Source organism: Triplophysa rosa, linkage group LG14 (genome assembly GCF_024868665.1).
Source record: "Triplophysa rosa linkage group LG14, Trosa_1v2, whole genome shotgun sequence".
Taxonomy (NCBI): Eukaryota; Metazoa; Chordata; class Actinopteri; order Cypriniformes; family Nemacheilidae; genus Triplophysa; species Triplophysa rosa.
Window position 1 is genome coordinate 18,109,154 of NC_079903.1, and position 219,995 is coordinate 18,329,148.

General features: G+C 38.2%; 7 protein-coding genes across 18 annotated transcripts; 4 read left to right on the forward strand and 3 right to left on the reverse strand.

Annotated features, from left to right (window-relative positions):
• The first annotated feature begins 614 nt into the window (after positions 1-614).
• On the forward strand, positions 615-106,775 carry dock10 (dedicator of cytokinesis 10). Of its 7 annotated transcripts, none has more exons than XM_057351952.1 (56): positions 615-1,097; positions 36,586-36,705; positions 50,189-50,278; positions 54,434-54,516; positions 58,509-58,581; positions 59,968-60,099; positions 61,075-61,209; positions 61,331-61,517; positions 62,127-62,212; positions 62,397-62,480; positions 62,838-62,990; positions 64,476-64,727; positions 68,457-68,579; positions 69,740-69,822; positions 69,921-70,043; positions 70,128-70,207; positions 70,321-70,508; positions 71,618-71,683; positions 71,789-71,881; positions 71,968-72,091; positions 72,263-72,384; positions 72,466-72,549; positions 72,627-72,719; positions 73,247-73,365; positions 73,463-73,532; positions 75,029-75,142; positions 75,223-75,294; positions 75,961-76,107; positions 77,319-77,402; positions 77,561-77,657; positions 77,780-77,812; positions 79,543-79,721; positions 80,399-80,515; positions 80,632-80,749; positions 82,214-82,335; positions 83,026-83,140; positions 83,393-83,459; positions 84,182-84,229; positions 86,386-86,487; positions 87,914-88,023; positions 88,468-88,583; positions 89,773-89,910; positions 91,422-91,604; positions 92,426-92,536; positions 93,221-93,436; positions 94,853-94,910; positions 95,181-95,279; positions 97,044-97,150; positions 97,237-97,359; positions 97,438-97,551; positions 100,017-100,163; positions 100,549-100,759; positions 101,070-101,260; positions 103,168-103,268; positions 104,477-104,615; positions 105,107-106,775. In XM_057351952.1, exons 1-56 carry the CDS (start codon positions 990-992, stop codon positions 105,152-105,154), a joined length of 6,498 nt encoding a protein of 2,165 aa, XP_057207935.1. In that variant the 5' UTR covers positions 615-989; the 3' UTR covers positions 105,155-106,775. The 7 variants fall into 7 exon arrangements, with proteins under 7 accessions (XP_057207935.1, XP_057207936.1, XP_057207938.1 ...); XM_057351953.1 differs by having other exon boundaries at positions 36,589-36,705; XM_057351950.1 differs by lacking the exon at positions 615-1,097 and adding an exon at positions 23,552-24,005.
• A 698-nt stretch (positions 106,776-107,473) lies between these two features.
• On the reverse strand, positions 107,474-110,429 carry sbds (SBDS ribosome maturation factor). Its single transcript, XM_057351969.1, has 5 exons — positions 110,218-110,429; positions 109,693-109,822; positions 109,398-109,598; positions 109,096-109,260; positions 107,474-107,998 (listed from the first exon to the last, which is right to left on the reverse strand). Exons 1-5 carry the CDS (start codon positions 110,343-110,345, stop codon positions 107,870-107,872), a joined length of 753 nt encoding a protein of 250 aa, XP_057207952.1. The 5' UTR covers positions 110,346-110,429; the 3' UTR covers positions 107,474-107,869.
• A 1,273-nt stretch (positions 110,430-111,702) lies between these two features.
• On the forward strand, positions 111,703-140,963 carry porb (P450 (cytochrome) oxidoreductase b). 2 transcript variants are annotated; one of them, XM_057351959.1, is made up of 16 exons: positions 111,703-111,746; positions 114,370-114,559; positions 122,644-122,692; positions 123,477-123,605; positions 123,720-123,869; positions 126,182-126,306; positions 127,189-127,278; positions 127,526-127,624; positions 127,856-127,972; positions 132,193-132,311; positions 132,400-132,581; positions 133,887-134,036; positions 134,356-134,623; positions 139,296-139,441; positions 139,664-139,749; positions 139,839-140,963. In XM_057351959.1, exons 2-16 carry the CDS (start codon positions 114,384-114,386, stop codon positions 139,981-139,983), a joined length of 2,031 nt encoding a protein of 676 aa, XP_057207942.1. In that variant the 5' UTR covers positions 111,703-111,746; positions 114,370-114,383; the 3' UTR covers positions 139,984-140,963. The 2 variants fall into 2 exon arrangements, with proteins under 2 accessions (XP_057207942.1, XP_057207943.1); XM_057351960.1 differs by lacking the exons at positions 111,703-111,746; positions 114,370-114,559 and adding an exon at positions 119,355-119,577.
• Positions 140,964-148,103: 7,140 nt separating this feature from the next.
• Positions 148,104-156,287, forward strand: taf15 (TAF15 RNA polymerase II, TATA box binding protein (TBP)-associated factor). 4 transcript variants are annotated; one of them, XM_057351965.1, is made up of 16 exons: positions 148,104-148,237; positions 148,648-148,681; positions 148,820-148,862; positions 148,948-149,035; positions 149,107-149,248; positions 149,338-149,471; positions 149,550-149,694; positions 153,708-153,742; positions 154,266-154,298; positions 154,509-154,618; positions 154,697-154,826; positions 154,904-155,041; positions 155,166-155,241; positions 155,325-155,431; positions 155,570-155,693; positions 155,774-156,287. In XM_057351965.1, exons 1-16 carry the CDS (start codon positions 148,228-148,230, stop codon positions 155,811-155,813), a joined length of 1,389 nt encoding a protein of 462 aa, XP_057207948.1. In that variant the 5' UTR covers positions 148,104-148,227; the 3' UTR covers positions 155,814-156,287. The 4 variants fall into 4 exon arrangements, with proteins under 4 accessions (XP_057207948.1, XP_057207950.1, XP_057207949.1 ...); XM_057351967.1 differs by having other exon boundaries at positions 155,325-155,423; positions 155,568-155,693; XM_057351966.1 differs by having other exon boundaries at positions 148,951-149,035; positions 155,325-155,432; positions 155,568-155,693.
• A 2,744-nt stretch (positions 156,288-159,031) lies between these two features.
• On the forward strand, positions 159,032-187,164 carry mmp28 (matrix metallopeptidase 28). Of its 2 annotated transcripts, XM_057351961.1 has the most exons (8): positions 159,032-159,223; positions 162,111-162,187; positions 162,681-162,877; positions 168,589-168,810; positions 175,558-175,803; positions 184,832-184,975; positions 185,864-186,028; positions 186,745-187,164. In XM_057351961.1, exons 1-8 carry the CDS (start codon positions 159,122-159,124, stop codon positions 187,143-187,145), a joined length of 1,554 nt encoding a protein of 517 aa, XP_057207944.1. In that variant the 5' UTR covers positions 159,032-159,121; the 3' UTR covers positions 187,146-187,164. The 2 variants fall into 2 exon arrangements, with proteins under 2 accessions (XP_057207944.1, XP_057207945.1); XM_057351962.1 differs by lacking the exon at positions 175,558-175,803.
• Positions 187,165-187,202: 38 nt separating this feature from the next.
• LOC130565318 (protein FAM124B) lies at positions 187,203-194,652 on the reverse strand. Its single transcript, XM_057351963.1, has 4 exons — positions 194,329-194,652; positions 193,758-193,789; positions 192,273-193,054; positions 187,203-190,606 (listed from the first exon to the last, which is right to left on the reverse strand). The coding sequence occupies exons 1-4, from the start codon at positions 194,400-194,402 to the stop codon at positions 190,025-190,027; spliced, it is 1,470 nt and encodes a 489-aa protein (XP_057207946.1). The 5' UTR covers positions 194,403-194,652; the 3' UTR covers positions 187,203-190,024.
• Positions 194,653-196,387: 1,735 nt separating this feature from the next.
• Positions 196,388-205,909, reverse strand: cul3b (cullin 3b). The gene is made up of 16 exons (XM_057351958.1): positions 205,656-205,909; positions 204,300-204,497; positions 204,105-204,218; positions 203,842-204,002; positions 202,686-202,800; positions 202,129-202,357; positions 201,658-201,803; positions 201,361-201,537; positions 200,095-200,265; positions 199,893-200,000; positions 199,675-199,799; positions 199,459-199,555; positions 199,240-199,371; positions 198,954-199,140; positions 197,541-197,686; positions 196,388-197,357 (listed from the first exon to the last, which is right to left on the reverse strand). The coding sequence occupies exons 1-16, from the start codon at positions 205,716-205,718 to the stop codon at positions 197,226-197,228; spliced, it is 2,301 nt and encodes a 766-aa protein (XP_057207941.1). The 5' UTR covers positions 205,719-205,909; the 3' UTR covers positions 196,388-197,225.
• Between the last annotated feature and the right edge of the window lie 14,086 nt (positions 205,910-219,995).

Below are 219,995 nucleotides of genomic sequence, written 5' to 3' on the forward strand. Positions count from 1 at the left end.
TCTATTGTAACCAATGCAAGAAGATATTTTGAAAAATGTTGGTAAGAGAACAGCGCAGCCCCCCATTCACTTCTATTGTAACCAATGCAAGAAGATATTTTGAAAATGTTGGTAACAGAACAGCGCAGCCCCCCATTCACTTCTATTGCAACCAATGCAAGTGAATGGGGGTTTGTCAACAACATTCTTCAAAATATCTTCTTTTGTGTTCTGCGGAAGAAATAAAGTCATACAGGTTTGAAATGACAAGAGGCTGAGTAAATGATAACAGAATATTCATTTTGAATGTGAACTACTTTAACTTAGTGACTATGTTTATGCAACTCGCCCCTGATCTGCACTATATTCTAAAGACACATGTCGCAAGATGGCGCCAAAGTCAAACTAACGGTGTCACGTTATGGACGTTATAATTACAGACATTGCATATTCACCACAGTATGGCGCTGTAAGACATTTTCTCTTAATTATGCTTGGAAAATTTTACTTTCATCAACTGACGAATCAAAAATCGAAAATGACACTATTGTTTGCGATAAAATTATTTACATGTTGTTGATTTAAACGAATGTTTGGGCTCATTGCTGATGTGTAACCAAAGCAAACTGGCGGTGATCTATCTGCAACAGTAATTCATGTCAAGTTTTCAGGGTGTACGTTAATTTACACGAATGCTACTTCATATTTGGCTACAATCTTCTTCTTTATTTTGCTGCCATCACAGTTCCCTGTCTTCTCGTTCGTGTCAGTGGTAATGCCTGGGGAAATGATACTGGGATGAATTTACAGTACGAGCACGAGTCCGGTCCGTGATTGTTGTATGAACAGAACCCTGCCCACCGCGCGGTAAAGAAGCTGCATGCGTGACTGAGAGTAATAAGGGGACGTTTGTGCACAGTTCGTGTTAAGCAGCGTTTCGCTTTCAACCCGATTAATCATCGCTGTTTTGAAGGACGTACGGTTATATCCCCGACTTGACAGATGAAGAAATGGCAGCGGAATCCAACCGGAGATTTACCAAAAACCTACTGAAACCGGGAAGCGCCGCAGAGATACGGCAAACCGCATGTAATGCCATAAGGAATTCAACTATAACGGTAAGGTTGGTTATAATGAGATGCGCAAATGGAAGGAGTGACATTTGCCTTATTTTGTTACGTTTTATTGCTCAACATGACCATCTATATTACACTATATCCAGTGGTTTGCGTAATACGGTGTAGCCTACTGCCTTCATTACATCTCACTGGACACAACAAGCGAAATTCCTCTGTTTTCTCAAGCATTGCATTTACATGGTTATTTTTTATTTTCTTGAGGTAAGATCAGCTTAAGTTGCCTTTTACGCTGTCTTGTATTTAAATGGACGGTCTTTGTGAATCATCTGTGGGCTATGGGGCTTTTCCAAATGTGCGCATTTTATTTCGAATGCGATTTCTATTGTTACGCAAATAAACACTTTCAAGTGTCATTCTTATGATGATCGTCTTGCTGACGTATGTGTTCGTAGTAAAAACGTCGCATCACGTTGTAGGAGATGAACTCAGTGACACACTGACATGTTTTCATGATATCAGTACAGTTGATGTGCAGTAGCATAATTTTGCATATCTACAATATAAAGGAGTATATAATGGCTTAAATGTACATATGTTGTTTTTAAGCAAGTTATAATATGTGTAACAATGACTCATTCTACAGAAGTGGTGCAAAATGCTGCCCGTATACAACTGACACATATTTACAAAAATAAATTAAGGCTGAAGCAACCCAGCTAGCACACGTACGTATGTAGTACGTCTGCTAAAGATCTGGACGTCTGGAAAACATCTGCTGTGTAAAAACATCTGCTCAACATCTTAGAAAGAGCAGTTTTACATCCATTAACATCTTACAGACGTCTCCTAGATGTCTGTATGATACATATGTCCTACATCTGACAGCAGACGTATCCGAGACGTATTGCAGATGAGCAAACTATGTATTGCTCATCACGTCAAATAGACATCTGCCAGATGTAGTGTGCTATCAAGGAACACATCGACCTAATAGTTACGTCGATTACAGAAATTAATCGACTTGCATAGAATGCGTCAATGAATCGTTTAGCCCATATTATGCTCCAGCACCCAGACAGAAACATATGCAGAAACATGCAGCCATTTGATATCAAAGTTCCGTGAGAGCGTTTTGAAAGCATATGGAGCAGTCTGCTCCCGCAGTACTTCAGGTCATATGCCTATCGGTCTGTGCAACACTGAATGAAGTCAAACACACACACCTTAGTTTGGAGACAGAGGCTCTTCGTTCGCTTTTCTGCATTCATCACAAGCGCGTCACTCATCTGCATTGCTCATAAATCACATTTAATGATCAAATACAACTTTCGATGTATATGTACAATTTCAATGTAGGAAAAACCCTGCCTGTCACGTAATAAGCAATTCATCGCTATAAAGTTTGACTCTAGATGTGGATAAACGTTAAAGATGCAATCTGTCACTTTGTGCCACCTGGTGGTATTTTCGTGAACGCTTTTCACATGATTTTGCCACTGCGTGTCGGCGTCACTCAACGCAGTGGTTGCATTCTGGCCATACTTTCTTCCTGTCTAACTGGGTGGTTCTTGGCTATAATAAGGTACAATGTGGACTTTTTCATTTTATTAACACACTGGTACTGGATTTTATTCCAATCTGGGAACACAGTAATCAAATTGGTCTGACTCAGCATAAGGACTGCAGTGTTTCCCACGGGATGTTTAGGGACTTGTGGTGCTGGTGACGTCACTTGCTAATTAGCATATTTGTGACGTTTAGACTGTATTTTAATACAACTGAATGCCCAATTAAGCCACTCTCACGTATTTTCTGTTCTGTTGTTGGATGTGAAACAAGTATAAGATATAACCTGACCCAGTAATACCTTGTGTTTAAAACAACCAGCAGTCACTTTAACTGCTGCTAAAATCCTGATTTCACCATACAGCTACATTAAAGAGCGGCAGTGACTTATTTATTTGTCTCATGCACAGCCGCCGCCTAAGTGTCAAAATACTGGGGGTGGGAGAAAAAATAGATTCACAATGAACATCGATTCAATCTACTAGCGATTCAAATCGGTTCACAAATTTCAAAAATCGTTTTTTTTAACGTTACTAAATATAATAAATAATAAATGAATATATGGGAAACACTGGGCTGCCACTAAAAATCATAATGTGTTTTGGCCAGAGAGACAATTTCCACTCCTTCATATGCAATATAAGCATAACATTTAAGATATACTTGTATTATAAATCCTTTAAATGTGCTATTGTGGTTTTGGCCAAAAAACTCCTGGCAAATGTGTTGTTGAAAGTCATGGCGACTGTTAAAAACACATTAGACACCACGCACTTACATGCTTTAAATGTAAAAGTGTTACTTTTTCCTGTCAATCCATGTGGATTTTGTCCGTAAAGAATGCACTGTCTCTTTAATTGAGCGTGAGCAGCGCAGCAAAAATAGACTCGGCGCCGAAATGATCGCTGCACTGCTGCTTAGATCCTATGTGTCAGAACACAATATCCTCACGCAATTGGCATGATGGAGTGCTGGGCTCGAAATTGCGACCATTTTCATCGCATATGCTCCCTAAATTTAACCTGTGCGACCTCAAAATATCTTTGGGAGCATTTGTGTGAGTGCACATTTTGTTGTGGTGCGACCTGTTTTCATTACTGTTCAGAACACGCTAATAACTGCACAAAGTATGTGCGTGTTGTGAGCTACAGTGACCGGCCCGGGCATTCATACACAACGTGATTTTCCATCCCACGACGCTACTTTCCCACCGTTTTTCAATGTAAACGCGCTAGACGGATGGGTCTCAACATTCACGCGTTCTTGCGTCTGCAGCTCCTCGCGCATAAGCACTAGTGTTTATGGTGGTTCGCGCAGCCATCAGTGCTTTGAGAGCGCACTGTACCACAAGTACAGTATAACAATACAATTGCAAGTTCACATTACATTATTTTAAATACATTCACAGGCAAACCTCTTCAAAACGGATCATCTGTCTCTTACATATGTGCAATGTAAGCATAAAACATGATGTGTTTATGTAGTTTTAACTGTTTCTCTGAAGGATATGAGGGTTCAGTCAGTGGCGGAAGGAGGATTGACAGTGTGGTCTGATTGCCACCTCTGCTAACACCAGAACTATGCAAAAGCATATAGAGAAAACAACCACAGCTCTTTACTGTGAGCTGTGACAGACAGTAATTGCTCAAAAATGATGCGTTCTATTTTCTTGTGCCTGTTAAGAAAATAGAACGCATTCTTTTTTGCAATTACTGCCTGTCAGTTGATTTTGTGACAAAACATTTAGCAGTGTTTACATATTGTTTATTACTGCATAATATAATTCATTAAATTAGAAGTTTGTTTTATAATGCCTACATTTTTTGCATTTTGTGTTTTTAAGGTGAATAAAAGACTATTTTTCCCTATATAGTTCATCATTGAGGATTTCTTCAAAAAAGTCTAAAAATCTCGTCTCGTTCTTGTGAACCCAGTCTCGTGTCTCGTCTCGTCTGGTGGGATAAGTGTCTCGTCACACCCCTACTGCTCCATCAATTTAAACCCTTATATATTTTTGTTTCTTTACTGTCTTTTTTTTAAGAAGTAACAGGAAGCCAAAGTCTGATACCAATCATTGCACTCTGATGATAAAAAACTAGAAACCTCCTACACTTCCCCCACAAGCCCTTGCTCATGATGCTTAATGAGACCAGGGTGAGTCTGGGTCACACTTGGGGGTGGGGATTTCTCCAATTGCTCACTGCTATTTAACTGAAACATTTAGGTTCTTGTTTTGTAAATGTTTTATAAATTATAAACATTGCCAATGTCAGTGATATTTCTTTGTATATGCAATACTGTATATCTCACTTGAAATCTTCTGTTGTATTGAAGAAAACAGTTATCAATTTAAATACAAATTTTAAATGTAAAGGTATTTAAATATGACAATACAGTATGAGACGAAAGATGACAGGGAGTCTTTGAAAGGAGAACTGTTGGGATTCTGTTGGCAAGCATTTCAAAGTCTCCATGAAATCAAGATAATTTTTAATCTGTTTAGTAATAATATGTTAGCCTTAAGGATATCAATAAATAAACTGATATGTTCCATGGATCCAGGATTATATAGGGATATCATGGATCTACTGGTTTTCCTTGTATGAAGGAGGTTGTTATGTGCGCAAGGTTATACTGTACAATTCATTTTCAGTGAACATGGTCGTATTCTGGTTGACTACCTACTCCTGTATTTCACTTAATGCCTTTAATATTCCTTTACTATCCATAAGAAAAATTTCAATTTTTCTAAGTTGTGCTCATTTCACACACCTTTTCTTTGATTCCCGATCTTTATTAGAGCAGCCCAATCTTCAGCCATCTTCAAGAAGATGGGTAAAGAGACCCATCTTTTTCATCAACACCTGACCCAGTAATACTAACACTTACTTATTTCTGTTCTTTTCATGCAGACAAAAATGTTTTTACCTATGTTTCACGAGTTTGCCTCGCAGATAATAAGTACGGATGATAAGGAACGGATAGTATGCGCATTTGGCGTGCTGTCCCGGGGAGAGGGTTCCGAGCTTGGTAGTTCCTCCTCGGAGCGCCCACCCCTTGTCCGGGGAGAGGGCCCGGTATGTGCCCGGACTCGGGTTGTTCCCCCCGCTATACTGCGGTAAAACCGGCTTATGGTGAGGAGTTGGGGAGGAGGAGGGATGCTGCGAAAATGTAGAGAGATTGAGGGTAAGGCGTCTTGTCTATTTGTAGGGTTTTTTTTCCCCGAGCTAAAAGGATGATTGGTGAGATTGATCATAGCAAGCCAGCTGGGTTAGTTATCTGATGAGTCGGCTGCGTTTTGGTCAACTGGGCTGGGCACGTGGACAAGAGCAAACATTGCACCAAACTCTGAGGTGAGAGCGGACACCAAACCTAGTTCTGGAATGAGAGCGGCCTCCGGACTGGGCTCTGGAGTAGGAGCGGGCACTGGGCTGTGCTCTTGGGTAAGAGTGGGCACTTGGCTGTGCTCTGGGACAAGCGCAGGTACTGCACGAAGCTTTGAGGTGAGAGCGGGCACCAAACCTAGCTCCTTGATGAGAGCGGGCTCCGGGCTGGGCTTACAAAGAGTCCGGTAACGGTGATCAGGTCCGGGTGGTAATCAAATATGGCTGACAGGGTACATGGGATTCTGGGAGATGTAGTCCGGTTAGTAAGTGCAGGCAGGAATAGTGACAGAAGTGTCGTTTGACTGTCGCTACTAATCAAAATATTTATTTGTTCATATGTGTATACCTTATACATAATCATTACATTTACCCATTTATATTTAAACATTTACCAATCATTTTTACATTTACCAATCAATATTGAAAGTGCTAAATATGCTTTTAAATTTATGCATTTGCTGAAGAAGTGACAGTGCATTTGACATATATATTTTATTAGTATAGATACACAGGGAAACATAATCAAGGGAAACAGAAACAGGTGCGGGACTAATTAAAACTATGGAAACTAATGAATGAACACAGGCAAAACGGAACAAAACTAAACCAGAACGAAACATAACAGAACTGTGACAATGATAGGTTGTGTTATAATGTAGTGTTTTAGATATACTGTTATAGATTTTAAAATGTTTAGTTCTAAACATGTTTGTGTACTGTTTTGAATGTGATATGTTGCTTTTATCTATATAGTAAATGAAAAGTATTCCAATTTCAAAAGTATGACTCCGCTTTAATAAAAATAGTCTTTTCTGTGAATACGCCATTGTTTCTGACATTGAAACCCTTAAATTCACCTCCCAATTCTCTATGCAGGGAAAACCCTGCTTAGCGAGCAGGACACCGTTCAACTCAGATTGGACATTGACTCTGGGCCTGAAGATAATATTAGATTGGGGCTGGGACAAATTTATGTTGAGAAGAATCCCAGTTTAAGCCGAAGACTTGTCATTGACACAGATCTTGTCAGTAAAAACTAGAAAAATCTCACAGACAATGCTGTATTGTGATAGTACTCTCCCTCTAAGGGATGCCACCAAACATCGCTACGAGAGAACACCGACCACAAAATAGACACCAACAAAACTATAAAACACTACTTAACAGGGATACAGACAAAAAAAGCTGTAAAAAAGATAAGACAGAGTGGAGAGGGTGAGGAGTAGTTGACTTTAAAGCGGCCCTAACACGCGTGGTTTCTGCCAATCTCATATTCATCTTGAGTACCTATAGAGTAGTATTGCATACTTCATATCTTCGAAGAGTATTTAATTTGATCACATTTATAAAAGATACATACAGCGGTACGAGTATTTCCGAAATCATACGGCGCGTGCGGGGTAGAGGGGTAGGCTGAACTAAAGCACATTGCCAACAAAACAAGACATCAGTTTCACGGATAACATTCATTCATTGGGTTATATTCATCACCCAAATGCAGTGAACAAACAAACACCTGAACTTCGCGAACGTATGCTCTCTCTCTCTCTCTCCTGCTCACAAGTGAAAGTGACGTCTGCGCATGCTCCTTCTCCTGCTCTCCTTGCTGCCGCGTGGGCGTGCCACGTGCTTTTCCGGTAGAATTGTCTGTTGTTACGAAACAGTTTTATATGTTCGAAAAAAAACTTTCCGAAACCTGTACGATCGCTGGGGGAGTGTATCGAGAACAGAAATACTACGTAATACGCCCAACTCGTTTTTTGACAAGTTGACCATGTTAAGCATCAGAAGACAGCACGTTTAACATTTTAAAGAAGTCAGATTGCATGACACACCGTTGCAGCACCCCTTTAAAATAAGCCCTCATTGACTTTCCATAGTAGGAATAAAAATGACTTATTTTGAAGTGAACTACTCCTTTAAAGTTGTGCTACTCTATAGTTTTGAAGAATTTACTTATATTCTAAATGGTGGAAAAAATATAAAGAAAGGAAGAATAAGTGTTTCTAAACTTTTAACTGTAGTTATTGTATGTTTATATGCAGTTCAGTTATAAACAAGAGTGGCAGCCACACATAAAAATGCTTCCTGTTGATATCTTTCCATTGGAGCTGCTCTTTCTAGTTTTGCAATTGCTTAGCTAGGACTATCATTCAAAGTGGCTAGTTTATAAAAGGATATGGTATCACAGTCTTGAAGTGAGGTTACATTCACAGTAGGGTTGGGCATTGTGATGGACGATGACATCGTCATTATAAAGTGAGGCGTGTATAGGCAGAAGCTGCGCAGAGACACATCTTCTTTATACCATGCGAGCTGGGCAGTTGTAAATTCAGGCGTGTGTCATCTGTACAGCAAGAGCTTCACAGTTATAGTATATACTATATATAGTGAGGCTTGATTGTATTCTGATGTTATATTCAATAAAACAAGTTACATTTAGTCATTTTCGCAGACGGTTTTATCCAAAGCGACTTACAAATGAGGTGAACAATAGAAGCAATTGGATATAAAGCGAGGCACATCTTCTTTGTACAAGGCAAACTGCACTGCACAGACACGCGTGTTCTTTATACAACGGGTGCAACACAGACACACGTTTTTATAGAGTGCGGACTGCGCAGACGCGTCTTCTTTATACAACGCGGGCTGCACAGACATGCGTCTTCTATACAGTTATAAAGTCAGGCAGATCTGCGCAAACTTTGCGTCCTCTTTATACAGCGTGAGCTCCACAGATATAAAGTCAGGCCAGTCTGATCTGTACATTCTGTGCAAGCTTATATGCCCCTTAGCCTTGTTCATATTTGTTTACAACACGATTTGCAGCCCGTAGCACAGTCAATTGACGAAAGTGAAAATTTTTCTAGAACCAGTCTATCGGCCCAACCCTAATACACAGTTTCGGCACAGCATCACCCAGTGGTCCTGAGATATAAAAGATGGCTATTTTTGCTTATACTTGTGAAAACTTTGGTCAAACATTATAAGATCTTGTTTGATTCCTTGAGTCATGCATTTTGGGTGTCACCTATTTTGAATTTTGTTGTAAAATGCAGTATTTTACAAACGCAATAGAGAATCGCTGCAAAACTAGTTAGGGTTTATCAAGGTCAAGTTCTGAGAGGACCTGTAAAGTTACAGGCCAGCGGTGGCTAGTGGTCAAGAGATATAATGAAATTGATTAAAATGCTTATAACAATGTAATGAAAAAACAACAGTGTAATTTACATTAGTATATTTGTTGGCTCAAGCCAAGTACTTTGATATAAAACTTGTCATATTCCACTATAGTTCTTTTTCGCCATATTGAATTATACACAAAACTTACTTTTTCGAACTTTTTTTGTCAAATTTGCACCAAATTTGGTATGTAGCATCTGGAGACAGTACTGACAAAAAGTTATTAAAAGCTTTTTGATTGATCAAATGGCTTTCGTATACAACGTCAACCGATTCTAAGGCGAGCGTGCCAAAGGGTCATGTGGCTGTATATCCGCAACACTTTTGTGTATTGACACTAAACTTGGTATTTATTATGACTGGCAAATCTTGTCTGCCTCATAAAAATTTGGTCAAAAGTTATAAGCAAATTTATGTTTTCTAAGTGCCTTTCCCAATGGTTTTAAACTTGGTTTTCAAAATCGGATCATCTGACATGTCAAAAACATTTCCCTTTGTGCGGGCTTGACCCCGTAATTGCTGCTTGCAGCTATATTTTCATTTGTATTTGTTCTTATTGTGTTGCTGACTTTTCCTTTGATAACTACTTTAAGTAAATATTGTTTTAAAAAATCATTACTTATAACTTTTTTTTGGTGTAAGTTTCAGAACTGAGTTGAAGTGACTGAGAACAGTCACTTCACAGTTTTCCTCATTTATGTAACTCCATCTTTTATTTGCATCCGGAGAGAGAAGTATGCCTGTCTGGCATTTTTCCTCTCATCTTATTCTTACAGATTAAACCAACATAAGTTCCTTGTGAAATTCTTTAAGTAGCTTTGTTCCATTTCAATGTGATGTATATTGGTTAAGTTCTGTGTATGTATATAAGTTCTGTGTTTCAATGTAAGTAAGAGATTGTAAGTGATGCTAAAAATAAAAGCATCTAAATCTTACACTTTAAATAGACACAGGCAGAGGGCAGGAGGCTCACGGTGTGTAACTGGTGACCTTCCATGCCAGATTTACGGGCGGTTCTTATCATTAGCCAGCTTCAAGCCACTATCTGCATCAACTTGTTGAGGTCACTGGTTTCAGTAAACCAGTACAACAAGAATCTTCTGACTGTGCATAGAGTAAATTCAATGAAATGTACAAAACTGAGAAAAAGAAGGGAGGTGAAAATAGACAGTGGTGTTTGTGTGTCTCTGTGTATGTAAAATAGGTCTGAATTGTTCCAGTGTTTAAACTCTGATGTCATCAAGGGGCCTGGTGCAGCGCTCTGTCCCATGTGGTATGATCTCACATGCATTCATGTCTATGAGTATGTAAAGCGTGTAGAGTGGATAGCAGTTGGGACCACCAGCCAATGACGCTTCTGTTTTGTATTTCTATTATTTTATTTTCGGCATTTTTTTCAAACAATGAGAAGGTAGCCTAGTTAGAAACATTTTTATTACAAATATTTTTGTAGTTGTTATTTATTTACTTCCTATTTATGTTTATCACAATTCATGCTATATTGAAATAAATAAGATTTTTTAAAAGCTAATTTTCAGATATTTTTATTTATTCATTTATTAATTTTGTATAGGAGGGGCGCAATCTATCTTGCCTAGGGCACCAACAGAGAGGCTGGACTGGCCCTCAGTCTTGGTACTCAGAAAAAAGAATGTATGCAAGTAATCAGCAAATTTATTTTAAAATTTTAACTCTTTTAAACGTATTTAACCACAGTGAAACAAAAAAGGAGTGTCACGTCAGTGAACCAAAAACAAATGGTTCACTACAATAATATAACTCTCCGAAGTTAGTTGTCAGAGTGAACCATTTAGAAGTACTCAGAACACTGGGTAGTGTGTGTCTGCAACACTCAGTGTACTGAGCAGATCCACTTTTTTGTCTGTTCGTACAAATATTTATGTGACATATGTTATAAATCATTTTAAAGATTTTGAGTTTTCCCGCTGGGTCGCTGCTCATGTGGGCCGCCTCGGGAAGTTAACACGATCGCAGACCAAGGGAACCGGAACACGATTGCGAACGGACGGAGGGGGACACCCCCCGAGAACGCGAACAGACCAGACGGAATGTGAATGGAACGTGAACGATAAAGTCCAGGGCCACTTGCTTTTTAGTCCCAGTTTGCCGAGTAGAAGAACCGTTACTTGGCTAAACTTGAATGAGACAAAGAACAAAGACAGTAAATAATGGCAATTTTCATTTTTGCTAAACTTTTTGGTGCGTTCTTGTAATAAGTTGATGATTGCATACAATAACCGACCAGGAATATGGCAAACACAGGGGTATATATACACAAGACTATCAGAGATAACAAGGCACACCTGGAAACAATCAGGGCAGGGAAACACAAAAGACTACAGAGACCATGAAACCAGGACTACAAAAACAACTTCAAAATAAAAGACATGACAATAACACATATAACCCTTACAGTTCTGTTCCAAGTAGCTTTTTCCATTAAAACATAGTTTTTAAAGGGGTCACATGACACAGCTAAAACAAATATTATGGTTTGTTTTAGATGTAATGCATGTGTATACACGATTTAAGGTTAAACGCGGTATTTTCCACATACCGTGTATGTTTGTATCTCCTCTTTGCCCCGCCTCTCTGAAACACGCAGTGTGCTATGATTGGCCAGTTAACCAATGCGTAGTGATTGGTCTAATACTGCAAGCGTGTGACGGAAATGTAACGCCTCTTACCATATTTGGAACATCAGGGTCCAAAGCATTTGTACTGGCAGGTACGCCAACCTTACTTGCGTATATATTTGGGGCGGTCTTAGTCAAATCATACCACGAACTGATGTATATTTGTGGGGGTGTGGTTACACGAGGCGTTTCAGGCAGTTTTGGGTGAGCATTCGCTTTTAGATAGAATGCATCGTTTGTTCCGACACTTTAATTTTTGCAATTTTACGCGTCTAATACATGCATGGGCAACTTATAACACACCAAAGACACATAAAAACACGTGTTCGTGCCATATGACCCCTTTAAAACAATGAAAGACACCCACTCTCTCATTCATTTCATATTACTGTTTAGCAATTATGGTTGTTTAGAGAAGATTCTGATAACGACAAGCCAGATGTTTAGGCCACAAACAAATTGGGCCTGTAGTTTGGGGGATGGGCCATCAGCACAGAGTATTAATAGTCTTTCAGTCCTGCGCTGCTGTTTGAATGAATTCCTGCGTTCTCTAGGGGTTCTCTGCATTCTTGAGTGGGAAGCTAGTATGCAGCTACTGCAGTCCACCTCCATCCTCAGCCAGTGCCAGCTGAGAATAAGAAGGTCCTCACATAAACAAATGAACAAAGGTCTGACCTCGCATAATGCAAGCTACACATCATGCATGAGTATTTTTTACATAAATTTGAGATATTTAAAACGTTTTTAGAAACCGTTGTAACACCGTGTCTATACCGGACGCGACCGGCTCAACGCAATGCGACACGACAAAAGACAATAGAAACTTAGAGCCTGTTATAATTTAAAAATAGTCCACACTGGATGCAGTGTGACGTGGCACGACAAACCCATTAAGAACAAGCTGGTTGTCATGTCGCGTCCGGTATAGACCCATTGTGAGACTAAAAAGATTGTACAACACATTGGTGGTACAAAACACATGCACAGGTAAGATCAGTACTAACGTTAACGACAACATACAACAACTAGACCTGACACTGATTGAATGCTGGGTAATGGGCAACAGGTGCGGGTGCAATCAGAAGTCAGGTGAAAGTGAGTAGCTGGCGGAGAGCGCTGGTGCAGGGGGCGTGGTCGGTTACACCAACAAATGTTTTATATAGAATAAGGGGTTTGTTTATACATAAACAACTAAAGAACGTGGATTCAAACATTATCTAGACATAACAAACCTCTTGAACACCACTTTACCGTTTCTACAGTTTGAAATGAGCAGCACATCAATACAACTGGGCTGCGTAGAATGCGCTCAGGGACATTTATGGTGATGATCGTTCAGTGTTGTATCCTCTAACACTTTTTATACAGTGCGAAATGTGCTTGGTTTAAGCATCTTCCATTCTACGCATAGCTTCTCTCCTGATGAAGATGCATACACTGCAAAAAATGACATTCTTACTAAGTGTCTTTGTCTTGTTTTGTAGTACAAATATCTAAACATTCTTAAAGCAAGATGCACTTTCTTGACAAGAAAAGTGACCTAAGATATTTGGTCGTTTTATGAAAAATAATATAAGAATTAAGTAAGTTTATGGTAAAAACAAGCAAAAAAATCTGAGAGAAAAATAAACTTGAATTAGGTACTTGAGAAAAAGGTTAAACTAAACTCAAGTTTATTTTTCTCACCCCCACTTTTTGCTTGTTTTTACCATAAACTTGCTCAATTCTTACATTATTTTTCATAAAACAAGATTAAATATCTTAGGTCACTTTTCTTGCAGGGCTCTAGACTAACACTTGAGAGAGGTGGCACTGGTGCTACCAAGTTATTCAGTCGGTGGCACCAGCCCTTAATTTGATAGCACCAGAGTCGTGGGGTGAGATAAGAAAAAGAATCACTAAAACTTCATTAAAATGTATTTAATACATTAATAAATCAATTAGAAATTAATACAAATCATTGTTTAGGATTGAATTATTTTTATTGTATATGTAAACTCTCTTTCAACACTTTACCATATTTAAAGCACGTCTTTCTTAAAGCTAAAGCTTTCTTCCTTTATTTGTTGTGAACAACTCCTATAAGAGAACACAATTCCTTTAATATCAGTGAGTGTTTTTGGGCCCGCCCTTTGTTGTTTGATGAACATTATAAACAGAGATCTTTTTTATGCTGCTGCCCCTTTAAGAGCTCGCGCAATATCCTAGAACAGGGGTTCCCAAACTTTTCAGCCCACGACCCCCACTATCCTCAGAGGTGGTTAAAGTATACAAACGTTCCGCGCAAATGCGCACATGCACCTATTCAACCCAAACGCGCATAATGACAACACAAAAGAGCACAGTCTAACTAGGGTGACTGACCACCACCCAACAAACCAAATGTGGCAGGTAATCCGTTTGTGTGGGACAGATTGAAAGGTAGCGCGAAACTGTGATATAATAACGGAATGAAAACATTTTTATATCATTTTTAGCTTTATTATTAAATTATTAAAATAATTTGTTATTTAGTCCATTCCAACTACAACATAATTAAGGCATAGATCAAATGTTATATAACATAAAAAATGTAATGGCGATTTCAATTTAAGGTTCACTGTCTCTTTAAATTTTGAGCACAGAACAGACGTGGAGTTATCATTTTGTAAACTTTGAAGATCTTCTCAAAAAGAGAATACTAAAGGAATAAAGAACAAACAAATAATGAAAAAGAGTTTCTCTTTTAAAATGTATAATTTTTAATTATGCATTTAATGATTTGCAAATAATTTTTATTTCAATATGCTAACCACAACCTATAGGCTAAACGCAGTTTCAAAGCCACACAGTTTACGATGTTTTAGTGAGTTTTTATTCGGCAAGTTGACATGGGAGGATCACCACCTATTGACAGACGTCGCAGCCTCTTGATGACTGAAATCACTGCCTACTTCTCATACATTGAGTAAAAGTCAGGCTTTAAAAAATAGTTTGTATGAGTGTGGTGTGCACTGGAGTGCACCGGGTTGCTGCTTTTGACACAGCGCTAAATAGTTAAATAAACAATGGTGCAAACAAGCGTCTCGTGTGCGTTTCGGGTTAAAGAACGTGTTTCTTAATGTGACAACTAAAAACAACAGTCTGATGAAAATGCGGGAGATTTTCTCAATATGCGACGTGCGGGACAAGGGGTGAAAATGCTGTGTGGTGTAACGCAAAGCGGGAAGGGTGGTCAGCCTAAGTCTAACATAATATTATTTTATAGTCATTTACTCATTACTTATTGTTATGATACATAAAATATGAACTATTACTACAGACTTTACTACTCGAATTTCATCAAACTGATTCGAGTGCTGATGTGCCTCTTTTAGTAGGCTACCTGAGGACGATGGCCCCTCGCTTCTCCGCCCTCCTCTGCTGGCCTCCCTGCTTTGTCTTTGGTCGATATTAATCAACGTTTCATTTCGACAAATAAGAATATCCTAACCTTAAACCTGAAAAATAATCTGCGTGCACACGAGACTGTTTAACGTGGCACTGTAAATGGACTCGCTGCGCCTAATGCGGTTGCTAATGTTGTTAATGTGACGTAATCACCTCAGGAGTCATGATCGAGGGGGAGGAAATTCCTAAACTGATGGCTTTTTATTTGCCTGGTTTTATTTTTAACTTAACCCATATTTTTATATTTTGTTACACTTATTGTGTCACGATTGTGGTGCAGAGAAGAACCCAAGCGCAGGCAGGCAGTGAAGGGGTTAACAGAAAATATTTATTTACAAAAACACACAAAACAAAACCCACGAGGGGGTATAAAACAGGAACTAAACTAAGAAACAAACTTGAAATAAAAGACTTCCCACGAGGGGGCAAAATGAAAACAAGAACTAAACTAAAGGACACGACCAAACGTCTTAAATCAAAAACACAACAGGGTAGACCACAAGACTCACGGAACAAGGACAAGGCTGGAAACAGGAACACTGGACAAGGCACGGAATCAAGACGACAGGCATGAACACAATACACGGTACATAAGAACAATCCACGAGCACAGGACAAAGAAACATGAGGGTATATATAGGAACACAAACGAGGGATAACGACAAGGGACAGGTGTGGGACATTAAACACTCAGGGAAACATAACGAGGAAACAGAGGAATGGGGCCAATGACAAGACACTGGAGAGGACGTATATTATGTCAAACAGACAAAATTGTTTCTCTCCACACAAACCTAAGGACTCTGCCCCGATCCCACCACACGACTAGAATTTCATAAACAAGACGGTGGGACCGTGACAGAGCCCCCCCCCTTAATGAACACCCCCAGGTGTTCACCAAGGGGTTGACAAACAAGACATGACAGACTGGGAGACAGACAGGACAAGGCAAAACAAAGAAAACAAAATCAAGGGTAAACATGACAAGACAACAACAGGACTTGGGTGAGACATCAAAAATAACAAAACATGGGAGGGGGGGAGGGACCAAACAAGGGCCCATAGGGGGCAGTCCATAGGGGTGGGGAAAAGTCCCAGTCCCCGGCTGCGCTCGAGGGCCGGAGTCCTGGGGGACTTAGGGGGAGTCCTCGGGGGGAACAGTCTTTGGCCCTGGAGTTTCCCAGGGCCGCTGGACAGGCTTGACGCCGGCTGGAAGGCCGGCTGGACAGGGCTTGACGCCGGCTGGAAGGCCGGCTGGACATGGCTTGACGCCGGCTGGAAGGCCGGCTGGACATGGCTTGACGCCGGCTGGAAGGCCGGCTGGACATGGCTTGACGCCGGCTGGAAGGCCGGCTGGACATGGCTTGACGCCGGCTGGAAGGCCGGCTGGACATGGCTTGACGCCGGCTGGAAGGCCGGCTGGACATGGCTTGACGCCGGCTGGAAGGCCGGCTGGACATGGCTTGACGCCGGCTGGAAGGCCGGCTGGACATGGCTTGACGCCGGCTGGAAGGCCGGCTGGACATGGCTTGACGCCGGCTGGAAGGCCGGCTGGACATGGCTTGACGCCGGCTGGAAGGCCGGCTGGACATGGCTTGACGCCGGCTGGAAGGCCGGCTGGACATGGCTTGACGCCGGCTGGAAGGCCGGCTGGACATGGCTTGACGCCGGCTGGAAGGCCGGCTGGACATGGCTTGACGCCGGCTGGAAGGCCGGCTGGACATGGCTTGACGCCGGCTGGAAGGCCGGCTGGACATCCGGCTTGGACGCCGGCTGGAAGGCCGGCTGGATCATCCGGCTTGGACGCCGGCTGGACGGAGGCCGGCTGGACACCGGCTTGGACGCCGGCTGGAGAGGCCGGCTGGATCACCGGACTGGACCCTGAGATCCCGACTGGACCGGATGGCACGACTGGACACATGGACACAGACTACACAGCTAGACACAGGATGACTGCGGCGCATCCACTGGACTGCACGGACTGGACCCGAACTGGTGCCGGCTGACGGATGGATCCGGCTGCACCGGACTGGATGCCGGCTGCGACCGCCGACTGGATGCCGGCTGCACCGGACTGGATGCCGGCTGCCGACTGGTGCCGGCCTGTCGCTGGGCAGGGTTCAGCATCTCCCTCCTCTTCCTCTTCTTCTTCGCCCGGCCCACAGGACGTGTGGCCGGCTGGAGCGAAGCGATTGGGAGCCCGATAAGCTCCGCACCGGAGGAGTCGGACGGGGAGTCCCATGACTCCCTTCGTCTAAGCCGGCCTCGGATGCTCATGGATGGAAGAGGAGCTGCTGGGGAAGAGGCGGACGGTGCGGCCATGCCGATGACCCCGATCTCCATGACGCGACCCTCCGGGATCGCGGGTAGGGGAGATGGATTGGGTTGGGCTGAGACCCTGGACTCGGGCGGTTCATGGCATATCTCACCGTGCACTCGAAGTCCAGTGGTCTCAGCATCCTCATCTCCGCCCGAGACAGAGGGTCCCTGAGGCCACCGTTGAACAGGACCGCAGTTCCGCCTCCCCAAAAACCACCTGCTCTGTATAACTGCCTCCTCTGCAGCCTTTAGGAAGCGGTCAACATAGTTCATAATATTGTCATCTCCCTGACGGTGGCTGCAGAGGAGGTGAGCCTGACGGGATCGTCGGGTAGACATGCTGCCTGCTGGGTTCAGTTCTGGCTCGTGGATTCTGTCACGATTGTGGTGCAGAGAAGAACCCAAGCGCAGGCAGGCAGTGAAGGGGTTAACAGAAAATATTTATTTACAAAAACACACAAAACAAAACCCACGAGGGGGTATAAAACAGGAACTAAACTAAGAAACAAACTTGAAATAAAAGACTTCCCACGAGGGGGCAAAATGAAAACAAGAACTAAACTAAAGGACACGACCAAACGTCTTAAATCAAAAACACAACAGGGTAGACCACAAGACTCACGGAACAAGGACAAGGCTGGAAACAGGAACACTGGACAAGGCACGGAATCAAGACGACAGGCATGAACACAATACACGGTACATAAGAACAATCCACGAGCACAGGACAAAGAAACATGAGGGTATATATAGGAACACAAACGAGGGATAACGACAAGGGACAGGTGTGGGACATTAAACACTCAGGGAAACATAACGAGGAAACAAGAGGAATGGGGCCAATGACAAGACACTGGAGAGAACGTATATTACTGTCAAACAGACAATAATGTGTTTCTCTCCACACACAACCTAAGGACTCTGCCCCGATCCCACCACACGACTAGAATTTCATAAACAAGACGGTGGGACCGTGACATATTGATTACATGCGCTATTCCAAAAAAACAAAAGATTTCTGGAAATCATCTTGCGACCCCGCCCTCGCGGTCTCACTTGGGATCAAGTGATTGGTGACTGTAATCATTGTGTGGTTATTTAAATAATTGCTCAGGAGTGTGTTATTAATGTGTGAATATTGTGTGATCCTGGAGTGTGAGATTTAAACAGTGGTACTAAAACAAAAAATGAACTACTCACACTATTTATACTACAAAATGGCATTGAATAGTGCATAAGTGGCCAGCATAATGCACGTAATTTAACAACAGTACTGCAACACGCCAGCAGCAATCGCATATACATTTTTTTTACTTATTTTTTAACCAATAGTATTAATCGATCAAAATGTTTTACTATCATTAACGGTTAAGGAGTCAATTACATGCATCCCTAAATCTACCTAATCAATAGTCTCGCATAGGTTCCTAGGTTCGTGTAGAATAGAAAAAAGTTGAATAAATAGATACCAGTAAGAGGCATAGTACGGTACACAGTAGTAGTACAATATATAATCTGATTCAGATAAAACAATGAATAAGAAGTAGGCAAGCAAAAATAAAAATCTGGTTTGGTTCTCAAATCCAAACTTCAGGTCTGATCTGTGTTCAATGTTCGGTATGTCTTCGTTCATTGATTGCTAAAAACAGTAATACAACTCGTACAACAAGATTAAAGCAGCTGTCAGTGTGAATAACTCTTCAAACCCTTCAGTATTTATCTTCCTTCACCCCTTCATGTCTGAAGGCTATTAATTCCTCCCTGAGGACTATATAATAGTTTCCTTCTCTGTTCAGAGTTGCAGTCTCTTTGGACTCTTACTTTTATAAGGCTGAGACTGCCATCTCCAGGCCTTTCTGACTTTCACTGCCACTCACATCAGTGTAGCTCCTCTTTTCAAACGCTCGGTCGCTCTCTCTCTACACTCACTTCAACAATCCCGCTCTGTTATACTACATGTCTATAGAAAACTAATGTCTAAAGAGCCATTGAAATGGAGTGGATTTGTGTGACATAGTTGAACAGACATTGGATGGCTTAAAAGCTGTACTTTTGTCAACACTCTCTGTTTCTCAGAAGTTTCACTAGGTGTACCATATCCTGTGTGTTGAGGTTTTACTAGGAAGTATCCTCTTGTACACACATACATTCTTTTGTGGTTCACACTCACTAAAAGTCTAAACACGCTGTTAGCATGCACCTATATGATACAAGCAGTTGTAGAGGTGTGACCGAGTTAAGCAGCAGCCTTCAATTCAATTGAATTCAGTTTTATTTATGTAGCACTTTAAGGTCCGTTGTTTCTTCCCAGGCAGTTCAATTTTAAGCTTCAAGAAAGTTATACCATAGAGCTTTATTGGACAAATATGTATCAGCTAGCATACAAGGATTGTATTGTCTGTTCTGGGCTGTACACTGCAGTGCTGTATTGAATAAGACAGACTTATACAAACATTACCGATTACAGTTACTTAACGTGATTGTACCTACAGAACCATGCACATAGAACAGTTAGTGCAGACTCACAATAAAAGTGTGCAAACAATACAATCGTCCAGACAAGAACACGTTACAATGTAAGAATACAAAATAAACTGCAATAGAGCTTGTCAATCGACGTCACGCCGCGTTGAATTTCACGCCATCTTGGGAGGATGGCTGCTAGTGTGTTCAATGCAGTGTTTTGTTTTTCTTGTTTGATTTGGAAATATAACTATGGTAGGTCGGTCTTGATGTGTTAGAAACTGCAATAGCATTACGCAGAGTCGTTCAGGAAACCCCCCTGGTTCTTTCACTTTTGATTTCTCCATACAGTATATCAAACAAAACAAGTAACGGTACATATCAAAACAATAATAGCAGCAGAGTATGATCCTCCCAAGATGGCGGCGCAACATAGGGCGTGACGTCAGCTTCACATTCTGAAGCACAATGACAAAAAACACAAGTACTGAGCAAAATCATAACACTGAATGATTGTACAGAACATTCAAATCAGGAAAAGAGACTAGTGCAGTTATTGCCTGGTCTGGATATTTTACTGAAGCAAACTGACTACAAAAACGAATGAAAAACTCTACTGGGTAAACGCAAGGCTCAGTTGGGTGGAACAGTTTTTTTTCATGAATAAACTGTAGTGTCTGCTAGTTGTGTGTTTTCATTGCCACACTAGGCAAGGCAAGTTTATTTATATAGCACATTTCATACACAATGGTAATTCAAAGTGCTTTACATAAAAAGAATGAAAATAATCATATAAAAATAAACACAACAATAAAAACAAAGAATTTAAAAACCTTTTGCCCTTGTTTAGAGTGAACCCTTGGTATATCTAACTGACTTGATCCTAATGATCTAAGTGGTCTGTTAAGTTTGTATTCAGTGAGCATATCTGCAATGTATTTCGGTCCTAGGCCATTTAATGATTTATAAATGAGTAAAAGTACTTTAAAATCAATCCTAAAAGTAACTGGAAGCCAGTGTAAGAACCAGAGGACTGGTGTAATATGCTCAGAATCCTGGATGAGCTGCAGCTGTCTTATGGTCTTCTTGGGAAGGCCGGTGAGAAGACTATTGCAATATGTGACGAGGGAGGCGGGACGAGAGCCGTGGGAGGAGGAAGAGAGGCCGATGGCGCGAGCGATAACAAGGATCAGCTGGGCGTCACACAATAATCCACCCTGCTGGTAATAAAGACATGAACAAGTTTCTCCAAGTCTTGACTGGAAACAAAACATCTAATTCTTCCAATGTTTTTGAGATGGTAGTTTGCTGATTTAGTTACCGCTTTAACACGACTAGCACAAACCTAGGGAGAGCCTCAGGGTACTCCTTTACATTTACATTACATTTATGCATTTGGCAGACGCTTTTATCCAAAGCGACTTACATTGCATTGTGCTATACATTGTTTTTTTTAAGTATGTGCAATCCCTGGGATCGAACCCATGACCTTGGCATTGCTAGTACCGCCATGCTCTAACCACTGAGCTACAGGAAAGCTTTCATTTCCAGTTCTTTGAAAAACGTGCTTTGCAGTTCGGATCCAGTGGTCTCATCATAAAGCAAAGGCTTTGAAAAGGATTCTTAGGTATCCCCCAGATGGTGAAGCTGACATGACATCTGAGGAGCCTCAGATAGTGTCTGAAATATCCTTTAATTTTAGCAAATTTTATTGTGTGGGTTTAGGAGTTTGTTCAAATTTCTAACCATGCGTTCGTAATACCCTTGAAAAGCACAACTACTTTGTGATGATGCTGCCATACACATATATTTCAGTGTTGTTAATCCAGTCAATAGCCCTCACTGAATCATGGGATGCAAAAGTTAATCTAGAAAGCATCCTATCCATCTCCATAACAAGAAGCCAGTATTCCAACCCTCATTCATCTCTGCTTGGTTCATCTCATTAATCTGGCCTGCATGAAGCCCAAAATCTTTAGAGATCTGCTCAAATCATGACACATTTGGTCTTTTTGGAGTATATCTATCTTCACTGTGATCAGATTTGAGTTGTTGCTCAGTGATGGGGTGTTTGAAGCCTGCATACCTGTCAACACTCCCATTTTGGCCGGGAGTCTCCCGTTTTCACACTCATCTCCCACCACCCTCCCATTTTGTTATTTCTCCCATAAAACTCCCCTTTTTCAGTTATTTCTCCCGTGACACATGCAGAAACGCGAACGGACCGTCGGGGACCGGAACCCGTTTGAGGACGGCCACAGGGAACCCCCTCCGGAACGCAATCGTGTTTTTGTAGCCAAATGTTGACAGGTATGGAGGCCAGCTACCGCAGGTGTGAAATGTTATTTAAATCTGTGTTGGACAAGGCTGGCATCTATAGAACATTTCTCAGGATATGTGGCCTTTTTGTAATTATAGAAATGCATGAATAATGTCTATATATAATGAATAAGGGTGAGCTGAATAAAACAGTGACAACAGTTTTATTCGTTTTCACAGATCTGTTTCTGTGTTGTCGCGTGTATGTGAGACGTTTTAAAAGGGAAAACTTGGTAAACATACTCTAAGGTGCAATACTCTCAAGTGTGTTAACCATTATTTAAGTTATTGTTTAAATAACAAATAGAAATCATAAAAAAGAGACTGGCTAAATGATTTCAGAAAGATCAAAACAATATTCCAGATGCTGTGCAGTGACATTAGTTTGCATGACTTTTCTGATGTGCAATGAAGAATTTAACTGGTGTAGTTTAAGCGTGGATATTCTGAACAGGGAAAACATGGATCTGTCTCAATTGACCACCCAAGTTTTTTATGCATATTTTAAGAATTTGTATGCAGTTTAGCATTTTTTTAAAGCAGTATCCCAAAATGTGCAATACAATATGTGTATTTTAATGCGCATGGCTATCGATTTGAGTTCCTTTGTTTTCATTCAAAAATGAAAATTCTGTCATCATTTACTCAGCTTGCTTATAACAAAAACAGATCTTGCCCCCCATTGACTCCCATAGTAGGAAAAAGTACTTTATCATTTTTTTGTTCTGTTGAACACAGAAGAAGACATTTTGAAGAATATAGGACAGCAAACAGGCATTTCTGACTACCATTGTATTTTTTCCTACTATGGGAGTCAATGGGGGTCAAGATCTGTTTGGTTATAAGCATTCTTCCAAATATCTTTCTCTGTGTTCATCAGAACAAAGACATTTATACAGATTTGGAACAACTCAAAGGTGAGTAAATGATGACAGAATTTTCATTTTTTGGGTGAACTATCCCTTTAAGACGTACCCTACACATTTCTCACCAATTATACGTCTTACATTCTGGCAGAACACAGCAGAGAAAAAAAAGACTTAAAGAAACTGGGCATGTGCAAAAGCGGACTGTGGGAGTGTGTATGCTGCCAGCATGATTTTGGCTCTCTGTTCTGGTCAGCTGATGCGGAGGGCGGGTGCTGATTGGTGCGTCCAGCTGTGCACAGCTGCAGGGAAGGCTGATTTGTGTGAGACAATGTTGTTAGTGTTTCCTGGTCTTCACTCTTCCAGAAAGAGAGAGAGAGAGAGCGTACTTTAGGAAGATACACACAGGATGTAAGTAGATATGCAGAGGAAGAACTAAACAGACAAACATACATGCCAGAAGGATGGGGCGACACATACTTGATTTTAGGCCTTAAGAGCTCATGTGGTGGACATTAGCCTTTTTGCCACTATTAATTCTAAAAGTCTGTTGGTGAAAATCCATGGAGCCCTGAGCTGGTTTGGGTATCTTCAGGCATGGGCTGCACGCCCAGTGTGTTTCTACTACATGCTCTGCACTCAATGCTGAGAAGCAATAACTCCAACATCTGTTCTCGCCAGCAAGAAAGACTTTTTTCGGGAATCACGCCACTGGAAGAGGAGACAGTCATCAGCAAACCCAGCAAAACTACCATCATGGTAACTAGGGCTGCACAATACAGTATATTGCAATGATTGAAATATCACAAATGTGCAAATCTCCGTATCCCTTTGAAGCCGGGAGTGTAATTTTAAATTATTTGGGATTGTTGCTCGTCACACTGCGCGAACATGATAAATGATAAAAACCATGTCACACTGTAGGAACTCATTAGTGTCCGACTGTACGACAGTAAAGACACTCTACACACGAGAAAACTCGTCCGGATGTTTATAGGTTGTTGTTTAAGAAGTCACTGGCAGAATTTTATCAAAGGAAACATTTGATTGCAATGGTCATTGATCAGCGAGCATGTAAAACTAGCGATCGAAGACTCCAGATTTTAGCCTAGGATCATAGGAATTGCATAAGATTCGCAAAATTTGTCTCATATGGTCAACACTCGTGGCCAAAATAGCACAGTTTGCACACGGCTGAACTGAATGACTCCAATACTTTAAAAAGTTATGCATGGTCAAAGTCAATGCAGATAGCAGAAAGACATGGCATGGCATGCGAATGTTACTATGGATGTGTGTGTGCATGAGTGACATATGCAAACTAATCTGCATTGCATTATTTTTTATGTACTGCAACAGTATAACATGACTGTTCGCTTTCAGAAGTTTGTCGTGAGAACCCATAAAGAAAGTGCAACTTTGCATATTACGTTATTTAGCAAGTTACGTCATATTTAGTTTTGCGTAGCCAGACCTTCATACTGAAAGTCTGGGAGCTTCATTGGCCAAGGCCCGCCCAAGAGGCCATATGACTGACAGGTAAAGCAACCAATCACATTTGATTTTGTGCCGTGTCATGTTTAGAGGCGTGGAAATGTCCCTGCAGTAACAGACCGGTGTACATTCACGAACGTGTCAAAAGTTAACCGCAACGATGTTTGAGTTGATGCCTTGATCTTTGCATACTTTTTTGAATTAAGCGTTTGAATACTTATTGCATCGGTTGTAAACACGACAGCTTATTTCTTCGATCAGACGGCTTCGTGTTGTTTTCCAGGCGGACCGTTAAAGAACGCAACACGCACGTCACCAGGAAATCCTGTAAAATTCGATCAGATGACGACTTGGAACTTGCTGAAGTGTTTCCAGAAGAGTGTGGCTTATGCATCAAACGTTTGGCCAACGGTCCGTGGGTGTGACATCTGAGGCTGAGACTACGTCATATTGCGTTTTGTCCCTATTGTTTTCTCTTATCTGAGTGGTTGTGTTAGAAATACATCAGTCAACTAGTCTCTAAAACAAAATGTAAAACAATTTTTACATTGCCTAAAGAAAGTAGGGCTTGCTTGTGCAAAACTCCTCACCACATTGCTTGGGTGTTGTGGGTAGTTTCAAGAACATTGGTATGCAGTTGCTTGCTTACTGATCCAAGTCATCAAAAGTGGCCTGAGCTTCCATGCTATTCTTGTTTCTTCAAATATTGCTTGGGTTGTCTCTTCAATGCAAGTCTGTGTTTGTGTTTAAATTTTTTTGTAAATTAATTGTTTCCGCCCGACGCAGTTCTCATTTTCTTGTCCTGCGCCGCATTGTTTAAATAGCAAATGCATTTGTGCGCCCATGGGCGTGGTCTAAAAAAGAGGTGTGCTTAGGCGCATTGTTGGCGCGTTGCTATTTTGAGGAACTGAAAATAGACTGCACCATAGACCAACTCAAACCTGGTCTAAAGTCAATGGCGCAATATTTTTTTGTTAAAAAAAAGAGCGCATTAGTAGAAAATGCGCCTCTGGGCGGGTCCACATACAACACGCTTTCACTTTACTTATTACACAGAGGGAAGCGCAGCAGCACACAAACATGCCAAATATAAAAAATAAATGGATTACAATGTAAAAGATTATTATTGTGTACATAAAGCTAAAAATCCGGCTTGTCATGTAGATGATAACCTCACGCACGAGCAGATGCGTTTCCTCTCTAGAGAAGTGTCCAGTCTTTGCTCTTGCAAATTCCGTGGTGTAAGTAGCGAATCCACCATGGCGCGAGCGCAACTGGCTCTTAAAGGGAATGAGACTCTGATTGGTTTACTGCACGTTACGCCCAAATAACAACCATTACTCATTAAGAGAATCGGGACAACCCGTTAAGACCATGTGCCGGGGCGCACCGACAGTTTTCCCGTCGTTAAATTAGCAAAAGTGGATTCGGACAGCCCTGAGTGCACCTGCGCCGTGCGCTTTAAACCATGTGCTTAGATCGTGAAAATAGGGCCTTAAGTGTTTATATAGAATAATACAATAATCTCCTGCTGTATGTTAAGAAGCTCATGTCATATACATTTCGGTTTATCTGAGATTAATAATTTAGCATCCTACTTTAGATTGATTTATGTAGTAGTCATGTATAAGATTCACTTGTGTATGGTTCACACGTGTTCTTTAACATACTTGGAAAGGAGGCAAAGATGTGTGATCCAGCAGGGCAGACTGGTTTCCGGTCCAGCTGAGAGACAGAGAGAAATATTTCAGCAGCCATACCCTGGGGAAATGGGACTCGTGGAAGACTGCTATAAGATCTTTGTGAAAAGCCAAGCAGCATCTGTGCATCAGTGCTCTTGTGAAGGAGAGACTGGTTTGGGATCTGTGTTAATCGAGTGAGACTGCCTGGATCTCATGCAGTGGTTTAATTACGAAATTAAAGCTAGTCTCAGCCTCATACTTCACGCTGGCTGAACATTTGATGCCTATGGCACACTTAAGTGGAAACACTTCAGCAGATTTTCAATAGAAAAAGAGTTTCTATATTAAAATGTGTTGTTAAACAATGCATTATCATTATTTTACTATGGCAAACCACAACCTTTAAACACTTTCAAAGCCGCATCGTTTGTTTACTGAAGGTCTGGGAATGATTTAATGAATGTTTTATCTTTAAAGAGTAAATATTTTGCTATTTTTAAGGTCCTACTTTGGTTCATGGAGTGTCCAACAACAAGTTTACGTACATACATGGTGTAAAAACACTTTCATTTTCTAATAATAGGCAGTCATTATTATTATTGTGTATTATCTCTGTCTGCCTCACATTAATGCTATCTGAGAAACAGTTATTTAAACTTTCAATTTACAATTGAGAGTATTCAAATCCCTTCATTTTATTCACTGTTTGCTTTGTTGCTGCCTTATGTTAAACTACTTTAAATTTAAAAGTTATTTTACATTAGTTACACTCCATGCACGATAAGGACAAAAACAAAAAACTGATTTGTGACAACTGCAAATTTAAAAAAAAGAAAGAAACTGAAATAAGTGCATTGAACAGGTTGTGCTTTCCTGTGGCTCGGTGTTTAGAGCATGGCGCTAGCAACGCCATGGTCATGGGATTAACGCAGACAATAACGAATAAATCAATCTTATAGACCGTTTCATCAGACGCGCGCGCGCGCCTGATCCCCAGTTAACTTCCGGTCTGTGTTTGGCTAGTGTCTAATAATATAACTATTTATATTTTATTTAATTTATGTTAATATTAATTAATATTATTATTTTACTGTGTAATAATTTAAACGTATTAATTAAGCAATTTGTTGAATTTTGTTGTATGTTCATTTGATTAAAAACACAATTTGTTGAATGGGTCCTGTAGTTCGGTCGCAAAGAAACCGTATGGTACATTGACATCTAGTGGTTGAGCTTGGTATCGCAGTCTAAATTCAAAATATTGGAGAGACAAGTTTAGCCATCCAACAGTTCTTCTCGGTTTCTTTTGCTTCTTATTAGAAATAATTTACAGGCACTCTTATTGTTTGTGAATGTGTACCGGAAGTTAACTGTGGGTCAGTTAACGTTTTAACGTTTGTTTATGTTGTCACTTTGAAACCGTCTATATAGCATCAGTACTGGCAGGCTTGCTCCGCTGATGTCATCAGGTGCAGCTAATCAGTGTCAATCAATAGTGAAACAACACATACTAGACTGTGTCCTATCAAAGTTGCCTTCTTATAGCTCTTCTACAGCGTTTTAATCATGCCACTCTCAAAAAACCCACCACCATCCCCCTTTTTAGATGATGTCCTTTTAGTATTTTAATTTTGCATATCACTATTGCCAAGGGATGTATATCCCTGTTTTGTGTGGGGGGATATTATTATTGCTGCACTCCTGCTCTGTTCGTGCAACGCTGCATGGACAGGCAGAGTTTGCCGAGAACAGTTTTATTCTGCCAACCTTAAATATTGCTATTGATTGGTTAAAGCACCTTACAGCCTCAAGTCTTTTTGGGCATGATGTGAAAAGCTTTACACATCTGCATTTGGCCTATTTCCGCCATTCTTCTCCTCAGATCCTCTCAAACTCTGGCAGCTTGGATGAGGATCATCAGTAGACAGACATTTTCAGGTTTTAGAGATCTTCGGTTGAGTTCTGTAGTACTGTTCTATAATGTAGATAGTATAGTATTCTACTCTATAGTAAATTTATAAACTGTAGTAAATAAATAACATGTAAAAATGTAAGCGACTTTGGGGAAAAAAGAAACTGGATTTGTTTACTTCTCTTCCTCTTCTTCCTGCTGCATCCACCTCGCCTTCTCTTTAAATGTTGAGACCGTCAATATCTGTCAGATTCTGACAGAGATATATTAAGTACCCAGAGGCGTCGTGCCCCCTCAGATTTGTGAAGAGTCAGTTTTGTATGCAACCTCCAAGTTAGGCATCTATTAATCAGTTGCACGATTCTATAGGAAGACACTATATCAGTTATGAGCTGCCCCCTCGTCCTATATATATACGTATATCAGAATCAGAATCAGAATCAGAATCAGAAGAGCTTTATTGCCAAGTGTGCTTGCACACACAAGGAATTTTCTTTGGTGTTGGAAGCTTCTAGTACAGACATTCAACACAATGACAATACAATATAATACGATTTACAGTCTAAAACATTCTAAATTGTGCATATATAAAATAAAGACTATTTTACAGAAAATGGGGGATAATAACATATAAGAGACATTGTACAGGGTAGTATATAGTAGAATAAACATATTGACAGATTGTATGTACACTTGTGCAAATGGATAATTTAGTAAGTAGAGGTAGTGTTATATACATGTATACATAAGATGTAGATATAATAAGGCACTATAGTGCACACTATAGGAGTAGTGGAAGTGGAATATTGCTCTTAAGGAGCAGTTATCTGTTTAGGAGGGAGATTGCCTGGGGGAAGAAGCTGCTTCTGTGTCTGGAAGTCCTGGTGTTTGGTGCTCTAAAGCGCCGGCCAGAGGGCAGCAGATCAAAGAGTTTGTGTGCTGGGTGTGTGGAGTCAATGATGATTTTTCTTGCCCTGTTTTTCACTCTGGAATCGTACAGGTCCTGAAGTGTGGGCAGAGGAGCACCAATAATTTTCTCAGCACTACGAACTGTCCGTTGTAGTCTTCGTAGGTCTGATTTGGTGGCCGAGCCATACCAAACAGTAATTGAAGTGCACAGAACAGATTCGATGACCACTGAGTAGAACTGGGTCAGTAGCTCCTGTGGTAGGTTGAACTTCCTCAATTGACGGAGGAAGTATAACCTCTGCTGGGCCTTCTTTACAATGGAGTCTATGTGGGACTCCCACTTCAGGTCCTGAGAGATGGTGGAGCCCAGGAACCTGAATGACTCCACAGTATCCACAGTGCTGTCCAGGATGGTGAGGGGAGGAAGTGATGGAGGGTTCCTTCTGAAATCCACTATCATCTCCACTGTCTTGAATGCATTCAGCTCTAGGTTGTTTTGACTACACCAGGCAGCCAGCTGAGCAACCTCCTTTCTGTAGGCAGATTCATCACCGTCTTGAATAAGGCCAATGACTGTGGTGTCATCTGCAAACTTCAGGAGTTTGACAGAAGGGTCTGTAGAGGTGCATTCGTTTGTGTAGAGTGAAAATAGCAGTGGAGAAAGAACACATCCTTGAGGAGCTCCGGTGCTGATGGTACATGTGCTGGATTTAAATTTTCCCAACCTCACTAGCTGCTGCCTGTTCGACAGGAAGTTAATAATCCACTGACAGGTAGAGGTTGGCACAGAGAGCTGGGTAAGCTTGGGCAGGAGGAGGTCTGGGATTATGGTGTTGAAGGCCGAGCTGAAGTCTACAAACAGGATCCTGACGTAAGTCCCTGGTCTGTCTAGGTGTTGTAGGATGTAATGCAGTCCCATGTTTACTGCATCGTCCACAGACCTGTTTGCTCGGTAAGCAAACTGGAGGGGATCAAGAAGTGGTCTGGTGATGTCCTTCAGGTGGGCCAGTACAAGTCTCTCAAATGACTTCATGACCACAGATGTTAAAGCAACAGGCCTGTAGTCATTAAGTCCAGATATTTTGGGTTTCTTCTGTACAGGGATGATGGTGGAGCGTTTGAAGCATGAAGGGACTTCACACTGCTCCAAAGATCTGTATATATCCAATATATTAAGTAATACATAAAGAATTGACACTTTTCATATATTAAGAAATAGATGCACTTAAATTATTATATTATGTATTATGTTGCATTATATATTTTTGTTTCATAATGGAAGGAATTTTGTAATGGATAATAAATCTGTATTAAGGCAGTTTAACCACTTTGCTTCATTTTTATTTGCTTTTACTTTTGTGCTCTATGTTCATTTGTATGCAATGACTCTTTTACTACTATAGCACAAAATATATTTGTGCTAAGATATTTGTTCTCAAAAAACACCAGACTGATGCATTTAGCCTACCTTAAAAATGTACATAGTTTTTTTTACTGGGAAGAAGATTCATATATTTACATTTACGCATTTGGCAGACGCATTTATTAGGGCTGTCACGATTATGAAATTTGATTGACGATTAATTGTCTAATAAATCGTTGCGATTATGACGATTAATTGTCTGTTTTAGGGCTTTGACGATTATGACAATTAATTGTCTGTTTTTGAGCTTTGACATTTAATAATCATACATTTTTGATTCAGCGATTGAAACGACCATATTGTTCTGAATACAAGCTATGTTTTTTTCTTGGAAATACATCGGAAAAAATTGGGTCATCATATATTTAAGGTTTAGGCTTTTAGCTGTCAATAATACAACCACCAAATACTTGTAAATGAAGTAAATTGATCAGGTGTGAATTGAAGCCACCATTAAATTACTATCAGTCATAGAAAAGCTTCTAGTCTGTTTTTTTCTCACTTGCATGACTACAATAAAATTTTACTTGTGTGTTAATGAAATTTTGGTAGACTGGTTTTCACACTGAGATTTGCTTAAATAATATTAAATTGTACTGCAGGTAATTTGTATATGTTTTAGTTTTTTTTTAAGTGATTGTGTTGTGGTGGTACATTTTACAAGTATTACCATGCTTTAGTAACAATATACAGTATACGCTATATGTAATATGCAGATACACTACAGCTCCCCCTAGTGTCTTCTATAGAGATGTGCAATAATTGCGATGATCTGAAACCATCGCGATGAGGTCAAACAATCGCGATGAGACAATTGGGGTTCGAGTTGGAGACTTGGAGGTCAAACAATTGGACAATTGGAGGTCAAACAATCCCAGGGGTTCGATCCCCTGGGATCGAACCCACGACCTTGGCATTGCTAGCGCCATGCTTTAACCACTGAGCGACAGGAATGCTATCAATCAGATAGTGTTGTGATGTAATTCTCTGATTTGTGCGATGTTTTGAATACGCTTAATAGATATTCTCTATAATATTGCTTTAAATGTATGTATTTGTATGTACAGGACATATTTCTGTGTGTTGTGCACACTGTGCCCCCTTAAAAAAAAAATGGGTGCATGACGCACGCCCCTGCATGTAGCCTACCATATCGTTAATAGAAGTTCAAATTTCATGATAAAAATCATTCCGGGCTGTCAAAGTTTGAAGAGTGCCTGTCGGGCTGCCAGGGATTTTAAAATTTTGCGAGCCCTGTAACTTAAGGTGCCACATAATAAAGAATCCACCTTGAAAATAAGTCCACGGGTGGGATGGGTGATCCAGGACCATGGGGCAGAGGAATAGGGCATTGAGACAGGACACAGGGAGGTGGCCACGGTCCTGGAAAATGAAATGACCAGGGAAGAGCAGGTGTGAAAGGGGACCGGCATAGTATCGTCACAAACTAAAAATGTTGTTTATTCTTGGGTTTTAGACCCAACACAGGGACTGCATTTTTTTTAACGCTCAATTATATTAATCCTAACAAAAAGCACTCTGTTTATTGACAACAATGTTCATAGATTTTGAAACTCACGAAAGGGGGAACTACCGCTTCTGTTAATCAGACACTTCCTGATAATCTAAAATAGCTACATTTCTTTTTTTGGCCTGGCGATGGATTTGTCACCGTTATTAAGAACTCCTATTATATTAAATGTGTGGGACTAGTAGTTTTTTCTGTTTGCCTGTATAACAATGCCTAACAGTTGGGCCTAAATGTGTGTGTTTATCTACATGAACATTTGTGCACCTCTCGATGCATATGTGGTTTCAACTAAGGTGTCAAAAAAGATTTCATTTCCTTTCTTATTTCTAGCTGATCCTGTGTCTGTTTCTCTATGTCTTCGTCCGCCTATCTTTGATGGTCGCACGACACTGTAGATCTACTTCCCCAACCACGTGCTTGCATACTAAAAGGTTTCACTTGCACTTACACACAGGAAAGTGCTGCTTCTCTTCTCTATGTTCATTTGTGTACGCGAGTGGGATTATGAGTTTTAGAAGTAAAATCACATTTCGGAAAAAAATAAAAGGCAGGCGGGTGCGAGCAGACTGCACTCGAGTAAGCTGTGTATGTATTTGATCTTTCTGATTATTTTATTTGACTCTCAGTGTGCTCACATCAGTTTACTTCTAGAGGAAGGGGGTGCTTTTACAATGGTCTTGTTCTGTTGCTAATTTTGTGTTGTTATATCCGTCGCAACTTCTATTTACATCTTAGTAGTGTACAGTTTTGTTGATTTTTGTGTTGTGTGTTTAAGAGCATTGTTCTGTCTGTTCTCTGGCAGTGACCTTTTTTTTCTTTCTTTGAAACATGGATACTGCTGGTTCGCTTTAGAATCTGTTTGAGTTGACCTAAGGATAATTGGTAAGGTACATATGAATTTGGTGGGCCATGTGATGGACACACGTTGGCATACACAGCCTGGTAGTTGAGTAACTGTTGTACAAACAGCACTAACTGATTGATTATAATGTTTGTAACCAGGGAGAAAGACGTATCTGTGTTCAATGAAATGTACCTTTTATTAAAGTCAAGTGAAGAACATTTGATCTCTTTAGGATTGTAGTTGCAATTACAGTATGATACAGGACAGTAATGATATATTACAGTGACTATTAGGGGTGTAACGGTTCTCGGTAAAAAATTGAACCGCACGTTGGGCTCATCTTAAATCTGACGACGCATTTATAATATGGTTCGTTAAAAATTACAATGCGTAAAACAGACTGACAAAGTTCAGCTAATGTACTGTATGTTTGTCGATGGATACACATTTAATACCCACAACAAATCAAATAACGTAGACAAATTTCAATAGGATTGACGTATACTGTAATATGACCAGTCATTTATGCTGTCATCACCCGGGTGTTGTGAGCGCGCGAGTGCAGGTGAGACCTGAACAGCACATGTTGCTGTTTAAACTACACTCATTCAAGCCTTGCCAATTTATCCCATAGTAGGAAAAATGGCTTTATAATGTTCCGTTGAACACAAAAGAAGATATTTTGAAGAATGCAGGAAAGCAAACAGTTCTGGGGCACTTTTGACCTCCATTGTAATTTTTCCTGCTATGAAAAAAAAGAAAATGTGCATGTTAACCTTAGTGTGCTAGTCCTGTTTTGGGTTTTAAACTTCATGCAAATAGCAATTTAATTCATGTCGGAGATACAGAATACAAAAGGACAAAAGGACAGTGTGATACGATGCAACATAATTTGCCGTGGTCATCATATACATTTAAAGCAGTATCGTGTTTATTGTATATTCTGTGTTTGCTTGTAGGAATTCGTTGAAATAACCAAGTGTGTCGTGTCAAGTGGGGAAGCTGTGGAACAATGGTCGATTCAAATGAAAAGGTCAACAAAGAATAGCCATCACAAAGCAGAACAACCTAAAGCTAGACAACAGTTTGGCAGTTAAACTGTAAAAAGTGGTCCAGAATATAGCATATTGTGTCTTATTTGTAGATTTTATTGTGACTGATTGCACTGTTGATGGTGTCAGCATGGTCATACATTTCTATAGGCTTATTATTTGCATTGAGATTAGATGGTCTATATCACAGGAAACTTGTGTCAGTGTCTTCAGTGTGTAAACTGGTTCATGTGTACAAATGCCTCTGTACACTCTTAAAAATAAAGGTGCTTAAAAGCAATGCCATAGCATAGAAGAACCATTTTTGGTGGAGGCATTTAGTCGAAGGTTCTTTAAAGAACCATCTCTTTTTACTTTTTCATAATCTGAAGAACCTTTTTTCAACACAAAGAACCTTTGGCGAGACAGAAAGATGCTTCAGATGTTAAAGGTTCTTTATAGAACCATTTAGACAAAAAAAGGTTCTTCCATGGCATAGAATGACCTTTTGAAGCACCTTTATTTTTAAGAGTGTACACATGTTGTTCCTGTCCATTTTCAGTGGTCTCTGGGAACATTTGGAATCACTTCTGATTTATTTGTGTTTAATAGCGGTTCAGTTGAAGTGGTGCCACAGCTTTTTACCATCTTTAACTACCCACTGGTTATTGTTCCACTATTGTCTTATTTCATTCATTTGTCTGGCTCATCGTTTTATTTTGCATATTTGCCCTTCGTATTTTCTGTAGTATAAAATAGCAGCGCAAAAGGCAAAGTAACAGTGCTTGTAAACAAAGTGTGCTTGTAACAAGTGTCGACTTGTGAAGTCATTATAAGCGATATCAAACACCAGTTAGTGATTGTGTTCGGGGGGAATTGGAGGGAAATAACTCGTAAAAAGGGACACCACACAGACACAAGCATTATTAGTGAGATGTCTCATAGACCTCTATTGGTTTCATAACAGACTAATGACAGATGGAGCTGTTGGATGTTCAGATTTAATGTGGATTGGCTGTTAAAATCCGATTAGTAAAAAACATTTAAAATATTACATCAAAACATGATCAGATGACTGTGTTATATAATAGAACACTACAGGGTGTTAATCTTGTATTTTGGTTGACTTTTATTTTGTAGTCGTTCCTCATCCTGTTCTGTCTCCTGTAGTTCTGTCATCGTTTCCCCTCCCTAATTGTTTTCACCAGTGTTTTGCACAGAGGGGTAAATGAGTATTTTTACTCGAGGACATTTATCAAGTATCTTCATCAGAGTGTTTTAACTTTGGACAATTTTACTACTTCAATATATTATATTTACTGTATTACTCCACTACATTTCATAATATAAATTTTGTACATGTTTTTAACCTTTATTACTTCATTACATTTACTCAAATAAAACCATTTTTAAGTAAAATACTTGAGGAAAAGAAAGTACTATGACTTTTAATGTACTTTTTTAATGTCAAAATTTACATGTATTTTTCAAATGTAGTTGGTTAAAAATTATGATACATGCTATGCTTTATAATGGAAGGGAAGTAAAACAAAATCCAATTCCAAAATTCCTCTGATAAAGTAAATATACTTGATCCTTGAGAGTAAAATACACTTCTGGTCTTTTTAACCTGTCTTTGCTGTTACGTTATGCCGTGTTTCTGCCTGCTCTTAGTTTGGATTATTAAAACTGTTCACTTGCGTGTGTATCCAAACTCCTTGTCTTTGTGTTTTTTTTCCCTCAGCATTATATAAACATGCATATAGCATATTTAAAATAGATTGTTTGTGTTATTATAGTAACACACGTCAGCTTCAGTTCGATTAATTTGTTTGGAACCTCTTCTCTTTTCTTCTCATTTATTGTTAGAAGTTCGTGATGAAATAATGTATGTAATTGTATCCGTTTTGGACCTCCAGCTCATGAACGTTTTTGTTTCTTTCATGTTTTCTGCTGGAGTTCTGCTTTTGATTAAACATCAGGGCCAAAAATACTTTCTACATCTACAGTTTAACTTATTCTGTGTTCTGCTTGCTTTTCTTGGTAGTGCGAGTTATGATTTCTAACAGAAAACAGTCACACATTTGCCAGGACGGTGTCATTTATTATACTTGTTCATAATTTCCTCACTTTCACTCCAATTCAAAACTTGACAGTCACCCTTCATTTTTTAAATTTGTACGGTACAATACAGCTGTTTCAAAGTAGCTGTACAGTAAGGTTCATTAATCATGAACTTTAACGGAATCGCATTGGTTAAATAAAATTGTGTGTAATATACTGTGAGAAGAATACATTAATAGCCTTAAATACTGCCATATTATATGGTATGATAACATATGCATATGAAATAAGTCCAATTAGAATAAAACTTTATAGTCTAAAATACAATTGTATATGTTTGACCAACCAAAGCTATAGATTTAGTATAGTTCTTACTACAAAAACATAGGATTGGTGCTTTTAAGACTTTGAAGACTGCTGTTGATGATGAATCTATTTGTGTCTTCAAGCAGGAGAAACCAAAACTGATTGACCCTCTGGACTACGAGGCTGTGATCTCAGAGCTTGAACCTGAGCTCAGGAAAGACCCACAGCAGGACTTGCTACTATTTCCAGAGGTTGACTTCACTGTAAGTTTTTAACTTTCAGCACTTGTTTGCATGTATGTTTGTTCAGGGCCGTCTTTTGGGCGATTCGACCGCACTAGGCCCCTCCCTAGGGGCCCCGCTGCAAGGGGAAATAAAAATCTTGGGAATTCCCGGTGACCTAACGACTTATTTGGGCTTCTAGCCATACGGTTTATTGCCTGTCCAAAGTAGCAAAGCGATCATTTCTGAATTAGGCATTCGATGCAAAAATCGTAACGTGGATGTATGAGCAGTGCGTTTGCCAAAGTGTTTATAGAGTGCACTGCACAGCTGAATCATGAGTACGACCAGTTCAATAATCACAAGTTCGCGTTATGTTTTTTTAAATACATTTATGGGCAAAACCATTTCAATAAGTGTATTTTACTGATATTTTTACATTCAATGCATCCTTGATAGAGGTGGGCGGAATGGCCAAAAATCTATTTCACGGAATGAGTCATTTTATTTCACGGTAACGATATATTTCACGGTAACAATCTCCCATTATAATTGTATATCTTATACCTCATTTTTCTTAGATTGATTTCCTTTATTTATTTATTACAGTTCATTTAAATGCTCACCAGTTAAAATGTAGGCAAGTTATGAAAATGTACTGAAGATATCAGATTAAGCTCTGATAGTGAGATTTTTATTTATTTATATTGATCTTCTGCCTATATCAGATGCACAAAGTAGGAAGACAACATGTATAACAATGAAGTATGAATACATGCACAAACAATGAGAGTACAGTATATGACTGGTGTTCATGGGGTCTGTACTGTAGGTCTTTTTCGCTCTTCACTCTCTATTAGATGAGAATTTTTAGTGTGTTGCGACTCTTTGTCTTTGTTTATTCTGGCGCTTGTCTTTGCACTGCGAGTCTCTGATGACTCCACGCGCGTCTCCCTAAACGGGGAAAAGCGGCGCGATCACGTCAAAGCGCTCATGCGGCGAGCATCATCGCGCCTTTCAACGCAAGTTTCAGCTTGGCTCGCCTGAAGTTAAACTTTATTAAAACTATTAACAGCTTCACAAAGCAATCTGACTTCTGAAATACGTGTTAAGAATGAGCTTTTTTAAATGCTGGCGCAGATCCCTGCACGAGCACTGCAGGTGAGAGGGATGGATTATGAGAAATGGGCAAACACAACTCTTGCTGAGGATTGTGTGTTTCAGCAAATCCTCTTGTATATAACTCTTTATGTCAACTTGATGTTGCTTAGTCACCGCAGGACTTGATAATTCAGTGCATGTGATTCTCCCTGTAGGCTGCATTTAGAACAGCCGAGAAGGTGACCAGTTCAGACCACATCCTCTTTCACACTCAGATCTGGGCTACACATAGCACAAATCATTACTCCGTTTGCACACATTTGCTCAGTGTGCACACACCAACCCAACACATAACACTTGCATGTCTCTCACGTACTATGTATAGTACTATGTACTATGTATGTTTAAAAGTACTCTGGTAAAAGTTGAACTTGTATACTCAAGTAAAAGTAAAGAAGCATGGGCTCTAAAATGTACTTAAGTAAAAAGTAGCCAATACTACTTCCTGTTTTAGAGTCACGCTCATAACTTGACCGCACAACTGAACTACCATTGTGTAGAACACAAGCATAAAAAATACTGATGGAAAAAATATATTAGCCATCACCTAGGCAGTGTTGGGTGTAACTAGTTTCTATTCAAGATGGCGCCGCGGATGGCTGCCTCGGTTTGGAGTGCTCTAGTACTTATGTCCTTTTTGTTTGTTTTTCCTGTTTTAAGCTACTCTTCTTTAATCACTTTTACCAGGGACGAATTGCTTAACATTAAGCAATGCCCTTCTATCAATCTTTTCCCTAATTTTGAAAATTCAGACGTCTTACTGGACATTTTACTCGGAGGAGCGGCAGCTCTGTACAAACGCTCTAAAAGACGCAAGCGGGGAAAGCGAGCGGGTGCGCTCGTCAGACTCCGACGACGCGGATTTAGGACCCCGCTGCCGAGTATACACCTGCCGAATGTCCGCTCCCTTACCAACAAAACGGATGAAATACTCTTACTCACCAGGACAAACAAAGATTTTTCCAACTCCGCTGCGCTGTGTTTCACAGAAACATGGCTCAATGACACCATACCGGACAGCGCGTTACATCTGCCGGGTTTTCAGCTGTTCAGAGCGGATCGCATTGCCGAGTCAACAGGGAAGACACGTGGTGGTGGATTATGTTTTTATATAAACGAAGGTTGGTGCAGAGATATAACAACACTGAAGAAGATGTGCTTTTCGTACTTAGAAGCGTTCTCTATCAACTGCAAACCTTTTTATTCGCCACGCGAGTTTTCCTCATTTATTCTCGTGAATGTTTACATTCCTCCACATGCTTGTGCGAGCGCGGCGCTGCAACAGCTGGCGGATTACATCACTGACACGGAGCAGCAACACCCGGATTCTCTTATTATTATTATTGGGGACTTTAACAGAGCAAACCTCTCCCGTGAGCTGCCAAAATACAGGCAGCATATCACATGCCCCACCAGAGACAGCAACATTCTGGATCACTGTTACACCACAATACGGGATGCATACCACTCTGTTCCCAGAGCAGCTCTGGGTCTCTCTGATCATTGCCTGGTTCATCTTCTTCCGACCTACAGACAGAAGCTTAAATCTGCCAAGCCTGTAGCAAGAACAGCAAAGAGATGGAGCAGCGAAACAGAGCAGGCCTTACAAGCCTGTTTCGACTGCACGGATTGGAGTGTCTTTGAAGCTGCAGCCACTGATCTGGATGAGTTAACTGACACAGTGACATCCTACATCAGCTTCTGTGAGGACATGTGTATTCCCACCAGGACTCGCTTAACATACAACAATGACAAACCATGGTTTACAATGAAACTGAGACAGCTTCGTCAGGCCAAAGAAGATGCTTACAGAAGTGGGGACAAAGTCTTGTATAATCAGGCCAAAAACACACTGACAAAGGAGATAAGAGCAGCTAAGAGAAGCTACTCTGAAAAGCTGAAGAACCAGTTTTCAGCCAACGACCCTGCATCAGTGTGGAAAGGCCTGAAAGACATTACCAACTACAAGCCATCATCCCCTCAGTCTATGGGTAATCAACGACTGGCTGACGACCTGAACGACTTCTATTGTCGTTTTGAAATGCAGAGTCTCACCCTTCACACCCGCCCTGACCCTATCTCTGCTATACCATTAACACCTCCTCTTGACATTCAACCTGCACTTAAGATCTGCGAAGAGGATGTTTGCCAGCTTTTCCGCAAACAAAAGATCAGAAAAGCACCAGGCCCAGACAATGTCTCACCCTCCTGCCTGAAAGTCTGTGCGGAGCAGCTGTCGCCCATCTTCACTAATATTTTTAACAGATCTTTGGAGCAGTGTGAAGTCCCTTCATGCTTCAAACGCTCCACCATCATCCCTGTACAGAAGAAACCCAAAATATCTGGACTTAATGACTACAGGCCTGTTGCTTTAACATCTGTGGTCATGAAGTCATTTGAGAGACTTGTACTGGCCCACCTGAAGGACATCACCAGACCACTTCTTGATCCCCTCCAGTTTGCTTACCGAGCAAACAGGTCTGTGGACGATGCAGTAAACATGGGACTGCATTACATCCTACAACACCTAGACAGACCAGGGACTTACGTCAGGATCCTGTTTGTAGACTTCAGCTCGGCCTTCAACACCATAATCCCAGACCTCCTCCTGCCCAAGCTTACCCAGCTCTCTGTGCCAACCTCTACCTGTCAGTGGATTATTAACTTCCTGTCGAACAGGCAGCAGCTAGTGAGGTTGGGAAAATTTAAATCCAGCACATGTACCATCAGCACCGGAGCTCCTCAAGGATGTGTTCTTTCTCCACTGCTATATTCACTCTACACAAACGAATGCACCTCTACAGACCCTTCTGTCAAACTCCTGAAGTTTGCAGATGACACCACAGTCATTGGCCTTATTCAAGACGGTGATGAATCTGCCTACAGAAAGGAGGTTGCTCAGCTGGCTGCCTGGTGTAGTCAAAACAACCTAGAGCTGAATGCATTCAAGACAGTGGAGATGATAGTGGATTTCAGAAGGAACCCTCCATCACTTCCTCCCCTCACCATCCTGGACAGCACTGTGGATACTGTGGAGTCATTCAGGTTCCTGGGCTCCACCATCTCTCAGGACCTGAAGTGGGAGTCCCACATAGACTCCATTGTAAAGAAGGCCCAGCAGAGGTTATACTTCCTCCGTCAATTGAGGAAGTTCAACCTACCACAGGAGCTACTGACCCAGTTCTACTCAGTGGTCATCGAATCTGTTCTGTGCACTTCAATTACTGTTTGGTATGGCTCGGCCACCAAATCAGACCTACGAAGACTACAACGGACAGTTCGTAGTGCTGAGAAAATTATTGGTGCTCCTCTGCCCACACTTCAGGACCTGTACGATTCCAGAGTGAAAAACAGGGCAAGAAAAATCATCATTGACTCCACACACCCAGCACACAAACTCTTTGATCTGCTGCCCTCTGGCCGGCGCTTTAGAGCACCAAACACCAGGACTTCCAGACACAGAAGCAGCTTCTTCCCCCAGGCAATCTCCCTCCTAAACAGATAACTGCTCCTTAAGAGCAATATTCCACTTCCACTACTCCTATAGTGTGCACTATAGTGCCTTATTATATCTACATCTTATGTATACATGTATATAACACTACCTCTACTTACTAAATTATCCATTTGCACAAGTGTACATACAATCTGTTAATATGTTTATTCTACTATATACTACCCTGTACAATGTCTCTTATATGTTATTATCCCCCATTTTCTGTAAAATAGTCTTTATTTTATATATGCACAATTTAGAATGTTTTAGACTTTAAATCGTATTATATTGTATTGTCATTGTGTTGAATGTCTGTACTAGAAGCTTCCAACACCAAAGAAAATTCCTTGTGTGTGCAAGCACACTTGGCAATAAAGCTCTTCTGATTCTGATTCTGATTCTGAACTAGTTACTAAGTAATTAGTTACTGTAATTGAATTACTTTTCCCATGAAAAAGTGAAGTAAGGGATTACTCTTATTTTTTTCGGTAGTTTAATTACAGTTACTTCTGATGTATTTAAACTAAATACTTTGTGTAATATATGTGTGTAATAGTGGAATTGACATAAAAATTCAAAGTCTAACTTTAAAATCTGTGCTTTAATGTATAATTCTCACATTTGTAATACTTTGGTCAGTTAATAATACTACTTAATGCAGTTTTATATTATTTATTTTAATGAATTAGAAGAGCTGTTTCATGTCTATCCTTGAATCACGTAACTAATCAATGTTAATATAGGATATAGAAAGTCATTAGTAATATGTAATTAAATACTTTTTGGAGAGAGTAATTTGTACAGTAATGTAATTACACTATTGAATATGTAATTAGTAACTAGTAATGCATTACTTTTTCAGAGTAACTTGCCCAACACTGCACCTAGGCCACATCCTAGACCCCTTGTCCTTGGAAACAACTCAAAATTATAATAAGATTATGATGTAAAATAAGAGCGTAAAGAACAAGCGTATTGATAATAATTGCGACAATTACCTCTGTCTCAAGTTCTCAACCATAATTTTAGCCATTCTTTGTGTTGCCTTCCGCCTTGGTCTGTGGCAGCTTCGTAGACTACTAGCCTATATCTGTGATGCGTAACAGCTGGGAAATTTATGTTTTGTACTGTGATTATCAAAACACTTGGAACAGAATTCCGCAGCTTTCAATTTTAGATGAACTGTCCCTTTAAATTGTAAGTACAGACCAGACATGGACATATCATTCATTATACAAAGGTTGTGGACACTTGGGAGATCTTGTCAAAAAGAGAGACCTAAGAAATAAAGAAATAGACAAATAAAGAAAATTAATTGGGCAAGTCAATTTACTTGGTAACCCTTAAATTCATTTATTCCTATCCCTAATAAAACGCTGAAAATGGCTCTTTTAATGTTTCTTCTCTAGTTACACTGATGTACAAATTACATGAATCACGTTTATGATATTTTTTCCATTCGGCACAGTGTTTTGTAGTTTGCCTCATTGGATAATACTGTCAGTTGTATTATCATTTCTATTGTAAATCAGTTTAAAAATATTAAATGTTTAGCCTCTTACATTGATTGTATGTTGCACTCGTTCAACATTAAAACTGAAACATCTTGCTGACAGTGTTGCCAGACAATTTCCAGCCCAAAGGCTCACTAAAACCTACTCACTCCAACAAAAACCAGCCCAAAATTTTAACTGCCCAAATAATGTGATAGAATTGTATTGCAATGTCAATCAACGTTGATAAGGATCATTTTTATCTCCTTATAATAAAGTATGACAAGATGACAACAAATATAATAAAAACCAGGAAAATTTGATTGGTCACCGCTTTGCTCTGTAAACAGTAACTCCCGCCTTCTTAGATTTGATTGGCCAGTGGCCACCTCACATGTAGGGTGACCACCACCCAACAAACCAAATGTGGGACAGGTAATCCGTTTGTGTGGGACGAGCGTGAAACTGTGACATAATAACGGAATGAAAACATTTTTATATAATTTTTTATCTTACAAAAATAATTTGTTTTAGGCCATTCCAACTACAACATAATTAAGGCATAGATAAAATGATATATAACATAAAACAGCTTTAATGGCGATTTCAATTTAAGGGTCACTGTCTCTTTAAATTTTGAGATTGTGAGATTCACAGATTAGAGTTATCATGTTGTACACTTTGAAGATCTCAAAAAGAGAAAACTAAAGGAATAAAGAACAAACAAATAATGAAAAATAGTTTATATTTTAAAATGTATTATTGTTAAACAAGCCACACAGTTTACGATGTTTTAGTGACTTTTTATTCGGCAAGTTGACATGGGAGGATCGCCACCCGATCTACTGACAGATGGTTCAACCTCTTGATGACTGAAATTACCACCTTTTTCTCATACATTGGATAAAAGGCTTTAAAAAATCGTGTTTGAATGTTGGACACTGGGTTGCTGCTTTTGACACAGCGCTCTTAAATAAACAATGGCGCAAACAAGCGTCTCATGTGCGTTTCGGGTTAAAGATTGTGTTTCTTAATGTGACAACTAAAAACCAACAGACTGATGAAAATGCAGGAGATTTTCTCAATATGCGACGTGCGGGACAAGGGATGAAAATGCGGTACAACGCAAATCGGGACGGGTGGTCACCCTACTCACTTCGCACTTCAGCTTTTAGGCAGCCCTATCATTAGGTTGAAAAAGTCACGCAATGACAAGAAATAATATTGATTGTGCATCAAATACAGATTAAAACCAAAGTAACGAGCCTGTTTTGAAAATGTAAGAAGAAAGTACAGAAATTCTGTAAAAATGTAAGAAGTAAAAGTAAAAAATCGTCAGAAAAATAAATAGTGGAGTAAAGTACTGATACCAGAAAAATCAATTTTTATATATTCTATATTTGTACTTCGTAACTTCCTGTCTCTGCTGTGTGCATCATAAATTCACTGTTTTGATGAACGATGCATGTTCAAAATGTAAAATAAACCCAGTTAAAACATGAAAAAATATAACATAAAACCAACCAGTTCCTTATTTTACCCTTGCACTGCAGACCAGCAAATGAGGCAGGGCGGAATTAGGGTTTTACAGACAGTTTGAGCATCCAGTGAAGTTAAAAGGTTCAGTCACAAGCTCTCACAAAAACTTGTCATGAGGTAAATATTTGCAAAACCTAGAGACAGACTTAAAGGCTGACCAATAATGAGGTTTGAATATTTAAAAAATGACGTTAACCGTTTGTCTAGCATTTTTAGGCTACTGAAAACTCTCTTCTAAAAAAAGTGGGAAGTTAAGATCACTTTGGGAAGACATAATGATCAATTTTTTGGCTTAAATGTATTGTTAGTCACTTATCTAAAGCAACTACCAAAGATATAAATGTTAAAGCAAATTTTGCACCTTAAAAAAGTTTGTATGTTATGAATAAATGAGTCATTTTGATTGGTTGCGACAATCAAAAGGAATGTCATGAAATCACACGCAACACAACACTTGTAGGAAGCTCCTTGCTCAAACGACCTAGGGGTTGTTTTTGGAAGGGGGAACTATAGGTGTATGAAAACAAATTTATATTTTAAAATCATTTGGCAATCTCATGATCAAGTTAATGCAGTGATATTAAATCCTTACCTCCATTAACGAGATTTTCCGTCATTTATGACAAGACTTGAGTAGTTTTTCCAGCTTTTCATGTTTTCACACATACAGTAGGCTGTTATACATATCCTAACAGAGGACAGCATTTACAGATCTAAATTTCTGATCATCATTCCACATCTCAACAAAGCCTTTGACAAAAACAAAATTTTCTCCACGATTATGTTAAGAATGTTGCGTTTAAAAAAACTACCCATATCCCAGAGAAGGTGAAAAAGAAAAAATAATAGAACAATATGTATTTTTTAAAGCAAAGCTCTGTTCTATCATTTCATATATTTTAGGTCCATATTTATAATATATTATTTATATATATTTTAAATATACTGTATATTTAAAATATTCAGGGAATTTTTTTAAATGCTTGCGCTACCTGAAAACTTTTTAAAATATGCCAGCAGGGAAAGAGTTAACAGGCCAAATTTAGTAGAATGCATACAGCATTAAGATGGAATGCAGTACATACTTTATTAATGAAGCTTCTGAGACCACAATATGATTGCAACATGCTCACATTCAGCATTGTTATTAGGGATGGCACAAGTACTCGAGTACTCGGACGCGACAGCGACGATTGGTCATGGAAACCGTGATCATCAACAATGATCGTTTGGGTCTAAAAATACATTTTATATAGAATGTTTTTTTTCTTTTGGATTCGTTATGCTGGCATTACGGGCGGTACCCTGAGATTTGATTGGTTAGCGTTGCGAAAGATTGCAGCCCAGAGTCAAGACTGGAGCACAGAAGCGATATGGCTTCAAAAGCTTGCAGTGATGTCTGGCTTCGCTTTGATGAACTTGACGAGAACACAGTCAAGTCCAAGATGTGCAGGGCCAAGGTGGCATACAAATCATATAAATCTATAACAAGTTCGATTCATTATCATCTTACACCCTCTACGACGCACGCGAGCGGCGTGACGCACTACACCCATGGGAGTGGCCAGAGAAACCCTGGGAAAGGATACACCAATTATTCCGGTCCATTCCTTGGTCACGTTTTTGATTCTCATTGATGCTCACTCGAAGTGGATGGATGTGTATCCCGTTTCCACTGCCTCATTGGGAAAGACTATTAATTGATTAAGGAAGAGTTTCAGTTATCATGTTTCTGACAATGATGCCTATTTTGTGAGGACAGTTAAAACTATGATGAAAAAGGCAGGTGAGGGAAAGTGTGGCATCCAAAGTGGATGCTATACAGAAGCTATAAGCTATACAGAATCACACCACAGGAATCAGTCAGTCAGACAAGAGTGGGTATCTCAATGTGTAGTGGGACTGACTCCATTTGTAGAAAGACTGTGACCGTGTCAGTGGGTTTGGTTCTTAGGAGGACCAACCAGGAACTGTTGAAAGGAAATCATGAGTTCAATCCAGCCCAAGTTCAGAAGCCCAAATACTTGGAAGCGGTAGTTGTCATGTAAAAGAATGTAGGGGCAGTTGTGGCCTAATGGTTAGTGAGTCGGACTCGTGACCAGAAGGTTGCCGGTTCGATTCCCAGGGCCGGCGGGTAACAACTGAGGTGCCCTTGAGCAAGGCACCTTACCCCTACTTGCTCCCCGCGCGCTGCAGTGATAGCTGCCCACTGCTCCGGGGATACGTGTGTTCACCACTTGCTGTGCGTGTGTTCACTACTCTCTGGATGGGTTAAATGCAGAGGTCACATTTCGTTGCCTTGTACTTGTACATGTGCAATGACAATAAAGTTGAATCTAATCTAATGTAGTAATATAGAACGACGATGTTCCAGAATAATTATTTTTTTTGTTTTGATTCAAAAGTAAACCAACATTATTTAGTGGTAAATGTTCCTATATGTTCATGGGTTTGCATCACGTAAGCAAAATATTCCCATAAGCACTATCGATGTTGTGTAGAGAACAAAATAAAGCTTGCTGCGTTGTTTGAATCAGCCCTGACGTCTCCGGCCTATAAATCAATAGAGAACACAACTATAGAATTCATGTTAATATTTACTTTTAAAGGGGTGATATGACACGGCTAAAACGAATATTATGGTTTGTTTTAGATGTAATGCAATGTGTGTACACGTTTTGAGGTTAAAAAATGCTGTATTTTCCACATACCGTGCATGCTTGTATCTCCTCTTTGCCCCGCCTCTCTGAAACGCGCAGATTTTTTACAAAGCTCATCGCTCTGAAAAGCGAGGTGTGCTATGATTGGCCCGTTAACCAGTGCGTAGTGATTGGTCGAATACTGCAAGCGTGTGTCAGAAATGTACTTTGTATTTTACGTGTCTATTACATGCATGGGCAACTTATAACACACCAAAGACACAGAAAAACATGTGTTCGCGCCATATGACCCCTTTAATGAATGCATTACTAGGATAGATTGCAGTGCTTCATTTTGCAGTTAAGTTTAACTGCTCGGTTAAGGTACGTTTGGGTTTAGATAGCTGTGTTAATTGTTTTGAGTGCAAAAACATTTCTTTGAAGAAAAGTGTCAAATCGACAGAGTAGAAAAGAAATAGTTCAAAGTTTGACAAAAAACGTACACAGCAAATGTTCTCTCACCATTCCAGATTTCTAACATATACTAACAGCGTTCAGCGCGGACTCGCAACTGTGAAAACTGCTGCTCTCTGTACTGTTTTTCTGTCATCTCCCATCATGTTCATACAGTATGTAAATTGCATGTGCTTATTTCGTCCCAGAGCGTACGATTTGAAAAGGCCTATACATTTACCCGCCCATAAACCCTCCCCTCCAAGAAATCAGAACAGAAGTGGTCGAATATGGAAAAAAGAGACAGATTAAAATCGTCCACTTGTGAGCCGATCGTCCAAAATGCATCTTAATACCAGTGTGTCTAGAGGCACTGAGAGTGCGCTCAAATAGAGATCGGTGTATTAATAGAGCATCAAATAGAGAGCGATTGACCAAAACTGTATGTGTACTTTTCCAGCTGCGTGGCTCGTGGTTGCTTAGCAACTGCAGACGCCATGAGAGCGCGGTACCCAAGTGCTTTGGGAAAAAAGGAGAATGCTGATGCATGGTTGTTTTTAGACACATGAATATGAATATGTCCTGCCGGCTGAAAATAAAATAATTTATTCGTTTCAAATTGAATATATGTGGTAACCACATTTAAAACATTGACGCCATTCATTGGGTTTTCTTGAGACTGTTTATTCGGGTGTTTAGTGTGGAGGTCAAAAAAATGTCTGTAACACTTTAGTATAGGGATCAATTCTCACTATTACTGTAACTAGTTGCTTATTAGCATGCCTATTATTAGCATATTGGCTGTTTATTAGTACTTATGAAGCACATATTCTACATGACCATATTCTACTTCCCTAATCCTACCTAATACCTAATTTAACAACTACCTTACTAACTATTAATAAACAACAAATTAGGAGTTTACTGAGGCAAAAGTCATAGTTAATGGTTTATTATCAAGTGTCTATAGCTGTGAAACATTATTTCCCATATTCAAGAAAGCGATTAGAAATACTGTCCTCCAAAATCCCCAGGTTGTTTGTGTATAAGCAGCTTATTACAGCCCAGTTACAATTAAAAAATAAGCAACCTCTAAAAACAAAAACAATTGTGGATTGTGATGAAAGTGGGCCATGTGTAACGTGAACATAAATAGTTTCCACAATACCCTCACATTTTTTACAATATTACGCTTGCTAAATCTGCTTTTACATTTATGTATTCGGCAGATAAGCAACTTAAAGTGCATTCAAGGTTTACATTTTATTCATATGTTTGTTCCCATAATCTTTGGGCCTGGTCACTTCATGCGTTTTCTGATCGTAAAAAGACCAGGTGTAAATGTATGATGTATTGTGTGCTCGTGCTGTAGTTCCGTCCCCCCGCCTGCCTCCAGCCTTTTTCCGGAAATAATTGTACAGCTGTATCTCTCTTTTTAAACTATATACTCTTCGAAGATACCACATATGCAATACTACTGTATAGGTACTCAAGATTTATATGAAACTGCGTGTGTTACCCCATCTTTAACATTTTAAATAAGTCAAAAATGCACGAAACACTGTTGCATCCCCCCTTTAAGACTAAAGGTTAAACGCCCACTGTTACGATTGGTATTCACATAGAAAATAAGATTCAGTGGCTAAAACTAGAATACAGCCACATTTCTCTTAGCCAGAAAATGATCCTAAATTAGTTCTACAACCACAATGCAGCACCTGGCAGCATGCATATGCATTAAATATTGAAAATACAACACACCAAAGTTAGCAGACTCCTCCAAAGGCATACACAATACTCCTGGGAGTTTGATAGGTTTATTCCTTGAAACCTGACTACAGTTATCACCGATCAAAACTTCAGCAGACACCATTGAAAGGATCCTAAATTGTGTATGTTGTACCAAACCGTGTCACATCAGCAGATGAAACAATTACTGATTGCTGTTCGGTAAAATATGTAATGTCACGTTTTTGAATAACAGTTTCTAAGCGAAGTGTTCGTCTTCATAGTGTCGTGAGCATGTGCATGGGAAAGTTTTTTGAATAAAGTGTGTTGAGGAGGTGGTTAGCCAGTTGTGAGTGGAGCAGGGTTAAGTAAGCATTCATTTATTTCTCCTTATGTTGATCGAAATCACACCATCATATTTGTCATGACATACAAAAATCATACATACAGCCGCTGAAAAAATAAGAGACCATTTCAAAGACCATTTTCAGTTTTACTGAATTTACTATTTATAGGTATGTGTTTAGGTAAAATGGTCGCTTTTGTTTCATTCTGTGAACTACAAACAAGATTTCTCCCACATTTCATACAAAAGTATTGTTTTTATTTGCAGAAAATGAGAATTGTAGAAACAGGTCACAATAACAGAAAAGATGGTCTGAGTTAACATATTTACTTTTAAGCAATACAACAGTCATATTTCTACATGTATTTAGGAAAAGTAAAAAAATATATATGTGATGATTTTTTTATCACAGTTTTCATGTGTCTTGTCATGCTGTCAGTCTTTCACATTGCTGTTGGATGACTTTATGTCACTCCTGACTGAGGTTTGATTTTGTTTGAAAATGAAAATTCAACAGACACTGGACTAGAATGGCCACAATACATCTTTGAAATAAAGGCATGACACAAACAAAACCAAAGACACAAGAAAAAAAATAGAAGTGATTCGCCAAATACACACGCTGCCTTTAACTCTTTCTCTCTGTCTGTCTGTCTCTAAATCATTCCAGGTGTCCACTTGTCCCAAAGAAAGGAGAACAGTGAAGTCCACTGTGCCAGAAGGAGCTGATGAACACGCTGAATGTCTGCTGGTCAGACAGGTAAGTGTGTGCATGTGAGTTTATTTGATTGTAATCCCATATCAAACAGCTGGTCATAAGCACACAAAAGGGCTTTTCACACTCGAAATCGTTAACCCGGGGTTATCTGTTCCACGTTTCACACTGCTTAAAATTTACCAGGGGTTAAGTAATAATCCTGGGTATTCATAACCTGACGTTTCACACTGTACATCACTAAACCCTATTTGCGGTGTTAATCTCACATCTGTTAACCTCTGGTAAATTATAAGCAGCGTGAAACTGATAACCCAGGATTCTGTTTACCCGGGTTTAGAATAACCCAGGGTTAATGATTTCAAGTGTGAAAAGCCTAGTGCGGTGATATCACATGAATACCATAGACTGTAAAAAAGATGGACGGCGTGACACCGCTTCCTTCCATTGTAATGAACTGAGTGTAAAACGTCCGACGATGGGCGCTGACAAATTAACAAAAACATCAGTTTGGAGCCTGGGCATGCGCAGAAGGAATCATCAGTGGTGCCAGAGTCTGCGCAGTAGTGAGAACGAAGTGGAGCGTGGTATCAAGGTCCCGCCCATATTCCCTGATGACTCAATTATGTTACCACACCCACAAACTTTTTACTTTTGTCTCTTGCTATGGGATCGTTAGAAGGCGTTTCTAGGTTTGGTTGCTCTAGTACAGTTATAAGCAAACACTGCAATAACTGACGAGAGACAGATGTAATGCTTTACTCCAATTGGTAGTCGCTCGCGAAATTTGCTTCTCATTTGCATAAAGTTGAAGATTTCTCAACTTTTGTCGCTTGACTCCTGTCACTGGACACGCCCACTTCCTGTCGCCAACGGTCACTGTCGCTCGTCTCAGCGGATGTCGCTAGGCTACCATTGAAATGAATGAGATCATATCGCTCTTTCGCTGCCTGTCGCTGGAGGTCTGAACAGGCCGTAACGACCTCGTAGCAAGAGACTGGCAACACACAGCGATTCTTAACCCTGCTAAAGTGATGCTGACCCCGTCGGAGCAGGGTTTTATAACTCTGGGTAAAATGCGGTGATAACCCCACTTCCAAATTACAATTGTGAAACGTTAATTTACCTGGGGTTAAAGGCAGGGTTTAAAATGAAGATAACCTGGGATTAAGCACAGTGTGAAAAGCCTTAAACATTGGGACACTTTTGGATTTAACTGTGTACATACTGTATGAAAGAGAAAAAAGTTTGTTTGAATGTTTTTATAGTGTTTTACCTTTTAGTTTTGTATGTGTTCCTCTGCTCAGGATATGGTGTTTCAACAAAATTTAAAGTCGTCATGAAACGGAAGTAGCGATTGTTTTTATTTCCGTATCGTGACGTGTGTCCGAGTGAAACAACTTCTGAAATGAGAAAAAATGTAGGGCGGTACTTGATTTCGTTCATCAAGTACTGATTGGATTGTTGAAAGTTGGGTGTTGCAAACAAAATGGAGTCAGATTTGTAAGGCAGTTTGCAATCAGTCAGTCATTGAAGCCCCGCCCTCACGCCATTCCTCGTGACCAGAAGTGAAGAGAGGTCGTTTCAAGGAGGGAAGGAGGTTAACGTTTTTGAAAAACATAATGGTGTGCACGGACAAATAATTGATAATAAATACTGCAACACTGTGTAAAACAGTTAGAATTATCATGTTTAATTTCATGCCGACTTTAAGGAACCTCTCATGTGAAAACTCCTCTTCCTTTTCCTGGGCCAAAGAGTTATTAAGTTTGACCTGATTTTAGTGTATGTGTGTGCGCACACATGTTTCTCTGCAGAGGGCCTGGCTCTGGTTTCTTTTTTTTTGGAAGAAATGGGTTTTTGTAAGGGTGCAATGGAGGGGTAGGACAGTTTAGCCACACACACACACACACACACACACACACACACACACACACATCTAGTGAGCTAATCTACATTGATTGAGCAAAACCATTAATTTGCAACTGATAGTAAGGTAACACTTTGTTTGGACAGTCCACTTTAGAATTTTAACTAACCATAACTTAAGTAACATTACAATGAGTGCGTTTACATGCACAAAAATAAACGGATATCTATCAAAAATCTGCTTATAAAATAAACGGTAACACTTTACAATAAGGTGCTATTAGTTAACATTAGTAAATGCATTAGCTAACAATGAACAATTTCGTTTTTCAGCATTTATTAATCCTTGTTAATGTTAGTTCATGTCAATACAGCTATTCATGTTAGTTCATGGTGCATTAACTAATGTTAACAGTGACAACGTTTGATTTTAATAATGTATTTATAAATGCTGAAATTAACATGTAGTAATATTAATAAATGCTGTAGAAGTATTGTTCGTTGTTAGTTCATGTTAGCTAATGCATTAAATAATTGTTAACAAATAGCACCTTATTGTAAAGTGTTACCAAATAAACCTGTTTTCATGTGTTTACATGCATAGTAATAAACCGGCTACGCAGAAAGCCGCGTTTACATGGAAGTTTGAGACTTGCCAGGTTTCTCGCATGCAGTGACGTCACCATCGATAGACTGTTTAGTAATTAAAAATGCAGTGAGAAAACAGTCAGGATATTTTTTATGTCCTGTATTTTTATATCTCTTCTTATTGTCCGCAGAACCAGCATATGCAACAATAGTTTTTCATTTTTTACATCATTTCTACATCAACTGCATGATTCGAGAGCGGACTTTTATTACTTCCGTTTGGGACTTTTACTATTGTACTACTGTCAGACATGCGCACATAAACAAAACTGAGAGAAAACCGGTAAAGGCGGTGAGTAATGGGCAAAAAAAACCTACCTCATGCTGACCGGGTTTTTCTTACGCCGTTTATGAGCTTTCCCCGATAAAAGAAAACCGTTTTACGTGTTTACATGACCTTACTTGTTATCAGTTTACTAAGCATAATCGGAGTAAGACTGTGCATGTAAATGCACTCAATGTCTTGTCAACTACCAGTCATTATTAGTAGACAGTATTAGTCTATACTGTCTGCTTAGTATCTCTCAACACTTTGATGGTCCACCAAAAGACTACTGTTCTACTGACTATATACGTGACTTTATATGTAACTACATGTCATCTTACTAGTGGTGCAACGGATCACAAAACTCACGGTTCGGATCATTTTATGGATTTTGGGTCACGGATCGGATCATTTTTCGGATCAGCTAATGTAAATTCTCATCATCGTTTATTACTATATAGTATTATAGTAATAACTATAATAACTTGTTTTTGCACTCAATCAAATGCTCAAGAGTAAACAGCTGATAACTGGATCTCTAGAGATTAGATTATAAATGTGACGGGTGTTATGAATGAAGTGGTGATCATGAAGTATCTCGAACGACTTTCTCTCATTCTCTTAAATGCGTTACTGAATCTGAGTGGGTGTCCCGTAATAATTGCTGAAGTGGTGTGCGTTTGCGCATAAATCGCATCGGTTGGGCTTTGACTCAACACAACATTGCTGTTTACGCAGCAGTTTAACTCAAGATATATGCGAGAATGCGCTTTGATGTTGTACTCGTCCAGAGACTGGAGAGAGAGCGAGAGCGCGTGCGTGCGTGCTAAAACTATCTGATGAATAAATTTACAGTTAATCCGGGGGTCACATGCATTCCGAACTGTAGCGAACGATCCGTACGTTTCATCACTACAATTTACCCTGTACACTAACCTAACCTAAAAGTCTGCTAATACTCTACTGAGAGTCAATTGACATGTAGTTTACACTTATAGTTAGTAAAATGTCTCAAGTGGACTGTCAAAATAAAGTGTAAGGGGCGATTCACATTTCGCGTCTTTTGCACGCGCAAGTTCGTTATTTTAAAAGTAGACACGCGATGTGCATGCGGTGCGACGCTCCCATTTTTCTAGGTGCGTCGGCGCCGCATCGAGGTGAAAATATTTCAACTTTGCAGAATGCCGCACAGGCACCGCATGAGAAAGCAGTGCGGCTTGCGTCTTCCGTGCGGTTTTAACCCTATACATATAAGATTATAAAATCATTTTAGCCTGCTTATCCTACACTCATTAAGATATTCATCAAACAATCATTCTGTGGAAAGTTTTGTGTTGGAGGCAAATGCTTCCTGATTTTTTGTAGTTCTTATATAACACATGAACTTGATTGAATCTAACTCTGTTTTAACTTTACAGGCCTGTCAATACTTCAACTCCCCCTGGCATGTTGTGCAATACGAACATGAAGAGTACGCCGGTGATTACCGCATATTGCCCAGGTAAAAATTAATTGCTGCTTTATTGGACTTTCTATAGTACATTACCACTGTGTTGGATGGTAGCTTTTATTTTTGGTTTCTGTTTGACCCTGGTTACTAGTGCTTAGACAAGCATAACAAACCATTCATTAGCAAATAGATGTTATGGATATTATTCTTACTTGGACTGAAATAAAATATCATATTGCAGAGCATCTTCTTCTGCTGTATCTTTAAGGAAATCTTAGGTCATCTTCCTAATTCTAAATCTTAAATATAAAACATGCTTGATATGATCAGGGCGGCCTGGTTTTTCTCAGATTGGGAGGTGTAAGATTTGATCTGTGAACTTCTCACATTACACGTTAGTCTGGACCAAACATTGAACCTGTTCGAGGTCCTGGACACGATTTTTTCTAAGAATCTGCGGAGGGGCAAATCTGGGACACAAATGTTGTAAAAAGGCCCCTGGAGGCCACAGTCCTGGGAAATTTTCCAAACGGAATTTATGCGCCCTTGAAGGGCCCTTCGCGAACGGGACGCCATTTGTAGGGGCGTTCCAAACGAAAGTGAACACCTGAATCCCTTTGCGAAGGGCTCTTTCAGAAGTCCGTTAGCGAAGGGTACATGCCATGGTCACTTCAAGGAAGTGAGTTCCGTTTGTGATCACGTGACCTTGGATTACCAGTTCTCGCGACGCATTTTGAAGCAAATATGGTGCGGGATTTTGACGTTCCCTAAATGTAAGTACAATAATTTAGTTTGTGTTTGTTTTACACCGTTTTTGTCAGTGAGGATTATTATTCAAGATGGTTAAAATATAGTATAAGGTATCTTAGGTTATAGGAAAGTATGTTTAATATGTTTAAAAATAGCTACTTGTTTATAGGTTTCATTTATCATATATTTCCTTTATTATTACCAAGTTTTGTGCAAAAAACAAGGTGAAATATGACATAATTACACAGTATTCAACATGAAGTATTAAAAATGTTGTTTATTTTCAACAAACGAGCGCTGGATTCAGAGTGCACGTGTAGCGTTGTCAACGGAACATTTGGCCAGTCATTCCCTTTGTGAAGAGAGTTCCAAACGCAGACACGAGAGACAGTAATGCCCTTCAAAGAGTTCACTTCAAGGGCTCAGCCCTTCGAAGGGAGTAGGGCATAGGGATGCTCACTTCCATTTGAAAAATGCCCCTGCAGTGTTTCAATCAGTGTACAATCCTAACTGAACACACCTGTCAGTATTTTTGCAGCATACTATCCGTCCGAATAGTATTCGAACGTAGAATTAGTATGTCCCAAATCATAGTATGTTGAAAATAGTATTCCAAAGTTTCCCGGATGGTGTACTACTTCTGGTAGAAATTCGAAGTGCAGAATGATGCACACTCTGACGGCTGATTTTACCCACAACTCACCACGAGTAGGCGGAGTTTAGTGACGCTCCACTGCATTAATAAATTATATAAATAAATTAACAAATGTAAGTGTACAGTAAACATTACATACAAAATAATTAATGAATAAATACCTTAATGGAAAGATGAGCTGTATTTTGATGTGTGTGACAGTTATTGGCCACAATGTTGTCTAGGCAACAACGGCCACTTCCGGTTCCTGTTAGTCTGTCCCAGTGTGTGCAATCTCTTTTGCCATGCACTCAAAAGTACCTACTATTCCAACACTAAAACAGTACCCACTATTAGGGCTAGCATAAGTAGGCGAATTGGAACGCAGGGACGTGCTCAGTCTGAAACCGCTCCCTATCTCCTATATAGTTATATTTACAAATTATAAGCAAAATTTGAATAAACAAATAAGTCCTCTACCTGCCTGCCATAAAAGGTCCCGTTCACTCTGTGTCTGTACTTTGCAAACAGATGCATTAATTCACCACTTTAAACTATCGTCTTTAAGACAGTTAAGACTATTTCACAGATTATCATCCACCATTATCGTATACTTTATACATTATGAAAATATACTGATAAACACTGTAGCGAGATGCTTGCGGTTTGGTTCTTTTCTTTATTATTTTAGCAATATTGTTTTTACCTTACACCACCGTATATCTACAGAAGAACTAATTAGTGTGTCTGTGTTCAGTTTGGCTGCCTGTGCGTGCAACCATTTAATGTCATCACAAAAATGGCGACCTCCTTAGGTTAAAATGAGTATTACATTAAGGGTTTTTAAAGAAATGAAAATATTTTATGTGTTTCTAACGACAAATGCTAGTAGTGCAAGGCTATTACAACGAATGAAGTCTTCCTAGTCAGGGATCCCTTTAAAGGTCAGAGGGGGATGCAGGCAGATAAAATGTGTGTGAATGTTTGTGTTTGACATTAGTGCTGTGGTCTGGATAATAACGCTCTGAGGTCTGGTGTGGTTTTAAAGTGTGCTCAGGCTGACTGAAGAATAGATGCCTGTGTGTGGGGCCTTGTCAGAATGAAGGATATTTAAAGTGGTGAGATTTACTAAATGATGTGGAAAATACCGCCTACAATTCTTAAAGGAACATCTTGGCTAGTTGCTCATTGTAACCAGACTAGGTTTCCTTGGGGACCTGACCTGAAATGCCATTGCTGAAGTCCAAAGCATGCTTTATATTAAGACATTTAAAAGTACAGCGCTATAATGTTTTGGGGTGGTCTGATAAATGACTAAATTTCTTTAAGAGTAATAAAATAAATAATAAAATTAGCTAACAATTGAGTTTTCTCTGTTAATTACACAATGTTTTTTCAACAGTTGTGTTTCGCTTTAATGTTTTACTGTTTCTTAATTAAGTTTAAATAACACGCTGAATACGAAAATCACATTAATCTTTTTTTTACCATCGACGGTACTTACAAAAAACAAAAAAGTATTTTCACACATTTATCAATTTTGGCATTATTACTCGTACGCTGAAATGACAAGGTACTGGCATAACACTGAGCTCAAAACAACAGTTTAACATAATAAAAATGAGTCGTCCAAAACTTCAGAAGTGTACATTTGATTCTTTTTGTCTTTTACGACTAATACTGTCCTCACCAACCAAGTTCCTGACGTAGTCACCTATCATCGCTTCATCCCACCTTCCCTGTGCTACAGATATTTCTAGAATTTTCTGAAGTGACAAATGGAAAATATTTTTTCAAATATGTGAAAATTTTTACAGTTTTTGATTATTTGCAAAATTCCTATATATCGTAATTAATGTGATAAGCTCAAAATTTACTTGAGCTGAATATACACTAAAACATTGATGCTACATGAAAATAAATATAACCATAATAATTAGCACCACAGAATTGTTCATAAAAACTATAAAAAGTTTGGGCGAAACAAAACTTTGTTACACTGTGATATTAAATGTTGATAAATAATTTTTCCAAGTAATCTATTTTCATTGACGTTTTAAGTGATTTTTTCAATTGTAAGTATCATAATCGGTTATCGTTGAAACCGTCTATTCAAGTTTGATTTTTTGCAATGAAGGGGGTGGGGTCTGACTGTGAGTGACATGTGTTTTCCATTGTTGTTCAGCAAAGCATCGGAGTTGTAGATCTTTGTTATAATGAGAAATGTGAAATATTTTTTGTTCATTTTGAAACTACCTGTATGGCAGGACAAATTAGACTGTGGCGTCGTGTTGAGATATCTCAATAAACTCTTAGTTTGTTGCTTATTAATAGTTAGTAAGGTAGTTGTTAGGTTAGGTATTGGGTAGGATTAGGGATGTAGAGTATGGTAATGCAGAATATGTGCTTTATAAGTGCTTATAAACAGCCAATATGCCAATAACAGGCATGCTAATAACAACTAGTTAATAGTGAGAACTGCCCCCTATACTGAAGTGTTACCAAATTATTTAATAAACAAATTCATATCAGGGGAGTTTACCAATCATATACTGTTGCCTTTGAATCTGCACTTTCAGGTTTGCTAACATGTCTTTGAATTTGGATTTCTTTTTCATCACGACTCTCATCTCTGTCCATAATTCTTCTCCCTCCACAGGAAGCCGAATAAAGCTGAGAAGTTGCCCTCACACTCATTTGAGATCGACCATGAAGATGTTGACAAGGATGAGGTCAGTACAGTACCTCTCAAGTTGAATAATTCCCTCTAATTTTAAAGGTGCTGTGTGTAATTTTTTGGAGGATCTATTGACAGAAATGCAGTATAATATTCGTAACTGTCTTCAGATGTGTATTAAGATGCTCGACCTGATTTTGCCAATGATGTTGACCCAAGGACATCTCTCACTTAGCAAAGTTCAGGAAAGCCAAACCTAAATGTGTGTTTGTTGTGATATTAAAGCAGTTAATCTAAAAGCATTTGCTTGAATACAAAAAAATATTTATTTTTTAATTTTTGGATGGATTTTGGATTTTGAACCTAGTGAGCAGCTGTAAAGTCACTACCGCTCAGAAAGACAGGCAATACTTGACACACGATGCAGTTTGGACCTGGCTTAAACAGAGATACTCTTACATAGAGAGATGGAAGGGGTATCTCTGTTTAAGCCAGGTCCAAACTGCAAATGTATAGTATAATGCAATTTAAATCGCTTTGGATAAAAGCGTCTGCCAAATGCATAAATGTCATTAAATTGCATTGTCATGATCAACGCAACAGTCTCAAGTCATTACATTTCAAATGTATTTATTAAAACATTTTCATTAAACAAAACAAATACACAATATAATGTTTTACATTGCCCATGTCCTTTTTTCCATCAAATTTCATCAGCGTCATGTGCATACATGCAGTTTTAGTTATTTCGAGTCTTCAATTTACTGCTAAAACCTGAAAGCCATCGTTCAATATTACTATTAAATGGTTAGCATTAGCCTTTACGTGGTATTGGCTAAAAGTTGCAGGTTTTCTTCATAGACTTCAAAAAAGTGGGAGAAACTTTGAAAATGGGCAAAGAGGCAGGATACATTTATTGGCTTTATTTAATTATATATTATGCAATACCGTATTATTTTCATCAACCGAAGACTTTAGAAAGATTTAAGTGGTCTATTTATTTTTTTACATGACTGCATTCTTTTTTTCTTTTTTTATGTTAACTTCCGTTATTTGATAACCGACTGATTGAAAAGACTATATACCTGTACTGCTGGTCATCTGTTTTATTTATTATTATTTAACAATGTATTGTCTTTTATTATTCTTTTATTAGTTTGTTAAGTCTTCGTGCATTTATTTAAGAAACTGTTTCATAAGTTCATATAACATTTAAAAACATTTAACTTTAAAAAAGGGTTTACAACAACATTACCATCTTCTGTTAGATGTAAATAGACTACGTCAAAGTGATATGATATAAAACTTGATATAAAATGTCCCTCTATTAGTTGGAAGGCGGTGGGGGCCCACATCGATATTTTTTCAGGGGGCCCAGAATTCTCTAGCTACGGCCCTGCATATGAATGAACCGATAATTCAAATCACTTCTGTTTTGTAGGACACCACGTCTTTGTCATCGTCTAAAGGCGGAGGAGGTAGTGGGAGTGGAGGGGGAATTGGTGTCTTTAAGTCTGGCTGGCTGTATAAAGGGAACTTTAACAGCACCGTCAACAACAGTATCACTGTTCGGGTCAGTGACTTTTCTATAAACCCATTCCAGATCCACGTTCCTCAAGTACCTTTCAGGCTATAGTAAAAACTTTAGCTCACAATCTACTATACTGTATACTGATAGAGGGGAGTATTTCCTTCAAGAACAAACCAACCAATCTGCTGTTTCAGTCCAGTTCTGAAATCTATACAAAAGGTTTTTTACTTTTAAAAGGACACTTCACCCAAAAATGAAAACTCTGTCATCATTTACAGTACTCACCTTCGAGTTGTTCCAAATCTTTATAAATGCCTTTGTTCTGATGAACACAGAGAAAGATATTTGGAAGAATGCTTATAACCAAACAGATCTTGACCCCCATTGACTCCCATAGTAGGAAAAAATACAATAGTAGTCAATGGTGCCCCAGAACTGTTTGCTGTCCTACATTCTTCAAAATGTCTTCTTTTGTGTTCAACAGAACAAAAAAATGAAAAACTATGGGAGTCAATGGGGGTCAAGATCTGTCTGGTTATAAGCATTCTTCCAAATATCTTTCTCTGTGTTCATCAGAACTAAGAAATGTATACAGATTTGGAACAACTCGAAGGTGAGTAAATGATGACAGAACTTTCATTTTTGGGTGAAGTCTCCCTTTAAAAGCTCTTATGAATCGGCTCTCTGGAATTCTGATTGGTTCTGATCAATTATTTTCCAATAACAATTGCTGATAAAGGATTTCTCATACAGGGACTGTGAGTCATCTTGACCGGAACTTACAGTATATGTTTATTGTATCCCTCTGCTGCCTCTTTTCTTATGCCACCCTACTCATGTGGCAGGTCGTGTAAGCAGGATATTTTTTATTCACTTTGCCTGAACGTCCTGATCACCCTGTCAGTTTTTTTGTTTGACTGGGTGTACATTACTACCAGTTTTTCCAAGTTTAATCTTATATATGGTATAACAATGTATCTCTTATGTAAGTTATCTTTGTCTCTTTTACTTTAACAGTCCTTCAAGAGGAGATATTTTCAATTAACACAGCTGACTGACAACTCGTATATCATGAACTTCTACAAAGATGAGAAAATCTCAAAAGAACCCAAAGGTTGCATTTTTCTAGATTCGTGCACAGGGGTGGTTCAGGTTGGTGTCTTAAAGCAGTTCAGCAAACATCACATTATCAAAGCACAAAATTCCCCAGTTAATGCAACTAGGAAAAGTAAGATTGTGATTAGATTTTCGGCTTCATTTGTGGTTCATATAGAACAGCCGGCTGCGAAAACACGCCTTTGAGCTGAAAATGAACGAGGTGACATATTTTGTCCTGGCTGCAGAAAACGAACTGGACATGGATGACTGGATCAGCACTCTTACACGCATCCTACAGATTAGTTCTCCAGATGGCCCAGTGCTGGACCGCAAAAGTATGGACCTGAGCGACAATAAGCATGGTGAGTGATAAAGTACGGAAAGATGCTTTACTGTACTTCACAAATGTACTCTTGTGCTTGCAAGGCAGCACTCTTTTCCTCAAACAATCTGGTGTACGTTTCCCCCATCCTTCAGTATTAAACTTCTGCAATTATTTCAGCCTGAACCACTTAAAGCTAGGGTAGGCAGTCTCGAAAGCAGCTCGTACTAGCAAGCTAGATTTAAAGCATAAAAAGGGAAAGATACAAGCAGAGTTTGCAAAGTGCCACGTTGAGGTTAAGGTGCTGATTCATGCATACGTGAGGGACTGTATGTAATGGTGTGACATTCAACGTGGCGTGACGTCGATTAACAAGCTCTATACACATCTGTAGTAGGCCTAGCATAAAAATTGATCTATGGTGATATTAAAACTCTTTATCAATATAGTAATACCAATTAACTAATACAGTATTATCTTCAGGAGTTGTCCTAAAACGTTAGTTTTTTAGTTTGGTTATGGACAAGCATTGTTTAAATTGCAAGTACTGTATGTAAATACAATTTTTTAGCTAAACAATTTTACGATTTCATCCACACCTTATGGATGGTGTGCCAGTTTAGGGTTTATACTGTTTTTTTTTTTTTAGACATAATTGAGATTTCTTTGAATCTTGTTCCTGCCGTTGAAAGTGAGGAACCAACTGAAAATGAAATCAACCCAGATCTGGCCAAGGTAATTTTAACCGAACTAAGTTTTTCTAAAATACACAAAGAAATACTTGTTCCTTAGATAAGCTGCTCACTTCATATAGAGTCTTTTAAACATAATAATAAACATAAAGATGTTATAAATGGTGTTATAATTAGATAATCACATACATAGTTCAGATAATTCATTTTGCTATTATATTTTTTAGTATATTTCAGAGACTGAAGAGCTGGCGAGAGCTGCCAGAAGAGAGGACCGACTGAACCTGTTCTCCCTGGACCCTGACATTCCTGTATGTCTCCCGTCGTAGATCACATACGTTCACTTAAAAACTTTACTTCAAAATCTGCCTTAAACTATTAATTATTATTTAATTAAGTTAAATCAAATTGGTTTTACATGTCACTTGAGTTTAGATTAAATGAAATTTATAGTTTATAAAGTGAAGTTGAAGTCGGTTAATTTATTTGGATGGGTTACATTAATGTAAAAATGTATTAGTTAAAGTAACTTTTTTATTACTAAGCAATTGATCAATATTTACAGCACAGACTTTTATTATGTGGCAAATGAATATTTCTGTTGCAGTAAAATATACTGCTGTTTGAACTGCTGTTCAGGTCTCATTGAAGGATGCTTTATGTTGAAGGTTTTGAGGAGCCCAAAGATGGAGCATATGGAGTCTGCTTCCAACCGGCAGTTTGAGGAGAAACTGGGGAAGAGACTAATGATATCCTGTCACTCGGTCAACCTCACGCTACAGGGCTGCGTAAACGAGGCCAACACTGAGCCAGTCACTAATGTATGAAATTATTCACGTCATCTACATGACATTCATTTATAGAATCAATGAATAAAACAAAGCGAAATGCATAATGCTCTTCAAATAATTTTTGACCTTATTTTTAAACAGTGCATCTGTGGTTTCATTATTTTAAACTTACTGTAATAGCAAGCTTCTTCTTGTGAAATGTTTTAGTAAAAAATGCTATGTAAATTCGCTATCTTTAAAATGAATTAATATAAATACAAAAATTACATATTTAAAGGGATAGTTCATGCGAAAAAGAAAATTCTGTCTTCATTTACGCAAAGAACGATATTTGTAAGAATATTAGTGATTTTCAGCTCTAGGACATCATAGTAATTCTGTTGAACACAAAATTAGATTTTTCAGGATGTGAAAGTGAGATTAAAGTAAACTAAATGAAGACTGAAGCTCTAGCCTAGCGTACTGTGCTTGCTGTAAAGACAAGATTCCACAGCGACATGACTTTTAGCTGGGATCATGTTCGTACAGTGTGACGACCAGCAACATTTGCGAAGAACTTTTTAAAATCTATGGTTTGTTTGTCGGACAAAATAGCGAATAGCAAACGGGGGGCGCATAATATCGGCGTTATGATTGGTCCGGTGTCATGACAAATTTGGTCCCTGTGTGAATTGTATCCGCTTAGGACCCAATCTAGTAGGTAGTTGTAATGCCTGATCACAAAGTTGTTATCTCGATATGTTGTTGTATGGCTAACCGAAGCTGCGTTAGGTTCTAGCGAGCTAAATACGCTAGGTAAAATAAAAGCATTAAAATGAAATGTTAAAATTGAAGTTTACGAAAAACATATGAACATACTGTATACAGGTACATCTCAAAAAATGTATTTAACCTTGATGTAACATAAACACCAGTATTTCTGGGTCAACATCTGCTTAATAAACAAAAAACATCACTTTTGATATTTTAAAATTACCATGGTTTTATTGTAGTAAATAACTAAAACAGAAAGAACAAGATTTTTTGATTTCACATCCCATAGCCTCGATTATGTACTATTATAGGAAGCATTTAGTGAAAAAGACAATAATGGTCATTTTTACAAAGTACTAGCGACATAAATCGTAATGTAATTTTGTAAGAAATGCAACCAGGTGCTAAAAAGAGTACCCATTAGAAGTTCTTTTAAGCAACAGAATCGCCCGGGGTCCTAAAGGGATTTCGAGAGGGGACTCGATTTGTCATGACACCGGTCGGCTGTGAATCAAACTCCACGTGAAGGGTCAATTGTTCCTACTATGGTAGTCAACGATGTTCCAGAACTGCTAAAAATTTGCTAGCATTTTTCCTTTGTGTTCAGCAGAACAAAATAATTTATAAAGGTTTGGAACAACAGGACTATGAGTAAATGATGACAGAATTTTCATTTTTGGGTGAACTATCTGTTTGGTATCTAAACACTTTTTGAGCCCTCTGTACATGTGTGTGAATATCATTGCCACTGTCTCTCTGCAGATTGAGCCTTTTTTTGTAACCGTCGCTCTGCTGGACCTTCGTGAGGGCAGGAAGATTTCTGCTGACTTTCATGTAGACTTAAACCATGAGGTTGTGCAGAAAATGCTCAGCTGGGGTAATTCAGGAGACCAGGGGCTGGTCGGAGGTAATGATGCACTTCAGGAGAATGGACTCAGATCAGCTGCAGAGAAAAAAACTGAAGACTGCCATCTGAACCCAGACCTGGAGAACTGGCTGCGTTTTCCTAAACAGGTAGCAATGCACGGGACCCCCAGAGTAGTGGGCACACTGTAAAACATTTTAGGTACAATCAAATTGCTTTTGCAGTTTACAAGTCAGTTCAACTCATCAAAGTAAGTTAAAGGAGTAGTATACTTCAAAATGTGCCCCCATTGACTTTCCATAGTAGAAATAAAAATGACCATGGAATATGAATGGGGGCAAATTTTGAAAAACTACTCAAAAATAGTAATCAAATAGTTTATAGACGGTTTCATCTTAACAACATAAACAAACGTTACTGCGCATGCGCACTTTTGTGACCCCAACTGAACTTAAGGTACACATTCACAAACAATAGTGTCTGTAATTATTTCTGATAAAATCAAAAGAAACCGAGAAGAACCGTTACTTGGCTAAACGTGTCTCTCCAATATTTTGAATTTAGACTGCGATACTAAACTCAAATAAAATAAAAACAAATTGTTCATTTAATAAAATTATTATGCAGTAAAATAATCATACACATTAATATTGACATAAATTAAATAAAATATAGTTATATTATTGGACACTAGCCAAACACAAACTGGAAGTTAGCTGGGGGTCAGGTGCATGCGTGTCCGATGAAACGGTCTATAGAAATTAGGGCTGTCAACGTAAACGCATGCGATTAATTTTTTCAAATTAACGCGTGAGAAAATATTTATCGCAATTAACGCAGCATCCGTTTGTTTTGACATCCTTTGTCTAGCGCAGTGGTCACCAACCCTGCTCCTGGAGATCGACCGTCCTGAAGATTTCAGCTTTAACCCCAATCAAACACACCTGAACTATCTAATCAAGGTGTTCAGGTTTGCTTGATAATTACAGACAGGTGTGCTGAAGCAGGGTTGGAGCTGCAGTCTGCAGGACGGTCGATCTCCAGGAACAGGGTTGGTGACCACTGGTCTAGCGTGACATTAATCACGCTCTTATTCGTGTACAGGCTTTTAAATCACTTTAGCGCGATTTGAAACAGTTGCTTTGACGCGTTCAATGAAGATAGACAGTGTCATGGTTCTGCCCCACCTTGTCTTGCTTTTCTTGACCTAGTGGCAGAACCATGATAGAACCTCTTGTTTTATGTGGAGAGAGTCATTTTGACCCTGTCGACCTTCGATACTCTCTCCGGTCCTTGTCTGTGTTCCCGCCCTTTTGTATCTCTCGTTACTGGTTGTTTATTAGTTCATGCCCCACACCTGTTCCCCTTTGATTTGTCCCTTTATTTAATGCCCCTGTGTTCTCTGTCTTGGGTCGGTTCATTGTGCTGTGTCGTGTTGCTTGGGGTGAGTTCATGTCTTGTCAGTGTAGTCTAGTCTTTTGTAGATATATGGTAAATGTTATTTTTTAGTCCTGTCTAGTTTAGTTAGTCCGTGTTCCTGTTTATGTCTTGGTTATTTTACCCCATCGTGGGTTTTTGTTTTGTCCATGTTTTATTGTTATTAAAGTCTTGTTAACCCCTTACCTCCTGTCTGCACTTGGGTCCTCTGTTCTTTGTATCTCTGTCTCACCCGAGAGATCCGTGACAGAAACGCGGGGGTAAAATAACAAAGACAAGGGGAATACGAATGGCAGACTTAACAGGAACAATAAACTACTAGCTAGACTAACAGAACACTAAAACTAAACTGACAACAATTACATAAACATTTACTCACAAACACGAACAAGGCACAATGACAAAACAGGCTTGGTGAACCACTACGGTGGCACACTGGATACACAGGTACATAGAACGTAATGCACGAGCAACAAGACAATGAAACATGAGGACTATTTAAAGGGAAGACAAACGAAGGATAATGACACAGGGCAGGTGAGGGTAATGAAACACAGCAGGGAAACAATACAGGAAACGAGAGGGGCGGGGCCACAGACAAGACACTAGAAAACACATGGGAAGTAAAAAACAAACATCTCATGGCTTCTCACATAAAACAAGGGATCCTGCCGTGATTCTGCTACAAGATAAAAAAAGACATGACCAGATGGGCAGAATCACGACAAGACAGCTTCTAAACTGTGGGACGCGGCAAAACGCAACGCGAGGTCCAGTCTGGTGTAAACAGTCACGGGCTGAAGGCTGCGTCGGTGAATCTCTGTCAGACAGCGCATCCGTGTTAAGTTCTCTTTCGTGCTTGAATGGATAAAACCACACAAGATTATGCAGAAAGCCCGTTTTGTCTAGCATTTTCTTAAGCACAGACTTCAAAGTGTAAAATAAAATCTTAAATGAATGCAAAGAGTTGTGAAAATGGGAGTGCGGTGACGGTCAGATCTGCGTACTGAGACAGCTCTTAAAGGGGCCGCGCTCTTAAACGTGCTGCTGTGACTCCTGTCACTAATGTTAATCAAAGAACAAAATAAAAGAAGAAATCAATGTGATTTTGTAGCTTTAATGAGAATTCTTCTGCATTTAATTAATAATTTAGCATTAAAGACTGTAAAGTGTCCTTCAATTTCTTACATGAGCTCTCAATTATACTGTTGAATGGCTATAATTAATGTTAAAATAATCAATTTAATAGAGACATCAGTTACAGTACTAATATCAAAATGTTAGCGTTCATAAAATGACGCTGTTAAAGAAATATGTTGTTTCTACATCAATTTGAAGATTAAATGTGAAATTATTAAAATGTAAAAGTATATTTTTAAATATTATTGTTATGTGCGATTAATCGTGATTAATCACAGAAAATATGTGATTAATCCGAGTAATTTTTTTAATCGATTGACAGCACTAATAGAATGTAAAAGTTGAAATGACTTTTAAATCAAATTCGATTGTACTTAAAAACTTAAGACACCATTTTGGTTGATGTCCTTAGGGCAACATCATGTTGACCCTGGGACAACAATTAAATCAACCAATCAGATTTAAGAAATAAGTTTACAGTTATTTTAAGTTTAATTTTCCAACCAGGATTTGGTGCTTCTAGAGTCTAGACCATTGTTTTCACCTATCATTTCCCTCTGATTTTAGGGGGATGCTATGGTTAAGCTATGGTTAGGGTTTGGGTTTTGTGTGGGTTTAGGTTTTATTTATAAAAATGTTGTCCTTAGGTCAACAAAATGGGTTGCCCTGAGGACATCAACCACTTGGCAAAATCAGGTCGAGCGCATTTTAATAGCCATACCTGTATACCTACTTTTTCAGTGATGATTTAACAGCATTTCACATGGAATGTGGTATAAGTCCAGACGTCCAGGGGTGCATTTCCCAAAAACATAGTTAGCCAACTATGGTCGCAAGTTCATTACATTATGCATTACATCGATCTAAACAGATTAATTAGAAGACGGTATTACTCCACCACCTATGTGACGTCATCAACTTTGTTGTTGAACCAACGTGGTTCAAACAACAGATGTGCAACAAATTTACTATGTTTTTGGGAAACAGTTGTGAGTAGCTAGTTAGTTTCTCAACCGATGCATTGTACTATGGTGGTTAACCAGCGAGTTATGTCGTTGTTCAGGAAATGCACCCCAGACTGGTTAGAGGACTGGAGTTGAGAACCACTTTTTAGTCTAATAGAGCACCTTCGGGGGGTGGTAGAAAAGGAGATTTGCAGCAAATTTGATGAAATTGTGTGATGCAATGATGATATTGTTGTAATACTATTTTATGTCTTAGTGTATATTATATTTATTATATGTAGATACGTGTCTATGTTTACACAGTTGATGTGGTTTACATGTATCTTTCTTCACCAGGCAATTTTTTCCATTACAAACACGCACACAGACATTGTGATGGTAGCACGGCTGGAGAAAGTTCTGATGGGAAATATTACGAGTGGTGCAGAACCTTACATTAAAAACACAGATTCTAGCAAGGTATCACATTTGTATGGTATAATGAATGAGATTTTGTCTAGGTTAATCCTGTTTTGAGCTCAAAGTTTTAAAAATGTCATTCCTTGCCATCAGTGTTGGGTAAGTTACTAAAAAGTAATTAATTACTAGTTACTAATTACATATGCAATAGTGTAATTAGATTACTGTACAAATTACTCTCTCCAAAAAGTATTTAATTAATTACTGACTTGATTAGTTAAGTGATTCAAGGATAGACACTAAACGACACTATTAATTAATTCAAATAAATAATATAAAACTACATAAAGTACTCTTATTAACTGATTAAAGTATTACAAATGTGAGAAAGATACATTAATGCGTTCATTTTAAAGTTAGACTTTGAATTGTCATGTCAATTCCACTATTGTGTACATTACACAGTGTTTAGTTCAATTACACCAGAAGTAACTGTAATTAAACTACAGAGGAAATAAGAGTAATCCCTTACTTTACTTTACCATGGGAAAAGTAATTAAATTACAGTAGCTAGTTACACCCAACACTGCTTACTATGTGGAGTAGTACAATATAGCGACAGATTTTATTTTCATTTTTTCACTTTGTTGTAGTTTTGTACATTTCAGAAAAATGTTACATTTCATTCAGACGCTTTTATGCTTTTTTGGTCCAGACTGTATATAAGTCTTACCCTTACTGATTCCTTTGTTGGGGAATGGCATTTCTAAACCTACTTTAGCTTTTGCTTATCTCTGCTCAATAGGAAATAAGACAGGGTGTCTACGATATTGTGACAAGCAGAGCGGGACGAGGGCCATGAGGGAACGGCGCGAGGTTGCACGTTGCACCGGTCTCGCATCTCTCACGGAGGAGCTCCGGAAGCATAAAAGGAGGAGCGACAGTGGTGAAGGACGAGAGAAATCCAGGCCTGGTTCTCTCTCATCCTTCACCACTGTCGCTCCTCCTTTTATGCTTCCGGAGCTCCTCCGTGAGAGATGCGAGGCCGGTGCAACGCGCCTCGCGTCGTTCCCTCATGGCCCTCGTCCCGCTCTGCTTGTCACAGATATATTCTGAAATATTCCACTTATCTGTATTATTTCATTTAAATAGTAAGAAGATATTTCTTCACCTTTTTTATAATCATAAAAAAACATTCTTTTATTTTTTCTGTTTACTAGACTGTTCAAAAAATGTTGAAATCCAATAAGCAGTTCTGTAACAAACTTGGAAAGTACCGAATGCCTTTTGCCTGGTCTGTAAGGTGAGAAAAACCTAATGGAAGCCCCTGCACATGTCAAGCGAGTGCAAAAAAAATACAGGTATTTCTTAACACCCATTAAACTCAACTGTATTTTCCAGGTCAGTGTTTAAGGATAACCAGGGCATGGTGGACAGGGAATCTCGCTTTTCCCCTCTCTTCAAACAGGAAAGCAACAAGATCTCCACAGAAGACCTCGTCAAGCTCATAACAGACTACAGGAGGTACAAACTCCCCACGTTCCTACACGCATTCCTAACAATGAAATCAAATAAAAATCAGAAAGGTAAAGCTTTTTGCTTTGATAGGGCTGAAAAGACCAGTAAACTCCAAACCATCCCGGGAAGCCTTGAAATAAATGTGGATTGTGTTCCAATGGAGTGTCACAGTATGTTTTGTAACATCCTCCCGAATGCATCTCTGACTATACTTACAGCACTGATGTACAGCTTGCGTGGCACACTGTATATTCACCCTCGCTTCTGTGTGTTTTCTCCTCAGATTGTGTGACGTCATCGTATGTTCCTCTGAGGCCGTTTGAGGAAGGCAGTCTACATGCTCCTACGGTGGAGGTAGAGGAGTTTCTGCAGGACACGCCGAAGTTCGCCCAGCCTTACAGAGTCTACAAGAATCACATCTATGTCTACCCTAAACACCTTAAGTATGACAGTCAGAAGAGCTTTTCAAAGGTGAGGTAGCAGTAGACTCTTCTTTGTTATGGGTGTATAAAGCCTTATTTATCCAGAACTCAAAATTTAAAGAATCAGTTTACCAGAAAATGAAAAATACCTCATAACTTACCCATCCTCGTGCCATCCTAGGTGTGTATGACTTCATTTGCAGAATAAAACTTATTCTGATGTCTTCAGCCCAACACACAGTTATATTACATAATATCCTAGCTCTTTCTAGGTTTTGTAGTGCCATTAAATGTGGTATAAGGTCCATCCATCCCTACTTCATAAAAGTAATCCATATGACTTTAAGGGTTAATAGGGCCCATCCATTGAGTTTGTCAGCGCAGAATTAAAAAAACTTCAAATCTTATTGGTTCTTGCACGTCTTTTGACAAAATACCATATGGTGAGACACGCAAGAACCACTGAAGACAAACAGTATAGGAACAACCCTCTGGAGTTCTCTGAATTATTTAAAAGATGTCTTTAATGATGGATGTTTGTTCTTTTTGGAGCTTCAACATTGGCTGCCTTATATGGACAGAAAGTGACAGCATATTTTTATCAAAAGATTTATCTGTGTTAAAGTAGCCATGAAGCGGAAGTTGCCATCGTTTATACTTCCGTATAGAATTTCGAATGAGAAAAATAGTGGGCGATTTGATTGGATGTATAAAAACAGCCGTTGCGTTTTGAAATGGAACTGGCAGCAGACTGACAGTTGAAGGGGAGGAGTTAACGGATGCTCCGCCCAAGCCGTCTAACATACGTCATTAAAGCTGGATAGTCATTACAGGACGTAAGTGCATTTTCAGATTTTAACTGAAGGTTATGAGGGCACACGATTTTTAAAAAGGGAATGACCCACATTGATAAACTATTTACAATAAACGCTGCAATATTTAATGAAAAAAATAGGCATTGTAATTTTTAATTTCACTGGGACTTTAAATTGAATAAACCAGTCATATACATCTGGAATGGCATGAGCGCGAGGTAATTATATGAGAATTTTTTTTATTCCCTTAATTTATAGCAGTGTATAGTAAAATACTAGAAATGAAATACTATTTAAAATGTTTGGAGACAGATGCTATGTCCGTTCTTGTTTTATTGGCTAGGCTCGAAACATTGCCGTTTATGTGGAGTTCAGAAGCTCTGATGATGAACATACCAAGCCACTAAAGGTTACATCCCTCTAACTGCATTAAATTATGTTTTAAATGTGGATAGGATTGATATCATTGTTTTAATCTAATGTAATCTAAACAAGACCCATTTTATTTCCACAGCGCATCTACGGAAAACCAGGAGGTCCAGTTTTCACCACGACTGCCTGCTCCACAGTTCTGCACCACTCGCAGAACCCAGACTTTTATGATGAGGTTAGTTTTGAGATTTTTACACGTCGGCACTGTTCGATTCAGACTAAAGTTGGTTCTGAAATGTTTTTCGTAAAACGTTTGCTCAGGTGAAGATCGAGCTACCCACACATCTTCATGAGAAACACCATCTGCTCTTCTCCTTCTATCATGTGACCTGTGACATTACTGCCAAAACCAGCTCCAAAAAGAAAGAAGCTCTTGAAACTCCAGGTGTTCAATATCAAGCACAAATGCTGTATTTCTGTATATGACACTTTTATTGTCATATACACCATTATTGAGTGCTATGCATAATACTGTGTGTTTGTGTGTGTGTGTGTGTGTGTGTGTGTGTGTGTGTGTGTGTGTGTGTGTGTGTGTGTGTGTGGCTTTGTGTAATAGTGGGTTACGCCTGGCTTCCTCTTCTGAGGGATGGACGTCTTTCCTCTCAGGAATTCAGTATTTCGGTTTCTTGTACTTTGCCTGGTGGATATCTTCTCATTAAAGATCCTACATCCACCAAGGTGAGTACAGGTGGACATAAAAACAGGTTTACGTTTTTGTTTTATCTTTCAAAATGTTGTTTTTTCCCCGTGTTTTCGCAGAACGGCTCAGATGTGAAATGGGTAGATGGGGGTAAACCGATCTTCAAAGTGTCCACCATGGTGCTTTCTACGGTTTACACTCAGGTACATAAGAGCAACAGATACGATAAAAAACTGTTGTCTACTGTCATCTTGTTTTCATTGGATGATCTTTTCTTCAGGACCCCCATCTGAATGGCTTTTTCCAGCAGTGCCAAAAACGAGAGGCAGACCTCTCTCAACCTCCTACCTCAAACTTTCTCAATTCCCTTAAGGTTAGTGTATACCAGTAGAGCTATGCTACGGTGGCCGGGAAGTGCAAAACAAAACAACAAATCGCAAAACTTAAAACAAATCTAAAACAAAATGACAAATCTGAAAACGCAATATCAAATCTAAAAACAAAATAGCAGATCATAAAACACAACAACAATTCAGGAAACAAAACAAGTCAGAAAACACTATTACTATTTACCAGTTACTATTTTGTTTTTAGATTTGATATTGCGTTTTCAGATTTGTCATTTTGGTTTTGGATTTTGCTTTTATATTTGCTTTTATATTTGTTTTTAGTTTTGCGATTAGTTGTTTTGATTTTGCACATCCTGGCCACCGTAATATGCATATTACTTTTGCATACAGACATTTCAGGAAATTATCCTAAAATTCACGAACAGGTCAACTTTTCTTCTTTAGAGCATTAATATATTTCATGTTTTGCAAAACTGTATGCGTAGTAAAATTTCCATGTGACATCAGAACTTCACCAGGACTTCAGTCTCCTTCACTTTTGTCCTCTCAGGGCCTTCTTAGTATGGACAGGATTCATGTCATCGTTCGCTTCCTTCCCGTTATCTTCAACCAACTCTTCAAAGTGATCACCCACAACGATACAGACGAGGTGACCACCATTACAACTAGGTACAGAAAATCATCTCCGACTCTTCTGAACAGTGCGAAAGTTGTTTGGGTTTGATTTAAATGTTGCTTTAACATAACACAAACGCCTTTTATTTAGGGTCCTGGTCCACATTTTATCAAAGTGTCACGAGGAGAACCTGCACCACTATTTGCACTCCTACATAAAGGTGAGTCTGCCAAGAACTAACCATCACTTCATATCACTACAATCAGGCACTGGGTTTTAGAAACTGCTGGTCAAATGACTTCCTCTTAATGAAATGGAAGCAACATTGATAAACGGACAAGGGTCAAAATCTATAAGGCAGGCAAACATATCCAAAAGGCAAGGTGCAGGATCATAACTGGCAACGAGACTTCACAAGGGTGGAGTGTTAAAAACGGGTCCGTTTATGAGTGCTTCTAAAACAGAAGGCTGTGTCCTTCCTAGACCAGACCTTTTCATAGGGCCGGGCATAAAGAATGCATTTTCTATGAATCGTTTTTTTAAATGCGGTTGATTCAATATCGATTCTCAAAAGTCATGAATCGATTTTTTTTCTTTCGTATTTCCGCAAGCATTGAACATTAACGTGAATCTGTTACTACTAGTCTTCTCCACTAGATATCACTTTTGTTTTTTTAAAACAGGGAGCCTATCGTTCATTCATTGCTTAATTAACATGGCGGATGCAAGTATGTCGTGTTTTGTTCAGACAAAGCACATAATGACAAACCTAGTGCCTTTTTGGATAAACCTTATCTTTCATTCAGTGGGAAAATGTCTCTGGAAATGCCCCGTGAGGCCTCGCTTTCCCGGGCACAGGTCTCGTCTCCCTCGCAGCGTGACTCTATGCAGTGAGAAGCAGCAACATAGACATGAGCAGCACATTCAATTCACCATACGGCGGCCGATTCGTGAATAAAAGAATACAAAACGGCATTTCCAAACACCCATCACTGTTATGTCGACTGTTTGGATATATAAACACGAACACAGTTCGTCTGTAAATTAGCACATGATTACATAGATAGAGGCTGCGCGCTGTGCTGTAGTCAATGTCACACAACAGAAAATATATAAATGAGAATTGTTGCTTTTTTCATATACCATTAGTTTGTAGTCTCCCAGCACGGCACGACGCGACAATCCCATTAGAACGAGTGTATGCATTTTTTGCTTTTAATTTGATCTTTTTCTTTTAAAAATGGTTAAAAATGCTACATCTTTTTAATTAGTTGGTAAAATATTCATATTTCTGTAGAGCAGCTTGGCTACAGCACGTTTTGTGAAAAGTGCTACAGAAATTAAATCGAACTTAAAGTTGAAGGGTCGTCGGTCATTGTGTTTAGAGTAAAAGAGAGTGTACAGAGGGTCACGGAAGCTTTCAATCGGACAAGCTCTTCACAGAACGGTATGATCATCAAAGACTCACAAAGAGAAATGGAAGAAGGGATGGGAGGCGGGGTTGCCGTGGCAACTGATGAGCATGGTGGTATGCTTGGCATATTACATGAAAAAATAGGCAATGTCATCTTTAATTTCACTGGGACTTTAAGATTTCTTTACATTCCTTAGTGAAAGTTGCTCTTAGCAGCTTTGTGATAGGTTTTAAAAGGAAACTCCTAGTGCGCGTGTGTATAGGGACTCATGCACATGTTTGTTTGTCTTTTGCTTATCCAGTTTGTGTTTAAGACTGAAGCGTGTGGCTTCAGAACGGTTCACGAGGAGCTTGCGAAGGGAATGACCTCTGACCTCAAGAGCAACGAGCAGACAGTCATCCGAAACATCCTTAGGGTGAGAAGACATGACAATCTCCCCTCAGAATGAAGTGATAAACGTGTTATAACATGTCGTATTATGTTCATTTTCTGCAGTTTTCTTGGTTTTTCTTGGAGATCATGGCAAAGTCTATGGCTCAGCACCTAGTGGACTCAGAGAAGGTGAAGGTAAGTGTGGGGAGGTAATATCAAAAAGTGTTGGTTGTGGTAATATATGACAAAGTGAGTAAATCAGGCAAAGATGATTTCGAAGTGGTAGTTAGATCGATTTCTGTTTAAAGCCACATGACCAGGGCCAGAGGAGTTTTATATGTGCATCTTTAAGGGGTCATATGGCGCAAATACGTGTTTTTCTGTGTCTTTGGTGTGTTGTAGCAGTTTCCCATGCATGTATTAGACTTGTAAAATTACAAATATTTAAGTGTCGGAGCAAAAGATGCATTCTATCTAAAAGCAAATGCTCACCCAGACCTTCCTAAAACTCCTCGTGTAACCACACCCCCACATATATACATCAGTTGGTGGTATGATTTGACTAAGACCGCCCAAATGTATACTCAAGTAAGGTTGCGTACCTGTCAGTACAATTTCTTTGGAATCTGATGTTCCAAATATGTTAAGAGGCGTTACATTTCCATCACACGCTTGCAGTATTCGACCAATCACTACACACTGGTTAACTGGCCAATCATAGCACACCTCGCTTTTCAGAGGGATTAGCAACATTAAAACCATGAAATGTTTTCGTAAAAGGAATAAAATTCAATATTCGTGCATATTATCATTGTCAAAGTCAGAAACCAAGAAATATGATATGAACGTATGCTTGTCCAGCTCCCCCGACCGCAGCGATTCCCTGGAGCCTTCCAGAGTCGACTCGAGACCCTGATCATGACCATGTCCGATCATATCTTCTGGAAGAATAAAGACTTGGCTGAGGAGACACGTAGGGCTAATATGGCCATAGCGGCACTTGTGAAGGTGAGTAATGGCACTTAAAGAAAGACAAGATCATTACACAAAACATATTTTTACAGCAACTGTCATGATAAGAAAAGATATAAATAACAGTGTCTATTTACACCGAGTACAAAAAGCCCGCCTTGTTGGCAGAGACTGTTTGCACTAGCTCTGCCCACCAATATGTGATTGGAATAGAGAAAGTTTAAGAACGAAGCCATATCTAACAGCGACTCCAGTGGTGTAATGTGTAAAGTCTGTATAGCTTTGGCACTGGAGACCGGTGTTCTAATCCACCTTTTACCTTTTTCTATCACATTACAGATCATAAAGGCATTTGTTTTCAATAAAATTGATTAAAGACTTAAAATTCATTTTTTATCATAAAGTTTAGGTTTGGGGTAAGGTTAGGGGTAGGTGTATGGCTTTAATATCTCAATAAGTTGCCACCATTTTAATCAGTTTTATAAATATAATGATTTACACTATGTTATTATTGCATAATGTTTAATGCACAACCGTACTGAGGTGCAAATACAGTAGTGACGTTATCTGCCACTATTTATAAGTACCAATAGCATCTAAATACTATTTCTACTTCAAAATACAGCTTTTTTTGGTTAGTATAAATAGCATATAGCATATATCTTTTTATATTTTGTTATATTGTTAAAGAGAGAGAAAAACAGACACAAAAACAGCTGTGCAATTAATAACAGTGCAATTAATAACTCTGTGCAATAATAATTAAGTGCAATATTAATTATATCCTCCAGATAATACACTATCTATTTTTTATACAACTTTTTCTGTAAATTATATTTTATTCTGCTGTATATAGCACATACCTTGTACATACAATAGTCTATTCTTATTTTTTGCTTGTACATATTTACATACACACATAGCTTTACGCTCTATATCTTTATCTTATGTTTATTGTATTGTATTTGTTAATTATTTATACCCATAGGCCCTTATTTAAATCATCTGTGTACTGTATTCTATTGTGTTATGGTCTCTGTGTACTGTTGTTGCTGTTTCTGTGTTCTGGATGCTCCTGTCACCAAAACAAATTCCTTGTATGTGCAAACACACTTGGCAATAAAGCTCTTTCTGATTCTGAAAGAGTTCCAGTTTGTTATACATTTGTTGTAAACTAGTAAATGGAGAATGTTTGTGTTTGTATGTGTATTACGTCATGTAATGTACAGTAAACCTGTCCTCCGCAGCGGTGCTTCACATTTATGGACCGAGGTTTCACCTTTAAATTGATTAGCAACTACGTCAACATGATCACAGGCATTGACAACAAGGTAGAGCAATGCTTTTTTTTCTATACTTGCATTTCCTTTTTTTGCGGCTGTAGCACTGAAATGTCCCCATTGTGGGACGAATAAAGGCTTATCTAATCTAATCGAACAATACTGCTTTGTGTTTGAATGTTGGTTTTGAGGCTTGTTTTGTTTTCTAGATGCTGTGTGAGCTGAAGTTTGAGTTCATAAGGGAAGTTTGTAACTATGAGCATTACATCCCCCTTAGCCTGCCCATCCCATCTGCACGTATCACAGGTCAGAGAACAACAAACAACAAACCCAACCTCTTTATTTCATCATTTCATGTCTTAATTCTTAGTCCTCATTATCATAGACTACATCCTGTGTAACATTCGTCTCATTTCTCTCTGTGTCAGATAAGGCAGAAGCAGAAACCAGAAGTTCTCAGGGTAACTATGTCTTTTAATGAAATGAGAATACTTTATATTTGTTTCATAATGCATAATAAGATTGTTTCAAACTCTGAGACCACAAACATGAGGGCAAAAATTCCTAGATTTAACCGTTTTAATCCTATAATGTGTGGTGCGCCGTGATGTGACGAACAGATTTTGACTGTCCTGACTGTGAACACAGGAAATCTCGCAAATTCTCTCAAGTTTTATTATTATTTCACTCTGTTTATTATATGTGCATTCAATATAAACAAATGTGTAGATATAACCTTTTATGTGATTTTGAAAATATTATTATCGTTGAGAAATTGCTTAAGCAGCGTCGTCTAAAGCATTTAAGGTGGCACAGCACTAGATATAATTTATATATATAATATAAACACTAGATATAATATTAATACCGTTTTGTAAAAAATAGCTGCTGACATTATCACCTGAAAGAGTCTATTGGCTCCACTATCTCCACTGGACCTATTTTTTCCGTTCCATCTTAAAGCATCCGCACACTCGGACTCCTACCACTACTGTCACTTGCACATAGCCAGAAATTATTAGTGATAGCGATGATAGTGTTTGTAATGTTTTGACACAAAATTGACAGAATAAAGAAAAGGGTTTGGAGTTCTCGTGCGTTTGTCCTCGGGGTTTCCCCCACACATCAGGATTTCTGATCGTAATTATTCAACATGTTCCGATATTTCCGATCAGGTTCATTCACTCTTAACACACATCACACCACAGGAAAATCTGATAAGATCATCTGTAGAGCCGTTTAAGATCATCGGGACTTTACCTAGGATTGTCGGAAGGGAAGAAATCGGCCCGATTATCTTGTGGTGAGGCCCTAGCTTAAGGGGGTGAATTTGACGAAGCTTGTCAATCATACATTTCTCTTTCATTGAGAAAACCCTTGTAAAGCAAAAATACACTACAGTGTAAGTTTTGGAACATTTTTGTGTGGGTCCCACAAATATCATAATAATAATAAGATGAGGCTGAAAACAATAATAAATCAGTATTAAGCATATAATAGTTCATCTGTTGTTTTGCTTTGAATTTATGCATATTGTATAGCCATACTGTCTGTATAATACTTCGTCCACTACATTGGTCAGATGAAAACTGATCAGGTGGATAGTTAAAGTCCCAGTGAAATTAAAAATGACAATGCCTATTTTTTCATGAAATATTTGTTTATTGTAAATAGTTTATCAAGGTGGGTCATTCTCTTTTTAAAATTCATGTGCCCTCATAACCTTTAGTTAAAATCTGAAAACGCACTTCCTTCCTGTAATGACTATCCATCTTGAGTGACTTATGTTAGACGGCTTGGGCGGAGCATCCATTAACTCCTCCCCTTCAACTGTCAGTCTGCTGCCAGTTCCATTTCAAAATGCAACGGCTGTTTTTATACATCCAATCAAATCGCAGAGAAAGACGAAAGCCACGGCCACTATTTTTCTCATTCGAAATTCCATTTCACTCGGAAATGCGTCAAAATACAGAAGTTAAAATGATCGCAACTTCCGGTTCATGGGGACTTTTAAGAGCTAATAGTCTATCAATGGTACTTTAGAAGTAAAACTGCTGCATGAAGCTTTCATCTGCTGTCGTCGCCCGTTGTGTCATGTCTGTCAGTCCAAGAAGTTTCGATTGTTTTATATTATCTCAAGTGATGTTGTAGTAACAAGTAGTCACACTCCTGTATAATGATGTGTTTTCAGTGGCCATTCCGGAATACAGCTTGACGGAAGAGTTTTGCAGAAAGCATTTTCTCACAGGATTGTTGTTGAGAGAGCTGGGACTAGCTCTTCAAGATGAACAAGACCTGAGACATCTCGCCCTAGCATGCCTGAAGAACCTCATGGCCAAACACTCACTAGACTCCCGCTATGCTAAAAAGGTGACGAAAGTCAGGCTGATCTCATGGGAAAACGTAACAATTTGACACGGTGGTGGTGATTGTATTTAAAATTTGTACCAAGTGATTTGTATGAAGGGCATAGTTAAGGTAAGGATTAGGGGTTAGAGTTATGCCTGTGGCATACTTCTTTTTGTGCCGAACGCACAGCCTTGCAAAGTATACTTCCTTTAAATCATATGCGTACACACTGGTTTTGACGCATTACGACATATTGCAATACCTCTCCAGGGCTACAGGGGTCAGGTTTTCTTCTACTACCTTGAATCGATGGTCCCAGGACCCGGTTGCCACCTGGTGGTTAAACTAATTACTGCAAGAAATGGAATGCACATGCACGACTTGCGAGTACTTTGTACGTGAGATAACAAAATTCCGGTGGTGCGCGTACTATTCTGATGACGAAATTTGCATCACGCGCACTGTACGCTGTCAAGGGAACTATACTTCAGGCTTTAGGGTAACATTAACATTAAATTATGAAGTGCAGGTTCATGAATGCAATGCTCCTCCAACATGTATGCACAAGTAAATTTTAACAAATGGTCAATCACACGATAGTTAAGACAACATAATATAAAGTCTAATGAAATAATGTGCACTGTTTATGTTAGTCTATTTGCCCGTTTTTAACTGTATTGTGTGTGTTTACTGTATAGGAGAAACAGGCACGGATAGCAACTCTGTACCTGCCCCTTTATGGACTCATCCTTGACAACATGCCTCGGTTTTTCCTGAGAGTTCTGTTTCCAATCTGTCTGACCGCTAGTGACCAGGTTAAAAATCCTGAAGTTTAAACAAATGTTTTCACTGTTTTAGACTCAAATGACATCAACCTCTCCCTTGTACGGCTGTAGCAATTTGGTTCGTATTAATGCAATTTCCTATGCAGGGTTCCAAAGAAGATCTGTGTGTTGGAGGAGGTTTAGCAGGTCAGATGTCCCACGTTTTAAACCACGGCAACTTAATGGATGCGTCCTTCTCCAAAGAAGTGCTCAACTCCATTACCGGTAAGGGGAGGTTGAATGTGAGTTTTACAGATTTCTCATTGCCAGACTCGGTCTCTAAAACTGCCACCTCAGAGGAAAGAAATGTTAAATATGTGAAAACCGAGATACAAGGTTTTAGTCCAACAACGAAGATATGCTTTGATTTAAAAAAATCATGATTGTACGGTACATTATGCACATTCGAGTCACGAATTACAACGTGAATGATATTTAAAAGCTACGACTGAGAAGATTATCTGTGAATAGCAATTTTAGATGGTTTCAAAGCAACAATTTAAACAAACGTTACTGTGCATGCAAGCTTTTATGGCCCAAACTTAACTTCTGGTACACAACCACAAAAAGTCCCTGCCGATTATTTCTGAAAACATGCAAAATACATAACAAGTAAAGTACATTGGCTAGGAGGTTAAAAGAATGTCTAGCCAGTGTTGTTTTGGGTTACCAGTAGGGATGTAACGATTCACCGTGAGCCGGTTGAAAATCGGTTATAATGAGCGACGATTCAAATCGGTTGAGGCTTGAACTGAATCGCAATACATTTTTTGAACAGCAGGGGCCGCTATTTTCACTGCAAACCTAAACGAGGATGCTGATATTTCTTAAATGCAAAAAAATCCAAGAAAAGCACAGACAGTATTAGTTTGTTAATATTAAAGAGACTTTTTCTATTATTAATTTGTTATAAAATTGCAGTTTAGTTTTGTTATTTGAAATAAAACATTATTTTATCATACAAAGAAAGTTTTGTTATTTGAAATAAAACATTATTTTATCATACAAAGAAAGTTTTGTTATTTGAAATAAAACATTATTTTATCATACAAAGAAACGTGAAGCATTTAAGAAATAATGCAAGGGACGTTGTTCATTTCTAATTTGTTTCAACTCATTTTTTCAAAATAAATCGTGAGTAAATCGTGAATAAATCGCATCGTGAGATCAGAATCGTGAATCGCATCGCATCGTGAGCTGAGTGAATCGTTACATCCCTAGTTACCAGTAGAAGAACTGTTACTTGGCTAAACTAAAATGCGACAAAGTTTCACGACCCGTATACAATTATTGTAATGCAATCAAATGTTAATATAAATTAAGATGAATATAAATTGATTAAAATATAAATAGTTCTATTATTAGCCACTAGCCAGACCAATAAACAAACGCAGAACGGAAGTTAAGTGCGGGGCCGGGCGCGTACGTCCGATGAAACTGAGTTTTTTTATAACTAAACAAATCTGCCTGTTGTTAACACAAAGCTCATGTACGGCTTCAGACGTGTCTTTGTGGAGCTTGATAGACATGATCACTGTGCACTGCAGGGTTGTTTAATTCTTTAAACATTCATTTTATTGTGTTTCACTGAAAAATGAGGGGCATGCAGTTTTGTTGTTAAGTGATGGCAAGATTTCCTTTAAAAGTATTCCTTTTTAACTCTCACATTAACCTACTTCTCGTCCCCAGCGTTTTCCTCATTGGCCGTATCAACGGCGAACAATGCAGACTCGAGAGGTTCACTCATCAGCATCGAGTCGAACCGTAGTAACAGTGACCAAAACAGTGAGAAGTTGGACGCATGTGAAAGGGTAATAGACTTAACATTTTGCCCCCAAAAAAACGGCCTACATTAAGCACGTTTTTCAAAGCTAACCAATGACAGAGACCTGTTATTTCCATGAACATAACGTGATTGGTCGAGAAGGCTCAAGCTCGAAAAAATAAAATGTCAGCTGAAACGCCTGTTGGAGCATAGTTTTGTATATATGTAAGTTTAATTTTCACTTTCAAAAACTTTTGATTGCATTTCTAGCGAGAAATTAGTATTGTAGTTTTTAAATATGTGATTGGTTATTGCAAACACGCTCTCTGTTTGTAATTCAAATAGAATTCTACGCTGCCTATGAAGCCTGTCTCTCTAAGTTGCCTTCGTGCAAAAATATGCTATCTTTGAACATTGCCGGCTGCTATTTGTAACCACAACGCTGCGAGCGTTTTTTTTAACAAAAAAAGCGCCATTGTCAACTTTATCTCATCAAAAAAGAAGTCAAATGTGAACACAGCCTTAGTTGCTTTGGGTGAACTATCCCTTTGATGTGCATTAGGTATGTAATTGATACTGTGTTAATGTTGTATGCTGCTACAGAGAATGATGGGAAATGTAGTCTTTCTGTTCAGACCCGTCACTTCAGCTGAGTAGTGTTTAGACACTGTTGTCAAGCATTAAAATTGTTTTGTGTTTACACGAAGAGAGATTGATACTGCGATACTGTGTTTAGTTTGCCAGGCCTCAGTCCCTCATTGGGTTTGGTGCTCGCTTTGACAAACTGGACCAAGCAGAGACCAGAAGCCTACTTATATGTTTTCTGCACATCATGAAGACCATTTCAGAGGGTGAGACCTCACAAACTGTGATATCCATTCTCATCTGTCTTATAATTGACCAAGAGGAGTTTTTGAATAAAAACCGCAGCGTATCAATGTTTGTACTGTATCATTATGCTCTGTCTTGTTTTCTGGAACTATTTTCATAGTCTAGAAAATGTATACTGACTGGCCAACAAACTCATGTATTTCACATTCTCAAATCTCAGGCATCTGTAATGTCCTCTAACATTTGAGAATGGTTTGGTGTTTGTGTTGCAGAGGTGCTGGTTTCATACTGGCATCGGGCGATTCCTCAGGAAATCAGTGATTTCTTTAAGATTCTGGAGTAAGTGTCTGTTTTATACACTAAAACAAAATACATAGATGAGAGAAGGCGAGAGCAGGCAGCTGTAAATTATACTGAAACATTTTAGAGCAATTTAAACACCATGATATTAAAATAACTTTTTCAAATAAGTGCATATTACTTTTCTGTGTATTTAATTTATATATGGCCAAATAAAACAATAACAAGATTCGGTGGGCTCAAATTGGCGGTTCAGGCAGTGTGAGGATTCATTTCCACATAAGAATCCTGTCTCGTAAATCTGAATTCTGACCTTTAATAACCCCACTGAAAATCGTTAGGATGTACTGGAAAAGGCTAAAGACTAGGCCTAATGCAGCTCTGAACGCAAAAAATAAAATAGTGTTATACCATGGTCTGTTTGAATACTGGATTCTGATTGGCTGGAAGGTGTGCATTAATACCCTTTAACGCACGGTAGCTCCAGTCAGTTTGATTACATTTGAAATTAACTGATGAAATTTTCACCTGTTTGATCTAAAATTACACTGTAAACATCAATAAAAGCTTTAACTTGGTAAATGACCATGGTATAAGCGGGATAATCCACAGCTAAAGGATTTCAACGGGTGGTTCTTGGTCTCCACGGCTAGCTGTGGATTATCCCTTACATATTGCAAGGGTGTTGAAATGCAGCGGCGAACACACGTTGTAGGCAAAGCTAAAGCAAAATTGTCAGTTTTGTTCTCATTTCTCAACAGACTATGTCTCCAACACTTTCGGTTTCTTGGAAAGCGTCACATTGCCAGGTAAATCCGTTTGTAAGATTATTCAAAAGCTTGATGTGTGTTTCCTGTTTGTGTGGCACTACGTTAAGTCATGCTGTTGTCCTGGTTGTCTTTTTAAGTGTTTCTCATAACAGAAGTCCTACAGTCTGAGCAGTCAGCTCAAAACAAGAAACAAGAAAGGTTATAAAAATAGGTTATAAAAACAAGAAAGGTTTACATTTTGTGCAAAGTGTGCAAAGTAATTTTACCAGGCACTTGACATACTGCTTCCCTGAGTTGCCTAAAATGGATAATGGTAAAATAATGGATGTTTTAGTCTGAAGTGATGACTTTCAGCCTTTATGCTTTGCATCCATTGCTCTTTAAAACATATTCAGTTCACGATCTGTAACACAGGGGTCTCTCACCTGTCTAAAAGTATAAACCACTCGCCCACTATCTTCAACACGGTAAAACTATATTATACAAATTGGAAAAGTAACAAAGTATTGTAGTGTATAACCTAGTGTAGACCCTCCATAATAATAACGTAAGCTGTGTCTCGTTTCGTAAGGCTGCATCCTTGTGTCCTCCAGAGGTATCATCCTCTAAAGGATGATACCTCAAGGTATACGGAGGATTCTCAACTTAGAATTAAACGAGACATCCTTCGTAGGCCATGCTGGCAGAAAAGGAAACAGGAAGTACCACGTTGCTATGACAACACGTTGCACTCGCACACCTGTCAAATTAATTAAAATGATTTCTACATGATTTAAGAGGTATAAGTTGGTTACTTTCTACCCTAAACAATGCCAAAAGAGTTAAACAAATATAAAAAATTTGCCTTACTGTTTCAAAACGTTTAAAAATCACTAAACACTTGTAAACCTATTTACTACATATGCCTGCTAAGATTTAAAAAACGTGACACAAATTGTAAACTGTTAACCTTTAAACACCACATATTTGATTGAATGTGCAGCTGTTGCCGTTTATTCAAATAACAGACGTTGGTCGACGCAAAGAATTGTGGGTTATCTCTAGCAACGAAGGATTCAGCTCATGTATCCTCCGAATTCCTGTCAAAGAATGTCGCATTTGAAGGGTGCCTCCGGAGAGTCCTACCTGATTTTATGAATCGAGACAGCCTCGATGACGTAGCAGCCTTCAAATGAGACCTCTGGAGGACGCATTACGAAATGAGACACAGCCGTAGTGTGTTTTTAACGTAGCGGGTCTGTCCACCTGTCTGAGAGGCCATCCACACCATCATACATAAAGATTTTGTATCATATCGGCGTTTTGGGAGCCTGAAACCGCTATCTGAAACACCACCCTTGCGTTTTCGTGTGTACAGACGATCCGTATATTTTCTAAAATGATGATGTCATCACGGCGCGCAAAGTTTATGCGCATGCTCCAAATCTTCTTCTCCGTTTTTAGTGTATCTCTGTGGCAGAAATACAGCGCCACATACTGATTTGACATGTATACTACATCGTTTTGAGTCGGTTTAGCGGTTTCGAAGATATTTCTTGAGATGACGCCGTGAAATGGAAAATAAGATCGGATAGGGAAAATTATTTTGCGAATATGAAAATGGCTGTGCGTGAGAACATGTTTCACACTGTTCTTAGAGTTGACTGTGAATATGTTCATGTTAGTGTATGTATGTGTGTGTGTGTGTGTGTGTTATAATAATATGTGGTTTGTGTGTGTTTTAAATCTGTCTTGTCTCCTTTGATCTGTTTCTGCGCTATTTTTAGTTTTCTTTTGCGCTATTAAATCTGTTCTTACCAGTAGTGTATTGTTTAATAGCACACGAAGCTCTTCCTCTTTCATTCTCAGAGTTTGTCTTCCTTTCTGATTTTCTGTTCATGGTCATGTTCATCTCGATCACTGTCTTCCCACTTTCTTGTCTGGCTTCCAGAACAAATGCACATTTTCATTCTAGGACCTTGATAGAGGGTCATTTAACGATCTCTGATCGTCTTACGTCACGTCGAAAACGTGACGTAAGACTATTAACAACTATTAAACAACATCACAGCACAACCTATGCTCCCCTTGCTCTTAAACTCTTATTTAGTTTCACTTTTGTTTCCTGATGGCTTTGACCTCTGATGTGTGAGAAAGATCAGTTCAGGATGAGAGTTGGCATTAACCCTGCTGTGATTGGCTGGTTGTGTACGCAGGAAGTTAGCAGCCGCTGTAAAGCTGGCTCAGGCCACGCAGAACAATGGCACCCTGAAGGGCACTAACACATCCTCCCAGTCTTCAGGGCTCCTACCTCAATGGTAAACACCTCACAGGTCTACATAGAGCTCCAAAATGATGAAATATACATACAGTTGTGCTCAAAAGTTTGCATACCCTAGGTGATCAAGAAAGGCTGTGATAATAAATCTGCACCGTTAAGCTTTTGGATTTTTTCTTGAACATTTTTTCAAAACTATTCCATTATTTTGCGTAGCTCAACAATCTTTTGCTGCACATCAGAACTACTTATATTCTTTGGTTTTACCCATTGTGATGAATGATTAAAGGGGTTTGGGCTTTGTGTCACTAGTATTTATTCTCCTTTGCCACAAAAACTCATGACTGGACAACATCATGTTTCTTGACACCTTTGTGTGCTAAGAAAATGTAAATATCAATTGAAATATCCTCGAGATATATTTTACTCACAAGAATTTCTGTGGGAGGAGGTTGTTGGTTGGGGGGGATAATAATTGTGGCCAGTGTGTATTAGAGAAAAAACATTTATTTCAATTATGTGATTTCCCCCCACTTTCATTTGTGTTACTTCCATGAAACATAGTTTTTTTTGTGAATTTTTAAAATGAAAGATCAAAAGGAGAAACCATGCAGATTTATTTTCACAGCATTCTTTGCTCATATTTTCCAAAGGTGTCAATATTTTTGTCCATGACTGTAAATGGGTAGTTGACAAATAAATCTTACAGTACATATATGTCCTATGGTGTGACAGCCAAATTTAGAAAACAAACTGTTAATATTACACAGTTTTATAATATTCATATTTGAAGAGTTTGTTTCCAAAATGATTTTTTTTCAAACATCTTCAAAAAAATGAAATAAATTTTCAAAAATCATGTTTTTTATTATTTTATCATGTTTTTATTGTGTTAGTTAGCTGTGTTTTTTTTAGTTATTATGGCTTAAATCAAAACAAACCAAGTGCAAGTTTGTTTGCTATTAATTGGAATGCACAATAAAAAAAAGTGAGTTATCTCATTTTGGAAACAAACTCTTCATGTATATATATAATATAAACTAGAATAGAATAAGAGAGATTTAGGTTCATTTTTTTTCCTAAATTTTTGCCATCACACCATAGGACAAATTTGCATATTAGTCTGTCAACTACTCAAATGCTAACGTGCAATATATGCATTTTAAACTAAGTCTGGTTATAACCCTCTAACACACATGAACATACATTACATGCACAAAACATTTGTCTTTCCTTGTCTTTTCATAGTCCTTATGTAGATGTGCCTCTGTTACATCCATCGTGTGGGATTCATGTATGTCGTATTGTGCCAGCCCCCCATTCACCTCTGATATCATATATCTGTCTACAAAGAAAATAAACAGCTTTTTTTGTAGAAACTTGCTAAATTAACATAAACGTACACAGATGTTTAAAGTTAACAGAATACGGGGGCACTAAATAATCTGATCCTGTACTGTCCCCAGGATGACGTCCACTCAGGATGGGCACAGGCATGCCCGCTCTCAGACCATGCCCATCATCAGGGCTAAGAACGCCCTCACCAACCCTAAACTGCTGCATTTGATGGAAGCAGGTACGGACTTTTTCAATTCGACAGTATGAAAAAATAACTCAGACATTTCACCTCTAATTAAAAATAAATACCATTTTAATTTAAGAAGTGAATAAAGAAAAAGAAACTTGTTTGTGAAATATGATCATTAAGATTTATATTCATTCTGTTATTCTTTGAAACCTGAAAATTGTCATTACCATAATGGTAACAAAATCAAATTATTTTTTTCAACATAAATCATAAACAGTATGACAAATAAAAATCAGATTTAATCTAAACACTTTTTAAATGTTTAATTTATATATATTTTTTCTTGCATCACAGTAAAGAGTGAGGTGTTTGCATTAGAAGAAATGGTAGAAATGTACATTACTGAAGTTTTACATTATTGTCACATTGCAAAAACAGATCTTAATCGTCTTGAGTGCTAAAACAGGTGTTGTGTGTGTGTGTCCGTGTTAGATGGAAATCTTCCTGAGGGAGATAACGTCAGCCCTACAGACATTGAGGCTAACCTCTCTACTGAAGTAGCCCTAACAATTCTGGATGTACTAGGCCTGTTCGTTCAACATCACAAGGTCAGACTGGGAGTCCCATTATGATTAGAGATGATAGTTTCCCAAAAACAAACCCCTAGTGTCGTCTCGACACAACGCCTCATTCACTCCACAGAGCTTTACCTAAGGATTCGGAGGAAATGCCCATTTGTTCCTAGCCCTTATAGTCCCAGAGCTATGATACAAAACACCTTGATAAAAATTGTTATATTGCAGTGCCACCTGGTGTTGGACAGATATGTGTAGCCTAAGGGTCGATTCACATTTCGTGTCTAAAACCGTGCGGAAAACGCAAGCCGCACTGCTTTCTCTCATCAAATGACCCGCGGTCATTTGGGGAGCGACGCGGCACTCAAAAAAGTTGAACTATTTCCATCTCGATGCTGCGCCGACGCGCCTAGAAAAATGTGCGCATTTTTCTAGGCACGTCGCTCCCTGTTTGCGAGTGTGAATCGGGCCTAAGTGGATGCACATGGTTGCAACCAACCTGGCAAGTCTCTCCAATTTAAGATCTCTGACCCCCAAACAAATTTAAGGCTTTAATGTGGGTTTGAATTGGTGACTCCAAATTTGTTATGGTTAATGTTGACACGCGAGTATCGTGGCATGATATATTGTGATACAAAATACTTATGTGTTTAAATTTAATAATTGTATGTAAAATAACTCAAAAATACAAACAGAATCTCTTCTAAATATTAAAGACAACTGAGCAATAAACACGATCAAGTCTTTCATTTTATTGTAAAGCACACAAAATAGCACTTTTTCACACAAATGGCTCTCCTAATGCTGAAAGATCCTTTATACACGCTTAAGTGGGTTGAACATGATAAAATTAAGTTGAATTCACTCAATAATTTGTTCATTTAGAATTCCGAGATCATTTTAACTTCAATTTTGATTAAAAAAAAAAAAAACAAGAACACAATTGTATTAAGTAAAGTTTACTCCATTGATTTCATGAAATCTACTACGACACAGAATCAATTTAAACGAAAATATGGTGAATGTTTGCCCAGAACTTTGTGAGACGTAGCAGGTCTGTGGTTATTTATGTATTCTGATTGTAAAAGTAGTAGTCAGTAGTGGTTTGATGAACATGGTGGATGTGCTGTTATGACAGCACAGATATTATGAAACAATTTAAAGTATTTTTTGCCTATTTCATCTTCAAGATGACTGACTTTTGCTTTTTGCCTTCTAACAGAAACAGCTGCAGCATGATGAAGGACAAAACGCTTTGATGAAAAAAGTATTTGATACGTACCTGCAATTCCTCCAGATCAACCAGTCCACCACCACCCTCAGACACGTCTTCACTGCTCTGCGCCTGCTTATTCAGAAGGTTTAATACACTTTATCCTTTTGGAGGGCCTTTTTCTGTTCCCCCTTTTTTGCACCCCTGTGTACAAGCCATTGGGTTTGGGTGATGAGCGTTTGGCTCAAAGCCTGCAAGTCATACCAAAGGTGTTTATCGGGGTTCAGGTCTAGGCTTAACGGAGACCAGTCAAGTTCTTTCACTCCAGACCTTGCGTTGTGCACAAGTGCGTTGCCATGTAGTCATGCTGAGTGACACAAAAAAGTGGAAATTTGTGAAGACGAATCGATAGAATCTACATTTCGTGACTATGTTGTGAGACTGTATAGACGGTTTCATCTTAACAACATAAACAAGCGTTACTGCGCATGCACACTTTTGTGACCCCAGCTGAACTTCCGGTACACATTCACAAACAATGGAGTGCCTATAGATTATTTCTGATAACAATCAAAATAAACGGAAAAGAACCGTTACTTGGCTAAACTTGTTTCTCCAATATTTTTCATTTAGACTGCGATACCAAGCTCAACCACTAGATGTCAATGTACTATACGGTTTCTTTAAATGCGACCGAACTACAGGACCCATTCAACAAATCGTTTATTTAATACAATTATTATACAGTAAAATAATAATACAAATTAATATTAACATTAATTCAATGAAATATAACTACTGTAGTTATATTATTAGACACTAGTCAAACACAAACCGTAAGTTAACTGGGGGTCAGGCACGCATGTCCGATGAACGGTCTATTTGTCATGAACGGTGGGTGGTGAGAGACACGGAGACAGAGGACCCAGGTGCAGACAGCGGGTAAGGGGTTAACACAAACTTTAATAAATAAAAAGCAACAAAACAAAGACCCACGTGGGGGTAAAGTAACAAACATGGAAACAGGAACAAGACTAACTAAACTAACAGGACTAGACTAAAACACATCACAACTACAAAATAAACTAAACTAACTCAAAGACAGGAACTCACCACATTACACAAACACGACACAGTACAATGAACCAGCACGAGACAGAAGACACAAGGGCATTATAAAGGGGATAAATCAAGAGGGGACAGGTGCAGGACATGAATTAATTAACAAACAATAACGAGACGAAAGGGCGGGAACAGAGACGCCACACTGGAGAGAGGGAGTATATGGAATGCCAAAACTGACTCTCTCCACATAAAACAAGAGGTTCTATCATGGTTCTGCCATTAGGTCAAGAGAAGCAAGACAAGGGGGGCAGAACCATGACACTATTGGAATAGAAAAGGGCCCTGCATAAACTGTTGCTATAAAATTAGAAGCAAACTATTTTCTAGAATATCATTATATGCTATGGCATTAAGATTTGTGCTCACGGAAAGAGTCAAACCAGTTCATTAGAAAGGGGCATCCCTCTACTTTGGTTCAATACTTATGTCCTTTTTTCAGCTCCCCCTCTGTTGGGATTTTTAGAAAAATATTTTTTTACAGACCCCATGTCTCGAAGTCTCATTAAGTTTACATCACTTGATTTTTCCTTTAGTTCCCGTCAGCATTTTTCCAGGGTACAGCTGATCTGTGTGGCAGTCTGTGTTATGAGATTTTGAAGTGCTGTAACCATCGGTCCAGCTCCACACAGACGGAGTCAGCTGCGTTACTCTACTTCCTCATGAGAAGAAACTTAGAATTTACAAAGGGCAAGTCCATCGTCCGCTCGCATCTTCAGGTCAGTATTTTATTTTTGTCTTAGCTTATATATGCATACATCCTGCTGTATGCCTTGTGTTAGCCAAATTGATGGAAATATAGAATACATATTAGTAGTCTGTAGTAAATTAACTTTTGTTTCTTTATTTGATTTGTGGTTCACAATGTCAATAGGCTAAATTAGATATACCATTATGCGTATCGTTGCTGTCCTTCCGAAACACTGCACTATATTAGATGAATAAATACTATGTTGTATAAGCACTTTTTAATATTTTTATCGGTTAGATATTTGCAAATAAATTGCAAATTAATGATAATTATTTATGGCAAAAAAATAAAAATCAGGAAATACAGAGATACAAGGTTTCAGAAGACTTTATAATTAATTATTTATTTAAGTTATATAATCTTTAAAAATTTTGTGTTTTTGAATATAAAGAATGGAATGCGTTTTAAGGCCGTCCACCAGAACACCGGCATTTTCAAAACCGCAGTTTGTCCGCACGCAAACGCAGAACTCAGTCACTGAAACCGAACTTTTTTGAAAACTCCTGCCAGGGTGAAGATTTTTAGAAGATTTGTTGTGCCGCTATGTCCTTTGTTTGACGTCAGATTCCAGGCTTCTGATTGGCCAACACAGCTTTACAATTAGGCTTATATTGCCACCTGTTGGTTTGGCATGCTTTTGACAGCGCTTTATAGCGTGTTTTTGCGTGTTTTTTTTAAACGAAGAAGGAAAAACTCTGTTTACAAAAATACCAGTGTACGTGTGGACTAGGCCTAAGTAACAAATAAATAGGGCTTGTTTTCAAGATTCATTTATTTCTTTTCATGCAGGTGATTAAAGCAGTTAGTCAGCTAATCGCTGATGTTGGCATTGGTGGGTCACGCTTTCAGCAGTCTCTAGCCATCATCAACAACTTTGCCAATGGGGATGCTCCTCTTAAAGTAAGAGTTTACCAACACAAAGTGCAGCGTACATGCCACCATGAACCATCAGAAGTTACGCTATATAAATAGTCATCATTATCACTGAATGTGTTATAAAATTGTTGTCATAGTATATCCACCATGTTTGCTTTTTAAATCTCCCCCTGTAGGACATGTGCCATTTTACTAATAAATATAGATAGATTTGATGTCAGATAATATTAACAGAAATTAATCAATATAAATATTTTATTTTGTTGTAATGCTAATAATGCTTATGTTAGCTACCCTTGCAAAAAAGTAGAATACAATTTTAAGTTAATTTTATTAAGTATACTTACGTGAAGTTCAAGTATATTTTTAAGTACGGTATACCTTATGTAGTAAACTTTTGGTATACTGTTGGTATAACTAGTTTGCTAGTTTAATACTTTTAGCACGTTTCAAGTACACTTTGAAGTAGGCTATACTCCCAGTAAACTGGTAGTTAAGTAGTTTTTATACTGCAGTTTAGGTGTACTGATAGTTTACCATTTCATTATTTGTAGCACAGTTGTTGTCTATAGAAGTACACTTTAAAGTTTACTCTCAGTAAACTACTAGTTTCAGTAGACAAAATGTTTTGTGTCCATGTATGTTTTGTCCAGAAAATGTTGTCACATGCTGTAATGTATAAGATCTCTACATATGGCTTCATTCCAGAACACAGCATTCCCCGCTGAGGTAAAAGACCTGACCAAGAGAATCCGCACTGTGCTAATGGCCACATCTCAAATGAAGGAACATGAAAAGGACCCAGAAATGTTGGTGGACCTGCAGTACAGCCTTGCCAACTCCTACGCCAGCACACCTGAACTCAGACGAACCTGGCTAGAGAGCATGGCCAAAATTCACGTTAGAAATGGAGACTTGTCTGAGGTCAAAATGAGATCATTTGTAAAAAAGATGATCTAACATTATTCAATATTTGGTGAACTTTGGTCAATTGTTTGTTTAGATCAGTGGTTCTCAACTGGTGGGTCACAACCTAAAAAAGAGAAAAAGGAATGCTGAATGCAAATTCAAAAAGGCTACTAAAAACCCATAGCTGTGTTTGCAGGATAACAAAATGAATAGGCTTATCGCCTTTTCAAAGAGGAAACGATATACTATATCTCGGTTTACTGTCATTAAAATCCATGCAAATTATTATTATACATTATCAAAATGTCTGCAGACTCCTGCATTTGGTAGAGGGTTTTATTTATTTTCATAAGCTTTGCGACGCCAAAGTTGAAACATTTGTTCCATTTTGATTTCTTTGCTTCTAGTTGTAAAAAGCAAGCACATCTTTGCTCTTTTTTTAAACACCTAGACAGATGCTTCACTTCTTGGCATCCAAACGAGATGATGGGGACAGATATCACCATAAGGAAAAAGTCACTACTAAATTCATTTCAGCACAACACAGTGTTATGCAGGTTTTGCAAAAAAACTGTTATTGAAGTTTAGGGCAGATACAACCTTAACTCTTAACCTATATTATTCTAATGTTTTTTAGTGTTTAGATAGGAAATTTAATAGCCAATGGCTATATATTTTCTTAGACCTTAACATGAGTCTGATTCTGTATCAGATTTAATGAAATAGGACCCAGACTCAAGCAACCATAGGCCTACTACATGCTTTTAAACTGGTTGCAATGATGTTTAGTAAAATCTTTCTGACATTATAAATGGACCTCAGAAAAATAATATAGACACATCGACAGTTTCAGTATAAACTCTGTATCCTGAAGCAAAGCCAGTTGAGAATGGTGTAGGTAAAAACCAAAAGCATGCCAAATTCAAACTCTCACACCATGTCTACACCGGACACGATGCGATTGGAGGTGACAAAAGACAATAGAACCCATTATATTTTTAAATTTTGTCCACACTGGATGCATCCAGTATAAAAACAGCCGTTGAATTTTGAAATGTAACTGGCAGCAGACTGACAGTTGTAGGTCAGTTGAAGGGGAGGAGTTAATGGATGCTCCGCCCAAGCCGTCTAACATACATCATTTAAGATGGATAGTCACTACAGGACAGAAGTGCATTTTCAGATTTTAACTGAAGATTATGAGGGCACACGATTTTTACAAAGAGAATGAACCACATTGATAAACTACTTACAATAAACGCTGCAATATTTCAGTGTTTTATTTCACTGAAACTTTATTGAGAGTAATTTAGCTCCATATAATTCTAGAGTGTGTTTCCCGTTTGAAATACTATAAAATAGTTATTATTAAATATATATCTATAAATGTGCATATTGATTTAAAATGATCCTTTCTTTTGTATATTTTAGGCAGCAATGTGCTACATCCACATCTCAGCCCTTATAGCAGAGTCTCTGAAGAGAAGAGGTGAGCTACCCCCTTGTGACGATAAATTTTACAGCAAGGCCGGCTAACGTCAACGCTTGTCAGTTTCTCTTTTCCGAAAAGATAGCATGAATAAGCTTCCCTGGCACGCTGTCTGTCCAGAACTGCTCTGGTTGTTCCAGTGGTTTGGTTCATCGTGGAACCTTGCATGTGCATGCTGGCAAGAAATTACGTTAAGTGCATGGCTGGTGTGCTTTCTTGTAAGTTTAAAGGCAAACCTGTGTTGAACTTGATGCCACTTTGCAACCGCAGGTTACTGGAAGCCTGAGAAGGGTCGGATGTCCAGCGTGAGCAAAGAGGAAGCCTGTGTCATTAACGGTAGCCCCTTACTAACTCCCCAGGACGGAGAAAGTGAGTTCCCCTCTGCCTTCCCTCAGATGCTGTATTCTTTGCCCAGCATTCTACATTTTCCTCACATTTCTGAGCCATTTTGGCAACTACTTTTAACTAGTCCCAAGTGAATTGCAACGCACGCATGTGTAGTTCATCACATTAACGACACTATAGGCCTACAGTCAAAGCAAAAATTATTCAGACACCTTCAACGTTTCTCACATTATCACAGTTTATACGCTATAGTTTAGAAAATGGTCATAAAATATTACTGACAAGAACTTTGAGTTAAATTGTGTCAGAAAAAATTAATCTCTATAATGTCAGATAACTTTGATAGCTATTCAACTGAATCCATTACATACCTTTCTGTCAGTTGTGAAATTTAAGTACACAATTAGATAATACCAATTTAGGGCAACCAATTACTATAAGCTATGCACACTCGGCGCAAAGTGTTTTTGCTAGTTTCAGCCCGACGCAGTTCTCATTTTCCCATCCTGGAGAAGCGTCCAGTCTTTGCTCTTGCAAATTCCGGCGTATAAATAGCGAAGCCGCCATGGCTCGAGCGCAACTGGCTCTTAAAGGGAATGAGAGATGAGACTCTGATTGGTTTACTGCACGTTACCAATCAGACGTAACGCCCATTACTCCTTAAGAGAATTGGGACAACCCGTTTAGACCATGCGCCCGGGCGCGCCGACCGTTTTCCCATCGTTAAACTAGCAAAAGTGGATTCGGACATGCCCTGAGTGCACCTGCGCCGTGCGCTTTAGACCATGGGCTTAGATCGTTAAAGTAGGACCCTTAAAGTCCCCGTGAACCGGAAGTTGCGATTATTTTTACTTCTGTATTTTGACGCGTTTCCGAGTGAAATGGAATTTCTAATAGAAAAAGAGGGGGCGTGGCTGTTGTATTTCTCTGCGATTTGATTGGATGTATAGAACAGCCATTGCATTTTGAAATGGAACTGGCAGCAGACAGTTGAAGGGGAGGAGTTAACGGATGCTCCAACCAAGCCTTCTAACTGTCGTCATCTAAGATCATTACAGGAAGGAAGATTTACAGGATTTTCAGATTTCAACTAAAGATTATGAGGGCACACGAATTTTAAAAACAGAATGACCCACATTGATAAACTATTTACAATAAACGCTGAAATATGTCATGAAAAAGTAGGCATTGTAATTTTTTATTTCACTGGGAATTTAATTTAGTTCAGTCTGTGGTGTAAAAAGGTCGCATTAGCAATTAAAGGAAAAACACTTGAGCAAAACATGCTCAGGTCAAGGTGTCTGAATAATTTGGTCCCAAATTTTACTGGTAGTCCACTGTATGAAGAATTTTTGGGTACAGTTTACTTTATATTTATTACATAAAGGAACTACAGCGTCCTGCACCCACTAGTAAAAACATATCAAAAATGATATATGGTGTCTGAATAATTTTTGGTTTGACTGTATGTCCAGAGGTAAGTCCGAAAACGTCAAAAAGCAAATTTTTTACTCCTCACCTGATGTTTTCAAGACTACATATGACCCATTTCAAGGACATTTGCGTCTTTATGTAATGTAATTATGTATTATGCACAGTTTTTGTTACTGTCAGACTGATGATTTGGAATGAATTATAATGTGTTATTGATGGATAAAGTTGAACTGGTTGAAGTGATTGATGAAGGGGAAACAGACGTTTGGATTCATGTATGAGATTGAATTGACAGATACAATGCACAATGTTCTGCTTCTGACATATGTCCTGTGTTTGTATGTTAAACTACAGCTTTGTTCAGTATGGGCTGCGCAGCCTTTATGAGTATCTCTCCGAATGTTAAAGAAGAGGGCGCAATGAAGGAAGACGCTGGGACTCAGGACACTCCTTACACTGAGGTTTATCACCTAAATATATATTTCAAAATAATATAAGCATCAAAATCCTTCAGTCACAAAGACTGAATTTGCTCTCTGGTGTTCAGGACACACTGGTGGAGCAGTTGGAGATGTCTGTGGATTATCTGTGGAAGTCTGAGAGATACGAGCTCATTGCAGATATTAATAAACCCGTGATAGCCGTCTTTGAGAAGAGACGAGATTTCAAGGTGCTGAACTTGCTCTTTGGTGGATTTATGAGGGAGGGAAACATTTATTGAGCATCCCTGTGTTTGTGTGTTGTGTAGCGTTTATCAGAGCTGTACTACGACATTCATCGCTCGTACCTGAAGGTGACGGAGGTGGTGAACTCTGAGAAACGCTTGTTTGGTCGATACTACCGTGTGGCTTTTTATGGACAGGTAAGACATTTAAGCAGGCAAACTGACACACTGTATAATATAAAAAGTGTGCATTTGCAGTTCAAATATGAAAATGTTTGTTAATTTACTCACACTTCCAAGATGTAGGTGACACTGTTTCTGCAGAAGAACAGTAAATAAAATTATTAGCTGAAACCATGTGGTCATTGGTGAAAATGCAAGCACACAGGTTTCATGTCTTTGAAAAAAAACAGACACAAAACACAAAATCATGACATCACTGACATAACTTAAAGGGCTATTTCACAGACAAATCAAAATTTCCCCATGTTTACTCACCCTCAAGGCATCCTAATTGAATATGGTTTGTTCTTGAAGAATAAAGCAGTCGGAGTTATAATACCACGTATCTTTTTAGTTCCAAACGGTAGAATGGGAGTGAATGGGTGTCGACTTTTTGAAGCTCCAAAAAGTGCATCCATTGATCAAAGAACTGCTCGACATGGCTCTGTGGTCTTAACAAAGGTCTTTTGAAGTGAATAAATGCGTTTGTTTAAGAGAAATATCCATATTGACAGCCCTATTAACGTTGACTGCACGTGGCTGCACGTGAACCTGAGGCTTGTTTTTCCGGCAAATTACAGTGACGAAAGCTCCCGCGCAGAGATAATTGTAATCCTATTGGATTCAAAACGAAAAATGCTGCGTTCGTCACTGGAACTTATGACACGCCTGCATCATTTGCCTGAAAAACAAGCCTCTGGTTCACGTGCTCGGAAGCTAGACATCAACATCTATATCTAGTGTTCCTGTGTAGCTCAGTTGGTAGAGCATTGTGCTAACAACACAGGGAACACACACTGATAAAAAAAGACATGTATGGACTAAATGCACTGTAAGTCGCTTTGGATAAAAGCGTCTGCCAAATGTGTAAATGTAAATGTCAACGTTAATAGCGCTGTCAATATGGATATTTCTCTTGAACGAATGCATCGATTCGTTTCAGAAGACCTTTGTTACGACCACGGAGCCGTGTCGAGCAGTTCTTTGATCGATGGAGGCACTTTTTGGAGCTTCAAAAAGTCAACACCCATTCACTCCCATTCTACCGCTTGTAAGTAAAATGATACGTGTATTATATTATTATATATATTATAATGAATCACACGTATGCACTTTGAGAAATGATTGTAAAATTTGGACGGTTTCTACGCAACATTTTATAAATGAGGCCCAAGGATTTTTAAGAAAAGTCAAATCCAGAGGAAAATCTCCAGTTGTGGTTATTTGAATAAAATATCTGTTTGGTAATATTAATAACATCAGATTTAAATGTACAGTACTACTACTACTACAGTTTGTAGAGAAGCAATGGATAGGACTTGGCTTAATACTCTCAAAATATTGTTTTTACTTACAAATCATTTCGCTATAGAAATTGTTTGATACTTTAAAGTGTGTAGTAAATCTATAATTTGACTTGATGTAATTTAATTTAATTTAATAATTTAGGTCCTATCCAGTCCTTCTCTACAAACTGATGTCTGATGTTATTAATATTAGCAAACAGATATTTTATTCAAATAACCAAAACTGAAGATTTTCCTCTGGATTTGACTTTTCTTAAAAATCCTTGGGCCTCATTTGTAAAATGTTGCGTAGAAACCATCCTAAATTAGATTTTACGATCATTTCTCAAAGTGCGTACGTGTGATTCATAGATCGAACTTACGCACAGAAAACGCGTGTACGCCTTTCTATCAGATATGTTATCTATAAATCGCAAATGATTGTGAAATTGCACACAGCTGAACAGTTTCAGATCTCTGCCTTTTAATGATTACTAATTAATGTTAGTGATATACGACAGAGCAACTGTCAACGTCCAAATCCTGTTCGAGCGGCAAGAATGACTTAAATTTCCAAAAACCTGCAGCACTCGGACAAGCAAAAGGCGTTAAGCACTTTTCCACGTCAAAGACCGTTTTTATAAATATTAACGTTGCCGTGGATTTTTGCGTACGCACTCTTTATGATCAAATCTGTGCGTATGCACGTTTTATAAATGAGGCCCCTTGTCTTTAAACACCTCCTGTGCTTTTCTCTCCTGTATGTTACGTATATCAGGCAGTGGTAAGTTTTCTCGTCATTGGTTTGTTTTGTTTGGTTCTTTGTCTACCTTTCAGTGGTTTAACCCTCCTAATCTCCCCTCAAGCGCTAATACATGTGCCGTGTGTTCATATCATACTTGGTTTTATATATGTACCATAATTCTGCTGAACATGGTTGTTGTCCTCTGTAAAACCTGACGTCTAATCCTGAACACGTGTAGATGTATTCCAAAGCATTGTGAAGCAGGTGCTTTGTTGAACGCTGCTGTCGTTTTAACAGCAGAGTATTGCATTCACAGTTAACTTGATGACTTACCTCAGCCTGGGCTCAGATCTGTTTCGGTGTCTGGGATGGCTCAGATGTGTAGTTCATGTGCAGTTGTGTGTTGACAGAGCTTCTTTGAAGAAGAGGAGAACAGGGAGTTTATCTATAAGGAGCCGAAACTCACAGGACTGTCAGAGATTTCTCAAAGGCTCCTCAAACTCTATTCGGACAAGTTTGGAGCTGATAATGTCAAGATGATCCAAGATTCCAACAAGGTGTGTTCAGGTTTCTCTTGCTTTTTATGTTTCCTCTTCCCGTTACCTAAAAAGGGTTCTTTGCAGCCATTTTTGCTTCAAAAAAACCTTAAAAGAACCATTTCTTTCTTACTTTTTCATAGGCTTTGAAAGCTTTCTCTGCTAAAAAGAACCTTTTGTGCAACAAAAAGATGCTCTAGATAAAAAAACATCTATCTCCATTATTTTATCTAGACACCAATGAGATTAAAAAGGAAAGTTTTGCCTATGTCTCCAGAATCTTAAATATATTCTGTTTTAACAGCCGTGACTCGAGTGAAACACAACGGAAAGAGTGATCTCCAAGCAATCATGTGTTTTCTGGGTAAAAGTTTGGTTCATTAATTCCTGTTGTGGTTTTTCACAGGTTAATCCCAAAGACCTGGACCCAAGATTTGCCTACATCCAGGTGACCTACGTAGTGCCTTATTTTGACGCTAAAGAACAGCTGGAGAAGAAGACTGACTTTGAGCAGCATCACAACATCAATCGCTTTGTCTTCGAGACGCCCTTCACACTTTCTGGAAAGAAACATGGAGATGTGGAGGAACAGTGCAAAAGAAGAACCATCCTGACCAGTAAGACTTTCTTAATGCATGTATGATTCATCGATGCACGTTGTTTTTATTATATGGGTCTGTTCCTGAATGGCACACTAGACATTTTTCCTGATAATGTTTGTTATTTATTTGATATCGTAATGTTATGACCAATTACTGATACAATAGAATGTCTTGCTAACTGTTTTCTAATCTGCCTTTGTATTATCTTCTTTCAAATCTGCTACTTGTATTTTAATTAAATCTTGCAACTGATACCTGTTTATGTATTACAATATCTTAAAACCCCATATCTTTCTATGTCTGTCTCTCGCTCTCTCTTCTACAGCAAGGTCAAGTTTTCCCTTTCTAAAGAAACGCATAGAGGTAGTGGAACAGCAGAGTACGGAGATGAACCCTATTGAGGTGGCAATAGATGAGATGAGCCGTAAAGTATCTGAACTCAATCAGCTATGTAACATGGAGGAGGTGGACATGATCCGTCTCCAACTGAAACTGCAGGGCAGTGTCAGTGTAAAGGTGAATATACTCCTATTGACAGTGAAACCACTACAAACATTGGGTCTCATGCACTAAGCATGCGTACGCATAAATTTATGCGTGAAACCTGCGTACGAACGTTTTCATGAACAAATCATGATTCACTAAAACTTTCGTACTAAAATGTAGTCTAAATATAAGAAAAAAGATAGTGACTCTCTCTCTCTATCTCTCTCTCTCTTTGACAAAATGTATGTTTTATCTTGGGAAAATAGTTATATACTTTAAATAATATATACAGTATATATTTTTTAAAAAAAAAAATATATATATATATATACTCAAATATATACTGTATATATAAAATCATGTTTTTTATTATGTTATCATGTTTTTATTGTGTTAGTTAGCTGTATTTTTTGAGGCTTGAATCAAAAGAAACCAACTGCAGTTTGATTGATATTAAAGGCGGGGTGTCCGATTTCTCTTAGCCGTTGTTGATGTTCAAATCACCAAAACAGACACACCCCTACCCCCATCTTTCGCTTTCGTCAGCGCTCGGCTCGACTAATGTCCATCCTGTGCACTGTACACCTTACTGCTGATTGGCTACAAGGTTGTTTTGGTACTCGGCTCGACTCAGTTGTCTAAAGCGTAATTCGGAAATCGGTTACCCCGCTTTTAATTGGATATATATATATATAATTAAAAAAATGATTTCATCATATACAGTGAAAGAGTAAGAAAAGCTGCGTTAGACTATAGCTCGAGCTGCAATATTTCTCTGAATAACAGCACTTTTACAGCCGGCTAACGAGAACTCTGTAAACTGAGTGTCTGTATAAAAGGTGTTTTATTGTGTATGAACTGATTTTGAGGACTTTTGGAGCTTACTTGTGAGAGCGCATCCATAGACAGCATCACATGGGGTTGCCTGGAGTTTCTTTGACTTAAGTGAAGACAGGTGGTAAAGGAAAGGTTAGGCGGAAAGCCCTTATATGGAGATGGGCTGGGTGTGTTTTAAGCAAATGACTAAACTCGTGCATTTAGAATACTCCAAATTCACTAACATTAGGACGAGGTTAAGAACAAATTCATGTGCATACGCATGTGTTAGGCTGAAAGTTTTCGTGCGAAGTTCAAATGTGAGTATAAATACGAAAAATCTACGCAATTATTAGTGAATGAGACCCATTTCTCGTACAGGATTATGGAATGTGCACTAGGGATCTAACGATTCACTCAGCTCATGATGCGAGTCACGATTCTGATCTCACGATGCGATTTATTCACGATTTACTCACGATTTATTTTGAAAAAATGAGTTGAAACAAATTAGAAATGAACAACTTCCCTTGCATTATTTCTTAAATGCTTCACGTTTCTTTGTATAAAATAATGTTTTATTTCAACTAACAAAACTAAACTGCAATTTTATAACAAATTAATAATAGAAAAAGTCTCTTTAATATAAACAAACTAATACTGTCTGTGCTTTTCTTGGATTTTTTTGCAAGAAATATCAGCATCCACGTTTAGGTTTGCAGCAAAAATAGCGGCCCCTGCTGTTCAAAAAATGTATTGCGATTCAGTTCAAGCCTCAACCGATTTGAATCGTCGCTAATTATAACCGATTTTCAACCGGCTCACGGTGAATCGTTACATCCCTAATGTGCACGTGTATACAGACGTAACTGCACTATGTTAATGTCAGAGTAAGGTCATGTACTGTATCTGAACCACACACGAATCCAAAAACAAAGCCAGGCAAAAGTTTAATTCCTAAGAAGAGTCATCTAAAGTTGATAAGTCTGGTTTTAAATCGCAAAATACTCATCTGTTGTCAGATATTTTACAAAACTGCGATTCTATATTCATAAATGGTTTTCTACCACCATTAACTATTCTATCATCTTTATTGGGATAATACGTTTGTGAATTTTTAGGTAAATGCAGGGCCTATGGCGTACGCACGAGCCTTCCTCGAGGAGAAAAATGCCAAGAAATACCCTGATAACCAAGTCAAACTGCTTAAAGAGATCTTCAGGTACTACTATTGCATGTTTCTATCTGTCACTTTGTTATATGACAAATGCCCGTGCTCAGGAAATGTTCTTAACTGTACATTTACATTTAGACATTTAGCAGACGCTTTTATCCAAAGCGACTTATAAATGAGGTAAACTGTAATAAACTGTGATATTGGTTGTTGGAAAATCAGACAATACACGTAGTGAAAGGTACATCAGTTAAAGTTCATTACATAAAACATGTGGGCTACTGATTGGTTACATTGCAAAACAAATAAACTATTTGAATTAGTTGTAACAACTCTTTATGAGCAGTTTTATTAAAGTCAAAACTGCTCATTTGATTGAAAATTGAGCTATTGATTAAAGCTGTTTTGATTTTGTGTCATTTAAAAAGGTAATAGGCTTTTACACATTAATTACATTAGTTATACATAGTAACAGTAATTAAAGCAACAAACCTAGATTTATAAATGGTGTAATATTGTTGTTCATTGTTCATCCATGTTAGGCTATTAGCAAAAATGAAGCTTTTTCAAATGTAAATGTTGAAATTAACTTTAAAGTCCCCGTGAACTGCGATCGTTTTTACTTCCGTATTTTGACGCATTTCCGAGTGAAATGGAATTTGGAATGAGAAAAATAGTGGGCGTGGCTGTCGTCTTTCACTGCGATTTGATTGGATGTATAAAAACAGCCGTGTAAAATGGAACTGGCAGCAGACTGACAATTGAAGGGGAAGATAGTCATTACAGGACGGAAGTGCATTTTCAGATTTTAACTGAAGATTATGAGGGCACACAAATTTTAAAAAGAGAATGACCCACATTGATAAACTATTTACAACAAACGCTGCAATATTTCATGAAAAAACAGGCATTGTAATTTTTTATTTCACTGGGACTTTAAAGATGAATACATTGTTCTTAATGAATTGTTCAATATACATATTCGCTATTGTCAAGAGTTCTGTTGTATTTTGATATTCCCTAAAATTAAATATATTCTGCATAATACTTTTTTGTCACAGCCATCTGTTTTTCACAGACATCACTTATCACTATAAACACATGGCAATACAATAAACATTACAGGCATCAGGTAGCAACCAGCAACTAATCTTGTCTGGTCCAAAGACACGTTTTGAATACAGTATAGATTTGACAGTTCTGTTATTATGTTTTACATACTCATATGGACTGCTCTTCTCTCTCCCCTCGTGCAGGCAGTTTTCAGACGCATGTGGGCAGGCCCTAAATGTGAATGAGCGGCTAATAAAAGAAGATCAGCTGGAGTATCAGATGGAGATGAAAGCTCACTATAAAGACATGCTTACCGAACTGTCCGCCATTATGAATGAACAGGTCAGCACACGATTTAAAAACTAAACTAAATATATGCAGTATAGTGTATTTGTGGGTAGTTGACGATATACCAAACATGTGTTCTATTGCGTGACATAGCAAAAATGTTGAAAACAAATAGTTAATAATGTGTTATTGTATGTGTATATTGTCATATTATTTATATTTATAATATAAAGTAGCATAAGAGAGATTTTTCCTCAGTGTTGTTTTTTCCTACATTTTGCTGTCACATCAGGATACATTTACACATTTATTTGTCAACTACCCATATACACACTATAGCTCAAGTGTCAATAGCTGTCATTTTTTGCAGAAGTGTTACACCTTTACAATATACAGTAGATGTTGAAATGAGACATAAGCTCATAGTTTTTAAATGATTCTCATAGTTTTTAAATGATTTAATTCCTAGTAATTACTCTGATCATTTCCCTTGTTATATTGTTAGTAATTAATTCCATGTTTTTCTCTTTTTCAAACTTTCAAAGATTCCACACACCAAACATCCTGGAGCAGAAAGACACAACGCCCTCTGAGCTGCAAGTGTTTTGGAAACACACAGATGTACATTTTGATCCCAAGAGGCTGCCGAGGACTATTGCTGGTCACACCTACAGTATAAACATACATAGACGCCACAATTAATGCTGAATTGTATGCTATATTGAGGAGGGCACTTATATTTGTCAACCCATTTCAATGGTTTACGATCTACATCTTAGAAAATAATTTATTGGCATAAGGAGTTGTAAAAACCGAAAAACTCGTATTTTTCTTGGTTAAAGGGATAGTTCTTCGAAGTACAAAAATACTGTCATTAAAGGTACAGTTTGTAACAATTTTGCAGTAAAATATCAAAAAACCACTAGGCCAGTGTTATATATTTTGTTCAGCTGAGTACTTAAAAAATCTCAAACGTTTCCAACTACTTGAGAAAATCGCCATTCTAAACAATGACACGGGCCCGTGCAGTCACCTGTCAATGGCGTCATATCCGCGTTACCCTTTGTTACCGCCTTTACTGACGTAGAAACCGCATGACAACAGTGTCGTGGACAAATGCGGAAGTAGTGTCTAGCATCTATCAAGCCACTAGCTTGTTTCGAGCGGTCACTTATTTACGGACCACAATTATACGCAACATTTTTAAAACTTTATTACTTTACCTCATCCGCTAACATTTCTCGTTCCTGTCTGATCGATGGCCATCAGCGGTGGAGTTGAAGTTCACAGCGTCATCAAGCTACGCCATTGTTGTTGTTTTGATCGTGCGCCCTCTAGCTGTGGTTTTTACAAACTGCAGCTTTAATTACCCTCATAGCATCTTTAAAACACAAAGCTCTTGGACTTTAATAATATTGTGATTTATTATTACCCATAGACAGCAACTGCCACATTCAGGGTGCCAAAATGGCAGAATTTTCAGTCTTTAGTAAACAATCCCTTTAATAATTACAGAGATGTCCCTAAATATGGCAACTCATTGATGTATTGCAGCAACAGTCAATGCTGGGTCTATGTATGCCTGTGGTCACACCTGTAGAGTTTCTAAATCATTTTTTGTGGGGGGGGTTTTCGATGAAAAGTCTGACGAGAGTAAACAAAAAAATTCTAGACATTACTTAACTGTAGGGTCCATTAGATGAGCCTGTCTAGATAAGGCTGTCTTTGCTTGTGTAGCACATCACACTCATATACACAGACGGACTCTTGTCTTAAGGATTATATAGCAAGAATTAAATTCACACATGCCTTTAGACCCCACTGTTTTTAAAACCGTGACCTTTTATTAACTTTAGATGTGTTCAACTAAGCAAATCTCTTTTCTAAATATTTTAGAGGGCTTTCACTTCATTGTTTGCTGTTGTAAACATTTGACTAATACGACTGTTTTGAGAGTTTAGGACGATGGCCAGCATTTTTTATTTTCAAGTTCCACATAGTCTGGTTGAACACATCTCTAGTTTCTGACCGAGTGAATGTAAAACAGTCCTGACTCTCTGAAAGACCCCGTTCACTCATTTCACGAACACGTGCTGTTTAGTACAATTTTATGATTGCCAATGTGTCGCTGTTTTTTATGCAAACTGTTGAATACTGTAAATAAGAATAATTAATATTTAAAATTCTTTTTTATATTAAAAATATTTGATTGTTTGTTTGACCGTTTTCTACCGTATGTGTGACATTAAATTGTTCAAAAGTGAAAAAGAACAATCATGTGATAAAATACAAATACAGAAATATAATAATTACCAGCCCATTTGTTTATCTGCACATATTAAATGCATTCCTCATTACAACACCAGCACTGAAGATGCAGAGGGAACCTTGTGAAGCAAATAATGGTCCAGCAGCCGTTTTTGTCCCTAAAGGGTCAGCATTGGGAAACTGGTTAAAACATTTCAGTCAACTGAAGTCTAGTCAAAACATCACTATCTGCCATAAATACAAATTTTCAGGACTTTTGATCCTTTGATCTCTCCTGTCGCCTATTTTACCCTTTAATACGGTGCGAATTCTGAATTCATGCATATGCATGGGTGTTGGTGGCATAGATCCACATCAACAATGACGTTAGACTAGCTACTAGCTATATTTTTCACAATTACAGAAAAAATCATGATTTTGCAAAGGCAGAGCTCCAGACACATCAGGGGACCAGATGTCCACTTGTATGGAATGCTGGTTTTCGCATACTATGTAGAAGAAATGTTGGCAATTTTGGATGCAGGAATTGTCTGTTCCTGTGCCCTAATTTGCTTATTTATACTGCCCACTAAAAAAAAACCGTCATGCTTAACTGCATGTGAAAACTACGAAAACGACAATAGTCATTAAGCACATACTTGAAATCATTGTCTTAGTAGTTTTAGTTTTATTTGGCACACAGTTCAAACAGGGAAAGTTGATTTTTATGGTGTCTGACCATCTAAATAATGAACAATTAAATATAAAAATAAGCTACGCTGAACTTTTAATTTTACTTTTCATCCAAAGCATGTGAATAGTTTTATTTACTTTGAAACAAAATCCTTTATTGCAACTTTGAGCTGTCTTTTTTACCTGCTTGTGAAATGTAAGTGACTTGCAGACTGTCCTTTCCCTAGTATTTGGGGACTAAAACTTGTAATAGCCTGTGGTTGTTTAACTTACACGGGTCATAATTAAGTGACATCAATTAAATAAAAAGTTCTTATTATAAATGAATCAACAGTAAAGCAGAGCTGTTAGAGGAGCACATTGGGATGTTATTCTAGACGCTCATCTCCTTCCTCCACATCTTTGAGACTGAGCACTTCCAGCGTTCCCTTTCCTTTAGTCTCACAGCGGATAAACTCATCAATCTCACGAAAGCAGCCGGGATCAATCAAACACACCTGAAAAGAGATAGGACAACATGAACTGAAATGCACTGACAATATTGTGTACAGTATGCAGCAGTCATCCCTGCTGGGTCATTTTAAGATGCTTAAATGGGGTTATATTGTACTCCAAACCAATTTTCTTGCATATTTCTTGTCTACGGCTAAGACAAAAGCATAGTTTTCCAAGTTTGAATATGGGGTTCCTGTAGATCAGTTGGTAGAGCATTGCATTGGCAGTGCAAAAATACCATAGATGGTAATAATAATAGTAATAGACAGATATATTGCCGTGGTCTATATATCCGCCGATGTTTGGAATTTTGTATTATCGGCATAGACTGATATATTTTTCCAAATGGACAATATTTTTTTCTGTTTGGCCGCCAAACAGCACATTAGCATTTTATTCATAAAAATGTAAAGCAGGCATTTCCCACTAAAATGGGTCATGTAAGGTGAACGAGATACAAAAATTGTATGGGAACTATCAATAATATGTTTAAATTGCTATATTTTAAGTCATGATTAGCTGGCCATAATTAATATAATGTCATGTGGACCTTTTCATGCGTTCGAGTCTGTTACTAACTAGGGCACGTAATACACGATAGTTGTTAATTTAGTTTCACCAATTTTCTGTATGTCTCTCATTTACTCATTTAATTGCATTCGCGTCATATCGGTCTCTTTTCGGCCAATCGACCACAGTGCTTTCTTAATATCGGTATCGGTCATTAAAAAACTCATATCGGTCGTCCACTAATTTATAAACAGATGATTTTGGATGAACCTACCAAAACAACAAACTACTTTCAAGAAAAGACTCCTCTCTGCTGTATGCACTTGACTGAAAACTATTAATGCACTTTTAATTAGCTCTTTCTAGAGGAACAAAAATTATTTACAAAAAAAAACAATAAAGCATTATTTTGCTCTTAATTCAAATTGGCATTGCTTGCATAAAATTTTCACTTTTGCTACTTCCTGTAAATGTGAATGCCATGTTGTTGTTTTTGTTGTTCTGCTAATGACTTACTTTTACTCAATCACTCCCGATTTAAGGCATAAATGATTAAATGAATGGGTTGATTAAGCCCTAAAACACTTACCATTTCAAGTTCATCATCAAAATCTTCACTCTCCACCACCTTTATTAATGGTTTGAGCTTTTCTTTGAGTCTCTTCCCATCCTTGGCTGGCAAGACGAAGCGTAGCCGCATATGAGCTCTCTGAATCTGAATGGATTCTTTCAGCAGTCTGATAACCTCTAGTGCCTGGAGGGGGTGATAATGGCCATCACTAGTGTGTCTGCTCCAACAACTATTATGAACCACAATTTCATTCTGCTGTTTGACCTCTTCAGGACTCATTGTGTATCAAAAGATTTTACATGACTAGGAACTTTACTGACCTGCTGTTTAGTACTTTTGTTCGCTTTAACGGAGTAGTGCACGTCCTTCATTGCTCTCTCTATGAGGCTCACTGTGTAGGGACGTTTGGTCTCAGGATTTACGCATTTTTCAGCAACAATAGAGGCAATATCCCGAAACATCTGCTCCAACTGGCTATGTCGCTCCTTGTCTGACACCTGTAGTTCTCCTTTAGCTAAAATCTGGAAAGAAATGAAAATGTAAAGTGACAAATGAAACGAAGCACAGTTGGGGCACATCAGAACAAACGAAACCTGTGCACAACAGCAAACTTACCTGTTTGCATATTTCTGTTAAGTCATCTGTGCCAAAGGCTTTTGACAGGTCATCTTTCTTGGCCACTTGACCCTTCGACACATTTACAAACACTGTGTTTGTCTGCAGGACTTCATCCAGGTCTTTATCACTGTTCAACATTCAACATCATAAACAACTGCATGAATAAGCTAAAATGAAGCAGTTTGACAGCAGACTACATAGCTTGTTACGTCTTATAATGGCACTTTAGGACTAAGTTTTTGAATGATCAATATAAAGAATTATATGACAATGATTAAATCAGACTGTAGCAGTCTTTTGATAGTCATTAATAGACAATAGATAGATCTCTTAACTTGATTCTTTCTCAAATATTTCACTGCCCGCAAACAGTACTGCAATGCAATGCAGTTGACGACTCCTCTTATCCTTAAATAAGCTGCAGTACAGTACAGCTCACTTATAGTCATTTATCAGTTATAATGCAACACAATGAAAGAATAAACACAAAACATGAATTTAAACACTTGGCTGCACACTCACGCGCCAGATCTCCAGCCCATCACTTTGTTTTTATAACACGCTATTTCAAACCGTTTCCCTCCTCTTTTCATCCTCACGACGGCGACATTTGTTAATCTGATCTGGTTAGTAGGTGTAAATATTGACATGTTTAAATCGAATGAACTTCGCGTGATACTACGCTGCTCTGAATCTCTTCCTGTGTGTCTTCCTCGCGCGTACGATCTTCAATATTGAGCGTTCGTAGTCGCAATAGCGCCACTAGAGGTCAGGAGGAGGTTAAACATTAGACTCACGCATTCCAATCTCAAGCATTGTCCCTGTTGCTATGTGTGACGCCGCCATATCGGACAGGGCAAGACTGCCACATAAAAACAAACTGAACGAACTGTATTCAAGCCTGAGTTTTCATCATGCCAAAATTTACTTTCAGATATTAAATAAGTAACGTTACGTGAAACATATTTTGTAGATCATAAACTATGAATCCGGGCATTTCTCTCCCACTGTTTTTTGTATACTGAGGTTTCAGGTATAATTCATGACTCGATTTTCGCCTACTATTGAGCAAGGAAGTAGGCGATTTCGGACACAGGGAAAAACTATTCTACTAACAACAAAGTGACAGACTCTGTATATGTGTGAGTGTTGCTAGTATGTATGTGATGTTGGTAGTTCGCAATGAGTTCAACTTCACACTCCAAAACACAATTCAGTTCTATTAATTACTGCTAACAATTGGTCATTAAAGGGAGCACGTCCTTGATCATATCAGATATCGTGAAGAAAAAAAACAGTACTCAGCATTGATTTTTCTTCTTGCCAAAACGTAGATGTACGTTCAGATGGTACAATCATTGTATTTATATATGGGTTGTTGACGAATATACTAGGCTACCCGTGTCCTATGGTGTGACAGCAACAATTTAGAAAACAAACTTTACATATTATTTTATATTATTAATATTAACAATTACAATTACAATTTGAGCCCTATGATCACTTTTGTAACATTATAAGAACTACATTTAAAAGAATTCAATACAGTGAGGCTACATGTTAAATCATTAGAGGCAGAGATTTCACGCAGATTGGGGGGGGTTAAGTAGTTTTGTTAGCTTGTCACTGATGTCAAGTGGTTCGACGCGACAGTAGAAAAGTTACGGATTAATGGACGTACAGACATGTTGTACCATCCTCATGATTGCATAACCCTCACCTTTAACACGCTGCACTTTGAGATTGATTACTTCACGTTGCACGTATATGCTGGATTCGTCCATTGCATGACCAGATAGGGTTTAGGTTGAATGGATATTTTAAATTTAATTATCATATAAAAAACCAAGCTATAAATACGCTACATACTCTTTAAAAATATTAGAAATTACCCGCAGATCGCTATGACATCTTGCTTTTCCCCAATAAACTTAAACAACAAATATTACCGCCCCCTCTTAAACGGAGTAGATCGGTCCAACGTATATGACGCAGCGATGACGTCAGGTTTCCGCATCCAGTGAATCGCTGGTCAGTGTGGAAGTGAGCAGGTAAGAAGAGCTTTTCTAAAACTTTTATTGGTTTAAAACTAAAAGTTTTCGGTTAATACTAGGCTGAAAAGCACTTTAATCATATTTTATATAATTACGAAAATGTGCGTAGTTAAATGCCGCAAGTTTTGTCAGCAATGCAGCCATTTAACTGTTAACGTAACGTTATTGTTTCTCAAGTTGTTAGTTTGCGCTCAGTTTTATACAAACATGTCAACAAACACATATTATGCCACAAAAATATTGCGTTTCAGTTCTGCTGTGTATTTCATATGTGCTTATTATTATTATTATTGGAAATTAGAGTTTAACCAACAGTCAGGATATTTGCTGAACATAAGTGTGTTTCCTAACTGTAACGTTGGTTTACTAACGCACATCGTTTAATTTTTTGCCTCATGGATTCTTGTCATTTCAGTAATAAGATGAAAATGTGTGATCTCTATCTGTTGACAAATATGCTTATTTTATAAAAAATACCACAGGAATCAGATTCATTAAATGTATGAAAGTTGTAACTTACAGTTATTTTCTTTTAGCATTGAACTGAAGTGTTATCCTCTGTTGCTTTTAAACATTATATAGCTCACAAAAATGCCAGGTGATCTGCCCCAAATATTTGTTTATTTAGATATTATTGCCCTATTGATCTGCTGTGTCATGTTACTTACTAAAATGTGTCAGCATGTTCATGTCATGTGTTTCATCCTGACAGCAGATTTCTCAAAGCTTATGACAGTTTTCAATTTATATAATGGGATTTTTTCATAATGTCCAGTCATTTTAATGCAGTAGGTCACAAGACCTTTGCTTTTTTGTAATCTAAGCCATTTTTCTTTCTCTTCCTCGTTTTGCTTCTTTTTGCTTTGTGAGATCTTCACAGCGTGTGCCTGTATGTGCTTTATAGCACCTTACATTATGTTTACAATGTTGATTGCTTACACTGTGTGTCTAAGGTGCAACTGTTGAGGTCTTTAGGGAATGACATAGTATTGCCAAGATGGGTTGGCATAGGAAACCAGTTTCCGTGGTGGTAATATGGAGATGCGTTAGTATTGTGTAGCCATTGTTTTTAAGCAAGGGCTGACTGAAAGTTGCTTCTGCTTAAATCTTTCTTAGGTTCATGTATACTGTACAAAATATATCACAGCATCCCATTAAATGTTTAAACGAGTTAGTTTATGTGCATGTTTTTTGTTAAATGACTCAGGATTGCATGTGACCCTGGAGCACAAAATAAGAGTCATAAGAGTCATGCTTTTATTAATACATCATCTGAAAGCTGAATAAATAAGCTGTTTGTTAGGATAGGACCATATTTGGTTGAGATATGACTATTTGAAAATCTGGAATCTAAAGTTGCAAAAAAATCTAAATATTGAGAAAATCGCCTTTAAGTTGTCCATCAGAGGAGCTGTAGCAGATCGTTGCTAAGAAGAAACAGTTTTGTTTTAACGCTCTCGATTAGCTTACCACTGTAATGATGTCACGGAGAGTAGATGAACCCGAAAGCGAACATTCTAAGCTTTACATAGATACCAAACTTCAGTGGGTAGTTTCCAAAGGGCAGACAGCAGCGGGCAAACTTTGTAGGCGTGTTTCCGGACATTTTTGTTCACAAGAATAGTTTCTAGAGTTTTCATATATTTACGGTAGAAGTCGGATTTACAAAATACTTTCTTCGAACATGAAGTTTACTTAATATCCTAATTAATTTTGGCATAAAAGAAAAATCTATCATTTTGACCCGTACGATGTATTGTTGGCTATCGCTACAAATATATACCGTGCCACTTATGAATGGTTTTGTGGTCACATTTTGTATTGTTCTGTTGGATTCCCTTCAAATTAGATTTTGTGGAGATGAATGTTCATATGTGTTTGGTCAAAAAAACATTTGAGTGTATGCAGACAGTCATAAGATCTGGTCATTAGAGTGTTACGAATTAAACTGTATACAGTATAGTACTGGTATAAAAGAACATTTGAACCCTAAAAGGCTGTGCATAGTCCTTGGGCTTACAAGAGGCGATAGAAGCACTTGGTAATGTTGCAATTAGGTACATGTGCATGATTAACCGAAATATATATCAAGTGATTTATGCACAGCTTGTGAGTGAAGTACGGTAAAATGCTGCTGCACCTGAACGCCAGAGGGCGCTCTCGTGCAGAAACTCCAAATACGCACTGCAGAAGAAGACCATAACACACGTAGTTCTAGGAAATGCCTAAGGACATGTTTTTTTATCATTGTTCCTCAAGCCTCCTCAGGTATTTTCATGATAATAAAGTATATTTATAATGATCATGTTTGACGGGTGTTGCTTTTTTAAATGCACGTTATAAGCGACTCAAACTCGCACTGCTTTTAGATCGAGCAGCATTTCCTACTGATCCCAGAGCACGTGCTTCACGGACAAACTATGCGTAAAAAAATTATCGATGCCTTGCATAATCGAGCCAGCTCTATTTCAGCATGATTGATTGGTAATCGCGATTAATTATGCACAGCCCTTGTACATAGATTGGATTTTATTTAGATTTTTTGCTAAAACCTAAGCTTGTTAGAAAGTCATGACAAGAATCAACTGCTAACCAGAGTTAATCTTTCTCAATCCAACAGTGCTCCTCATAAATATGGCAGACACACAGCCTGACCCCTCCACTCAGCCGGAGCTAATGGACGAGAATGAGCCTCTCTTCAGTAACCTGGACATCTTCCTCTTCTCTCTCATCGCCGGTTTGATCATCTATTGGTTTATATTTCGCAAGAAATCTGACCCCATCCCCGAGTTTAAAAAACTGGAGACTGCGTGAGTATTAGACTTGTTTATCAAAATAGAAAAAGTGTAACAATTCAGCTTACAGGGGACATTGGATGAATTTTTCAATTTTTGCAGCTTTTTGCATTTAGTGAGGTTTCTGTGATGTCTGCCAGCTCAGAAAAGCTGAAAAGAAAACACGCAGCCAGTTTGTTAAATGGATAATTCAGAGGCAAAACAAAATGACACCATGTTTTACAAAGCATCCTAGGCAGGGCTGAAAATGAACTTTTTTTGCACATAGCACCGGTGGTTTAAAGTTTTGTAGTGCAGGCCAAACAGTTGTAGCACAAGTATAAAATCATCTTTGAAAAAAAAGTATAAAACTGAAATTTTGAAGCTTCATGAAGCATTCACTCCCATTATAAAGCTTGAAAGAGCTAAGATAAATGGTATTATAACTCTGACTGTATTCGTCTGAAAGAAGACATATACACCTAGGTAGGGCTGCAACAACTAATCGATAAAATCGTTAATAATCAATAATGAAAATAGTTGTCAACTAATTTCATTATCGATCAGTTAGTCTGTGACGTCATTTGTGAGCTGCGGGAGTTGTAAATCAAGCATGTCTTCTTCCCTTTTAAAATTACCGGTTGCTGTCGCTCGTGTCACCGAAAGTCACCAAGGCTCCATGTCGCTTATAGCGTGAACGGGGCATTAGAAAAAAAACATTACTGGTTTGCATCGAACAAAACAATGGAACACTGACATATTTTAAGATAATATTTTCAGTTAAGACAGCTCAAACATGATTGTATTTTTTTGGGAAAATCTATTGACAGAAAGCGATATAATATACATAACTTCAGAGGTGTATAATGACCTTACATAATAAAGCATTATGCTTTTATTAGCTTAGAGTGTAAAGAATAGAATAGAAAGAGCTATTTCTATCTACTTACACCGATGGTCCCCTGGCATGGAATTCACCATGTTGTTTCTCATACCTGCAAACTAGCCACTTTTTGGCGAAATTCGCCATTTTTAATCAAAATATGCCATTCTTGTGAATCGTGAAAACAAGGCTCTGACAACAATATCTGTTTTTATCATTTATAGACTGTTTCATCGGACACGCGCGCGCCTGACCCCCAGTTAACTTCCGGTTTGTGTTTGGGTAGTGTCTAATCATATAACTATTTATGTTTTATTTAATTTATGTTCATATTAATTTGTATTATTATTTTACTCTATAACAATTGTATTAAATAAGCGATTTATTTTAATTTTGTTGTATGTTTATTTTATTAACCTGTTAAACCATTTTTGGGATTTCCATTTTAAGTGCACCACATACAGTGGTGTAAATACAAAATGTTGGTGTCATATTGCAGGAAACCCCTCCAAATTTCATAAAACACTGCTGAAAGTGATAAACATTATTGTATGTGTTGTCAGTCCTATGAAAAAGACACAAAAATAAAGGCGCTTTTTTATTTTTCTAAAGTCTGTTTTTGAAAGCGTATTACTCTGAGCCTGAGGAGCCGCAGGAACCTGCAGACAATTGTTCTTGATTCCAACAGGTCTCAACAAATAGAGGGAAAAGGATTTTTTTCTCTATCATGATTCATGTGGTATTCAATTATTATTCTAAAGCAACTCAAGTGTCCTTTTTTCGTAATTTCCGCCAGTCAGTGAAATAAGTGTTTGATCCCCGAGCAAAACATAACTTTGTACTTGGTGGAGAAACCCTTGTTGGCAAGCACAGAGGTCAGACATTTCTGATAGTTGGTCACCAGGTTTGCACATGTGTCCGGATACATTTTAGTCCACTCCTCTGTAAATCTTTAAGGTTTCCTGGCTGTCGCTCAGCAAATTGGAGTTTTAGCCTCCTTCACAGATTTTCTATAGGACTTGGGTCTAGAGACTGGCTAGGACATTTAGGCCAGGTTTCACAGACAAGGCTTAAGGCTAGTCCCAGACTAAAATAAATGTGTGACCTGTCTAAACTGAATGTAACTTGCCCAGATATATCTTAAAATATATCAGTGCCATTGTTTTGTCACAAGATGTTCACCAGTAATGTATTCTTCAAGGGCATTTTTATAATTCACTCTTTGGTTGTCTTGGCAATATGTTTTGGGTCTTTGTCATGTTAAAGGCTCATCCACGACCCATCTTCAGTGATCCAATTAAGGGGAGGAGGTTCTCGGCCAAGATTTTACGGTACACTGGTCCGTCCCTCAGCCCCTCGATGCGGTGAAGTCATCCTGTACCCGTAGCAGAGCTAAAAAGCCCTAAAGCATAATGTTGAATGACACTTATAATGTTGAATGACACTTATAATGTTGAATGACACTTTTAATGAAGTGTATTGTTGTAGGGGTACAGAGTACAGTACATTCTTTCAGCAGTCAGTTATAGGCCTAATATATCCTATTCAAGCTCATTTATTTTATTTAGCCTACTTGTTCTGCTCAATTTTATTTTAAGTTATATTGTATTATATTGGAAAGCAAGACAAAATATAAAAAGCACATTTTGACCATTCAGTTTATGCAATAGTGAAAAAATTGGCTAAATAAATACAAGAAACATGAAAAGCCATGTTCGTTGATCGGTATTCGGCCAAGTGTTTCATTTTTATTCAGCTTCGGCCAAGAATTTCGGTGCATACCTAGTACCAGAAGTTAACTGCAGCCCACGAACGTGCGCATGCGCAGTAACATTTTTTTATGTTGTCACTTTGAAACTGTCTATAATGTTGAAAATAAATAAAGTAAACAGGCTTGATACCTCCATGCCGACTGTATGTACAAAGACTGAGACATTGTAGTTTCATACATACTGTGGGTATCAGAATATAAATTAAATGGCCTGCCCTGATAAAACATTAGATGTTAACTTTTTATATATTTGACTGGGCTCAAAAAAAAAACTGGGCTCTAAAAAAAGTACTGTCCGGACCTCCGCCCCAAAGAAAATATAGAAAACAATTTCAAAAATGCGGTTTGAAACTACTACGGTTAATGACGTCATAAACCTGTACCAATCACATGAACTCATTTGACCCCTGTGTAGAGTTACATTCATGCTATTTTAGGGAGGAAATTTTATTTTAACAGGAAAAACGTTTAAATATGTAATTTTCATGGTCAACTATTTCTTTTAAGGGATAAAATTATCGACCACAGGAGGACTTTAAAGTAAAAGAGCAAACTAAGGACTTTGTTGCAATGTATAACAGCACTTAACATTTTAGGAATTAAAGCCCCATTGAAATCAAAATGAAAGGTTTTTTCCTTTTATTAAAAATATGTTAGCCTTAAGGACGTTAATACTGATGGACTCCTAAGCGCTGACAAAATTTGCATTTAGAAGATATAAGCGTTCAAGACTGACAGTTTGGCACGTGCGCTCCAAAAAAATCTAGAAATTCCATGACATCACGCAACACTTCAGCCTCTGGTCAAAGTTCTTGTCCAATCAAATTCGCTTTAGAATTGGAAGAGTCCGCCCCCTTCACTATGAGAGCTGCGGCAGCGGTGCCTCAAATCAGCCACTTGTTTGCACATTTATTATGTCCTACATGGTGAATGATGCATAGTGCAGTAGATGGAGATAGGGCATGATCCAGACAGTGTACTGTAAACATTAACCTTAAAGTCTTAATTTCGCGTCATTATAAACACAAAGTTATACTGTATTTTACCTTAAAGTCCCCCTGTGGTCGATAATTTTATCCCTTAAAACAAATCGTTGACCATAAACATTGCATATTTAAACGTTTTTTTCCTGTTAAAATAATTTTTCCTCCCTAAAATAGCATGAATGTAACTCTACACATGGGGTCAAATGAGTTCATGTGAGCGGTTGCACGTGAGTGTCCTCCGGTTCAGAGACACAATAGCACAGAGCTGATCATATGTGTCATATGTTTTAAAGCAAAAAACACCTTAGAAGTTATTTTGCAGAAATTGCCAAGTGCCTCTTTGAGCATGATCTTAAGATGCATGGTCTACTAAATGTTTAAACTTAAAATGTTTAAAACTAAAAACAACTTTGTTTTTTATTCTTTAGAAATATGTGTGAACTGTTCTGTTTCTTTTAAGTGTTTTTTGAAAGTTTGTGTAGGTTTTCTAAGCTTTTTGTCGTTTATGTTTCTGAGGGGCCAGCCAAGTATTTTTCTGAGCTCAGCCAAAGGTGGGAAGTTGAGACAAAACACAGGCCCCTATTATGTTCACTTTCTTTTTTGTTTTCCAAGAGCCATTTCCAATTTGTCTCGCTGCTCTCAATGCCCGGCTTGTCACAAGAGAATCCTTTTATGATGTATGTGGTTGCCATGGTGATCAAACCCACCATTGGGGAGGCAGACCAAATCATTAATTCTTCACAAAACCAGCAGCGCTATCAAACTGCTGCTACGGCTACATGGTTGTGCTGATGCTTGTCTTTTTCTCTGAGATGACGACGGGATCGAGTTTTTCTTTCTATGATTGAGTTTACTGTTGATTTATGGAAGATTCGATTAAAGAGTCCTGCTCGCTGTCTTTTAGTGTCCAGATGTTGCCAATGCCTGCGAGTGCGCTTCGTGTTTGACGCAGGAAATGAGCCCTGCTGAGATAATGAGTCACCTTATCAATAGCTTTCTCCATCTGCGGATTTGTCAGCACACTTAATCTCGATGGAGGCGGGACAGTGGAAAGGTCCCTCACAAACTCTGTCGCTGTTGGGAATGCTGCTTTTCTTTGTAATCGGCTTCTTTACAAATAGTCAAGCTCTCTTCCTGGTCCTGCACTGGATTTCTGTTTTCTTGTCTTGTGACTCATGGCTGGCGTCAGCTTCCGATTCTGTTCAGCGGGAGATTATTTCTCTGTCATTGTGAACAAGAAGCCAACATGCATGTAAATTTTGTTTCTTACCCATGGCAGTGCCTTTATTCTCCAGTGGGAGCTTGTAGTAGTTGGTTTCGTCTAACCCGAGTTGCTTCATAGTATTGCTGTTGTGTTTGTCGTCATGGGTTGTGTGTTCTCCTTGCCGGAGGACCGACTACTTGCTGTAGACAGGTGGGTATTCACTCCAGTAAGTCACACAATATAATTGTGACTTACAGAAACTGTAACTAGTAATATTGAGTCTTGAATATTGATTAGACAGTAAAATAAAGTAAGAGTGAAGTAAAAAGTAAGTTTGTTTATTTACCGTTTTCCTAAAGCCTATCAATAACTATGTTTACGTGTAAACTTTTGATTCGCAAAGAAATTTAAATGGTGATTGTGTTGATGTGCATGTTTATATGTGTCAGAATAGTTCTAAAGATGTGTGCACATACAGCATTGTTTTCCAGATGTGCCTCATATAGTGGCGTATCGAGGGGTGGGGCCATGGAAAGATGATTGCTCCCCTGGTGTGTCCCCACCCCTCTAATTGTTGATCACAATTTCAAATCATATTAATCGCATTTTGTTTGTATAAGTAACACGGTAAGTTGATCTACTTTTTACTGCACACAATATGCGCATGCTATGAGCTGCAGTGAACTCTTCATTTACAGAGAACGCGTTTGTCCATTGCGCAGGGGTGGCGCAACTTTTTAATTGTTTTTCTATGTAAACGCGCTAGACGGGTGTGTTTTGCCGTTCGCGCGCGTCTCGCACCACGCGGCTGAACTGCAGCTGACTGTACCACAAGTATAGCAATTGCAAGTTCTTATTACGACAAATCGTTCCAGATACTTTCGGTGGAAATTCGCCATTTGTCTCCTTAGCATTTTTCTGCATTGTTTCATCATAGCATGAGTTTGTTAGATATACATTTAGCACTAGCATAGCAGGCCATTGCTCACTTTTTTCCATCATTAATGGAACTTGGAAAATGGAAAAAACTTTTTCTTGATAAAGGATGGGCTTTGGGGTTCCCTCATGACATACAACAGCAGCTTTTACTCTTAAAATCACGTGGTGCAATAGTTGGCCACCAGCCCGGAGCATTTACACAATGAAAATTCTCTCACGCTTTCACTCTATTTAGTGCACTTTCTTGTGCGTGCGTGTGGAGTTGGAGGTAGAGGCTTAGCATGTTCCACAACGTTGCGTTTGTTTTTCCCCAGTTAGTTTTCATCAGGTATAATACTTTATTCTAGTTGTATTTATTCAGGTGAAAGAAGAGAGAGAAGGGCTGGAACAGATGGGAACTAAAAGTATTGCTTATTTATTTAATGCATTGCTTATAGTTAACATGTTTTCATGTACAGCTGCTTTGTAACAATGAAAATTGTAAAAAGCGCTATATAAAGTTGAGTTGGGTTAAGTTGAGTTGAGTTGGGTTGAGTTTTTTATTTTAAGGTCCATGTATAAGTTTGTCCCTGAAAACTAGTATTTTGACTCAGTTTTTACCCCTTTTTCAGACTCGTTGAATAAAATCAGCTTTTTCTGCTTTGGTTTGAAAACCCTATGGACTTCCGCATTTAGTCTCAGTGGCTACCACAGCACCACATTTCATTTTTGAGGTGTGAACATGTCTTCTCTCAGACACTTGCTGTTTGCAAGACCTTCCACAGATGAACGATAAGTATCTGCCTCTAGCAGTGGTAAAAGTTAAAACAACAACCTATTCTAAAGGCAACATGAAAAGCAAGCAACTTGTCACAGTTAGTTGACCCAAAAATGAAAAATGTGTTAATTATAAAGTGATTGATCCTAAGAAAATACTACTACTGATCCATGGTCTTTTTTAACCTTTGTATAGACTGTTTCAGCCATAACAACATAAAAAAGTTATGTGGCCCAAACTTAACTTCCGGTAGAGCTCTGCAAAGAATCAATTAGTTTTGATTTAATACAATTAATATACAATAAAATATTAACATAAATAAATATTAATATAAATTAAATGTAAAGGACGTTTTTATATAAAAATCAAACACTAGCTTGACACTAACTTCAGGACAGGCACGTGCGTCCAAATAAATATATATAATGAAAATTTAATTCTTTGTAATTTGACCCCTTTGCACGGCTTGGCGCTTCCACGCGTCCATTGTGCAAACACCTTTGCTGAGGTTGACAATGTTTGTAGGAAATTATTATATTGCTGTAGGTTCCTGTAGCTTAAAGGTCCAGTGTGTAGTTTTTGGAGGATCTTGACAGAACTGCAATATAATACACATAACTACTGTGTATGTGTTCAAAGGCTGTATAAAGATCTTGCATAACGAAGCTTTATGTTTTTCTTACCATAGAATGAGATATTTCTTTCCATCGCGTATCTGCTTGCTTGTTAATGTTAATGACATGTCGCCATGTTGTTTCTACAGTATCCCTAAATGGACAAACTGCTCTACAGAACGCATTTCGCGTTTCATTTGGGAAAGAAGCAAAAATGTGACAACATCTTAGTCCTCTCTCAGCCTCTGTAGTGCTTCAAAAGAGACGGGGAGAAATGGAGTGAGCCGTTGGTTGCAATTCGCAACCTCACCGCTAGATGCCGCTAAAAATCACACAGTAGTCCTTTAACTGGTAGAACATGGCACTAGAAATACCAAGATCATAAGTTCAGGACTGTCGCTGATAGCAGCTTATTTTCTTTGAATCCCATCCTAAAACCTGGATGATTCTAGTAGTGACAGATCAAAGATGAATGCGACTGGATCTTGGTCATATAAGGAAAATATTAGAATACAACAATATAAGCATTAGTGACATTTAAGGTTTTATTTTCATAGGTATTTTTTCATAATGTCTCCCAAGCAGAGTTTTAAAATTGTTGGCCTTGCCTGTAAGTCAAATCCTGATGAAAGTACATCATGTACATTAGCATAACCGAGAGAACACTACTTTTTCTTAGTATATTAGACGTATTTGAGATCTATTTATTCTGATTAACTGCTTTTGATCATGGCCTTATTTTCCCGAATCACACTTTGGTTTCTTGATCTGGAACATTGCTGTCTGAAAAGTTCTAGAGGCATAAATCAAGCAGTTTGTGAATAATTGAAATGCTTTGATATTCAAAGGAAAGGATGAGCTTGGTAGGTAAAGCATCTAGCTTACATGTTGGTTTTGATGGTTTATTAAGTTTTTGTGCGAGTTATCCAAAATGTAATGATTTTGTAATTGATTTGTGTTTTGTAGGCCTCCAACAACTAGGGAAACAAGTTTTATTGAAAAAATGAAAAAAACGGTAAGTTTTTAGTAATGTTTACCATTCTTATCATTCTAATATAGACGCATACAGTGAAGGAAATAATTATTTATCCCCTGCTGATTTTGTAAGTTTGCCTGCTTACAAAGAAATGAAGGGTCTGATTTTTAATTTAATTTAATTTTTTTACTGATAGAAACTGAATATCAACCAAAAAATCAGGGGAAAAAATGTATAAAAAGGTTATAAATTGATTTGCATTTTAGTCCGTGAAATAAGTATTTGATCCCCTACCAACCAGCAAGAATTCTGGCTCCAAAGATTGATTATGTGCCTATATGGACCGCAGATTAGTCCTGTCTAAATTCAAAATATTGGAGAGACAAGTTTAGCCAAGTAACGGTTCTTCTCGGTTTCTTTTGATTGTTATCAGAAATAATCTGCAGGCACTCTATTGTTTGTGAATGTGTACCGGAAGTTCAGTTGGGGTCACAAAAGTGCGCTTGCGCAGTAACGCTTGTTTATGTTGTTAACATGAAACCGTCTATATGTTTATATGGGGCTGAATAGTTCCTCTCTTTTGAGCCTCTCTCCACAGAGAGACCGTGTATTTGTTTAGTCTTTCCTAATGCACGTTTTGTCTGGCGGCCTTATCTACATTCTGTGCAGAAAGTAAAGACAAACCTGCAAAAGTCCATGATGAATAATTAACGGAAGTGGTCGTTTTGACGGCATTGTGTTTTCTGTCAGTGAACCTTTTTGGTTTAAAGTTTATTGAAGTGTGTACATGAGAAAATAACGACTTTTTATGATAACTTGCTAGGGCAAGAACATCGCTGTGTTTTATGGCTCGCAGACGGGCACAGCTGAAGAGTTTGCCAATCGACTCGCAAAAGATGCTCATCGCTACGGCATGAAGGGAATGGCTGCAGACCCAGAAGAGTATGACATGGTAATGCGTCAAACCTTTTCTGCACCAAATGAGTTGAGGTGGATCCGCTTTGTGCTTTTTCTTTTGTTTTTAAAAACAGAAATACAGTTTGTTTGTTCAAACTTTTCTCTCCAGGGTGAGCTGTCTCGTCTAAAGGAGATTGAGAACTCTTTAGCAATCTTCTGCATGGCTACATATGGAGAGGGTGACCCTACTGATAATGCTCAGGAGTTTTATGATTGGTTACAAGAGTGCGACGCTGACCTCGGTGGGTTTAACTACACGGTAAGTTCTTCATTACAGTAACATTAAACAGCTTTTACCATGAAAAAACGTCAGCGCAAGTGAGCTTTCTTAGACCAGAAACTGGTTTCCTGTAATGTGAATACCTTTTTACAGCAGTCCAGACCCTTGACACAGTGTCAGCGGAGCTGAAGTGTTACTGGTAAATGCTGAATAATGCTGCTACGACCCAAAGTCTCACACTCATTAAAACAATCTAAACCACGAGCATACCACACAGAGAGTAGGCAAAGTTCAGGGACTCGGCATAATCGAGGATAACAGAGAAGATACCTCCTGGTTTGCGGATTGTGATCAAGCGGACATGATGCAACATGATGTATGTGGATGCCGTGTAGGGTCACTTTACTTGACCTTACAAACCTTTTAATCTGAAGGTGTTTGCATAAATTAGTTTTGTAGACAAAAATATGATATACCAAATTATGCACCGAAATGAAAATTTGAGGGCCGAAACCGAAAATTTAGGATGCACTTGGCTGAAAACTGATACCGAAAATTACTTTAAAAAACTTTTTGAAATAGTTTTGATTTAATTGTATTAATGACACACACTAAAACCCACAAAGATTAAGGAAACATATTTTAAATAATACAAAATATATTATTTTACCTTGGTCATTGCAACACAATCAAATATAACTTTTTTTACCAATCATCTAAACATTGTAGTTTTAGAATTATCCTGGAATTATTATATGCATAATAGTAGTCAAGTTATAGTCAAACTCAGCAGCTCTTGCTAATACCAGAAGTTTATATATGGTGCACAACCATTTTAATGAAAACAACACGCAGAACACAGAGGGGCTGTGACTTGTTCATGTAAACAGGCTTAAAATGAGCTTGTGATATCTGCACCTGCAGGATGACGGTCCACGTCGATCATTCTGCTGATCATTCACATATGAAGAGTTTGATGTGTTTAAAGTTCGGCTTTAAAACATGCAAGAGTCATTGCGTGTGATCTCCAAAAATCGAGAGGATCAGAGATGACGTATTTTTGTAAGCTAACCCGGAAGTTAGCGCCGCGCTGGTTCCCTCGACCGATGCATTTTTCCCATAGACTTTTGGAAGATCGCAAAAAATAAGCTCTGTGATTAACAAAGGTTTATGATGTTTACACGTTTTGTCTATCAAGATCATCTTTACAAATTAACACAACATTTGTTACTTTTGAAGCCGAAATACAATGGGCAGAAGTAAAAAGCTAACACGATGCTATAAACGGACTGCACTTAAGTTCGCGCGATATCAACGTCACCACCACCAAGCCTCCGACAACTCATTCAATCTTTATTAAAAATGTGTTCCCTGCTAAGTAATTATTCCGTGAATGAATCCGCATCTACGTTGTAAGAGATTTGTGCCCATGTTGCATTATTAGAGATTTAAATGCGCGATGACGATAAAGTCCCCACCAAAGGAAGTAGTCGCTTTTAGCAACTTGTTAGCAACCGCCGTTTTTAAGTCACAATAAGGCTTCAAAAATCACAAGAGGGTTATAATTGGTGTGTTTTGTGTTATAGAATAAAACGTGAAAATATTTAGGTTTTCTTTACCACAGACCTTATTTCAGGCGATTTACCAAAAACTCATTCAAAAAACCCATAGACTTTGGGGCGATGGAACTGGAAATCATAAAATGCTAATTCACTTCCGGGTTTTGCATACAAAAATACGTCATCTCTGAGCCTCCCTATAAAGAAACATATAGCCAGGTCACACTCAGTCGCGCATCACACAGAGCTTGCGTGTCATTTTCTGTCCACTGGGTTTGAGCCGTTCTTGTTATATTTATTAGTTTCACCCTAAACTTTTGAAGGTTTAAGCAATCGTCCTACAAACCAAAAAACAGAAATATTATTCAGAGTGACAATAAAGCATTAAATTTGAAGCAAATCATTTGTAACTAAAAAAGGACTGCTCTGATGGATCTTCTAGAATGGATGTGAAAAAGTCGCCTTGCACATCACACAAAAACAGAATTTAGGGCGTTCTCTTATGTGCAGTAATTGAATTGCATTGTTTCTTGTCTTGCGTGTACTTTTCTTCTTCCTACAACGTCAGATTAGGTCATCCGGGTCTAAAAGACATTAGTTAAAATTGTTTTGTGAGAATTAAAATAGTCCAGCATATTTATTTGATCCTTTAGCTCATATACTGTTAAAATAAAACAAACTTAGATTTTTAATGTGGTCACAAACCTTTGGATCCCCTTTTGCATCTCATGGAAAATTCTTAGGATCTAGTTTCTTGGTGAGATCTGTAATTTTCTTAAACTTCTTTTTAAGGTTTTTGCACTTGGCAATAAGACATACGAGCACTATAATGCCATGGGGAAGTATGTTGACAAGAGACTGGCCGAGCTGGGTGCCCAGAGGATCTTTGATTTAGGAATGGGAGATGATGATGCAAAGTGAGTATCATTTAAACTTTTACTGTTTTTTCATAGTCTTGAGATAATGAAATCCCCCCAAAAAACAGCTCCCGTCACATGTAGGAGTTGGTGGTACAGATTGGTGGCAGATCGGTTCAGATAAGATCATTCCGAGGTGCCGATAATTCATAGCAGCTAGGCACATAATTGTTATTGTTTGCATTTCAAAATACTGTGTGCAAAGGTTTGTGCACCCTTGTCTGTTCCTGTGAAGCAGTTGAAAATGACTGAAATATGACACGTTTCTTTAATATCTTAAACAGGATTACTTGAAAGCAGGATCTGAAAACCTAAATTACATCAGAGTATAGATACCAAGAGGCGAAACTGGTGCTTTTTTGGAAACACCCCGCCATTTTGGGGTGAAAATGCTTTATAACTGACATGGTTTCTAGCGAGACAAGGCTTTTGTCATCATGTATTATCATCATTCAGGTTGAATTTCAGCATTAAAGTTTTTTTTCTAAGAAAGTGGCTTTTTGCTGTCGCGATGGGAATATCAGCTGAGTCGCCTCCCCCCCAAAATGGCGGAATTTGCAGGGCGCTTGTGTTGCAATGGAACGTTTCGCCTCTTGGTATCTATACTCTTTGGTTACATTCAGAAACAACACAACTATAATTTTGTTTATATGCTTTCCTACTTGTTAGTCATTTTTGGATAAAAGCGTCTGCCCAGTGAATAAATGTAAATCATAACAGGACCGTTTTGCGTTGGAAGTATACGTAAATGCCCAGGCCAATTCCAGGGTTTTTTGTGGCAATATTATCGAGCGCTAATGTAGAGCATTATTCCTTATGTGACATAAAAAGACTTGATTTGACTAAGCATAGAATATATTTTATTGTTTGTGTTTCTCATAGTCTTGAGGAGGACTTTGTTTCGTGGAGAGAGCAGTTCTGGCCAGCCGTTTGTGAACACTTTGGAGTTGAAGCCACTGGTGAAGAATCCAGGTCTGATCTTTTTCCATCTCTTCAGTACCTTCTGTTCTTCTTTCTGTCTTTGTTACTGGGTCACAGTGACCCAGTCTTGTAAGATCCTCTTCTCTGCTTTTTAAGAGTACTTACCGGCCTTTTCAGATTAGAATTCAATGCTCTATAGTTGAACGAGCAACAGTTTGCCACAGAAGCCTTTGTTTTGTGAAGCAGTATGAATCAAACATATTTTGGTACCGAATCACATTCTCTCTCTGTATCCCAGCATTCGTCAGTACGAGCTGAAGGAACACACTGATCTAAACATGAATAAGATCTATACTGGAGAGCTGGGACGCTTGAAGAGCTTTGAGAGCCAGAAACCGTGAGTAAAATACATTTTTTCCTGATCAAATTTAGCTAAATGTATCACACTGGTTTAGATTTTCATTTTCAAACTTGAGATGCTGAATTTGGTGGCGAGGATGCAGGAAAGTGTAGACTGATCCTTTTTCAAAGTAGTTTTCACGCTTGCTCCATGCTGGTTGTGTATAGTGTAGACAGCACAACTTTGTCAGTGTTCTTGTCTGAAGTCATCCATTGTTTGTGTTCCCAGGCCTTTTGATGCGAAGAACCCTTTCCTGGCATTGGTCACTGTGAATCGCAAGCTCAATAAAGGCGGTGAGAGACACCTGATGCATCTGGAGCTTGACATCACCGGATCTAAGATTAGGTACCTTGATTTTATATGCTTGACTTCAAAATGTTGTGATGTTTAAAAAAAGCTAATAGTAGTCTGCATGCGTCATATGACTATAATTATAATAATAATAATAATGGATTCCAGGGAGTGCACGACCTGTTTAACTCATTTTCTTGTAAGGGCAGCATTTTTTGCCTGGCATCACATTTTATAGTTACTATACTATACTATGCTTGGTAAGATTTTCACACCTGGTATTAAGTTGCGTTTTGGTTTTGGCGTTTGGATCACAAGTGGACGATGCTAAATACAGGTGTAAACGGGGTGTAAAACATTTTGAGCTTGTCCACTTTCGACTACTTCCAGAGGTAGTCGAAAACGCATTAGATCAGATTGTTGAATGTGTTCGAACAGCCACAAGAGACCACCTACTCTCCATCTACGGACATAATGCGTAAACATTCTGAAATACGCGTTAGCCTGACAGGATTTAAACTTTACAGTGTTTTTTTGACGAAAAATGTATCAAGCATATTGTTTTCTCGCCATTCCAGATTTCTAACACACATGTACAATGTTCGTTGTGTTCTCACGGTTGTCAGAGAAGAAAAAACGCTCAATGCTCTCTGCTCTCTTGGCATCTCCGGTTGCGTTCATATGTGCATTGCATGCGCGTCTTTTCCATCGGAATATCTGAAAAGCCTTCGTATTTAATCAGGACAGAAATGGTCGAAAGTGGCCACAAGAGACAGATTAAAACACCAGGTGTAGACAGGTATGTGTCTCTTTTGTCTACTTGTGATCCGATTAATCAAAACGCATCTTAATACCAGGAACAAACAAACTAGGTGGTTGAACTTGCTAGGGCGTTTAAAGGCGGGGTGTCCAATTTCTCTTAGCCGTTGTTGATGTTCAAATCACCAAAACAGACACACCCCTACCCCCATCTTTTGCTTTTGTCAGCGCTCGGCTCGGCTAATGTCCGTCCTGTGCACTGTACACCTTACTGCTGATTGGCTACAAGGTTGTTTCGGTACTCTGCCCGACTTTGTCTAAACAAGCGTAATTCGGAAATCGGACACCCCGCCTTTAAGGGTTAATTACTCTGGATATACCATGAACCCTTACAATGACTTATAAGACATTTTGCCATTTACAAGAAACACGTTACTATAATGCTAAACTGGAAGCATTATAGTAATGTGTTAATAGAACCATTACTATTAAAAAGCTCATATTTTATATTACGTTTCTACTAGTTAAAATAATCAATTGTAATAACATAATTACTTGAGATAATACACAAACTTAATATTAACAGTAGTAAATTTTATTGTATACTAGGAGTGAATTGTACCTTTTACAGTACCTTTTTTCTGATAGTGCAGCAATTGTAATGAATATTTTGGAATATCTCTTTTTCTTGTAATTTAAACGGTGGCTGATATAGACATTAGCAGTCCTCTAGTGTCTCTGGCTTTTGGAAAGGTACTGTACAGCCATAAGGCATAAAACATGTACAGTACATAGCAGGGGCAGGGCAAATACAAATGTTATATAATGTACGCTCTTATCTACCAGAATAGAATAGAATAGAATAGAATAACAGACAGAACGATTAGACAATATAATGATTCTAAACTATGACTTTTTTCACAGCAGAAACACCAGTAGTATGAATGCATATAGAGAATGTGAAGCTACGTCATGGCGTGTTGAATGTTGCGCCATCTTGGGAGGATGGCTGCTAGTGCGTTCAATGCAGTGTTTAGTTTTTTCTTGTTTGAATAGGAAATGATAGGTCGGTCTTGCTGTGTTAAAAACTGCAATAGCATTACGCAGAGTCGAACCCATGGTTCTTTTGATTTCTACATATAAACAAAACAAGTACCGGTACATATCAAAACAATAATAGCAGTGGAGAGTGATCCTCCCAAGATGGCGGCACAACATGCAACATAGGGCGTGACGTCAGCTTCACATTCTCTATACTGAGCCTGCTGTTGCTGTTACACTGTAACTTTGAATACACTGTGTATGTTTTATTCAGTCTTACTATATAACAGGTGGTTGATGGGTGGGGTGAGAGCTTATATGGCTATTGCCATAACTGCTGCATCACCTTGATGAGAGGCTGTTTAAGCAGAAGAGCAAGTTATTACACTATTCAAAAGTTTGTCCTCGTAATCTTTATCAAAGACATTTATTAGTCATTTCAATGAGGCTAGAAACATGAATCAAGAGAGTAAATAAATTGCATAATCAAAATAAATGCTGGATTTACTGTAAGAATATAAAATACAAAAGACTGTAAAATAAATGAGACCGTTTGTCTCAAAATTAAACTTGAGTAGCCAAAATTTCATTTACTACAAGCAAACCAAGTTTTACCAAGTTTTTAAAACATTAATGCATCATTTGAATAGTCGTCAATTGTTTTGACAGAAAAATATATACTGTATACCTACTGTAGTAATATACAGACACGTTCAAATTTGTTGGCACCCTTACAGCTCATTGAAATAATGCTTCATTCCTCCTGAAGAGTGATGACATTAAAAGCTATTTTATCATGTATACTTGCATGCCTTTGGTATGTCATAGAATAAAGCAAAGAAGCTGTAGAATAAGCAATAATTCATCTCTTTCCACAAAGATATTCTAAAATGGCCTGGACACATTTGTTGGTACCCCTTAGAAAAGATAATACATCATTGGATTATAGTGATATTTCAAACTAATTAGTTGCTTTAATTAGTATCACACATGTATCCAAATCTTGTAATCAGTCATTCAGCCTATTTAAATGGAGAAAAGTAGTCACTGTGCTGTTTGGTATCATTGTGTGCACCACACTGAACATGGACCAGAGAAAGCAAAGGATAGAGTTGTCTGAAGAGCTCAGAAAGAAAATAATAGACAAGCATGGTAAAGCTAAAGGCTACAAAAGACCATGTCCAAACAGCTCGATGTTCCTGTGACAACAGTTGCAAATATTATTAAGAAGTTTAAGGTCCATGGAATTGTAGAGAACCTCCCTGGGCGCGGCCGCAAGAGGAAAATCGACCCCAGATTGAACAGAAGGATGTGTGAATGGTAGAAAAAGAACCAAGGATAACTGCCAAAGAGATACAAGCTGAACTCCAAGGTGAAGGTACGTCAGTTTCTGATCGCACCATCCATCGCTTTTTGAGCAAAAGTGGGCTCCATGGAAGAAGATTCAGGAGGAATTTTTTTTTTGCTAAAATTCCTTAGGACAGATGAGTCAAAACTGGAGCTTTTTGGCAAGTCACATCAGCTCTATGTTCACAGACGAAAAAGTCAAGCTTTCAAAGAAGTGAACACCAGCCTACAGTGAAACACGGAGGAGGCTCGGTTATGTTTTGGGGCTGCTTTGCTGCATCTGTGCAGGGCTCAATGAAATCTCAAGACTATCAAGGCATTCTGGAGCGAAACGTACTGCCCAGTGTCAGAAAGCTCTGTCTCAGTCACAGGTCATGGGTCCTCCAACAGGATAATGACCCAAGAATGGATAAGAACAAAACATTGGACTATTCTGAAGTGGCCTTCTATGAGTTCTGATCTGAATCCTATGGAACATCTATGGAAAGAGCTGAAACTTGTAGTCTGGAGAAGGCACCCATCAAACCTGAGACAGCAGTTTGCTTAGGAAGAGTGGGCCAAACCATATGTTAACAGGTGCAGACGTCTCATTGAGAGCTACAGAAAACGTTTGCTTGCAGTGATTGCCTCTAAAGGTTGTGCAACAAAATATTAGGTTAGGGGTCCCATCATTTTTGTTCATGACATTTTCCTTTGTTTTATTATTTACAATATTATGTTGAATAAAAAATCAAAAGCAAAGTCTGATTTCTATTAAATATGGAATAAACAATGGTGGATGCCAATTACTTTTGTCAGTTTCAAGTTATTTCAGAGAAAATTGTGCCGCCTTCGTTTTTTGGGGGTACCAACAAATTTGAGCACGTCTGTATATTCTATTGTATCTAGTAATTTAAAAAATTGGTTGTTTGAAAGAAACCATGACAGCTGTCACCATTTAAGTCGTTTTGGGGGGAAGACATAACTAAGCCATAAGAAATTCTCAATATCACCAAAAGGTAGAAAAATATTGCCTACCCTTAGACTGGATATGCTTTTTTTATATGTTAATGTAATGTCAGTGGCAGCATTTGTTACCTAGTCTTAGTTACCTACAGTAGCTAACTTAAAGAAAACTGTTACTGCAGATATGAATCCGGAGACCATGTTGCTGTTTATCCCACAAATGACACAGCCATAGTGAACAAGATTGGGGATATCCTTGGTGTGGACCTTGATACTATTATCTCTCTCAACAACCTTGACGGTATGCCAGTGACCCTGAGAGTGTAATGACTCATTTATGTTAGACCAATTGCCAACATTTCTGAAGCTGTGTGTATATTTTCTTTCAGAGGAATCAAATAAGAAACATCCGTTCCCATGTCCCACCACATATCGCACTGCGTTGACTCACTATCTGGACATCACAAACTCTCCACGCACAAATGTGCTGTACGAACTGGCTCAATATGCCTCTGAACCCAAGGAACAGGAGAGTATGCGGAAGATGGCCTCTTCCTCACCTGAAGGCAAAGTAAGCATCACTATCACTAAAAAACCTTTTTGTGGGCATTCGTAGCTCATGTAAGGACAAAATGTCAATATTTAGTTGTGTTTTTTAATCTTTTTAATCATACTAGGGGTTAAAGGTTTGTGCAATTTTACAAAACTCACCTGAACACTTAGCGACGGTTTCCCGGACAGGGATTAGATTAAACCAGGACTACGCCTTAGTTAAATTAGGACATTTAAGACGTTTTTACAAATATTCCTTCCAAAAAAACAACACTTGAGCCCATTTTGAGACAAAACATGGCATTGATCTACATATTTTAACATATGTCAGTAAGCATGTGTTCAGTTTAGACAGCAATAACATTTATTTTAGTCTAGAACTAGTCTTAAGCCCTGTATGGGAAACCATCCCATAAAGACTTAAGACTTGGAGTATATTTACACGATGAAAAGTTTCATGGACACATGACCGCGTTATCACAACGATCTGCATTTACATGGATCTGGGAAAGAAAAATTATTATTAATAATTATGCATGCCAGGCCAGTGGATGGCGCTGTTGCGCTATAAAGAAACATTATGTACGTGCCTGCGCACATACGCATACCCTGTTTTAATCTAAAAGCGCTTTTAACACACTTTGTCAGCGTATATGTATGTTTATAGTTTGTGTATATAAATACTATGTCTCTGCTGGTCGTAGTGGTGCAGTAAATCTACTTTTTGCTGGAGAAATGATAGTAAGTATGTCACGCAGCACAACCAAGCAGCATGGAGGCTGCCAAACGCATGGGTATGATGTCATCATTTTTGGAAAACGCCGCCTTCAGGGTTTCCAAAAACTTGCACTTTTGAGACCCGTTTTCAAAAGTTTGCATTTTTAGTCCTCAAAAACGCAGTTTTCGTGTGAATTAGCAGCCAAAACGCATAAAGTTTTCTGTCCGTCTCGTGTAAATGGCCTCTCAAAGCACTGAAGGGGGGTACATGGCATATCCATAGTCTTAGACCCAAAATCATCAAGACTATGAATGACATAGAGACTTCTGTATGGTTGACAAAATGTTTTGATGTCCTACTTGTAAGTCGCTTTGGTTAAAAGTGTTGATTGAAATGAATTTATGTAATGTAAATGTAATGCCACTAGGGACAGCAATCAGCCCTTAAATGTTCCGGCAAACCCATAGCAACTGCCTGGTAACTATCTGCATCACCTTAGCATGGTGGCAATGCACCATTTTAGAATTTTAAAACGTTTTATTTTTTATATAAAAAAGATCAGATAAGATGAGTAGCAGCATTTGTCATGAAATTGTCATCTTTCAGGCACTGTACCAGAGCTGGGTGCTGGACTCATGTAGGAATATTTTGGCTGTTCTAGAGGATTTACCGTCTCTACGACCACCCATCGATCACCTCTGTGAGCTTCTGCCACGACTCCAGGCCCGCTACTACTCCATTGCATCTTCTTCCAAGGTCAGTTTCTTTTTACTTGATTTTCACTTCAGTTATCGTGGCCAAAAGGATTCACCTTAACAATGTTATAACAATATTTTTTTAATGAACAATAATTATCTTAAAGTTCTGTCATTAATTAAGTGGTTCCGCAACCGTAGGACCTTTGTTTATCTCCGGGATGTAAACAAAGAAATTTATACAGATTCGGAACAACTCGAAGTTGAAAAAATGATGACAGAATTTTCATTTTTGGGTGCAGTGCCCCTTTAAATGAACTGGACAATTGTTATTGTATGGTGTATTGTGCATGTAGTAAAGGGGTTTCCTTATGTGACAGGTTCATCCCAACAGTATCCACATTTGTGCTGTAGTGGTCGAGTATGAGACCAAGACAGGCCGTGTCAACAAAGGGGTCGCCACCAACTGGCTGAAAAATAAAATGCAGACCGACAATGGACACAAGGCTACGGTGCCCATGTACATCCGTAAATCTCAGTTCCGCCTCCCATTCAAGTCCACAAACCCAGTCATTATGATTGGACCTGGGACGGGTATCGCACCCTTCATGGGCTTCATTCAGGAGCGTGCGTGGCTCAAAGAACAAGGTAAGAGTTATGCAAGATTAAGAAAGCCTTCATGCTGATGCTGATAGAGAGATGTGCTGGATAAGCGCTGTGGGTTTACCTTGTACATAAAGCTACTCAAATGATCTTATTTAACACATTGTGTGAGAGAATCAAACAGTCACGGTTAGTTTTCTCCACTATGGGAACATATTAATAAAGGGCTAGTGATCACTTGCACTGTTCTCCACAATGTTTCACCAAATCACTTCCATAAATCCTTTACTTAACCTCTGGTGAAATGAGGTGCCAGCCTCCACCTGAGTTGTGGAGTCCATAACAACCTTCAAGAAACAATTGAAAACACACCTGTTATGTGCTCACCTGACTTACCACTAACTCCTAACTTTAGTTCAAACTAAAAACTCTACATTCTTCATCATAAACTTGCTCCGGCTCTTCTACTACTTGTATACCTGGCTTTGTAGACTACATTTGCTGTTAGCTTATGGGCAAAATGTAAGTGTCTCGTTTTTAAATCGTAATGCATATACGGTAAGCGTCTGCTAAATGTAAAAGAAAATTTAGTGTGTCAAAGTTTGCACCCTAAGTAGTGCACTTACAGCCCGTAGTTAATGTTTTTGGGCAAAGCCAGTATTGTATTGCAACTGGTTCTCAAAACAGTCAATGGTGAAATATAATGACGATGCAATGATGTAAAAGTTGATGTAGCTTTCTTGGTGTAGGGCAGGTCATATGCAAATGATTTTGGCCGTGTGTTGTGACAAATCCACCAATAGAGTGCCACAGGGATGATGTACCCGGATGTTAGTGCCACAATGGTTCCCTCAACCAAAAGCCTATGAATTTTCCCAATTGGTTTATGGAAGATAGCAAAAAAATAAGGTCTGTGATTAATAAAGGTTTATAAATATTTTGTCTATAAAGATAATCTTTACAATTTCACACATTTATTATTTTGAAGCCTAAATACAATGGGCAGAAGTAAAAATTTGTGGTGAAACGGATCGCGCGCTACAGTTCGGAACACATGTGACCCACGGATTAACTGTACATTTTAGTAATCAGATTAGCGCGCACACTCTGTCTCTCTATCTGGACGAGTACAAGCGCATTCCCGCGTATATCTTAACTTAAACTGCTGCGTAAAGCACCGTGTGACACGCGGATGATGAAATATACGTTTATTCATCATAGAGTAAAAGATCCGATCCGTGACCCAAAATCCTTAAAATGATCCGAACCGCGAGTTTTGTGACCCGTTGCACCACTACTAAAAAGCTAACATGAGGCTATTAACAGACTACACTACAGTCGCTCGATATTAACGTCACCACCACCAAGCCTCCAACAAATCTTTTAAACTTGATTAAACAAGGTCCCTGTCCCTGATAAGTGAATGAATCCCCAGGCCCATCCACATTTTTTTTCAGATTTGTGCCCATGTTGCATTATTCGTGAGAGATTTTTATGTGATGACGTTTAAAGTCCCCGACAATGTCTGTAGTCTTTAGCAAATTGTTAGCGAGCTTTAAAAAAACATGAGCAGGTTATTACTGGTGCCATAGAATAAGTCCAAGGCTGTATTTCAGGCATTTAACCAAAAAGCCATTCAAAAAACCCATTTGACTTTGCATACAAAAACACAGCATCCCTGCAGCACTCTATATCGAGATATCTGTTTTTGGAGTACTTAATTACACATAAATGTTTTATTGATGAGAAGGGTGTTTTAAGCTCGCAGAATGTATTAACGATACCAAGACCTCTGACCATATGTCAGAAAAAAATTTGATTCCTCATGTCATCACTACTTAAGCTTTTACTCAAAACTGGTGCGTGTATCAAATTCCATATAATAACAAAACAAAAAAGCATGCACATCAGTTAAATTTTGGTGCTTGACTAAGAGAACTTTCCAAGCAAACAATATATTCAAAGTCGGCACACCAAAACTCCAAAAATATGAATCATTTAATATTAGACTAGACTCTCACAGATGTATAATGTTTGGAACACACCGGCTCTGTATCAAATTTAATTATATTCAAAGAATGCCAAGTGCCTCAAAACTTCAGACAGAAAGTTTCTGTAATACTTTTAAGTTAAGAGCTGATCAATGTTATTGTGGTTTTTCACAAACTTGTATTACAGGATTCTTAAAATTCTTAAAAACAAAATCTTATTTTTAGTTGTGTGATTCTCCCAAAAACTTGGTTTCATTCCAAGATGTCAAACATGATTTTTTTAAATCATCAAATTTCCCTTTGAAGCATTAAAAAAGGTCTGACATGTATAAAAGCATTGAAAAGTAAAACACATTTTTTTATTTCAAAATATGTCCTTTAAAATCTGTCATAAGTCCTTAAAAATGTCAATACCACTGCCACTGCCATGATGCCTAAGCAAGTTTTTATTCATCATACATCATTAATGTGTATATACCTATATTTTTATGGAATATTATTAAAGCGATATTTCAGGCAAAATTCTCAATTTTCCCATGTTTTACTCACCCTCAAGGCATCCTAAATGAATATGATTTTCTTCTGGAAGAACAATGCAGTCATTGTTATAATCCCAAGTATCATTTTACTTCCAAGCGGTAGAATGGTAGTGGATGGTAGTTGACTTATTGAAGGTCCAAAAAGTACATCCATGGATCAAAGACCGGCTCGACACGGCTCTGTGGTTTTAACAAAGGTCTTCTGACGCGAATCGATGCGAATTGTTTAAAGGGGTCATATGGCGCGAGTACGTGTTTGTCTGTGTCTTTGGTGTGTTATAAGTTGCCCATGCATGTATTAGACACGTAAAATTGCGTAAATTAAAGTGTCGGAACAAAAGATGCATTCTATCTAAAAGCGAATGCTCACCCAGACCTGCCTGAAACGCCTCGTGTAACCACACCCCCACAAATCTACGTCAGTTCGTGGTATGATTTGACTAAGACCGCCCAAATGTATACGCAAGTAAGATGGGCGTACCTGTCAGTACAATTGCTTAGAACCTGAAGTTCCAAATATGGTAAGAGGCGTCACATTTCCATCACACGCTTGCAGTATTCGACCAATCACTACACACTGGTTAACTGGCCAATCATAGCACACCTCGCTTTTCAGAGCAATGAGCTTTGTAAAAATCTGCACGTTTAGAGAGGCGGGGCAAAGAGGAGATACAAACATGCACGGTATGTGGAAAATACAGCGTTTTTGAACCTTAAATCATGTAGACACATTGCATTACATCTAAAACAAACCATAGTATTCGTTTTAGCCGTGCAATATGACCCTTTTAAGAGAAATATCCATGTTGACTGCGCTATTAACGTTAATGTCTAGCTTCCGTTATCCCTCGGGCTGCGCGTGCACTGATGCTTGCTTTAATAGCGCTGTCAATATGGATATTTCTCTTAAACAAACGCATCGATTCGCGTCAGAAGACCTTTGTTAAGACCACACAGAGCCGTGTCGAGCCATTCTTTGATCCATGGATGTACTTTTTGGACCTTCAATAAGTCAAGTAAGATCCACTCCCATTCTACCGCTTGGACGTAAAATGATACTTGGGATTATAACAACGACTGCATGGTTCTTCCAGAAGAAAATCATATTCGTTTAGGATGCCTTGAGGGTGAGTAAAACATGGGAAATTTTTGATTCAATAGTGAAATATCTCTTTAATGTAACCTATTTTTATGTTTACATGAACATTTATAACATTTTTTAGGAAAACTGCCTGTTACGGTAATGATAATTGATATTGTTGTGTACACAGTCCGACAAGAGAATAGTAGCGACAGAACTATAAAGAAATCTGGGTTACACTTTTTAAGGTGTCCGTTTAACAATGTAATTTTACATTAAGTACTGAGTAACAATACTTTGAAGACTTAGGAGAGGTTAGGATTAGGGTTTCGGGTTAGTTACGCAGTAAATACTATAGTAAATACATGTAACGTGTAACAAGGGCACCATAAAATTAAATGTTACTGAAAATCTGTTACTTCAAACAAATCATGCTTAATGTAAAGATTGTTTATATTACTTGTTTTGCGTTACTGAATTGTTTTTAAAAACCATTACTGCCATGATGTTTCAATGGTTTTGTGAGAATGATCCAGTGAAGACAGCTTATTCGTCTAGTTTAATACCGTACCATATTGCATCGATAATCAGCTCTCAGGTCTGTCAAACAACTAACTAAGCATTTGATTTCCGTGATGCTGAGATTAAGCACCACATTGTCAGTAGTTTAGAGATAAGTGATCATTTTACTTCAACACATACCTGTCCTATAAATGGTGGTCAAGTAAAAAAACCTGAAAATAATTTGTGTGATTTGATGTGCTTGCTTTCAAATGCATTTACGTGATGCAAGAATGATTTATTAGGATGAACTTCTAGCTTTTGTTTTGTTTCTAGATGATGTGTACAAAATGTCATGCAAATTGATCCCAGGAATCAGTGTCTAGAAAGTCAGAATTAATGAGTCTAAACACAAATGAAACTTTGCACTGTTGGTGGTGCTATAGGGTTTAAATCGAGATGATGTCTACTGTTTTATGGGCTGCCTGGCATAGACTCAAAGATCGAGGAAATGGATAACTTGATCCCAATGTATCTGCAAAGCCTTACTAGGTACTTACCATTTAGCATCTAATATCTTCATTTTCAACATGTTTTATTTGTAGCCAAGGACGTAGGAGAGACTGTGTTGTTCTTTGGCTGTCGTCATAAGAAAGAGGATTTCCTGTACCAGGAAGAACTTGAGGAGTTTGAAAAAAATGAAGTTCTGACTGAGCTCAATGTAGCCTTCTCCAGAGATCAAGAACAAAAGGTACCACGTGAACTCATTTGAATTGTGAAAATTTGAAAAATGTCCGTCTCAATTGTCTATTATAACACTTTCATCTGTCTTTTTGCGGTGTTTCTCTCCTAGTCTTAAGACTAATGCTGTCAGCGTTTTCAATTTAACATCGCAAAATTGCTGAGATAAACACACCTGCAAGTCATACATGATTGCGTCGCATTACTAACGTTTAGTTGTTTTTACACCCAGGTATATGTACAGCATCTCTTGAAGAACAACAAGGAGGCTATTTGGAGGCTTGTTCACACAGACAACGCACACATCTATGTTTGCGGGTGCGTAAACCTAAGACTCGAGACATGGTGTTTTATCGCCCAATGTGCCTCTGAAACTATTTTAACCTTGCAAACATTTGTGCCCACAGAGATGCTCGTAACATGGCGCGAGACGTGCAGAACTCCTTTTACGAGATCGCTGAGGAGCTGGGCAGTTTGAGCCGCACTCAAGCGGTAGATTACATCAAGAAACTGATGACTAAGGGACGCTACTCGCAGGACGTCTGGAGTTAAATGGCGAAACAACATTCCTCTTCTAAACATTCCTGATTTGAGGATTTTTACAAGGATAGGGTTAAATATGTTCACTCGGACACGTTTGTCTAAGGAAAACGTTGACACCACAGCATCTCATTCTAAAGCGAAACCATGCAGAATGTTAGGGGATTTGTAAAACCAAAAAGCAGAAATATAAAGCAAAGACATTGAGTAGGTTATTACCTGTGGAACTGTGATTTTAATTCTAATTATGGTGGTGTGATTCATGCATTTGGAGGTGGGTGAATGTAGCATTTTATATTAGCATTTCATATTATGCATAGAAACTCTTGGTCATTTTTTGTTGACTCTCTCAATGGCATAACTTATAGCTCAACTTTATTCTATAAGTAGGACTGTTTTGCCTTTTTATACTTGTGAAGAGACTTTGACTTGTTCGGTTATGCACTTGATGAAAAAATGGTTAACATGCGAAAAAAACATGCTTGTATTATGAAATGGACAGATATCCATTGTTGTCTTTTAAGTTGTATAAACTAGTCATTCCTAAAATCTGAAGGCTGCAGAACGTATAATGCAACAGGCGGATTACACGTTTAGCGTGTCCTAGTTTTTAAAGATGAATGTAACCTATTTTCTTTTCCTTGAGCTGCTCACAAGTGTCTACCCTATTCTTTCTCATCTGTTCACTGGCAACTGAGTGGTCAGCTGAGTCTTTGAGAGTCTTCTGTATGTAGAAATGTAGGCTGAGAAGGACAAGGGAATGAATGCTGGTCTGGGGAACTGGTTTGTCAAGTTCCCGCTGTAGTGCCTTATTTGCAGTGTAGTTTGCCTTTTTGTTAACCTGCATAGAAGCCTTGCTTGGGGAAAGATGATAAAATTATATATTCTAATAGTTGCTCTTGACTTTTGTTGTTTTGAAAATTGTCCATCAAATGCAACTTTTGTTTCTTATACATTACTACTAGTCTTTTTAATTAATAAAAAATAAATGTATCACAGTTGTCGTTTCTTTTTTGTCCCACATTTAACATTTGCCTTACCATTTGAGAAGGGGATAAAATGACATATGAACTTACACTGTGGTACATCTGGGAATTATTATGGGGTGTCCTGCTGCTGAGGATGTATGTTCACACTGCCACCAAAATCCGATTTTTTTGCTCATATGTGACCTAGTGATGGGAATTTTGATTCATTTCAGTGATTCGTCCTTTTCCAGTTCGTTAACCAAAATGTTTCGTTCAGTGACCATTTCGTCACTGCCAGGGGGTGGCGAAAATGAGTGTCTTGTATGTAGTACAAGTCATTTAAATAACGTGTTTGTATAATTGTAATGTACATTACGCTACAATGTATCATAATCTGTTGTTGTTGCGAACGAGATTGCTGTATTGAGCGATTGACATGCTTTCTGTAATTTATTTGGTCAGCAGCTCCTCGTTCACGACTCGAAATGTCTGATTCGTATGTCAGATACTACAACCCATTTCTGTACTTGTTGAACGAGAGACCTCCTCCATGTCGTTCACGAACGAGAAGTAGCAGCTCATTGAGTTCGTTTACGAGGGCTAAATGGGTACGTACTAGTGATGGGTCGTTCTTTAACGATTCGTTCATTTTGAACGAATCTTTAATGTGACTCGAGAAGAACGAGTCGTCGTAGGGAGTGATTCGTTCAGCCGCGCATGCGCATTGCGCAACATTCTATGGGTCCTGTACTGGAATTCAAGAAGAACGAACGATTCAAACCCTAAGACTCGAGATGTGAACTAATCAATTCTCTTTCCGGCTCAGACCTCATTGGTTTATCTTACGACGCTGTCACGTGATGAACGAAGGAGTCAAACCCGAAGACTCGAGAGGTGAACTAATCAATTCTCTTTCCGGCTCTGACTGCATTGGTTTAGCTTACGACGCTGTCACGTGATGAACGAACGATTCAAACCCGAAGACTCGAGAGGTGAACTAATCAATTCTCTTTCCGGCTCTGACTGCATTGGTTTAGCTTACGACGCTGTCACGTGATGAACGAAGGAGTCAAACCCGAGGACTTGTCAGATAAGAGGTGTGGTGAGCTAATCATAGACTAAAGACCCAGGTAAACAATGAATTAATCTTTTCTGTTTCTTATAGCATTATAGTTTTGTATTGTTTTGTTTGTAATGTGATCAACGTTTGCATAATGAACGAAATGAACGATATGACTCGAAAAAAGATTCGTTCATTTTGCTGAACGAGACTCAAAGATCCGAGTCAGTAAAATGATCCGAACTTCCCATCACTAGTACGTACTGTTTTGCCTGAATGGGTGTAGTGTGGCTGCGTCCAAATACCCCCACTTGCGGTCTTGGCCACTTGAGAGCGCGTGCACACGACAGGAAGGAAGAGCGCAAGTGTTTCGAGTCAGATCCGTGGGCGTGGCTTGTTGGTTTTGACTAAATCCTTGGTGTTTCAAGTCTTACGAAACCTTTACCCTAACCCTAACCTTACTCGAACCATCTAAGCTACCTATGATTGTTAAAATCGCCAAAAAAAACCACTGTTGCGTGATAACGTCAGACTCGAAACACCAAGGATTTAGTGAGAGCCGTCTTAAAAATGCCAAAGGGCAGTGCGCTTAACGCACACTATACCCACACTATCTTGAATACTGCTTCGGAGCGGTATTAAGGCTAAGCGTATCCCATCATGCATCATGTTCTGGATAAGAATCATGAGACTTTTGCTCGGGTATCGCGAGATGTTGCGGAAAGCTTTCCAGTGTATGTTATACTACTATTTTTTAAGGTTATATCTTTATTTATAAAACGGTCAGTTCTGGTCCTTGATTCTGATTGGCTGAACGGAGTTCTAAGCCGTTATAAAATACCTCAATATAGGCCTATAACCGCTGACCGCACCACATAGCCTAAATATCATTTTATTTACTTTATTTTATGAAACCTTGCTAAGCATATGGAATAACCGTTTTATAAAAGCAATAAGCCCCGCGAAGCAGTGGGTTACAGTGCATTTTATAACAGCTACGGGTTTTAGCACAATGCCCTTAGCTGTTATAAAATGCACTGTAACCCACAGCTTCTTGGGGCTTATTGCTTTATTAATCTATGTTTGGCTAACATGTGTTTTTCTTTTGTTTTTTGGGTACAGCTGCTTTGATACAATACAAATAAAGCGCTATAAAGATAAATCTGACTTGACTATATAATTAGATATTACATATAATTTCGCAGTAAAACACATGGAGGACTGGAAGAGTCGTGTGTAAAGTAATAAAGCATTTCACTGTTTAATAACTAATTCTTCAATAAAATAGGCATTAATAAAAAATTTTACAACTTCATTTATTTATCCAAATATAAATAGGCGAAATGATAGTTAAAAAATAAAATGATAAAAAATCATTATTTATTGTTTTAATGGGCAATAAAAAGCGTGATTATAAAAATAATTAATAAATTAAATATCAATCCATCGATACATACTTCAAATTAAAAAGGGACTTAAAAAAACATAAAACACGCAAGTACAAAATCATTTTAAAGTGCATTAATGAATTCCTTTATAAATAGTGGAATTTCAAAATGTATTTGAAAATGCGATTTAAAAAGAGGAATAAATAATTGGATTAACAAATTAAACTACGAATACGAGTTTTAATTATTCATTTAAAAGACTATTTCTTTTACCATTTGCATTTCCATTTCCCGCTGCCTTTCCTTTTCCGATTTGCTATTCGATTAGCTTATAGTAATTTAGCTTATTTCCTTTTAGCCTCTCTATTTAGCATTTTCCTGACACTTTAGGTCCTCCATACTTGCATTGGTAAAACGAGGTTAAACAATGCAAATTAGCTATGGCGAGAGAAATGTAACAAGCTCTCTGATTGGTTAGTTCCTTGTACGCCATGTTCAGAGGTATGTTAGATGAGCAATGGAGAAGAGGATAGACCAGGGGCATATTCAAGCTCAAACCGTGCGCAACGTTTTGCTACGGTGTGCAACAGGGTTTGAGATGCGTTTTCTCTTGTTTGGTGGGCGTGTCAAGAATGTCGGCCCAATCAGCAGCAACATGTCTATAACCCACGCGGTATTAAAGAGACAGCTCGCACAATGGGTCCAAGTAAAGTCGTTTAAATGTGTCCGCTGCAGCTCGGTAAACGCAACATTTGAAGATATTAGAAGAGATGTATTTTGCAGTATTAAACACGTATTTATTACGATTTCATCAGGCTCTAAAAATTCTTCAAAAAGAACACAAAGAACGGCCTTCTCAGCTGCCATATTTCAACTCTTGCGTCATCACAACAGGGTGTTCAACCGCACCACCGTTTCCGTTTAAAAAACATTTTGAAACGTTTTGTCGGGGCTGAACGCAGCCCTGTTGTTCACTGCACGTGTAACATTATCAGCGCCTGCTTTTCTCTAACAGAAATCATAGAAAAGGAAACGTATTGTTAGAACAGGTTAGAACATTCACACTGCACGTGGAAGCAGCAGTGCTGCGGTCATTTTGGCACAGAGTCTATTTATGATGCGCTGCTTACGCGCAGTTAAAGTGACATAAATTACAGCGCTTATGGATTCACGCGAAATGTAACGGTTATACGATTAAGGCATAACTGACGTCTGTTGTGTTTTAAACTGCCATTATGACTTCATAAAATGATGATTTTTTTATGAAACCGCAAACACACACCATACAGTAGATGCTACTGTGTACTGTCTATGAGGGCAAGACTAAAAAGTGACCCTGGACATTTTCTCCAAGAGCAGCGCACCACACACCCCCTCGCGTTCCGGTTCCCCCGGTCTGCTCATGCAGTGCAGTGGTCCACCAGTGCTGAGGGAAACAACACGCCCACTAGAACACTAGGGCCAAAAACAGGAAATACGTCATGAAAGTAGTCAAGTGCAAAGACCGCACGTGGGGGTATTTGGACGCTGCCTAATGCTGTGTTCTCACCAAACGCGAATTAAGCGTTTGGCGCGAGTAAATTACATACAAAGTCGATGCAAAGACGCGCATAGACGCGAACTTAATCGGGCGGCGCGTTTGAAGCGCTCTTACGCGCAAGTTGAAAATTTTCAACTCGAGCTATGAATTCGCGCGAAGAGTTTTCGCGTTACTCACGCGAAAATAACGAACTTCCCGCGAGTAATAAAGATCGTGGAAGCGATTGCTCGCGTTTGGTGTGAACACAGTATAAAATGCGATCGACGGTCGTACGCCATTGACGTGATCATGTGACGTAATTCTTCTTCTGTTCCTTTTCAATGGCGGGTGGCTGGCAACAACGTTTGAGGTGCATATCAGCCACCTACTGTACTGGAGTGTGGGCCATAAATTAGCCATGTGCTAAGTTATAACTTAAATTATGAGAGACAGGTTGCATTAACAATGTAACATGGGTTTTGTACAAGTAAACAACACATGAAACAAACCTTTCAATTTTCTTCAATCAAGTACAGCACATTCAGAGCTTTTTATTTTCATGTATTTTCAATTTTACTTTGTGGGGCTATACGCTTTTGATAAAAGTAAACAATTAAAAGGAATACAAAAGCTTTGTGATTTTGCGATGCGTTTTCTTAGTTAAATTTAGGCAATAACAGGCCCATCCACACTTCCCATTGTGAAGAATGATGCCAATGGAATGGTCTTTTTGTAACAGAAACATGCTTGACTGTAAACTGCAATTATTATTTTTTCTTTATTCTGCTTATTGGTTGATGTCTAATTACGTAGATACATTGCCCCAATATGCATTCTATTGTAGTATTAAAAACAAGCTGAGAAAATCTCTTATGTGGTGTTTTTTATGTGCTAAGTATGTTTTAACATGGACGTTAACTAAATGTTATCCGACCAGGCTCTTGTTTAAATTTCACTTTCTCCTCATCTGTTCTTTTCTTTCCTTGTCCATAAAACTACACCATTTTTACACGTCTCTTGATTTTTCGTTTGGGTAAATAAGTAATTTAATTTTAGCAATTAATTGGTTTAGGACTTCTTTGTGTTTTGTTTTGTAATTATTCGTTTATGAAAGGTGATTAGAAAGTTGAATTGAAAGTGTATCTGCTAAAACCACCTGATTAAAACGATCCTGTTAATAATTATCATGTATCTGTTAAAGAAACATTTAAGCATAAAGTATCCGTCGCTGAGTAGCCTACTTCTAAATCTGTTTTAGATTTTCTAGATTAGATTTTAGAACTGTTTTCTTCTAGTAGTTGAGTAGGTGTATTCGGACGCAACATTAGTATACGCACGTCCAAATCTCGCGAGAAATAGTCCACCACCAGGGTATTTCTCGCCTACTGTTAGGTGTGTTCGAGCTCAGACCGATCGGCGAGATTAGCCGCTTGCAGTAGAGGGAGGAGAGGAGTTGAAAAAGGAGCAGTCAAATCTGACACTTGCTGCTTGCCGTAGTGACGTTCGCACCGTGTTTCCTTTTCAAAGTGCGATTGAAGTGGATTAGAATACTGGATTTGTCCAATAAACAAACGTTTAAGTTAAAAAGTAGCAACCATAAACTCTTCATATTGCAAATGTTATGTGCTGCTTAACACTGTGTGCCTAAAAATCATGGTAAACATAAGCATATGTTATTAAATTACCAACGGATCTGTATTCATTTTTATTTTATTTTATTGTGTAACACAAAACAACATGTTTATTATATTTGTACGAACAGAGTTTTAGCTGTTTTAAAAACATGCATTAATAAGCATTAGTTGAACTGAGGGTGTTATAATAAACCCGAAACGCACGTGATCGTTGTCTAACACACCTGTTTTGTGAATAGAGGGTATGGACGTGTCGTCAATTTCCCACGTGCACATGTCGGGATACACCCTGGGACACGCTCCCCTGGGTGGCAAAACACTCAGCAAATGGCTGAGGAGAATAGGAGAAACAAAGAAACCGGGATTAAAACACGCAATTATTTGTTGAAATTACAAGCAGCTGGACTCGACTTCTCTATGACTTACAAAGGCATCAGGTGTTCCTGGACGCTGAAATGTTACACGGAATTGCGTTTCCTGATATTGTAAGCATTCGTTTAGTCAGAGTGTTTTGCCACCCACGGGGGAGCGCTCTGGCGTGCTCACGTGGTGTTCACACGGTAAAGTGATGACACGTCCATACCCTCTATACCAGTGGTTCTCAAACTTTTTCGTTGTAAGGCCCCTTTGTGTTAAGTGCATCGCTTTGCGGCCCCCCATATAAAGACGTATAATCTTAAACTTAGAATTTTAATTAAACCAAAAACGTATTCAGTTATACAATGCTGGAACCTCAATTCTTTTGGTTGGTGGTGTCATTTTTCTGATGTTTGATTGCATAAAATCTATGATAAATTTCTATATTTCATAAAATGCCACAAAATCTGTGGCCCCCCTGGATCCATCTTGGGGCCCCCAGTTTGAGAACCACTGCTCTATACTGACGATTCGGACATACTATTCGTTCGCCTAATGCTTTTTGCCTACTATATAGTAAGGAAGTATGCCATTTCGGATTCAGCCACTAGGCTGAAGATCCGACACGCCGATGACATCAAAGTACCGCGAGAGCGATTCGAAAGCAAACTAGACATCAGATCAGGATAGATTCACTGTTTTCTCTTCTGTTGTTGCAGGCAAAAACATACTGTGCTGCTAACACACAGCAGTCCTTGTTCTCCTACCAGAAAACAGCTTCTCATCTCTCTCTGGAAGATGTATCTGTTGTATCATGTTTGTTTTTTGTTATTCTAAGCATAAAAAGAGAGAAAAAAGAAAAACTGTTGAAAAAAGCACCGAAGGAAATGTAACCTTTTTTCTGGAAAAAAATAGTTATTGCATTACTGTAAGTAAATGTGCATTAAGTATACCCATAAAAAATAAAGGAAAATGTCATCGCAATCGTATTGTGACGTCGAAGTCACGTGACAAAAAAGGCGCTCAGATTGTACCACTTTCTAAAAAACTCGCCCACATAAATTTCGATAAAGGGTGTTTGTGTTTATAATTTTACATTGTTTATGTCCTAAGTATTATAATACGTTTCGCATCATAAATACACACCGTTTCGCACGTGTTTTAAAATAATCAAAGATTTTAATTAACATATTTCCGGTAAGAGGGTGGTACAAGCCAGGTCTGGTGTCAAAGTTCATAAGAGCTGCAGTGCGCGGTTCGTTCGCGCCGGGGTTTTAATCTCTTATTTTTTGAAACAGATCGCCGTTTTGCTTTTATTTAATTCATAAAGATGGCTTCAGGTGAGATATGTAATGTGAAGAAGCGCTTTAAAGGACTTTTCGCTATGTTACCTAGTTTTATTTAGTCCGGCTAGCTATAGCCGCGTGTTAGCATTAGCAGCTAACTGGATGGCGCGTGTGTTGTTAAGAAATGTGTACTTTCGTGTTGAAAAACGCCGTGTTGCGTTTAGAAAAACTAACGTTAACTTCACTGTTTTGTTAAATAGCTCCAGCTATATTGTTTTGCTTCTTGTGAATGGCATTTGGGCGTTAAGTATGTGGTGGCTTTTAACGTTAGTTTGGCGTGGTGTTAGCATTCACAAAATATTATATGCTAAGTTTTTGTTGTATAACTTATTTTTTAATCGCGCGATTACTTTCTGAGGTCTTAACACATATTACCTGTCTAACGGTGTGTGTTTGACTCGTAGATTCAGGCTACGGTCAGCCTGGAGCTCAACAAAGGTGAGCGATGAATCTGTGCATTAAACTCTTGTTGTGTGCTTAATTCACAATGCATTTACCCGATATATTTCTCAAAATAAAGCTACTCTCTCTTGGCCTTTTTGAATGTAGTAACATGTGAGTTCTTTATTTGCACAGCTATGGCTCTTATGGTGGATCCCAAAGCTATCCAAGTGGACAGGTAACACTTAACGTTAACAATTTTTGAATGCAGTTTGTGAGGCTCTACATAAGGTTGGCTTCTGAATGATTTTTTTCTACCCCAGCAGGGATTTGGTCAGGGTAATGGAGGTGGCTCTTATGGTGGACAAAGCTTAGGTGGACAAGGCTTAGGTGGTTACGGCCAGCCTGCTGGTATGTAGTCTGTAAAACTGATCAAATTCTATGTTGTTGGTGGATGATGTGTAATTGTCGTTTTTGTAAAGCCGACAGTTATGGCCAGTCATCCCAGGGATATTCCTCTGCTGGCTATGGGCAACAGCAGGCGCAGGCACAGCCGCAGCCGCAGGCGCAGCAGCAGCCCAGCTATGACAGCTTTGTACAACAAAGCTCGGAATCCTCGTCTGGGTAAAATATTTAACTTGATAATTAATGACAACTCCTTTAAACCCGGTACTTTTATGTCGGGTTTAATAAACTTCGCTCTGCTAATGCAGATATGCTGAAAAGTCTTATGGGCAACCGCGCTCGTATGGACAGCAATCAGAAGGAACTGGTGCTGCGGGAGGGTATGGTCAGTCCGGCAGCTCATATGGCGGGTCCCAAGGTGGATACGGACGACGCAACGATGGTAATACTTAAGTCTGTTCGGGAGTGAGCTTTTTGTCTGTCTGTAACTTCCCTCAGGTCATAAATGTTTGTCTTTTAGGTGATAACCGGAGGTTTGGTGACGACGGTGGCTCTGACCGGTCTGAAGGGTACAGGGGCAGAGGTCGTGGGGGTTATGATCGTGGTGGTTATGACCGTGGAGGCTATGAAAGAGGTGGCCGAGGAGGACCACCCTCCGGTATGGGGTAAGTGTGTCATCCCCTGGAAGGTACTACATAGGAGACTGTAACATTATGCATGAAGCAGTGCCGTTTAATTTCACAGATCAAATGTAACTGGCCTTTGTTGCTATAAATTAATTTATACCAACAGTTAAATATTCATTTATACAAACTAGGGATGCAGCGATTACCGAGGTTCACTATTAACCGTGCTTAAAAACGTGACTGTTAATTAATCGTAAAGGCTCTGTTACACCGCATGTTTCTGTTGCACGGAACGGAAACGTTGCAATTTACACGAAATCAAATCAGTTACACCAGCGATGCACCAGCTTAAAGAACAATGCTTATCAGAGACACGGAGGCCACGACACGCACTAGATTAACTATGGCAGAGAGACCAAACAAACAGCCAATCTTACATGTACATTCACAATCAAGGCTGTAGCGGTGACAGTTGGGCTTTCAGTGCAATGTAAACAAACAAAGCGGCATGTAAGTTAATGGAGTAGCACACCGGACGAGAAGCGTCGCTTCGAGGACGGCTAACAGCATGCGTACATTCTGTATGCGCAAGCTCAAATTCAAAGTCTACTCCTGATGCAAGTTGAACCAGTTTAACTTATTTTGTTATTATTTAGTGAATAGGCTCTTTATCACGTTGATAAATCCATTATAGTTTGCTGTAAACAAAAACAGTGGGGAAGCAAAGCATGTAATCCGTGCGCGCTAGCTCTTAAATCAGGGGTGTCCAAAGTCAGTCCTGGAGGGACATGTCATGCAAAGTTTAGCTTCAACCCTAATCAAACACACCTGAACAACTAATCAAGGTCTCACAAAGCAGCCTAGAAACTTCCAAACAGGTGTGTTGCGCCAAGTTGGAGCTAAACTCTGCAGGACAGTGGGCCTCCAGGACTGACATTGGACACCCCTGTCTTAAAGGGACAGCAGCATAATATATATATCTGTTTTAATGCTCATCAAACAACAAAAGCAAAGACAAAACCGACTCACTGCTCCTGACTGATCAACTTTAATAACTTTAATATGGTTTGATCTATATTTCAATATACTGTCAAGACTATGAAGTGTTATTTTACATTTGACTCCTTTATTCAGTTTCTGTACCTAATAACCACAGTTAGGCCAACCTGAAACACCTAAAAATCACTTAATTTTATTTGCTTCATTACATTTATTTGTGCTATTGCTCATAATTTGATCATTTGTTCTAATTTTATTACTAACTGATTGACTTATTATTATTATTATTAATAATAATATTATTATTATTATTATTAGTTAGGCTAATAGTTTTATGGTATTATGAGCTTATTTAAGATTGCATAGGTTAAAAAAACAAACTAATAACTAGACATTTATTTATTACTTTGTGGCAGGTAAATACAATTTTGGTCAGGGCCAGTAAAAATGTAGAATATAATGTATGCATATCAATCGTCATAATCGTGCAACCGTGATTATTCCTCAAATTATAATCGTACCAACAAAGTCTATAATCGTTGCATCCCTAATACCAACAGTTAAATATTAATTTATACCAACAGTTAAATATAAATTAATTAATTTAATATTTAACTATTTGTCTAAAAGATGTGTATAGGTAATAAGTTGCAAGAGGGGTTGCCTTTGAATGGATTTCGGCCATCCGTTGTATGCATTAAATTACACCGCACCCAGTTGAATTACATGTAGTCAAAGCCTTGATATTGTAATGAGTTTGTGCTTACAAATAAGCCCCATTGACTTTCCATAGTCATTTTTATTCCTACTATGGAAAGTTAATGAGGGCTTATTTTAATGTAAACTACAACTTTAAGATGTTATATATATATATATATATATATATATATATATATGTTATAATAGTTCAGGTTATGATGTTACAATTTATGTGTGTATGTTTATATAATGCCATCAATGTGGATGAAAGATTTGTTATTGAATTTTGGTTGGATTCATCTGAAGTGAATGGAAGACTTGCTGCTTATAGCAATGTGTAGGAGAGCCTGTGTAAGTTGACCTGACCCTCTGACAATTTACACACTCAACAGAGTTGTTACATTAGGTTTTTGCCTTTGCAAGTCAAAAAGGGCAGCGCTAAAGGATATACAGTAAGATTAAAAACTTAAGTTGAAATTGTGAACCAAAAAATGCTTTCTTTTCCCACTTTGGGATTTGACATGAAATATTTAAACTAATTTGTAAAGCTGCCCTTTCGCCATAGTTTCAATAAAATGTGTTCGTATTTCTTGGAAGAATGTGTTCACATTGAAAACGTTCAGCGCAAGGAACGATTCTCAGTCACTCCACATTAAACGGTGTCTTAAGTGTTGTTTCTTGTGTTAACATGGTCTACATTTTATACTACAGGTATCAAAGTGAGTGAAATTAAAGTTGGACCTTTGGAGCTCATAAGCACTCATAAAGGAAGAAAATGTGTGCTCATCTGCACGCGTGCCACAACAGTTAGATGCATTCAACAATTGACCAAATTTGAATTAATAAAGAGTAGAGCTGCACGATTAATCGTTTAAAGATCGCGTTCTTGATTCAAACATCCGCACAATCTCGTTAATTGAAGTCAACGATTCTCCTGTGTCTATTACACCTACGACTAAAATCATAACGCTCTAATCTGTGTTGGTGCAAGCAATTACATCATTGGGTATGAAACGGCGCCACAAACAGTCTTTTCTACCACACTCTATCGTTATTTCTTTGTCAAATGATCACAGAAGTACTGGGAGTTGCTTGCATGCATGAGAGACACGCGTTTACAAGTGCAGTCTGCCCAAATTAATCTCTCGCCAAATAACAAACCAACATAAAGTAAATACAGCCTAGCAACAAAACTTCTCTTGTGATTGTCTTTCAGGATTGTTACATTGTTCTGATTATGCTTCACATCTTAACGAGACAGGTTTGAAACAAAAAAGGCTTGTACACACGGGGATGATAATCGCACGTTTTTATCGCCGACATTTAACACCACGTGACTAAACAAAGGGTGCCAATGTGAGTGTGCACCGACGCGCAAAATGCCAGATGTAAAGGAGTCATTAAAAACAAACCACATCTTGCTCGTTTTTTTTTTTGATGCGCCGCGTTTAATACTGGCCGACCAATAAGATTGGCGCATTTGTTCACGTGCCTGGAGCTGCTGAATTTACAGAAACACAAGAAGCTTTTGGCTATTAGAGCTTTTCATCAAGTTGCCCAGCATTTCATGTTTTCAGGTTATTTTAACCTGTTTACAGGTGATAATACTGTTATATTTCAGTTGTGTCTTTCTTTAAAGACCTCTTCAAGCAATCTGTAGATGTCAGGCAAATAGATAAATCTTTCCGAAGACCTTTAGTTGCAGGGGTCACCTTAAGAATTTTTACTGTAGAAATATATCATAGTTACTTCAATGCATTAATACTTTTTATAAAGTTGAACTTTGCTTCAAAATCATTACACATTTCACTGTTAACCTATATTTACTATAGTAAGAAATATTTTACAACAATTGCCATAGGTAAACTATAGTGGTTACTTAAGTTTTAGTTCAAATGCAAAGTCCTAAATATTACCTTACCTAAATAAACTTTTTTTAAACGATTAGTAAAACCTCTAGTATATGATGTAGTACTTTTAGTTGTCATTCAGAATCGTGATCTCTATTTGAAACAAAAGAATCGTGATTCTCAATTGATCCAGAATCGTGCAGCTCTAATAAAGAGAGCTTGGAAGTTTTCCGCGCTCAACTTGTTTTAGTGAAAAAATCAAAGTGAAAATGATTCGTTTTAGCTTCCAATTTGAAAGCGCATGAACTCCATGTCACTCGAATTTCCCATCAGTTTCAATTTGATATGTTCACTATAGTAAATTGGCCCGTGTTTAACCCATCTGTCAATGGGAGCTATTTTCTCAGTAGTTAACCATGGCAGGAATACTGATAAAGAGGGAGCCTTGCGCTCCCAGGTTTCAACAAAGGAAAGCCATCATATCTTCAATTTTTTCCTCTGCAGTGGTGGTGACCGTGGTGGCTACAAAAATTACGGTGGTAAGTGATGAGCATCAGAACTGTCTCAATGGGGGAAGCAGATGGGAGATACAGAAAGATTAACTGGCAAAAGAACTCTTGAGAGCCACCATTTTATCTGTCAAATCCAAAGGAGCCTTACCTCTTATTCTATCTGAATGCGGTTGTGGGCTAGAGTAACATCTCAGTTTTACTTTTATAAAAACGGTATCCTTGCATGAGGAAATTGAATTAAACGCCTGCATTCTGGATGCCAACTGTGCACAAGGCAAAGGAGGGGCGCACATGATGTAACTGAAGAGTACTTGGTGGATTTATTTGACTAAACTCAGACAATTTGTGCTGGTGACAGGCGTTGGAAATTGGTGCAGCAATTTTGGAGATGCATTTGTACATAACTTAGTCACTGTAACGGTCGAATCTTTGTAGCAGTTTCTTGGTAGATTTGCTTAGAGAAATTGTGTGTTTGTGGTTTTATGAAGTTACCCTTGCTTTCTGAACTTCTCAAGATAGTTTTTCTTTTTCGTGTCTTGCTGTTTTTCAGGACCCAGAGACTTTGGTCACAAGGATGATGGTGGTAAGTATTAAAAAGTGTACCCTCTTTGGGTTATATTTTGCCGTAAATGTCATAGGTTCTTTTTACTTGAATTGCTGTAATTTATAGTTTAACAAAACTAATCATATATTACGGTGTATAAGGATTTTTTTTGTTTGTGTCGTGTTAAAATTGCTAATTTTCAAAGCGGTTCATGTGTCTTTACATGATGTTTTTATTGTTTGATTACAGATGGTGACCAGGACAACTCTGACAATAATACCATCTTTGTCCAGGGTCTTGGTGAAGAGGTCTCGCCTCAGGAAGTGGGCGATTACTTCAAACAGATTGGAATCATAAAGGCAAGACCACCTCAAGGGTTATAAACTTGACAAATCTTGTTTGACACGTTTTTGTCTGATCACATTTTTTTTTAAAAGGTCAATAAAAAGACTGGCCAACCCATGATCAATCTGTACACCGATAAAGCCACTGGTCGACTGAAGGGTGAAGCCACGGTGTCATTTGATGATCCACCTTCAGCCAAAGCTGCCATTGATTGGTTTGATGGTAAAAAAGTCAGTCTTTTTGGATTGCCACAAGTTTTATAACTTTGTTTTGAGGTTTTTTGTTTGCCTGGATTACAGGGAAAGAGTTTAAGGGAACTCCCCTCAAGGTGTCGTTTGCTACCAGACGGGCTGAGTTCACTCAGAGGGGAGGTGGCCGAGGACGTGGTGGTGGTGGTGGTGGTGGTGGCGGCGGCGGCAGTGGTGGTGGAAGTGGAGGTGTGTTTTATAAATTTAATATTGCCCTTTTTCCCCTTCTGTTTTGAATAGTTAGTTTTTCATTTTTGTTTTGATACTGTGGTTGGCAGATTGTTTTACTGTGCATGTGTGTTTTGCATTAAAGGATTTAGAGGCAGAGGTGGCTTTGGAGGTGGGCCCTCGTTTGATGTCCGAGGAGGAGATTGGCCTTGTCCTAACAGGTGACAAACATGTCCAAATAACTACAGTGTTTAAGAGTTGTTAAAGATGTTTGAAAAAATATAAATTATTTTTACTCCTTCAGCTCATGTGGCAATATGAACTTTGCCCGAAGATATGAATGCAACAAGTGCGGCACGCCAAAACCAGAAGGTGAAGGTTATGGAGGAGGAGGAGGAGGAGGAGGAGGAGGTAAAGCCTTCGAATTGTGGTTCAATCACTTATAGATGCCCTTTCTGTCCACTTTGAAGACGACGTTGCTTTTTGGTTTTGTTTAGTTTCGTTGTAATGACAGCCTTTGCTCATTTTGTATGTTGTCTTTGTTTTCAGACCGCGGTGGTCGTGGCGGATATGGTGGCGACCGTGGGGATCGTGGTGGCTATAGAGGTGGCAGAGGAGGTGGCTTTCGGGGTGGAGACCGTGGAGGTGGTGGTGGTTACAAAATGGGTGGAAGGTAAACGTTTGTTGTCATTTTCAAATTGGTCACTTCATAAAAATAAGTTGTCCTTAAATCTTTGCTTTTTGTGATTTCAGAGGGGATCACAGAGAAGAAAGACGAGGCCGTCCTTACTGAAGACTTTATGTGGATGCCATTCCAGCCCTTTGCTTATTGTAGGGGGGAGGGACAGGGTGTAGATTGGAAGAGGGTAACTAGAAAGGATTTATGTCTGCGTACCTTTCTGTGCATGAGCATCCTGCATATGGTCTGAATCGAGGAATATTTCCTGTTAATGTTGAATATACTGTGAGGAAAGAAGGGTAATGGGAAATGGCAAAAATGGCCCCGTATTTCATCCAGGGGCTGCTTCTCTTCCATTTGAGACCTGTGAGAGAAGTTTGGCCACAGATCAACTTTAAAGGGGTACTTCTGCTCTAGGTAAATAGGGGGTGGGTCATGTTATTTGTTGTTTTTTAATTTCCTGATGTGTAGAATCCGGCGTTAAGTGCGTGACTAGATTTGTAAAATGCTTATTGTTTTGTAAAATCAACATAAACTGTTTTACTTGGTTTTTCTTTTTGCAAATATTAAACACCTGTATGATCTTAACGTGCTTTTGTGTTTCTAATTAACCCACTGCTTGCCATTAACTTGTGCACACAAAGCACAAAATGTACATATTACAATTAAGAATGGCTTCCTTTAGTAGCAGTAAAACTGAGGAAAAAAACACTTAAATGGTTTTTGAAAACCATTTTTCAAAAACTGAAGTGTCTTTCCTCATGTGCAAGACCCTTTTCCATGGAAAGTTCATTGAGCACTCAGAAACTGAACTATTTCCGATGACTTGACAAACAAATGATGACTGATTAGGTTTCTACACAGCTTGACCATAATTAATATAATGTAGTAATTTTAAGTTCCTGTAGCTTACTTGGTAAAGCTCATTATGTAGAAATGGTCAAAAGTCTTCGACCTTAATTCAAGTGTTAATGATGTGATAAGCAAACAAAATTTGTAGTTGTGCTTGTAGTGTTAAACTTCTCTAATTTAAATATTACAACGCATGCACAACGATTATTCACTAAAAGCCTAGAAGTCAAAACAAAATTATTGATGAAAGAATTACTTTCTCATGCTCTCCCTTTCACATGCATGCATATGTGGTGTAACCGTTAATTCAGTGTTAAACCTCAGTTTGGAGAAAAAGTTGGAAACCCGTGTCATAAAACCGATTAAACCGGGTTGGCTTTTGTCAAGTGCAAACTAACCCTGCAACTGATTCGTGCAACAGGCCATTGACATGCTGTATTACCTTGAATTTATCGGAGATAAAACCATCTACCATAAGACAATGTATTTTTGTCTACCTGTCTTTATATACGTCATAAAACATTTTGTAGGTCTATACAGCTAGGCCAACATGTAGTTCATCTTATTGCTTTTACATTTCTCAGATCCACTTTAAAATTTGCCGAATAAGTGCATTTCTCAAAACAACTTGCACAAGCAGCACAACAACATCATGTTCTATACCTGCAAAAGCCTGTCTTGTTTAAAATCCTGAGTTTAAAATATTTTTTACAACAATGGACATCAACGTAATTGCTATCAAAATGACAATTCCTTGCATCATTGTTCATGAACAAGACAGTCAAAGTGTTTACCCATGTTGTCAGTATAACAACTTTACACTGTTTAGGTGCCATGGGTTTAATATGCCAAAGTTACACATTGCTGTGTGCAATATTAACTGCAAGAGATGAGACAGGATTCACATTTATACCTTCAACAAACTACAGTTCAACAGACTTTTCCACGAAGAACCAGTATATTTAATATATTAGCATATTAGAAACATGACATAATTCATATTGTAGTTAACAGTAGACAATTGTATGTAATCAATAGCATTAATGTTCTAAAGTATTTGTATTTTGGGAAAAATCCCGAAAAGTTACTCTTGCACAAGTGATGTGGAGGTTGAACAGGTTTAAAAAAGTAATTTGTGATTTGAGAAATGCACCCAAAAACGACTAAAAAAAACTATTTCTTGTTATATTTAAAACCCAGAAACATTTGAATGTTTTTCTTGGTGTCATTTTGAACCATTATCTGCTGCGAACTTTCAGACCCGTTTAATGTGAAATTGTTTGTTAAAGTCACCATGAAACTGTAGTTGCGATGTAGGGCGGGGCTTTATTTTGCCCTTCCCTTTTTAATGGTTTGTTGTAAGTTGGACCTGAAGGGGAGGGCTAACAATGCCTGGCCATTGGACAGTGAGTATAGTCCTACCTCTTTTTGTTGCTTATCATGTGATGAAGAGTTGTTGTTGAGAGGATCTTAATGTTTTTGATTAAAGATTACAAGTGCAAATTAATTTTGAAAAAATAATGGTGTGCACGGATACATTATTTATAATAATCACTGCAACACTGTGTAAAACACTTAGAATTTTCCTGTTTGATTTCATGGTGACTTTAAGGTCAAATGTTTTGGGTGGCGAAACAGGCATGTTTTGCACTTGAATAAGTCTAATAAAAAAATATTAGCAGCATGTTTAGACTAATCTATTAGTTTTCACATTCTGAATGGTTTACATGTAAATATTTTTACAGTTTGTTTACCATTAAAACCATCACAAAATTACTTTATGTAGAATGTTTTGGGCTAAATTTTCTCGACAGGTGATCTACTATAGTTGTTTATGTATAGTGATTAATAATGGCAAGACCAATACATAATTAATCATTTCTTCAGGCATATTTTCCAACCAGAGTTTACACAGAGTTCAGTCCTCTGAGCCTACACCAAATATATTTATATGCAGCCTATATTTATATGCAGCCTCTTCTTACATGACACACAACTTTGCTATTTTTTTTTTTTAATGATCAGTGCACTAAAATGTTGTATGCCTGTTTCATTGGTGTTTTTGTAGGAAAAACCGAAGCTCAGCCTTGAGAAGAATTTAATGAGACTTGGCAAAAAATGACATAGGCTACAACTTATGTTCAAAAGACAGAGGTGAGTAGAACTACAAAACTATTAAAAGAAAGGGTCGACAAATGCTAATATTAGATAAGCATTGTAGTCAACGTATGCTTTATATATGCTTTTTGTTTTTCTATGCGTTTTTATATTAGAATAAAACCCATGGGTTACCAATTTTGTTGCCTTTTTGTCAAGTAATTTTGTTCGGTAAATCAAGCGTTATGTTATTCAAGTTATGTTATACTTTTGGCCACTACTGTATGGAGTGTGTGAGTATGAGAAGCAGTAAATGGTATAAATGGGTCTAGTGACGCGCGCGCGCGCATTCTGCATGCGGAAAAACTGCTCAAGCCGCGGAGTTTTAGCAGCGCCAGTCAAACTTTGAGGATTATGACTGAAGCGCTACCCTTTGATTTCATTTTTCATTTCATAGTCATGCAGCTGTTTTCATGAGGCACAGCTCACAGATTGAGATGTTTGCGCTGTTGTCGCTTTTATTGTGCGTAAAGACTGTTGTCAATTCTCCAGTGTCCACAGCAGCACAGGCTCAGGTAAGACCGGGGAGTATTTTTTAATGTCTGTAACTCCGTGTGCTGTGCGAAATATGCCCTTACTCACGGGATGATTATCATCATAACGCTGGTGTTTAAGTACGCATAAAGTTTATCTTAAATCTGTTTTGATTGACATCTGACATCACTTTAGGGGCACATTTGGACCACAATGGTAAACACAATAGAAAGTAGGAAATTACAACAATAAAGTGATAATTGTGAAGATGAGACCAAGTGAATGAAGAAATCCAGTATGTTTCACAATGGTTGACAAACCTTTTCTTGCAAATGTAACATCCCGTTGGTTGGTTTCAGGAAAGGTGCGGTCAAAATACAAGGCACAGGGCTTCTTTATTGTAACGTGTGTTGCTAATTATAGTTGTCATAATTGTTTGTTTTAAATTTGAATCCGTTTGGTGCAACAGAATCGCAACACGCCTCATTTGAGATTCAAAGAATTTTGTAGTTCCAAAAAAACTACAGCTATAAGAGTTGTAATCTGGTTTTTTTTTTTTGCCGTGATAATGGCTACGATGAAATTAAATAGTTTTTTGTCACAATACAGTTCAAATTTATTTATATGTTTACATTTTTGGATTGTTGCAAAGGACCACAGTACATAGCCTGCATAAGGCGAAACAGTAGCCTATTCACGGTTTCATCGGGTGAACGTGCCTGGCCCGAAGTTAAAGGGGTCATATGGCGGAAGTACGTGTTTTTGGTGTGTTATAAGTTTCCCATGCATGTATTAGATACGTAAAATTGCACAAATGAAAGTGTGGGAACAAAAGATGCATTCTATCTAAAAGTGAATGCTCAACCAGACTTGCCTGAAACGCCTCGTGTAACCACACCCCGGCGAATCTACTTAACTTCGTAACATGATTTGACTAAGACCGCCCAAATCTACACGTAGTTAAGGTGGGCGTAATTGTAAATCTCATTGTATCGCCTGTCAGTACAATTGCTTTGGAACCTGATGTTCCGAATATGGTTAGAGGCGTTACATTTCCGTAAAATGCTTGCAGTATTTGACCAATCACTACGCACTGGTGAACTGGCCAATCATAGCACACCTCGCTTTTCAGAGCGATGAGCTTTGTAAAAAATCAGCGCGTTTCAGAGAGGCGGGGCAAAGAGGAGATACAAACATGCACGGTATGTGGAAAATACAACGTTTTTTAAACTTTAAATGTTGAATACACATTGCGTTACATCTAAAACAAACAATAATATTCGTTTTAGCCGTGCACTATGACTCCTTTAACTTCCGGTCTGTGTTTGTTTATTGGCTGGTGGCTAATAATATAACTATTCATATTTTATTTTATTTGTATTCATATTCATTAATATTATTAATGTATTATATAATAATTGTATTAAATAAGCAATTTGATTAATCTTAATGCATATTAATTTGATTAAATAAACAATTTGTTGAATTGGTCGTATGTAAATTTGTCACATTTAAAGGGATACTCCACCCCAAAATGGAAATTCTGTCATGTATTACTCCCCCTCAAGTTTTAAACATTTCTTTGTTCTGTTTAACACAATGAAAGATATTTGGAAAAATTCTTCAAAATATCTAATTTTGTGGTCAACATACCTACTAGGTAGTCAATGAAAATATATTTTTATTTGTGTTCATCAGAACAAAGAAATGTATACAGATTTGGAACAATTTGAGGGTGAGCAAATAAAGACAGAAATTAAATTTTTGGGTAGAGTTAAGTTTAGTGAAGTATACGGTTCTTCCACTGGTAAACCAAAAAATACTGACTAGACATACTTTTAACTTGCTTAATGTAAATGACTTATTATTTCTTTTACTTGTTTCCAGAAATAATCTACAGGGACTTTGCAGATATGTTCCGGAAATTACGTTTGGGCCACAAAAATGCACATGTGCAGTAACGTTTGTTTATGTTGTTGCTTTCATATACTGTAGGAGAAATTATATTGTGACGGTACATTTAATTAGCTGGCACACTCTTAAAAAAGGTGCTTCAATAAGTTATTTGATGCCATAGAAGAACCTTTAACATCTGAAGAACCTTTCTATTTCACAAAAGGTTCTTTGTGGCAAAAAAGGGGTTTTCAGATTATGAAAAGGCAAGAAAGAGATGGTTCTTTTAAGAACCTTTGACTGAATGGTTCTTTGTGGAACCAAAAATGGTTCTTCTATGGCATCGCTGTGAAGAACCTTTTAAGCACCTTTATTTTTAAGAGTGTATTTCAGTACTCTAGTGCAAGAAATGATTGTTCCCCTTTGGACTGATGGAAGTCTGAAGACCCCAAAGCATCCTTATCCTTTTATAAAGTTAATTAGGTTTGATTGCCAATAAATGGTTTGATTAATTCTGTCCATACCATAATACTGATCTGAATGCTTGAATGTTTTATCAGTCTGACATCAGTTGTGTAGTGCACTAAAAGATCATACTTTTGAGCATACACCCATATTTATATTTTTGCAAATTCTAGGCGATGAGTGGCTACTTGGAAGATAACATAGTTTGGTAGATACAACATACTGTAATTCTCATAGTTAACTTTGTGTAGTTTTATAGTTTTGATGTGTTTACTATTATTCTAAAATGTGAAAAAATATAAGTAAAGAATGAATAGGTGAATTTTTGATCAACAGTGTACACTGGTGGACTTGCTTTTCCATTTAGAACATATGCAATCTAAACCATTTTAACATGAACAGTTTTGTTTATCTGCAAATGTTACTTTATTTCCAACAGATTATTTTTCCTTCTTCCATTAGTAAACACTGATTTAATGATATATCTCCTTGCTTTACTAATCGGAGCCCGTATCAGCACCCGTCGTCACAGGGTTGATAGTAATGATGTCATGATGTCTGTGTCGTCAGGGTTTTTTAGAGCGATATGGATACCTGCATGAGGAAAATAAAACTCACAATGCTGCTGAAATGAAGTCAGCCATAAGGTAAACGAATGCCTTTTCATTACATTTTCTGTCCAATCAAATGATGTAATTTCGTCACTCTTTTTATGAAAAGTTAATGACTCCAGCTGAATAACAACAAAACGTTGATAAAACTCGAAAAATACAATTTTGTATGATTCACAATTCATGTGAAATTTCCACCCTGTAAAATAGCTACGTTTTCCTGTGAGAACAAATTGGATTGCCTTAGGTGACTTCAGAAGATGTTTTTTAGTTTGCTGTATCTGTGTATGTAGTCTTAAGTAATGATCCATAAAAAATAGATTACAGAAAGGATGGACACTGCAAAGCTCGCTCTTTTTTCAGCTCGCAGCTCCTTGATGCTCTCGCTTTTCTTTGATATTCACGTGTTAACTCTCGAGGTGATATGCACAATAATGCACAGAAAACAGAGTAAGGGCATTGAACAAAAGAAACACAGCTGTTATATATACTGTGTGTTCCTGTGTTCCTGTTTGTGTGCTCTGTTTAGAGAGTTTCAGTGGCTGTCTCACCTGCCCCTCACTGGAAGGCTGGATAGTGCCACTCTGGGGAAGATGACATCACCCCGCTGCGGGGTTAAAGATGCCCGGAGCCATAGTGCCTGGGGTCAAAGGGTCAACAACATCTTTACCGGCTACATGGACAGACACGAGCAGCACCTCCGTAAGAAACGTAACATCGTATCAGGTATGTACACTTCATTCACGTTAATCTTTCATGTGTATTTAAATAAACCATGCTTTGAGGCATTTATAATGGCTAAAGTTCTTTCCTTTGTCCTTTGTTTGTCTTTGAGCAACAACTTTAAAGTACAAACCCGATTCCAAAAAAGTTGGGACACTGTACAAATTGTGAATAAAAAAGGAATGCAATAATTTACGAATCTCATAAACTTATATTTTATTCACAATAGAATATAGATAACATATCAAATGCTGAAAGTGAGACATTTTGAAATGTCATGCCAAATATTGGCTCATTTTGGATTTCATGAGAGCTACACATTCCAAAAAAGTTGGGACAGGTAGCAATAAGAGGCCGGAAAAGTTAAATGTACATATAAAGAACAGCTGGAGGACCAATTTGCAACTTATTAGGTCAATTGGCAACATGATTGGGTATAAAAAGAGCCTCTCAGAGTGGCAGTGTCTCTCAGAAGTCAAGATGGGCAGAGGATCACCAATTCCCCCAATGCTGCGGCGAAAAATAGTGGAGCAATATCAGAAAGGAGTTTCTCAGAGAAAAATTGCAAAGAGTTTGAAGTTATCATCATCTACAGTGCATAATATCATCCAAAGATTCAGAGAATCTGGAACAATCTCTGTGCGTAAGGGTCAAGGCCGGAAAACCATACTGGATGCCCGTGATCTTCGGGCTCTTAGACGGCACTGCATCACATACAGGAATGCTACTGTAATGGAAATCACAACATGGGCTCAGGAATACTTCCAGAAAACATTGTCGGTGAACACAATCCACCGTGCCATTCGCCGTTGCCGGCTAAAACTCTATAGGTCAAAAAAGAAGCCATATCTAAACATGATCCAGAAGCGCAGGCGTTTTCTCTGGGCCAAGGCTCATTTAAAATGGACTGTGGCAAAGTGGAAAACTGTTCTGTGGTCAGACGAATCAAAATTTGAAGTTCTTTTTGGAAAACTGGGACGCCATGTCATCCGGACTACAGAGGACAAGGACAACCCAAGTTGTTATCAGCGCTCAGTTCAGAAGCCTGCATCTCTGATGGTATGGGGTTGCATGAGTGCGTGTGGCATGTGCAGCTTACACATCTGGAAAGGCACCATCAATGCTGAAAGGTATATCCAAGTTCTAGAACAACATATGCTCCCATCCAGACGTCGTCTCTTTCAGGGAAGACCTTGCATTTTCCAACATGACAATGCCAGACCACATACTGCATCAATTACAACATCATGGCTGCGTAGAAGAAGGATCCGGGTACTGAAATGGCCAGCCTGCAGTCCAGATCTTTCACCCATAGAAAACATTTGGCGCATCATAAAGAGGAAGATGCGACAAAGAAGACTTTAGACAGTTGAGCAACTAGAAGCCTGTATTAGACAAGAATGGGACAACATTCCTATTCCTAAACTTGAGCAACTTGTCTCCTCAGTCCCCAGACGTTTGCAGACTGTTATAAAAAGAAGAGGGGATGCCACACAGTGGTAAACATGGCCTTGTCCCAACTTTTTTGAGATGTGTTGATGCCATGAAATTTAAAATCAACTTATTTTTCCCTTAAAATGATACATTCTCTCAGTTTAAACATTTGATATGTCATCTATGTTGTATTCTGAATAAAATATTGAAATTTGAAACTTCCACATCATTGCATTCTGTTTTTATTCACAATTTGTACAGTGTCCCAACTTTTTTGGAATCGGGTTTGTATCTCCCATTGAAATGGAGTCATTGTAGTATTGGAAGATGTGACCTTATTATTAGTCTTTTATAGTTATCCACCCAAACTCCTTCTGACTTACATGGAGTAAAGTTGTGCCGCTCCACCTCCTCTATTAACAGGAGTCATTCCCTGAGGCGTTGGGTAATTCTGCGCCTGCTGGGGAGGGTGCGTCGCCTAATAAGGGCTAAATACAGTGGGATACACAATTAGTGTCCATACCAAGTGTACGTGTGTTGTTGCGCAAGTCGAAACATTCACTCTAAAAAATATATGTTTTTTTGTGGTTCTTGGCTCGTAATCATAGGGGAACCACTTTTAGTGCTATATAGCACCATATTTTGTTGCTTCAGTGGTTCTTCAACGGTTGGATGACTGAGGTGCTATATAGAACCGCTGAAGAACCATACAGGGGCTTAATAGGTTCTTTATACGGAAACGGTGCTATATGGCACCTCGGTCACCCCAAAGAACCTCTGAAGAACCACTGAAGCTATGTCCTGTTGGCCCAATATGGTTTAACAATTGAGAGTTTTTTTAGGCAAATTACAGTAAACATACATAGAGAAAGTTTGACAGTAGCCAGGTTTCCATTACCCTTCAAAATGCGCAAATTAAAATAGCGCATTGAAAATACGACCATGGAAACACGTAAACTCCCATGTGTCGCAAAAAGTTCTCACGCTCGTATGATGTGTTTTTTACAGGCAGTACGATAAAGGCATATTTTGCAAAACTGCAATGGAAACTCTTTTTGTCATATTTAGAAGTCACGAGCCGTACAAAAAAGTCACATGACCATTCGTGGTATGTTTTGGCAGAACATTTGGAGAGATTGGTTGTAATGAATTCACATTCAGTAATATCTCATATGATGGAACAAATGCAGGAAAACGAGTGAGTGCAGTATGGAGATTTGTTAGGAACAGTGAGGTAATATGAAAACATATAAGGAAATATAGACATTTCTCTTCACTCTTTCATCACAGTAGGTGGCACTATGCACTAAAGTTGGTTTGCAACCTGCCATAAAACGTACAAAGAAGAAGTAGCCTACGGCCAGCATGACTTATCGTGAGAAGAAACAAAATACATTTGAATCGCATAACATAATTTAATGGAAACGCAGTCATTCCGCGATATTGTTTTAATCGACATTTAGAAAACATCGCTTAAATTTTGCGCAAATCTGTAATGGAAACCTGGCTTGTATCTTACAAAAGTTATAGTTATAGCATAGTGACTACAGCAAACAGAAACAGAGATGAAATAAAGACTTAAGCCCATTGCACATTGAGTCCGAAATTTGCGTCCGAAATTTCCGCACGTTAAAAAATAAATACGACCTCACGTTGTGTCAATCACATTTACAGACTGGCTCCGATATTTTTGTCCGTCATAAAAGAATTCAGACCGGGTTCGATTTTCTGCGTTTTCGCATCCGTATCAAGCATTTTGAGTGGCCTTTTATAACAATTCAGAGACACCGTACAAACGAGAGCCAAATACGAAAAAACGCATATGAAAATTTCGGACTGTATGTGCAAAGACCTTAAGTGTGTGTCTGTATGAGCTGGAAGGGGTGTGAATACCGTCAATTCTGACATGTCAGGTTGAGAATTTGCTAATATGCCAGGAATGCAGCATAATCTGAGTGAGTGTGTGTACGTTCATGTCAGTACCTGATGCCGGCAAATATGTTCTTAGTGCAAAAATAGCTCTGTGGCGTGTATACTTAGTATTCTGATGGTTCCCTTATTGTCATACCTGCAGGTCCATCTGGCAATAATATAGAGAAAAGGCCAGCATACTGTGTTTCTGACAGCTGTGTTATTGTTGTGTTTGGAAATTTGTAATTATTTTCAAATTAAAAAAAGCCGTCAAGCTCATAATTTAAGATCTTAGTTCATAGTTTAAACATTGCAATGTTTCCTGTCATTTAAAGGAGAACTGCACTGTACATAGTGATTTCTCTCTCTGAGTAAAAGAAATATTCAAACTTTTCCAGTTATTCTCAAATATTTGTGTTGGTCTCTTTTTAACATTTGATTCTGTGATGGCACCTTTTAAACTCAGAATACACTGAGACTATAATGTGTCATTTGCTTTGTGTTTAAAGTCCCAGTGAAGTTAAAAACGACAATGCCTATTTTTTCATGAAATATTGCAGTGTTTAATGTAAATAGTTTATCAATGTGGGTCAATCTCTTTTTAAAATTCGTGTGCCCTCATAATCTTCAATTAAAATCTGAAAATGCACTTCCGTCCACTATCCATTTTAGATCACGTATGTTAGAAGGCTTGGGCAGAGCATCCGTTAACTCCTCCCCTTCAACTGTTAGTCTGCTGCCAGTTCCATTTCAAAATGCAACGGCTGTTTTTATACATCCAATCAAATCGCAGAGAAAGACGAAAGCCACACCCACTATTTTTTTCATTCCAAATTTCATTTCACTAGGAAATGCATCAAAATACGGAAATAAAAACGATAGCAACTTCCGGTTCACGGGGACTTTAACATAAATACAACAATTTAGTAAAATGTTTTTATGTTCGTATTTTGTATGTTTTTTTTGTTCTAAATTTAAATAGTGGATTTTAGTAAAGGACGAAACATTGGCCTTAAAGATCCAGTGATTCGCCTTGGAACGTGCAGCATTATTTGATGTACTGATGTAATTTCAACTGAAAAATGCAGAGAGCGCGAGACATATTAAAGGGCCCCGTCCCCCTTCTTAAATAAGCAATAGCGTTTAGTTTACGGCACAGTCAGTCTGGCAAAGCCGCCTTTTCACAGTGTGAAAACCACAGTGGTATAAAAGTCGAATGGAAAGATTTGGAAGATCTATGATAGTAGTGATGTGCGGTGTCTGATAGTAGTGAATGGAAAGATTTGGAAGATCTATGATAGTAGTGATGTGTCATTTAAAGCCTGTGATTTACGTTGGTGTGTTTGTCTTCGCAGCTGCGGTGTCTGATCTCTTCCTTAACATACAACGCATTTCGTTTTCCCAGAGGATTTGCACGAGTGATTGCTGCATATGATCTGCTCTGTGCTGTTGTTTCTCTCAACCCAAGCACACTCAAGTGCAACCGCTTGCGTGATAATGACTCGAAATTAGGCTTCCTTCTTCAACATGGACAACGTGTTTACATTGTCTGAATCATACCCTATTTTTTAGTGCACTATGTGTCATTCACCAATAAATCTGCGAACAAGTGGCTTTCATAGTGAAGGGGGCGGGACTCTTCAGATTCTAAAGCGAATTTGATCGGACAAGAACTTTAACGAGAGGCTGAAGTGTAGTGTAGTGTTATTTCTAGATTTATTTTGAGCACATGTGCTAGATTGTCCATTTCGAACGCTTATATCTTCTAAATGCCAGTTTTGTCAGCACTTAGGAGCATATCAGTTTATTGATGTCATTAATATTTTTAATAAAAGGAAAAAAAACTTTCATTTTGATTTCAGTCGATCTTTAACTATAACCAAGCCAATCTCATAGATTGAGAGAAACAATTGGCTTTGTTTTGGTCTACAGTAACCTGATTTTGTAGCTGGGTGTTTGTCTGTTTTGTTTTTTGGTGTCTGTTGAAATGATGGACAATAAAGAACACTGCGAAGAATCGTTGCCCTTCATCTTCTGACTAAATTGCTCCAAAATTAGGCTTCATCAAGATAAAAGGGAACTATTTGTGAACAGCAATTCTTAATTAGTGTAATTGCATTTGTGCAATCTCATGGGCAATGTAGTTGTTGTTTTAGTTGCAGGAATGTGTATTTTTAAAACAAGAATGTTGAGTAGTAATGACTTAAAACTGAAACTGTAGTCTTTTTTTGTGTGTAAAAAACAGCATATTCAGGACACCTGAATTGCTGAAATGCACTGTTCACAGAATTATCAGCCTTCATGGCTGAACTTAAAGTGTATGGATTAAACAAATCGTTGGTTTTGATATTGTTTTTCTACTTCAACAGGTGAGAGGTGGTACAAACGTCACCTGACCTATCGCATCATGAACTGGCCACAGTACCTCTCTGCCAGACAAGTGAGTCTGGCGGTGTTCACAGCATTCCAGATCTGGAGTAATGCGTCTGGGCTGGTCTTCCAGGAGGTTAGTCAGGGTCCCGCCGACATCCGTCTGGCCTTCTTTGAAGGGGAACATAATGATGGGACAGGGAATGCATTCGATGGACCAGGTGCAGGAGAGCTTACATTAACCATCACTTTTTATTTTTCAGTTAAGAATTTCTTCTGTTCTTTTACAATAGTTTTGCTTTACATTTTGGTATCAAAGTTTAACCTTGGCTAAAAGGAATATTCAGTCAATTACCACATAAAGTAATTTATACAGTTTGATGCCATTTTATAGATGATGTTTTACCACATAGCCTAAAGAATCTCCCACAACAGATAACAGATTCATTAACACGCATACTTTACTCGAGTCAGTTATGCACTGTACAAAATACAAGCATGAACCCCATAAACCAGAGGAAAATAAGAGATTGTTGGTAAAGCTATACAAGCCCCTAAGGGGCAATTCACATTTCCCGTCTTTTGCGCATGCAAGTTTGCTATTTTAAATGTAGACACGCGGCAGATGCACGCAAATAGGGAGCGACGCGGTCGCGATGTGCATGCGGTGCAACCCTCCTGTTTTTCTAGGCACACTGGCGCCGGATCGGGATGAAAATATTTCAACTTTTCAGAATGCTGCATGCGCATCACATGAGAAAGCAGTGCGGCTTGCGTTTTCCGTGCAGTTTTAGACGCGAAATGTGAATCTCCCCTTTGCCAGTCCTAAATGTAACATTAAGTCATACCTAATGCAACGATCTGATTGGTTGATACTGTAGAAATGTTGATTTAGCAGTGCTGTGAAAAAGTATTTGCCCCCTTCCTGATTTTTTGTTTTTTTGCATATTTGTCATGCTTAAATAATCAGATCATCAAACAAATTTTAATATTACACAAAGAAAACCAGAGTAAATACAAAATGCAGTTTTTAAATGATGGTTTTATTTATTAAGGGAAAAAACAATCCAAACATTTCTGACCCTATGTGAAAAAGTAATTGCCCCCTAAATCTAATAACTAGTTGTGCCACCCTTGGCGGCAACAACTGCAATCAAGCGTTTGCGATAGCTCGCAATGAGTCTTTCACATCGCTATGGAGGAATTTTGTCCCACTCTTCTTTGCAGAATTGTTTTAATTCATGAACATGAACAGCTTTTTAAAGGTCATGCCACAGCATTTCAATTGGATTTAAGTCCGGACTTTGACTAGGACACTCCAAAACCATTTTACCTAAACCACTTTTTAGCCATTCAGAGGTGGACTTGCTGGTGTGTTTTGGATCATTGTCCTGCTGCATAACCCAAAAGCTTGAGGTCACAAACCTATGGCCGGACATTCTCTTTTAGGATTTTCTGGTAGAGCACAGAATTCATGGTTCCATCAATTATGGCCAGTCATCCAGGTCCTGAAGCTGCAAAGCAGCCTCAGACCATCACACTACCTCCACCATGTTTGACTGTTGGCACGATGTTCTTTTTATGAAATTCTGTGTTAGTTTTTCGCCAGATGTAACGGCACGCACACCTTCCAAAAAGTTAAACCTTTGTCTCATCAGTCCACAGAATATTTGCCCAAAAGTTTTGGGGATCATCAAGATGTTTTTTAGCAAATGTGAGACGAGCCTTTGTGTTCTTTTTGGTCAGCAGTGGTTTTCGCCTCGGAACTCTCCCATGGATGCCATTTTTGCACAGTCTCTTTCTTATTATAGAATCATGAACACTGACCTTAACTGAAGCAAGAGAGGCCTGCAGTTATTTAGATGTTGTTCTGGGATCTTTTATGACCTCCAGGACGAGTCGTGGTTGTGCTCTTGGAGTAATTTTGGTAGGCTGGCCACTCCTGGGACGGTTTACCACTGTTCCATGCTTTCTCCATTTGTGGATCGTAATCATACTTTAGATTTAGTACTGTCTTACGGTATAAATGTGGACGACGTTAAAATCCTTCAGCAGAGTGAAGACATTTCGGATCATTATCTGGTATTATGTTTACTTCACTGGCCTACAGCTGCAAATCAAACTCATTGTTACATATATGGTAGAACAATAACTTTAACTACCAAAGATGCGTTTCTCGATAGTCTGCCTGAATTGTCTCAAATCTCTAGCATGAGAAATAACGTTGAAGATTTTGACATTACCATTGAAAATTTTAACTCCACCTTCTCAGAAACGCTAGACACAGTTGCTCCTCCACGTTTAAAGAAGATTAAAAATGGCAGCCCAACACCGTGGTATAATGGTTCTAGGTTTAGAACTCAGGTTCTAAAGAAAGCGGCCTGAAAAATGGAGCGCATCTTTAAGAAAACTAAATTAGAGGTATTTCGTACAGCATGGAAGGATAGTATTCGAAAATACAGGAAAGCCCTAAAAACGTCTAGATCCGCCTACTTTTCATCACTAATAGAAGAAAACCAGCACAACCCTAGGTTTTTATTTAACACCGTGGCTAAATTAACAAAAAATAAATCGTCAGCGACTTCAGATTCTGGATATCAGCATAACAGTGATGAATTTATGAACTACTTCACAAATAAAATCCAAGATATTAGAGAAAAAATTATAACAATGCAACCAAAAGTGAAACCCGCTGATCAAACTAACTACAGCTCTTCTTAGTATTATTAACTCTTATTAACTAATCTCTGACATTAGGACATGTGCCTAAAGCATATAAGGTGGCTGTTATAAGCCCCCTTGTCAAAAAACCCCAACTCGACCCTAGAGAACTAGGGAACTACAGGCCTATATCAAATCTACCTTTCATATCTAGTTCTGGAAAAAGTAGTTTCAATTCAATTATGCTCCTTCCTCCAAAGGAATGACATCAATGAAGAATTCCAGTCTGGATTTAGAGCATGTCACAGTACAGACACTGCTTTGATCAGAGTTACAGATGTTGTATCTAATGTTGTATACAGGTTGTATCTTGTTATTGGTGCTGCTAGACCTTAGTGCTGCATTCGACACCATTGACCACAGCACACTCCTACATAGACTCGAAAATTACGTCGGTATTAAGGGAATAGCTTTGAAATGGTTTAAATCTTATTTATCCGACCGTTTTCAATTTGTAGCAATAAACAATGAGGTGTCACGCAAATCACAAGTCCAGTACGGTGTACCACAGGGCTCAGTCTTGGGGCCTCTGCTCTTCGGATTATACATGCTACCTCTAGGAGATATAATAAAGCAACACGGAGTTAGCTTTCACTGTTATGCTGATGATACTAAACTTTATATTTCCTCGAAGCCTCATGAAACACTGCAGTTCCATCGAATAATGGAATGCATAGTCGATATAAAAAACTGGATGAGTAACAACTTTTTATTACTGAACTCGGACAAAACAGAAGTGTTACTTATTGGACCGAAAACAGCCATACGTAACAACCAAGAATACTGCTTAACTATTGACGGATGTTCCATAAAACCCTCGTTGTCAGCTAAGAATCTTGCCGTTCTATTCGATAGTAATCTGTCGTTTGAGAGCCACGTTGCCAACACCTGTAAAATTGCGTTTTTCCATGTTACAGTTTTTTACGATCGCTATGACAATTTTTTCAATACTTTTAACAATTTTGCTAAACTCTTAACACAGTTAGCACAACATCTGTCTGTGTAGACTATACAATTAACACATTTATTGTTGCTTTGACACAAAATGCATACAGTTAACACAAATTTTAAATGCTTGAACTTCTTTTACACACAAGCTCAACTAAGACCAAAACAATGTAATTTTACTGCCAAATTTTCATATGCTTTCACACTGTATGTCAGAACAGATAACATCATGTTCTGAACCTAACTTGTAGGCTAGAGCCAAAGTGAACAGCTGTATATATATATATATATATATATTGTGAACTGAAACACAAATATGCCCCCTGTATTTTATTCCATTGCTAATGAGAAACAGCTGATCAAAGTTATGCAAATATATACATCACAGCTGAACACTGCCAGGGGTGGATAAGGCATACCAAAAGATTCTTCCCAAGGTGCCTTGCCAGAGAAGATGCAGATGTGATGTGGATGAGAACATATGGCCAAACGCAGAAGACCGGGCCGATTAGATTACAGTTTTTTTTTTTTTATTATTCTTCGGTGGTTTTTTTTGTTTTTATATTCACATAATACAGTAAATGACAGCTATCTTGCATATTTTGTTTTCTTGCATTCTTGTTTTCTTTCTTGTTTTTCTAATGCAAATAAAGCCTTTACTGCAGCAATTCTGTCTCTGTCTCTTTTTTTCCCACATAAACCGCTCATTATATAAAGCTACTCTGAGATTGGTCATTCAATTTTTGTATTTAATTTCTGCAGCAAAATAAACAAAATAAACCCAAATAGAAAAATAAACTGTACTGTAAAACACAATCTATGATCAATGCAATACACTCTCTATTTTATAAGGTCAGACCTGACACCCAAAACAATGCAGATTCTGTAATTCCATTTGATGTTAGTGTTTTTATGATATTGTGCTATGATTGATTAAATGTTCCTGTTGGAAGATAACATGTATTAGTGTTTTGAACTAATAATTTGATTTTGAGACATGTTTGCAGTGTTTTTGTAGATGTAGTGTATTGTGTTAGTAAATTATTGTAATTTGAAAATTAGTGTTGGAGTTTAGTTTGCAATGTGTGATTTTGAGCATGAAATTAACTGCTTTGTCAATTGTGTGTTGTAGGTGTGTTGGTGCGTTAAGAGTTTAGGAAAATTGTTAGAAGTATTGGAAAATATGTCATAGCGATCGTAAAAAACTGTAAGAATATATCTAAACTACATCATATGCTGTCAATGTCAGATGCAGAGAATTTATTTCATGCATTCATGACATCAAGACTAGATTACTGTAATGCACTGTTAGGTGGTTGCCCTGCAGGCTTATTACAAAAACTCCAACAGGTCCAAAACGCGGCAGCTCGAGTTCTTACACGTACAAAAAAGTATGAACATATTAGCCCGGTTCTGTCAACCTTGCACTGGTTACCTATAAAGCATCGCGTTAACTTGCTTATTACCTATAAAGCCCTACATGGTTTAGCTCTTCAGTACTTGAGTGAACTCCTCTTGTATTACAGTCCTTCACGTGCATTACGCTCTCAGGCGTCCTGTCAGTTGGTAATACCTAGAATTTCAAAATCAAGTGCAGGTGGTAGATCCTTTTCCTATCCAGCGCCTAAACTTTGGAATAGTCTTCCCTGCACTGTCCGGGAGGCAGACACACTCTGTCAGTTTAAATCTAGACTAAAGACGCATCTTTTTAATCTTGCATACACTACACTTCCATAATATAAATCTTCTGAGGGTTTAGGCTGCATTAGTTAGATCAACCGGAACCAAAAACACAACTGATGTACTTGTTGCATCAAAGAGTGCAGAACAGTACTCTACTCTCAGCCAGTCTTGTCTCATTGTTCCAAGGTTACCACAGCGAGCAGGATGCAGTTCATGCCCAGACCTGATGGCAGAGCGGAGAATGGGAAGCGGCGACCTGACGAGAGCTGAGATGATAGAACTGGATAAAGAAGGACGCGGTCACTTGACACATCTTCACTACACATTTCAAATGCTAGTAGATTATTAATGATAATCTTAAAACTATAATTTACCTTATTAGTAAGTTTATTTATTTTTATTTAGCCTTGTTGTGCAAGCACTGTCGAGCTTGTGCAGAGGCAGCAGCTTTTGCCAGAGGGGAACTGGAATCCCCTGGTTGGACCTGGGTTCTCCTGAGGGTTTTTTTCTCGATTGGAGTTTTGGGTTCCTCGCCACCATTTGCATACTGTTTTGCATGTATGAATTTATAGTCTGTTTAATATTTGACCTGTGTTTCTTTCTCCTTTATCTTAAATGTGTGCTTTCACTGTGCGTGCGTGTCTGCGTGTGTGTCTGTGTGTGTGTGTTCGTGCTTGTCTGTGTGTGTGTGTGTGTGTGCGTGCTTGTCTGCGTGTGTGTGTGTGTGCGTGCGTGCGTGCGCATCCGTGTGTGTGTCTATGTCTATGTGTGTTAGTACGTGTGCATATTGTGTGTGTGGAGTGTTTTGTATGTGGGTATGTCTGTCTTCTGTGTTTTAACCTTTTTCTTGTTTTTACAGGTATAACTTTAATTGTTTTGCTTGTAGTCAATATGTCTCATGTACAGCTGCTTTGTAACAATGAAAATTGTAAAAAGCGCTATATAAATAAAGTTGAGTTGAGTTGGATAATGGCTCTCACTGTGGTTCGCTGGAGTCCCAAAGCATTAGAAATGGCTTTGTAACCCTTTCTAGACTGATACATTTCAATTACTTTGTTTCTCATCTGTTCTTGAATTTCTTTAGATCGCGGCATGATGTGTTGCTATTTGAGATCTTTTAGACTACTTCAGTTTGTCAGACAGGTTCTACTTAAGTGATTTCTTGGTTCAACAGGTCTGGCAGTAATTAGGCTTGAGTGTGGCTAGTCAAATTTAACTCAGTTATTCAATTCATCACAGTTAATTCATGATTTACCAAGGGGGGCAATAACTTTTTCACATAGGGTCAGAAATGTTTGGATTGTTTTTTCCCTTAATAAATAAAACCATAATTTAAAAACTGCATTTTGTATTTACTCTGGTTTCCTTTGAGTAATATTAAAATTTGATGATCTGAATCATTTAAGCATGACAAATATGCAAAAAAACAAAAAATCCGGAAGGGGGCAAATACTTTTTCACAGTACTGTAGATACATGTCCTGCTTGGTGAAATCACACTCACCCTTTTTATACAAACTGAGGATGTTGACGATTTTGTACCTGTGGACGTAGTCCATGATCATTGTGTTTATACTGTTTACACATTGGTAAGGTTTCCCTCTATGATGTCTATAGGTGGGTCTCTGGCTCATGCGTTTCTTCCATCTCGTGGTGAGGCTCACTTCGACATGGCTGAACGCTGGACCCTCAACCGCTTTAAAGGACACAACCTGTTCCTAGTAACAGCCCATGAGATTGGCCACACCTTGGGCTTGGTTCATTCACCCGTCCGTCATGCTCTTATGTCACCATTTTATAAGAAGATGGGTCGCAATGCATTGCTCAGTTGGGATGACATCACAGCTATACAACAATTCTATGGTAAATCCTTATTTCAAGTGTGGCCATGCAATTTATAAATCCCCTTTCTATTAGTTTGCATACATTGCAAGCTACGTTTTATATAATCTTACGTGAGCAGCGCTTGCCAGAAAATGCACTTTCATGATGGTTTAATGCAAGTCTATGGCTTTGTACACTAAAAAGAGAAATTGCGTGAAAAGTAATGGCTTACTTTGTCTCATTTAGCACAAACCTAAGATAATACATAGGGTCATAGATTTGAATAAACCAAATACTATTTATTTATTTGAATTAATATTTAGCTTAATAAAGCAGCAAGGCTTCTGCTTTCAGTAAATGTCTTACATTTTTATAGTAATAGCTATAAAGCTAGCTAGTGTCAGCTAAAGTTTGTGAAACACAGACGAACAAAAACACACATACGGTTTGTTTATCCATTCCATATACCGCTACACACCCTGTTGTATTTCTGAATGGTTCTAACGCACGCAACAAATTTCATTGTAAACATACACATTCCTGAACTCACAAAGCACCCTATTATTTTCTATGTGTTTATACAAGCTTTACCCAACGCAGTTGAAGCTAACATAGAGTTTCTGTACATGACAGAAAGGCTAGTAAACTGTCAGCTGTTCCTTAAGCATGTGTCTGGCATGTTTCCACACGCTAAATACATCTTCATTACATGGGATATGTGCATACCTCAACTCGGAATTCTGAACTGAAAAATCTGTTAATCTGCAAACTGGAGACTGATCCTGTCCTGTTATAGAGGCTGGAACAATATGCTTAATAATGTGCTAAGGCATGAACATTCAATTCTGTACCTGTGCTAAGCAAGCAACATGCAGTGCATTCTATATCCATCATTCTAAATATACAAATTTAATTTGACATGTTTTACTTTGTTAAGAAAATAGAAACGCTGTTTTTTTAAAAAGTGCGCATGCGTGCACTAGAACCCTGGGGAATCCCTGGGCGGAGTGACTTTGAAGCAAACTTATGAAGGAATGAAATATCGTGAAATAAAACAACAGATAACAAAAATAGGATAACAAAAGTCGTTATTTTGACATTAATTGGATCTGAACATATTTTTAGTAGATGTCATTCCTCCACCAACTGTGTGGTGTCATCAACTAGATTGCTGAACCAACTTGGTTCAAACGATTGATCTCCGACATACTGTTTCGGGAAACAGTCGTAACTGCATCGTTAATTTCCCCAAGGATGCATCATACTATAGTGGTTAACCAGCGAGTTACAGTATGTCGTTGTTCGGAAACGCACCCCTGATCAGCTGAGCAAGCTTGACTAACATGACCTGCCAGAACTAAAGCTATACGCTTGATTTGGCAAGAGATCACATGGAGCCCTTTGCCCAAATATCCTGGGGAAAAAGTCTCTCAAGTAATGTCAGTAATCTCGATATGAACATTATTCTGTATGCTTCTAGGACTGTACACAACAAAGCTCATTACAGTACATTTAGCTCTAGGAATAGGGTATATATCATCCTGTGAGCTTTATTGCACAGTAACTTATGGAAGCCCAATTCCGCCACGTGATAAAAAAACCAGGCTCTAAAAAGTCATAGTAATGAGATACAAAATCGAAATTATGAGATACAAAAATCGAAATTATGAGATAAAAAGTCATAATTATGAGATAAAAAGTCAAAATTATGTGGTAAAAAGTCATAATTATGAGATAAAAAGTCAAAATTATGAGATAAAAAGTCATAATTATGAGATAAAAGTCATAATTATGAGATAAAAAGTCAAAATTATGAGATAAAAAGTCAAAATTATGACTTGACGTGCACATGCGCAGTGCAGCTGGTGACATCCGCTGGTTAGAATGGTGTAAATGCAACTCAGTGGTTTTACAAACCAATTGCGATTGGTTATATATATATATATATATATTAGTTATTTGTTTTCAGTTTTCAGTATTTTTTTAAGCTTCCAGTGCAGGCATCCAAATGCATCAGCAGACACATAATAATAAAACAGAGTACAAAATATATAAAAATATAAATAAAATACAACTGTAAATAGACAGTTGTACAGAAGTAATATACTGTATGTAAAATAGATTGGAAATTTGCGAATATTCAAATTTATTAAAAGCAATATGTCCAGATGCTCTAGTACTCCTTCTGAAACACCGGCCAGAGGGCAACAGTTCAAATATGTTGTGTCCAGGGTGTATCAAGTCTGTAATGATTGCACTTTACAAGAGTGGGAAAGAAAGCACCAATGATCTTTTCAGCAATCTGGACTATCCGTTCTTGTCCACTTGTGATCAACTGAGTAGCCGAGGCAAACCTGACAGGGATTAAAGCACACAGAACAACCTTTTTTGGGCCCTATGTGGGTCTCCCACTTCAGGTCCTTTGAGATGGTGGAGCCCAGGAACCTGAAGGACTCCACAGCCAAACAATTACAAAATATTGTGTGTTTTGGGCCACATTCAATGTACAATGTATATGGAATCCTTTCAACAAAAGATCTATGAGCTACTGAAAAGTATTTCACTGGTTCCTATCTACCAGATAACATGCCTGCTGAAGCCAACAAACTACCAGTAAAAACCCAGAGAGGTTTCTATTGTGAAACATGCAGTAGTAGTAATATCATAGATTTGTGAAGCCATCTCTTAAATGCATAATTTTTGATGTATGATTTTGGAGGGCAAAAAATACAATGCTGTTTAAAAGTTCTAAAACACTTGAATGTTTGACTGAAATGTTTCTCATGGTCTTAAAATCTTTTAATCTGAAGATGTATGTTTAAATGTTTGAAATGACTTTAGTAGACAAAAATATAATCGTGGCAACATATTAATTTATTTTATTAGACGACAAAAATTGAGGACCAAATAAAAAAAGCAGCCAAGAAATGAATAGATGAAATTTCTGCCAATACTATTGAAAAATCTTCCTACAAGGTGAAATTTCAAGAAGCTGCTCGATCATGCCAAGAGTACAATTTTGGAAAGGGTGGCTACTTTGAATATGCTACATATATTCTTTAGTCCTGCATATAGTTTTGATTTATTCTGGATGCTTTTAAACATAATTCCTAGATAAAGTTATGATGAGTACTATAATTCTAAAATGTGGCCTGTCAATTTGTAGTATTTTAGTAATTTTTCTGTTTGATGAGGCTTCTAAAATGGGACTTCGGATCAGTTCAAAACAAATGAATCAGGTTGCTTGTTTCAGCCTAATTAAATAAAATAAAAAATGTACAGTTATTTATATTTACACCGTATTAAGCAACGGATGTCGCAAGCGTGCAGTGTCTTGCCTGCACTGCGCATGTTAAATCATAATTTCAATTTTTTATGTCATAATTACGATTTTCAATCTCATAATTTCGTTTTTTTAATCTCATAATTATAATTTTCAATCTCATAATTTTGATTTTTTTATCTCATAATTTTGATTTTTGTATCTCATAATTTCGATTTTTTATCTCATAATTATGACTTTTTATCTCATAATTTTGATTTTTTATCTCATAATTATGACTTTTTATCTCATAATTTCGATTTTTGTATCTCATAATTTCGACTTTTTATCTCATAATTTTGACTTTTTATCTCATAATTTTGACTTTTTATCTCATAATTATGACTTTTTATCTCATAATTATGACTTTTTATCTATAATTTCGATTTTGTATCTCATAATTATGACTTTTTAGAGTCTGATTTTTTTATCACATGGCGGAAACGGGCTTCCATAGTAACTCCAGGGTCACTGGTGGATAATTTTGAGAGGTTGTTGACTATGACCTTCTCCATCTGATAAATCAGCCACAGTGTCATACACTTATTTTGTCTGGGACAGTGTCCTTAACCTAAAACAATACCTCCTTTTTTTGAGCACCTCCGAGAAACAAGTATGCTAATAAAAAAGAAAATGAATCACTCGAATGTTGTGATTCATATTTAAAGGGGAGATTTCACGAAAATACTACTTTTTCTGTGTTTAGGTGCTATCATCGGTTCCCCGGTTCATCTACCAACCCCGAAAAGGTTAAAAAGTAACAGTAACTTTGGTTTTACGCCTTTCTCTGAAAGCATGTGAAAAAAATCAGCGCTTCAGAATACACTCCCTTGGTGACGTGATGAAGGGATCTCATTATAATATCACAGCCCCTTCATGTGCTCGTTAACACCCTCGACATTTTGATTTTTGGAAATGACAGGAGTGTATCGGTTCTAACGCCATGGCGAAAGTTCGTGCCAAACATGCTAACTGTTCTGTCGTTGGGTGCACAGACCAACACAGAGCACTGTTCCCAGCCTCACAGGAGACAGAGAGCAATGGATTTATTTTGTTTTCAATGGAAATCCCCCACACTGAACTAGGCAAAGATGCAAATAAAGACATTGTAAGTACCGGTATTTTTTAAGTAAGACCTCAGGGACTTGTGGCAACTTAAAAGTAGATAAAATGTCACTGACACGTTTGTCCATTCACTCATAGAAAGCAATGTGTGTGACTTGTAACGCGACGGGATTGTCCTGTGTAACGTTACTTTCACTTAGAGAAAACGCGATACGTTTCTTGAGTACCTTCACTTATAGAAGCAGTGTGTATGGTTTGTAAACATGCAACGGGTTTGTCATGGTAACATGATTTCCCGCCACCCTCCCGTTTTGTTATTTCACCCGTGAAACCCCGTGACGCGATCTTGGGTCTCAGGGGCAGTTCTAGGGGGAGCAGAGGGGGCTAGTGCCCCTGTGTCAGCACACTTGGCCACCCCACTGGCCCCCCTAAATCTGGAATCGTTTCTGGAATTTTTTACCACAACCGAGCAATTTCGGGTGCAATGCACAGTTTGTCCTGCGAGTGGCAGTAATGATGCTTGTGTGCCAAAAGGGAGATTACGCAAGCAAGACGCAAACAATGTCGAGTCGTCTTCAGCGAGATTACGTCTACATCATACAGGTAATGGAAATATTTTGTAAAAATATAATGAAAATGCATATCATTACACATCATATTAAAATACTGACCTATATTTTCCGGTGTTGCGCATGTTAAATCTACATATAAAGCAGTCGTGACTCGTGCCTATACAAAGAATCAGCTGCTGCCAGAGAACGTGTAACACACTAAAGAAACTTTATTTGTTAATGAAATGAGATCAAATGTAACTTACATTTATTGGGGTGAATGTTTGATAAAATGCACTTTTGCCTTATAATTAAAATAAATGATGTGTCATTCCCAAGGAATTAGCAGAGTTCAAGTAATCAATACAGCTTATTCTATACTGTCTTGTATATTACTTGTGGTGTATTTGAGAGTCCTCTTTTTATTTAAAATGAAGAGAAAAAATCCTAAGGACATAATGTCCTTTTTTATAAGAAAACTAAAGATAATAGTCAGTCAAGGCTGGAGAAAGAAGATGCTTCTGAAAAAGAGTCAGAAATGCACAAAAGCTTAGAGAATGAAGAAAGTCCAGAAGAACAGAGGACCCATCAGCAAGGTGATTTAGTTGTGCTGAGAGACAACTTTTGTAACCCCGATATTCCATGTGAAAAACATGAGTTTTTACATGAGTATTTAGTTAACATGGCATTCACATGAAAGTGTGCCAAAACCACATATATCACATGTGAAAATTTTGAAATTCATGTTTTTTTCTTTGTGTAAAGGAAATACTTGATAATGTGACTCATGTTTAGATGACAGCTTTAGTTGATTTTTGGATATCTTGTTTGTGGGTAGTTTTGACCATGGAACATTAATTTGAGCTGAACTTGTTTTATTAGCTTATTAGTTTACTTCTAGAGAAAACAGTAATACATGACTGTGAAAAATGACTGAAAATGAATCATGACACATTAGTGTGCCCCCTTAAAAGCCATAAGTGGCCGTCTGTTCGCTTATAGAAAACAATGTGTTTGGTGTTTAAAGACGAGACCTTGTTTCTCATTCACTTTATTTGACCCTTCTTTCTTATTTTGTCGTTGGAAGCACAGGCTCTAAGCCCTGGCTGCGTTTTCTGCTGAAAAGGGGGCGGAGACTAGCAGCTCATCTGCACTTAAAGAGACACACACCAAAACAGCGCGTTTCTGCTCGCATGCAAAACTGGGCAACTAGTGCATGGTATAATAAAAGATCTCTGGTGTATTTTGAGCTGAAACTTCACAGACACATTCTGTGGACCCCTATGATTTATATTACATTTGTGTAAAAGTAGTCTCCCCTTTAAGTGTAATACTGTAAAATCTAAAAGTTCTAAAAACTAACTTTAAGCAGCTAATATATTTTCTTAAATTTTCAGTATATTCATTGTATACACAGCAATTTAAGATGTGCTTCCAAAAATAAAAGCCCCATGAGACTATCACACCCTCCCCAAAGATTTTCGCTGTAATTTTCTTATACATCAGGGAGGTCTGTGTGTGTGTGTGTGTGTGTGTGTGTGTGTGTGTGTGTGTGTATTGCACATTCCATTCAACAAAATCAAACCTCTGGAGTGACATGAAGTCATCCAACAGCAATGTGAAAAACTGACAGCATGACAAGACACATGAAAACTGCGATCGTAGGCTTTAAAAATCGAGGTGATCAGATAAAAAATAAATTTGAACTTTTCCATTTACAAATTACTGTCGTATTGCTTAAAAGTGAATAAAAGCTTTTTTTGCAGTATTTGAAATCTGATAAATACAGTGCATCTTTTCTGTTATTTTGACCTGTTTCTCCAGTTTTCATTTTCTACAAATAGGGATGCTGCAAAACTGTCCCAGAATACAAAGTTAATATGCATATTTAAATATAAATTTATTTGCTTGGATTAAAGTGCTGAACATTCTTTAACCAATCCCATTTTTTATAGGCTAACGTTAAAAAGATTTTTTGTTTCCTCTGTGCACATGGACAGTTGTTGGGTTCTTGGTTATGGAAAATAGTAGTATGTAGTATTTTTGTATCTTATATTTTCAATTTAAACAAGGCTATATCACCTGTTTCCTGGGGGTGCTGCTGTACGAACAATTATGGGTGAAATTTCCGGAACACCGGTGGGAAGTGTATTGCAGCATCGAATGACTTATTCTGATGACAGAAAATGAGAATGTGATTCATATTTCGCATTTTAATACTGTTGGTTTCATATGGAAATCATTTTGATGAGCAACACGTGCTTGTTCATGGCTGCATTTTCAACCAGGCGAAGCTTATCTCTTTGGCGTCTTAAAAAAGAGCGCTTAACACAGATCTAAAGACGGACTGATCCTGTGAGGGAACTGTACAGTTTTTAAAAAATTGACTTCAAAATGTGGACCGGCGGAAACGCCTTTGTTTACATTGAACTGGAAGTAGTCCCATAATTGACGCAAAGCGTCACGGGGTGTAGGAAACTTGTGGATAAATAATTTAAACTTGCTTTTGTTGTCTGGGTGATGACCAATATTTTAGACCATTAAGAATGCACTGTCACTTTAATTATGTGGTAGTTTACGGTTTGGGGGACAGAGCCACCCTCCAGTTACACAGCCCTTGCCAGCTTTAACCCTTCAAAACTACAGGAAAATTAATTATTTTCGTCTTAGTTATTTTAGTTCAAACATAACTTTCAAAGTTTACTAATATAAAAAGTTTAAACCGAACTAAAAGACTGATGAAATTTAATTGAAAGCGGTAATTGTCATAATTGCTCTTAGATTTTTTCTTCCTCTTGAGATGGTAAAGTGATCTTTACAGCAACATGAGACATGCATACTTCCATGCAGAACACAGTAATTATTTGTCTAACCCCGTTTGTCCACTGAGACTGTGATATATACTGCTGCTACAAAAATGTTTGTTGAACATTCATGAAACGAAATGGGTGTGCGTCCATCCTCATGCTTATCGGAGGAGGGATTGTGCGTTCCTCCTCAGCTTTCAATGCGTTACAATGTCTTTGACCTTTTATTTATTTATAAGTAATTATCTCATCTATAGTCATCTGCTGTGTTATGACCTTGCGTGTTCATTTAACTGGTGTTTATTATTTTACAGATATTATATTTGTAATGTGAAAAACAGTTCAACACAAGTCATTTAATCCGATGGCAGTAAGTGCTGTAATGCAACATTATAAAGAAAAGATAAACAGATCGACAAAACAATTTTGTGAAAAGTGCCGTTTCACTCCAAAAAGCATGATTTTTCATCATCTGCGGTGACACATTTTATCAGAAAACTTCTGTTTTTGCTGGTGTTAACGGCATTTAAAGGATAAGTATATGTACCGTTGACACCTAGTGGTTGAGCTTGGTATCGCAGTCCAAATTCAAAATATTGGCTAGGGTTTTTCAGAGTTTCAGAGGTTGTGTCCTCTGGAGGTCGCATTTACGGGCCATATTGCTGTCTCGTTTAAATAACCGTAATAAAAAAGGGTGGAATCTGCTATCTCTGACCCAGACCGTTTGCGTGCTGCAATATGCAGTGATTCCCTTATGAAAATTAACCATGTTTTTTTTTGTGGTACAAGTGTAGTAAACATGGTTTTTTGGTGCATTGATAACTTAGGGCAAAACCATGGTTTTACTACAGTAACCATCGTTTACTATGGTTTTTACAAAAAACATGGTTTTAAAAACCATGGTTATTTTGCGATAATCATTGTTTTACTGCAGTAACCATGGTTTTTACATTTTAACTGTAGTAAAACCATGGTCAATTTTCGTAAGGGTTGTCGCCAACTCTGGCAACCGAGCTGTCTTAATCGTCAGTGGGCGGGGTCACACGGACCAAAACAAAAACAGACATTCCGTCACGGAACGCACATTTCAGAGTGGAATAACTGGCTATAGCATTGTTTTTTGGACACACCAATTTGAACTTGGCATGTTTCCTAAATGTCTACGAACATATTAAGGTATTGTTTTGATTGAATACAGTAACATTATTACATACAGCTCCTTTAATATCAAGTTGCAGAAAATATCTCTGACATGTTTGTGTGTAAATGTGTCGAATTCAACGGTACATACTGACATTCTGCATATTTGTATGGATGAACAGGTAAACCATCTGGCGGTGGATTTCAGCAGTTGACAGGACGGGCTCTGAGTTTGGCTGTAGAAGGGTGGGGAATTTCGAAAGACCATACTGGAGGATCCTATACACCCAAATACTGTCAGGATTTCTTTGATGCCATCACCATGGGTAAGAACAGAAAGGCACTTGAATTTGATTTCATGTGTTTCCTGTAGCTCAGTTTGTAGACCTCTGTGATATAGTGTAAAGTCCACTGATCTACTGGATTACTCATGACGTCATTACACTGAAGCTACCGCGCCGCCACGTTGGTATGCGTAAACGTTCTTTTAAATCAATAGGGAGTTATCATATATGAATGATAAAACAGTAACTTACCAATCCCCTTAAGCATGTAAATGGTTAATTATTTAAAGTCGGGAATTTTCCCGTCTTAGTTATTTAGAGTTAGTAAGTTATTTACGTTCAATTTCATCACAGTAGCGTAACGTTACATATCAGATCAGCAGACTAACAAGACACCTCAACATATGACAAATGTGCTTATTCTGAAATCTAAATACAGATAAATACAGGCTGTGTATGTTCTTTAAGTCATGAGGCTTTATTTCTAAACATTTACACATATGCCATTACAACAGTGTGCAATACACACTCACCTTCTATACGCTGATTTCTATACATTGCTATTCTGCCCAAAATAAACATAAACTTTGGAAAAACATAAAAAGTAACAATTAATTTAAACACACGTGAACTAAAAACGTATCGCGTGCCTAATAAGCTGAAAAACAGGTTATTTTAGATCGTCATTTTGACTAAGTCAATGGCGCTCCCTGTCAGTTGGGCATACCAAGATGGCGGCACGATTGCTTCTTGTGGCTTCACCTCCTGCCATTGGTTAGCCGTTGCCGTTAACATTCTAGGCGCAGTCCAGTCATTTATATAGATCAGTGGTAAAGTCATGTGTTCGATTCAAGGGAACGCATAAAACGCATTAAAGCTGCCAAATGTTAATATAATGTAAACAACATTTGTCTTGAACTTGTTTTGTAGATATGAACGGGACAGTGCTGGTGTTTCAGGGCCGTCTATTCTGGACATTATATAACGGAAGTATGAGCGGTCCTCTTCCTCTGCAGACACGCTGGCCGCAACTCCCATTGGCCATCGAAGCAGCTGCATTTTCCCCACAGGACGGCAAACTATACTTCTTTAAAGGTGCACTGATTTTCACACTGTAATTTCTAAGAACAGAACAACTACGCGAAAATAACAAATGGTTGTTCCTTTTATAGCTTACAGTCCCTGTGAACCAGAAGTTGCGATCGTTTTTACTTCCGTTTTCTGACACATTTCCGAGTGAAAAGGAATTTCAAAGGAGAAAATTAGTGGGCGTGGCTTGCGCTTTTCCCAGCAAATTGTTTGGATGTGTAAAAACAGCTGTTGCATTTTGAAATGAAACTGGCAGCAGACTGACAGTTGAAGGGGAGGAGTTAATGGATGCTCCGCCCAAGCCGTCTAGTTTACGTCATTTGAGAGTCATTTCAGGGCGGAAGTGCATTTTCAGATTTTAACAGAAGATTATGAGGGTACATGAATTTAAAAAAGAAAATGACCCATATTGACTAGCTATTTACTATAAACGCTGCAAAATAACTAAGTACACAGTCAGTTCCAACCTGTCCTCAATTTGTTTTAGAAAGTGGTGAGTTTGTATGATTTCGAACAATGTCACTTGTACAAAATGTATGATTATTAGTAAAAAGAGAGATTAAAGGCCAAACCGGATGTTTCTGCAGCGGAAGCAGATCGTAAAAAACGTACAAATGAGATTTATAATTATACAATTGAATTATACAAATTGGCCACCATGTGAAAGTAACGAATTGCGGTGAAATTGCGACATTTTCATGTTTTTTTCATGCTTCTGTTAGGAAAATGGATGTGGCGTTATTCGGACAATCTTCTGGATCCTGGATTCCCCAGGAAGAACAGTAAATCAGGCCTGCCCAAACACCTTGACTGTGCCTTCTTCTACCGGCCGCTGGGCAAGATGGTGCTCCTGAAAGGATCCCGTTATTTCGTCCAGAACCTAGAGACTCTTAAACCAGAGCCATACTACCCCCGTCATCTTAGTGACTGGAAAGGGATTCCACGGGGGTTAAACGGGGCCCTGACGTGGCCTGATGGAAAACTGTACTTCTTTAAAGAACAGCAGTACTGGAGGTTTGATCCGGGAAAGGTGCGTATCACTGAGACTGGAAACTGGACTACAAGACTGCAGTGGATTGGTTGCCAAAGGACCTCATCAGTAGAAGATAATGACCTACTTTGATCAGAAGAGGGAGCCAAAAGATATCAGTAAAAATGATGGGAGTTGACATTATCTGCAATTAACTACAGGAAAGATTGTCTTTCTTGGTTGTGATCTACAAATACAACAACAAATTGATAAAGTTATATAGCTTTATGTTGAATTCATAATGGTAAGAGATGCCAGAAGAAGAATGTCAGTAACCAAACAGATTTCATCCCCCATTGACTCCCATAGTATTTATTTTCCTGACTATGGCAGTAAATGGGGGATGAGATCTGTTTGCTTACTGACATTCTTCAGAATATCTTCCCTTGTGTTTAGCAGAAAAAAAGACATTTATACAGGGTTGGAACAACATGAGGGTGTGTAAATGATGACAGAATTGACGTTTTTGGGTGAACTATCCCTTTAATACATTAATAATACATTTTTACCTACAGTATAAAACATTTATTTTGTGTTATTCTTTATCCTTATTTAGTGGCCACAAAAAAAAGAAAAACAAGTCACCCCCCCAAAAACTGTAATTAGGCTACATAGACCAATTGCCTTTAAAACAGTGGTTCTCAATGGGGGACACGGCCCACAAGGGGGCCCCAGCTGACTTTCAAGGGGCCCTCAAGATGACTAGTATTTAAAAATTAAGCAAAATGGGCATTGAAATACATTTAAAAAAGCTAAAAGGATATTTCTTATTTGGCCAATAATTAAATAATGTCAAGCTCTAAAATATTTTATTCTGTGGAATACAATGGGGGGTCTTGGTGTCAAAAAGGTGGACAACCCCTGCTTTAAAATGCTTCTTGATCGTTTACAAAGTTGTTATATTTGACTTGCACCTTAGTCTGTGTGAGAATGTTGGGAATTGCATTTTAGCACACACTATTACTATTTCTACAGTATGCAGTATTTTTTATATGAAACAGATGGACTACTACATTTATAAAAAACGTGTGCAGTATACAACAAGAGTATACTGTATCCCACAATGCAGTGTGCTCGAGCTGACCAACAATTTCCAGTGTGAAGAATAAACTGGAAGTAAAATATAAAATTTCTCACTTTACAAACTTTTTTGGTCCTTTATAAAAGATTATAGAGATGCTACTCGCAGAATTGAACATAAATGTAGTGAGGTCATGTGACAGCAATACTAAATCCAGTCCTGTGTTAGTCATGTTTGTCTCCTGAAGTCATACAATAGGTTGCGCTAAAAATCCAACTTGCAAAATGTTCTCCCTACAAAAATAAACTTGAACAGTTAAAGGAGTCAAATGACTGTTTTGCATATACTAAACAAAATTAGCCTAAACATGTAACTAAGAGATGATTTTGTTGACTGGACTAAGATTCTCAAGTTTTTGGCCAAAACCAATTTACGAAACAGAGTATTCTGAACAAACAATATTGCGAGTAGAGTACAATAGAGTTTAAAAGTTCCCAAGATGCATTGCAGCATGTTCAATTCACGGTTTCTTATTTGTTTTTCTTTTAAAGATTAGTGTTTTAGTTCTTGCTGGCTTAATTTATGCTTTAATATCGTTGTTACTGTTAGTTATCTGTTGCGTTACGTAAAAAACAAATACATTTGTTTATTTTAAAATAATCAATCTATATTCTCTATTTATGTTCAGCCAACAAAAAAAAGTTCTGTTGTTCATTATGTAAACTTGACTATGTTGTGACAACTAATGACTTAAACATAAGTTTTATAAGTTGGTTGGACATCAGTCTCTATTTGTTGAGTGAACTCAAAATAATAAGGCTACCTATCACAAGCACGTTTTTGAGTTAACTCAACTTTTTTTTTTACAGTGTAGGAGCAGGATTGGTAAGCTGGTCATTAAGGTCTTATGTGCAACTCTCAGAAAGCATTCTTCATTTAGTGTGCATGAGCTGTGCGAGTGAATGAATAATGAATAATGCTCTCACTGTTCAGTCTCCTGCACTGTGATGCACATGATGGACAGACAGTGTTGTGCTGTAACAACACAAAGTGCTCCAGACTGGGTTTGCGCATAAAAGTCCAATAAGTTCCACCCAATGAGGTATAGTTGTTATAAAATGAATACAGAACATGAAAAGTGCCTGAGTTTTTCAAGCTCCAAAAAGCATATTTATGAATATATATGAAAGTATGAAAAATTCATATTTCAAGTGGTTTTAAATGTATTTCGAGGCAAAAACAATATATTTGTGAGAGAAAATCCTATATATTTTTAGTTTAGTTATATTTATAGCCATTTTTACACCACATATAAATTGTGGGGTAATTTATGAGCAAATCCTTGAAAGTCCCAGTGAAATACATTTTTTTTCCATGAAATATTGCAGCATTTATTGTAAATAGTTTATCAACGTGGGTCTTTCCCCTTTTTAAAATCGTGTGCCCTCATAATCTTCAGTAATATCTGAAAATGCACTTCTGTCCTGTAGTGAGTATCCATCTAAGATGACTTGTGTTAGATGGCTTGGGCGGAGCATCCATTAACTCCTCCCCTTCAACTGTCAGTCTGCTGCCAGTTACATTTCAAAATGCAACGGCTGTTGTTATACATCCAATCAAAACACAGAGAAAGACGAAAGCCACGGCCACCATTTTTCTCATTCAAAATTCCATTTCACTCTGAAACGCGTCAAAACAGGGAAGTAAAAAACGATCGCGACTTCAGGTTCACGGGGACTTTAAGGAATATTAAGAAAAAAGGATCGGCACATCAATGCTTGTGATACTTGTCTTCATCTGAACAATTAATTGTAACATATACTCAATTGTGATCTATTTGCAGAATGCTATTTTAAGGCTGCTGACTCTTTGCCAAGGCATTACCAAATACCGTATAAGAGACTTACCCACCGAAATGGACCTATTTACCTTGTGAACTAAACAAGAAAAGTCAGATAAAGAACTCATCTACTTGCGCACGTTGGCGCACACTATGACACTGTGATGCCCGTGTCATCTCTGAGCTCTCTTGTGTGGTCAGAGTACATTGTGGCTCAGGCAGGCTGTATTTCAGGTCCCTGGCTAGAGTCTCCAAACCAGAAGCCCCTAATGTCCTTTCTGGCAGTGGGTTTACAGCATAGCCTGTGTCCACATTTGTCTCCGGCTCTTCCGGCAGAGGAGAGGACACAGAGGTTTCGGAGGCCATTGTTGGCTCATACTGATGAACAGACAGGCCGGCCGGGCTGCTGCGCTGGGAAGAGTAACAGGAGCTTCCAGGAGGACTGCTGCGGGGGCTTTCTGAAGCACCGCATGCTGCTAATCTCAAACCACCTTGAGAATTATCCAGGGGCAGCTCCACGTGAGAGCACGCCCCCATGGCACGCTCCTTCAGATGGGACAATTTGAGGCCAGGAGTGGTTAATGGGGGCCTAGTGGATACACCGTTCCTCCGTAGTGGTCTGGACGGCAGGCTGGGACAGCTCAGAGGAAAAGCAGATGTGAGGAACCTCTGGGGTTGTGCAGGACATTTAACCTAAAAGAAAAGGTCATACTGTATCAATTTGACACTTCTGTGTAAAGTTTAGTTCACCCTGAAAGAACATTCAAAGCAAAATGGAAAAAGTACAACATCTGCGAACCCTTTTGGATTGACCTGAAATGTGCATTTCGTTTTTATGAAAACTCATGAAACGTGGCCTCATCTTTACTTAGGTCACACTGACTAGACTGGTAACAAATAAACTGTTTTACCATTGTATTTTTATTCAAGTTCAGCTGAAAATCTAAATTCTCTCATAAACTCTTATTATAGGCCGTCTATTCTAATTTTCTCTTTTGTGTCAACTATTCCTTTAAAGATTGAGTCATCATTCATAGTGGATTTCTCCAAAAGCTATGGGAGTCAGGCTGAGATGAGTTTGGATCGCATAGATGTAAAGAGCAAAATGGATCATCTTAAACGGAGTAAGCAAAAACCAAATATAACAGCAAAAATAGCAGACTAGGTGGCTTTCCAGCTCTGTCACAGTAGACAAGTAGTTTGCTACACTGGGATTACATTTTGGTGAGAACACACTGTTTGCGAAAGCCCAAGTTATAAATTAACCAGCAATCTTGTTTTTATTTTGAGGACATTGTGCATACTTCATTGTTCTTTTGAATTTCTCAGTGCACATGTATTATTATTATTACCCGGCAAAGTACTAAGCGGCGCGAGTCCTGGTGAGGAGAATGAGGCTTTTGGCTGAATGTCTGTTACAGTGCCACTTATCGGTCAAGAATAGAAAATGCATAGTGCATCTATACTGTTGCTGCGTCCCAATTCGCCTACTTTTACTATGCACTAAAAATATGTACTGTTTTTGTTATGAAAAAGTATATACATTTTAGTGTGTAGCAAAACAGTATGCACGCACTGGGACAAAATAACAGGAAACGGAAGTGGCCGTTGTTGCCTAGACAACATTGTGGCCATTAACTGTCACACACATCAAAATACAGTTCTTATTTCATTTGAAGTATTTATTCATTCATTGTTTCATATGTGATGTTTACTCTATAGTTATATTTCTTAATTTAGTGACGCATCAGTTATTTGATTTTATTAATACAGTGGAGCGTCACTAAAGTCCGCCTAGTCGAGGCGAGTTGTGGGTAATATTAGCCATGTGCATCATTATGCACTTCGAATTTCTAACGGAAGTAGTAGATCATCCGGGAGTCTTTAGAATACTCTTTTCAACATACTACGATTTGGGACATACTAATTCTATTCTCGAATACTATTTAGGATGGATAGTGTGCGAATTGGGACGCAGCATTTGACAGCAAATCAACTGTTTTCGTCTACTAGCAGTATTGGATGTTTCACATAAAATTAAGAAAATTTTTATTTTAGTCATTAACTCGCTTTACTCGTTAATTGAAAAGTGCATTTAAACAGATGGGTCACAGTCACCGGTTTATGCAAATGTCCAAAACAGTGAAACAAACAAAAAAAAACATGGTTTGAACGAAATAATATGATTTATAATGAAATAAAAAATATTACACAAGACAATGAGACACATTTACAAACTGTGTGTGCGTGTGCATTCGCACAGAAATCACCAATAAGTGTGTAATTTGTTAAGCCAAAGTGTGTTTTATATTTTTATTAGAAACTGACTAACTGATCCTTGAAATTCTTTGTGACTTACTTGGAAGAGGATTTTATTGCCATCCAGGTCTTCAGTATGCCAGCGGGTGGCACTAATGGGTGAGCAGGGATTGGGCAGCAAGGGCACTAGTTGTCCGACCTCGCCTATCCTAAACTGCAGCACAGACGAATAGCAGGGCTCAACTCGAACCCCTGGCGAGAGCTGCTTGATAGCCAACTGCAGACTAAATCCCCGCTCTGTAAACAGCGTGAACCAGCAGAAACCTGTTTTCTGCTCCTCCGCCCTCCTCTGCAGCACCGTCTCGTACAAGTGCACAGTGTCCTCGAAATTGTCAGAGGTGCTGTGCAATGTGACCCGCACCACCTCGTCTCCGTAATGCACGGTCCGCACTCCCCACACTGGCATTCCCACACCCAGGCTGTAGAAGTCTCGACTAGGAAGGAGACAGGGGCTCATGAGGGCACTGGAAGGGGACGGAATGGCGCTCACGTCACCCAATCCACAGCTCTCTGTATGATGGTACTGCCAGGGTGGACACTGCAGGAACTCCAGTACCCTGCGAATACGCTTTTCTCCGTGAGATTCGTGCAGAAAGAGGGTGACTGCATGCGAGGGGTGGCCGGCCACGGTGCACAGGTTAGCACTGGCGTGGTCGCGAAGGGGACAAGCCCGTTCGGACACGCGGAAGAGGCGGAGACCGGGACAGACCCACTTGATCAGACGGTCAAGAGTGTGCTGGAGCATGAGCGAGTCACCCGGGTTGGTAAGTAAGTGCATGGTGACTGGAAGGGCCTCTTGATCTGGGACCGTCATGGGGTTAACTGAAAAAAAAAAGAGCAGCAGAAGTGACAGGCAGGGAGCAATGGCAGTGAGTAGTTGGGCATGGGCACTCAAAAAAAAAGGTGCTATATAGCACTAAAAGTGGTTCTTGGCTCGTAATCATCGGTGAACCACTTTAGGTGCTATATAGCACCATAGCACTTTTAACACATTTTTGACCAAAAATGACCAAAGAGTTTCGATATTTTCCCTTATAAACTTCCTTGATTATTACGCCGGAATGGGAGTATAGTTCCTAATCATATCGGCCTAGAAAATCGCAACTTTTCAATTTCCGCCGGTCTTAGCACACGATATAAGTACAGACGAGTCAAGTTTTAAATAAGAAAAATATCGAAACTCTTTGGTCATTTTTGAACGCGATGCTACTGGTCTAATTGGATTTAATGATCTATGCTAAGCTATGCTAAAAGTGCTATCACCAAAAATAAATAGATTCCAAAACGGTAAAACTCAACTTATTAACTCTGGGGGATTTGGAGAATAAACCCATTTCCAAAAAAAAGTGGAGCGTTCCTTTAACGTTTTTGATTAAAGGTTACTAGTGCAAATGAATTTAAAAAATAATGGTGTGCACGGATAAATCATTTATAATAATCACTGCAACACTGTGTAAACTCTTAGAATTTTCCTGTTTGATTGCATGGTGACTTTAAAGGCAATATAGACAAAAAATGTACTTACTGCTGCTGCATGACGTTTTACTGCAGTCAGATCTAAAGAAAAGAGGTGTTTCGAAAATAAGTGTTTACAACAAATGTGCAAACCAAAGAGTAATGTTCAAGTTAAATGCAGCGTTGCTTTAAGATCATATTAATATCACACTCATTCTGTTCATATGATGTTTATCCTTCAGCAGGCTCTGTCAATTTATAAAACTATGTCATAGTAGATGCTAAAAGACAATACACCGTATTTACGTCAGTGTCCAATCTTTAGCTAAATGTTTTTATGATGTCCCTAATGCATTATTTTTAGTTCAATTCAATTCAGTTTTATTTATAACGCGCTTTTCACAATGTTTCATTGTTGCAAAGCAGCTTTACAGGAGGAAAGACAAAAATAAACAAAAGTTAGTTATCAGTCTGAATGCATTATATTTTAAAATAAAAAGGGCAGTTAAGCTCTTGTAAAAATCTTATAAGGTCTTGAGATCTTGTATGTAACTTTTCATGAAGCGTTCAGCGCTCTCGGTTTCTAAGAGACGCAAACAAACCCAAATGAACGATTGTCTTTCTCTGCTACAGTAACTCACCCCGCAGTCTCCGCGCCCGAATCCGCCGTTTCATCCTCCATCCTTTTTGTAAAGTGAAGCGGTTGACGGAGCATAATGCGACTTTACTTTCATTTGAAATCAGCTTTCAACACGTTCAAGCTTCTTGGCTGCGTTATAAAAACTCACTGTGTAAAGCGAAGTCCCTTTTTAACAAGTCACGTCAGTCGGCGTTTATTTTCAACACCTCCGGAGGTAGACAAAGACCAAGTCCTATCTACTTGAATAGGGGAAATACGGATATCTTTAAAATATCTCGCTAGGATCATAACGAAACAACACATTTCCTACGAACTATTAAATATGTCATCAACTGCACCATGAAATCTATTTCTAAAGCTCAAATAGCGATTAAAAACACAGTTTGATTCAGCTACTGCGCAGGGTAAGTACTTCGAGGCCACGCCCCCGGAGAAGCTTTCGTCTTTAACGATAGACGATTGGCTCTTTTCACTGAAAGGCGGGACTTCCTTCGCTACAGCCGTCGTGCTGCGCGTTGCATTTCCCCTATTCAAACTCATAGCACTGCGCGTCTTGTTATTATGGTCTTTGGTTTCAAGTCGCTTGTGTTGGCTGGGTCAGTTTACGATGACGTCACTCCAGCAGTTATAATTTATATCGACGGTCATCAGATGAACGAGAAAAAAATAAATAAAAGCTGTTTTACATTAAATCGTTATAGCGGCAATTACAGATAGGACTGGGTCTCCGCTTCAGTCTCTAAACGGACAATTACAATACAGGGGGATGAAAAGAAACAGATGGCCCTCATAAGACGTGTGTGAGAAAGGACCAGGGAGGTGACATCCAAGATATTCACAAAACATCACACCAAACATCCCCATCTGTTGCGACTAAACCAACATCCCCTTAAAGGGACACTTCACCCAAAAATGAAAATTCTGTCATCATTTACTCACCTTCGAGTTGTTCCAAATCTGTATAAATTTCTTTGTTCTGATGAACACAGAGGAAGATATTTAGAAGAATGCTTATAGCCAGACAGATTTTGCTCCCATTGACTCCCATGGTAGGAAAAAATACAATGGTGGTCAAAAGTGCCCCAGAACTGTTTGCTGTCCTCCATTCTTCAAAATGTCTTCTTTTGTGTTCAACAGAACAAAAAAAATGATAAAATATTTTTTCCTACCATGGAAGTCGACGGGGAGCAAGATCTGTTTGGTTATAAGCATTCTTCCAAATATCTTTCTCTGTGTTCATCAGAACAAAGACACTTATACAGATTTGGAACAACTCGAGGGTGAGTAAATGATGACAGAATTTTCATTTTGGGCCAAAGTATCCCTTTAAGCATTTTTTCACCAAAAAAGCCTTGCATGTTTTACTAGACCAGTGTTTAGATCTCTCCCTATATAAAACACCTGATTCAACTCATCAATCAGGTGTTTCACATAGGGAGAGAACAAAAACATTCTGGAAGGTGTGCCCCAAGGACCAGGGTTGGGAAACACTGTACTAGACTGATAAAACCATGGTTAATTTGCTTGCCGAAACAACCAAAGTTTGTGTTGCATAAAATAAAAAAGCTACATTTCTTTTATTTAATTAAAACCCGGTCACTGGAACTTTCGTTACATCCTATTTGACATTCATGTGTCTTATGATTAAGATTCTAAGAAAAAAACAGCAATAACCAATCATGTTCACATGAAGCAATGTAGTGGGTTATATACTGTAAAAGTCGAGCTCAACAGACAGATCTGTTATGTGATATATTGTGATATCACGTGACAAAATAAAAAATAGAAATCTAATAAGCACCTGAATATTTTAAGTACATAACCTTTAACCCGTATTTCTTCTCAAAATCTATTTTGTGTCATTTGTTTGTTTACATTAATGCATTTGCTAACAATGAGCAACACACTTGAACAGCATTTATAAATCAGTCTTTGACAAGTAGAATTATTGTTCGTTGTTTAACTATTATTTTTGTTGAAATGTAGCAGGTCACCACAGTGCACTGCTTAAAACGACCCAGAGACGCTTCCTTGTCGAGAGCCGAGCAAAACAGGCAGTCTGACCCAAAACGGCCAATCTGTTTATTATTTTTTTGCTTTCTTTTTCTACATTTAATGATGAAAACAAGGCCCTGTACAGTTCACTTCAGCATTGAGTACAATAAGTAATTTACAATTTATACACATTGAAATATGACGCTTCAGAAGTTCTTTCTTAATGCTGAAAAACACAAACCCCCAATCCTGTTTGAACTACATTTGAGGAGCTTTAAAAAAGCTTTTAGTCAACCTCTACAATTGGCCAGGTCAGACATGGACAAAAACGATAAAAAAACGGACAAAAAACACCTTCAAACCATCTTTTCATATACTGTGTGTAACTCCATCTGTGTTGAGTAAAAGCATGCTCTAAATCAAACACCAGTGGCCAGAAGTGTCTGACAACCTGTACGAGCAACAAGGTGCTACAGACATTAACACATTTACACAGACATAAAAACAAGTGTGTAAAGGTATTTCATATCGATATGAATATTCTTTAGCGTCCATCAAATGTTGGCTAATCATCTCTTCTGTATTCCTTTGAATTCACAGTTTTGGGATTCTTGGTATGAGTGCAAGCACACGATAACTCAATTCTCTTATAGAGACTGAGACTTTCTGTGAAAGCCTACAGTTGAACCAGATACAGTGAATGGCCTTGTGTGAATTGCTAAGAACAATTCAACATAAATCTAATACAATTCTATTTTCCCCCAGTACAAATAAAACAAAAAAGGAAACGAACAAACAGGAAAAAAAAACTCAAGAAATAAAATAATGTCCCAGGTCAAATATGTGGCAAAGTCCAAAAACGCTCACTCGCTCTTTCGTGCCAGATTTCACTGCGCTCTTTGTTCATGCTACATATGTGTACACTTTGCGATCCTCCGGTGTTCTTGCCAAATATTCTCTCTCGATAAGTCCTTCAATACGCTTTTTAATAACAACAGGACTTGGGAGAAATCGTGCCCTTAGCTGCTGGGTGACCTGAAAATAAAAAGAGGACATGTAACATGACATGACCGAATGTCTCCATACAATGTCCAACAAAACTGGAATATCTTCGTCAAAGACAGCCTTTTGCTGCAAGCTGGTAAACATGTAAAAACATTTATTTATCTTCTTTTAAAAGCTATGTGCCATTGCAAGAATTTTTTTTTATCTCTGTACCTCTGCTACTAGAACATTGTGCTGCATCCTTTTTCTGGACTTCATGATGCGAACAATGGCTGCCTCAATCTCGTGTTTCCTGTCATCGTCCACCTTCTGTCGTGTCTCCTTCCTCTCAGGATCTGACTCTCCCTGTTTAGCAGCAACTGTAGGAGCAAAACACAGGCACTTGAGTGACTAAAGCGTCTCTTTTATCATAAACCCCTTCAACGCGTCAGCACCAGGCACGTTTTTGACAGGATCCGCGATGCAGATAGGTTCACATGACACGCCTAACACATATTTTGCATTCCTGCATCCCCAGAAACAGCCAAAATCCTGTGCAGGCAGAGTGTCCCCGGGAACAGGCACGTCTGGTCACCTTACTGTTAAATCCATCAATGTAAAGTGAAACAGCGCAACCTACGGGTTCCGAGATCCAGAAGATGGCTTACAATTTACGAATTTCTTGCCGACTCAGTGTCTCGCCAAAATTATGTTGAGTGTCTTCACAAAAAACACTGCGTGCATTCTGTCAACAAACTGTTATTTGTTACTGCAGTTGCGGCATTGTTCTGCAAAGGAGGCGCTGTTTCGTTATGAGCCCAGTGAGGCGCTGAAGAGTTGCAGTACAAGAGCTAATAGGAGTTTAATTGGCTGTGTTTCACGGCTTTTCAGGTGAATATTGTTTGTTTTGCATCCAATTACATTCAATTTCTTAAAAGGTTTTTTAAATTAACGTGGCGTACATCATTCTGTGCCAAAATCCTGAAAAACACCAGTGGCCAGAAGTGTCTGACAACACTGGGCTCATCAATGTTTTAAGCTGTGCACTTTGCTCGTTGAATCAGCGTTATACTGTACACAGCGTGTTCGCCAGTATGAACGCACAGAACGACTCGCAAACAAATGACTCCTTTGAACCGATGCGTTTAAACTGTTGAAACTTTTCAGTCACTAGCGAATACAAAAAATTAGCGAATCATTCAATGCTCAGTAAACCACAAGAGAACGCAGGATGTGAATGAGCTTTGCAAATTTAGTAAGACTGGTTAATTTAGTTGGCTATTGTGGGCTAAAGGGTTAGTTGAAAAGGATAAAAAGCTTTATTTGATTTAAAAACATTTCTGTTTGGTTGAATAAAAGAAATGTTTTATATCACTTAATAATTGTCATTTTCATCTCATTTTTATGTGTTTTTTAATAATATGTAAAGTGTTTGGTTAAGCCACTTAAAGGTACAGTAGGCCTACACGTGCGTGTGTGTACAAGATAAGCATGGCACCGCCTCCGCCTCATTTTGAGCCAGGAAAAACCCTGACAACACAAGATTCTCTTAGATTGCTTAGGAAATGCAGACGTGATCCCTATCCTTGGCCAGCTATTTAAATGACGGTACTATATAGGTACCACATTTAAAAAAGATGGCGTTACCTGTTTGAATCTTGACTCTGTGCAGTCTGGAGGTGAACTGATCATTGACAGTGAACACATGGCCATTCTCAATCTCTTTCGATTTAGGCTCTTTAGTGAGGACTCGCTGTGTTGGCTTTCCGCAGGCCAGAGATTGTAGTGCCCGCACAAGCTCTCTTTCTGGGATATCTGTCTCTTGCTGAATTTCCTGAGAAAGAATGGATTCAAAAGGTTTACTTGCATCACACAGTTTTACCAACAATCTAATCCATTTTAGGCTTCATGACAGTAAATATAAGTACTGTACCTCAAATGTGGATTTCTCTCTGTTGTTGAAGAGCATGAGGATTGTCATCTGGAATGTGGAAACCTGCAGAATGTGCTTCCTTGCATTAGAGCCTGTAACCTGAGCTCCACCCACCATATCTGACCCATCCTCCTGTAGAGAAAAGAAACCAGGATGAGGGTAAAAGTGTCTAGTTTTAGCATCATTTTATTTGTGACAGCATGTCATAGGTGTATACACCTTTTTGATTGGCCCATAAAATGTGGCATTGAGGTCTGCGGAGCCCATGTGATGCTGTAATGTGAGCTGCCTGCCGCTGTGTTTGGCCAAATAAAACCTGCATCGAAACAGCCGACAGAACAGTTTACCGAACGCAAAAACAAACACCTACAAAACACCCGCAATCGAAAACCACGCCAACAAGAAGAAATGCTACAAAACATAACACATAAACACCTTCTAAAGACCTCGAACGCATGTCTCGGTGAAGGAGGAATGTTACATTTGGGAGTTGCCGACTGCGTGGGCCAGTATCCTGTCGTTAGGACCCTCACTGTGAGGTCAACACCACCTAAAGACACCTTTTAAAAGAAGTACAAAGATGTCAAATCGCTAAGAGTCAGACCAGGCTGTAATGCCACAGAGAGCATGTGATTTCTACCCGTTTCTTTTACCCCTGTTGTTGTAAGGTGTTGGCGAAACTCATCCATGGTTGTGTTAGATATGCTCATGTCCCTGAACATTCCTTCCAGTTTAGATGTGAACTGACAGCCACATTCTGTCTGTGGAAAGAGAAAGACAAACCCGTTAGCTGGAAACAAACATCATTGTGAGCGCACCGATTCCCCCTTCATTGTGTACAGAAGTTGCTCCTGCCTTTAGCTTTGAGATCATGTTTTTCTCCGAGTCGTCAGAGACGCTCTTGTTGGTGAGAAGTCTTCGGGCGAGGTGCTGCTTGTAGTAGCGCTCAAACACATCCTTCTCTTGCATAAACCTGAACAGAACCATGGCCTTATCCAAGATGGACTCCACCTCCTGCTCTGTCAGCTTTAATAAAACATGAAAAAATGATACGCTAGAAAATTCATGTCAAGATACAATGTTTTTTTATTATGTAGTTTACAAAAGGAGCTCACACGGAAAATATCACATTTGAAAATATGATATTATTAACAGTTTGAGAAACCGCCGTTTCTCAAACTGTTAATAATATCATATTTTATATTTATACTTACGACATATCATAGGAGAGATTTATCTTCATTGTTAGTTTTTGTTTGCCGTCACACCATAGGTCACATTTACACATTCATTTGTCAACCCATATACATCCCACTTTGGAAGAAAACACCACCGCGATTTATAGTTTTAAATAATTCTTGACAAATGTAACTCCCAACTTCCATTGTAAACAGAAAAAACAAAACAATTCATTAAAAACCTCCTTTTCAAGTGAACTAACCCTGTCCAAATGTCCTTTCATATATGTAACTTGTAATAATGTACACAAAATTTAACATCTTTTAATAATGGGCTAAAAATCTAAAAAGTCCCTAATAGGGATGCAACTTTCAAAATCTCACTGTACGGTAATACCTCGGTTTAAAGTCCACGGTACGGTATTTATTGCGCTGTTTTGCATGACAAATGATGACTTGGAAACGTGCCATAAACGGCCTCCTTTCTTTATCCTCTAATCATAACTGTTGCTTAGCGGCGTGAGTTAAAGTATGAGATGGGTCAAATGACCTAATATTATTTAGTTTATTTTATAAAATAAAATAATTGCACCAGATGGACCTTGACAAAGGTAACAACTATTCTTTTTCAAACATTCTCTATGTTAGGCCCGGAAGACCTATCGTTTCATACAGTCATGTGACCACGATAATATTGAGACATTTTTGCCATTGCGATAGCATGATATCCATAATATTGTTACATCCCAAGTCCCTAATGTCTCCCGAGATTTATTCGATCCCTACGCCTCACAGTTTTAGAAACATAAATACCGCTCGCACTGAAAATACAGCTCAGAGCAGCAAGGTCCATAACGGCTCGAAGCAAGATTTGCATTTTGTTCGTTTTTTATGTGACGATAGTCAATGTCCAGTAAATGAAGGAATGCAGATAGTGACTTACTCCTTTAACTCCTTTCTTTAGCTTGTCATCTATAAATAGCGAGAGATACTCGGGTGAGCGCGAGTTGAGGTTCAGAAAATACTCAAAGTCCCCTGCAATAGTCTGCTTGAACAAGCGGTCGTTGTTAAAGGATTCTTGAAGGAAGCGATCGAACCTTGACTTGAGATCCAGGAGACCCTAAAACAAGGAAAAGTAGATGAAGGATTAAGGATAGGAAAAAAGGTTTTAATGGCTTTGAAGGTCTTTCACCATCTGGTGTATTCTCTTTAAGGGGGTGTCATTTTTTTATTCTGGTACCTGGATGTAATCGACTGGGTTCTTCCCCTCTCCTTCCTCGGACACCAAAGCTTTTCCCTGCTCTCGTAGATAAGAGCTCATACATTCGCACATTGTCTTCAGGCCGTTTGGCACCCTACTGAACAATTTGTACATGCAGGCTAGATCTGGGTGCACAAACACACACACACACACAGAAGAGCATTAACTACGTCATATAAGATTTACAAAATGCACTTTAAATGAGAACAGATCAAATTAAGAGAGGAGACCTGGTTGGAAAATCAGTCGAGGTAAGAAGTGCATCTCCGGTTTGAGAAGTTGCGGAACCAACGTCAAGTTTTTGGCCACAACCTACTTGACTTTATTTATATTTATTATAGCTTTAGCTATCCAAACTGAGGTTCCTTAATTACTAAGCTACAACACAGTACCACCAATGTTAAATGATTTGAATAACCTAGGACGTTGTTATGAATCTGAATAGTGCACCTTCTGTCTTTCCATTCTTGAGCATGTGCACCAGGCCAGAATTTTCCATCTCTACGATGGTCTTCATGTGCTTAGAGATGAGTTCTCTCTCCACCACCTTCACAATCGGCTCCTCTGTGGATTTATCCAGGCAGTGTATCACTCGTTCAATCTCCTCATTTATCCGCGCCTCCACTTTTTTTATGTACACGCTCGCACTGTTCTCCGCTAAAAACGTCTGACTCTCCATCTGATCACGAGAAATAAACAAGACAACACATGACATCGAGAACAAGAGCTCAAGAAGAATTACACATACGCATACTTTTTTATAGAAACGGATCATCAAGGTTAAAATAAAGGTCATTATTTAGTCACTCTCATATGGTTTTAAGCCGAACGGACAAAGTGACTTTGTTTTCCATGAAACACAAAAGATGAATTTCAGTAAATCTCATTTTGGGTGAACTATTCTTTTCATTCACTTGCTGAAATACACTCTGTGCTGTAGTTACAGTTTGATTATTCAAAGTAATTGAACGTTAAGTATAGATATTTTGTAATTTAGCTTTACAAACCTGGAAGAACTCGGCAGACATTTCTAAGAATGGGGCCTCAAAGTCCTCTTCATAAACCGAACGCCCTTCCAAGCCCAAAATCATCAACATCTGACAAGCGTTACGGATGGCTCCCCTATATCAAGGTAAAGACTTTTACAATTCTTACTATGGAAGCTGATGACTTATGAGTGATCCATAAAATTATAAGACACAACAATAATTTATCATAGTGAATTATTTGTCAATAACTAATCAATTTCTGTATTATGAACTGTACACTTGCTGTTCACAGATTTTCTATCAGACTGAGGTTTAGGGCTTTGTGACGGCCACTCCAATAACTTATCTTTGCTGTCCTTTTTTAGGACTGCTTGAAATCACTGTCCACTAGAAGCGTCATTTGCAAACTGTATATCTGTCTACAGTATGGCTTTGGAGCAGTGCACGTTTGAATATGTGCCGCTTTTCTATGGGGGGCCAGTGCGAGCCAGGGCTTTCGTCATGCCGGGCCGAGCCAATAGCCGCAGACCTCCAGCTACGGGGACAAAATCAAGACGCGTTGCAACTGTCAGGCCGGTAACACGGCAGCGCTTCTCTAAATACCCGCCCTAAACACACGTGTCTGGACCAAACGTCATGCAAACCCGCCAACTTCAGCGGGAAGAAGAAAGTTTAGTCAGCAGGAGAGAAGCTGGATCGCATCTGTACAAAACGGACATAACCGAGGAGGTTATTCTTTAATTCTTTTAGCGTTCGCTCAGTGAAAGACGAGACAGCAAAGCAAGCAAAACAAGACGACGGATGTTCTGCTGTGTTTATGTAAAAAGAAGCGCACCAAGAAGTGCTCTGCAAAGGGTTATGCAGCAGCAGTACTTTTAAGAAATTTCATTTGAAATAAGGTTTCGGTGTACCCTTGATTTGTGACATACACGCAGTTGTTTTATCAAACTGGTATTACATTAGACAGTAGCAATAAGCAACCATTGTTAAAGGGAACTATGGGTATAGAGAGATGTATGGCTTAATATATCAACAATGGCATTGACTTTATAAATGTGAAACAGTGTAACTATCACAGTATTGATAAACTTTGACTTTTTATTGTCAAGCTGGATTGAAAACCGCTGCCCTACAAGCATTGCGACTATGTGTGTGCTTACAACAAGAAACCTACCTGTCCACTACCTCGCCTTTCCTCTCACGGGCGATCATGTCTAGCAGAGTCTGTCTAAGATGGTCCCGGATGCAACCGTAACGAACCACCTGGTCTCTGAAGATGATGAGACCCAGGTTATAGACGTTCTCGACATTATTCTGCTGTACATACACCCGGTCCTAAGGGAAGAGGGGTAGGAAAAGAAAGAGGAGATTACACACACCAACCAACCACAAAACACCAAGACAAACCAACACTTGACGCATTCTACAAGCACCCACCATGTACATCAAGATGTCTCTGATCATCACCATAGCAGTCTGGTGGTCATTCCAGGCTTGATTCAGTGTTTGCAAAAAGTTGTTATTGAGGGAGTTCAGTACATCCTCTCGTACCTTTGAGAGGATGACAAAAGTCAGTACACCCTGCGAAAACCTAACTCTTATTTATCTTTTTCATCTTCAGTAAGCGCTTACTTTGTTGATGAGATGTTCAGTAACCACTTCCCTCAGTCCCGTGTAGAGCTTCTCTCCATGTTTGTGCAGTACCATGGTGTAGGCATTCCTGTAGAGCTCCTCGAAGCTAAGCCCACTGTTGTTCTTTCTCTGGATCTCCTGGATGGCATTTTTCAAGAGATCCCAGATGTTGTTGACATATTTTTCATCCATGGTCATCTGTGAGAGAAAGAAAACCATTCAGGTGAAAAAGGTGTTCCATAAAAACACCACATTGTTGCAAAATAACAACCGACAGCATTTATATGCAAGACAGCACACTTTTCAACCCCAACATCTCACAAAAATGTGTAAGGCTTATAAAGCAAGTAATACACTTCAAAGCATTTCGACACTTTGTGCTAGTCAAACGCTACTGAGACATGGCAATAGTTAAAGCGCTGAACGTCACCCGTGGTTACTCGTCTGTGTGAAACTGATCACACTCGGGTTTACTGTATTATACCTACTGGTGTTTCTTGCTATTTGCACTACTTCTTATTATTTTCCTGTTATTGTGTAAAATACTCAGTAACAGTCTGCATTATTAAGGCTATGAATGAAGGTGAAAAAGCATTTCAGAATGATTTCTAAGCATTGAAAGCAATGTTCTGTCACAAAGTGCTGCAGATGCAAATGTCATGTATATCGGTATCATGGTCCACACCAAGAAGATGCATTTTAGAAGCTGCCCCAAATAAGCTTTGGCCAACAAAGTACATTTTAGACAATGGGAATATCCCAAAACAAGTAGGCAACGTGTTATTAACTTTATTCTTACGAACCAGTTTTTAACTTATTAAAATGCAAAAACGAGTGTGACGTGACGTCACATACAAAGACGCCGTGGCCATGCGTGACGTAAAACATTTAAACAGGACATGTAAAGACGCAAAAAGTCACGAGAAACGATCAAACTTCCACAACGGTATTACTACAAATAATGTTGATTAAGGCCATTTGACTGAAAAAAAACACACATTACTAACTATTGCTGATGGCACGTTTTACTTTAATTACAGATAACTGCGATGAAAAAGTGCGTCATTACGCATTTCTCTGTGATTATCTGCTGCTTTGAACGGGTTGGGCAGCTAACGTTAACAGGCTCAAGTAAATTGTTAGAAACTATAAAAGCAACACAAGCAACTGGCACTGTGACTGCACCATGATATAAACTCAAGGTTTTTCTCAAGGTGGTCATTTAATTTCGAGAGATTCGTGAGCAAACACAAACCATGTATAAAGATTTGTTCACACAGGCCTGTCATTTTGAATCCCCGGTGATCAAGTGATGAACTCGCCGGCTCTGGGCGTCCGTCCGCCGATTATACTCACAGGAAAGGCTCGTATCCTCATCTTGGTGTCTTTCTTGGTGCCTCCTTTGCTGAGATTTGACATGTCGTCTTATTCCCCGCCAGTTGTCTCCTTTCACATGAAAATCGTCTCCGAGCAAAGACGGGGAACATACACTGAGGCACCGCTAAGCCTCCACACGGCCGTAATGAGTTTCACTCTTTGGTTTGTTGACAAGCCGCTTGGCGCACTGCACTTCTCAGGTTGCTCTCAGAGATGGCGGACGAGCAAATCGCGCAACCTCTCGACGCTGAGGTAAATCTCGCGGGATATAGAGATCAGGAATCAAATACATAATATTATTATATTAATGCGTCATTGAATATAATAGGATATCAATATTTAGAAAACTTAACATTTAATTGATAAGGAAATTTATTAACGATCAAGTTGTAAATGTTTATAGCTATTCAATATTTCCCCGAATCTTACTTTAGGGGGCGCTCGACGGCCATGGACATAATGGCCATGCATATCTCACATGACGTGTTTGTTTTGTGAGGAAGCCGGTACACGTAAATTGCTTAATTACATTCTTCATAGAATAGTGCCTGATAACAGAAATCTGCCTTTGAAAAAAATCTGTATTTTTTTTAAAAGTAGTCATATGAACATTTATCTGTATATTCATATTTATCAAATTGACACAGAACCTTCTATTATTCATTTAGCAGACGCTTTATTTAATGAGAGAGCATATTTGAGTAGATTCTTATTACAGGAAACATCACTTTCAAATCTTACAAGTTGAAATCACACATCAAGTGTCAATATTTGGTAATAAAAGGTGCTAACAAATGTAAAATTTTTTAGAGCTGTATTTTGATTTTGATTTTTGGCAAATGTAGTTTCAGATAACTGTAATGTGATTGTAAGAAAGCCATTTAACATATCTTATTTCTCATCCTTTAACACCACGCTTTATTGATTTGAGTGAAGCATGTTTTTGTCCCCCACGGGGAGCTCTGCACCTAAAAAACAGAATAGAGAACATAAAGGTTTAATTATTAGCCCGATGTTTTTTAAAATACGATTTATTTTTATCACATAATAAACGCAAGGGTAAGTGCCTGATAGAGGGGCAGGTAACTCATTCATTATGGGGAGTTTGTGAATGTGTCTCATTGCGTCACACGCTCAACTTCTTGTTGACAGTCGTCTCTGCAGCAGACAGTTCATCTGTGTCATGGATTTCTATTAGATTAATTAAAAGTAAGATATTGTAAGTAGTTGCTATGAAAGAGAATTTTCGTTTTTGTGACTGATAGAGGGGTCATTTGTGTTGCATGAATGCACGATGATAACGGATGTTTAATTAATGGAATATAAGAAAAATAATTCATAACGCATTTGTTAGCTTTCGTATGTTTAAGGTAGTGGTTGTGACACTATACATTTAAGCTGTATAAAATGTTTGTATGGTGAGGAGGAAAATGCTGACTTTGCAGGGATGCTGGGAGGGTGGAAGACATCGTGACTTATGAAGTGTACAAAGATGACATCACCATGTGATTCGTGACAGAGGCATGCAAGATGCTTGATAAAGACATAATGTGCTCAAAAAGAGCATTTCTTGGAAAGAAACCTTAAAAGAAATGCAAGTTTGTCTTGTTGTTTGTGTTGTTTATCCTATAAAACCTTGAGCCAAGTGAGGCGCTCTCAGCCTTGGAGGGACTGGGACTCAGAATGCAAAAAACAAAACTTTATTTGTGAACAGAAAAACCCATCAATGGGGCAAATCAATGAAACAAAACACAACTGAAACTAACAGGAAATTCAAAAACCATTGCGCCACTAACTTCTGGGTTGGCCTACAAAAATATGTCATCTCTGCACCACTCCATAGCCATGTCAATTTACTGTAAACAAGCGCATGTTTACATTAAAAAAAAAGGAAAGTCCTGCAGTGAAATGGGAATAACGCATTCTCGTGAGTTGCCTTTTACAGTCTCTCTCTCATTTATTCACACGCACGTACGTCCTGTCTAATTATTTCTCACTAATAACTTCACTGAAGCAACAGAGCGTGTTTAAAAAACGTGACGGTTTGGAATTAGTAACAGAGTTTTGTTTAACTGTTATGCTGGGCTGGAATTCATGGTGGAAGAAAGTAGTTACCCATTTCCTTTAAATATAGTAGCATATTCTGCATGTGTACTAATTACCAGATCTAATTAAAAATCTAACTGCCAGCTAATACTGTATTTATCTTGCTTTTCTTTTAGGTGAGTTTAAAGAGTGCACCATCCTCTTTAGTGATGTTGTGACCTTCACAAACATCTGCTCTGAGTGTGAACCCATCCAGATTGTTTCTATGCTCAATTCTATGTTCTTAAAGTTTGATCATCTCACCAGTGTTCACAATGTTTACAAGGTAAGCATTACTCTTGATTGTTTGTCAAAAGAAAATATTATTTTTTATAATCTATTCATTTCACTTCGAAATGTTTTTGATATGACAACATGTGTCCTACAGGTGGAGACAATCGGAGATGCTTACATGGTTGTTGGTGGTGTGCCAGCCCCAGTGTCCTATTTGCCTTGTCAAAAACACCTATGCTCACAGCAACTCGTTTTGGTCTCTTTAAATGCTAATGAGCTACTGCGCACCACACCCCTCTGCGGTCCGGGGTGTTGACACAACGCACATGTAGTGCAGTGTTTCCCAATACTGGTCCTCGGGGCACACCTCCCAGAATTATGTTTTCATGTTTTTATTGTGTTACTTATCTGCATTAATTGAGTTGTTATTATTTAATCGAAACAACCCAACTGTTTAAATGATATTTCTTGGAATGCACAGTAAAAAACATGCAGATTAATGGGTGTTAATATTATAATAAGAACCATTTCCTATGTCACAAGGGGAGCGTAATCTGATTGGCTCGATTTCTCACATGCTTGCTGAGAAATCTCACCAAAACAAAGTTACTGGGTTCTTCTTTTTCACCTTTTCTGAGTTGGTAGATGCACCGGGGACCGGATTACTGTATAGCACTTAAACACGGAAAAGTCCGATTTTTATCCGATGAGCCCTTTAAGTACAGTAATGTCAGTAATGTCAAGGTTTAAAAATGGATGCAGAATTTATTTCATAGAAGAAATTTGATTGCAGTGGTCATTGATCGTCTGCAAACATAAAACTATAATCAGACTATAGAATTGAGGTGTGTGTGGGGCAGGTTTATAGAGAATTTGTTATCAGTGTGCTATCTGACCAACAGGGTGAAGTCAGAGTTTAACTGACTTGATACCTTCAGTAAAATTTACCTTGAGAACAAACATACTGTTTAATCGAAAACATTTACAAAAATGTCTGAGCAAAGTGAAGTTCGTCTTGTTTCATCATATTTCATTTGTAGTGTAACAAAATTCGTAAATCTCTTTTTTTTATTTAATGTATCTAATTGTATCTAATGTGTTATTACCAGGGTTGGGAGATTTGCTTTAAAAATGTATTCTGGTACAGTTACGAATTACTTAATAAAAAATGTAATCAGTAACATAATCCAAATATCACAATATAAAAGTAATGTTGTCCGATTACTTTTGAATAAGGCCTATATACTTTAGGGTCACATACAGTATGTAAATAAACAGAAAAGCAACATGATTTTAAAAATTATTTTCATTTACACTGAAGCAAAGCAGCATCAGAATAGTCTTGAGGTGGCTCCAAGAAGAATATACAGTAAAAAATTGGATATACAGTAAAAACTGTATATAAACTGTATACAAGATTAAAATTAAGTCGTTATTGTTGATTATTGACTTAGATATTGTAATCATGATTAATAATGTCAGTTTACACAATACATTATAAATGTGATATTTTTGTAGGCTATGTAGATAAAACAATGCATTAGAAAACATTCAATTGTATATAGACATTGGTTGCACAGCACAAAACACCTCAAACTTCCACATTTTAAAACAATTACTTTAGTTTTGAAAAAATTGTAATCCTGATAGTGATCTAATTTTTTGCTAATTGTAATTGTAATCTAAATTTTTTTCATGTAACAGAAACAGATTACAGTTACCAAATTTGTGTATCCTGATTACTGTAATCCCGTTACATGTAATTGGTTACTCCTCAACCCTGGTTATTACAGGAATTAATTCATAAGATTTTCATACATGAAAAAAAAGTGAGATGTTGTGTACTAAACATAGGAAACTGTCTTTTTCTTAATGGTTCTTATTTTACAGTTTTAAATGTTAAACTGATTTAAATTGTAAATCTATTTATATTTTTAAAGGTAAACTTAGTTTACAGCCTTAAAATTTAGATATTAACCTGTATGGTAATTGAGCGCTTATTGACTGGTTGGTTTGCAAAAATCTATAAATATATTTATGAGCATTGTTTTGTGTGTGTGTATATATATATATATATATATATATATATATATATACAGTATATCTGTAGTGTACTGTAGCAAGCAACCGTGTTTTGTCGGATTTATTACAATTTGTATTACTATAATTTAACTACAAATATCATTGTTAAACTAGTTAAACTAGTTACTATACTAAAAATATGCTCAATTTTCATAGAGGCTTTTATCGAGATATCAGCAGAAGTTAACACGTGCACATTTCTAAAAATGTGCATACAGGAATTGATAAGAGGAATTGAAATTGTAATTTTATATCAGGTATCTGATTCCTTACCTTCAGAATAAATGGAATTTATTTTTGTTTCCCAACCCTGGTAACAATAAACACAACTTTCTGTTTTGTAGTAAATGACACTGCTGTAATTTTATTAAAATCCTTGATTCCTGGAATTGCCTGTCCAGTTTGTTCAAATGAAACAACACTTTCTTGCATTTTACTTTTATTAGGCCTTCCATCACAATAAAGAACCCTGTGCACATTGTAGCCTTTTTCAAGTGTGAACTAATGTTGAAATTGAGTTAACTCAGAATAGTTTTGAGTCGTTTTGGGGCAACTGTAAGAGATAGAAACAAACAGACATAAATAAGTAATGTTAGCCATTCAGAGCGCTGTGTCTGTCACTGACACCAAGCAGTCCAGTCACTCAATAGTAGGGCTCAGGAAGCCTGTATCGCCACTGGTACTTGACACAAGACAGACCCACGTGTACAGACACCCGATCTGCACCCCACAGCGGGACTGACAGCTCATCGGACGAGCTCGTGAGATGAATTGAGTTTCTTCAGCCGGATGAATTCGAGAAAACAAATCTGTAAATGGAGTCAGAGTAGCGAGGTCAGGTGTATGAATTTGTTGTCAGACTGACCTAAAACGCGCTGTAAAAGAGTGGGACTGTGGTTAACCACATTACTGAACCTCCCTTTTTGTCCAAGTAAACATCCGTTTTGCAGGGTTGTTATTTCTACTCTTCCCGACATAAGTTGAGACCTCACGAGTCTGTCTCAGCTATCTCGCCGAGTTCACAGGCAGGCCGGTCCGGCAGGTGCTCAGCCATCACAGGTCGATTTGTGTAAATGTCATCTACAGGCAACAAAAAAGTGACCGTCTTGACTTTGGCTCTGAAATGGTAAATGTTATAATTAGCACATTATATTGTAGCTGCTACAACATTTTGAAGTGAGATACAGGCTAAAGCTCAACTCGCCTGTTTTTGTTGCCATATTCCTGAAGGGAGTGTCTGTTCGTTAATTTGTCTATGTCCGGTTTAGCGTAAGTACTAGAAGGGCGACCGTGTAAACCATCATGAAGTCGGGCCCATTTATTGTTGTTTATAGTCTCCTCATATCGTCTTGGCTTGTGTAAAATCTCATTCTTTCGAGGGGTGTTCATGATATTGGAAGAGATGGAGTATCGCCGCACGGTCATTATAATGTTTTCTGTGGAAAGGAACCAAGAAGACATGTATTATTTTCAAATACCTAAAGGTAATATATAAACAGCATGATTTCAAGTGTTTCTATTAAAGAGTACATAACATGAGATCATGAAAATGACATTTCATGCAGTGTGTAATGTTGCCGTGTTTGAAAGTAAGCAGTCTGCCAAATTGTAAATCCGAAGGTGAATGAATAAAATAGTTTTTGTCTTGGAAAAAAGGGAGTCGACACTGAATCACGCAAACGAGTCGTCCCTAGTCCGATTCGCGAACCCCCGCGGATTTACGTCACTACATACAGTCCCCGCCTACGTTTTGCTAGGACTGCCCGTGAAAACTTCACTCTTCTCCCCCAAACTCTGTAGCTCGTGAGCCTCATTCACGGTAGACCAATCACATCAGACTAGGCTAGCGGAAAGGAGGGGATTAGACAGATGAATCGTGGAACAAATCATTTGAGAGTCAGTGAAGAAGTAAGGTTAAAGTAGCTGTTATTACGAAATAATAGTGTTTTTACACCTTCTATATAGCCTACATAAACTTGTTGGACACTCCATAAACCAAAGTAGAACCTTAAAAAAATAAAATTACACAAATGCAACACTTTGTTATATTCAAGCATCTTAAATGTTTGAAAACATTAAAACAATTTGCCTAGAATTTGCAAAAATCTACTCTTGACATTATATCCTGAGGTTTCACACTATAGAGCTGAAATGAGTAAAACATAGAATAGTATAATAAAGTAGTATAGTAAAATTTACATCACAATAATAGCGAATTGTATGGCTGTGTTAATGTTAGAGGCCAACCACCTACATTTCACAGACCATTACTTTACATCGAAAAACCCCCACAAATATCAATGCTGGGTTATTTTCAACTCAGCATTGGGTCAAAAAGGGAATGAACCCAACCATTGGGTTAAATTAACCCAGCAAATGGTTTATATTTGCCCCTACAATGGGTTAAAATAACCCAGCATAGGTTAATTCACAACCCAGCGGGTTGGGTTCGTCCCTTTTTGACCCAGTTATACAGCCTCTTAAAAAGAGGTTCTTTGGGGTTCCACTTATTACGAATCAGTTTAAATTCAGTGATTCATCATGCATTGAACCCATCAGAGCAGCTGACTGAATCAGTCACAAAAAAGAAGCAAAAACTGTTTTATTTGGTTCACTGTAAAAAAATAAAACTTGCAAAATGTTCTCCCTACAAAGATAAATAAGTAACTTGAACATAGCATTTTTAGTTAAAGGAGTCAAATGATGGTTTTGCATATACTACACCAAATTAGCCTAAACATGTTTCTAACAAAGATGATTGTTGGCTGGACTTAGATTCTCAAGTTTTTGGCCAAAATGCATCAGAAAGTTTGCCCAACTTACAAAACAGAGTATTCTGAACAAACGATATTTCAAGAGTTTGAAAGTTCCCAAGATGCCTTGCAGCATGTTCAATTCTGTGTTTCTTATTGGTTTTTCTTTTAAAGATTAGTGTTTCAGTTCTTGCTGGCTTATTCGATGCTTTAATCTCGTTGTTATTGTTAGTTATCTGTTGAGTTTTTTTAATGAATGATTGTTTTTCATTGTTACCATGGTTGAGGTTTGTGTGTTCAGTGTTGAGGCATACACAATGGCACAGGTTCTAGAAATGCACTCAACACAAACTGTTCTAGTAACTATTGTAGTAAAATACAAATAAATGTGATTATTTTAAAATAATCAATCTGTATTCTCTATTTATGTTCAGCCAACAAAAAAATAAATGTCTCTCAAACATGCTTGTGATAGGTTGGCTTATTATTTTAAATTGACTCAAATGTTATTTTTACAGTGTTTGGTTGGTAAATGTTTAACTAACTTTATTCATGTGACAACGTAGTTAAAGATACATTTGCAGTAGTTTTTCTTTTCATTGTAGTAAAACAACAACAACAATAGCCAATTTATCAATTTTAAATCTTTATTGAGGCGAGAGGCCTTGATATGTAAAGTAACTGTTTTTCATCCCAATCTGCATTAAACCCTGTCACATGCTTAATAAAGTTAGGCAGTAATGCGATGCTATTGCTGTACCTTTGTACTGTCCTTCAAGTACCGGTGCAGACAAATTCCGCCGCAGGTGGCCGTGGCTCGACATTTCTTGCGATCCGTCCTTTTGCTGCGGGCTGGAAGATATCGGAACCGACTTGAGTGAGTCCGAGGCTGGCCGATCGAGCTGCCCGCGAAGCGCTTTGTTCTCACACTCCAGCTGTCTGATCTCCCTCTGCATGTCCGAGATCGCCTGCGCTAAACGGTGTCCTCTCTCCATGCCGCTGAAGAGACTTCCAGACCCACCTGCCGCTCATCCGAGTCCTCCTTATACTGGACCGTACCTCTCCCAGAGTGCCTTTCAATCTCAGTCCAAATCTTGTCACGGGGAGATTATGTCGCCTTTCACCACTTATACAGCTGAAAGGGTTCATGTGGATGGCCTTTCGGGACATTGGATGATGTTTTATTAATCACCGACGGAGAGTTGAGTTTCGTTTTTTTTAACTCGAGTTGTGCATAGAAGCGAAATACTCTTCCACAGATAAAATCATTGGACGCAGTAGGCTACACATGGCCAAGTGAACATCTTGGTCCTTCCTACGAGAAGACAAAGGCTATTAACTTGTCATCGCACAGAGATGAAGATCCAGTGGTAACTGATGCGCCTCCCTAAAAGCTTTAAACATTTATCAGGTCAGTTAACGAATAGCAAAAAATCTAAGATGGAAAAATCCACGCAGGAAATAATCTTTCATTTATCCATTTAACAGATATAGATATAGGCTAGCAGATATTTGTTCAAGTTGAGGTCCACAGGTCACGTCTTCTATTCAAACATGTAATGATTAACAAATCCAGGTTTTAACTCTAAAAGGACAGTTGCGACTTTAAAGAGTGAAATTTGGAAGAATAAAAAAAAGAATCCACAGTAAGAATACAAAAATATGATGGTTTACTTGTGTTCAATACACGTGTTCACACCTGAATTAATCTGGATACCAAGCATGTGGAGGAAAGATTTGTATACATTAAAACAATCAAGTGACACCAATCACACTTTTTTTGTAATTGCCTGCAATTAATAGCCTTAAAGAAATGTTGTGTTACCTTTGTCATTATGATTTGCAATGAATATGCAATTTGCCAAAGCAGCATGAAACAAAGGTTAAGGAAGCTGCCCTTTAGTTATAGCAAAGACATAAGAAAAGGGAAGCTACTGTGTTTGATTCTAACAAATAACTAATCCTAACAGATAAACATCAAATGGAAGTGTACGACAGGCCATACAATGGGGAAAATTACAGAAAATGCCCTAATATACAGTACATAAACACAAAATGTCTCAGAATGCATTGCCATTTTTCACAAAGAAATGTTATGCTTTTCTTTTTCTTCCTTTCTACACATAAGCAAAAAAGAAAGGTACTATATGATCTCCATTTTACCTTATATATAATACCTTATAAGGTGAGCGAGCTAAATGAATATAGATAATATATTTTACTTCCCGATCACCTCATTCAGATTTGAAAATGATTCCCATTTTGTCGCAAAAACGTTTAGAACACAACAACATACTCATTTGGTTTTAATTGTTTGAGGAATATTATAGCTGTATCTTTGCAATCATTACCTTAATCCAGTGATATTTTTAATGCAGGCCATGAGAGACATTAGATTCTCTAGTGTGCACACTAGACTTTGAATTATGCATGGGGTTGTCTGTGTGGGAGAGAAATCCTATCACCCAAACATTGGCCCTCCTATCCGCTCAGTGTGACTGTGTGTGTGCATGGTTGTGATGACAACCAATAAAACACAATATGTTAGTTGTGTGTTTTAAGATGTGACTGTGGTTGCTAAATTGTAAGCGTACTGCACTAGGCTACTCTCTTGAGTTATTAGTGTTTGGCTAAGGTGTCTCTTAGGGCTGGATTACTTTTTCCACTTTTCTTGTTTGCTATGTGAAAATTAAAGGGATACTCAAAAATGAAAATTCTGACATCATTTACTCACCTTCAAGTTGTTCCAAATCTGTACACATTTCTTTGTTCTGATGAACACAGAGAAAGATATTTGGAATAATGCTTTATGCTTATAACAAAACAGATCTTGCCCGCCCCATTGACTACCATAGTAGGAAAAATTGCTTTATCGGTTTTTTTTTGTTCTGTTGAACACAAAAGAAGACATTTGGAAGAATGTAGGACAGCAAACAGTTCTGGGGAACTTTTGACTACCATTGTATTGTTTCCTACTATGATTGTCAATGGGGGTCAAAATCTGTCTGGTTATAAGCACTCTTCCAAATATCTTTCTCTGTGTTCCCCAGAACAAAGAAATTTATACAGATTTGGAACAACTCGAAGGTGAGTAAATGATTTAAAATTTTTGGGTGAACTATCCCTTTAAGAAATGACACATCTCTACACAATTGCCAGATCTGCAGGACAGATAATGCACCAAACTTGACTAGGCCTACTTGTTGCACGTTTAGGACAAAAGCAATGTATCATGAGCAAGCATCACACATTAAATCACGTGACTGCTTCATATTCTGATTAAAAATTTAAATAGACTATAGCCTCACACTGTTGAACACGTCCTGTTTCTTAATAGAAATCTTTAGATTTTCCTTTTACCCACAAAATAAAATGCCCCCAGTTTACAATCGCGTCACATTTATGCAACAATTTTCTTTTATTTTGTCACGTATGTCTACATGAACCTCGTCTATGAACTTACAGGAATAAGACAAAAGTTTCTGTGAATAACTGCATTATGTTCGAAGCACATTCATAACAATGTTGTTTTGTTCCATTGTGAACCGGAAGTTGCGATCGTTTTTACTTCCGTATTCTGACACATCCATGAAAAGGAATTTCAAAGGAGAAAATGAGTGGGCGCGGCTTGCGTTTTTCAATGAGAATTAATTGGATGTGTAAAAACAGCAGAATTTTGCTCATTTTGAAATGAAACTGGCAGCTCTGGCCAAGCAGTCTAATTTACGTCATTTGAGACGGATCGGAAGTGGGCGGAAGTGCATTTTCAGATTTTAACTGAAGATTATGAGGGTACATGAATTTAAAAAAGAAAATGACCCACATTGATAAGCTATTTACTATTAACGCTGCAATATTTCATGACAAAATTAAGAATTGTCATATTTAATTTCACTGGGACTTTAAATTCAGTCATAGACTCAATTATTCATACAGTATGTTTAGCCTAGGCCTAAGTGCTACATTATCTCTAAAACATGAAAAACTGGATATTTTTTATTGATGTGATGCGAGTGACCTATTACATGAAACATTAAAAACATAAATGGACACAAAGTCGGCTTTTCCACACTTTGACCACAAGATGGCACTGGTGTGCAGCGTTTTGAAAAGCTTCGAGTAACGAAACATTTTATGATACACTTGAGGGGAAAGCCTCAATGCTTCGCAAAGCTTCATTTCACCATCACTACTAAATGCAGCTTTATTGAGATAAACAGGCAGGTGGTCAGGGCAGGCAGCAAACAATCACAAACAAGGTCACAGGCGATGGTCGGGTCAGGCAGCAGAGGTTCACAAAACAAGCAAGTCCAAAAATCAAAATGCAAGTAATCCAATAGAGAAATGCAGTTGAAAAACTTAACAAGATTTCGCCATGAATGAATGAAAGAACAAACCAGTCTTATGTAGACAGAAGTAACAAGCTAAACTAGACACAGGTGAGAGTGATCAACATAATGAGTCCAGCAGTGGATTATGGGAAGTGTAGTGTGTAATGAATAATGGCAGTCCGGGTGATGGGGAGAGTGCCCTCTTGTGGATCTGCAGGGCACTCCATCTGGTGACAGTACTAACACATCCAGGCACATGAACAACCGGCCATCTACACCCCTGTTTTCAAAATGCAATCTATTGTGCAAAATACTACGGTTGATGTATAATCAGTTGTCCCATGTACAGTAGCCTATCTACTGTGGCTCAGTGGTTAGAGCATGGCGCTAACAAAGCTAAGGTCAAGGGTTCAATCCCAGAAATTGCACATGAAACAAATGTATAGTATAATGCAATGTAAGTCGCTTTGGATAAATGCGTAAATGTAATGTATGCACAGCTATAAGTAGCTCTCCCACTTACATTTTTGTCTATTGTGTACATTTTTTCTTTATCTATCTTTCATTCTGTGCATTTAAAATTTTCTATTGTCTCTATGTACATGTATTGTATGCAGGGGCGCCGCTAGGTGTTCTGGGCCCCCTGTCTATATTTTAGTCTGGACCCCACGATCGCGTTCTGGGGGGTCCTCTCAGTCGATCCTCTCATACTAAACCCCCCCACCCCCTTACTGCGCCCCTAACTGTATGTTATGTTATATTAAGTACTCAGAGCTCTTAAAACCAAAAACATGTTGTGTGTGTGCTTGTATACATGGTTTACGATGTAATCTGTGTAATGACATGTGTATTAAAATGTTAATATGGTTTATGTGGACACTTCCTGTGTCCCCGTAAAACTAAATCGCTTAAAAAACATACTAAATTATGGTTTTTTAAGAAAAAAATGGCAAACGTTTTCTACAATGGTTAGGTTTAGGGTTAGGGAATAGAATATACATTATAAAAATCATAACGTCTTCTGAGAGTCCTTGTAAACCATACAAGTACTGGTAGCGATCACACATTACCGCCTCACAACACCTTTTCACAGAGGCTGAAGAGCACAGCAATTATCTGTCATTTGTGTTTCAAATTGCCTTTGTACATCAGGCTAAAATGAGGAAATGTACAGTGAATACCGGGTAATTGCTGCAGGCAAAGCTTTTTATAACAATTCAAAACACAAATTATGCTTTTTATGACAATGAATATTTTAGGGTAGATCAGTACTGCACTGTAAAAAATGGTTTGTTGTTTTTTGTTGTTTCAACTTAAAAAAATAAGTTACCTGGTTGCCTTAAAATTTTAGTTAGTTCAACTTAAAAAATATTAGTTCACTTAATGAATTTGTTGCAAACTCGTTGTGTTGACTAATATTTTTAAGTTGAACTAACTTAAAATTTTAAGGCAACCAGGTAACTTATTTTTTTAAGTTGAAACAACAAAAAACAGCAAATCATTTTTTACATTGTGATATTTTCAATCAAATGTAATGCAACTATTGTTTTAATACATATTTTTAAAAACATGAAACTGTAAAACAGTACTAAATATTATTGTTAGAATAAATCACTTATTCAAAACCAAAGGGAGTATTTGTAACATACTTTACCATGACCATCTCGTAGTACCTAAAGGTTCTCACAGTCATCAACAGTCTTAAGTTTAAATCTATGAATTTAACTGTTCAACGTTACATTAAAGGGATAGTTCACCCAAAAAAATAAAATTCTGTCATCATTTACTCACCTTCGAGTTGTTCCAAATCTGTACAAATATCTTTGTTCTGATGAACACAGAGAAAGATATTTGGAAGAATGCTTATAACCAGACAGATTTTACTCCCATTGACTCTCATATTAGGAAAAAATACAATGGTAGTTGAAAGTGACCCAGAACGTTTTGCTGTCCGACATTCTTCAAAATGTCTTCTTTTGTGTTCAACAGAACAAAAAAAATGATAAAGTAATTTTACCTACTATGGGAACAACTCCAAGGTGAGTAAATGATGACAGAATTTACATTTTTGGTTGAAGTGTCCCTTTAAATAAAGTTCAGCTACAACCAATATCAAGGAAAGTAATAGAAACAACAAAGGTGTTTTTATTTTCTGTAAAAATAGATTAAATCCAAACTGGGTATCTTAAAATGGTTTAGCTGTTGAAAAATTGAAATAAACATTTTGCTTATTTAAAATATAAAGAGCACACACAGAGACATTTAAACAAAAAAATATTTTAAAAGTGACAAAACTTCAATTTCCTTATAGTATACATTGTTTTTGTCATTATTATACAATAAATAATGTGCAAATAAAACAAAAATTCCACGCATCATGGCCATCCGATAAAGTATTTCTAGGCATTTGAAATGGCAAGTAGCCTAGTGCTCAACCTATGTATAGGCAGGCCAATGCTCAATCTATACCATACAATTTAACAATATCAAATAAGGTAAACGTAAAATTTTGGACTTTAACAGACCACATTTATACACAACATTTACTCAGTTTGCATTTAATAATAGATTTTTTTCTATTCTTTAATCACTCTGTTCGACTAACAAGCATTGTAGAGAGTTGCATTTGAACCCCTGAAAGAGGCTGAGCTCAGAACCATATTTGAACACAGTCCTTGTGGTGGCCCTTACATCCAAGAGGACAAAATAAAATAAAAAAAAAGAAGTAGGCTCACTACAAAGTAAAGTTTGTAAATGATGGACTTAAACATCAAGCAGACACACCCCTAATGGCCAAATATTGGCAAATAAATCAACAATATTTAAATTGCTAA

Coding starts and splice junctions, on each gene's coding strand:
- cul3b (XM_057351958.1), bottom strand. CDS start 205,718: ATGTCAAATCTCAGCAAAGGAGGCACCAAGAAAGACACCAAGATGAGG. Junction 199,141..199,239: donor GAGAGAAATCCACATTTGAG/GTACAGTACTTA, acceptor ATTCTTTCTCAG/GAAATTCAGCAAGAGACAGA. Junction 197,687..198,953: donor CAGAGTCAAGATTCAAACAG/GTAACGCCATCT, acceptor TTGCTCCTACAG/TTGCTGCTAAACAGGGAGAG.
- mmp28 (XM_057351961.1), top strand. CDS start 159,122: ATGAGGCACAGCTCACAGATTGAGATGTTTGCGCTGTTGTCGCTTTTA. Junction 168,811..175,557: donor GAATGCATTCGATGGACCAG/GTGCAGGAGAGC, acceptor TGATGTCTATAG/GTGGGTCTCTGGCTCATGCG. Junction 186,029..186,744: donor CAAACTATACTTCTTTAAAG/GTGCACTGATTT, acceptor TGCTTCTGTTAG/GAAAATGGATGTGGCGTTAT.
- sbds (XM_057351969.1), bottom strand. CDS start 110,345: ATGTCAATATTTACACCTACTAACCAGATCAGATTAACAAATGTCGCC. Junction 109,823..110,217: donor ATGGGCTGGAGATCTGGCGC/GTGAGTGTGCAG, acceptor AATGTTGAACAG/TGATAAAGACCTGGATGAAG. Junction 109,261..109,397: donor ACAAAAGTACTAAACAGCAG/GTCAGTAAAGTT, acceptor CACCCCCTCCAG/GCACTAGAGGTTATCAGACT.
- porb (XM_057351959.1), top strand. CDS start 114,384: ATGGCAGACACACAGCCTGACCCCTCCACTCAGCCGGAGCTAATGGAC. Junction 127,625..127,855: donor AGCTTTGAGAGCCAGAAACC/GTGAGTAAAATA, acceptor TTGTGTTCCCAG/GCCTTTTGATGCGAAGAACC. Junction 132,582..133,886: donor CTTCCTCACCTGAAGGCAAA/GTAAGCATCACT, acceptor GTCATCTTTCAG/GCACTGTACCAGAGCTGGGT.
- LOC130565318 (XM_057351963.1), bottom strand. CDS start 194,402: ATGCTCCGTCAACCGCTTCACTTTACAAAAAGGATGGAGGATGAAACG. Junction 193,055..193,757: donor TAAAACGTCATGCAGCAGCA/GTAAGTACATTT, acceptor TTTTTTTTTCAG/TTAACCCCATGACGGTCCCA. Junction 190,607..192,272: donor GCAATAAAATCCTCTTCCAA/GTAAGTCACAAA, acceptor CTTTTCTTTTAG/GTTAAATGTCCTGCACAACC.
- taf15 (XM_057351965.1), top strand. Junction 154,299..154,508: donor TGGTCACAAGGATGATGGTG/GTAAGTATTAAA, acceptor GTTTGATTACAG/ATGGTGACCAGGACAACTCT. Junction 155,694..155,773: donor GGTTACAAAATGGGTGGAAG/GTAAACGTTTGT, acceptor TTGTGATTTCAG/AGGGGATCACAGAGAAGAAA.
- dock10 (XM_057351950.1), top strand. CDS start 23,844: ATGGGCTGCACGCCCAGTGTGTTTCTACTACATGCTCTGCACTCAATG. Junction 80,516..80,631: donor GTCTGACCGCTAGTGACCAG/GTTAAAAATCCT, acceptor TTTCCTATGCAG/GGTTCCAAAGAAGATCTGTG. Junction 88,584..89,772: donor TGTTCGTTCAACATCACAAG/GTCAGACTGGGA, acceptor GCCTTCTAACAG/AAACAGCTGCAGCATGATGA.